Here is a 243793-nt window from a genome sequence, read left to right as displayed (position 1 = left end):
GGATTGCCACATAATCCCTATTTTAAAAGCTGTTCTTTATTTTACTTGCTAACTTGAAATGGTCAAGGTTATTCTTTATTTTAAATAAATTTGGGGGCCATCTTTTCTTTGGTGGCCCCCAGATTAAGGAATGCCTTCCCTAGAGAGATCTGCTTGGCACCTACTTTGTTGACTTTTGAGCACCAAGTGAAGATCTTTTTATTCTCCCAGGCCTTTAAAAAACCTTTTTAAACTACTGCTTGTAATCAACAGTATCCAATGATGCCCACACACTAATGAGATGTACCACTAGCACTTCAGGAAGCTAGCCATTCCTGAAGCATTTGGGGACATGTCAGCAGAGCTCACAGAAGAGAGCTCCCCTGACTTGTCCCGTTCTGGAAATGAGCATTTCTACTTGTTTCCAGAGTTGCTTTAGGAAGCTCTAGTTCCTGTTGCATGAGCAGTTGGTCCCATGGGCTCAACGGAATGAGTGGAGGCACAGTGGCAGTGTTGGATACTGCCCATTATGTTTAATGATGTATTTAAAGCTATTTTGGAATCACACTTTCCCATGTTGTAGATGCTTTGATATTTAAAAAATGTTTTGAATTGTTGTTGCTCCTTTTGAATTCTTTTAATGTGTTTCATCATTGGTCTTGTAGTATTTGTTGTGTGTGTCACCCTGAGAGCTTTGGCTGTGGAGTGACTCATAAACTGAATGAACAGATAAATAGAATAAACAGATTAAATTATTACCCTTAGCACATAACCTGATAGATCTGCATAACAGAAGGCAGGGGTCCCCAAACTTTTTGGACCCATGGGTGCATTTGGAAATTTGGGATACTGCTGTGGGCAACACCACAAAATACCTAATCAGTGGATCAGTGCTTTGGCATCTACCTTCCGCGTCTATGGATCTTAGGTTGTGTCTTATTCCACAAAAACTTTTGCTTTGTGTTTATTGGACACCACAACTTCTCTTTAATAAGGGATTGTGTAATTCAGCTAATTGCTGGAGAAGCCATACAGATAATGCTTTTTTTAAAACATATGGTTTGGCAATGTCCAGTAGTTGCTTCTTTTTGCGGGGAGGTTATCACACTGAAAAATTTTGTACCGGAACAATTTTTAATATTCATTGATGTACAAGCTCTTTTAAATTATTGACCTGCTTCACGGAAATTAACAAATGGTCAGCATAAATGGATTCTCTGCACCCTTTTGACAGCTAAAAGACTAATATTACAACATTGGAAGGATAAACACTCACCTCCTATAATGCAATGGATTGGGGACCTTACAACACTTCCAATATTTGAAAGGGTGGCATATAGACGTTATCTTCAAATGGATGCTTATTTGAATATTTGGTCCACTTTATATATGCAGCCCATATATAATTGCTAGAAAGTTGTATACATTTCATACAAATCTATTTATGTATATTTAAAAAATGGGAAAAATAAAAAAAATCATTTTGGCGTGACTGCGGGCATCACATTGGGGGTCCATTCACAGGCACCATTGGGGTGCCACATTGGGGACCCCTGACCTAAGGTGTGTTCTTCATTTCTGACACAACAGCTTTTGAATGCCTGTTATTTTTGAACTGGATCTGGCAATCCTACCTTTGCCTAACAATTTTCCAGAAGGAAGCCTAAAGGTGCTGACTGGTGCAGCTGTCTAGCCCTCCAATGTTGCATGACATATTTGGATGCAATTGCCATGATGGTACATCATGCAGAAATTAATGTTAAGGGATATGAATAGATCCATCTTGGCCAGATATGCAAGGCACATTGCTGCAAGGGAGAGAGGGGAGAGGTAGATGACCTTTGGTGTCATCTTACTCTGTTAATTCTCTATGTTTTTGAAAAGAGAGCTGTGGCAATTGTCATTGATTGCTAGCACCTTTAATTCCAAATAATTATTTTTGCATACCAAACATTTCTGACTCCTAAAGTGTGCAGATTTTTCTTGCAGTGCAAATTCTGACAGATTCCCAGCTATGCATATCCTAACAAACTGCCATTTTTCATTATTGTTTTTCCTCTGCAGATCATATAGTGTCCAACAAGTCACCCTTACTTTACATTGTATGTGATCAGCAGAAAGGCAGAATGTGGAGTCCAGTGAGGCAAAGTGAGTGGAACTTAGCTAAATAAACAACCATGTGGCAGACACAGTTTCATTACTTACCTAAAGGAACATACAACTCTTAGATTTCAGAGTTGTCACACTCATGAGATTAATGTTCAGGGCCATTAGCATGAATTAAGTTTATACACTGCTCAGCAGTAGTGTAAGTATATATACTACAAAAGGAGCCACATATTTCTATATTATTAATAATATATAAATACAAGTTAATGGGAGGGGGAGGCAGTCATGTTAATTGACTTTCCGAGTGTCTATCTGTGGTTCATTAGCTTTAAACATAGGCCTTGCAACACTGTGCCATGTAGAAATAATGTACTTTAGCTGGAAACACAGCACAGTAAATGCAGCATGGTATTCACCCATTATTCAGTTTATAAATATACACACCTCTCTATTTGTTCTCTAGAGAGTTTTAGGAAGCAGGGTGATTAAAGGCAGAGGAAGAGAGGACTGCAGATAAACATGCATAATAAAAGCCTGGGTAGGAAGAAGAGTTGGCATTAAGTATACATGGAGAACTGATGCCTAAACTACATGCTGTAGCTGTAATAAAATGCATTTAACCAGCCTTGCCCAACCTGCTGCTGTCCAGATGTGTTGGACTACAATTTCCACCATCCTCAGTCAGCATAACTATGCTGGCTGGAGATGTTAGAAGTTGTTGTCCAACACATCTAGATGGCAGCAGGTTGAGGAAGGCTGTTCTAAGCCACAAAGCAGGGGTGGGCAACTTCAGATGGTCGGGGGCGGGGCAGAACCCACAGAGGGAAGTATGCACATCCCACTGCTGAAAACGACACATTTTTAATGCAAAGCTGCATTCCTGAAGCACTGTTAATGTTACAAAAATTGTGTTCTTTTCCCTGGTAGACTTTCCAATTAGTTTACCAAGAACGAGAGGAGGCATAGATCTGGTCCAACACGATTTTATTCTGCAGAATAAGGCAACCCTTGGGGCTAACGCTCCAACAAAGGTCACAATCAAGTGATGTGATCCAAAAGTTTATATAGGCAAGATCTTTGGGGGCTGTCTTACGCCTGCGCTGTACTAATCTCTTTGTCTAGCTGAGAGGGAAACAAAAAACAGACAGCACCTTTTACATATTTAGGCATGCGCAGAGAGGTAGCCTTGTACCCTAGTAAACACATTCTTGGCATTCCTGAGTCTCTGATAAGGCGCTGTGTCTTTGTCTAGCATGGCAGTCTCACACTGAGGTAGAATAGACATAGTTTAGCTTATAAAATCATAGGATAACAGACATATGACAACTGAAATTTCTATAACACTCCCCCCTCAAAAAACTTTTCTTAAATCCCATACCTCTCCTTGGTCCAACAGTGGACTACACACTTAAAGGCACAAACCATCATCAATAGTATCATAACAAACAAAACTGCATTGATTACAAGTTGTTTTAACCATGCAAAATCAGGGAGCCAGGAAGTCAACCATAACCAAGGATCACTTGCTCCTTAATAATTCTGTCCAATCATATCTTGTAGTTTGGTGATTTCATCTTCTATGGTTTTGTTTAAATCATGGAACTTTACTCTACACCCTTGCTTCACTAGGGTGTAGAAGCCACCTTGGCGTGCTAAGAGATAATCTAAAACAAACCGATACTGGGCCACTAGCTGGCTGAGATCTTCCATTTCAGATTGCATGGCCCGCTTACCATTATGGCTGTGGCATTGATGGTCTTTTCTAAATGGCAAGTGAGGCCTAGGATGCTTTTTCTATTTTCTTGTGCAATAATTCCTGGGTATGAACCCAGGGTAAGCAATCCTGTAACTAGCCCACCCCCTACCCTGTTTGGTTCTGAATCTGACAGTTGTTTTCCAATTATTACAGTGTCATCACAGTTCTTACCCATCTGTCCTACAAGTTGCCCCATCCCTCCAACCTCTTTCTTTTTCCTTCTAGATTGAGGTTTCACCACTTGTACCGGGATGGTGAGATACCCAACCCCTACACACTGGTAATTTCCAGGGTGGTAATTGGTAGCCCATCCATTGAAGAAAAACCACAGATTGGGATCTCTCATCTGCCAACCTGAGCATATGCTACCTATCCCAGAATAATTGGGAGAGAACATAGGGTACTCGGGGTAAAGACTGCCAAAATCAGTGTCACCGAGATTAATGGAAGAAGAATAGGAGGAATTAAAACTTCCCCAAAGCCAAAACCTATCGGTGCACTGTGAATAATTTCTCAACCCATCTAGAAGAGGTTTAGCCTTGTTATAATTAAGGGTTTTATTATTCCAAGCACCAGAATGTTGACAACAAAAACACATTCTCTTGGTGTAAGTCTGGAATTTGAACTTTCGAAACTCAGTTTTGCTTAATTCATCAGGGACTCTCGAGAAGAGAGTACCCTCTTTCTGTAGAGCTCCAACTATTACCTGCGGTTCTCTGATCAAGGCAGGCAACAAAGTGAAGTCTCTGACAGTTGATGGGTGCTCATAGTAAAGAATAGAATTCTCCCCGTTTTGCTTAAACATATGCTCAGCATGTCTCTTAAACCAGTTTCCTTTTATCTGAGTAGGAAGTGTTAAAACAACTAGACTTAAGAAGGAAAGAGTAGCATGCATGTTTAAGCATCAGGAGACTGCTCTCTCCTGAACAAATACTTTAGTCCCTCTAGTGGTTTGCTGCTCCAATGGTGGCCTTCAGGTGGGTCAGCTTCCGGTGTGACCCTCTCTGGTGCAGGTGATGCCTTTATGCGGGTGTGATGGATCCACTTCTTTCCTCCAGCAACTTTTACAGCCGTGTGAGTGGTGAGTAGAACCTGGAATGGACCCTTCCACTTCTCAGTAAGTGGTTCATCTTTCCAGGACCGGATCAACACCCAATCACCAGGACTGAAATTATGCACTGGAGCATCCAAAGGCAAGGATTGATATGGTGCTGCAAACCTGTGAAGACAAGACAAAACAGACTGCAAAGCAGTAACATATTTTTGGATCTCTAAAGCCCCTACTTCCAAGTTTACATTTAAACTATCAGCCATAGGTAATATCCGAGGTGGGCGCCCATATAACATTTCAAAGGGTGTCAATTTAATACTTCCCCTGGGGGTGCACCGTATTCGAGTTAAGACGATTGGCAAGGCCTGTGGCCATTTCAACTTAGTCTCTGAGCAAATTTTAGTAAGCATTGACTTTAGGGTGCAATTCATCCTCTCAACTTGACCTGAAGATTGAGGCCTCCAAGGGGAGTGTAGTTTCCAGTTGATTTGTAGTGCCTGAGCCACTGCTTGCGTCACCCGTCCAACAAAATGGGGTCCCTGATCCGATTCAATTTCTTCAGGTAACAAGAACCTAGGGACTACTTCTTTTAACAGGATCTTGGCTACTATTTGTGCAGTGGCTGTGCGAGTGGGGTAAGCCTCAACCCACCCAGTCAATTGGTCTACTATTACTAATAAGTATCGATATCCATGAGTCCGGGGCAACTCTGAAAAATCGATTTGAAGTCTTTGGAAAGGATAGTAAGCCCATGGGCGACCTCCCATTTGAGCTGGGGGTTTGGACGTCTTTGGGTTATTTTTGAGGCACAAAGCGCAATTAGCCACCGCTCTCTGGGCCTCAACATACAATTCTGGGGCCACAATGTGTCTCACAAGCAAATCCCCCATTGCAATTCCTCCTAAATGTGTAGCCTGGTGCAAGTCTCTCACTATAAAGCTCAAGAGAGGCTTGCGTATGAACACTTTGCCTCCTGGGACTATCCACCATCCATCTTCAGTTTGCTTTGCCTTGTATTCAAGAGTTCTCTCATGCTCAGCTGGAGAGTAGACTGGAACCAAATCTGTACTCAAATATGGGATTAGGGCTCCTTCGTAATGCACCTCCTCACCTCCCATCCGTGCGGCTTCCTTTGCAGCCTTATCTGCCAAAGCATTGCCTCTTCTTTCTTCGGGATTGGCACTCTTCCCATGCGCCTTCACGTGCATCACAGCGACTTCTTTTGGCTTCATCAGGGCATCTAAAAGTTTCATGATCTGGGATCCATTTGCAATCCTCTGTCCTGAAGCAGTAATGAAGCCCCTTTCTTTCCACAGCACTCCATTTGCATGTACCGTGCTGAAAGCATATCGCGAATCTGTAAAGATATTTATTTTTTTTCCTTCTCCTATTTCTAGGGCTCGAGTCAAAGCTGTTAGTTCTGCTTCTTGTGCTGACCAATGGCTGGGAAGACGCTCTTTCCATAAGGCCTTCTCGAGAGTTACTACTGCACATCCTGTGTATCTTTTTCCATCTATCACACAGCTGGAGCCATCTACCAACACCTCAAGGTCTGGCTTTGGTAATAAGGAATCAGTGAGGTCAGGCCTGATCAGAGTCACATGACTCAAAATCTCTAAACAGTCATGACAATTTAGATCTGGCTTAGGGAGCAAAGTGGCAGGATTCAAAAGATTGCTCTTCTTATATGTGAGTCCTGGGCTTGAAAGCAGGGAAATCTCATAGCGTGACTGGCGTGACGGATTCAAAAATGTATCTCCATTGCTTCCCAGGATCTGAGGTACGCCATGAGGAGTATGCACCTCCATATCTGCTCCCATGGCAATTTTCTGGGCTTCTTCCACTAAAAGCACAGTTGCTGCCACAGCCCTCAAGCAAGCAGGCCATCCCTTTGCAGTTGGATCCAGAGTCTTGGAGTAGTATCCTATAGGTCTCCAGGAAGGACCTGTCCTTTGGGTCAAAACCCCTGATGCCACTCCTTTATTTTCATGTACATAGAGCTGGTACGGTTTGTTAGGATCTGGTAAGGCCAGAGCGGGTGGCGACACCAAGGCTTGCTTCAGCTCAAGAAAAGCCTTTTCCATTTCATTTGTCCATTTCCAGTGGATGATATTTTCCTTTGTCAAAGCTTCATACAGGGGCTTCGCCTTCCCCCCATAATCAGGTATCCACATTCTACAAAACCCAGTGAGCCCAAGGAAGGCTCGCAACTCTCGAGGGTCTTTAGGCCTCGGTGTCTTCTGTATGACGTCCAACCGAGCAGTGCTTAGGTCTCTGGTTCCCTTCCGAATCAGGTAGCCCAAGAAGGTGACATGGGTCTGGCAAATCTGAGCCTTTTCTCTTGACACTTTATAGCCTTTCAAGTTCAATTCTTGCAGGTGGGAGATAGTCGCTTCAGCACATGAGTCCTCTGTCTGGGTGGCCAGAAGAAGGTCATCTGAATATTGAAGCAAGGATACCCACGGCCGGTCCTCTTTCCATTGCCTCAGGTCATTTTGCAATGCACCCATGAAGATTGTTGGGCTCATGGTCAGTCCCTGCGGAAGGACGGTCCATAAGAGCTGAACCTTAATATGGGTATCGGGATCTTCCCATTCAAATGCAAATATTTTCTGACTTTCCTTATGTAAAGGGATTGAAAAGAACGCATCTTTTAAGTCCAGTACTGAAAACTATCTGGCTTCTTTGGGAATTTGGGTTATAATGGTGTGTGGGTTTGGAACCACAGGATGATCCGCGCTGATAATATTGTTGACGGACCTTAAGTCTTGGACTAAGCGGAACTCAATCCCCTTTCCAGGTTTGGGGGGTTTCTTCACCCCAATTATAGGAGTATTAAAGGGTGAAGTTCCTTCTTTTAACCAGCCATATCGTTTAAACTTTTCAATCAAAGGTTTCAGTCCCCTTCTGACCTCTAGTGACAAGGGGTATTATCTAATCTTTACTGGTTGAGCTCCAGGCTTAAGGTTGATCTGCACAGGCTTAACAAACTTTGCTCTTGCAGGTGCCTTCCCTGCCCATACATCTTCTGGGGCCCTTTTTGCCACATCAGCTGCCCGGTAGTGATCTGCTGTTTGTCGCATGTTCTCATCCACATAAACTTGCAAACACATTTGATAGTTAGATCCTTGTTGCTTTGGCAACCTAACAACCATCCTGTCATCTCGAAAAAAAAATTCTGCTTGTAACTTTGTCAACAAGTCCCGTCCAAGAAGTGCAACTGGGCACCTTTCAGACACAACAAATTCATGCTCCAAATGACAACTTCCAACCTTCGTGAGAAGGGGAAAAGTATAAGGGACCTTAGTGGGTTGGCCTTCGATCCCTTCAATTATTACGGTTTTATCTTTATTAATTTGTGGCTTTTGTGCTTTTGGCAGCATGGAATAAGTTGCTCCAGTGTCAATAAGTCCCATTATTTCTCTTCCCTCCACCCTTATTGTAACCAGAGGGTCCTTCAGAGCCAGGCAGCTCTTCAGGGTGGAGGTCTCGGACCCTGGTCCCCATCAATCTGATCCTTCTCCTTCCATGGCCACCATTGCCCCCTTCTTCTCCCCCTTTCGCTTTGGGCAGTCTTTTCGCCAATGTCCCTTCTCTTTACAGTAAGCACATTCATCTCTTCCCAAACGCAGCTTTCTCTGAGTCCCAAAATCCTTCTTCAAACCTTTATCTGCCCAATCAGGGACTTGCCCTGTGATTGCCATTGCAATCAAAGCTGCGTTCTGTCTGCCCTTCTTATCTGCTTCCTTCTTCTCTACTTTCTCACGATTCACAAACACCTTATAAACAATCTCCATCAACTGGGGCAGGGGCATTGCTGCTGCCCCATCAGTCTTCTGCAACTTTCTCTTAATGTCTGTTGCTGCTTGAGCAATAAACATCATGTTAACCATCCTTAAATTCTCTTGAGCGTCAGGGTTAATATCACTATACTGACGGAATGCATCAAACAACCTCTGCAGGTATGCACTAGGGTCCTCAGTCAGTCCCTGCCGGACTTCATATAATTTGCTTAAATTTGTAGTCTTGGGGACTGCAGTTTGAACTCCATGTAAAATGAGCCACCTGTAGCGGATCAGCTCTTCTGACCCAGCCTGCCAACCCGGCTCCTGATCTGGCAATGCCTGGGCTGGGAGTGGTCCACCAGCTCCGTTCTCAGTCTGGGCTTGCCTTAAGGCTTGTGTTTCTACCATCCGCTTTTCATCTGGAGTTAAAAGTTCATTTAACATGGTTTGCACATCTCCCCAGGTAGGATTATGACTTCGGAAAATAGATTCAAACAGCCTGTACATCTTCTGAGGATCCTCCCTTAAGGAAGGGTTCTGATTCCTCCAATCAGATGTAGTGAATGGCACATAAACAAGAGCCTGTCCATTAGGGCCAACTACTTCCCACAGGGGGAGCTGTCTTCCCACCTTTGTCATCTTGCACTCATATGAGCCCTTTCTGGCTGTAGATCTCAAAAGAGGGGGCGAATATACATCCGCAACTTTTTCCACAACATTCAAAATATCCTCTCTACTTCCTGATTCTGCCACAATCTTTAAGACTTCAAATAAATCTCTTTCCTCAGGATTTACAACCTTTTCAGCTGTTCTTGCTTCCTCTAACAAACCTGAATATGGTGGAGGGCTTTTCAACACAGAGGGAGTGAGACGCAGAAATGTAACAGATGAGCTCTCCAGAGGGGGAGGCCTCCCTCCCCCAGCAACCTCCCCTCCCAACCTAATGGGCCGAATAGGATGGGAAAAACTCAGCACACCTTGGGCAGGGTCTCCTTCCATATGACTTGAATCAGGGAGAACAGGAACCTTGGATTTCACCTCGGAGCAAACCATCATGGCTTTACAATATTGACCTTTACCTTTTCTTATCCAGTCAGGATTTTTCAATATCCACATTTGCCAAGCATCAATATAAGGCAGCTGATCCCCATGGTTATCAACAATCACTTTATTATATACCTTGGACACAACATTTTTCTCCCAGCTTCCCCCAGTTGGCCAGCCAACACCAAATGTTACCCATTCCCCATTACAAAACTTTATGAGCTCATCTTTTGTCATCTTGACACCATAATCTAACTTAAACAACTTGAAATTCTTAAGCATGCATCCCAGTGGGTCTTGGCTATGTTCTCCTATGGAAAGTTTCAATCCCATCCTGCTGGCTGTTTTTTTTTTTTTCTGGTCCAACTGCTGCTACTTGAGCAAGGCTCAGTTAGACAATGGGAGATTTACACTCCCCAGATGGCCCAGACAGTGCGATCCGACTTACCTCGTAGCTCAGCCTCCAAACGACCCCAAAGTCAGACTGCGTTTCATCCTGTCCTCCAAAGACCGCCACTCGCCTCATCTCTTCAGGAGTCCTTTCCTAGCCGGGTTGCCAGGCAACAGCCGCCTCAAACCTCACGGTGAACCAAACAAGGTCCAGGGCGCCCTCCGCTTGGGTTGATCCAGCGTTTGCCCAGCTCCCAGGTCACACAGGGCGTCCCATCTGGGTCGCCAAATTTGTTACAAAAATTGTGTTCTTTTCCCTGGTAGACTTTCCAATTAGTTTACCAAGAACGAGAGGAGGCAGAAATCTGGTCCAACACGATTTTATTCTGCAGAATAAGGCAACCCTTGGGGCTAATGCTCCAACAAAGGTCACAATCAAGTGATGTGATCCAAAAGTTTATATAGGCAAGACCTTTGGGGGCTGTCTTACGCCTGCGCTGTACTAATCTCTTTGTCTAGCTGAGAGGGAAACAAAAAACAGACAGCACCTTTTACATATTTAGGCATGCGCAGAGAGGTAGCCTTGTACCCTAGTAAACACATTCTTGGCATTCCTGAGTCTCTGATAAGGCGCTGTGTCTTTGTCTAGCATGGCAGTCTCACACTGAGGTAGAATAGACATAGTTTAGCTTATAAAATCATAGGATAACAGACATATGACAACTGAAATTTCTATAACATTAGTAGGCAAGAATATTCCAGTGGTGTGTTTCCATGGGAGCTAATTGTTAGATGACCTTCCTTAAGTCTTCTGACAAGCTGGGAAATACCTGAAAGGGGGCATTCTTTCCCCCCACCCAGCATTCCTAGCTAAGGTAATATAATCTTGGTCTGTATGTGAACAGAAACAATAGACTGAGAGAGACCAAGTTTGGCCTGGTTTGCACATAACAGTAACCCTGAGTATGGGTTGTGTATGGGTTGAATTGTGAGTTGCCATTGAATCGTGAGTTGTTGAAGCGTGGGTTGTCATTACATGCAAACCCTGCACTATGGTTTAACTATCAGTGGTTAACAAACAACCCAGGAAGAGAACCCGTGGTTTGTAGTTGGGTTGTGAATTCTGAGTTGTTCATGATTAACAACCTATAGTTAAACCATAGTGCAGGGTTTGCACATAACAGAGGAGGGCCACTTCTGATGACCGTAATGCATGGACAGGTTAATATGGGTGGAGGTGCTCCTTCAGATATTTGGATCCCAAACCCTTTAGGGCTTTTGGGATAAGCACCAGCACCTTGAATTTGGCAAAGTAATGAATAGGCAGCCAACCTAGCTCCTTCAGAACTGATATAATATGACTCCACCTAAAGCAAATCAGACAGAATTCTAACAGTTGTATTCTGTAGTAGTTGGAGCTTCCAAACTGCTTTCAAAGGCAGCCCCATGTATAACACATTACTGAATCCATGTTCTTTACTGTAACAAGAGGAATAAGAGTTAGTTTTCCAACTTCCATCAAAGAACATGTAACTGTAAGTGTGGCCTGCAGACCCATGCTTAATTGTTCTAACGGATTTATCTTATCAAAACTTTTTCAGCGAAGGAACTAGTAAAAAAACACTGTACTCCATCCTAAAGCATCACAGGGAGCTATACTGCACTGAATGCCATTCTTTGAAGTTGCCTTTCACCAGTGGATTCATCATGAAGAGGTTTAGTCAAACCACGAGCAATGTCCTTGACTAGATCTAATGAGAGAAACCCAACAAAGATAATGCCTATTTACCTGGGATTCAGAGAAAGAAAGGTCCAAGAATTTATTCACTTTTTCCTGGGCATTCTCATTCTCAGGACTCTCAAGACTAGAACTAGGCCTTCCAAATCTCATACCCAGCTTTGCAGGATTCCACAGCTCAAATGCCAGGGACCCTTCGCCCCCCATGAAACCAATCCTACATGTATGAGTGGAACCACTGTATCACTGTGGCCTCCAACCCCAACCCACAGAATTGGACTAACAAGATACCATGAGTGATGGTATCAAAAGCCACTGAAAGATCAAAGAAAGTCAATGGGATTGTATTCTTTCTGTCTGTCTCCCAGCAAAGGAGGGATTTGGGGCACCTTGCTCAAAAAGCAGATAGTCACGACTGGATGACAGTTACTGCAATCATCTGGGTCCAGTGATGGTTTCTTAAGAAGTGGTGTCCTTCGAGGCAACCAGGGCCATGGACTCTTTGACCTCCAGGACACACTCAGTCAACTCCCCTCAGCTTGATGTAACTAGCTAAAATGGGCAAAGGTCAAGAATACGCATGATTGGACTAACTTCTCCAAATGCTGTGTCCACATTCTCGGGCCACAACAATTGAAACAGATCTCATAAAATCAGACCAGATGGTGCTTGGGACACCTCCACAGGAACTGTATCAATCAATAATCTACTTTTAAGATTTTCTCCTGCTAATTCTGTTGCTGGTGGTGTTTGAAAGTTTAAACCTTGTTTTTAAAGTTTCAAATTGCTTTAAAAGTTTTCAAATTGTTTGGAAGTTTTACATTTTTAAAATGTTTGTACATTGCTTTGAGTTTTAATTATAAGTCACCTTGGGGTGCCAGTTTGGGCTGCAATGCAATTCATAAATTTAGAAATAATAAATTAATATATAATGATGTCAAAGCTGGAGCAAATCTGAGAGACTTTATCCTAGCAAATGTATCACAGCAGGCCATCATAGGTTCCAACATAACCTTCCCAAGATCCAGATGTCATGTAATGCCATGCTGCTGGCTTTTGTCTTGGTTAGTTCTTTAGTTTTATTCTGTTTTAAACTTACGGTTTTATAATTGTTTTATTATGTTATTATATTTTATGGTTTTAAGCTTGTCTTGTGAACCGCCCAGAGAGCTTTGGCTAATGGGTGGTGTAGAAATATAATAAACAAACAAAATAAATAAATAATAGTTCCTTCACCATTCAAAATTGTTTACTTACTTTTTACTAGACATGTCTAGGATTGCACTGTGAATTAATTTACACAAGACCTAATTTTTGCAGCTGCATAAGGAAAAGTAGACATGCAAATAGGGATATTTGGAACTTCCCCTTCTGAAAGCATTACACTCTTCTCTAAAACAGAACAGTTTAAAATGTTACATAAAAGACACACCTACCATTTCCCCCTTATATCATAGTACAAGGGGAATCTCAACAAATAAATCCATCCTCAATTTGACCAGGGCCACACACTTACGTTTGTCTCTCCAAGGGTCTGAAGCCTTAAGAATGCAAATGCTTAATACAGGAAATAAACTATAACCAATAAATATTTGTTGAACACATTGGTAATTTCAATATATTGACATGGCTGATGGTTCCTGTGCCATGAGTAGAAGAGCTTCCAAGTCTCCTTGCCTAAAAGAACTCTGAATTCTATTCTGAATTGTAGACAAAGCCACAAGGATATTAGCAATCAACTCATCAAATGCTAAATGATACTGTAACCAAAGTGATTCAGCCAACATCTTCATGTTGGACAGCCAACTTGCAAGTTTTTAGATTTCCTCCTTAATGCACAAACATGTTAATCTATTTTGTTCTATTGAAAAAAAAACCAGTTTACATCAATACCAGATAGTTTCAAAATGAATTTTAATTTCTATAGGTAATTAACCTAGTTCTGCATGGACAAGTGCTACTGGGGTTGAAGAAGGTACATGTAACACCATGTAATGATTTCTAAAATCTCAACCTTCCCCACTCCATAAGTTCTGTTATGTGTAACAAAGCACATAACTTTTCCTATGAATACCTGATTCATAGCAACAACCAAATTCTCAGTATTTGTTTTTGTAAATCTAATAAAGGCATATGATGGTCAAGAAGCATTTAATTTAATATTCTGAAAATATTTCAACTACTATTGATTAGAAGCAAAAACTATTCCAAAGTATTGAAAAGTAGTAATTTGTTCAATGGAATTTTCAGCTATATTTCATTTATATTTTTTGGAATTACAAAAAAAGATTACCGTTTTGATCTTCCAGAAACTAACATAAAGGAACTCTACCTTACAATACTAAAAGTTTTGCATCATTCTGCTTAATCACATTTTTGCATAGATAACAACACTATGTCGTCTGCATATAACAAAATATCTTCCTGATGGCAGTCAAGAATGTAATGAATGAAAGGAGCGGGGGGAGATCAGGATCTTCCCATTCTCCCACAACCTTACCGATATAAATTTTTAAAAAGAAATGGAGCAAGAAGACATTCCTGTGTGATCCCGTGTATTATGGGTACTGGATCTGAAAGTGTTCCTTTAAAGATATGCAAAATATTTTGAAGTTGTCAATTTTATCAGCAAAATAGAATGCTTGCAATCTACATTTGTTTGCTCCTGCATCTTCTGTATTAATTGAATCAACTGTCTGAGTGAGATATATAGAAAGGCTTCAAATAAAGGGTGATTTAAGAACAAAGGAAGAAAGAACAAAGGATGCCCTGGCATTGCACAGCTAGCAATATAAAAACACTTTATAAATGTTGTTGTTGTTGTTGCTGTTATTGTTAATATTAACCAAAAATAGTAAGGCTCAGAGGGCAGGGTTTTGTTCTAATGTGCTTCTGTTTCTAGAATTGCTGCTACAATCTTTTTCGAGTTTAAAAGTCCACTGCTTAATTTGAAAAACAAAAGATAGCTGTGTGGAAGCAATATCTGTGGCCTTAAAGTCATTTGTCCTAAGTCCAAATATGGGCTCTGTTTTACAAAACATTTGGAGCACAGAAGTACAGTACAGAAGTCTGGAGTATCAAATACACACTCTTGACTTATGAAGGGAGCAGGTGGGTTTCAAATCTACATTCCCCTTAAAATATACAACAGTGGAGCCCTGATTCTTTCCCACTCAGCACCTTTATGTAGTTTAAGGGGGGAACTACATTTCTACAACATTGCTGACATGGGTGGTACCCATGATTCTGCGCCCCCCCACCGCATGAGCATCCATACCAAGACAATCCAGCAACCTCTTATGCAAGTCCCTTTTACTGATATTTGTACAAGCAGCAGCAAGAGGACTTCCATACTTTCTCCAACCTTCAGTGCAAAGCTAGCCCGGAGAAACTTGCATAAACCAGTAGCCGAGAGGCAGTCCTAGCCGACAGCAGCTGAAACCATATACTGAACTCTGAAGCAGAACAAAAAAAAGGAAGCCCCTGAGAACTGGGTGATTCTCTTCCCATTTTTTGCTTGACCTAAAGCCAGGCTTATTGTTTAGAGATATGAGAGCAATGGTTAAATCCTTTATGAGTGAACAGAGGTCAGGCTAATCCATTTTTTGCCAGTGCACCTGCTTCCCTTGTTAAGCTTTGTCCCTATCTCACCCTGTCAATGTCAATTTGGATGAGTGTTTCTAAGTCAGTGCCGAGACGACTGTTAGCTGCTAATGCCTAATAGGAGCAGTGTAGGGCTATTGCCAAATAAAAATAAAAGAGCCCCCAAAGCATCCCTGTTTGGCTTGAGTGTCATTCGAATCTCCGCTACAACAACTCTGGAATCCAGGTTACAACCTGGGAGGCTCTGGAAAGACTAAATAAATTCCCCCTGCCCTCCTGACTCATGTGCTATAGATTGCTAATCTCAAGGTAATTGCCTGTGTTTAATTATATATTAGACATATGTAGGCCTTGATACCACCTCCTCACCAGCTGTTCAATGCATCTGATGCTCTGATTTGAGCTCCATTCCACTTTCTGAGTGAAACCTTTATGGAAGGGTTTTTGAAATATATTTTATCTCAGAAATGTTTAATGTCCCATGAGTAGGGTGACTATGACACCTCTTACTTTTTGACTAATTGTTTCTTCTCAGCAGTACTAGGCATTTATAGGCTGCATGTCAAGTGCTCAAAGAGCTACGCAGGTATAGGAAGGTATTACTAACCCCATATTGCAGCTTAGGAGCCAAGGCTGAGAAAATAGTTGCTACTGATAAAGACCCACTGAGTGAGGTCATGACTGAGGTGAGATTAGAACCAAAGACCTCCTAGCTTATCATTTTGCACATTTTTAGTACACTAGCTTGCAGCAAGCATGGCTAGTGTGAATGTGCCTGTTTTATTTATGTTACATGTTGATATATTTAAATATAAAATGGTATTAGTCCTTATTTATTTATTTATTACATTTCTATCACATCCAATAACAAGGGCTGGTGCAACCGTATTTCCTAGGCTAGTTACTTCCTTCATATATACTGGAGTAAGGGCCATTTCTCATAGTACATTTTCTGTCCACATGGGCAGTCCTGACCATCTCAAGATATCTTTCCTTGCGGACAGGTGTGATGTGTGAACTGCCCAAACACAAATACATTCTGCAGCAATTCCTATGGTTGCATTTGACTGGAGTGTGCACATGTAGAATGCTATGGCAGTGATATCTGGCATGACAAGCCATGTCTGCTGAAGTTCCCTTTCATACGCAACTGTTAAATAAAGTGTGCAGCCTTGTCATTTGCATCCACTCACCCTAGCTTGTGGTATTCATTTGTTTATTTATTTAAAATAGTTTTGGGCTGACTTTCAGGGCAGAAGCCCTTCCAAGGCAGTGTATGATAATCTCTGTTATCTGTGACTCTCTGTGACTCTGTGACTCTCTGTGACTCTGTTGCTGTTTAAGCGCATGTTGAAAACTTTTTTATTTGCCTCAGAGTTTATTGATTTATGACACCAGTCCTTAATTTAATTCATGGCCTGCTGATTATATTATATAGTTGATTGTTTCAGCGATAAGGTATATTTATTTTGTAGTTTCATTGTTGTACAACACCTGGATATATTATACATGACAAGCAGTATAGAAATATTTTTAAATAAATTAAGAATAAATAATATTCTTCCATTGATTTGCTGTCTGTTCAGGTCTGAGCAGATATATATGTCATCAGCCTTAAGCAAGATTTCCTCCTTGTCAAGCAACTTTGGGTGGCGGGGTGTGTGTGTGTGGGTGGGGGAAGAGGTGGGAATGGTTTGCTAATAGATGGCTCTAACAAGAACAATCAGCTCACCTTGCCAGGCTGAAAGAAGAATCAGAAAGTCTGCATTTTCAATAGCCCTTGTGTAAGCACAAAAGGGAATGACAAAAAGTGTAAGCACAAAAGGGAACAGCAGCCGAGGGCTGGGGATCAGGGAGGGGGAGTGGCTGTTATCTACCGAGAGTCCTTGGTCTTCACCAGACCCCCTCTCCGGGAGACCAAGGTTGTTGAGTGCATGTACCGGAGGTTGGGCCCGAAGGGCAGTCTGGGGATTCTGCTCGTGTACCGTCCACCCCGCTGCACAACTGACTCTCTGGCCGAGGTGCTTGAGGTGGTCTCTGATGTGCGTGTACAGTCCCCTAACTTACTGGTGTTGGGGGACTTCAACGTACATTCGGAGGCCATCCTCACAGGAGCACCTCGGGACTTCATGGAGACCATGGCCTCCTGGGAGCTGCACCATATTCTAACTGGGCCCACCCATGTAGCCAGTCATGCACTAGACCTTGTGTTTGTTTCTGGAGAAGCGGGGAGTGATTTGGAAGTCGGGGGTATATCCACCACCCCCTTGTCATGGTCAGATCACTATCTGGTGATGTTGGACTTCTCGGTTCCACAACCCCTCCGCAGGGGTGGAGGACCCATTAAAATGGTCCGCCCCAGGCGTCTTATGGATCCAAATGGATTCCTGAACGCGCTTGGGGATTCTCTGGGGCATGCCAACGGCCACTCGGTCGAGACCCTGGTGGGTGGCTGGAATGCCGCAATTACTGGGGCATTAGATCGGGTGGCTCCGAAACGCCCTCTCCCCCTGAACAGGGCTCGGACTGCACCATGGTTCAATCCGTGGTTACGAGCTCTGAAACAGGAGGTGAGACGGCTAGAGCGCCGGTGGCGGAAGTCTCGCTCCAAAGACGATCAGACACGGGCTAGAGCTATATCTTCAGCCTATCACGTGGCAGTGAAGGCAGCAAAAAAGGAATATTATGCTGCCTCCATCGCGTCTGCAGAGTGCTGCCCCAGGAGGCTGTTCCAAGTGGTCCGGAGCCTGGTCGGTCCTGTGGCTCCAGAACCACTGGAGCATTCTAAGGCCTCCTGTGAGGCTTTGGCAAGGCACTTTGCAGATAAAATTGATCAGATTAGGTGTGTTACTCTGCACACTGTGGATACAGTTAGTGAGCAAGAGGCGGCCTGTGGCAAACCGGTTTTGTGGGATCGGTTCCAGCTTCTTCCTCCTGATGAAGTGGACAAGGTGCTTTCATCTGTAAGGCCGACCACCTGCTTACTTGATCCTTGCCCATCTTGGCTCATTATGAGCTGCAGAGAGAGACTGGGTGAGGGGATCAAGGCGGTGGTGAACGCCTCCCTTGAGGAGGGAGTGATGCCATCAGCCCTCAAGGAGGCAGTGATAAGACCGCTCTTAAAGAAGCCCTCCTTGGATCCTCAAGTTCTGAACAACTTTCGCCCAGTCTCAAATCTGCCATTTTTGGGCAAGGTGATTGAGCGGGTGGTGGCGGTGCAGTTGAAGGCACACTTGGAAGAAACTAATTATCTAGACCCATTTCAGTCGGGCTTCAGGCCTGGGCATGGGACAGAAACGGCCTTGGTCGCCTTGGTGGATGATATGAGGAGGGCTCTGGATAGGGGTGAATGCTCCTTCCTTGTTCTCCTCGACCTCTCAGTGGCTTTTGATACCGTTGACCACGGTATCCTCCTGGACCGCCTGGAGGGGTTGGGCATTGGAGACACTGTATTGCGGTGGTTCCGGTCCTTCCTCTCCGGCAGGTACCAGAGGGTAGCACTGGGAGAGGAGGTTTCGGACCCGTGGCCACTTACTTGTGGGGTGCCACAGGGTTCCATCCTCTCCCCGATGCTATTTAACATCTATGTGAAGCCACTGGGGGCTATCATCAGGAGGTTTGGGGTGCGGTGTCACCAATATGCAGATGACACGCAGCTCTACCTCTCATTCAAATCTTCACCAAGGTTGGCCGTAGAATCCCTGTCCAAATGTCTGGAGACGGTGAGTGGCTGGATGGGGAGGAATAAGCTGAAGCTGAACCCTGACAAGACCGAGGTACTTTTGGTGGGAGACAAGAGGAGGCTGGGGGATGTTGACCTGGTGTTGAATGGGGTACGGCTACCCTTGAAAGACCAGGTCCGCAGCCTGGGGGTCATTTTGGACTCCCAGCTGTCCATGGAGGCTCAGGTGTCAGCTGTGAGCCGGACAGCGCTGTATCAACTCCATCTGATATGGCGGCTGCGCCCCTTCCTTCCCGACCATCTGCTCCCATCGGTAGTACATGCCCTGGTCTCCTCTCGTTTAGACTACTGTAATGCGCTCTACGTGGGGTTACCCTTGAAGACGGTTCGGAAACTGCAGCTGGTACAGAACGCGGCGGCTCGCCTGATTAAAGGCAGCCGCCGGCGAGATCACATCACTCCAGTGCTGAAGGAGTTGCACTGGTTGCCAGTTGTTTTCTGGGCCAAATTCAAGGTGTTGGTTTTGACCTTTAAAACCCTATATGGTTCCGGCCCAGCCTATCTTAAGGAGTGCCTCCAGCAACACCAGACAGGCCGCTTAACAAGATCAGCCTCGGATGGCCTTCTCTCTGTCCCATCAGCCAGGACAGCTAGACTGGTGGGGACGAGGGAGAGGGCCTTCTCTGTGGTGGCCCCCACTCTGTGGAACTCCCTCCCTAGGGAACTCCGTCATGCCCCCTCTTTAATGAGCTTCCGTCGTGCATTAAAAACGTGGTTGTTCAGGCAGGCATTTGGGGTGGGTTAGGGTATTTAAAAAAAAAAATTATGGTAAAATTTTATTGTTTTAAATTGTTTTATGGTGGGTTGTACATCGCCCAGAGTGGCTGGGTGACCAGTCAGATGGGCGATTAATAAATTTAATAAATAAATAAATAATAAATAAATGATGCTACCTGTGACTTGGGGAATCAAGGTGGATGATCCAGAGGTAAGCTTAAAAATAACTATTGTACTAGAGTCAACACTGGCTGGTCACCATTGTGGCAGAATGAACTGGAAAGCTAAGTCTGAACCTGGACACACATAACATTAAGGACAGATTAGGGACAGAAATGAAAGTTTCTTCTATTTTCTGTGCAACTCTTCTGTTTTCTTCTACCTTATGCTAACATATGGTAACTTGCACTTTTCTAAATTAACTTTTACTATAATCTCATTTTTAAATGCTAATTGTTTGAAGAGCTGTTAACTTAAAAGTTCTTACCCTCTCAGGACCTTGGTTCCATAAATCAGTATTTATTAAATACGTGACAGATCCTAAAATTTAACTCTCTGCTGTAGGAGAAATCAAGGCCAGGCTGGGGGCAGCCCAAGAAGAAGTGCTTGATGCTTAAAAGAAATTGAATCAGACACAGAACAGGTGAGGCTTCGTTGTATCAATGTCCGAGTGCCCAGGCTGCTGCTTAGCTTGGGGCCATGGGAAAGCAGTTGCAGAATTATTATATCTGAAAACATTATTGCCTCCCTGTTCTGCCCCAACTCTGTCTAAACATCAATAAGGATCAGACTGTACTCTGTGACTCATTACCATTGGTTATACAGCCTGAGGTTATAAGATTGTATCACGTTCATTTCAGAGTGTTCCGATGCAGAATTTTACTCTTGGCCAGCCATAAATTTCAGGTGCAAGTAGAAAGCCATCTAAAAGGCTGGGGCATTTGGAAGCAAGGCCTGTTTTTCTAACACCGTCTTATGTTGGTGCTCTCAGCTCTAGATACCTATTGAAATAACATGGCTCCATCTCCAGTTTCGGAAGAGCATTCTAGGATTCTTTGTTACTGTATTAACAAGCAAAAGTAAGAAGAAGTGAAAGGTGCTGTGGTTGCCTACATATTTCCTTCCTTTGTAGTTTATCGCTCAACGACATTTCCTTGTTACCATAAGTACTGACAAGTTCAAAGCAGATTGGGAAAGGGTCATACTTCAGAGAAGAGCATATGCTTTGCATGCAGCCTTCCCCAACCTGGTGCCCTCCAGATGTTTTGGACTTCAATTCCCATCAGTCCCAGCCAGCTTGGCCAATAGTTAAGGAATCTCAGAGTTGTTGTTCAAAACATCTGGAAGGCACCAGGTTGGGAAAGGCTGCAGTAGATCCTGTGTTCAATCCCTGGCATCTCCATGTAGGGCTGGGGTAGCCTTCTGTCTGAAGAGCTGGAGAACTTCTGCCTAACAGTGGAGACAATACTGATCTAGATATACCAATAGACTGACTCAGTATAAGACATGTTCCTATGTTCTAAATCAGCAGAGAGGGCTTTTAAAATGCCACCTTTCTCCAGTATTAATGCAAGGATCATTTGAAAGCATTCCAGATGTGGAATGTGCATAGAGTAGAACCCACATCCTGTAAGAATTCCTTTCTCCCAAATTAATACTCACCTACACCACAGAACTACCTCCACATTCATGTCTGCGTCTCCCAAGTGGGACCAGTCATTAATTCTTCTTTTAAGTGTCACATTTTGCTGCCTCACAAGAATTGTGAGCTTAGCTGGACAAACCACCAGAATGGGTGAGACTAAACAACTGCCACAGTCATCTTCTGGTCACTTTATTTATATGGCGGGGCGGGGGGGAAGAGAGAGAGTGAATAAAGGACTACAAAAGGAAAATCTGGACAGTGCATGTCTTTTATTTAGAGAAGCCGTGAATGCATGACTGACTGAATACAGTAATAGAGATTCCAAATTTGCAGGGCAAACTTTGTATCCACAGAAACACAGTCCTGAATTTAGTTAGCCATTTGCATGCCTGGTAGGTCTGACAGGCCTGGATGGTGGAGGAGGGGGAACCTCCCTGCCCCCTGCTTGTGTCCTTCACTTCAATCTCTCTTCTGCCTGAAAGTGAAGGTGAAAACACCTTCAGTTGCTGCTGCTGTCCTGCCATTCAGGGGTGGGGTGGGGTGGGGGTGCTACTCGGAGACCTTCTCAGCCATCTCTGCTAATATTCCTTCTCAGCTTACAGGTGTCGAGTTACTGTAATCAGTTGACCATGCATTTGACTCACTGCAGCAATTCTTTTTCTCTGTTCCTGGGCAGATAGCCAAGGCTGGATGCCGCTTGCACTCAAAATACCAGAATTTTTCATCAAGAAAGCCTCAACACTATGCCTAGAATATATTTTGTTTTTTACCAAAATGCACACATTAAGAACTTGGTTAAACATGATTATGATTTGTATTTTCATGTCTTTTTGAACACTGGATTAAAAGTTAAGGAAAGGAAGAATAAGAGTACTAGGATAGGACAGAAGATGGTGTAAGAGTATACAGCAAAGGTGCAACAACCTTTGCTGTATAATCCACTTTGGGGGCAAAACAAGCATATATTTGTGTTGTCTTGTCCACCCCACTCCGTTCAAGCTACTACTTTTGGAATGGGACTATCATGTTTCTTGAACAATTATTCCAAGTACATTTAAAAAACCTGGAAATGAGTATTAATTACTAATACGATTGTTGATTGCAATGCATGTGTTTCAGTCCACCTGTTGTGTATAGTATAGTTGGAAAGCATTGGTCCCAATACAGATCCTTGTGGGACGCCACTGTTTATATCCCTCCGTTGGGAGAAGTTACCATTTATTCTTGCTTTCTGCTTTTATAATTCCAACATTTGGAATGGGGAAAAACTGTAAAAGCCAGGAAACCATCAAAGAATTGGTAGTTGGGGGAGGGGTGGGGCCAGGAGAAGGGGTGTGGCCATCTGGGGAACCCTGGAGAGCTGGACTGGAACCCCAGGCAGGCTGGATTTGGCCTATGGGCCTGAGATTCAACACCCCTACTTTAACATTGGGGTGTTTTAAAAGGGATTCTGTTTCCCCACATTTGTGGACAATTTGCTATCTTCCCTGTTGCATGCATTGTATGTCTGTTACACATACACACAGTTGATTTACTGGTATTTTCATTGATGGTTCAAACTGCAAAGCTGGGAGGAAGACATAATCTTGCCTCAATTTTGGAATCCACTGCAAGTTCTTCTCCTTCTCCTTCTCCTTCTTGTCTTTCTTGTTTTCAGTGTATTACATATGTCTTCACCTTCTCTATGGCAGGTATCTGAATCCTACCTTCACTCTTAAAATAAATATCTTACTCATTTTGAAGAAAGGTATTAAACTGGTTTGGCCAGTCTGAATACAAATGTGTGTGCCAGGAGGGCTTAAAATTAGGAAAGGAACTAAAAAATAGACTAGAGAAAGAGGAATAATATTTGGGGACTAGTTGGAGAGGCACTTCAGGGGACAGAGGCATGTGGGACTGATGCTGCTTTGGAACTAGAAATGCCTATTTGCTGTTCACCTTCTCAAAATGTATATTTGTAAGGATATACACACATATTACAGACAGTCTCCATGTTCCCAAAGAAACTGAGCCTGCCCTATAGCATCTCACCAGTCAAGGAAGCGTGGAATGCAAAACAATATGTAAAACAACTTCTTTTTTTGCACTTTATTCATTTAAAAGTATCTATCTATCTATCTATCTATCTATCTATCTATCTATCTATCTATATCATCTATCTATCTATCAATCAATCTACCTGTCTGTCCATTAGTTGTTGTTTTTTTATCTTTTTTGGAGTATGTTTATAGGGCTGCCAATCATCCAAGTCAAACATGCTTTAGTCAGTTTCTTGAATGAAACGGATTATCTAGATCCATTTCAATCGGGCTTCAGGCCTGGTTTTGGAACGGAAACTGCCTTGGTTGCCCTGTGGGATGACCTCTGCCGGGAGAGGGTAGGGGTGGACGAAAGTCACTTACCTGTCCTCGAAGGACGTTCGCGGTGGGGGGGAGGCGCTTCGCTGGTCCCCCCGCGAAGTTCAGGCCGGGGGGGGAGGCTTCCCACCTCGCCCCAGCCAAAATTCAGGCCGGGGGGAGGCTTCCCGCCTCGCCCCGGCCGAAATCCAGGCCGGGGAGGAGGCTTCCCGCCTCGCCCGGCCGCGAACGCGAAAGTTAAAAAAAAAAAAAAACGCCCCCTGATAGGCTATGTGACGATTCACGTAGCCTATCACGGCTAGATCTGCAAAGTCAGCCGTGATAGGCTACGTCAATCGTCACGTAGCCTATCACGGGTGACTTAAAAAAAAAAAAAGCGCATACGGATAATGGCGGCCCCCATAGGGAGCCGCCATTCGCGTTCCTTATTTAGTCGCTGTAGTCTACGTAAATGTTTACGTACTCTACGGCGAAAATAAGGGCAACGCAAATAGCGTTGCCCTTATTTTCGCCGTAGTCTATGTAAATCTTTACGTAGACTACAGCGACCAAATAAGGAACGGGAATGGCAGCTCCCTATGGGGGCCGCCATTATCCGTATGCGCTTTTTTTTTTTTTAAAGTCACCCGTGATAGGCTACGTGACGATTGACGTAGCCTATCACGGCTGACTTTGCAAATCTAGCCGTGATAGGCTACGTGAATCGTCACATAGCCTATCAGGGGGCTTTTTTTTTTTTTTTCTTTGATTGCAATGGCGGCGGCGGCAGCCGGTCGAAAGACCGGCTGCCGCTCCCGCCTCGCTCGAACACCCGCCGAACCGCCGGCCGGACCAACCACCAGGAGGGACATTCGTTGAAGGTAAGTCCCGTCCCGGGGGAGGGGTGCGGGGTGCGGGGGGGGGGTTCGGAGGATTTCTCCCCGAAACTTGTTCGGGGGGCCGAACACGTTGGCGCTCGGCCCCCCGAAGTTTCGGGGAGAAATTCTCCGCCAACCCTAGGAGAGGGACAGGGGGAGTGCGACCCTGTTGATTCTCCTGGACCTCTCAGCGGCTTTCGATACCATCGACCATGGTATCCTTCTGGGTTAGGAGTTGGAGGCACTGCACTACAGTGGTTCCGCTCCTACTTGGATGGCCGATTCCAGAAGGTGGGGCTGGGGGATTATTGCTCTGTGCCATGGCAATTGTGCCATGGGGTTCCACAGGGCTCTATTTTATCCCCCATGCTGTTTAACATCTACATGAAACCGCTGGGGGAGGTTATCCGGAGGTGTGGGCTGAGGTGCCATCAATATGCAGATGACACCCAGCTCTACCTCACTTTCTCATCAAAACCAGGTGAGGCAGTGGCTGTTCTGAATCAGTGCCTGGGCACGGTAATGAACTGGATGAGGGCTAATAAACTGAAACTCAATCCAGACAAGACGGAGGTACTGTTAGTGGGTGGTTCGTCTGCCCGCCTAGGTGATATTCAACCTGTTCTGGAGGGGGTTGCACTCCCCCTAAAGGATCAGGTTCGTAGTTTGGGGGTGCTCTTGGATCCAGAACTGCCACTTGAGGCACAGGTGAACTCAGTGGCACGGAGCACTTTTTATCATCTTAGGCTGGTATACCAACTACGCCCTTATCTGGACAGAGATAGCCTAGCTACAGTTATCCACGCTCTGATAACTTCTCGTCTGGATTACTGCAATGCGTAATGCGTGGGGCTGCCTTTGAAAACGGTCCGGAAACTTCAGCTGGTCCAAAATAGGGCAGCAAGATTGTTAACAGGGACTGGCCTGCGAGCTCATATTACGCCAGTACTTTTCCAGCTGCACTGGCTGCCAGTCCATTTCCGGGCCCGATTCAAAGTGCTGGTATTAACATTCAAAGCCCTTAACGGCTTGGGGCCAGGTTACCTGAAGGATCGCCTCCTCCCATATGTGCCTGCCCGGACCTTAAGATCATCATCAGCGGCCCTTCTCCGTGAGCCCCTGCCAAAGGAAGTGAGGCGAGTGGCTACTAGGAGGAGGGCTTTTTCTGCTGTGGCACCCCGGCTCTGGAATGAGCTCCCTAGTGAGGTTCGCCTGGCGCCTACATTGTATTCCTTTCGGCGCCAGGTGAAGACGTTTTTATTTTCCCAGGCATTTTAGCATTTTAGCTTTCTAAATTTTTATCTTTGCTGTTTTAAATCTGTATTTTAAACTCTTGCACTGCTGCTAGGTTTTATTGTGGTTGTATTGTTATATTGTGGTTTTAATGTTCTATATATTTTAAATGGTTTTATTGTGTGTTGTTTGGTTTTAATTTTTGTGAACCGCCCAGAGAGCTTTGGCTATTGGGTGGTATAGAAATGAAATAAATAAATAAATAAATAAATAAATAAATAAATAAATAGTCACAGCATGTTTCTCAGGTTTTAAAAGCATCTAGCCAAAAAAGCTCTTTTCTTTATTTGGCAATGCATTACAAATTCTGAGCAAGTGTATTAATGGAATGTTCTGCCAATCTGGGGCTGGGCAAGACAGAGTTCTAAAATAAATATAAAATGCCTTAGCACATCCTAGATTGATTACCAGGAAAAACTACGACACAAGGATGAGCAATATTAAAGGAAAAGCACTCCACCCCAGGAGGAGGTGGGGAAAGCCCCTCCCATTGCTCTTAAAATAAATGTTTTTATTGATTTTGATTATTTGCTCTGTCTTCAGGTTTCTAGTAAGCCTGGAGAAATACTCTAAGGCATTACAAAGTGCCTCCATATTTAACCACAGAGTAATATAGCTCCAGTACAAAATTTCCTGTTCTTACGGTGTCAATAACATTAGTAACCACAATCTAACAATTCCAACAGAAGTATATACTACAATTGACTTCTTTCTCCTTAAGAGGCACAGTGAAAGCATCAGGATACTGTGATGTGGCCAAAAATGATTGTGCCAGAAGGGACAAATCTGACACTAATATAATATGTCACATATATTATTTAATTATGCAGTAAACACATCTGATTGCAGATGGGTAATGGATAGGCATTGAAGGATGATATGAAGAAATTTGGACCAGTTGTCTCCATTGTTCATTATTTGGATGCCATTGTGATGGACTAACCTCTTTCTGGAAATATTTTGATGGACCAGTCACCCATTTGCCACTGGGTAGCAATCACACATATCTAACACATTAACCAAATAGCATGACTGTTATTTCTGAGGCCCTCTTCACAAATGACATTTTTTCTGCATTCACTATTATCTCCATGTAGGAAAAATATAAAACTACATACCATATGATCATAAGAAGAGCCCTGCTGGATCAGACTAAAAGCCTATGTAGTCCAGCATACTGTTTCCTACCAGCAAAAGTGAAGAGCATGTAAGGGTTTGTTTTGCTACAATTATACATGTTGGGAATCTGATGTGCACAGTGTCTTATCAACACATCTGATAGCATTACAATAAATTCTCAAACGTTTTTCACAGATGACAGCATATACACATTTTTTCACATTTATTTTCCCACAGAGAGACCGGCTTGATTCACATGTAGTGACAACCCGGAGTATGGGTTGACTATGGGTTGTTGTTGAATCATGGATTGTTGTCAAATTGTGGGTTGTTGTTACATGTGAGTCCTACAGTATGGTTTAACTATGGCCTATTAGCCATGAACAACCCAGGAAGAGAACCCCTGGTTTGTGGTTGGGTTGTGAACTCTGGATTGTTAGTGGTTAACAACTCATAGTTAACCATAGTGCAGGGTTTGCACATAGTAACAATCCATGATTAAACGACAACCCATGATTAAACGACAACCCATACTCAGGCTTGTTGTTATATGTGAACCAGGTTACTATCTCCAGATTGTACAAAAGTAAGATTCTTTGCACAAAGAAATGGACAGAGTCTTCAGCTTAGATTGCAATAAATCCCTCTTGTATTCTTGGAATTCTGAGAATGCAGGAGTTGAAAGTACACTAGGCTAGAGTAAATAATACCTTGGCAGAATATCCCAGGGTGATTTGTCTGCCTTGTGCAAGTTAACCTTGGATATGAAAATGGATAGAATGAAGGGAAGCACCATCTTGCTCCAAACAACCCTCTGTTCTTAAGTTGAGTCAAGATTTACTTTGCCATGGGCATGTTACAGTAGTTAGTACTTTTTTGGGTGTGTGTAATTTATAGTATAAACAAACAGGACCTGCAAGAAAATGATGCAGTGCTCCTGTTCAGTGTTGCAGCCAGCAACCAGCAAACCAGTCAAGGGTACTCCATTCCATGCCCACTGTCACTGGGCTCTTTTGCCCTCACCCCAGTTAGGTTTTTTTTTCCTAAAGTGTTTTTTGTGCATGTGCATACTTCTGCAAAACATGGGGTCCCCTCAAGCCTGCTGATACACCCTGTTGTGGGTGTATGGTGCCATTTTGGTGACTTAACAGTGCAATCCTATACACATCTATTCAGAAATAAGCCCCATTGAGTCCCAGTCAGGTAAGCATATATAGAATTACAGCCTGAAGGATTCACACTCAGAGAATGGTTAGTATCCAATGTTAGGCCTACATAAAGCAGACCCATTGAATGAATGGGATTTAAGTTAGTTGTGACTAATTTAACTCTCATTCATTTCAATCGTTCTACTCTGTGTAGGACTAACATCAGATACTACCCAATGTTTGCTATTAGTATCACAGGCAATTAGTTTTTCTACATGGCATTTATTGTGCACTGGTGATTCCTTACTCATGGTTGTTTATGGTTTCTTTTGATGACATCATGCTTCTCCAGTTTCACTTCTGTTTTTTAAGAGCTCTTTCCAGGTGGGGTGGTTAGAGCAGGGGAAATGGGGTATTATTTCTGATGGCGAAAGAAAGGGTATTTTCCTACTTGTGTATTTGTGCAATTCCACTATAGCACAGTGCCACCTAGAGATTATGTTGTGGAAAAGCAGGAAAGGAAAAGCTCTTTGTGTAGGCTTGGATTTCAACTCTGCAACAAAACCAAAAGTAGATCCAGCGATTAACAGCCTCATGTAGAAAAGCTCAATAGTTCAAAGCAAGTCTACAAACTCTGTTCTCGCCGACATCAAGGGAAAGAATTAATCCTATCGTTGCTCACGATAGTCAGTAGGTATTCTGTTTTCATACCAGCTGATCTATCCTGCCACTGAAGAGTCTTTGGGAGCAGGGGTAACTAAGAAGCCTCTTTGATAATAGGGGCTTTTTTACATGAGGCATTTATCCTGAGCTCACCATTTCCTACACATGGTTGTTTACGGGTTCTTTAGATGATGTTGTGACCTTCCAGTTTCACTTCTGTGACTAACCAGCACTTTTGGTGAGTTTTTTAAATGAGTTTTTTAAAGGGAAAACATGGCATTTAATTGTGAAAGCGAAAGAAAGTGTGATTTCCTGTTGTGTATTTGCATTATTCTGCTATACTACAGTGCCACCTAGAGGTTATGTAATGGAAAGCAGGAAGGGAAATGCTGTTCGTGTAGTGCTCAGATCTCAGTTCTGCTATGAAACCAAAAGTAGATACAGCAGATTAACCGCCTCATATAGAAAAGTCTTACGTCCTCTGAAAAGACTCTCTTCTGAGTAGCTAAATAGGAGCTATTCCATGGCTTCTGACCCAAGGTTCTGGATCTATGGCTGGCTAGTTTGAACATTTGATCTCCCACCCCCAAATGCCACTTTCCTATGAAGGATTGCCTTATGCAACTGCCGAGTCTGGCCCCTCCTGCAGGTAGAAATATCCCTACCTCACACACACTCTCTCTCTCTTATTGAGGATAATATATCCTTCCCCACATCTAGCATAAGCAGCATTGCTGTTATGACCAGCTTCCACATTTCAAGAGCCAGCAATTCAAACCTCTGGCTGAATTCGCAGGACACACTAAGTAAGTTAGTGGGTACGTTCGGGGGGGGGGGGGAGCCACGAGGAGTTAATATGTCATGTGTGGGGCATTCTCCTCACCCATGAGGGGTTAGTTACCCACCCTTGGAACCCACACTGTGCAGTAGGGGTGAAGGGCCCTGCAGTGGCTTACTGTGCCATGTGGGGAGCTCCCACGGACTAATGCAAGGGGCCAGAGAGATGGCTGCCTAGAGTGGCTGGAAATGCTGCCAGTGCTCTGTCCTGCTCAGCAGAGCTCTATGGCCAAGATCTGCCATGCAGCAGAGGCCCGGCCAGCGTGAGCCCATTTCCACCACGGTGGCTGCTGGGACGCGTGGCTGCCGTGGCAGGAAGCTACGGGGGGGGGGTAAGTAAACCACGCTGCCCCACGTGTTTCAGCGGTCATGTTGAGGGAGTTCAGCCCGTGGTTCCCCCCCTCCCCACAGCATGGCTCTGTACTGCCGTCGGCCCCTGTGATCATCTGAACATGCCCTCTGTCTCCCAGACAAGGAGGAGAGTCTTGTGGCACCTTAAAGGCTAACCAAGTTAGTATGGCAGCCTTCCCCAACCTAGTGTCCTCCCGGTGTGTTGGACTATAATTCCCAGCATCCCTGATCATTGGCAGTGCAGGCTGGGGCCTGTGGGAGTCACAGTCCAAAACATCTGGAGGACAACACAACAGGCGGGAGAAAGTTGTGTCATGGCATAGGCTTTTGTGCAGTACAGTCCACTTCATCAGATGCATCTGATGCTGGGCTGTATCCACAAAAGCTTCTGCCAGGATCGACGTCTTAGTCATTATGGTGCCACAAGACTCTTCCTTGTTTTTGCTGCAACAGATTAACACGGCTGCTCCCCTGAAAAGAGAGTGTGGTTGTGTGCCCCCCCTGTCCCCATCCACATTCCTGTGCCGCCAACCACTTTTTTTTTTGCCATTTGTGGACAATACCCTAAAGCCCCTCATGTGAGGGGTTTAATACATTCCGACAGCAGTTTGGGAATCCATTGCATTCCTATGGACATTCAGAAGGTCTCTCAATGACCATTTTCTGTGATTTGTTTTGGCATGTCCCAAGGACACAGTGCAGTAACCTGAACTTCCTCAGGAGGAAGATGTTGCTGCAAGAAGAGAGTTGCCAAAGCAATGGATCCAATGACTCTGGCAAGGAGAGAGAAACTGCCACCTCTCCTTTTGCCAGATGCCTTCCCTTGTTCTCTGGTCTGAACAACCCCCACCCCCAAAATCAGGATCTCTTCTTCCTTGGCCTCTGACTGGGGTGGGAGGACCACAGCAATATGGCATAGCAATATGACTTACAGCGATATGGCACGGCAATGGCTGCCGGCCTTATCAACTTTCACCAGGGATGCAGAGCAGGCGGCTGGCTCTGCAGGATCAAGGCAGCGACAGATTTGACCCAGATGGATTCCGCACAGAGGCAAGTGCTCCATTCCGCCACAGGCCCCAGTGGCACCGGATTCTTGGAATCTGGACTCATTGGGGTCTGTGGCGGATTTCTCCCCCATCCCTACATGCCTAGCATGCTTCTTGCTGACTCCCTCAGCAGCCTCTTACAGCTCTTGCACCCAAGTTCTCATTCTGCTATTAGATTACGCTAATCTGGCAGTGTCTTCCTGGGAAATGGACTCTGATGATGTGCTCTGTCCTGTTCATCCTCTGCTCAGGCCAAAGGACAGAGGAGGAACTGCTGACTAATCTGTTGCATTCCCAAGGGTCCAGTTTATCTGGGTTCTGATTCTTCCAGGACTTAGCAAAATTGGAAGGGATGCTGACGGTGGAGTACAGACAACATATTGGCACAGAATGTTGCTATACAAACAGGGTATTGGCGGGCAGCGGGGAGAGATATTTGGAGCATATTATTGCTATACATTTTGATCTATGTTGGCTTCCTGTCTATTTCTGAGCCAAATTCAGAGTGCTGGTTGTAGCCTTTAAAAGCCCCAAAGAGAGATGGAATGGCCATTCCATTCCATCTTGCTGCAGAAGAGGAATTCCATTGGCTCTGCTGAGAGACCAGCTAGTTTTCTCTCCCCCCCCCGCCCCCGCCCCCGCCCCCGCCCCCCGAAGTGTCACCTACCAGTAGCCATTCTGTCAGGTTACCGGAACTGTTTCTATCCCAGCTGGTCATTATAAGAACCGTAACTTTAAGAACTGGTGCCTGAGTTTGCTTTTTTTCTTTTCTTCCTCCCTCCCCATCCCTCTATCCTTTTGTTTGTAACTTTGTATCTTTTGAGCATGCTCCCGGAGAGAGAGCAGGACAGGAAGGCCTGGCATGCTATGGCCCATGGGGTCAGGAAGAGTCTGACACAACTGAAGGACTGAACAACAACAACAAATTGTATCTTTTAGTTGGCTTGTATCTTTTAGTTTGTAAATTTGAGGGCAGGGACCCTCTTGTTTATTATTGATCTGTATGCTGCTCTGGGAGCCTTTTCATTTGAAGAGCAAGGTAAAGGAAAAAAAATGGATTTCATACATAATATGTACATATGTATATTAAACAAAGATAGCCATGCAGGTCCATGTGGGAAAAAATCCTAAATCCTCTGTTAGGCAATGCCTTTATTAGGACCAACCAAAATATCATAAAAGATTGTGCTAGCTTTTGAGTTCTTTAGAACTCTTCTTCAGGCCTGGAGTGTGTTGCAAAGAGGCAACAGTTCTTCTTAGGATTCAGAATACAATAAACACATTGATGGGTGAAGGAAATATTTTATTAAGAAAAAGCAAATTAACAAGGCAGAAGATTAAAGCAGAACACTGCAATATTATAATTTCAGGGAACAACTACAGAGCAAGATCATAAGCTTTTGTCCCTTCAGTCACCGGGAACCCCCTCCCCCCCTAGAATCATTAATGAGTGGACCCCAACAGGCCTCCTACGTTCCAGATCAGCTGCATCAAGGTTCTGAACTGGGAGGGTCCCAGGGATACCTGTACTATCCCATGAATTCCTCGTATTCTGGACATAGTCCAATGACTTCGAGAATGGTTGGCAGTAACCCGGTATTGATAACTCCCATCCCAGCTACTGTGCTAACAAGTGGCCTAGCCTTGAGATCTCGCGAGAAGCTTATCTGCCAGCCTTGAGCTATACAGCCTCACACAGATAATTGGCCCAGGGAATTAATGGGAAGACATGCTTAGCTAACCACGAAAAGCAACAACTGGAAGTCTGCACATGAGAAGGAGCTATTTGTTGTGCACCACTAACTCCTCGAAATAACAATGGTCTCCCGTGTTTCCACCACAAGGTGATACAAAAATGTGATGGCGAAAGAATAAACAAGTCCAAAAATTAGGCCGGATGTTGTGGCCATGAAATCTGCAGTTTAGACCCAGTTTGGAATGGAGATTGCAGATGGAATGAATTAGTCACTGCTAGGTGTTGCAGGTATCAGGTTATGCCTAGCATTCTGGGTGAAAGAATCAATGGCTGGCCCCCATTTCTGAAAACAGACAGGCCAGTTCTAACACAGATCTGTCTCTTGCTCTGAGCAAAGCACACAGGTTCCTGGATAGGCAGAGAGCAGAAGAGAATGGCAGTCTTTATATTAGCAAAGCTAGAGATTCATTTTAGGTGGTGCACTAGGTTAAAAAGTCAATTGCAGTCAAGTTGGGAGTATTACCTAGTAGCTGGTGGGAATGGAATCCACAGAATGCAAAGTCCCTTTTGAGGAGGTAGAAAATCATCTTCCTCTAGTGGTAGAGCCTTCCCTGGCCCTCCAGGGGCAGTGGAGACATGTGGCCCCCACTTCCCCCTGGTATGGCCCCCACCATCTCCTACCGCCACTGTGCCATCGAAATTCGCAGCAGCAAAAAACATCAATTTTCTGCTATGGAGCAGTAAATAGCAAGCTAAATTTGAGAACAAGCTAAATGTGACTGAATAATTGCTCTGTAGTGGTTTGCTGCCAAATTTTGGCAAATGGTTGACTTTTTTGCCATCACTGTGGAGCACAAGTACAATTCTGCTATGTGTTGGCAGGACTGCAGCCCACGAGGGGGTCCAGGGGACAAAAATGGCTCCCAGACCCCCTGCAGTTGCCAACTCCTGGGCTAAATACAGGTTATCTGCAACTGTGAGAATGCCTCAATACTGAGGGTGGGCAACATGCAGCCTCTGACCCTCAGACAGCCACCCCCACCCCCAAATCACCACCATTAGGGATGGCGGAGCATTCCATCACGGATTCCAGTGAGGCCGGATTCTTTAGAATCCAGCCCCCTGGAATCCTTGGCGGAACGGCCTCCTGCCCCCCTGTGGAATCCCCCCGGGACGGCACTTACCTGGGGCGGATTAGGCGGCGGCGGTGGATTCAGTGGCGGCAGGTCCGGCAGCAGCGGCTGCTGGTCTCCTGGCCAGCCGCGACAGGGCTGCTGCCGCTGCCATTGCCATCCTTGGACCGTGCTAGGCTATGTAAGAATTTACATAGCCTATCACGGCTAACGTCAAAAAAACCACAAAACACCCAGCATACGCAAATGGTGGCAGCTACGGCGGCCGCCATTTGCGTTCCCTATTTTTCGCCGACTTATCTTACGTAAATATTTTCGTTTCACCGCCCGCCTTTCACACTACGCAGTAGCCACCTTGAATTGGAACCGGAATTTCCTGCTTCCGTGCTCCCGCTTTCAATACCCTAATATCCCGGTATTTCCCCTTAATGTGCTCTGATTTTCCACCTTCACTACCGTATCCGGTCGTAGTCCCCTCCCCCGCTTGTCCATATGCGGCAGTGTTTGTATTTCCCTCCTGTCCAATCACAGCTCTCGATGGCCTCATGTCTTCTTCCAGCTACTGATCGCATAGCTTCCTCAGCAGCCCCTGTTTCTTTCTTCAGCAACAAGCAAAGGGCTGGATGTGTGTGCGCTTGTCTGATCTCGGAAGCTAAGCGGGGTCGGCCCCGGTCAGTAGTTGAATGGGTGACCGTCTGGGAATCAGGCTTCCTGCACTGAGCAGGGGGTTGTTCTATCCCTTCAAATGAGATTAAGTTTTACCCCCTCCTATCCCCCACTCCAGATGCTTTTTTTTAAATTAAGGCATTATCCTCGCAGAATCAGGGCTTCTCCGCGATTTTTTTTTCTAATTTTTTTTCTAAAGAAAAGCAACTTTGGAGCCCAGAAGCTGTGGAGGTGGGGTGGGAGGGAGGACTCAAGGCGTAAGGTTTTTCTTGCTTGCCCCTTCTCCACTCCAAATGAGCCCCAAGCTCTTTCCCCGTGCATGGTTCAAAGTGTGGGTTGTGAGGGCAGCCTTTGACTACATTCTGTGATGATCCTTCCTTGTCTGTAGGAAAAGTGTTGCAGCCTCTAGAAGTTACTTAGATGTCTTCACCAACAGTTCTTGCTGCAAGTGAGACAGAACAATGGTGTAACGAAAAAGATAAACTTCTTATCTTTTCTTGACTGTGATGTCTATGTATGGAGGTGGGTGGATGGGGAAGAGATATTTTGATTCAGAAAAGAGGAGGGGAAAAAGAGAGTTTTCCCTATAGAATTCTAATTCTAGCTGCAGTTTAATTAACTTACAATAGAGTCGCCCAATTAATGTCAAGGGCATGATTCCTGAGTAAGAAGCTATTCGGGAGCAGGCCTCCTTACAGATCCACCAAATTACACTATGACAATCAGCTTTAAAATAATAATAATAATAATAATAATAATAATAATAATAATAATACCACCACCACCACCACCACCACCTCTGTGCTGTTTTTCAGTCTCTTTATTTAACTGAAGTCAGCTGATGTGAGTGTTGCAGATCAAGTAATGTCACATTCCATGATTCTTATCAGGGCTTCAAACAGTTGAATGCTCTGACCTTGAGGGAACAAAATATTTATGCACATATTTGACTTAATCGGGCAGTAACATTTACTTAAAGCATTTGCTAAAAACATGTTGCTGGATTTATCAGTGCCTCTCTGCATCAGGAATTACAGAGATGCCAGAGTGAGCAGAGACGCCTTCCCAATTGTGAGGACTCCCTCTGTTTATTCCACCCACCCACCCCTCTTACCTACCCTACCTGCGGCTTCTTCTTAAAGATTCCCTGCACATGTAACCAAAGTTGCACCTGCATCTTAATGGGCACACTGGGTTTATTTCAATGTGTGCCCAATTTAAATGGGACTGTGCATATCCTTTCCACGGAAGAAAAACATGGATACTCTTGCATACTGTATTCTCACACTGAAGAGCACTGCCTGAGCACATGCCCCCCCCCCTCCTGCACAGTGGTGCATTCAGGACAGGACTTTGGGGCAGATGTCCAGGGCCCTCCTCAAAGATTGAGTAGGAGGGCGCCCAGATGCAGCAGGGCTGACTGATCACATTTTGAACTAAGCAGAATAATACACATTCCCAACTAGAGAGTAACCCCCCGGGGACCATTAAGTCCAGAGTGTAAAACTCCTTAGCTGCCTTAAGAAGGGAGAGCAGCAGGCGCCATGAAGTTACCCCTCAAAGCGTAGCACGCACCTGGATGGCAAACTGAGCAGGCACATGGTCACAATCTCCCCCACTTGGATGAGATGTATTCAAATTCCTTCCTTCCATCCATCTATCATTTGAATAGAAATCTATCTATCATCTATCTATCTATCTATCTATCTATCTATCTATCTATCTATCTATCTATCTAAGAAATACATATATATGAGAGTCGCGGTGGCTTAGTGGTTAAGACACTGAACTGCAGACCAGAAGGTCGGCAGGAAGGCAATTAGAGACCCTGGTGCTGCATGATGGAGTGAGCTCCTGTCTTCAGTCCCAGCTCCTGCCATCCTAGCAGTTCGAAAGCAAGAAATTGCAAGTAGATAAATAGGTACCACTTCGGCGGGAAAGGTAACAGCATTCTGTGCACCTCGGTGTTCAGTCATGCCGGCCACATGACCATGGAAGCGTCTTCGGACAGCGCTGGCTCTTTGGCTTAGAAATGGAGATGAGCACCACACCTTAGAGTCGGACACGACTGGCTGGGGACACCTTTTTTTTTATATATATATATTTCATTACTTTTACTCTGTTGTTAGTCTTTCTATCACTCTCTCTCTCTCTCTCTCTCTCTCTCTCTCACACACACACACACACACACTATACAAATCTGTGTCCTCTTTTGTTCACTGTCTTGATGATGCATGTCCTCTTTTTTGGCAATGCGTAAGTGGTTAGGCTAGCCCACTCCTATTGCTGGAGGCTTCTTGCTGCCACCTGTTTGCTGTAATGCCTGTTTGCACCTGCTTCAGAAGCAGGATACCTTAGTCACCTGGGGCTGCAATTCTACATGCTTACAAGGGAGTCAGTTCCATATAACTCAGTGGGACTTACTTCCCGGTAAGCTTGCATAGGATTTGGTTGTGGGTGTTATTAAAAACAATGACAACACTTAAGAACATTTAATAGAAGAAATGTTTTCTTATGCTATGTATGTTTACTCAGAAGAAAGTGTGCAAAGATTGCAGCATTTGGTAAAACAGGAGATATTCATTCTAGGATAAGTAGTCATGGCTGCACCTCATGCATGCTTACGTTAGAGAATGGGCCATACGAGAAGTGACAATAAATGCACGGATACAATTAACATGTCTAGTTTTGTTTTTGTTGTAACTCCCTCTGCATACATTGTCTGAGGGGTCATAGGCTACTGGAGATTCGTCCCTCCAAGGTCACAGACAGTGCTCTGATCTCCGAAAGGGGAGTCAGAGATCCAACCCCCCTTTCCCTGACCCCTTGCAGGAAAAGCAAAAAAGTAACGTCAGAGAGGGGGAAAGGGGGGCTTTCCGGTAGGTGGGGAGGGGAGGAGATGGGAGAGGGCAGGATACAAGCTATCCTGAGCTTCTTCTAGCCTCCTTCCCTCCCCCTCTGAAGTGCCATCAGTAGTTGGACAAAAATCGCTTATCCAGCAAAAAATGCAGGATGGGAGGATGGGGAGGTGAAGATCGCCTCTGACACTCCTCCCACCTTGAATTAGATCATCAGAAGCCTCCAGGTCTGGGGGCTTCTGAACATCAAGGGTGCAATTGATAAGACTGTGCCCTTTAAAAACAGTCATAGGGAGATAAGGATCAGGTTCAACCCCTGCCCCTCACTTCAGACCTGATGAAAATCCTCCTCCTTGAATCTACCATTAGCCCTGGGAGGAAACCTTTTATTAGTACCCTCCTAGGCAGTGGTGTAGCGGCCCCAGAGCTCACAGGGATGTAGGACCAGCCATTTTTTTATTAGCAGGGACACTGACATCACCTGCCATTCCCCCCCCCCCACGACTTCCCTGTTCCCTCTGAGTTTATCTGCAATCCGCCCAGTAGTTGAGGGAAAATGAATTTTCCCAGCAACAATATACAGTATTGTGCGTGTGCCCTGTTGTAATGCTAAGTAATTTGGGGTAGCTTGGTCTTGAATTGGTTAATTAAGACCCATTAGCTTTACAAAAGACCTGCTCTTAGCAGATGAACATTCCTAGAACTGGTTTGTTGATATGGATCAACAAGGCTGCATGACTATTTGGACCCTTCTCCTGTGTGTGGCTATGGGACTGTGACGATGAGTGCCTGGACTTCCCAATTTAGTACCCCATGCTTTGTGGTTTGGATCCTAATCTTCCCTTGTGGGGGGAGGAAACTAGATACGTTAAATGCATCCATGCATTGAATGTCATGTCTAGTTTGGTCCTAGGTCCCATTGAACTCAGTGACCTTCCTTCTCTCCCCAAAAGACAAAACAGCAACAGGGTTTTACCAGGGAGAGGTCCAAGAAAACAGTTCTTGGGAAAGAGGGGCAGCTTAAGCAAATGGTGATGTGGACCCTGCAGCTCTAATTCCCTCTGCAGGTCTTTTACTCCAATCCAAAGATTTTTCGTATGGACACCAGACCTCTCATGCTCTATGGGGCCTGTCCCTCTCAGGGATAGTCTAGGGGATTATGTGAGTTGTAGTCCAACACATCTGGAGGGCACGAAGTTGCAGAAGACTGATGCAGACAACACTGAGCCAAATGGAGCAATGGTTTGACTCAGTACAAGGCCTGTTTCTATCCTAATAGGTTTATCGTCACGTTATTCCATTCCTTAAATGAAGCCAATAAAAGAACAACGAATGGGGTTTTGTTTTAAAGTGCCAAGTGCTTGTCAGTCACCCCAGCACCTTTGCCCTCATTGACCAGAATACTGACAGGTGGGAGCAGCTTTGCTTCATACTGAGCAGTTGGACAGAACACTGGCTGCATGTTTTCCCTGATGTCTCTAAAGGCACAATCCTACAGACTGTGCCTGTGCCACTCAAAAAGCCCTCAGACTTATTTGTGATACGATGAAACAAAAGTGAATGTAGATTTTAATAATAATTATATAAGAAGGGCTGTATTAAGAATTTGGAATAAATATAAATTAAGGTTCTATCAAAAAAATACCACGTTGGATATCTTCACAAGAAGCAATGCATAGAAGAGAATTTGACAGCATGCATAAATGGATAAGTTATAATGATTTACTGGAACTATCACAAGGGGAATATAAGTTAAAATCAAGGGAAAGCTTATTGGAAGAAGGTCATGTACATGTCCATGGTTTTCATATTTGCAAATTAAAGAAAGGTTTAAAATAGATGGGAAATTGGTGGATTTGAACAAACAATCTGAGTTTGAAACAGCACCGTGTACAAATGATGAACATGTTATTGCTAAACTGTATAAATTACTGTTAAGGTATGAGACAGAGGATGAACAAGTAAAAGATTGTATGATAAAATGGGCACAAAATGTTGGTCATAATATATCAATGGAAGAGTGGGAAAGTATGTGGGGAAAAGATTAAAAATTTACTTTATGTTCAAGTCTTAAAGAGAATTTTTATAAGATGATGTATAGATGGTATATGTCACCATTTAAATTGTCTAAAATGTATAAACGTGTGTTGGAAATGTGAAGATCAAGAGGAAACGTTTTATCATTTATGGTGGACTTGTAAAAAAGCTAAAACATTTTGGAAACGAATACATTCTTTAGCACAAAGAATATTAAAGACTACTATAGAATTAAAGCCAGAAACTTTTTTATTGGGACTAATAGATAAACATGTAAAAGAGAAGGGGGGAACCCACTTTCTCTACATGACAACGGCTGCAAGGTTATTGTATGCACAAAAGTGGAAGAATGAAACAATACCAACTGTGAGCGAGTGGATCATGAAAATGATGGAGCTGGCAGAGATGGCAAAACTTACTATTATAATTAAAGAAGGATCAACAACTAAATTTATATTAGATTGGAAACCTTTTATAGAATTTGTACAAGAAATAGAGTACTTTGAGATGGTTAATTCTCTTTTGTTGTTGTTGTTAAAATTAGGAGAGAAATGAGATAATGTCTGTGAATTCAATGTATGATAGACAACTAAGATAAGAACTAGAGAATAATAATAAGCATTTGTTGTGTAAGGGGAGCCAAAGGTAGATACCTTACAATCTTAAGAGATATTTTAGTGTATGTGTATTGTGTGTTTATGATGTTGTTGTGTTGTGTTTTTCTTTTTTTAAAAAAATAAAAATTATTATACCAAACTTGCCTCTGAAGGCAGAAGTCTTGAAAAAAGGGCAAAAAAGAAAACAAAAAAAGCCCTCAAACTTGGGGGCTTCCAAACCATCCATGCCCTGCTAGGCTGAAGCCACAGGGCAGGAGGAGCAGCCAAGGTGATCATCGCCTCCCCGCCCACCGGACTCCTGTATTTTTGCTAGATGGTGTTTTCAGCCTGTCTAGCAAGGGTGCTTCACAGGGGGAGGGAAGGAGCCTGGAGGAGTCTCAGGATCTCGTGTCCTGGCCCCTCCACACCCACAGGAATGCCCCCTTTCTTCCTTCTTCTCCAAGGTGGCTTTTTTCAGTCTCAGAGAGGCAGCTGGTGAGGTTCTCTCCATGCCGGCTGTGAGGGGGAGGGGTCTGGGATCGGATCTCGAACTCCCCCTTCCAAGGTCAGACCACTGTTTCCAACCTTAGAGGGCTTTCCCAACAAGCCATCCTATGGGTCCCTGGGACTCTCGCCCATAGCATGGTTCTCTATAGGCGCAGTGCTGTGCCTGTTCAGGCAAAAAAAGTCCTACAAACCCCAGCATGCCTCAGCTAACTGCTGCCTGGGGAATGCTGGGAGTTGTAGGAACTTTTTTCCTGCCTAAACATGCATAGGATTGCACCTTAAAAGTAAAAGGGCTAGAAGTCAGGGTCATGATCCAGTTGCTGTTTGCACTCTTTCCACCCCCCCTCTGCATGTTCTAGTCCTGAAAACTCCTCCACCTATTTTTTGTTGCTGACCCCTTCTCCTGGCCAATACCACCCCCATCAGAAATCTGTGCATGCCTAAATGACGACACACTTTTTAAAAGCTTACAGTTAGGCTCTATACTCTTCCTCTCTTCTTACTTAAAAGGTTTATATTTCTTCACCAAGACACTGTTGTGGTTCAGTGGCATCTCTGGGAGCATGGTTTTCCCTCTAGGCTTGCTTTTCCCCTTTCTCCCCCTTTGTTCACACTGAGCGATAGGCTTTCTATTATTTATTATTGTATTGTATTTGCATTTTGTATTATTTAATTATTGTATTTGTTATTGTAATAATGACAATTCGAATAAAATTATTTCATATAAAACACTGTGCTTGGAAAAGTGCTATATAAATATAAAATACAGCACCCTTTAAAGAAGGGAGAATATTGCTCTTTTTGATGGCTAAATCCAACCAAATGAATCTTCAAAGTAGTTACTTTATATTTGTTGCCACAAGGTGGCATTACACATCCATTTTGTGTAAAAATTATAAGAGTGGACCCTTGCCGCTGCCAAAAGATTATAAAAATAAAACATGAAATACTGCCTTATTACTAATGTTGCTTATAAGGTATCTGCTGTGCTTGTCTCAAGCCCCCATAATGGGTCTTTTACCTGGTCATTAAAATACCTAACAAGACATATTAGCAAATGTTTAATCCCTGTATCCAACAGCTTCTCCTCTGAAATGCAAAAAGCCCACTACATTTTGCTGCCTGAGAAGGAGCAGAATATAATGCCCCCCCCTCCTCCCCCAGCCACAAAATCAAGGTACATAGTTCCCAAAGACAATCCTAACAAATTACTAACAAATTACTGCCCTTTCATGGCATCCAAAATCAGCTACCTCAGTTCTTTTGGAACCTGAGGCAGCAAATCCCACAAGCACCTGTCTCTGGTGTTGCCATTGTTTAATTATTAGATTTTTATACTGCCTAATAGCTGAGGTTCTCTGTCCCCATCTCTGGTAGTAAACATGCAACAACAACAGCAGCAACAGCAGCAGCAACAACAACAACAACTTAAATAACTAACAAATTACTGCCCTTTCATGACATCCAAAATCAGCTACCTCAGGTGGTCCCCTCACTCTGCCTAAAGAAGGGCCAGACAAGACCGTCCTGATCACACTTCAGGATTTCATCATGTAGATCCCCTTTTCCCTGAGACACGCTTGGCAACAGTACTCCAAACAATCTCAGAGAAGCCCATTTTGGAAGCAATGAATGGCACATCTACAAATAAAGTTTGAATGTTTACCATTTTTGTTACCTTGTTTGCAGAGTGGTAGGCGGCAGTACTGCAACCAAAACTCTCCCCACGACCTGAGTTCGATCCCAGCGGAAGCTGGGTCCCAGGTAGCTGGCTCAGGTCGACTTAGCCTTCCATCCTTCCAAGGTCAGTAAAATGAGTACCCAGTTTGCTGGGGGAAAGGTAGTCACGACTGGGGAAGGCAATGGCAACCCACCCCGCTATAGTCTGCCATGAAAACGCCAGCGCAAGCGGCGTCCCTCTAGGGGTCAGTAATGACCCGGTGCTTGCACAGGAGGAACCTTTCCTTTTCCATGACATCATTCTGGTCATCCCAGAACAGCAAGGAAGCTAGCAAAGGTAGAAACAAGGGGCCATGAGGTCTGAGAAGTCAGATGATGGTGTTTATATGTTCCAGATGTACCACAGGGAGTGGAGTGTGGGCACAGCTTATGGAGGAAGAAGACAGAGAATGGAGCTTAGAGGGGGCTGGAAAAGGAGGCAGGGCCAATGTGGGGGAGAGCCCACTCCACTAAATCATAGGTTGAGTGATCTTCTTGGGGATTTTTCTAGTGAAGCAATCCTCCTCCCCTGCCCCCTTGAGGGCTTCTTTGGGTGATAGTAATCCTACCAAGGATAGATTGGGCTGGTTCACATGATCACTGCAGCCTTAAATATGCCCTAGTGGGTTGCAATGTGTGCTAGTGGGCATTTTGAATATTCAAGCCATGGTGGGCAGTTGCCATGGCTTATCCTGTCATGCAAACCCAGAGAGGGTGGCTTATGCTGAGGGTTAAACAATCCTTGGATAACCCTAAAACAGGGTTTTTAGACCATGGGTTATGCAAGGCTTGTTTAACTTTTGCATAAGCCACCCTTGCCACATTTGCTTGAAATGATAGGCCACAGTGACTGCAGCTTGAATATTCAAAAGGGCAGGTGGCACATGCTGCAACCCACCATAGCTTAAATAAGCCATGGTGGGCTGCGGTGATTGTGCAAACCCTGTCAATAGCACTGTTCACACAACACAGTAATCCACACTCAGTGGTTGAGTGTGGGTTGTTTTGAATGGTGGGTTCCTTGCTGAACTGTGTGTTAGTATGTTGTCTGAATGCAGCACGTTTTCCACAGGGTGGGTTATTGTGTTGTCTGAATGCAGCCAGGGTGACTTGTTAACCATGCAATGTGGCATGTTAACCACCCTGAACAACCCAACAACAAACCATTGGTTCTCAAAGTGGCTTGTCTGAGAAAATAAGCCACTCTGCATGACTAACTAGCCATTCTGTCTGCGTTCAGACAACAAACTAACCCATGGTTCAACAAACAACCCATGGGTCAAAACAACCCACACGATGGAGCCTCCCAGCATTCCACATAGGAAAGTCAGCCCAGCAGTTGAATCTTACTTCAACACTGGTGATGGGATAGCACTCCGGAGGAGTGTGGCAGGTTAGCTTAGGAGGTGCAGGGAAGGCAATGTGGCACATACAGATCTGTCTGTTGACCCTTGCCCCTTGGCATCTGCTGTCTATGGCAGCTGCCTCACTCTGCCTAATGGTAGTACTGGCCCTGCCCCCTTAACTAACATTGCAGAGACACATAAATCTGTTATAAGGATTAAAACTGGCCAGGGAAGAGGGTAAGAGCTGGGGACCACTATCTTACACACCACACAAATGACCTCTATTTTGATGCAGTGTCGTGCATTAATATTGCAACTGACTGACTGTAAGCACAGCGGAATGGTCTTGCCAAGTAATGAATTATTATATATTGCTGGAGCGACACACTGCTGTGGCAACTCGGTTGTGGAAAGAGCTCCCCAGAGAAGTTTGCTTGGTGCCTACATTGTGGTCTTTTGGGTGTCAAGTGACCTTATATTTCCAGGCATTTTAGTCTTTCAGTGTCTGTTGTTTTAAATCTGTTACTGTTTTTTAAATCTTTGCACTGCTATTAGGTTTCATTTTTTAAATTTTATACTGTAGTTTCAACCCTTTATATTTTATCGTGTTGTATTTCATGGTTTTAATTGTTGTGAACTGCCTAGAGTGCTTTGACTATTGGGCAGTATAGAAATGTAATACTTAAATAAAATAAATAAATAATACCTATGCATAGGGTGACCAGGTCCTACTTCACAGGGGACAGTCTCTATTTGATGGGCTGTCCAGTCCAGGCCCAGTTTAATGTCAAAGAACCATAAGGAGGAAGAACAGGAGGCTTGAAGTTGCCCATCAGCAGTGAACACCTGGACTGCAGGTCACCTAGTCAGTCTTTCCCAGTATGGCGAGATGTATTGTATTTCTCTTTAAACTATAGAAATTATTTCTAAATTTGTTGCTATACATATAAATTAGTATATGCAAATATTATGCAGGTTGATGTCTTCTTTTGTGGTGAAGTGTTTCCTCTTTTTTGGTGATGTGTAAGTGGCCACCCTATGCATTATCTCTAGAGTAGTTATGTGAGATACTGTATTGTTAAAATACACTCTCTCCCCCTGCCCCCTCCCCCTTCCTTTTATAGGTCCTAAAGATTTAGAATATTCTGGGATATACTCTGCTTTACATTTTGCTTGTGGGATGATGCTTATTGATATTCTATATCAAATCATCCCAAGGACCAAAACCACAGCCCAAAGGCTGCTATTAGATCAACAGTTAAAAGGAAGGCTTTCACTGGGGCCTAGTACTTATATTTGCCCTTGGCTAATTAGAGAGCCAAGGGGAAATATAAATGCTGGGTCCCATTGCAAGCCCTCCTTCTGTTGATCTTTCTAACATCATTTCCTGAGGCCAGAGGACATATTTGAGATTCTACTTTCAGATATTATTCAGAACACTTCGGCTGAGCCCAAAGTCGGGGCTTTAGAAACATCAAATGAGAACTGTAATATAGGATTTAAGTTTGCTGTACACTCTTCATCAGTAATGTAATGTAACTTTGCATCTCAGCAGATGCAGATGAAAGAAAGCTGGAGGTATTTAGTCCCTCTCACAGTACTGTTAACATATAATCTATAAACAAACACCTCCAACAAAAAGCTCCCTTACTGGCAACTTTTCATTACATATCGCTCAATAACCCTGTAGACAAAATTATTTTGACTTTAAAGGCTGAGCAGGTTATCCCTTTTCATGCAGGGTACCACAAACCATCTGATAGTTTAGTGTTTGGGACGACTTCAGCCCATAGAGATTCAATTAATTTTTCATATGCCCAGAAACAGATTCAAGATGTTCTCTCTCAACTTGGACCAAAAGATCTCAGCTCCTATCTAAGTTCTAGATCAGCAAGGAGCTGACTTCAGATGTGCCAAAGTCGTAATTGCCATCATGTGTGCTCACTAATGCAGACATACTGGAATCCAGCAAAAACAAGTCCTGGATCTCTTTCAGTAGGTGAGCTTCACATCCATGTTGGCCTGCTGTTGGGAAGTGTCTTCAGAACATGCTTGCATCGCTGTTACATTAAGCGAATGTCTTATAAAATAAACACAGTCAGGTCCTGACTAACCATCCAACATGTGGCAATCTCTAGCAGTGCTGGTATTTTAAAAAATCACAAACATGGATGTAATTTCAGTGAGCTGTAATTGCAACAAAATGCACACTACTCTTTGGCTGAGATGGACTGCACAGGGCACTTCTACATGCACAACTGGCTTCCAACCAAGTCAGCCTCTTGCAAACCACCCCTACAGCTCTGGACACATTTCAGGGGCAGTGAATGTAGCATGAGAATCTTTGGCCAGTAAAAATAACAGAAGCCTCTAGGCACATGTAGAAAGCTGCTGGCACATAGGGTGGCCATGTGTCCTATTTACAGAGGAGAGTCCTCTATTTCATAGGTGAGCAACCTCTGGCTTGTGAGTCTAATCCAGCCTATGCAGGTTGTCCATCTGGCCCACGGAGGTTGCCCATCTAGCCCAGGGTTCATGGCTTGGGGAGTGGAAGGGGTTCCCCCGGTGGGCCCCTTCCACTCCCCAAGCCACGTCCCCTGGTCTGGAGGCTACCAGGTGCTTTCGGAGGAGGTGGGGAGAGGAATCCCCTTGTTATCTCTGCTCTGTGATTGGAGATACAAGGGGACTTCCCTGGGGAAGCAGCAGCTACACACTCAAACGGTGCTTGCAAGAGTTCCTGCAAGCACTGGATAAGTGTGCTTCACTCATCCTTTGTCTTCCCCATGTAGGGAAGGCAAAGGACAAGCAAAGCCAGGAACCAGCTTCAGTGCACATGGCGCTTCCCCATGTGCCCCCTTCATAGCACTGGGCCTGTGGAAGTGATTCCCCCCCTCATCTGATTTTACTTGCTCTGTTTGAATGCCTCCTCTCTTTGAAGGGCTGGCAAGTCCAAATCCAGTTTCAAGATACAGAACCACAGGAAGAGACAGGAAGTTCACACGTGCACAGCAGGCACTCAGGTCACCTGGTCACAGTCTCCCCCTCTATGGAGAGATGTGTTTCCATTTAAATTATAGCAATTATTTCTACATTCGCATCGTCTATACATATAAATTAGCATATGGAAATGTTATGCCAACCTGTTTCCTCTCTTTTGGCAATGTGTAAGTGGCCACCTTAGCACACATACATGTTCATGACGCCTTTGGACTGCCAAACTGATGAAGGAACTATGAACTCATATTAAAAACAAAGCACAGCCTCTTGGCTCTTAGATCCCAGTGGGCTACAAATGGTGGATATTGTGCTAGATATGTACTCCAAATTTTCTTTTATTCTTGATGGTAATTTTATTTTTTTTAAAAAAAACAATTATCCATTTCTGGATTGACAGCTTCCTTCACCTTGTTGCCATCCCAGGGGACAGTCACATCTTTTTTTTCTCACATGCACCTCAGGGGTTTCCTATGTAGTCCCTGCTAAATGATTTACTAAAGAGGCATCCATGGCCCCATCTACACGAGCCTTTTACTCCGGGGCAGCTGCGAATCAAGGTCCCTCGGGACAGATGATGCAGTTGCCACTTCGCAGCCATCCATGTTTTTTTCCTGGAAAATGAGATTTCCAAGGAGGCATTTTGCTGTGATGTTTTTCGTTTGCTGTAGGTTTCCCTGTGGTTGAGAGCCATCTGTTGTAGGGATGGCGGAGAAATCTGCAATGGACTCCAATGAGGCCAGATGCTTTAGAATCCGGCCCCCCGGAGTCCATGGCGGAACAGACTACTCCCCCACTGCCACCCCCGAAACTCTCCCCGGATGGACCCTACCTGCTGCCAGCCGGTCTGGGTCTGTCCGCTGCCATCCATCCACTGCCCTGGACTGCGGATGCAAATGGCGTCCGGCATAGCTGACGCCATTTGCGTCCCTGCTCTTTACCTTGATAGGCTATGTAAATATTTACATAGCCTATCACCAAAAAGAGCAGGGGCGGAAATGGCGTTGGCTATGCTGGACACCATTTGCGTCCACAGCCTGGCAGCAGACGGAAGTCCGGCTGCAGACGGGCCCGGCCAGTGGCTCCGCGGGCTTGCCGTGGAGCGGAGCCGACCAGGGAAGATTCCAGGGGGAGGGACTGATCGCCTCCCCCCACCCTGCGGACGCCCGAACTGGAACAGGGTGAGTTTTTCATACACCCCTAATCTGTTGCTTCCCCAAACCAACTTTGCATTTTGCAGTGGGCATGTTGTAGGCATGCATAGTGCATGAGTCACTCTGTGATGCCCCTTTACTCCCCCCATCCCTTCACAGCTGTGCAGTTATAGAGCCACAGAGGGGCATTTTCATTTATTTAATCACACTTTTGCACGTTTTTGCAGAGAATGTATCCCAGCATTCAGCTAATTTCAGCTAATTCGAAGCTGAAATGCGGCGCAGTTGCGACAGAGTGAAGGGTGAAAGCAGTGCCATGTAGAGAGGGCCCATGTGTGCTCTTAATAGTGTCCGACTTTGATCATTTACTATTGGAAGCAGTGACATTGTAGTGTGAACTGCCTGAATATTTGCTTTTATTTTATGTTAGCTTGTTCAAACAGCCTTGGATAGATACTTTTTTTTTTTAAACTCCAAGAAGTATGAGTATATAAAAACAAGCTGCACGTACATTCTTCTTCAATCTGTTATTCCATAGAAGGGGGAAAATTTGATGTGCTTTATCAATGCCAGTTCAAAGGCATACATTTATCAAATACATTTTCTGGTATGTGATACACACGCGCGTATCATTAAAGGAGTTTTTGCAATTTCGCACATATTTTTCCAACACACCCTTAGTTAATGTGAGTAAAAATAAGATGTTCTGTCATTATAGGCTTCAAATTTCTACTGTTTATAAAAAAGTCACCTGTTGTGTTAATAACTTGAAACTTGGTATCCATGATCAATCCAATGAGGTCTACAATTGTGCAAAATTTATAAATGCTCCTATAGAAATTTCCACAGGTATAGCAAGTTAGAAAGTGCTGAAAATGGACACATTCGTCCTTTTTACTCGAAGCTGTGTTTCAGCATATCATATATTTCTGTCAAATTGTGATGAGAATTACTGATGTACTTTATTCAGCTTTGTTGAGGAGATCATATCTATATCTGAATCAAAACTACATTATAATTATTGGCACAGTCTCATACCAAATAGGATGATTTTTGTGTATTTTGGACTTGTCCTTCTATGAAGTTTTTCTGGAACAAGATTTTATAAATCGCTGAGGAAGCCATGAAGCTCACTGGGCTGGGTGACTTAGGGACAGTCACTATCTCTCAGCCTAACATACTTAACAGGGTTGCTGTGGAGATAAAATGAGGAATGGGAAATCACATACACTACTTTGATCTGCTTGAAGGAAAGGCGGGATATAAATGTAATTAGTAAGGTTAAAAAAATCACATCTGATCCAAAAGTGGTTCTCTTGAGAAATGTAAAGGATACTATCAAAGATGATGATTTGTTTATTAACAATTGTAAATCATTCCCAATATATCCAGCATTAATAGATTATTATAACCATATTTAGAATATGGCATTCTTAGCCATATTTACATACTTCAAGAAATCAAGAGAAGAGTCTCACCTAAATAGATGTTGAAAAATGGATTGATGTGTTATTTTCTATGGGTGAAATCCTATGCATGTTTAGACAAAAAAAAGGCCTACAGCTCCCAGCATTCCCCAACAGCCATGTTCGCTGGGTCATGCTTGGAGTGGAAGGCCTTTTTCCTGTCTGAACATGTATAGGATAGGGATGTCAGAAAAATTTGTTTTGGGGTGGATTTGATGGACTTTCCTAGGCTCGGGCTCCCAGACTTTGTTTCAGTTCCTGTTGTGGCGACTGACCTGATCTGCAGCAAGTCTGTGGATTTTCAGTTTGTAGATTTTCTGGGAATTTTGCACATTTGGGGGAAGGTTTTGAAATATGCACACATTTCTGAGCAATTTGTGCAAATCACAGCTGAATTTGTGCAAATTATGCAAATTTGGCCATAATTTGTGCAAATTCAGCTGTAAATTGCAGAAATTGCTCAGAAATTTGCACGAATTGCAGAATGTGCAAAAAAAACTTCCCAGAGTTCAGGGAACAGCCTGCAGCTCTGGTTGCAGGTGCAAAGTAAGTTGTACATGCCACAGAACTCCGTTGAGCCAAAAAAGAACCATATTTCCCAGCGGTGGACATTCCTGGTATAGGATTGTTCCTTATGTTGTCAACATTATATTTGGTTTTGTGTTCTTTTTAATGAACATAATGAGGGTATGTATCTGTATGTGTATCTGTGTGTGGGTAGAGAGAGAGGTGGAGAGAGAGAGAGAGAGGAAGGGAGACAGGCAGGGTGTGTGCTTTCAGCAGGACACATCAGCTCAGCTTGGATTTTGAGACTTCCTGTTAACTTCAGTTACTGATTCTGAGAAGCAGCTACCTTAAGATTTGGCAAAGTGATGGGCTTAAAAATATCGGTCAGATGTCAAGAACACAGCACACAACATCTTAGCTAAACATATGGACTGTTCCCCACCATCTTCATAGATTTTATATATTTATTTATTATCTTTTTAATATGTCAAATGACAAGCACTCTCCAGGAAGATTACAAACAGGCAGGTACATGTCATGGAGAGAGACATATCTAAAGATTCAGCAAAAAATTGTTGGTTTCATACCTCCATATCAAAATCATCCTACAATAGTTGTCCAGGTAGTTAGTCTGAAAGCTATCCAGTCTAAAGCTGCCCTCACCACGAGTGCTCTTTATAGGTAGGCATCCTGACATTCCTGACATCTTCATGATCATTATGCTAACTCTGGAAAGGGGAAATAAAAGTCACTTTGGGGATCGCAGCTATTGGCCCTTCCTAAGGAGACATTTGCATGTGTGTCTTTTTCTCTCTCACCACTTTGATCTAATGGATAAGCTATTCACTTTGGAGGCCTGAGTTCAAGTTTCATGTGGGCAAGCCATCCTCATCTGTAAACTGAAAATAATAACACCCTGTCTCACAACATAAGGCACTTTGCAAATTAAAATCATTATAACATTTTAACTGTTCTTCAAAGGGATTTACATGCCCAGTACTAGATGTCACTGCACCAAAGCGAATATCAATATCAACTTCTAATATCATCAAAATAAAGGTTATTTGGCAAAACGTTAAAAGGGATACAGGAACAGTGAAGAAAAACAGACGTTTTGTCAAATACAAATTCAGCTTGATTCTCAAATGGTTTGCTGTCCTATATAATTATTGAAAACACATAATTAAAATATGCAGATATAATAGTTTTAGAAGTTATTTCTTTCATCCATATTTTATGGGTCAATGTGCTGATTTCAACATATTCTCCTCTTTGGAAGGATGGTCAGGGGGAGAGAGTGCCACAGAATTGTGGTGTATTCAGGGAAGGCCTTTGGAGCAGAAGTCCAAGACCTGCTCAGCAAAATGAACAGGAGAGCTCCCAAACCCGGCAGGGCTGTCCTAACACATGCTGAAGCAAGTGAAGCAATACACCTTCCCATCTAAAGAAAGGGTCTTCTTAAGACCATTCAGTCCAGAGTTTAAAATTACCTAACTGCCCCACTACCACAGACTGTACAGTTTGCATGGGTTTTCAGAAAAGATGGTTGAGCAGAACACTAGAAGATGGTTACGCACCCATCCTCAAGGGTATTTACTGGAAAGACTTTGCATTTTTAAGTTTTTTTTTCATATTTACTCCTCTACAGGTTTTTCCCCCATGGAGATGAAAAAAACCCTTATTCTCTCAGAATGATTCCTATGTGTTCCAGCAATCAATAGAGGTGTGCTTCAAACATGGAGTTGGTTGTAAGGTAGCCATGAGCACAAAAAAAGGGCCTAAACATTAGCAAAGTTCTGATCACAAAATGTACTCTTGGCTTTTAGCCTATAACGTAGTAGCTTTTGGGGGGAGGGACAGGTTCCTGAGAACTGACATAATCTAACTAGTGTAATTTAAAAGGAGAACTTAATCAATGTTAGTGTATTAAATCATTATGCTGGTATAAAATGTGTGCTTTTCGACTTTTACAATTTCAGCTTTAAAATACCCAAGGAAGCAGCAAAATCAGAAATGTTATGGTTAAGGGATGAAACACTCTCCACATCTCCCAGTCTTTATGCCTTGCTTCTCAGCACCTGCCTTCTTTCCCTTCAATGATCATTTTGATTCTCCCACCACAATCTAAGTTCCTCCAAATGAGTAAATCCTCCAGACATCTGGAATTATGATAAAATAAGGCCAATTCATGTAGTTTATGCACTTGTCTCAGTCTGCAGAATTTATTCAGCTTGCAGAATCAAAAGCAAATGGATCACTATTTGGCAATATATATTGCAGGTACAGGGGGACCTCAGTGGGGGGAGAGAAAGGGTTAAAGCCTCCCTATCCCCATCCTAGGGACCCAATCCAGATGGAGATCCCTGAGCTTACTCTAAAGTAACAAAGAAAATATGTAGCTATGTCTTTAAGTAATGTGTGCTTTGCCTCTAATTTTGCTTTGTTTGTTTTGTGTGTGCGGGGTGTGTGTGTATGTGTATGTGTGTGTAAAGGGACACAGAGGAAATAGTACAGAATTCTAATTCATCCTCTAGAACTGCCTATGACTGTTACACCACAGACCATCAGGACCTGTGTACACGCCATTTATGCCTCTCTTCACTTTCACAAGCACTGAATAGGAGGCAATTGACTTAACAGATGCCTTCAAATTCCACTCTAAGTGGTTATGTGGCTCTGTCCTTAGTGGAACTGAACTGGAATGGAATTTGGAATTACAGGGATCTGTGGGCTCAGCTGTTGTAGATTGCACTATGGCTTTTATTCTGACCTCTATTATTCTCTTTATTACTTTATCCATTTTCAGCCATGAGCTGTAGACATAGGATTTTATAAAAAATAGAAATATTTATTATTTACAGCATTAAGATATTAAACATTACATAAAGGGGCAATCCTATGCATGTTTAGATAGAAAAACTCCTACAACTCCCAGCATTCTCTAGCCAGCCATGCTGGCTGGGGAATGCTGGAAGTTGTAGGACTTTTTTTCTGTCTAAACGTGCATAGGATTGCTCCCTTAAGGGAGCAATGCTATGGCCTCTAGTCAGTGGCTAGATGGCCATAGGATATGTGGTTTTCCAGGAACCAACCTTCCCCCCCTTCCGTGCAATGGCTCCATGCTCGGAAGAGGAGCGCAGAGCGGCCAAAACAGGGCGTTCCGGGGGGTGTTCCGGGCAGGGAAGGTGGAAATGCTGGTATGACACATCCTATGTGTCATCCGGCAGCCTCCTCCCCTGCTCTGTCTTTCCACGGGTAGACAGCCAAAATCGGCTGTCTAGCCGCAAATGCAGGGCAGAAGAAGCACAGAGAGAACAATCCCCTCTGTGCTTCTCCTGCCCTGCATTGGATTCGGAGGCAGCCGCCTATCCCCATAGGATTGCGCTCTAAGTCACTTTAAAAGTCTCTCTCGCTCTCTCTCTCTCTCTCTTTCATCATTTCCTCTCCCACACATGCACATTTAATTACCACTTTAATCCTATACACACAAATCCTAGTCACTATCAATCTCCTCACTATCTATCTCTTCACAAGCCCTATTCAAACTCTTCCCTATCTATTCCCTATCTAAAGTATGCAAGCACAGCTCCCTGTTTATATATCACACCATCACTCAGCCAGTCATATCACATATGCAAATACATCATGTCTCTTGTCCCTTGTACCACTCTCACTCTAGATCTACTTACCAGAAAATTCAGAGTCATAACATTAATACACATATATAAACCCAGATTCACAACATATATACATATGACATCACAGGGCACAGCCTACAACAGCCTTCCCCAACCTGGTGCCTTTCTGATGTGTTGGGCTGTAATTCCCAGCATTCCTCAGGCTGGCCTACACATTGGGAGAGCACCAGGTTGGGAATGGCTGTCCTACCATGTCAGGGAAGCCTCTCTAGCCCCTGTATTCAGGGAACCTTGGAAGGCTGCAATGCCAACAACAATGAGGTTTTTAATTAGTAACTATCTTATCCTTCATTTCCTGATTTTGTATACATTTGTAAGATAACAGGATGTGACCCCAGCTCATTTTTTCTCAAGAGTCCTTTATAATCCAGAGCTTGAATAGTCATATATTGCTCTGATCCACAGAGTCATCTACCCAAATCTGGGGGGAAATCAGCTCAATACATCCCCCTCTTATATGTCCATGGCTGTAAATTAATCTTTTCAGGGACTTTGTACAGATATTACAAAAAAAGGAGCTTTGGCCCTATCCAAATAAATGAATGACAAGAGGGTTAGATTATTCTTGTTTAGAATACCACAGAGCCTTTCAGAACGCTACCCGTCTTCCTTCTGAGCACTTTACCATCCTTGGATAAATGTCTGTTAGGGTGCAATCCTATGCATGTTTAGACAGAAAAAGACTGACAACTCCCAGCATGCCTTGGCAAGCCATTTCTGTCTAATATGTATAGGATTGCACCTTTAGGGCACAATCCTATGGGGATAGGTGGCTGCCTCTGAACTCGGAGGCAACCGCCTATCCAATGCAGGGCAGGAGAAGCACAGAGGGGATTGTCCTCTCTGCACATCAGCTGCCCTGCATTTGTGGCTAGACAGCCAATTTCAGCTGTCTAGCCACAGGAAGGCAGAGTGGGGGAGGTGGCTGCTGGATGACACATAGGATGTGTTATACCAGCATTCCACCTTCCCTGCCCTGGAACGCCCCCTGGAATGCCCCAATTTTGCCACTCTGCGCTTCTCTCCTGAGCACGAAGCGCGAGGCTGTTCCGAGCTGCCAGTGAGGCAGTGCGGGGGGGGGGGGAGTCAGTTCTCCGGTTCCTGGAAACCCACATATCCTATGGCTGTCTAGCCACTGACTAGCAGCCATAGGATTGCTCCCTTAGTAACTTAATGAAAATGTTTACCTTAGGCATTCTCATTCAGTCCTGACTGCATGAAGTTACAGTATATAATGTATATATTCTAATGCATTCTGCTACTGCCAAAAAGGGAAAAATGCAGTCCACATCAAACATCAAGCAGTTGCTCATGGGAGTTATTTAAACTGGAATGAAACAGGTTAATGGTGAGCTACTGCTTAAAAAAAAAATCACTGGGGCCCCATTTGCAAGAAAATACATTTAAGAGTAAGGTCAAAGGGACCCACTGAACCACCAGTCCTGTGGACAGGATTTAGCTGTAATGCTACAAGCAGTGATTTATGCTGCCAGAAATAAAGCATGATCTGATGCTAGGCAAGTAAGTCAAAGATGGCTAAGGCTGAAATCCTATACACCAATCCTATTCCTCAACTTTGTGCCTTCCAGATGTGTTGAACTACAAATCACAGCATTCCCCAGCTGACTGGGAAAGCTGGGAGTTGTAGTCCAATACATCTGGAGAGCATGAGATTGGGGAAGGCTGCTATACACATTTACCTTGGAATAGGTCCGACTGAACCCAAGAGGACTTACTTCTGAGTGGGCGTGCATGGTATTATGCTGTAATTCTTCTCCAGCAGTTGTATCTCATGTGAGCCACAAAAGCCTATAGGAAGCCACATAAGGGGTCTGGAGGAGGAGGAGGACGGACAAGAGGGTCCCACTGATTTGCTGAAGGTCACAGCCGTCACTTCTTCTTTAATGTTTAACAACTTGAAATAAACTTTAGTGAGCAACTTCTTCATGGGAAATAATTGCACTACTTCTGAGCCCAATGATGAGTTGACTCATAAGACCCTATCTCCAGCCCCCATGACATCATTGAGAGTGCAATCTGCAAGGAGTTTCCAAGCCCCTTCCCCACCTCTGAGCTTCCAGGCACCTCCTCCCCTTCCTTCCTGCCCTTCTTACTTGGATGCTGCTCCAAAAGCAATGTGAGGAAGGAGGAAGGGACATCCTTCTCCCCACCCCCTTCCATAGGGTGGCAGTATGTCCGCTTTTACAGAGGACAGTGCTCTATGCAAAGGGCTGCCAGAGGACTGTCCTCTATTTTGCAGGGTTGTCCAATCCAAGTCCGGTATAAAAATACAGAACCATCAGAAGGAAGACCTGGGCCTTGAAGTTGCCCATCAACAGCACCTGGACAGCAGACAGAACAGACAAGCGCACCAGTCACCTGATCACAGTCTTCCCCACTATGGTGAGTTCTACTGTATTTCTATTTAAATTATCAGAATTATTTCTAAATTTGCATCTATGCATATAAATCAGCATATGTAAATTTTATGCAAATCAGTGCCCTATTTTGTCCTCTTTCTGGGTGATGCATTTCTTCTGTTTTGGAGATTCATAAGCGGCCACCCTACTGCTACAGTAGTTACCCAGTCACCAGAAGCCCTGGGAAAAGTAGAAATTAGCACCCTCATCCAATCAATCAATCAATCAATCAATATCACATTGAAGTAATTTTCATGGCAATCAATGAACCTGACTTGCAAGAAATGCTTTTAGCTTCAAGGTGTAAAGCTGTTTAGTTCCTTATTGTGGAGAAGCAGTCAGCTTGGGCTGTTATGCACCATGTGTCGCACAGGGCCTGTAGCTTTGCATCCTAAGCCTCACATTCACAGCTTTCCTTTCTTCTCACACTGCAAGATTCGGAGAAATCCTTCTCGCTCTGTGCGCTTATTTGGGATGTACGTTCCATTGACAAATACTTGTTATGGAAACCGAAGCTTGCCTGCCTGTTGTTTCTGTTCTGTTTGCTTGGAGTAGCGTAGAGCACTGCAGTCCCTAAAGCAATCACCTCCCACTTCCAGGAAATCTTGGTGTTCAGGGAGGAAGATGGGAGGCAAAGCTGCCATTTTAGAGTTTGTGAAAGCAGGCTTGTAAAAATATATCTGTTAGATGAGAGATACTTCTTATTTTCAAAAGGATTTAAAACAAAAACAACCACCTGGTGAGGTGGGAGATGAATGGATGAACTGAGCCTGTTAGTAATTTTGTTCAAGAGCCTTAAATTATACAGGACTGTCAAGGTGCGTATATTGTGCTGTCCCACTCCTGCACACCACTCTGTGATAGTGGCAGGCAATCAGTGTGCTCTTAGCCCTGGCAGTGCAGTCTGCTTAAGTACATTTGAGATCTTGGCAGCATGGGGAATCTCCAGCGGAAAAGATAGCTGCTTTTCTCCAGAAGGCTTCTGGTACTTATGACAAAGTGCTAAAGCACAGAAGAATGAATGAGGAGAGTTCTTGCGGGAAAGAGCCATTACAGTGTAATCCTGTGCATGTCTACTCAGAAGTAAGTCCAGCTGAGTTCAATGGGATTTACTTCCAAGTAAGTGCATATAGGATTGCAGCCTTATAGTGGCATTCTGTAGAAGTCATCCACCTAGCATCCAACACCGAAAAACTGAGAACCTAAAGTAAAATCAACATAAAACTTACTTAGAGTAGACCAATTGAAATGAATGGAATTTAAATTAGCCATGACTAATTTGTCCCATTTATTTCAATGGGTCTACTCTAAGTAGGACTTATGTTGGATTTTACCCCTAACGAACACCCACCTCACATTCAGATATGCCATATTTGTCTGAGAAGGCCTAGGAATATATGATTCTGCCTGCCTGCTCAGATCTTAGGCAGAGGCTCTGCTCTGTGTCCAACCACCAGCTAAGCCTCATTTACTGTCTACAGGGCCATAGGATATGCTCTTTTCTGGGAACCAACCTAAAACCGACCTCCCCGCACGTCTGCGCTGCCTTGGAGGCAGAACGAAACCCCGTCCTCCGCACTCTCAAGACGAGCATGGAGCGACTGAAAAGGGGCAAGGCTGGGGGCATTCTGGGGCAGGGAGAGTAGAGTTGTGTATACGACACATCCTATGTGTCATACACACAGCCTCCTCTCCTGGTCGGACCCCCATACCTAGACAGCCCAAAACGGCTGTCTAGCGGAAAATAGCAGGGCAGGAGAGACATGGAGGGAACGATCCCCCCCCCCCATGGCTCTCCTGCCTTGCTTAGGATAGGCAGTCACCTCTGAGTTCGGAGGCAGCTGCCTATCTTGATAGGATTGTGCCCCTACTTAGTTAGTTCATTGTTTTGTTACATTCAAATGCATTTGCAGGTGACCACACTATGAACCAGGTACCTTTTTGAGATATTCAAGGAAGAAAAAACCTACAGTGTAATAAATGAAAGCTACGAGACATCACTTTGCCAACAAAGGTTCATATAATCAAGCTATGGTTTTCCCAGTAGTAACATATGGTTGTGAGAGCTGGACTATAAGGAAGGCTGAGCGCCGAAGAATTGATGCTTTCCAACTGTGGTGCTGGAGAAGACTCTTATGAGTCCCCTGGACTGCAAGGAGGTCAAATCAGTCAATCCTAAAGGAAATCAACCCTGGCTGCTCATTGAAAGGACAGATACTGAAATTGAAGCTCAAATATTTTGGCCACCAAATGCGAAGAGAAAACTCACTGGAAAAGATCCTGATGCTGGGAAAGATTGAAGGCAAAAGGAGAAGGGGACGGCAGAGGATGAGATGGCTAGATAGCATCACCGATGCAATGAATATGAACTTGAGCATACTCCGGGAGAGAGCAGAGAGGAAGGCCTGGCGTGCTATGGTCCATGGGGTCACGAAGAGTCGGACACGACTTAACGACTGAACAACAACCATATATTGCTGGAGGGAAAGGCCGTCTGTAGTATTTTATGCTTCATCCATTTCTTGGTCCCCTGCTGATTAATCAGCTGAAGTTTTTGTCTTCTAGTGATTAAACCAATACAGCCTTGCTGCCCTATTGGTGAGTAGTGTGACCATCGACTGGGTGGAAATGTGATCTGCTATTTACTTAGCAAAAATATGAAAGAAATATGAAAATAAACAAAATCTGCCAGTGCAGAAGAAATGGTTCTACACTTTACTTAATGCCTGTATGCTGTGAAAGTTAATGGAAGCCAGTCACAGTGATAAAATCTGGAGCTGCCATCTTAAATAGAAGGAATTTGGGGGTTCTTGTGGTAGAAATAAAGAGTGGAATTTAAATTATAGGGATTTCCCTCTTTGCTTATGAGCTTCTTTGCTAACAACTACTGTAGAAAGAGTTGGAAAATCCACATTTCAATGAAGCAGAAAACCGAAGACAAAACAGCATATTGCATTTAGATCAGAAAGAAACATCCACAGAACAAAACCAGAAGGCAAGTGAGACCTACTGATAGAAAGGCCAAAGCAGCATGCTTTAGGTGAAAAAAGAATCCTTCATGCTATTTGCAGTTGAATATAGTAGAGGGAAAAGGCAAAAAGGAAAGTTCAAAGCTAGATATAATAGCACAGAAGGAGAACAAAAGTTGCATGGGGGGTGGAGGGAGATGAGGAGAAGTAATTCTAATATTTGTTTAGCTACAGACTCCATATATGTCCAAGAATAAGGGGAAAGAGTGGGGGGTGGGTGGGTAGAAAAGAATGAACTTCTTAGAGTAAAAATGTTGAAATTCTCAATTAGTGGCAAATTTGGAGAAAAGTACAAGATGCAACTCTCAACATCTTTGTGTACATGTATCCCATTTTCAGTTTAAAAGAGATGGAAGAAAAACAGTGCATATGCATCACTTCTACATCATGATAACTTCACTAATGGATGGTTGAACTTCATTAAAGCATCTATGTTACAACTTTGAAGGGCATTTCCAACCATTAGAAAAATGAAATAATAGCTTCTCTTGGAAGAATAGAAGAGAAAACACAAACCAGCTTCATTAATTAAGAGAAAAACTAAAGCTGAACCAAAATGTTCAGTTCTGTTTTTTTCCCAATGAAAAATAGTGGGAGGTAGTGGGGAGAAAGGAAGGGTGGGAGAAATTCTATTAAAAATTGGTCTGGGGGGAGACTTAATATAAAAGTGTGTGGTAGCAGCAGAAGTGGCATTGTAATTTTGTTCCTTCTTTTAACTAGTAGCTCCACACAGTACTACTACTACTAATAAGATCTGTACAGTATGATCAACCTGATTATATAGGGTAACATCCAATTAAGTCAGGGGTAGGCAATGTGGCACCCAGGTGCACCAGTGTACCCTTGAACATGTTTCTTTTTGCCTGCAGAGGTGCCTCACCCTTTCCACTTTTATTTTCATTTTTTTTAAAAAAAATAACGTTTCTTACTGTCTCCTTGAATGGCTTCAAGCAAAGTGAGGGCCTCTAGTTGCTCCCATCGTTTCCCATGAATACCTCTGGGCCACACGTGGGGCTCAGAGACATCCTTAGGAAATGAGGATGGCAGGTGCTTTTATCTGCAGCCCACCCATTTTGTGGTGGTGTCTAGGGCGGTTTCTCAAATTGCCAAATGTGTCTACAGGCCCCCAAAGGTTGCCTACTCTTGATTTACATCCTCCAGCTAATGGAACTCCTTCCATCAGCACAAAGGGTGAAGGGGTTATTCCCTCCCCCCCATTTTCAGGCTCTCACATGCCCTCAAAATCTGCTCCAGAAGGTTGGGGACACAGAAGGCTGCAGGGGGAAGGAGAGGAGGAGAAAGCGGAAATTTTCTCGCATGACATTATTCAGACTACATTAGTTGCACTAAGGTCCTAATGAAGTCAATGTGAAAAGTTAGTGACTGAAGTCCAATTGATTTCAATGGAAAGTAAGTGCAGCTAAGGCTGCAGTCCTATACCCACCAAGGAGACATGCATAGAATTAGTCTGCATCCAACCTATAATATTTTAAATGAGCTATTATAATAATATTCAGTTTTCTCCTCTGCACATTTTCTTCTAATGGATATACTAAATGCTAATGTATAAATACACACACACACACATTCAACAGAAAGAAGCAAGGCAGAGGGGATAGAGTTCTAGAGAACAGTCTTTACTAAAACCAAATCAGTTTAGCCTGCATGATATGTGTTCATGTCCTTCTTTGTTAATGTACCCAATGATGTTGAAGTAAATGCATCCATCTTGCCCTAAATTAAAACCATAGTCACCCCTTTTTCTATTCCAACTGCCTGCTGATTCGCTGAGGGTGAGATCATTGGAGATCGTTTAATCTGAAGAGGAAAATCCTCTTAGCTATTTTCCTAAAGGCTTGCTGAGTGGGCTAAGTGCAGGCATTCATGTTGGAAGGAATGGAGGGGAATAGCCTTAGATTTTCCCCAAGCAGTAATTTGCCAGAGAACCAAATGTTCTTGTTCTTTTTGTTTGTTTGTTTGTTGTTGTTGTTGTTTTTAAAAAAAACCTTATAATACAGGAGAAGCCTTTTAAGGCTTTTCCCAGGCTTCCTAGAAATTTTAAATGCTGCTACTTATATAATCATACTGTGCCCAGCAAGTCAGCAGGGATCCCACACTAGTGAATACCATTAATTTAACTTTGAGGCGGCAACCTCCATTTGCTGGGTACATGGATCAGGAATACCATACAAGACTGGATTAACTGTTGCTCTACCAATTCTACAGAATGGGGTCCAAATTCAGTCGGGGCGGGGGTGGGACCCCTATGTAATTCAATTATCTGATGTTTTCCTCCATGTGAGTATTGCTTCCATCTTGTCCTTTCCTCTAGTTTTCTTCAAAATTCCCTGCAAATCCACAAGGAATTTGTTCCAAATGTGTCCCTAAACAAAGCAGTGAAACAGTGGCCGTGTTCCCAGGCTGAGGAATATTGAGATTCAATGTAGCCAGTGTGGGGAATAAAATATGTTTTATAGTGCACAAGATTTTAGCCACAAGCAAGGCAGGCTGGGGTGATGAAGATTCATTTATGTGGGCACATATTTTATTTGACTCACTTTTGCTTGTGAGTAAGCAAAACTTAGTTTTCAGACCTAGCTATAAGCACACCCTTTAATGGGGTAGCTATGTGTCCTTCTTTATAAAGGACAGTCCTCTATTTGAAGGGCTGTCAGAGGACAGCCTCTGTTTGAAGGGTTGTCCAGCCTGAGTCTGGTTTAAACATTAAGCTTCATAACAAGGGAGAACAGGGGCCTTGAAGTTGTCCATCAACAGTTAGCAGACTGAGCAGGCTCACAGGTCACCCAGTCATGGTTTTCCTCACTATTGTGAGATGGATTGCATTTCTATTCGAATTATAATAGTTATTTATAGATTTTCACCTATACATGTACATTAGCATATGCATTTTTTTTTTCAAATCTATGTCCTTTCTTTTCTTTAGTGAAGGCTAAGTGGCCACCTTACACTTTAGCCTAGTTTCCTGCATTCAGACATAGGAAGCTGCCTTATACTGAGTCAGATCATCGGTCCATCTAGCCCCAAACTGTAGACATTGACTGGTAGTGGATGTCCGGAGTTTCAGGCAGGATTCTTTCCTAGCCCTGCCTAGAGATGCTGGGGATTGAACCTGGGACATTTGCATGCAAAGCAAGTGCTCTACCACTGAGCTATGGCCCCTTCCCTGGATCCCTAACCCCAACCCCAACCCGAGATACTTCCTTCCAGGGCTTGTGAAAGTAAAACCTTGGCACTCCAGGGTACATAGGGGCCTCTAGTTACTGATTCCTGGTCCAAACCTACCCCTTCAGCCCCGAGGGTTGGCAGTTTCGCAACCTGACCATCTACAGCTTTGCCATTAATTCTGGCTTGACCTACAGCAATTAGCAAGTGATAACATTTCTGTCCCTTCCCTGAAAAAATCTCCACCGGTTAATCCCTGCATTTCAAGTCCTTTGAATCCATTCAAGTAGGCTGCCTGTTTAAATATTAAGTGATTCATTAATTATTGTAGTAATGTACTTTTTGTTTCAACTATGTGAATGTTTAATGATTTCTGCTCCTAATTTTAGTAATCATAAATAATGTCTACAGAAAATGCTCTATAGCTACGTTGCTTTTACGCGTCTTCACCTCCAATATATATCTTCTGAACCTGTATATATACTACTCAAGCTTTTAGGTGTTAGATACCATTTGAAAAAGTCTCGCTTTAGATTACAACATAGGGTTTCCAAGGGAACATTCTCTTAGATCCATTTCCAGGACTCTGCTGAAATCTGTTGACCTGTTTTTTTTAGTTGTCGTTGATATAAGTTACACACATAAATCCTCCCAGATGTGAACTTTATTGTATGTGCTCATTCTGATTCATTTTGATTCTGATGGAGCCGGTGGGTATCACATCAGGTGTTTTGCATTGAATCCTTTTTCTGAACTGGTCACCTGATTGTGTATATGGGTGTGTGGTGGGGGTGGGTTCAAGTTCAGGTTCAACACAGACTTTCAGATGAAGTTTTAGGTTGTGTTCCATTTCAGGAAAAAATAAAGGTTCATTCCAGCTTTTGGTTCAGGTTCGGTTTGACTCCCTCATGACTATGCACATGGCATATATTTTTACTGTCATGCCTTCTCCTGTATTGTGAATCCAGGGCTGTCCGTCAAGTGGCAAGGCTTCTTTGCATTTTCCACACAGTGGAATACTTCGTCTGTATTAACTGGGTTAGTGACATCAAGGGGTAATGGCACTATGAACTAGAAACATCACCATAAACTCCAAACTATAAAAGTCGAGTCAGAGGGTTATGCTGAGCTTCCTAAAATGAGAATCTGTTTTCAGGTCCCTACAGCCCAGCGTCCCCCAAATGACCACCCAAAGAGTTGCAGATGATGAAGGCAGCAGCAAACAGGCCTGGTGTCAGCACCTGAGTCAGCATAGGTGTGCTGGGGCTGACACTGGCCATGCCAGCATGCTTTCTTTCTTCTGTTAAAATACAGGTGCCCATTTTATTATTTTAATTTTAAAAGTATATTTTCCTTTCCCCCCCCTTTTTTACAAGAAAACATGGTGCTTATTACTCAATAAATGTGTTTAGCAGTAGAAGCAAACACCATTTTATTCCTGCAGTCATGATGGTGCTATGATTTAAGTGAGTTTAAAATGTAAATCTGCAGAATATTTCTTTTTTTTAAAATCAGGGTTGGCAAACAGTTTTATTTTGTTTGCTCTAACATGTCAGGAATGTAGAAGCAGTTGTAAAGCATGAAATGATTGGAAGAGGGTGAGAAGAGAAATATTAATTGTGTGGTTCACAACTGAAGTAATATACATGGCTATCTAAAGGGAATAGTCCATAAGACCATTCGGTCCAGAGTCTAAATTTACCTAGCTGCACCAGTGTCTGCTTCTTTGTTCTGAGGCTCTGCCCTATGACCATATAGAAGAGCAATTTTGGGTTCTAATTCCATGCATGCAGAAGAGTAGAAATTTCATAATGTAATGCAAATGCTTCTCCACATATTGTTGTCATCACATCACCGAATGAGTAGGGACCACAAGGGCTGTTGTCTTCACCAGTCCCATGCAGTGGAAGGTTTCCTTTGGCCTAAGCTGTCATTGCCTACCTAGTTTCCTCATGCTTCCACAGCACGTGTTGTGGCTTTGATCAGAATCCTGCGCTTTCTGTCTTTCTTACACCCAAGAATGCAACACACCTAATTACGCAGTCTCTGTTCTCTCTCGTTCATGTTTCCCCAAGAGTCCATTTCTCATTTTGTTATATTCTACCTTCTGTCTCTCACACTCTTTCATGATGATGTTGTGTAAGGTCTCATTAGATTATCTGTCTAATTTGGATCAGAGGCTCCTTAGAGGAGGAACCTTGTGTTTGGTCTAATGCATAATACTTCATCATGCTGTTAGATATGTCTTCTGGGACTGTATTAAATAGGAGTGGTATGTTATTAAGGGAAAGCATCTGGCAGCTTCTGACACCTGAGGTCTGTTCTGATGTGGCATCAACAAAGTACAGTCAAGTATCTTTAATCAGTCTTGCTTCTTGAATACACAGCCAGTTTCACCACATTTGTTTGTACTGTCATGGTCATACAAGGGACATCCATGTGACACACACACATTGAAAAGACACATGACGGAGGATGAGGGGACACACAGACTACCCTGCCTTCACTGCTGATGCAAGTCGTGGCCATGTCCCCGACAGCAGAAACATGCTCCCCTCCATCGGCACATTTGGTCTGCATGGGAAGGGGCTTTGCACATGTAGAAATGTCTGCAAGTAGAGCTTTTCCATGCAGTGGTGCAGCTAGGTCATTTTAGACCCTGGACTTAACAGTTTTTTTTTTTGGGGGGGGACACTTTAGATGGCCATCTGTATTACTTCAGTTGTGAAGGATGCAGCTGGCATTTCTGTTCCCCCTTCAACTGCCATGTCATGCTTTAAAACTGCTTCTACATTCCTGATACGTTAGAACAACAACAACAACAACAACACTGTTTGCCAACCCTGATTGTAAAGAAAGTGTGTTGAGCATGTGCAGTTTTGCATTTTAAATGTACTTAAATTGTAGCACCACCATAAATATGGGAATAAAAACAAGTTTGCTTCTGCCCCTGCTGCTCTCGGGGGGGGGGTCATTTGGGGGGTCCCCTGGGCTATGGGGCCCTGGGCTTGCTGCACCATTGCCTTCATGCTGGGTAGGGGCTTGATTGCCCTCAGGTGGAAAAGTTCTATGTGCATACCTCTGCACATGTGTGGAGCCCTTTCCCATGCCAGCCCAAAGCATGGACAGTGGGGTGTGGCTGCAGCGCATCAGCAATGGTGGGTGAAGCTAGTCTGTGCAGCTCCATGCATTCTTTCAATGTGTTGGGGAAGTGTCATGCGTGAATCTCCCTATGGTAGTAGCCTCAGCAGGGCGTGAGTGATGTCCACCATGTCCCACTTGAAGCCATCTACACAAATACTTTTTTTTTTTTTTACTGATCAACTACTTGTGTGGATCCTTCCCCCTCCCATATCCTGGGGATTATGCAAGTAATTTTTTTTTATTTATTAAGGTATCCAAAGGTAGTTTTTCAGGACTGTGTGAAGAATGCCTAAGATGGCTTCTGCCTAAGATTTGCTTTTGCTCGGGGATTTAGTACCATACCAAAGGCATCTGGACAATGAAAAACAAGATCAGTTTTAACTGTTCTGAGACATATTTTAATTTCAAATATTCTCCCTGTTTTAGAGCTCCTTTGGTATTCTGAATCTAGTCCAAGACCCACACCACTTGACTGCTCAGCACGTCTGAAAGTCAAGAATTAAAATGGATTCCAGGGCAAGGAAAAGGGGGTGTTTACAAGAGCCCAGTTATTGAAAAACCATAATAAGGCTAGTTTGGCACCTAAAAAGAGAAATACCTAAGTCAAGGGGAATTTGTGAAAGCTGGATCTTGAGAGGATGATTGTTTGCTGTTTATTCATTACATGAATATCTACCCCACTTTTCCTCCAAGGATCTCAGAGCAGCTTACATCTGGTTTCAAGGTGGCCTCCCACCCAGGCAGTTTACATGGCCAGACCTGCTTGTCTTCCCTGACAGAATGGCTTCATAGGCCTTCAGATCATTCTCCGGCTATACATTTTCTTGCAACTTCTTTTATTCACAGTAGATGGCAGCCTATGAACATGGAAAGGTGATCAAAGGGAAGGGACTAGGAAAGAAAAGAGACAGGTTGGAATATGGAACACATTTGGTGTAGAGTAAGCATACCCCATTCTGACAGGATAAAAGGAGGATGAATAGATAGGCTGATAAAACATATGAAATTACCAAAATGCACAGCAATGGCCAGATGACGAAATAAACTAAGCATGCTTTCACTATGATGATCACAACCATGAGGGCTAATATTCAGCAAACTATAAGCCAATTTATTTTATTCTTCTTGAGTAGGGGGTTGGCATCTCCTTTTTTTCTTTCTTTTCCTTAAATCAGGGCCCTGGGGTCTACCAGCTGAAGTCACTTACAAAATGGCAGCTTGGGGTGGAGCCAGCTATAAAATGGCAATGTGCACCGCAAACATATGCACACTTACCTGTGAGTAGACCTCAGTTAGCCCTGTGAGGCTTACTTCTGAATAAACATATAACACGGCAGCTTGGGCTGGAACCAGTCACAATTACTGCTATACCCCCAAGAACCATATACTGGGGTTACCTGCCTACCAATACAAATATACATCTGAGCCATTACAAATCAAGGTAGGGTGACCAGGTGTCCTATTTACTGAGGACAGCACTCAATTTGAAGGTATCCTCTGTTTGAAGAGCTGTCCAGCCCAAGTCTGGTTTAAAATCAAATAACCATATGCAGGACGGGCAGGGACCTTGAAGTTGTCTATCAATAGTTATTACCTGGACAGCAGACTGCGCAGGCACACAGATCACCTGGTCACAATCTCTCACAATCTGGTGAGAAGTATTGTTTTTCTATTTAAATTATAGTAAGTCTTTCTAAATATGCAACTATACATACAAATTAGCTTATGCCAATGTTATGCAAATTGGTGTCACAAGAATATAAGAAGAGCCATGCTGGATCAGACCAAGGATCCATCTATTCCAGCATTCTGTTCACACAGTGGCCAACCAGCTGTTGACCGGGAACCCACAAGCAGGACACAAGTGCATCAGCACCCTCCCACCCATGTTCTCCAGCAAGTGGTGTACACAGGCACACTGTCTCTGGTACTAGAAGTATTGTATAGCCATCAGGACTAGTAGCCATTGATAGCCTTCTCCATGAATTTGTCTAACCCCCTTTTAAAGCCATCCAAACTGGTGGCCATCACTACGTCTTGTAGTAGCGAATTCCATAGTTTAAGTATGTGCTGTGTGAAGAAGTACTTCCTTTAACTGTCCTGACTCTCCCACCAATCAGCTTCATGGGATGACCCCAGGTTCTAGTATTATGAGAGACGGAGAATAATGTCTCTGTACCCACATTCTCCACACCATGCATAATTTCGTACACCTCTATCACGTCTCCCCTTACTTGCCTTTTCTCCAAGCTAAACAATCCCAGTTGTTGTAACCTTCCCTCATAGGGCAGTCCCTTGACCATTTTAGTTGCTCTCCTCTGCACTTTTTACAGCTCTGCAACGAAGTGTGGTCGCACCATAGATTTGTATAAGGGCAGTATGATATTAGCAGTTTTATTCCCAATTCTCTTCCCAATTATGCCTAACATGGAGTTTGCCTTTTTTACAGCTGCTGCACACTGGGTTGACATTTTCTTTGAACTGGCCACCACAACCCCCAAATCTGTTTCTTACTCGGTCACTGCGAGCTCAGATCCCATCAGGCTGTACTTGAAGTTGGGTTTTTTTGCCTCAACGTGCATCACTTTACACTTACTTACATTGAACCGTATTTGCCATTTAGATGCTCATTCTCCCATTCTGGAGAGATCCTTTTGGAGCTCTTCACAATCCCTTTGTTTTGACCACTCTACATAATTTGGTGTCATTGGCAAACTTGGACACTTCACTGCTCACTTCTAATTCCAGATCATTTATGAACAAGTTGAAAAGCATTGATCCCAATACAGATCCCTGTGGGACCCCCTATTTACATCCCTCCATTGGGAGACTTTTTTTAATCCCTACTCTCTCTTTCTGCTCTTTAACCAGTTACTGTTCTATAAGAGGACCTGTCCTTTTATTCCATGACTGCTAAATTTGCTCAGGAGTCTTTGGTGAGGGACTTTGACAAAAGCCTTTTGGAAGTCCAAGTAAAAATGTCTACCGGATCACCCCGTATACATGTTTATTGTCACTCTCAAAGAACTCTAAAAGGTTAGTGAGTTCTTTTGTCCTCTTTTGGGGTGATGTATTTCCTCTTTGGGGCAATGTGTAAGTGTTCTAGATCAAGTGCTCTAATAACAAACCATAAACATGTCCTGTGACAGAAGCAACCTCTTGCAAACCTTATCTTAAACTGCAGAGTGCTATCTTATGCATGTTTCCTCACAAGTAAAACCTGGCATAGGTATCTTCTCAAGCATTATCAGAACACCAGACTTGTTCTTCTCCGCTTGTAAATTCTAGACTTTAATTCATTTTACACAAAGCCAAGCTCTTGCAAAGCTTATCTTAAGCTGCATAGTGGCATAGGATTGCAGCAAGTATTCACTGGCCTTTAGCCGGGTTTTGAATGCCTGGTAGAAAATGCATTATTTCAGTTAGGGCTGATTCCTGGAACCTACGAATAGGGTTACCAGGTTTCCCCCCCCCCCACCAAGGCTTCTGCGCCATTGTCTGTTGTATCATAGGAAAAAAATTAGCAGGTAAAGCTTTTCTTAATGCAGACGGAGTGATGAGTAAAGTTTCACTTGCTGCCTTCCTGATTATCCTAAAGCTGCCAAAGTTTCCCTTGATCTCAACTGCATTTACTTCTAAGTAAGTGGTTTGGGGAAAAGAAAACCCTTAATCACCCCATCCATCCTGCCATATCCCAACAGTGCAAGCAGCAGTGGCCACTATCATTAATAATGAATGAGGAAGACTGACATTTCAGAGGCAGAAAATCTGAGATCCTCACTTGGAGAGTTTCAGAGAAAAGGGGATTTTTAGAGAGTGTGTCTGGGGGAGAAATGAGTTTAAGAGAGAGAATAGGAGGAGAGAGTGTGGGAGAAGGGGCATTTCTTTCAAAATTAAATAAATTATACATCTTCTCCAGCTCTGGCTGTCATGAGGTCTAGCTTTTTAAAAGTCAGTGGCTTATGTTGGGATGGGGCCTGCTTTTCCCAGCAGACATCCCATGATAAGGCAGTAGGTGTCACAGCGACAGTGGAATCAGCAGGGCTGCAGCCCCAGAACTACAAATGGCAATATAGATTGGTTCTGCTGCTGCCAATGGGGTCAGCCCAGTCAAGTTCCTGTTCTCCTCCTGATGGTCTACCTCAATCCATAACATAGCTGGGTGATGGTGGGGATGGTGATGATGACAGTATAATGCATTTTTGTATCTCCTGCTTTTCTATTATGCATACAACATAATCATAAAACCATATAATATAACCAATAAAAAGTGCAAATAAAAGACAATTTCTAAAAGCAGTAATAAAGAACATAATGCAACCTACACTTATAAACAAAACTAAAGAAAATAAAAACTTAACAGCAGCAAAGGTAAAAGATGTTATACATTTAAACTGGCAGCAATAAAACTAGGTGGTATACAGCTTAAGGGTATCTCCAATTTTTTTGATGAAAGAATTACAAAGAGGGAACCTGTCAAATTTCATTTGGGAGAGCATTCAAGACTCATGGCACTACCACAAAAAAGGCCTTGTCTGTTGGGCTCGCTCACCCCACAGATCCTGCACAAATCCAGTCTTAATTGCCCTTTCAAGACCAAGCCACTCACAAAAACTTTGTATTACACAAGCATAGCTCACAACAATATCCAGTCCCGTATTGTGAAAAAGGCAGGATATAAATAACAACAACAACAACAACAATATATTGTTGCTGGAAAATCCAGTTCTCCCTCAGGAACTCTGAGAATTGCAGCTAAACTCAAAGGGAACAGGGACGCCTGAGGAGTGGTGGTGGTGGGAGATGACACTGTCATCCCTGCTGATTAAAATATCCCAGTCCTTCAGCCTTAAGAGCCCTGGCTCCACTACAACACTGGTCTCTTATCACACTAGACTTCACAAAACTTGCCAAGAGCTCATAGGCCTAGCACACACCAGTGTTGATGCATGCCAAGATCTAGATGCCTCTGAGCAGGCCTGGTGCAGTCTGGAATGATAGGGGACCCTACAAAATCTGCTGAGCATCCTGTTTTTGTAATTTGTCCAAGTTCCATGGAATAACTTGTCCCCAAACTCTGGTGGGGGAAAGTTATTCCATGGAATTCTTTTGACCCATCTCCAGGAAAATATGTACTGCTGGAAATGGGTTGTGCGTTTATTTAAAATATTTTTAGGACAACTTTTTGGACAAATATCCTATCAAGGTAGCTTCCAAGATAAAAATACAAATATGGATCAACTAATGAACGCTGTGGTGATGATAATAAAAACAAAATCCAACCCCCAAATGTACAAAAATCCAATAAATAATTACAGCTATAAATCATCAGAAGTATGATAAAACACATCTGATGGGAAAGCTACCAAAAACAAATGGGTCTTTAAGGCTTTTCTAAAGGCCTTTAATGATGGGGTTTGACAGATCCAGCTGGTAATACAATGCATTGGGCTGATGTAGGGCCAATTTGGACTGTTTGAAATATCTGCAATTTTTCTGTGGTTACATATTCTTTTAAAATATGTACTCCACTTTATGAAACAGAGATGCCACAGCAGAAAATAGACTATTTTCAACGAAGGGATTTTTTTTACACGTTTTCACCATTCAAAGAAGAGAGTGTAGTATATGCATTTTTGGAAGATTGGAACCCCAGAATATGTTTCAGCGTGGAGCTCATACAAGTGACTACTATTCTACCACTTGTTCTATCATATCTTTGAACCAAATGTGATCATTGTTTTCTTACCACTTGGCAGGATGCTAAAGAAAACCAAGCTCAGCTCAAGGGAGTTTGGTGATCTCTGTGGGCTTGTTCCCTCTCTCCAGGGCTGACCCAAGACATCTTGCTGCCTGAGGCCAAGGACAAGATGCTGTCCCACCCCATTCCATTTACAGAAGCCAGCTGGATGGACAACTGAAATTTACTTCAACCCTTGTGAAGGGATAGTGCCCTCCACCACACCTGAGGCAGCAGGCTAGTTTGGGAGCTCCAAAACAGGGAGTGTGGCATACACAGTTCTGTCCTCCAATAGAGGACAAAACCTGAGGAGTTCAGGAGGAACAGCTGGGCTGCTCCTACTGCCCCCTGCATCTACCACCTGAGGCTATTGCCTCACTTTGCCTGATGGTAGGGCCAGCCCTGCCTTTCTCTCAGCACTCACCCCACACATTTCTCAAAATGTATCACAAAGTAACTTAGTGAATAATGAATCTTTAGTAGTAACCCAAGGTACCAGTCCTAATTTCCTTTGTGTCCTGGGATTCTGAAATGAGATTCTGAAATGGCAGGTTGTAACTTAACTTCATAGATTTGGCCACATGCAAAAAGAAATAGCTATGAACTGATTAACTTTGGGAGAGCTAGGTCAGTTTACATTGGCTGAGAATCGGGTTCCTCGCTTTCAGATAGACTTGATACTCTAATGATAATATTTTAGTTGTTATATCTATGAAACCAGATGAGTCTACAGATCCCAGGCATACTTTGTATGTATAAACAATAATAGACTCAGAGTTTTCTTGCCTTGTAAAAGCACACCATTTATATTTTTCAGCTTAATGAGCAAGAGAAGGGTTGCCAAGGTGCAATTTCACAAAATATATACTGTGCTGATTAGGGATTCTAGTTCTTTAATGTTCAGAAGAAGGCTTTGAGTTCACATTAAATCTTTTTCTCTCCCTCCCTAATGAGATATGGCTTTATCTGACTCAGGGCACAGAAAGATACAATTAGCTTGAAAAAACCTACGGTTTCTTCAGTAAGGAACAAATGTTTCTTACAAAAGCGTAAGATGCCACCATGATTCTGCTGCAGTTCCCTCAAGAAAGTTGCTGTACTTGGCTGACAAGCTTCATGGTGAACAAAGTTAATTACCTGAAGATTCCTGTCAGGGGTGCCTCTGAGCATAGGCAGTGGCAGCATAGCTCAGATTCTGAAGAGGAACTGCAAAACGTGGGGGAGAAACTTTCCCAGACTCTTCCAGACAGGGAGAGAGAGATTGCTCAGGTTTCAATAGTCCAGCTGGACAGAGAGGGTTTCTCTTCATACACCCCTGTGAAAGATAGTGAACAGGGAGAGGAGGTGCGTGGAGAGCCTGAATTCTTAGACACCAGGTGCAGGTGCAGAGCCAAGAGAGAGATGGCAGGGGCAGAGCTTAGGCGATCTGCCCAATTGGCCCGGCGGGAACCGCTATGTGCAGAGACCTCACAAGATAGGGGGAGATCCTCCCCACCCCTTAAGTGAGGATAGCCTGCCTGCCTTTTCTCAAACGGTGGGCAACTTTCAAGTAGCTTCCCCTTGAACTCCCTGAAGGCTTTTCCTTTGTAGACTGTGAGTTACTGACAATTTGCATCTGTATGACCCATTGAAGTAAAGAATTAAAAAGCTGTGGAGAGAAGCCTCTTGTCTGTGTTTTTGATCTGGCTTGTGAAGTTCAGCAGGGACAAAAGGGAATCCTGACAATTCCTATGCAGGGCTCAGCAACATTCTGGGCATGGTGGTGGCAACTACTCCCTGCTGAGGCATGACCAGGCTGGTTGTGTTGAGATGCACAATGTGGAAAGAGGCATGGCCAAAGAGTAACTCACTGGCTAGCCTGCCACCAGTACAAGCAACTGAACTAAAACAAAATAGGTGAGACAAGCAACCACAATGCAATGATAGGAAGCAAAGGGACCTAGGGTGATGGTAGAAGGGGGGATACAGCGGGCTGAGTTGGCAGTTTTTCATCCTGAAGATGGCTGGGTGATAGATTCACAGTGGCCCAGTTTGCACATAACGAGAAGCCACTGCGGGTGAATTTACCTGTGGCGTTTCTTATTGTGGCAGCAGCCGCCATTTTGAATATTCAGGGTGTGGTGGAGGTGCACTGTAGCTCCTTGTTACATGTGAACATGAAGAGAGTGGATTGTTGGGGTGGTTGACAAGCCGCCCACAACCCTAAAACAGCCCATGGGTTCTGGTAGCTTTTCAACAACCCCAACAACCCACCCTCACGAGGTCCGCACGTAACAACAAGCTATGGCATGCACCCGCTTCAGCTCAAATATTCAAAATGGCTGCTGCTACCATGATGAGAATCCCCACAGGGAAGTTCACCCACAGTGGCTTCTCATTACATGTGAACCAGGTCAGAGTCTGAACTTCTGAAGTGAGGCTGAAAAAAGTGGTTTTTAGCCACCTGGCATAAGCAATGATATGTGGCCAGGTGAGGATATGGCTGGAATCTGAAGATTGATCCACACCATGAGAGTGGTGGCAGCTAATCTTTCTGGAAAATTTGAAGGATATAGTCAGACATGAAGAGGAAGTACTGGCACGGGTAGTATCCAGATGATTCATCCGTTCCATGTGATTATGTCATTAGAACTCTACTGGGGTCATATCTGATTCAGTAATGGGGAAGTGGCCATCATGCCATTCTGGTAATGAATAAATAGGGCCTAAGTGTATCTCTGTAAAACATAATGTGACCCATTTAGGGCTTTTAATATATCAAACAGTATGGAAGTATTTTAATAAATAAAAAAGTACCCTTTCTTTGTTGCCCTCTGTATTTTCTTGTCACATGACAGAGAAGTTCTGGCCACAGCATCCTGTAGTACACCAACATAAGCATTCTAAAATATTTATGGGCCACTTAACAGGTGACCCAAGCACTAGCACATACAATCAGTACCAAGCACACTCATAGGGCTAAACTGCTCAATATATTAAATGCATAATCCCTTTTGTGTATCTTTAATTATAATCATTTTTAATATAGCAGCTGCAGATCAGGACAGAGGGAGGGGTAAATAATTTTTTCCCTCTGCATGGTGGACCCAACAAAAATCAAATGCCAAAGCTGTTACTGGTGACCAGTAGGGAGCTTCCTTCACAGGACAAATAGTAGCTGGAGCTCCTGTCTCTAACAAGCAAAAGGCACTGTGCAGCTCTTGGTTTTTTTGTGTTTTTTTGTTTCCTTAATGGATTTTTTTTCTAGTACCAAAAAAAAAAAAAAAAAGGAAAAGAAAAGAAAAGAAAAGAAGGAAGACGTGGTTGGAAAGCATGAGAAAGCTACAAATGGAAGGCGATGGCATCTGGACCTCCCACCCCCTGTAAAATTCTGTAAATGAGACAGTGCAATGACATCGTAGGAACATAGAAAGCTGCCTTATACTGAGTCAGACCACTCGTTCTTCTAGTCCAGACACTGACTGAAAACAGAGTCTTCAGGGTATCTATCAGGCAGGATTCTTTCCCAGCCCCACCTGGAGATGCCAGGGATTGAATCTGGGACCTTCTGCATGCAAAGCAGGTCCTCAAGCACTGAGCTACAACCCTCCACTTAATAAAAAGTCTCTTCTGGACGCAGTCCAGGACCTGCTGCATTATGGAATGGGACTAACAACTCACTTTCTGGAATATCACTAATTTGACTATTCCACTAGATGCCACACTGCATTTATTGTATGGAGCACATGTTCTGGTTTTGTATGTAAGTAGTTGCATTTTGGCTCCCAGCTAAAGATCTCTTTGGGTTCACAGTGGTAATGCTGCTCCCTAATCAACCCAGAGACATTTCAGTGTTGTTGGTGACATGATTGGCCTGCTTAGCAAGAGGTAGTTTGGTAGGTTTATTAGCTAATATGAACAAGCAGAAGAGTTGATTGCCATGGCATGGAAAGCTAGTTAATAATCAGGTAAGTCAGATTTTTTTTTTTTTTAAACAGAACCATTCAGTGAAAAGAAAAGCCTATTAGAGTGAGTTTTTACAAACTATGAGTGTTCCTAGAAAATACTGGCCTGGTAGGACTATTTATTCAAAGCCTGCCACTAATGGCTTGATAATTTTGCAAGACGAATTCTTTTCTGCATATGACAAAACCCTTTTTATGGACCATGGAGTGGTTATTATGAAAGACTGCCTTTGATTCTGGAAAGCTTGAGATTGATCACTTTAAATATGCCAAAGTGGAACCATTTTTAACAACTTCTCAAAGAGTTCCTGAATATGAACAGTATGGAGAAATTGCAAGTAAGACCTGCACATACACGATACTTTTTTCCTGTACAACCACACAAATACCCTGATTATGGTATTTGATTTTATAGCCACAACAGGTAAATGCTGGTAAATGGTAAGCATTATTTAAGGATAAGACTAGGAACTATGCACTGCTGAGCTTTCACAGCATCTTTGATATCTAGGATATACTATCATGCGTACCAGTTACATTTCAAATGTATATTCTTAAAATGGGGCCTAATTCAGCTCTTGACACATCCTGTCTTGGACTCAACCTATGACATTCAAATATTTGACCAAACTTGAATCCAAATCTTCTTCAGCAGTTTCAGTAATTCAGCAGCAGCAACTGCATCAGTTTCCATTTCAATTAAAAATATAATTTTGCACCTAATTATTCACACACCAATCATATTCGAGTAATTTGGACTTGCCTACACATGGAAGGCATGTGCCTGTAAATACGTATTAACCTATCATTTCATCAACTGCAAATTAAAATGGTAAAATCTTGCATCCCAATGTTCAGCATATTTACTCAGATGTATGGATGGAATGAAAGATACTTGGCAATCCACGAAATGCAGATGTAGAGATGTATGGATTTTGTAAAATCTGTTCCATCTGCATTTCGTGGATTGCCAGGTCTCTTTCATTCCACTGTCTGCTCATTGACGGAGTCGGATTTTTCCCAATTTCCCAAATTTGTGAAAATTCACATTTGCACAAATTTGCACTTGCGAAAATGTTCAAATCCCCCCCCCAAAAAAAATGTGTGTTTCCATGCTTTAGCCTATGGAGGAAATACACATTTTCATGTGGTGTTTTTAAATTTCACCTGTTTTAATTTGTGAAAATTCTGGAAAGTAAAAAACTGGTACACAAATCCATGGAATCCATGAGACTCGGGAATAGCTGGACCACTGCAGAATCTGTGGGTCAGATTCATAGAAATCCAAACTCATTTGATTCCATTGTGGCTTTCTCCAACATCTCTACTCAGAACTAAGACCCACTGATTTCCATGGGGCTTACTTCCAGGTAACTGGGCTTTGCTTAACATTGTAATCTTTATCAGACTAGAGCAGTATCTGTGCACAATACAAATCATTTAAAAGTGGTGTATTTTTTTTAAAAAAGAATTATATATCACCCAAGTATCACTAAGGCTTGTGTCAAGTTAGTGTTTATTTTAATTGGTTATTTAATTGATTAATCTGATAAAAGCAAGAATTCTCATTGAGTAAAACCTTAAATTGGTTGAAAGAAAGGGAATGCTTCTGTGCATTTGGGAAAATGGAAAATACTGCTCAAGAGGGTTCTTCTAAAGCCAGCTGCACCAATATGATAGTTCATCAGGGAATCTTAATGATATCACATACAGTGAACCAGGGCCTCAACTCCTCCCATATTTCAGCATCACATAATTGTTTAGGAAAAAATAGAGAAGACTTTAAAGTTTAGTGATTGGTTACAAGCCAAGGGCATGGAACATAAATCTGGTCCCTGAGATATCATTAAAAAAGCTTGGCTATTGAGCAATTGAGTAATGAAACACATTATATATGATGGAGTTGAAGGCAATTACACACATATCTTAGAGGGCAAACTTTAGTGACCTCTTTCCTCCCTTTCCCATCTTTAAGCCTGTGTGTGTGTGTGTACTCCCATTTACCTTCCAATTTCAGTGGTCATCTGCTTGGAGACAGCCACCTTGCTGTTGCACTTATTACTTCTTAGTAGGAAAACATGGACCATTCTTTTTTTAACTGATGAAAGAGATAAGATTCCTATAAATTTTCTACCTTCAGAACTCATCCTGTATCAGCTGCCTTGAACATCTTCATAAGATAGCTTCCACCTCCCTATTATGTACATGTTGTTATCCTCATTCTTCTTTACTGTTTTCTCTTTATTTCTTCATACAATAATCCAGTTTATCCATACCCACTGATGTGTTTTTGTATCTTTCAAAGAGTGAACCACTACTGCACAAGATTCTGCAATCTCCTGTACAATTATTCTATTATTATGGTGTTTAACACTCCCTTAAGACTGGTACAAGAAATGTGTCCTCTGGAAAGTACCATCGCCAGCTAGATCCAGTGCTGAGCATAGGGGCAGGGACTTCTTCTGGAAATTGCTACTATTATTAGTCCTTTAGGATGTTATTTGTACCCACATTTCTCACCAGATTGATATATTAACTCAGGGATGACATCATGGCCTAGGGCCCACACCCAGCAGGGTCCCACTTGCAACAGTTCTCTGGGGTTGGTCGGTCCTTCTCTTCATCATCGCAACCTGGTTGTTCATCTCCTTCTTGATCTGGCCCAGACACCCATAGCAGTGAGAACATGGAGCAGTAGATGTTGCGGCCTTCTTGCTCACTTGCTCTCTGCCTATCAAGCAAGCCAGGGCTGGCAATTATGAGAAAGAGGATGAGGACCAAGAGCAGCTGGCGACAAAGGTGGTGAAAAGGCAGACTCACTGAGGGAGGGGGCCCACGGAAGGTGTCTTACCCCCAAAACCTGGAGCTGGCACTGTATTAGCTTGCGGGTTCAGTGGCTTTCATACAATTTCGCTGAAAGGACAAAACTGCAATACCTGTTTGAACAGAAAACCATGGTGATTTTACTTGTTTGACTGTGACCTTTAATCACTGAGTGACCTTCTTTCTCTAACTGATCTTCTTTCCTCTTTGAGATCCTTAGCAATGAAATTAGATGTTGAGACACAAATCTCCCGGAACAAACACAGAAATCTGAATGCAACTGCGACAAAAATGCTGACCTTGTGTGTGGATCTCTCACTCTTTCTCATCTTGTTGTCTCACTGGATTGGATCCAGACAAAGTTATTTGAACTTAGGCCCCATTGAAGTCCATGTGAAAGTCATGACTAAGTTAAGTTTCACTGATCACCCCCCCCCCCGAAAAATTCCTGCTGATGCCCATGATTTGAAGCTAGATATCCTACATACTCACCCAACACTGAACATTGAGCTTTAGCCACTGGGGCCCAAGGAGGTCCTACCCCCCTTGGGGATATTCCAGTCCTCTCCTTAAATGTTCACATCTTATTTTCAAAAGTGAGTCTTTCATTCTTTTTCATGTGGTAATAGAAAGAAAAACATACAACCCCCCCCCCTGCGCTCTTTGTATGTTTACAGAGAATCTAATGTTAGATCCATTGAAATGAATGGGACTTAAGTTACGCTAACATTCGATATGACCCATCATTCCATTGCATACAATCAATCATTCTATGTATTTGCTCCCTAATCAGTTAAGGCTGCAATCTTATGCACACTCACCTGGGAGTAAGCTCCACTGAATAGAGGTGGGCTTACTTCTGAGTGAACATCCATAGGATTGCTCTGTAAACATCTTTAAAGATATCAGCTTACTTACATTCATGCTCTGGTTGTTGTATATTCATTTCCTGCCCCCTTAGGCGCCTTCATCACACCATTTCTGGCAAGGGGCCTGGTTGTATTTTTATACCAAATGTGCTGCAAATTTTCTGGCCCGTTTACTTCTCTACATTGTAGCCTTTACTCTGGGAATGAAATGTAGTGTGACGGTGAGAGCGGCCGGGGGTGGGTGAGTGGGGGAGCAGAGGATGTGAGACATGGGGATCACTTTGGTTTGGTAATCTGCCTCTCTCTTGCTTTCCCTCCAAAGTTCAAGTTCAAACTCAGAGCATGGAAACTTTACAACTCAACACAGTCTTAAGGAAAAGTCAGAGGAAAAGCTTAACTAGTGGGCAGGCCTTTTAAGGGGACAAAGGAAGACCTGATCTATCATCAATAGGAATTAATGTAGGAATAAGCCCAAATTTCTCAGCTCAATAAACATTAGAACATTAAAGAAGTGGGACTAATTTCTGTCATTAACCATTAGAATTCCTTGTACTGTGAAAAACTCCCCACCTGCTCCTTCCAATCAGCACAAGTGAAGCAAAGCAAACAGCTCCCATTTGTCTGTGCTCTAGTTGTCTTTTTCAGTCTTCTTAGTAGTTTCTCCATGAGAGTTTGCCATTATGATTCAACCCTTGATCCCCTATTTTCCTTTGTTTACCACCCCCCAGGTAGTTTACTCTTACATGTACCCAATTTGGAATCCCATAAACCCAGCACCCCTCAGCAATTGCCCTATTCATAGGATCACAATGAGCCTGTGTATCCAGAAATCACAGATCTGCAGTTGTAGATAGAGAGATGCACCAATGTGTCTCCACTTGATAATGTGGACAGTAGATTCTATGATTACGATCCACACCATGTGTTGATGGTGCTGGTTGTGCTCTGAGAATTTTGCATAAAGAAAATGTACAATGCAATCCTATACACATTGACTGAGAAGTAAGCTCCATTGAGTTCAGAGGGACCTACTCCCAGGTAAGCGTATGCAGCTTTAGGAAAGATTATTCATGATAACAGTTTCATCTACTTTTTAAAAAAGTTATTTTGCTCTCACCTTTTAGGGCCCAAGTCTTCCCAAGGTGCTTTGCAAAATAAGAAATTAGAATTAGAACTATAAAAACAATCCATTAAACAGCATCAGATTAAATGTAGTGTGCCAATGATAAAAATCAATGAAACGCTTGAAAGAATTAAAAACAACAACACGTTTTCAGGATCCTAGAACTATGCTCTCAGTATTTCTCTTTTAATCTGGATCCAGTAACCAGAAAGAATACAATTGGGCTCTGCTCACAACCAAAGACTCAGACTGCACTTTCTGCAAGCCATGGGTTATAGGGTGGGTGAAAAGTCACGATGCCTGCGCCCATTTGGATGACAAGCCAGCCTGCGATGCGGCGCAGGTAATGCACAGGGACAGGGGAAACAACCAATGCTGTGTTGTTTCCCCCACCGACGACCCAGCCACTATCTGGAGAAGGACCAAAAAATGCACACTCACTAGGAATGCCCTTAGAACTCTATGTTGGCCCGTGTCTTTTAATCATGATTGTTCTGCAGACTCATAATTACTGCGGACTGAATTAATAGAATCATAGGTCTAGTTCAGATGTTACAGGAAACCACAGTTTCCTGCTATAAGAATGAACTGCAGCAAGCCTGCCTCTACCATATTTCCCTTCACCATATTTCCTCTCCTGCAGCTGTGAGCTGAGAAGCTTCTACTTCAACTTTTAATCAAACCACAGTTCCCCATGGTGTCCAAGTTCAGGGAAATCTTGGTGGTTTGCTTAAATTATTGTTTGAGGCCAAGCCAGGATCTGAAACCACAGATTGATCCTGGCTTATTCTTAGTATCCATAGTTTAAACAAACCACAGTTCTTCAAGTTCAGATGAAAATGCGAACTGTGGTTAGTTTAAAACAAGAAGTAGAAGCTTCCAGTCTCCTCTTCACAGCTTCAAAAGAAGAGGAGAAGGGAGGGGGAAGAGCATAAGTCCAAGGCTTACTATGGCGCATTCATGTAGTGCACATATGAGCAATGTGCAGGCCACATATGGCCCCTGACCAACTTCCATGAATCCTTTGAGCCCCTCCCCACTCCTGAGCTGATTCATCTCCTTCTTCCCTGTTGCCCAGCTGATGATGCTGGAAATAGCTGAGGAGCACACTGATAGGTGCTTCTCAGCTGTTCCCACCATCCAGCCCGGCCCTACTTTTAGGCAGAGTGAGGTGACTGCTGCAGGCAGCTTATTTTGAGTATCATGAAAGGTCAGAGAACTGTTGGCTATTTGATTTATTCTTATTGCATTTTTGCTGCCAAGGAAGGGAGAGGTGCTTGTGGGTTTTTCTGTCTCAGGTGCCAATATAATTTGACCAGCCTTGGACATTATGTACCTTGCCATGGAAGGAGGAGTCATTTGTTGCTCTGCCTCAGGCAGCAAAATGTCATGGATAAGCCCCGCCAGCATCAATCAGCTGGGCAGCAGGGGCAGTGCATGGTGGGATTGCTTAGATTCCATTACGTGCCTCCCTACTGCCCAGCTAATTGGCATGGGAAACAGCTGAGGAGTGCACCAGCCTACACACTCCTCAGCTGTTTCCAGCACCAACTAGCTGGAGAGTGGAGAGGGTGGGGGAAAGCTCAAAGGGATCTCAATGTGCTAGGAGGAGAGGTTGAAACCTCCCCATCCCCATGTGCTGAGATGGGCGGAAGGGTGCGCGCGCGTGTGTGTCTTTGTGTGTGTGGAGTTCCCATTACATCTGAGCCAGGTGATACAGTGGAAGGTACCTTGAGGATGATTTAGTTTAACTTTATGTGTTAGCAATATTCCTTAGAGTTCACTAACCTATGGTGCTTTGGAAGAACCTGCCATGTGAATGGTAGGCACGTTACAGGTTAAATCATTTGACTAGGTATCTGTAGTCCCCAAATTCCGATCATTCAGAGCCCTAGTTCTTTAGCTTGTAATTCTGTGCAGACTTACCTAGGCGAAAGATCCATTGAAAGCAGTGAGACTTACTTCTAAGTAGATCTGTATGGGATTGCACTCTTAGTTCTTGCTATCCTTCATGTATATTCCACCGTAAAAGTTACTCATGCCAGCATCATTTAGATTGTTTTGTTTTTTGCCACACTTCAGTGCAGAAAGCATTTTCAAATGTGTTAATAATAGAATAGAGGGAAGAAAGAAAGAATGAACAGATGAAAGAAGGAAGGAAAGAAAGAAAGAAAGAAAGAAAGAAACTCTGCAACATAAATTGGACACAGGAGGACAGCTGTAGACTGAACAGGAAGTGCTGGCCCAAGGCTAAATGAAACAGCTGTTGCTATTGTTCTGGATAGAAAGTGCCTTTGCAAATTCCACACAGCCTAGGATCAGAAAGCAGATGTTAGTAATTACAACACATGAAAAGAAGGGCACAGGATCAGGCAAGTGACGAAAAAGCAACGGGACCAATAGATTTATAACTCACTGCTGCAGACCAGCAACTACCAAGGAGCATGTAACAAGTCTCAGCGTTTATCTCTCATTCTTCCTGTAAAGTTCACACTAAGGGGTGTCATCACTCATTGTCTCCCCATGTTCAACTTACAATCCAATAACCAAATGATCTGAATACTGTAAGACAAAGGTGAAAGAACTCTATCATTTCTCCAAAAAAAACCCCCTACTGTATTCTACTTTTCAATAAATAAGAACAGCCTTTCCCCGAACATCTTCTCAGACTATAATGTATGAGCAGTACAATGAGCATAAAAGCTATGAATCCCAACAAATAAGAAATGTTTGAGACATTTATTTTAGTAAATTTGATTTTGATTTAAATGAAGTGTTGCCTGCCACATGTGCAAATGATCAGAAGTTTGAGTAAACGCAGAACTTACGAACCTACCTGGGTTCAGCCTCTGAGCTATGTGTAGATAATGTTCAGATCCATCACTAGTTTGAACAGATTGGATTTTTCAAAAGTGCCATAGTGAAAAACAGGTTGGTACTCTTGTGTGTCAGTTCCATGGTGGCTGCTATGCCAGGGCTAACTGCACTCCTGCCAGCAAAGTAGAGAGCACAAGAATTGCTGTAGAAACAAGAGACAACATAGGAACGCCAGCAGACACTCCCACAATATTCCTGGCAATTCTGCCACTGTCCCACCATTCATGATGTTTCACACTGATGATACCCACATGCTAGAAATGCATGGAAGGCACCAATCAACATACAGTGATGGCATGCATATCATGATGACAGCTCCCTAACCAGTCCATACCCCTGTTTTTTTTACACACAATGCACAATCTTGCTCAAAGGAAGTGCCCAGAGCACCTTTTCGTCAGAGGCCTCCATGGCCCACCAGATAGGAGCATGACAACTGGCACCTTCACCCACAAGCTCTTTAGGCCTCCTGTCAGATAGAGGCTTGAACATCTTGGCAGTCCAACCCCAGCAGCCAGTAGCAGATTGCAAAGAAATCTTTTAGCTAGGGGGAAAAAATCTAGACCTAAATGGGGAGTGAAGAACTGCTATTCCAACTGCACCAGTAGGCCAACTCCACATGACCACCGGCCTTCCCCCAGCTTCCCCCAGCTCTGTATGTGACCAGCCATATAGACCTGGACTGAAGGGGTTTTATGTGGAGCCATAGCTCAGTGAAACAACAGAGGTATAACACCCCAAAGGACCCAGGTTCAATCCCTGGAAATAGACTCCAAGAAAAGGGCTGGAAAGACATGCATGTACACCAGAGATGATGCCATGTCCATGAGTGAGCAAGCAACATGAGGCACCAGGATGCTCATCTCCTCCATTCCATCTAGCCATGTCCACCCCCAATGTGCATTTGAATGCTTGTTACCAAATGCTGGTTATTTTCCAATGGATCATTGTCAGTTCTACATGTACACACAAACTAGGGTGGCCACTTACACATTGCCAAAAGAGAGGAAATGTGTTGTTGTTGTTCAGTCGTTCAGTCGTGTCTGACTCTTCATGACCCCATGGACCATAGCACGCCAGGCCTTCCTGTCCTGCGCTCTCTCCCGGAGCGTGCTCAAGTTCATATTCATTGCATCCGTGATGCTATCTAGCCATCTCATCCTCTGCCGTCCCCTTCTCCTTTTGCCTTCAGTCTTTCCCAGCATCAGGTCTTTTCCAGGGAGTTTTCTCTTTGCATTAGGTGGCCAAAATATTGGAGCTTCAGCTTCAGTATCTGTCCTTCCAATGAGCACTCAGGGTTGATTTCCTTTAAGATGGACTGATTTGACCTCCTTGCAGTCCAGGGGACTCGTAAGAGTCTTCTCCAGCACCACAGTTCGAAAGCATCAATTCTTTGGCACTCAGCCTTCCTTATAGTCCAGCTCTCACAGCCATACATTACTACTGGGAAAACCATAGCTTTGATTAGACGGACCTTTGTCGGCAAGGTGATGTCTCTGCTTCTGACTATGCTGTCTAGGTTTGCCATAGCTTTCCTCCCAAGGAGCAAGCGTCTTTTAATTTCATGGCTACAGTCACCGTCTGCAGTGATCTTGGAGCCCAAGAAAGTAAAATCTGTCACTGCTTCCATTTCTTCCCCTTCTATATGCCAGGAAGTGATAGGGCCAGATGACATGATCTTAGTTTTTTTAATGTTGAGTTTCAAACCAGCTTTTGCACTCTCCTCTTTCACCCTCAACAAGAGGCTCTTGAGATCCTCTTCGCTTTCTGCCATTAGGGTGGTATCGTCTGCATATCGGAGGTTGTTGATAATTCTCCCAGCAATCTTAATTCCGATCTCTGATTCATTCAACCCGGCATTTCTCATGATGTACTCTGCATATAAGTTAAATAAGCAGGGTGACAATATGCAGCCTTGTCGTACTCCTTTCCCAATTTTGAACCACTCGGTTGTTCCATGTCTGGTTCTTACTGTTGCTTCTTGACCCTCGTACAGGTTTCTCAGGAGACAGCTAAGGTGGTCTGGTACTCCCATCACTTTAAGAATTTGCCACAGTTTGTTGTGATCCACACAATCAAAGGCTTTAGCGTAGTCAATGAAGCAGAAATAGATGTTTTTCTGGAATTCTCTTGCTTTCTCCATGATGCAGCGAATGTCAGCGATTTGATCTCTAGTTCCTCTGTCTCTTTGAAACCCAGCTTGTACTTCCGGTAGTTCTCGGTTCGCATACTGCTGAAGCCTAGCTTGTAGGATTTTGAGCATCACCTTGCTGGCATGTGAAATGAGCACAATTATGCGGTAGTTTGAACACTTTTTGGCGTTGCCCTTCTTTGGAATTGGAATGTAAACTGACCTTTTCCAGTCTTGCGGCCATTGTTGAGTGTTCCAAATTTGTTGGCATATTGAATGCAGCACTTTAACAGCATCATCTTTTAGGATTTTAAATAGCTCAGCTGGAAGACTGTCATCTCCGCTAGCTTTGTTGTTACTAATGCTTCCTAAGGCCCACTTGACTTCACTCTCAAGGATGTCCGGCTCAAGTTCAGTGACCGCACTATCATGGCTATCAAGGACCTTAAGATCTTTCCTTAGTTCTTAACCCTCCTTAGTAAGAAGGAGTATCTTCTCCTTAGTAAGAAGATAGTTCTTCTGTGTATTCTTTCCACCTCTTCTTAATCTCATCTGCTTCTGTTAGGTCCCTGCCTTCTTTGTCCTTTATCATGCCCGTCTTTGCACAAAACGTTCCCTTGAGATCTCCAATTTTCTTGAAGAGATCTCTAGTCTTTCCCATTCTGTTGTTTTCCTCGATTTCTTTGCATTGTTCATTTAAGAAGGCCTTCTTGTCTCTCCTTGCTATTCTCTGGAACTTTGCATTCAGTTGGATATATCTTCCCCTTTCTCCCTTGCTTTTTGCTTCCCTTCTTTCCTCAGCTACTTGTAAAGCCGCATCAGACAGCCACTTTGCTTTCTTGCATTTCTTTTTCTTTGGGATGGATTGAGTTGCTGCCTCCTGAACAATGTTACGGACATCTGTCCATAGTTCCTCAGGCACTCTGTCTATCAGGTCTAATCCCTGAAATCTATTCCTCACCTCCACTGTATATTCATAAGGGATATGATTTAGGTCATATCTGAATGGTTTAGTGGTTTTCCCTACGTTCTTCAATTTAAGCCGAATTTTTTCAAGAAGCAGCTCATGATCTGAGCCACAGTCAGCTCCAGGTCTTGTTTTGACTGACTGTATGGAGCTTCTCCATCTTTGGCTGCAAAGGACATAATCAATCTGATTTCGATATTGACCATCTGGTGATGTCCATGTGTAGAGTCGTCTCTTGTGCTGTTGGAAAAGAGTGTTTGCTATTATCAGCGTGTTCTCTTGGCAAAACTCTATTAGCTTTTGTCCTGCTTCATTTTGTACACCAAGGCCATGCCTGCCTGTTAACCCGGTGATTTCTTGACTTCCTACTTTAGCATTCCAATCCCCTACGATGAAGAGGACATCTTTTTTTGGTGTTAGTTCTAGAAGGTGTTGTAGGTCTTCATAGAACCGATCAACCTCAGCTTCTTCGGCATCAGTGGTTGGGGCATAGACTTGAATTACTGTGATGTTGAATGGTTTGCCTTGGATTCGTACTGAGACCATTCTATCATTTTTAAGATTGTACCCCAGTACTGCTTTTCCCACCCTTTTGTTGACTATGAGTGCTACTCCATTTCTTCTAAGGGATTCTTGCCCACAATAGTAGATATGATGGTCACCTGAATTAAATTCGCCCATGCCTGTCCATTTTAGTTCGCTGATTCCCAAGATGTTGATGTTCAATCTTGCCATCTCATGTTTGACCACCTCCAGCTTACCTTGATTCATTGATCTGACATTCCAGGTTCCTAAACAATATTGTTCTTTACAGCATCGGATTTTCTTTTCACCACCAGACACATCCACAGCTGAGTGTCCTTTCGGCTTTGGCCCAGCCGCTTCACTCTTTCGGGCTCTACTTGGAAATACCCTCTCCTCTTTCCCAGTAGTATATTGGACACCTTCCGACTTGAGGGGCTCATCTTCCGGCGTCATCTCTTTTAGCCTTGTGATACGTTCCATGGGGTTTTCTTGGCAAGAATACTGGAGTGGGTTGCCATTTCCTTCTCCAGTGGACCACATTTTGTCAGAACTCTCTGCCATGACCTGTCCGTCTTGGGTGGCCCTGCACGGCATAGCTTATGGCTTCACTGAGTTACGCAAGCCCCTTCGCCACAACAAGGCAGTGATCCATGAAGGGGAAAAAAGAGAGGAAATGCATCACCAAAAAAGGGGACAAAAGAGGGCAGCGATTTGCATAACATTTGCATATGCTAATATGTAGATGTAAATGTAGAAAGAACTGCTACCATTTAAATGGAAATACAATACAGTTCCTCACAGTGGGGAAGACCGCAACCTGTGTGCCTGCTCATTCTGCTGTCTAGGTTGATGGGCAACGTCAAGAGTTCTGCTCGACCTTGCTATGGTTCCTTATATATAAACCAGAGTTGGACTGGACAACTCTTCAAATAGAGGACGCCTTCAGATAGAGGACTGTCCTTTGTAAAGTAGGACACATGCCCCCCCCACACACTTTCTACAACTCAGCTGCCTGATTTATCACACCAGCAGTATCTGGGAGGGTGGGAGTGAGGAGGACATTCTGCTGTTGAGCAGCCCATCCTAGCTGGGGTTTCAGTGACAAGACTGTGGCTAACGGTGTAGTCTCTCAGCACTGGTGGGGTGTTATGGTGGAGAACCAACTGCCTTCCTCCTGTAGTGCACCCCATCATGGATACAGCTGAGGTGAGCAAGAGATGATAAGAAGAACAGAGACAGAGTTGAAAATGTCACAAGTTTGAGTTGAGCAACATCGGTTGTGGACTGACAGCCTCATGGAGTAATGAGGTTGCCAATGAGTTCTGTTCTTTTGTGCCTTTGAAGGCAGCATAATAGACAGAGGAGCAACAGGGACAGTGTTTCCCATCATTGCATTTCCAGGCTAGGTAAGGCTGAGCCTGTTGTATTGCTGTCTGCCATTCACTCTGGACAAGAACACACACCCATGGCAACCCTAGAGTGTAAAAGCTGGCTTTCGAGTGGTCATTGCTGCAGGCTTTGCTTGTGGTCTACATGGCACTAAGAGTGGAGAACATTATTATCATTTTATTATTATTATTATTATTTATTGCATTTATATCCCGCCTTTTTTCCTCTTGCAAGGAACCCAAGGCGGCTTATACCATCCTCCTCCTCTCCATTTTATCCTCACAACAACAACCCTGTGAGGTAGGCTGGGCTGAGAGTCTGTGACTGGCCCAAAGTCACCCATTGAGCTTCCATGGCCGAGTGGGGACTAGAACCCGGATCTCCCGGCTCCCAGTCCAACACTCTCGCCACTACACAACACTGGCTCCCTTCCCTCTGTGTATTTTGGATGGTTACCTGGAGAGAGACAACATGGGGACAAAGATGAATAGTTGCAGTGGATGGTTCCTGTGAATGGGGGCTATTAGGGGTCATTTGGGAGTGACTGGGAAAGTCTGTTGCCACCTGGACCAGGGTGGACAGATGCCAGGCTTACCAGATCTACAGTGTTTTCCTAGAAGCCCAAGATCTACCAACTGGAACCCAGTGCAAAAGACATACACTTAGAATTAAATAATTCTGAGCTCAATAATTTTTCTGGGTATCCAAGTGGAACAGATCTCATAGTCTCTGCACACAGTCTGCTGTGGAGTCATTTTGTCGTTCCCATTATTAAACTGTTGGGAGCCAGAAATCCTTGCTGATCTACTTTAAATCACTCAGAGATCTATCAGTAGATCCCAATCTACTTTCTGTCCATTTCCAGGTGCTCTTCCATTCCACATCTCCCAGCTTCTCTCTTACTGGTAGCCCCCCTGATGTCTACATATGGAGATTACCTGTTGGGAGAGGTAATGCCATATTCAGAGAGTACTAGCCCATCCTTTGTAAGGAGACAATACTCACCGATCCATTGCATTGGAACTCTGACTCGGATTACTGTTTGCCCTGACTCTGAGCCTGCAAGGGTTAATGGGTCATGAGCATTTGAATAGCAGTAGGTGGAGTGCAGGCAGCTAGGGCTCTCTCCACTGACTTCAGTGGGAGTGTTTTCACTTACACTTTTGTTGGTGCAACGTTTCACAGCTGCAGTGGGGCAGGAAGAAGCCCAAAAGAAATATGGGATGCCTCCTAAGCTCTGCTTCTGCATTGTCACACCTCACCTTTGCCCTCTTACTTATTTATTTGCCACCCATCTGGCCAGCTATCTGGCCACTCTAGGCAGCATACAGCACTAATAACAAATGTACATAATCATCTTGCATGGGAGATGTAAGGGTAGTGCTACATCAACATGCAGTCACTTCCATGGAGTATCTTCAGACTCCGCTGATGCTGGGGGAGTTTTAGGAGTGATCTTACCTCTGCCCCGTGGCTATAACTTGGGTATCGGATCACACTTTTAAGGGTCACATCATTTCTCTGAAAGTCATTGGCACTTGCCTCAAGCTGTTGTTGGTTGGATTAAAAAAAAAACCCTGCCATTTTGGAGTAAATGGGTGAGTGAGGTATAATTTAAAATGACTGAAGCCAAGTTCACATGATACTTTGTGGAGATCCGTTTGGAACTATGTATTTACAGAAAACAGTCTGTGAATAAAACAATCTATGTAAACCATGCTGGAATGTCCATGAAAACAATATACACTGTTAATGTCTGTTAATATTTCTCTGCAGTGGAAACTGGGGATGGCATAAACAGTTTGCTGGGTAAGAAATGGGTGAACCCTATTGGCTCCAGAGTCTAGAATGATTTTGGACCTACTGGTTAATTTTTACAGATACCTCCTGGGCAACTGCTTTGTTATTCTGGACTCTGGAGTCTCAGTTATTTCCTTACTGCTGTACAACCAGGCCTGATGTCTTACTGCCTGCCTGTCACTGATGGGCAGCAGAGCACCAGGCCTCAGCACAAGCCTTGTGAGGCCCAGCATGAGGGGACTTTCTGAAGCCATTCTACATTTGCAGCAGTTTCTAGAAATTCTATCCTTTCCTAGGACTTCTTCCCCAGATTTTCAGGGATGCATCCCAGAATTCAGATCCTGGGCATTTCTGGTTCCTGGTGGCCAATCTTTGGCTGAGCCCAGATGAAAAAGTAGGTTGAAATTAATGCATCCTCTTTTCCTTCTTCTGTGGAACATGTGAAGGAGTCATCAGAAAGCAAATGTTAGCAATTAGAACTCAGGAAAAGAAGGGCATAGGATGGGATTCACTTTCCCTTGAAGAAGTATGGCTGAAGACAGTACTCTGTGCATACTCTACCATTTCTCAAGTATAGAGTATATAGCTGAGGGCCCATTAGGATTATTTTACATTTTGTATACAAAAGTGTGTGTTGATGTATGCATATTAAAAAAGTTTGTGCCTTCAGACACAGCCATGGATCCTAGTATATACCAGAGTAATGTGAGAAACACATCAAGCCATTAAAGGCCTTGTTAAAACTGCCCCGAGAAAATCACCAAGACTATTTGGGGTTGGGTGGGAGTTGGTGTCAGGGGCTGATGGGAGTTGTAGGCCAATTACAACATCTGGAGGGCATCAGTTTGCCTACCCCTGAGGTAGATGGAGAAGATTTGGGGTGTTAGGCATGCTGAATCTTCATCTTCAGACCTGCTGCAAGGCACATAAGGAGTGTGTTCCTGGTAGGCAATGTGATGCCCTCCAGATGTTCTGGACTACAACTCTTATATACTCTATCCAGCATGGCCAAGTTGCCTACTTGGGTGCTACCATCCAAATGAGAGACTCTTACCTTTGCCAGCTTTCTGCTCCAGCCCCCCACTTAAAATATGGGAATTAAACTCCTGCACTTTGGGTTTTGTGGAATGTTTGTGTAGAACTGTCCTAATTTTTAGCTACTGTCCCTCTTTGAATGGGTAGAAAATAAGGAGGACAAAGTGACGTTGTAAGCATGAGGTGGTTTTTGATGAGAGTTTTGTAGGCTGAACATCGTTTGGGAAGCATCTTCAACACTTTAAAAAATATAATCAGAAAATGGTTACTCCCAGAGCGAAGAGCAGAGACTATAAGAAAGGTTAGTCAAAAGGTAAACCATGTGTTTGCCATCTTTGCTCCTGATATGGAAACCATATGCTTAAATACACCAGCAAGCATACTTAATATAACACTCTTTTTTATTAAATCTGGTTTTATAAAAGCTATCCACCACTCTCTCCGTTAGTGACTTCCAGAGAGGTCACGTATTCCTCATTGCAACTATCATTATGTATTTAGAGTAAATTAGACTGCCAGATAGACTGGCTCTGATTATTGCTGCAAAGGAGCAAGAGGGCATCTTATTTTTCTCCCCTGCCTCTGATAAATTAAAAGAACTGTAATGGGTGATTTTTGCAACCTGCAAAAGGGCAAGCCCATCTGTGACTCATTTAACAGATCTTTAAAGAAGATTTATTTGATTAATTCAGGCAGAATAGAGAGAGAATATAGATTCCTCCCTCCTTTTTAGTCCTACTGCTTGTGAGTGGGAGAAGAGAAGGAAAACCCAACCTAGCACAGACATTTCAGGAATGAAAAATTGCCAGCATGTTATTGTTATAGGAGCAAAGTTTGCTGCCTTGGTGGTGAGATAGTGGATTGTTGCCTGGCCAACTGGAGGAACTCAGCTCAGGAATGGCTTTAATATCCTATAGGCCCTATGCCACCAGAAAAGCACTCTACAGGAATGAACACCATAAAGAAAACGGGCTAGAATAACTGGTCTATTTACCTCATTTGGTAAATGATCAAAAGGGAGCATTTGTAAAATTTCAGATTAAATCATTTTGGAATATATCCCATGCCCAGAAACGGTTTCAAAATCAGCAACAACGATTACAACAATCTGTCTCCCCATTTGGGGTATACTGTGGTGGATTCTCAAGAACATATATAATGCAGGTTAGTTTAACTCCCACACCTACATTCATTACTCCAGCCCTCCCCAACCTGATGGTCTCCAGATGTTTTGGATGATGACTCCCAGGATTCCTGACCATTGACCATGCTGGCTGGGGCTGATGCGGGTTGACATCTAAAACATCTGGAGGGCACTAGACTGGGGGAGGCTGCATTACTCTTTTCTCACATGATCATGATGGTTAAAATGTGACAAAGAAATTAGTTTCCTCCCCCACGCCGCCATTTTTTCCATGCAAGTTGATGGAACTTTTCTGCTTCTTTGTCACTCCATTTTCTTTTAATTGTGGATTTATCAACATGCATTCTTCTTGCAATAATGCAGGATTATCACACACACACCTTAAATGAGGGGTGGGCCATATGCGGCCTGCAGGCAACATGTACCCCCTGGTCCTCTGGAGCAGCCCTGCCGCTCCCACGCCATGCAGCTGAAATTCACAGCGGCGGCAAAAAATATTAGCAGCTTGCTGCTGAAATTTGACAGGAAACCGCTATGGAGGCTTTAAAAGGACAAAATTAGCTTGAAAACAATTTCAGTTCTGGTGTCAAATGGCCAATTTCTTTCACTGTCGGCATTGTGAATTTCAGCAGAGTGGTAATAGTGGCAGGAGTGCAGCCCAGGGAGGGGGGAAAATGGCCCCCAGAACCCTGAAGTTGCCAACCCTGCTTTAAATGCTCTAGGGGTGGACGAAAGTGACTTACCTGTCCTCGAAGCTTGTTCGCGGTGGGGGGGAGGCGCTTCGCTGCTCCCCCCGCGAAGTTCAGGCCGGGGGGGGAGGCTTCCCGCCTCGCCCGGCCGAAATTCAGGCCAGGGGGGAGGGGGGAGGAGCGTTGCCCTTATTTTCGCCGTAGTCTACGTAAATCTTTACGTAGACTACAGCAACCAAATAAGGAACGGGAATGGCGGCTCCCTATGGGGGCCGCCATTATCCGTACGCGCTTTTTTTTTTTAAGTCACCCGTGATAGGCTACGTGATGATTGACGTAGCCTATCACGGCTGACTTGCAAATCTAGCCGTGATAGGCTACGTTAATTGTCACGTAGCCTATCACGGGGGCGTTTTTTTTTCTTCTTTTATTGCAATGGCGGCGGCGGCAGCCGGTCGAAAGATCGGCTGCTGCCCCCGCCCAGGATGAACACCCGCCGAACCGCCGGCCGGACCCGCAGCCGGGAGGGACATTCGGCAAAGGTAAGTCCTGTCCCGGGGGGGGGGGTGCGGGGGGCAGGGGGGGCAGAGAATTTCTCCCCGAAACTTGTTTGGGGGGCCGAACACATTGGCGCTCGGCCCCCCGAAGTTTCGGGGAGAAATTCTCCGCCATCCCTAAAATGCTCCCTTGAGAGAATGGAGTGTGTTTGCTACTGTGTAGCTCTTTGAGAAATTTGCTATTTATAGCTGCATTTTTCTCCACAATAATGAAAGTAAGACAGATGCTAGGTCACTAGCAATTTTAATTGAAGAAAAAGTTCAGTAGGCTGAATGGAAACAATTGGTTGGCTGGTATCATCGTGAGTCACTGAGCCACCTTTTGGGCAACAGGGCTATAGAACATCCTGTTGATCAGACGCATCCTCTGATAGGCTTAAGCCAGCCCTCCCCAAATCTGGTGCCCTCCAAATGTGTTAGATTACAATTCTCAGCATGTAGTTCAACACATCTGGAGGGCATCAGATTGGGCAATGCTGTCTTAAAAGTAGAATCCTAGAGCAGGGATAGGTAACCCAGTGCCCTCCAGCTGTTTGGATTACAAGCCCCATAATCTCTAACCATTGGTGGGGATGATAGGAGTTGTAGACCAAACCCATTGGGAGGGCAACAAGTTGTCTACCCCTGTCCTACAGGGACAGGGTTATTTATTGGTTAGTTTATTGGTAAGTTTCAAATAGGGATGTCAGAGAATTCCGCCATGGATCTCGGTGAGGCCGAATGCCAGTGCATTTGGCCTCCCGAACTCCGTGGCAGAATGGCCTGCTGCCCCCCCACCCCCCGCAGATCCCCCCTGGGACGAGAGTTACCTGGGGCGGATGTTCCGGACGGTGGCGGCTCCGGCGGCAGCTTCGCTGGCGGCGGCGGCTGGTCTGCCAACCGGCTGCCGCCGCCACCATTTGCAGTCTTTCCCCCCTCCCCATTTGTGATAGGCTATGTAAAGACTTACGTAGCCTATCACGTCTGGGTTAAAAAAAAGAAAAACACGTACGCAAATGGCGGTGGCTACGGCCGCCGCCATTTGCGTTCCCTATTTTTGGTTGTCTTAGTCTACGTAAATATTTACGTAGACTAAGATGGCAAAACTAAGGGGGAATGCAAATAGCGTAGCGGACGCTATTTGCGTTCCCCCTTATTTTTGCCGTCTTAGTCTACGTAAATATTTACGTAGATATTTACGTCCGCTATGCTATTTGCGTTCCCCCCTTAGTTTTGCCATCTTAGTCTACGTAAATATTTACGTAGACTAAGACAACCAAAAATAGGGAACACAAATGGTGGTGGCCATAGCCGCCGCCATTTGCGTATGCGTTTTTTTTTTTTTTAACCCAGACGTAATAGGCTACGTAAGTCTTTACGTAGCCTATCACGGCTGAATACAGGGACACAAATGGCGGCGGCTATGGCCGCCGCCATTTGCGTCCCTGCTAGCCAGCAGCCAGATGTCCAGCTGCTGGTGGAGCTGGCCGGTGGCTCCGCAGAATCCCCGCGCAGCGGAGCCGGCTGGCCAGGATTCCGGGGGGAGAAACGGAGCGCCTCCCCCCCCCCCTGCGAAACCTGGCGGAGCCAGGTAAGGGGGTTTTGTACATCCCTAGTTTTAAATGGAGAAGGAGGAGGATAATAGCTGCTTATAATCTTATAATTCATACCATTTATCTGCACCTGATGGCCAGTAGCACCTCTGTCCTAATTCCCAGGTGTTGTGTTTCCTCATAATGCCATGTATGACAGCTGAAACTCTGGAGCTGGCATCTGCTAACTCCACAAAAGGTGACAGCCAGTACTGAGTGGCACTACAACACAGTGTGAGGCTTTGCACGTGCCATGGAATGGGGATAAGGTACAGGGAGCAAGGGACAGAGCAAATGAACTCAGAACCTGTATGGTTCTTTATACCACATAGCAGTTCTGACTTGAAGCCTCTGATGGTGGGGTGAGGTGTAGTGGGGTGTTGGTCAAGACTTGTCACTTGAACTACTCTGAGCTATTGATGTTCAATAGGTTCTTATAGATATGGGGGGAAAAACCCTAGGGTGAGACACATTTGAATTTAAGTACTAAATGAAGAGCTGGCATCAGCTAGGACTGGCTACAGATGCAGGAGGGATGTCATGTCAGTCTATTCCTGCATTTAGCTGGAGAAAGACCTATATGCCTGGATTGGCCATCAGAGGGGCAATCAGTTTAAAGGAATACCAGCAATTCTCATAAGGAGTGCATATGTCCTTCTGGTCATCTTGTAGTTCTTGCCATTAGCTGTTGTTGGCACATAGGTTGAATTGCAGCTTGACAGCCCCCAGGCTCAAGATCCATCCACTGCAGGCCTGGGTCCTGACACAAGTGAAGTTTCCTGCAGGAGTGCCAGAGGGGGATGGAAGCATTCCCCACCACCCGTTGCTTAGGAAGAGCTTTCTGTGCAGCAATGAGTGGAGTTAGCCCCAAACTCCATTACCTTTATCTTGCCTGACAAGCAGGAAGAATGAAGAAGATCAAAAGCAAATGAAAATCAATAGGATTAAGATACTGACATTCTTCTGTTTTGCCACAGGCTGTCACTCTAACTCCACATACTTTGCAGCTGGACACGATTTCTCTTGGGAAAAAAACAGACGGAAACCAACAGAAGGAGCCAGAGTCATTCAGAAGTTTGCTCCTCCTCCTTTTCTTTGCCTGTTCCTTGAAACATAATCTTCCCTGAAGATTTGTCTAGCAGTCTAAAGCCATACACATTTAGTTAAGAAGAGGAGGAAGTAATATCCATCTTGATAACATACATACTGTGTTGTAGTGAAGTAGTTTTGGTTGGCAGGCTGGGTATGACTAAGAAAAAGGAGACTCTGATGGCAGCTTTAATGTTGCAGGGCTTTGCACGTGCAGGCCATTTGTGCATCTGCACAACTTTGGGGGTGGGGGGAACCTAGTGAGAAATCATACTGAGTGTTGCTGGCCCCAGCTGGTACCAAGACAAACCCCATTGAGGATAAGACAGGAGTATGCTTCAGCTAGGGATATATGGAATTTGTTAAATTCGTTCCGTCTGTGTTTTGTGGATAGTTAGGCGTCTTTTGTTCCATCCTTTGCTTATTGACAGATTCAGATTTTTTTTAACCAGAATTTTGTTCTGCTTGCACTACTTTGCATTACCACAAATGCACACTTGCACAAATCTGCAAATATGCATTAGGTAATGAGAATAAATGCTTATTCACATTAGCACTAATATACAAGATTTAATATACAGAAGATTTAATATACAGAAAATAGCAAGTCACCATTTAATGGCGACTTGAGAAAAGACAGCTGCAGGCGCTCGTGGGTGGGACTGGTAAGGCCTGGCAGCTCGCACAGCTTGGTGGATGGTGGCGTGAGCTCGCTGAGCTATGTCCAGGGGCCTGAGCGGCAGAAAGTCCATTGGACTCCACCCCCTACACTTGCGACATCCCTAACTCTTTGTCCTGTGAAGGAAGCTTATGCTTGTGTTGTTGTTTATTCGTTCAGTCACTTCTGACGCTTCGTGACTTCATGGACCAGCCCACACCAGAGCTTCCTCTTGGCCGTCACCACCCCCAGCCCCCCCAAGGTCGAGTCTGTCACCTCCAGAATAGCATCCATCCACCTTGCCCTTGGTCGGCCCCTCTTCCTTTTGCCTTCCACTTTCCCTAGCATCAGCATCTTCTCCAGGGTATCCTGTCTTCTCATTATGTGGCCAAAGTATTTCAGTTTTGCCTTTAATATTATTCCCTCAAGTGAGCAGCCTGGCTTTATTTTCTGGAGTATGGACTGGTTTGATCTTCTTGTAGTCCAAGGCACTCTCAGAATTTTCCTCCAACACCACAGTTCAAACACATCTATCTTCCTTCGCTCAGCCTTCCTTATGGTCCAGCTCTCGCAGCCATAGGTTACTATGGGGAATACCATTGCTTTAACTATGCGGACCTTTGTTGTCAGTGTGATGTCTCTGCTCTTAACTCTTTTATCAAGATTTGTCATTGCTCTCCTCCCAAGAAGTAAACGTCTTCTGATTTCCTGGCTGCAATCAGTGTCTGCAGTAATCTTTGCACCTAGAAAGACAAAGTCTGTCACAGCCTCCACGTTTTCTCCCTCTATTTGCCCGTTATCAGTCAAGCTGGTTGCCATAATCTTGGTTTTTTTGAGGTTTAACTGCAACCCAGCTTTTGCACTTTCTTCTTTCACCTTTGTCATGAGGTTCCTCAGCTCCTCCTCACTTTCAGCCATCAAAGTGGTATCATCTGCATCTCTGAGATTGTTCATGTTTCTTCCAGCGATTTTAACTCCAGCCTTGGATTCATCAAGCCCAGCACGTCACATGATGTGTTCTGCATGCAGGTTGAATAGGTAGGGTGAGAGTATACAACCCTGCCATACTCCTTTCCCAATCTTAAATCAGTCCGTTGTTCCGTGGTCTGTTCTTACCGTTGCTACTTGGTCATTATACAGATGCTTCAGGAGGCAGACAAGATGATTTGGTATCCCCATACCACCAAGAACTTGCCACAATTTGTTATGATCCACACAGTCAAAGGCTTTAGAATAGTCAATAAAACAGAAATAGATGTTTTTCTGGAACTCCCTGGCTTTCTCCATTATCCAGCGGATATTGGCAATTTGGTCTCTAGTTCCTCTGCCTTTTCTAAACCCAGCTTCTACATCTGGCAATTCTCGTTCCATGAATTGCTGGAGTCTACCTTGCAAGATCTGGAGCATTACCTTACTGGCATGTGAAATAAGTGCCCCTGTTCGATAGTTTGAACATTCTTTAGTGTTTCCCTTTTTTGGTATGAGGATATAAATTGATTTTTTCCAATCTGATGGCCATTCTTGTGTTTTCCAAATTTGCTGGCATATGGCATGCATCACCTTGACAGCATCCTCTTGCAAGATTTTAAACAGTTCAGCTGGGATACTGTCGTCTCCTGCTGCCTTGTTATTAGCAATGCTTCTTAAGGCCCATTCAACCTCACTCTTCAGGATGTCTGGCCCTAACTCACTGACCACACCATCAAATCTATCCCTGATATTATTATCTTTCCTATACAGATCTTCCGTATATTCTTGCCACCTTTTCTTGATTTCTTCTGCTTCTGTTAGGTCCTTGCCATCTTTGTTTTGGATCATACCCATTTTTGCCTGGAATTTACCTCTGATGTTTCTAATTTTCTGGAAGAAGTCTCTTGTCCTTCCTATTCTATTATCTTCTTCCACTTCCACGCATTGCTTGTTAAAAATAATTCCTTATCTCTTCTGGCTAACCTGTGGAATTTTGCATTTAATTGGGCATATCTCCCCCTTTCATTGTTGCCTTTTGCTTTCCTTCTTTCTTGGGCTACTTCCAGTGTCTCAGCAGACAGCCATCTTGCCTTCTTGGTTTTCTTTTTCTTTGGGACGTTTTTTATTGCCGCCTCCTGAACAATGTTGCGAACTTCTGTCCATAGTTCTTCCGGGACCCTATCTACTAAATCTAGTCCCTTAAATCTATTCTTCACCTCCACTTCATATTCATGAGGAATATTAGTGAGCTCATATCTAACTGCTCTGTGGGTCTTCCCTATTCTCTTTAGTCTGATTTTAAATTGTGCAATAAGAAGTTCGTGATCTGAACTACAGTCAGCTCCAGGTCTTGTTTTTACCAACTGCATAGATGTCCGCCACCTTTTACTACAAAGGATGTAGTCAGTCTGATTTCGGTGTCCACCATCTGATGAAGTCCATGTATAAAGGTGTCTTTTAGGTTTCTGGAAGAGAGTGTTTGTTATGCACAGTGAGTTGTCTTGACAAAATTCTATCAGCCTATGTCCCGCTTCATTTTGTCCTCCCAGACCATGCTTGCCTGTAATTCCAGGTGGGTTGGTGTAATTCCAACCCACCTTAGCATTCCAGTCTCCTGTAATGAAAATAACATCTCTTTTTGGCGTATTATCCAGTAGATGCTGCAGATCCTCATAGAACTGATCTGCTTCTTCAGCATCTGTGGTTGCGGTGTATATTTGGATCACTGTGATGTTAAATGGTTTACCCTGAATTCGAATTGAGATCATTCTATCGATTTTTGGATTGTATCCAAGCACTGCTTTAGCCACTTTATTATTAATTATGAAGGCTACTCCATTTCTTCTGTGGTCCTCTTGTCCACAGTAGTAGATCTGGTGGTCATCTGATGTGAAATGGCCCATTCCAGTCCATTTCAGTTCACTGACACCCAAAATGTCTATATTTAATCTTGACATCTCCCCAATAACCACATCCAATTTGCCCTGGCTCATAGATCTTACATTCCAGGTTCCTATGGTGTGTTGATCTTTAGAACATCGGATTCGTTGTTCACCACCAGCACTGTCGGCCGCTAGCCGTCCTTTCGGCTTTGAGCTAGCTGCGTCATCACATCTGGGGCTAGCTGAACTTATCCTCTGTTCCTCCCCAGTAGCATTTTGACCATCTTCTGACCTGGGAGTCCCATCTTCTGATGGTATACCAACATATCTCTGGTTGTACTGATCCATTTAGTTTTCATGGCAAGAATACTGGGGTGGGTTGCCATTACCTTCCCCAGGGATCGTCTTTAGTCTGACCTCTCTGCCATGACCTTCCCATCATGGGTATCCCTTCACAGTTTAGTTCATGGCATCATTGAGGTGCTCAAGCTCCCGAACCATGACAAGGTAACAATCTCCTTTGCTAGAGCTTATGCTTAAAGATTCTTAAATATGGTTGCTTATAATTCGTAAGCTCAGTCTGTCCCAGCTAAATGAAATTTCAACAGCTTTTCCTTCAGATCAGATTTCCCTAAACTCCACCCCACAAACAGGAACAATTTTAGGGATTTCCCTAAACTTCCTTACAAACAGGAACAGATGTTTTATACCAGTCTTCCTCTGCCTCCAGTTCTTCCTGCTTCTTTTGGCTTTTAGAATGATTCAGATGTTTCAGGGACTACTTGCTTAAGTTCCCTCTGGTCACACACAAAATAGGCACCTAAAATATGTTATGTATAATTTGGTTTGCTCATAAAATTATGTTTGGTATATTAAATTTAAAAGTATACTTTATTCAGACAATTATTACAAATTTATTGAGACTACTTTGAAAAGTTTTTAAATATACTGATAATTTTATGAGCAAACCAAGTTCTACATAATATAACTTTAGGAACATAAAGGTTTATTTATGTTCCTAAACTAGCCTTCCCCAAGCTGCTGCCTTCCAGATATTTTGGACTCCCATGCCCAGCATTCCTGATCATTGGCTAAGCTGCCTGAGGCTGATGGGAGCTGAAGTCAAAAATGTGTGGAGGACATCAAGTTGGGGAAGGCTATCCTAAGATAACAAAGTGACTTTTGACTTGTAAAGAGCACAAAATAAATAATTATTGCTTATTTTTCGATTTCCCCCCAAATTTCCATTTTTTTCTGTGTTTTTTCCCCATGGCTTCAAAGTGTTTTAGAAACTTTACATCTCTACTCCACCCATACTGCCTGGTGCTACAGTCCACCTGGTTTTGCCACAACCCCATTGCAGAAACACCATATCCTGGCCTTCCCCATCCCTGACCTGTCAATTTCCACCAGACTCACCTAACAGGGCTTGACCTTACATCACCTGCCCTGACCTCACCTTCTAGCCCTTGGCATCCTTTCCCATTCTGAGATGTTTAAAAAGGAGTTATTGATTATATTCATAGAGGTTGAGCACTCTGCACTCTACCACGGAAGTGAGGGTGCTCATACGGTGGCGTATGTGTTTTTAAAATCTGGGATGTGGCAAACAACTGATGACCACCAGGAAGACTACCCTCTCCCCTGCCACAATCCACCACAGCTTTTTACACTTTCCCTCCATCTCCTTAGTTTTTCAGTCCTTAAAAGGCAGTCCCCCCATAATAGCCTTCCTGAACCACAGCCCTTTCAGATGTGTCAAACTACAACTCCCATCATCCCAAGCCAGCATGCTGCACCTGTTGGGGGTGATGGTAGTTGTATTTCAACACACCTAGAGAGCACCAGGTTGGGGAAGGCTGCTATAGAGCTTAGTTGAGATTCGGGGCTGATTTGCACTGTGCATGTACATCCCTTGATGTCTCATTGCTCCATGACTTATCACTTGGTGATTTGTAGGTGAGTCCGTGGAATGCCTCCCATGATGTCCATAATGTCAGGTTTATATAAAAGCTACAATGCACATTTGATCTGTGATGGCTGTTTTGTACCTGAGCATGCAATCCTATGCATGTTAAGATAGAAAAAAGGCCTACAACTCCCAGCAAGCCCCAACCAGCTTTAAGGGATTGCGTCCTTAATGTTTGATTTACTGAGAGAGGGAAAAACATACTAACCCCCTATCCAGTGTGTAGGGAGAGGTTATTGTGAAACAGTCTGAATCAGGCCTACATACTACTAACAATAAAATCTGATACTTAAAATTGTTTTGTGGAAATAAGCCTGATCAAAGTTCTGCCACAAAAACCTTATTTAGGTTTTCCTTCCAGTTCATCTTAGAAAAGAAAGTGTCCAGGTGGCATCAAAAATGTTTGCCGTTTCTAACCAGCTTCGTCTCTCCCAATGTACCATCACAATCTTTAGCATTCCCACAGATGTTTCTTGTTTGTCAAAAGGAAGGCATCCTAATTAAGGCCACAGTGTTCTCTCTCTCTCTCTTTCTCTCTCTCTCTCTCTCTTTAAATTATGAAAATAAAGTGTGAAATTTATTTGTGTTAAACGCTCCTGTGTGCCACGCAAAGAAGAAGCAAACACGCTCAAGATCAGGACAGCAAAGCAAGCAAGCAAGCAATTGGAATTCCAAGTTATTAGAATTATGATGGTGTTGGAAAAGAAAACCAGAAGACTCAGCTCTTGTACATCCATAGAACTGGCCAGGAGCAGGAACCAATCATCTGAGTTTCATTTCACTTAAAGACTCATAGTGTATTTTCCTGACAGAACAGCAGGCCCTTAAATGAGGTATCAACTTACCCAGGACAGCCAGTATCAAATGTTGAGTCCCTGTTCTGGGTATCAGTTTTTACACCTGCCAGAGTACAGTGTGCTGTGGTGCTCTGGCTCGGCCAGTCCCCAACGGTATCTTCGAATTGCACCCCAGAACCCCTGAGGCACCACACGAAGTATTCCGAAGTGCACTTTGTTCTAGCGAGCAGGAAAACAGGGAACAAAAAGGAAGTGCATGCCAGAATCCTTTGGACGCTGAAGGGCGTTGTGGGGGCATACTCTCAGTTTGTCTAGGGACAGTCTAACTGTCACTGTTTTTAGCTGTTTTAAATGGCTTTAAAAGCTGAATGTTAAAGATCTGATATTATGTTTTTATTGTTTTGTATTTGTGGCATGTATGTCCCTGATAGCCATGATAGTGTGGTCACTGAACTTGAGCCGGACATCCTCGAGAGTGAAGTCAAGTGGGCCTTAGGAAGCATTAGTAACAACAAAGCTAGCGGAGATGACAGTATTCCAGCTGAGCTATTTAAAATCCTAAAAGATGATGCTGTTAAAGTGCTGCATTCAATATGCCAACAAATCTGGAACACTCAACAGTGGCCACAAGACTGGAAAAGGTCAGTTTACATTCCAATTCCAAAGAAGGGCAACGCCAAAGAGTGTTCAAACTACCGCACAATTGCGCTCATTTCACATGCCAGCAAGGTGATGCTCAAAATCCTACAAGCTAGGCTTCAGCAGTATGCGAACCGAGAACTACTGGAAGTACAAGCTGGGTTTCGAAGAGGCAGAGGAACTAGAGATCAAATCGCCAACATTCGCTGCATCATGGAGAAAGCAAGAGAATTCCAGAAAAACGTCTATTTCTGCTTCATTGACTATGCTAAAGCCTTTGATTGTGTGGATCACAACAAACTGTGGCAAATTCTTAAAGTGATGGGAGTACCAGACCACCTTACCTGTCTCCTGAGAAACCTGTACGAGGGTCAAGAAGCAACAGTAAGAACCAGACATGGAACAACCGATTGGTTCAAAATTGGGAAAGGAGTACGACAAGGCTGCATATTGTCACCCTGCTTATTTAACTTATATGCAGAGTACATCATGAGAAATGCCGGGTTGGATGAATCAGAGGTCGGAATTAAGATTGCTGGGAGAATTATCAACAACCTCCGATATGCAGACGATACCACCCTAATGGCAGAAAGCGAAGAGGATCTCAAGAGCCTCTTGTTGAGGGAGAAAGAGGAGAGTGCAAAAGCTGGTTTGAAACTCAACATTAAAAAAACTAAGATCATGTCATCTGGCCCTATCACTTCCTGGCATATAGAAGGGGAAGAAATGGAAGCAGTGACAGATTTTACTTTCTTGGGCTCCAAGATCACTGCAGACGGTGACTGTAGCCATGAAATTAAAAGACGCTTGCTCCTTGGGAGGAAAGCTATGGCCAACCTAGACAGCATAGTAAGAAGCAGAGACATCACCTTGCCGACAAAGGTCCGTCTAATCAAAGCTATGGTTTTCCCAGTAGTAATGTATGGCTGTGAGAGCTGGACTATAAGGAAGGCTGAGCGCCGAAGAATTGATGCTTTCGAACTGTGGTGCTGGAGAAGACTCTTACGAGTCCCCTGGACTGCAAGGAGGTCAAATCAGTCCATCCTAAAGGAAATCAACCCTGACTGCTCATTGGAAGGACAGATACTGAAGCTGAAGCTCCAATATTTTGGCCACCTAATGCGAAGAGAAAACTCCCTGGAAAAGACCCTGATGCTGGGAAAGACTGAAGGCAAAAGGAGAAGGGGACGGCAGAGGATGAGATGGCTAGATAGCATCACGGATGCAACGAATATGAACTTGAGCACGCTCCGGGAGAGAGCGCAGGACAGGAAGGCCTGGCGTGCTATGGTCCATGGGGTCACGAAGAGTCGGACACGACTGAACGACTGAACAACAACAACAATTTGTGGCATGTAATTTCTGTGAACTGCCCAGAGAGCTTCAGCTGTTGGGCAGATATATAACAGAGTGGGGAACTTTGAGTCTGGGGGCCAAATCCAGCCTTCCTGGGTTCCCCAGAGGGCCACGCCCCCTTCCCCTAACCCCATCCCCTTTCCCCCAGCCATTGACCATTTGGGGGTTTCCCAGCTTTTGTGTCATTCTCCCACCCCCACCCCATTCTAGAAGACTGAAATGCCTCTCCTAAACCTTAGCTACTGGCAGTCACAGCTTTAAGCTAAGACACGTTGGAGTTTTTTGTATTTTTGTCCCCACCCCTTTTGCGTTTGGCTCTGCCCACTTTTGCTCCACCCACAACTGGAATGCAGCCCATGAGAGCATCTCCAAAATGGAATTTGGCTCTCAGGCTGAAAGAGGTTCCTCACCTCTTTCAGTCATGCATAGCTCCTGGTTTGTGTGGGTTGTGCATGAATTGAGGCTGCATCACAAAAACAGAGAATGCTTTGCAACATTTGCAACATATTATAACATATTTTACTGTCATTGGAAGTGTTTTTAATGTCATGTTTTTAATACTGTATGCAATTATTACAAATAATAATTTGTAACAATCAAATTGTATTGTATTAATATTGTATAATGTATTTAATATTGATTGTGAACCTCTAAGGGATTTTATTATAGTCAGCGGTGTACAAGTGTCACAAATAAAATAAAAATAAATAAACCTCCATGCCGGAGGTATGGAGTCCAGTCATTTCAGTGTGATCCTTTCCTCCAGATTTACTCATAGAGTTTCCTACCCTTCCCTCATGCTGAAAGATAGCAGTGGTCCTTGCCTTTAAAAAAGAAAGGCCCTAGTTCACTGGCAAATCATATGCTTGCATAAGGTTCAGTTTGAAATCCCTTGCAACTCCAGTTAAAGGAGCTCAGCATCAGGACTGGGGGAGAACTCTGTCTGACACTTTGAAGAACTGTTATTTGTTAGCAATAGTGAAGTTATATTCTTAATTCATTTAGGATGCTAACCAAACAGGCAGGAATCTGTAAGACTCACTTGCATGATACATTTCCCTTCATTACTAATATTTTAGTTTTAAGAGTTGAGGTAGGGTGGCCACTCATGAATTGATAAAAATGCCGAAATACATGACCCCAAAAGAGGGCTCCAATTTGCATAACATTTGCATATGCTAATTTATAGGTATAGAATATGTATAAACAATAATAACTATAATTTAAATAGATATATAATATATCTCATCATAGCTGCCTTGAGTGCCATTTTTTTGGTAGAAAAGTGAGATAATAAATAAATAAATAAATAAATAAATAAATGGTGTCCAAGTGACTTGAGTGTCTGCTCTGTCTGCTGTCCAGGGTGGTAAGTGTTGATGGGCAGCATCAAGGACCCTGCTTTCCCTCCATAAAGTCCTCTGACTTTAAGCTGGACTTGGACTGGACAACCCTTCAAACTGAGAATTGTCCTCTTGCAGCTTTTCAAATAGAGGACTGTAGGACACCTGAACACCCTAGACTGAGGCAACACAGAGAAGAAGGCCAGGATCTCTTCTTGATCATCCCAGAGTGCAGGTCACAGAATAATGGGCTCAAGTTACAGGAAGCCAGATTCCAGCTGAACATCAGGAAAAACTTCCTGACTGTAAGAGCAATACGACAATGGAGCCAATTACCTGGGGAGGTGGTGGGCTCTCCCACACTGAAGGCCTTCAAGACGAGGCTGGACAGCCATTTGTCAGGGATGCTCTGACTTGGATTCCTGCATTGAGCAGGGGGTTGGACTCGATGGCCTTGTAGGCCCCTTCCAACCCTACTATTCTATGATTCTATGAACACATACATTTCCAAACACTGTCAGAGATCTAACTGCACTTCAATAAAATGTCATAGGAGACAGTGAGTGGGCCAGGACAGGATCAAGACAAGAGCAGAAGTCCAGTGCTTCAACTCCAGAAGAATGAGTGATTGAGCATGCACACAAGGTTGCACAGCTATAGCAAAGACTAGACAATGGAAATGCTTCTTCTGTTTTTCCATAGTGTCTCTCCAACACAAGCTGATTTGGGTTATTTTATTTTACAGACTTGCCATTTAAAGCCAAATCCCATATTTTGAACGATCCATTCATAAACATCTGTATGGCAAGAAGCCAGCACCGCTCCTTTATCTGTCTATGTTCACTTGAACATCCAACTTGGAAAGGTTCTCTCCCCCCTCCCCTTGTGTATTGCTAGCCAGAACAAATGTGATCATTTTTTAAACCATCCTCATGCTTTCATGTGGTATTTTGGCATATTGGTGCCTGAAGTGTCCTTAATTGTTGTTGCAATAATAACACAAGCATCCTTTGGCTTGAAGCAGCATTCTCCAGCTTATGCGGCTACAATGCTCATTACTAGCAGGATAACTGAAATTCTTCAGCAATCCCATAGTTGCAGCAATTTATTCTAAATCATGTTACTCAAGGGAGAATTATGCACAAGAGTTTAGAATAATTATTATCTTGCTGGAAATGTGCAAAGATTCCAAAATGGTTCTGAGAATGAAATCCTTAATGAAATATATAGTGTCAACATCCTGGACTATGAGTTATTATTTTTCAGAACATTGAGTCTTTAATCTTGAGGGAACGATTTGGCACATCTCTACCCTGATGCCCCAGCTCAAGTAGCCAAGAACCTCATTGTTGTGAAAGATATACAGTGGATCCTTAAATGCTGCCTTGGATAGGTTTCCTACATTCTAGTGAACATCAAGAGATAATGAGAATCAATGCAATTGAGATTTCTACCAAAGCCCTGTCAGTTCAAATGCAAACTAGAAGGTGAACAGGTGACCTTAGGTCCTGATGTTGAGAATGCACTTGACCTCCCTTGTTGTGATTTACTATTCTGTAGAAATATAAATAAAAAAGAGAATTTCCTTTTACTGCGCCAAATGTTTTAACAACTATATATGCAAATAGTGCCATATAACACAACTTGAATGTTTATTTATTTACACCACTCACATCTCCTTCATGCTAATATATATTGTCAAAGATGCAATTTAATATCTTTTTTTGAAAAAAAGAAATCTGAATGTGTTAGTCTGGAGTCCAAAATGTATCCTTCCCATATAAATCAGCTCACATTGATTCATTAATGTGTTCTGCATGTATCTGCCCAACATGACCATATACCATATTTCTCAGCAGGATCCCACGCTCATGGAGTGTGCAGGATGGTCCAAGCTTAATGGAAAAGGCAGCTGTTCACTATTTATTTTTATCCTCTTTGTTAGATGTATGGCCACGTACCCCATACATTACATACCATCCATCCTCTGTAGTTAATCAGGCAGGGCTCTTCAGAAACTATAATTCATTCATCCTGACTGCACAGTGCTGCTTGTTTCATCAGACATATGCGATCTCGTAAATAGATATGGGACAGTAAGCTAAACTTTGTTGTTTCTAAGCTTCACTTTCAGGCTTCAATTTTACCAATGTAAATTTTTGTATGGAATTTCATCATTATTTGGCCTGGCACAAAAGACCACTAGCCCAGTATAAACTAAAAAACTCTTCAGAACCCAAGACTGACAGATGATGAGATGTACTGTGGACTTTGCCAACCTGCACAAGTCTCAGAAGGAGTTGGATCCAGCTTTAGCCATACTTACAGGCCCACGGAACTCAATGGTGAGTCAGTCAAGTAAGTCAATGGGTCTAAGGTAAGTATAACCAAGTCCAGACCCAACTTTAGGATATTCTGCACAAAGAAAGATGCCCAATGTACTTACACTCTTCCTAGTGTGTGTCAAACACAGGAATGGTGGAACCAGATTAGTAGCTTTTTGTGCAACCACCTAGTGAAAGTAGTTCCAAAGAGGTGGAACAGTCCACATTTGCATCTCTCAATCAGTCACTGTTTTGCACTCCACTTCTACCTTTTGTTTGTTTATGCAAAAGCTCAAACTTTATTCAAGAGGTGCAAGCTTTTCTGCATTTGGCCTGGACCAGGGATGGCTAACTGCCTGCCTGTAGGCCAGATATGGCTCCCAGTGTAATTTTCTTCATGCTCTCACTACCCTCCACATCAGACTGGATATACAAGATTATATTTCTCACCTGACAGGCTCCTCTCCCAGAAGGACATGAGAGGCATCTCATGATCCCAGAACAGTATATGCATACTGGGAAAAGACCCTGTTTACATATGCATGTTCATTTTATCTTATGGAAAAACTGGAGATACCACCTAAACTCATATTTCCTGGCTTAGAAATGCAATCTTCAGGGGCTCTTAGGACTCAATTCGAATACAAGGTGAGCATTAGGACCCCATCATTAATCTGAGCTGAGATTAAAATCTGAACCAGAGAAGAATCCAGCAGCTTCCATTCTCCCACCCAATACTCCAGCCACCTGCCAGTTAACCTTCCTACTATTCCAGCAGTATTTAGTGGAAGGGAGGGAAGAAGCCAACTCTCTCTCCCCAGCACTGCTATGCAGCGTGCCAGATGCAAGTAGACCTGGGAAATGCAGTTTTCCCAAAGACGACTGTGGATGTCAGTAGCCTTGGAAACACTACATTTTCCAGACCACTTTGTGTTTGGCATTCTGAATACTAGTGTGCCATGTGAAGAGACACTCCCCCCCCCCCCGCTGCCTTCCTTTCCCATTAGGGGAGGGTGCTGGATCTTTGCCTGGGTGGATATATGGTGGGCGGAGGCTCACAGTAGGGTTGGTGGGAGCGTTGGGGTCATCTCCCCACATCTGATTTCTCTGAAGTTTCTTGGAATAGATCTGAATAAAAACTGCGGGTTTTTCCTGCAGATTTTCTGAGAACACCCTGAAAAAATAAATGTTTCTGGAGTAATCACTACAATCATTATCTGAGTCCCTTCTCCAAGTGACTCCTCTGAGGGAGGTTGGAGGATGGCAACAAGGGGAAGGGCCTTCTTGGTGGTGGCCCCCTGATTATGGAATGCTCTCCCAGTGAGGTCCACCTGGCATCAACATTGTCATCTTTTCAGTGGCAGATGACACTGAAGACCTTCCTCTGCTCCCAGCATTTAATAGCGTATGATAGGGTTTTTAAGAGGGTCTGGGATTTCTTATTGTTTATTTTAAGATTGTTTTTACACACACACACACACACACACACACGTGTGTATGTCGTTTGTTGTTTATTCGGTCAGTTGCTACCGACTCTTTGTGACTTCATGGACCAGCCCATGCCAGAGCTTCCTGTCGGCCGTCGCCACCCCCAGCTCCCCCAAGGTCGAGTCTGTCACCTCCAGAATAGCATCCATCCATCTTGCCCTTGGTCGGCCCCTCTTCCTTTTGCCTTCCACTTTCCCTAGCATCAGCATCTTCTCCAGGGTATCCTGTCTTCTCATGATGTGGCCAAAGTACTTCAGTTTTGCCTTTAATATCATTCCCTCAAGTGAGCAGTCTGGCTTTATTTCCTGGAGCATGGACTGGTTTGATCTTCTTGCAGTCCAAGGCACTCTCAGAATTTTCCTCCAGCACCACAGCTCAAAAACATCTATCTTCCTTCGCTCAGCCTTCCTTATGGTCCAGCTCTCGCAGCCATAGGTTACTACGGGGAATACCATTGCTTGAACTATGCGGACCGTTGTTGTCAGTGTGATGTCTCTGCTCTTCACTATTTTATCAAGATTTGTCATTGCTGTCCTCCCAAGAAGTAAACTTCTTCTGATTTCCTGGCTGCAGTCAGCATCTGCAGTAATCTTTGCGCCTAGAAAGACAAAGTCTGTCACTGCCTCCACGTTTTCTCCTTCTCTTTGCCAGTTATCAATCAAGCTGGTTGCCATAATCTTGGTTTTTTTGAGGTTTAACTGCAACCCAGCTTTTGCACTTTCTTCTTTCACCTTCGTCATGAGGTTCCTCAGCTCCTCCTCGCTTTCAGCCATCAAAGTGGTATCATCTGCATATCTGAGATTGTAATTGCTTCTTCCAGCGATTTTATCTCCAGCCTTGGCTTCATCAAGCCCAGCACGTCGCAAGATGTGTTCTGCGTACACGTTGAATAGGTAGGGTGAGGGTATACAACCCTGCCGTACTCCTTTCCCAATTTTAAACCAGTCTGTTGTTCTGTGGTCTGTTCTTACCGTTGCTACTTGGTCGTTATACAGATTCCTCAGGAGGCAGACAAGATGACTTGGTATCCCCATGCCACCAAGAACTTGCTGTCGTGTGTGTGTGTATGTCATATGTAAATGTTTTTTATATTATGTTACTGTATTTAATTTTTAAGGTTTTATATTATGTCGCTGTACTGTGTTTTGAATGTCCCGTCATGTTCCCTATTCAAATTGCCCTTCCTCATATGAGCTATTTGCAATGGGAGGAAAGTTACCATTGGCACCAATGGGAGCCTTGCTTCAGTTGCTAATAGCCGGTGTGCCCCCACCCCCTAATTCAGATCAGGACCACGGTGTGGGCAATAGGTTTAAAACCCCTCCTCTCATTTGTTCATTTATCTGATTTGTACCCTGCCTTTCTACCAAGAAGAATGGTACTCAAGGTGGCTCATGCCACAGCTCCAACCTGCGCTGGTTATTTTTGTTTTAAAATCAGCCACATAAGAGCTAAAGATGGGAATGGTGTCGAGTTTGGCTGTTCTTTGCATACTTAGTTAGGAACTCAGTGGGGCTTCTCGGCAAACACTCATCAGGTCAAGCTCCCATTGAAAGCAATGGAACAGAAGCTATTTCATCCTATTGATTTCAATGGAATGTACAGCCTGATCCAAACCAGGAGTATGCAAAAGAACCCCCCAATGGTTTCAGTAGGACATGCAGCCCATTCTTTTGCATGCTTACCCAGAGGCAAGTCCTGCTGTGTTCAGTAGGGCTTACTCCCAAAAAACTGTGCATAGATTTCCAGCCTTACTTCCAAGCCTGTACACTTAGAACTGCAGTCTTAGCTGTGACTAACTTTGCTGGAAGTGTGCCCCATTTTTATAGGCTCCATTACTACAACTGATTTCACACTTGATATCTTTATGGGGCATTCCTTAGGTTTGCCATAGGCCTATGAGATTATTCTTTGAGTCATCTGCCAGTCACTAAAGAACAGCTCAATTGGGGAAAGTCTATTAAACTTAATATCACCATTTCTGTCAATGCTTTTCCTGGTGTTGATTCATTAAAACAAATGGATCACTTCTTGGCAATATCAATTGCAGGTGCTGGGGAGGGGGTCCTCTGTAGTTACTTTTCAATAAAAAAGAAAAGAGGGCGCTGACAGTTCTGTCTTTAAAGCAGGGGTGGAGAACATGTGGCCCTCCAGATGTTGGACTACAACTCCCATCAGCCCTAGACAGCATAACCAATGGTGATGGGGTTGCGAATATTGCAACCTCGCCTGCAAATTGCTGGAAGGGGACAGTGTTGCAGTTAGTTAATTTTGATCACAGCTAGCCTTGGGATCTTTATAGCCTACAATATGGCTTCCTGTGATTTCTTCCTTTTGCTCCTCCCCTTCCCCTGTCTGACCTCCTCCATTGTTGGGAGCTCTTGTGTTTGCTCTCTCACTCCTGCCTGTGTAGTGGAACACAAAATGGACTGAACACACTCTTTTTAAAACTGTACCTGCACTTTATATGCAAGAATATTATGAGTAAACCATTTTACATTTTCTTCACCAAAGAAGGGTGTGGTCTCCCTTTATTAAGATAGTTTAGTTGTATGTGGGACTGGTAAATGCTCATTCTGTTTTGCCTTTTGTTTTTTTCCCTGCTAATTGTCTTTCTAACAGGAGCCATCATTACTAAATAATCCCATCAGAAGGATGATGGGAGTTGCAATCCAAGAATGTCTGGAGGGCCACACCTTCCCCATCCTTGCTTTAGGGTGCAATCCTATGCATGTTTTGACAGCGAAAAAGCCTACAACTCCCAGAATTCCCCAGCCAGCAAAGATTGCCCTTAAAGTACTTTAGGTCACATGTGAACTCTGAGATTGCCAAACAGGGTAGATTTCTATCTTTGCAGAAAAATCATAGGGGCTGGAATACCTCTGTATGCTCTCCAGACCATCCACCAGACCATCCTCCAGACCATCCAAGTTTGCAGCACCTCTCCAAACTTGTTCCAGTGAGGATTGTGTATATTTGCATCTCTCAAGCTTCTGATGGGTATGCTACTCTATGCACTGGAGTTATTCCCTGGAGGTATGAAGAGAGAAAATATGTGAATCCTTATTTGTTGCCATTGCGGGGGAGTTAAGCTCATTCCTCTGACCTCATACTTTTGCTATAATCCTTCCTTTTTGTTCAGCCCTCTGTGGGCCCAATTTCCCCACAGATCATCCTTTTGGACCAAAGGGGTGATGCATTGACACTTCATTGCAAAAATGATTATAATTAAGGTAGTATCTTACCTTTCACATGTCCCCATGTATTCACACCTACATTTTAAGCACATTTACTTGGCCATACATGCTATTCATTTTGATGTAGCTTATTTCACAATGGAATGTGTTTGGGATCAGGATGCTAATCATGTGGAATTATTTATCTGTGGCTTATAGAATTACAGGGGGAAATCCATACGTGAAAAGAAATCACATTTTGTTTAAGGCACTTGTCCTCAGAGTGTTCAGAGGACTCCAGTACTTACTATTAATGCACCTGTGTCCCACAGGCACAAATGCTTTGAACACTGAAAATGCTCTGAAAAGTTTAGCTGAAATGAACATTCCTATTCCCATCACAGACAGGACCAATGGTCACAATCCAGAACCGTACGCAGAATGAATGAAATAGACAAAAGTCATGCCCTCTCCACAGTTTTATTTCCTGTGCTTTGCCTTATGGAACTCATACAGTAATGATATGATGCTGGTGAGATTCATCCCCAAATATTTCACAAGATCTGGCCTTCAGATTGTGAATAGAGTAGGGATACCACTGCTATATACGTTCCATGGGGTTTTCTTGGCAAGAATACTGGAGTGGGTTGCCATTTCCTTCTCCAGTGGACCACATTTTGTCAGAACTCTCTGCCATGACCTGTCCGTCTTGGGTGGCCCTGCACGGCATAGCTTATGGCTTCACTGAGTTACGCAAGCCCCTTCGCCACAACAAGGCAGTGATCCATGAAGGGGAAATTCTTGTTCATTCATGTGGCAAATTCATGTGGCAAATTCTTAAAGTGATGGGAGTACCAGACCACCTTAGCTGTCTCCTGAGAAACCTGTACGAGGGTCAAGAAGCAACAGTAAGAACCAGACATGGAACAACTGAGTGGTTCAAAATTGGGAAAGGAGTACGACAAGGCTGCATATTGTCACCCTGCTTATTTAACTTATATGCAGAGTACATCATGAGAAATGCCGGGTTGGATGAATCAGAGATCGGAATTAAGATTGCTGGGAGAATTATCAACAACCTCTGATATGCAGACGATACCACCCTAATGGCATAAAGCGAAGAGGATCTAAAGAGCCTCTTGTTGAGGGTGAAAGAGGAGAGTACAAAAGCTGGTTTGAAACTCAACATTAAAAAAAACTAAGATCATGGCATCTGGCCCTATCACTTCCTGGCATATAGAAGGGGAAGAAATGGAAGCAGTGACAGATTTTACTTTCTTGGACTCCAAGATCACTGCAGACGGTGACTGTAGCCATGAAATTAAAAGACGCTTGCTCCTTGGGAGGAAAGCTATGGCAAACCTAGACAGCATAGTCAGAAGCAGAGACATCACCTTGCCGACAAAGGTCCGTCTAATCAAAGCTATGGTTTTCCCAGTAGTAATATATGGCTGTGAGAGCTGGACTATAAGGAAGGCTGAGCGCCGAAGAATTGATGCTTTCGAACTGTGGTGCTGGAGAAGACTCTTACGAGTCCCCTGGACTGCAAGGAGGTCAAATCAGTCCATCCTAAAGGAAATCAACCCTGAGTGCTCATTGGAAGGACAGATACTGAAGCTGAAGCTCAAATATTTTGGCCACCTAATGCGAAGAGAAAAGTCACTGGAAAAGACCCTGATGCTGGGAAAGACTGAAGGTAAAAGGAGAAGGGGATGGCAGAGGATGAGATGGCTAGATAGCATCACCGATGCAATGAATATGAACTTGAGCACGCTCCGGGAGAGAGCGCAGGACAGGAAGGCCTAGCGTGCTATGGTCCATGGGGTCACGAAGAGTTGGACACGACTGAATGATTGAACAACAACAACAAAACCACTGCTATATACTTTTTTTTACAGCGCTTTAATGAAATCTAATTTCTGACTGAGGACTCTAATAATAAAGTATACGTACTCATCATGGACATTTTGGAAAGAATAATGATAATCATTAATAATGATAATTATGGTGGAAGGCTATATTAAGCTACTTCATTTCCCAAGTAGATGATGTACTTCATAGTCTAAAATGCAGACATGTATAATACACACATTCCAGAGCCTTCTGTGCTTACTCATATGATGATGTGTAGTGCAGGAGTATATCTATTGTCATGCCCTACATTGTTTTACCTTATTACTGCGTAAGATACACAACAGGGGTCCCCAACGTTTTTGTGTTAGTGGGCATATTTAGAATTTTGAGAATGTTGTGGCTGCTGTCATGAAATGTATGCTGTGGGAGGGCTTGCCTATTCGTAAAATGGCTATCATGATGGCCATCGCCAGTCACAAAATATTCATTTCCCAGGAGGCAAAACTGTTGAGACTAAAAGAAAAGTAACTTGCCCAAGACATGGCACAGGTGGGATCTGAGCTCAAAACACTCTTTTGAAGCCAAATACAGATGGCACTGGAGGGCAGCCCTTTGCTCTGCAGCATGCCTGCCTTCCAGTTAAAAGAAATGGCCGGCCAGGGAATGCTGGGTGTTGTAGCACTTTTTCTGTCTAGACATCCACCCATATATATATATATATATATATATATATATATATATATATATGCCACACACACACACACACCGCTGTCTTTCAAGAGCACAGTCTTCCCAGTGCAGCCTACAATATACAACACCTGCTATCCATTTCAATAGAACAAATTCTTAAAATCAAAACAAACCTTAAACAACAAATTTAAAAGGGGGCAGTTACAGTAAAATAAAATTTAAAACCAATGAAATAATGACAATTAGTTACCACAGTAGTATGGCATTCACTTCAGGCATGAATAGTTTTACAGATCAATAAGTGTAAACATTGGTATCTTACATATATATATATATGTGTGTGTGTGTGTGTGTGTGTGTGTGTATCCCAATGTAAATATTGGAAATCAGACTTTCCATTGAGTGGATGAGAGTGGAATGTTTCAGTTTCTGTGGTGTCTCACCATATCTACCACCAACTCATTTCAGTACGAACTTCTTTTTCATCAGTTTCTCTTCCATAAGCTAATACAGGGAGAGGGGAGAATGTTGCTGTCTTAGTCCATAGGAGTCATTTCATATTATTCACTGTGATTTAATTGACAGCAACATTTAGCTGCTATTTGTTGAGATTTTTACTATTATGATCCTTGCTTATATATGAGCAACTGGCATTGATCTGTCAAGGGAATGATCACCTAGAATGATTCACCTAGAATGATCAGAAGATTGCTGATCATTCAGGGAAAGACTTTGTCAGCATTCTACTAAGGATACTCCAGGTTGTATGCAATGGCATCCATCTGCCAGCAACTCAGAGGCCAGATTTTGCCCTGAAAGTCACTTGTCCAATCACCCTTAGTCTAATAGTGTCTATGAGACATTATGCATGAACTCCTTAACTGTTAAGCAGATGGTGCCAATTTTATTACGGAGCCTTATCATGGTGCCTGCAGTAAAGTACACTTCTGGCCTATGGGCTGTGGCCTGGAAAACAGAGAGGTCCTCGAGAATACAGGATTAGAGGACCTGCTGGGAAGCTTTCTACTTTATAATTTTGTGACTATATGATTCCTTCTTGAAATCACCCACATCTAATCCAGCACCCCAACCCTGTTTTCAAAATTATTCCTGTAACAATTTGTACTTGCACCACATATTATATTTCACACATCATTACACCATTCTGATGTAAAAGAAGATATATTCAGCATTTTTAAGTTCATGTTTATTTCTTAGATGCCTGGGAGCAGCTCTGAGTTCTAGCACATGATGCTCTTAAAAGTTGTAAATTACAGGCTAGAGAAAAAGTATGTTAAAGTGCACTTAGACTTGACAGAAAGTGATTCATAAACCAACATGAATTACTTTTAATTAGAAATTGGGTCCAGATTTGCAAAGTGAGGCACGCACAGCTACTTGCCGACTGCCCAGAACACTTTGCAGGCACAGGCAACAAGAAAGAGGTGAGGCACTGGCACTGGATTGAGCTAGGGCCACATTTATGAAAGATCAGCATCTGCAAGGGAGCGTCAGTGCAGGATATAACTAATTCTTCAGGCCACTAAAAACTGCCCCTTCCCCAGTGACACACATTCTCAGTGAGAAGGGAGGGCTACCTATGTCACCCCTGCCTGTGGCCATACAGTTCTGAGTGAGTGAGCTGAGTCAGCCCCCCAAAGTGAACTGTTATCTTGCCCATGGGTCTCAGAGCCCCAAGCGGCAAGTCTCAGGAATCACCGATCACCGCAAAGGTGCCTGTGGGTGCTCAGCTACCCTATCCCTTACCTGGCTTTTCCCGCATTTACCCGCCAAGGGAAATGTGACCAATTAACCTAACAAAACATGCAATCCCAATTAACTTCAGTGCAGAGTAGGCAAAAAAACCAGCCACCCTAGCCAATCTGGAGACTAGCCAAAAATTCCTACTCTGTCCCAAAAGGCAACTAGCAGAGCTTGCGCTGAACATGGGTGGGTGGGCAATGGGGAATGCAAAATAGCCAAGAGGCTTGGGGCTGAGCATGGGAAGCTTATAAAACTAGCTTGACCCCGCCTCCCTGCAACATGCTTGGGGCACATGACCATGCACACACTGCAATGCCTCTCATCCCTGCCGCCGTCTTTGCAAAGATCCTCCTGTGCCAGGCAAAGCCGGTGCAGAGGAACAGGAATCCACTGATTGTAGCTTCTGCATAATCTTTCAGTTGCTTCACTGGGGGTTGTGCAGGACAGTACCCAGTGGTAGGTTGTGTCATTCCAACACTGACCATATAGTAATCTATTTTAACATCTACACTTGACATCTGCTGTACAAGTTAAAATACAAATATTGTTGTCTACTGTGTAAAAATCATATTTCAAGGACATCATAAAATCTGGTGAGACTTGTGCAGGTGATTATTTTTTTAAGGAATGAAGGCAATGCTATAACCATGTGGTTGCACAAGAAGGGTTACAGACCCCAGGGCATACCTCCACTGCAGGGAACCCTAGCTGTTAAATATGGTTCTCCTTCTTAGCCAGCATCACCATCACCAATGAGATTGCTGCACATAATGTAAGGATGGCCATGAATTTCTCCACGAATCTCGGGGAGGCCGAATGCCAACAAATTCGGCCCCCCGAAATTGTTGGTGAAATTCTCCGCCCCCCTGCCCCCCCCCGGGATGGGACTTACCTCCCTCGAATGTCCCTCTCGGCGGCGGGTCCCAGCGGTGTTTCGGCGGGGGCGGGGGCGGCGGCCGGTCTTCCGACCGGCTGCCGCCACCGCCGCCATTACAAGGTGAATGAAAAAAAAACACAAAACACCTGTGATAGGCTACGTAACGATTAACGTAGCCTATCACGGCTAGATTTCCAAAGTCAGCCGTGATAGGCTACATTAATCGTTACGTAGCCTATCACGGGTGACTTTGGGGGAAAAAAAAAAGCGCGTACGCAAATGGCAGCACCCATGGGCGCCGCCATTTGCGTTCCTTATTTGGGCCCGGGTAGTCTATGTAAAGATTTATGTAGACTACAGCGAAAATAAGGTTAACGCTATTTTCGCCGTAGTCTACATAAATCTTTACGTAGACTACCCGGGCCCAAATAAGGAACACAAATGGCGGCGCCCATGGGCGCCGCCATTTGCGTACGTGCTTTTTTTTTTCTCAAAGTCACCTGTGATAGGCTACATAACGATTAATGTAGCCTATCACGGCTGACTTTGGAAATCTAGCCGTGATAGGCTACGTTAATCGTCACGTAGCCTATCACGGGTGTGTGTGTTTTTTTTAAAAAAATTCACTTTTGTATTTCGCGGCCGGGGAGACGGGGCGCTTCTCCCCGGCCTGAATTTCGGCCAGGCGAGGCGGGGCGCCTCCCCCCCTGGCCTGAATTTCGGCCGGGCGAGGTGGGGCGCCTCCCCCCCGGCCTGAACTTCGGGGGGAGAACTGAAGCGCCTCCCCCCCACCGCGAAACAAGCTGCGGGACCAGGTAAGTGACTTTCATACATCACTAACATAATGTGATTGTGTGACTGGCACAAGCATCTATTGGATAGTGACTATAGTATCAGAACAAGAGACATGGTCCTCTTTAGGAAAATAAGAACATAAGAAGAGCTGTGTTGGGTCACACCAGAAGCCTATCTAGTATAGCATTCTGTTTGCTGGATGCCCATGGGAAGCCCACAAGCATGACTTGAGTTCACCTTCCCATTCATGTTCCCAAGCAACTGGTGTACATAGGCACACTGCCTCTGATCCTGGAGGGAGCATATAGCTACCATGACTAGTAGTCATTGATAGTCTTATCCTCCATGAATTTGTATCATTGCTTTTAAACTGTCCTCCTTGATGACCATCAGTACATCTTCTGACAGTTATCTTAACTATGCACTTGATGGCCATCACTACATCTTCTGACAGTTTTCCATAGCTTAATTATGCACTGTGTGAAGAAGTAGAATGCCCTGCAGAATGCCTGCATACCCGTAGTGAAGAATGCACAAAATCTAGACTTGGCAGTTCTAGAACTACCACACATAGCTACTCCAGGAATCTGTCTTAGCATATGCCTTGATTTCTCATCCCTTCAAAATAAATGAAGGGGCATAGCTCCAGTGGCTTTGCATGCAGAAGATTCTAGGTTCAATTCCTGGTATCTCCAGGTAGGGCTAGGAAAGAATCCTACCTGAAACCCTGGCGAGTTGCTGCCAGTGAGTGTTGACAATATTGGACTAGATGGACCAATGGTCTGCTTAGGCATGTTCTTAAATGAATAAAGGAAAAATAATAATAAAATACTCCTGGCATCAGTATGTTGCTGTAAATACCTTCTTGTTGGTCTCAATTTTCTTTTTATGTGTTCTATTTCCAGTTAGCAATAGACTGCTAACTCTTCATTCTGCTGCTCTGGGAATTGCATCTACACAGCCCACCTGCTGACCTGTCCTTCTGAAATGAACAGAGCTATTCATTTGCCCAGAGCCTAAGGGTTTTTCTGGATTGGGGCCAACATGAATTGGCCAGCAATTTTTTCCATTCCAGTGACACATTTTATGCCTACTGACCGTCAAAACGTGGTGGGTTTTTTTTTGGGGGGGGGGAGGCAGTAGAATTTTGTAGTTATGGTCTGGCAGAAATACAGCCAACCAATAGGATATGTTTTCTATTGGGCTAGTTTGCCAAGAAAAAGAAAACAGAATATTTAGGAAGGGCTCTAAAACCACATCTATACAAATGGAGAATTGTGCATGCCAAGAATGATAGCGATAATAGTATTGGCTGGTAGATAGCATTGAACTTCAACTTCAGTTTCAATCAGCATCCAGCCATAGACTCACTGGGTGGTCTTTGCCAGGCTGCTTGTTCTCAACCTCAGGGCTGGTTCACACGGGAGCCCATGAATACTCCACAGGGCAAGAAGCCTCCAAGTGACATTTCAGGTCCTTTTGGTTCAAGCCCTATACCAAACTGCAGCCTTTCAACACCATATAAGATTTAGATAAGGAGAATAAAGCAACATAAGCAATACTAACATTGCTTAACAGTGTTTAAAGAATTCCAGCAATCTCCAGTACAGTTTGGAAACTGCCTCTAGACAGCTTCACAACAGGAGTGTCAGATACACACCTGAAAAAGTGGCCAAAAGGAAGGGAGGGGCCAATGTTTGACTAGGGGCGGAGGAATCTGTTAGTTTTGCTTTCTCCCACATTCAGGTGTTTTGAAAAATTCAACTTCTTTCCACCCTATTTACAAAGAAATTTGCAAATTTTGTTAAGTTCTTAGAAAAGTCCAAGGAGAGGACCATGTTGTACCTGCCTGCCATGTAGATGTTAAAGATGAGATACTTGTCAGAAAAGAGCAACCCTAACTCAGCACCACAAACATGGCTGAGTATACAGGGACTCAAACCCACAGGGCTTTAAGAGCTAAACACTCAAGGACCTTGGCTTGGATGGACAAATTTATCAGATTTGCTTTCTCTCACATTTGCTATTTTCTGGTTAAATCTCAAATTCTTTCTATGCTGTTTATGGAGAAATTTGCAAATTTTGGTACGTTCTTATTTAAAAAATGAACCAAACATAATTCTCACCCATCTCTGCTTTTGACATGTCTTCCTCAAAGTGGAACTAGTACCTATGCCTCAATCTGAATTCTTCTTTTCTTCCTTCTACAAAACGCAACCCACACAGTGCAGTTTCTTCCAATTCTGTTTCTCCTTGGATACTTACTACAGAGTTAGCTGAGTGTAAAAGAGAGAGGGAGAGAGAAAGGTGGACTCCCCCCACCCCCAGGCAATATCCCAAGGTTCCTTGTTCTGGATTTTGATTTCACGTATGCCACCTAGACTGCTTTGAAAAAGAGAGTTGGCTCAAAACTGTAAAAATAAATAACTAAGATCAGTTCTCAGATAGGAGTGACAACTTGCATGTAGGATGTGATGCTTTGGGGGTAGCAATGCGTCCACATTGCAGAACTGGGAGGAGGGGTTGAACACTGCCCTCCAACTTAGGTAGTACTGAGACTATTTACTATCTGAGTTAAAATCCTTTTGAATTTCATCATCTCAGCTCATAAATAAACCTGGCTAATTCTGAGCTGTGTACTTTCCTTTCCCCATTTCATGGAACCCTTACACACATAGAGATGAGAGGGCCTGATATTGTTGTCCCACAGAACAGGATCTCCTTAACTATTTCAGATTGCAGTGCCCTGGCATAGAATGTGGGCTTATCTGAGTAGTAGCATTCTGAATTATCAGGAACAAAGTACACTGATCATTTTGCTGACCATTTGCCTTCTATCTTTCATCAGTTGCTTCCAATAGAAGCAAGAATGGAAGCAATCAAACTCCTTTTACTAAGTGTATATTATGTCAATGTATACAGCCTTCCTATAAATATCACCTTATATTGGATGAAGGTTTCTATTCACATCCCACTGAAGAGAATGGCAAAACTGCCATTGATTGTTATGATCCTGGATTGGATGCAAATCTGGTAATCGTTTTCCATAGATGATGACTTATTATGTTTATCTTTTACACTGGACAAAATAGCCAGCTTAACAGGACCATAAGATTTAAGACCAGAAGACTAATATCAACAGTTATTGTTAGTACACGTATCAACATGTGCTCAGCTACACAAGTTCATTTTAACTGATGGTGCTCCTTTAGGACCTACAAAAATATTTGGGCATATGGGCTTTGATATGCAAGCACAAATGTATCATTCTCAAGATCCTGCATTGCTCTGGTTTGATGGTTTCATGGTGTGTGCTGCTTAATTTCCCACTTTTGAAAACAACTCTGCCTCTTACACTTATTCTCTCCCTGCCCTACACTTGTGTAAATCAAAAGTCACACCACTGAAAGGAAGAGCTTTAAATCTATGTAAAACCTGTGTTGCTTAAAAGTGTGCCAGAGCAATATCTGCTTGTCACATTATCACAACTGTCTGGTGACCTCAATTGGGATTCAGGCTTATTAAAAGCAACTTTTTTTCCTAGGAATATGGAACTCAGTATAGAAGGTAAAAGACAAAGCCTTTATAGATTTTTTTTAAATGGCTTAGATATGGAAGTCAGCCCATTATGCCAGTTAACACTTACAGGAAACCCCTTTGCTCTCACATCAAAATAAATAATTAAAAATGATAACATCCCATTGTGTTAAATAAAAAGGAGACATTAAGGCTGCAATCCTTCCTATAAATACTAGCCTGGGAGTAAGTTTCATTAAGTTCAATAGGACTTAATTCTGAGCAGACATGCATAGGATTATGCTGCTAGGGTTTCAGTTTTGGTTCGCTCTTTTTGAGCCAATAGCAAATGGACAACACAGAGCCTGGGAATTCCTAGAAATGGGCAGAGCTACACCACAGCTTCTGAATGGGGGAGGATGTTGCTGAAGGAATGTTGCATGGACACTCACCTACATTTAGAGAGAGCTTAAAGGGAGTGATTATAGTGAGAGACCATAGTAACCTCTTGGGATATTGTGCAAAAATAATAGTACCACAAATATCTCTGAGGGCTGATTCACACTGGGCTTATTTCTGGCTGTTATGAACAGGCCTGTCCTCTGCTGCTTGCCATGGACAAACATTACAGAGCTTCTCCACACCAGGCTTTTTCCCCCACAACTTACTGGGGCTTCTGCGTCCGGATTCCTTGCAGGATTAAGGTCAGCTCCTTACACAGGCTGACACAGGCTTTTTTCCTGGGACTTCCTTTGTCTGCAAGTACTACATGTTTCATTATGCAGCCACTAGATGGTGGTCTGTTATAATGGAACTGCACAATTTTACACGGCTCTTAAAGTGGAATGACATTACTGCATTATCCCCAATCTTTTAAAAACTGGGATAAAGGTCAGAAAGTGTGGGAGATGCCCTGGAGGTAGAAGGACCCACAAACTTCCATGAGTGACCAATCATGAGTGTGCAATAAAAGCCTCGTGTAGAAATGCTCATAGTGACGGCATTGAATTGCGTGTGTGTTTTGTGTGTGCATGCGCGCATACACACTTGTGTTTAGTAGCTGGTTTTGTGATTTTTATGCCTTTGTATAATTTGTAATTAATAATTGCCTTGCTTTTATAATTTTATGTACACCATCCTAGGATTGCCTCTGGCAATGGAGGAGCAGTATACAAAATGTTAAAATTAAAATACCCCCAACTGAATTTTCTGAACATCCACCCTCCCCTGGTGATCACTAGTCACATGCAGTGTTGTCATTTTCTATTTGAAAGATGTTCCACTTAATTATTAGTTGGCGATTTGAACTGACATTGAAACAGTAATACACATTTTAACTACAATGTAATTTTACCAGAGTTGAAGAGATTATAGTGATGATCATGTCATAGAACTATATCTGAGGAGCTGTGTGCAAACCATAAGCTCATATTAGAGAAAGTACTAGGCTATAAATATTAGAGAACTTACATGTAACTCTGCAAACCCCCCACCCTGCCCCCCAGATACATGTCCTTTTTGTTCCAGGGGATCACAGTATTCTGAGCCAGAAGTTGCTTTCTGCTTGGTCATGTCAAATAATAAGCATATAAATGTAAGGACCAGAATTAGTGGAGGCATGAAAAGTGATGAACACCCTGCATTAAGTTCAACAACAGAGCAAAATTACAATGAAGCAAGAAGAAGCTCACTTTACTGTTTGTGATAAGAATTAAACATAAGTTATATCTAATTAAGTGAAATAGATTCTGAAACATGGCTTTTGTTTTTGTTCTTTTTACTGTGCTCCCATACAACTTTGAGCTCACCTTTGCCAAGGGTGAGAGGGTTCTTCACCCTCATGAGAGGGTTCACCACTGCTTGCCCCATTAAAATTAAAACAAAAATCATTTCTAGAATTAGTAGTAAATGGATTTATACACCACTGAATATTTATTTATTTATAAACAGCTCTAAGTGGTTCCTGCAGGAAGCACTGAGCTCCGCCAGGCTAATTGCCACCCATCTGGTCAGCGACACTGATAACTATGCCCCCCGCCCCCCGTGCTGGTAGAGTGAGATTGGCTGCTGCTTCTTATCTTCCCTGCTTGCCCCTGAACTACAGTTTCCAAGTGCAGTGCAGTGCAGGACCCTGCCCCCACAGTCAATTTAGAACTATGTGGGTGGGGGAAAGCTTTGGATGGGACTTAGCTCAGTGTGATAGGACACCTACTTTGCATGCAGAGGGTTCCAGGTTTTATCCTCCAGGTAGGGCTAGGAAAGAACCCTGCCTGAAACCCTGGAGAGTTGCTGCCAGACACTGTCGACAATACTGGACAAGATGGAGCAATAAGGCAGCTTCCTATGTTCCGTTCCATTCCATTTTGTTCCTTTCCTCCCCCCCCCCCCGCCTCTTTAGCATTTACAGATGAGGCTCACAACTGTTAAGCCAATTATGATTCAAGAGAATGGGAGTTCAACCACCACTGGGCAGACGCCAACAGCAGAAATGTGGTGAGCACAGAGCTTTTTTATGGAGCATAATTTTTTTGTGCATGGTAGAAAGCAGATTCACATCACCTGTTTGCTGCAGACATGTTGAATGCAGACTGACTGAGAAAGAGTTCCTGCTGCAAGTGGTCATGCAAGCAGGCTTGAACAGCTGGGGATCCCCAGCAGATGTGCGGTCAATCATAGCTACTTGCAGCTTGATAATTGCTACTGCTATTTACTTTGCTCTCAGTATGGTAATGAGTTTCAAATATATTAAAAACAATCTCAACAAGTTTCAGCAAGAATGGAGGCTATCTTCTTCTTGCAACAAAATCTTGCAATGACAAACAGATGTTGGTTTGTTGACACACTTATCTACAGTTCACTTTTCTAAAGTTATCCACTTTTCTTACAGTTCTTTTGGAACAGGGAGGGAGATAAGGTTGTATGTTACAGAGGCCTTTGTGCTCTGCAGAGCCTTGATTATTCAGGCTGTGATTCTGGGTGGCACCAACACTACATATGCTGCCACATTAATTTATAGAAAAACCTTCCAAGCAGGAATTAAAATGAAACCCATGTGTAGATTGTGACATGTCATAATCACCACATACTGGGTTCTCATTGTGTGCCCATGCACTGGGACGTCATTGCCAATTACAGCAGTAATAAATTATTATCATTAGTAGTAGTAGTAGTAGTACATTAGCATCCTGTCTTTCCTCCAAGGAGCTCAAGGAGATGCACATGGTTCTTCCCCAACTCATTTTATCCTCACAACAACCCTGTGAGGAAGCTTAGGCTGAGACAGAGTGACTGACCCAAAGTCACTCAGAGAGCCTCATGGTTGAGTGGGCATTTGAACCTGGATCTCCCTAGCCTGACAGTGTAACCCAGTCTTCCTCAATTTGGTTCTCTCCAGATAAATTGGACTACAACAGTCCAATTGTACACCTCAGATGGTGGGAGTTGTAGTCCAACACCTCTGGAGGGCATCATGTTGGGAAAGGCTGAATGGTACAGTCTTCCTGAAATGTACCACTTGGAATGCTAAAGGAAGGGAAGTACCACATGCTTGAATGCCCTTCACACATGTGCATGAAAAGAAAATGTCCTTGCAGATAAAAACCTAGTACATCAGGGAGAGAGAATCTAGCATAGCTTTCTCTCTGATGTGCTCCATTCCACATGGAGTGGCATTTTGAAAGAGGGGAGCCTTCAAATATGCAACTTCCCCTCTGTATTCTGAGTGATACAGCCCCAGGATAACATTTTCTAACAGTGCAATCCTATACATGTCTTCTCAGAAGTAAGTCCCAAGAGTGCAATGGGTCTTACTCCCAGGGGTATAGGATTGCAGCCTAAATGTTTTAACCCACCCTCTGGTGGGAAGTTATATCTATTTGCATTTAATTAAAACATTTAAAATGCTCAAGGCGGCTTACAAACAAACGAAATATACAAAAAAGTTAAAAATAAAAAGAGACCAGAAAACAGCTGATAAAAACTCAGACCTGGGGGGGGGGGCGGTATAACACAGCTGGCAGGCCAAATGCCTGCTAAAAGACACAAGTCTTTGCAATTAAGCACAAGACTATCAGGGAGAGGGCAAGGTGGGCATCTTTCAGAAGGGAGATCTACCATGTGGCTGCATAGAGCTCTCTCCTGCAACCCAGCCAAACGTTACTGAGATGTGGACAAGCAGGGCCAATGTCAAGGGTAGGCATGGTTGGCCACCTGCTGAGGGCTGACAACCCAGCAGGGGCCCATTGACAAGATTACCCTGGAGTTTTTCCCCTCTTTACCATTGCAACCTACCTGTTTACCTGCCTCTCACTCTGGCCCAAACAACTGAGGTGGTGAGAAGGAGGAACAGTAGATGCCACTGCTTACTTGCTCATGGCTCTCTGGCTCTCAAGCAAGCAAGTGGTAGAGGATGATGAGAAAGGGAAGCTGGTGACAGTGAGAAGGGAAACTCACTGAAGGAAGAGCCCATTGAGGGTTTCTTGCCCAAGGGCCCTCAAAAACCTGGAGCCTGCACTGTAGACAGGATGCAAAAGAGAGCTTCTCCAGAAGAACTGAATGGGCAAGTAAGCTCTATGCATGGCCTGCATCATAATGGTGACATGCAAGTGCCTTCTGTGCAGGCATTTGGTAAGACCCATCATAGAATTTTAGAGTTGGAAGGGATATTGGAGGTCAATGCCCTGCTCAGTGCAGGGTCTACAGTGCAGGATGAAACTCCAGCATCCCTCACACAGCTGCTTCAATACCTCCAATGAAGTTATGAAGAGTCCCATAGAGACAAACCATTTCCCCATTTCCTCATCTCATGTGTATCCGAGGCGGGGGCGGGGGGGATATAATTTATTTATTTATTACATTTCTATACCGCCCAATAGCCGAAGCTCTCTGGGCAGTTCACATGTTAGTCTAACTTAAGTCCCATTCCTTTCAATGGCTCTACTCTAAGTAGAACTAACATTGGGTACAACCCATTTCAAAGGCCTGTGTGCTTGATGGCAACAAAATAATGTGTAGGCTTCTGTCTTCCTATCATTTATAACCCACCTTTGCAGTTGTCCAGTCAGTAGCAATGGGAGTGATAAAAGATGCAGACAAAGTAGATTTTGAATATCAAATCTGTAACCAATGCCATCTTCATTACAATTTTCTGTTGACTTTGCTTCAGCCCTGAAATACAAACAAAAAGAGGTCTTGGAACCTTACTTTCATTTCATTTCACTTATTATATTTCTATACCACCCCATAGCCACAGTTCTCTGGGCTGTTGACAAAAATTAAAAACCATTAAAATACATTATATAAAATATAAAACCATTCATATAATGACATAAAACACATAACACACACAACAACAACATATATCTAAAACAATTTAAAACAATCAGCCAGAGACAATCAAGAAACTCATATGCTATCAAATGCCTGAGAGAAGAGGGCAGTTTTAACCTGAGACCAAAAAGATGACAATATTGGCACCAGGTGGGCCTTGTCGAGGAGATTGTTCCATAAATGAGGAGCCACCACCGAAAAGGCCCTCTCCCTTGTTGCCGCCCTCCAAGCCTCCCTTGGAGGAAGCTCCTGGAGGAGGGTCTTAGATGCAGAGCATAGTGTACAGGACAGTTCATGCAGGGAGAGGCGTTCTGTGGTCTTGAGACATGTAAGGCTTTATAGGTCAAAACCAGCACTTTGAATTGGGCTCGGAAGCATATAGGCAGCCAGTGCAAGGAGCCAGAATCGGTCTTGTATGTTCAGACCTTCTGGTCCCCTTTATCAGTCTGGCTGCCACATTTTGCACAAGCCGCAGCTTCCGGACCATCTTCAAAGGCAGCCTCACATAGAGTGCATTGCAGTACTCTAACTTGTAGGTTACCAGAGCATAAACAACTGAAGCCAGGCTATCTCTGTCCAGATAGGGGCATAGCTGGGCCACCAACCAAAGTTGCTAGAAGGCACTCTGTGCCACTGAGGCCACCTGAGCTTGAGCCTGAAATGACAAAGATGATTCCAGGAGGACCCCCAAGCTATGAACCTGCTCCTTCAGGGGGAGTGCAACCCCATCCAGAACAGGTTGAGCACCCTCCATCTGGTCAGCAGAACCACCCAGTAACAGCATCTCAGTCTGTCTGGATTAAGTTTCAGTTTATTAGCCCTCATCCTGCCCATTGTTGCAGCCAGGCACCAATTTAGCACATCCACAGCCTCACCTGAAGAAGATGAAAAGGAGAAATAGAGCTGTGTGCCATCAGTATACTGATGACAGAGCACTCCAAAACTCCAGATGACCACACTCAGTGGTTTCACATAGATGTTGAATAACACGGGGGACAAAACTGACCCCTACGAACTCCATACTGGAGAGTCCACAGGGCTGAGCAATATCTCCCAAGTACCACCTTCTGGAACCAACCATCCACGTAGGAGTTAAACCACTGCAAAGCAGTGCCTCCCACTCCCAACTCAGACAATTGCCCCAGAAGGATACCACGGTCAATGGTATTGAAAGCTGCCGAGAGATCAAGGAGAATCAGCAAGGTCACACTCCCCCTGTTGACAGTCAAGCTTGAGCTTTGGTGAATCTTCATGAGGAAGAAGTTCCAGGGGAGGCAACAGAAGAGCAGCCCCCATGAAGCTTCTCCATGTACGCCAGTAGTTAGTTGCTGTGACTTGAAGCAGTGTAGCAAAGATGAGGACCCCCAAAACTGGGCATGAAGGAAAACATGGTTTCTTAAGACGTTACAAGACTACAGAGCAAAATGTAGCCTATGTTCTACAATTTCTTTCCAGGTGGACTTAGCGGTATAATACTAGAACCCCGGGTCATGCCATGAAGTTGCTTGGTGGGAGATTCAAAACAGATGAAAGGAAGGACTTCTTCACACAGTGTGTAGTTAAATTATGGGATTCGTGACTGCAAGATGTGGTGATGGCACCAACTTGGATGGTTTTAAAAGGGGTTTGGACAAATTCATGGAGGATGAGGCTATCAATGGCTACTAGTCATGATGGCTATGTATTATTCCAGTGTTGGAGGCAGTATGCCTCAGTATGCCAGTTGCTGTGGCCCATGAGCTGGAGGGTGCTAGTATACTCATGTCCTGCTCATGTGAGCTTCCACAGGCAGCTGGTCAGCCCCTGTGTGAACAGCATGCTGGACTAGATGGGCCTTTGGTCTGACTGAACATGGCTCTTCTTATGTTCTTATGACTTAGGTAAATGCTCTCTCATAATTCCATGGATTCAGTGGAGCAGCTCCCATGAGCCAAAGTTAGTAAAAGACAGAATTCTACTGAGTGCTACTGACCCCCTATTACCATCAACTTAATTACAGCCTAAAGTTTGCTCATTTTGCCTGGAACATGAGTGGGCTAGAAATTATGTCCCAGATCCCTTGTCAACTGTTTGAAACAGTGAGGTCCTTGGAGAGATGGATCATAATGACTGAACTTCTGCGATGTGTGTAAGATGTGGTGTGGGCTGGGAATAGTAAGTTATGTTTATGTCTGTATGATTTGTGTACGCAAACCTGCTGCCATATGATCTCATATCCTCACATATCATGGCATTCCACCACCTCCCCACCCTGTTTTCAAATTGTGTATTATTGGTCAGATTTGGAATGGTGGCAAAATATGTGAGTGTTGAACCTTTTCTCTCCCTACTTCACTCTCTATCCCTCCCCCCCCCCAGCACTTTTCTTGGAAGTAGGGCCACACTGATTGTAATGGAGCATCCCCCCTCAAATCATAGATTTCGCCTTGAGGTGTTGCATGTTGTGCAACAAGCTGTTTTATCACAAACTGTTTCTATCTTCACAATATCCTATTTGAACATCTCCACCCCATCTGTCCTGGATTTGCTGTCAATGTTTTTCTTCTTCTTTTCTATAGGAACAACCTGCCATTAAAATCCGACCAATTAAATCTCAGTTGAACATCTTTTTCTATTCACCTCTTTTGTCCACTTTCCTGCCTGATGTGAAGCCAATATTTCATGTTAATAATTGTGAGATCATTCTCTTCTCTCTGGATGGACAAGGGCCATGAAGTTTTTTTATTTTGGCTAGATCCACTCAGTTTGGTTGAGGCTAAGGGAGGAATGCTAATGAACTCCCTACAAGCTGCAATGACCTTTGCAATAGTTTCATAGCTATAATCCCACTATATTGATGTGGCTAGTTGGGGCAACGAACTCCAGAGTCTTTCTCTGTTTGGTTAACTTTGATCACTTCAAGTTGACTGTGGCAGTGTATCTTTGGATAACAGCCTCCTCTTCCACGATGTTACAAAATTAACCACCGTATTTCCATCATGACAGTTAAAAGTATATGTCTAGGTCATTCACCTTCAGCTATCTTTTCTTTTTACAACAGAACAGTTGATATCACTGCATTTATATTTACTCACACAGCAGAAAGCAGCCCAGAAAGAACAGGAAAGATCCCCCCCTTTTAAATGTTTTTATTAACATTTTATTTTTAATATATGTTAAATTATTTTTTTATTTTTGATTTTTTTTTTTAAAAAAAAACCTGCTTTCTGATCAAGAGGCTACTATGGGAAACAGGCTGAAAAATCAAGGTCTGCAGTGCCTTAATTCCTAGCATTCCACCTTTTCTCCCAGCCCTTGCCAGCAGAACTGAACACAATATGTATCTCTGTGCCAAGAGAAAGAAGTTACAATATTAAGGCAGGCGTTTTAGATACAAGCATAGACACACAAGCACAGGTACAACAACTCCCCTCTCCCACCCCATTACAAAAAACTAACCAACCACCCCATTTCCCCCCCAAAATAAAATAAAAGTTACTTTAGGCTGCAGTTCTATACAGCCATACAGGGAGTGTCCTACCGAACTCAATGGGGCTAAGTTCTGAGTAGACATGTATAGGATTGCAGCCTTGTAGTGTCTATATGTCCATGTCTTTCTCTCTTACACACACACACGCATGCACGCAGCTCAAAATCTGGAGCAGTTGGCAAATCTGCTATTGAAACCACACGCCTGTGTTTCTTGTGTACACTAACACAACCTGTTGATGAGTGTGCAGAATAAAGAAATGTGCTGGCACATCAGTTACACTCCTGTTTGTGGTCTCTGGAATGCAACCTGGTGGCAAAGTTTATTCGGGTTTTCAAGGACAATGTTGGACGAGAACTTCTAGCCTATACACAGCGGCACTTAGTTAACCAGAAGCATTCGCCCCAATCTTTATACACGCTTACGCGCAAGCAAAATCTATTTATTTCGAAGTTTGGTGTTTATGGCAGGCTGTGTATGTTTTGCCCATTAAGCTAAAGCGACGACCACCCCGATTCTCAACATACTGGTTCCAAGGAGGGATCTAAGGAGGTCCGAGAATTTGTGTTTGGAGGCTGTGCATTTTTACTGGGGATGCAATCCGATAGAGTTTCGGTGCGTTTCCTTTTCTGAGTAAACGCGCTTGTCCGAAAGACAAACTTGCTTAGAACTAGAAGTCAGTTTTAAACCAGACCAAGGAAACCGGGATTTGAACTGGCCGCGGTTCCAAATCGCCTAGAAAACCCCAAGTCCTTTCCCACTGAGGTAGGTATCGGGCGGTTGGTTTCTCTGGCATTATAGCGAGAATTTAATCGGGTTCTGTCTACGAGCGAATTGCTCGCCTTTGGGCACAGGCGCCTCGTCGAACAAACCAAGCGCCCGGCCGGAAACTAGCTTCAGAGCAACTTCAGAGTATCGCTTCTCGAAACAGGGATATCGCCTCCCAAAAATAATGCCTAAGCAGAAAAAAAGAATGACACCCCTCTCTGAAGGTTCCCTGAAATCCAGCCGACAGAGCCGGTTGCCCCGCGTGACGTTAAAACAGGCACAGGCACACGCAAACGCAAACCTCAGCCTTCTTCAACGTATCACGGACGAATCAGCAGGAAAAACACGAACCCAGGACACGTTTTGCAGCTGCCCTCGGATCCTCTGCTCTGTCTGGACTGCCCTCCAGAAGGTTTTGTGGCGTGTGGTCACCAGACGAGTCACCCTTTCTCAGGCAAAGAAGCGCTGACTCCACACAGCTTGGGACACATATTGCTCTCCACACTCTGACTCACTCGCAGATTATTGACTGTATCTCGCAGTCTTCACATTCAAGTATACTTTCAGTGCCCCCTGACCCAGTCACCTCCGGCCCGCACAGATTCTCCAGGCAAACGCTGAACACTGTCACCGTCGATCGCTTTGCGTGCGTGCGTATGTGTGAGAAGATGATAAAGCGGATCTAGGAAGGTTCCACCGAATCCATCAGCCTGAAACGAAGACCTATTGATTTCGCTCTCACTGCTCCTAGGTAAGCGTAGGTAGGAGTTCAACTGTTAGTTGGCGGAGAAAAACCAAGTAGATCGGCCGAGGTGTGATCAAGAGGCAGTGGCGGCTGGTGGCTCCGATGTCGGCGGGGCTGTGAATCCGCCCTGGGTTTCAGTCAGAATAAATTCGAACTCTAAAGGAGCTACCCAAGGTGCTGAACCCATTTCGGGGACAGGGTTCAGCAACTGGGACAGCTGCTTTAGAGTTCTGGCTGGTTCTGGCTGATTTACAGCCCCACTGACATCGGAGCCACCAGCCGCCACTGTCAAGAGGCTACGATGGGAAACATACTGAACTTGATCCACCACAGTCCAGTGGACCATCTTAAGCTGATGTTAACCATTCAGTTCATGGGACTAGAAGCGTGCCCCTAAACGCACGTGGAATTAAGTTTCGTGGCATTTTTCCCCAAGCGCGCGCAGAGGGAGAGGGATCCTGAATGTCGTAGCTTTAAATCGGGTTGTATTTGAGATTTCGCCTGCAATCCTATGCACATTTACCTGAGAGTAAATTGCACTGACCTCAGTAGGACTTACTTCTGAGTAGGCATGCATACGATTGCACTGCAGAAGTGAAATGCAGATCGTACATGAAAGTCTGTTAAAGCCAGCAGGTTATTTTTAAATGCCACAGTGGGAAGGGAAGACAGTGGGGAGTGATCCCTGAAATAATTAATCCGGACAGGAATAAACGCCCTTTCAAGCCAGCACACTGATTCAGAAATCTTTAGCAAATCATCGCAATTTAGGCTTGCGCTGGATCCTAAGGGCATTTATTTGGAAGTAGCTCCATGGGACTTAGTTTCTCCAAGTAAATATGACTAGGGAATGCCAACCCCCCCCCCCACCTTATAAATATACACACACGTCTGGGTACAAATCAAAAGGTTTAATTTCTTCACTAACGCCCTTTTCACGCTTCCACAAAACCCTGCGTCACCTTCAACCACTCCGAACTTTCGATATCCTTCAAATAATTCGCCCCAAAGCAACACATTCTATCACACTCCAGCCGCTTATCTTTATGATCCGCCCCAATCTGTTTTCTCCTGCTCTTCCTCAAAACGTTACCTGGCGAATTAAGGATGGGCTGTCAAGACGATAAGGGAAGGTAACGTGGCGACACGGCTAACTCGCAATGACAAATACAGAGTTACCTCTTGCTACAGGTTGTGGCATAAAACCCGTTTCTAAACGTATATGTTCTTGTGACGCAAATTCTACTGAAATTGGACATTTAAAAGAATACCCACCGAGATGTCGCCCCAGCGAAAATCAAAGGATTTAACTTCTGCTTAAATGTGTTTAGGGTAGGGGTGTGAACACATTGGCTGCCAGCAGCAGGGTTTTGGACTGAATTTACTTCCAGAAAAGTAAACAAGAGTAGAAGGCACCCCCAGGTAAATTTTGGGGTGACAATACTAAAGTCGTATTTCTTTGGGCAACTCCCCCGCCCCCGTATTCTCTCGCACTTCTGGTTTGAGACACATGGGCCATTTTCTCGCTGGAAATCCTATTCAAAACGCAGGGGGCTGCTCCGAAGAAAGTAGTTCGTGGCTTGGCCAGCTCTGTTACTAGTTCTCCATCCACCAGCTCACCCAGCCACACTTCACCATCGGAGACTTCTTGTTAAATGTCAGGACCGTGGAACTTAGGCGATTCCAAGTTCATCTACTATGTAATGCTACCCTGTATGGGTCGAAATCTCACATTCTGGCTGCTCATAAAGGAAGAAGCGGCCCTGTCGATTCTATCCGAACTCCGTGCGGTCTCTGGATCCCTGAAATATACCAGGGCAAGCTCCGGTTCTGTGTACGGATCTTGCACTCGCGTGGGTTCAGGGAGTGTTAGTGTTTGGGAAATACACGCGAGGGAGGGGGAGACATCAGCAAAGGGTGTGTATTTCAATTCCGCATCCTTATGTTCCTAGTTATAAGATGCCACTGCAAGCAAATTATGCACTTGAAGCCCTTGAAAAAATGCATGATTTAAAGCGGAATACGTATTAATTAGTATCCTAAATGACACTTTAATATTGAGTCGTGCTAATATTGAATCTCTGCTTCAAAAGCGGGGTTGACTTATTATTATTTGAATGTGTTTCGTCTCCTCAGCTGAACATTCCTTCTGTTTGTCTGTCTCCTCTGCGATTGCTGGAAACTGGGTGAGTTGGTGGGAAACGGAGCGAAGAGAAGAGGCCACACAAACACGAAGGCTGGGGGAGGGGGGAAACTCAAGTTCATCCTGGAAGGCCTGAAGCTCGTCAAAAGTAGGAGACACAGAGGTTGCGATCTACTAATCGCTTCAGCGGGTCTAGGCGTTGGCGACGATCCCGTGCCGGGGCTAGCTGAGACTACGTCGCCGGCTTAAGTGGTTTGCGCACGTGACCGTCCCGATCGAGTAGCTCCGAGTTTTCCCGCATTCTGGATGGGAATTGAGGAGGAGGAGGGGGCAAAACCAAAACACACAAAACTCGTCTTGGCTGTCAGGTTCTGGAACGGGGAAATAATAAACAAACCTCCTGGAAATTGACCAGAGACGTGACCCGGAAAGGCCCAGTAAGGCCTTTCTCTGTTATAGGTCAGTAGCGACAGGGATCGCGGAGGATTTGGGATCACAGCGCTACGGAAGTCATCAGATCATATAATAACTGTTACATAAGCATAGCATATGATATTTATTCCTGGGCAGCTCCCTGCCCAACCAAAGGAATGAATGTGGATGTGATGCCTGATGAGCCGAGCATTGCCTCTATGAGCAAGGTTGGGTTGTTGGTGTGTCGAGGGAGTTTGGTACTTTTCTGCTGGAAACTAGTCGCGAATGATTTCAAGTAGAAGATCTCCTGTGTAGTCTTAACTCGGGTAACCTCAGGCAGCAAGACCTAGGTCCCGATCCCTTTGAAATCGATGGAAGTTTCGCCATTGACTTCAGTGGGAGACGTACTTCACCTGAAATCCTTTTGACCAATGCGGATGATAATAATAGCGCTTTACATGGGGGTTCAAGGCGTTTCATACCCATGATCTCTGGAGGTATTACAACAATCCTGTATGGTAGGTCAGTATTATTACCATCATGTTACAGATTGCGGGAGGTGGGGTAAGGCGGAGAGAGGGGGAGAATGAGAGATGCTCTCAGGATACGTTATATAAACTAGATAAACCTTACTCACATTTACATTTTATGTGCCATAATAGACTGTGCATAATAATTATAATAATTATTAACTATGGACCTTCTGAATAATGTCGAGGGCTTTCAAAAGGCACTTGGAGGGAAAGGGGAAAAATTTAGTGCCAAGCGTATAGACTCGGAGACTGTGGGAGTGGATAGATCATGGTGAAAGACAATCCTTGAACGGTGGGAATTCTACCACCACTCCTTTAGTTTGTGGTTGTTCTTAAGCAGACATCGGGTTCAGGCCACATTTCACTGAAGAAGAACAAAACATAACTCTCTCTGACTCCATTTATCCCGGACTGCACTCACTGCTGGTACATTCACCAATCAGAGAATAAATATCCTCAATCACGAGGACTAGAAACTTTAAAACATGAATTTAATTTGAAAACTCAAAATTCCTGATCCAATCAATTTACTAAACGAAACTCTTAAAAGGGTACAGACACCGGGTAGTATGGCATGTTAAGTCCTACTTCGACTAGACCCATTGAAATGAATGGGGCTTAAGTTAGTCATGAGTAACAAGCCCCATTCCTTTCAATCGGTCTAGTCGAAGTAGGACTAACATTGGATACTACCCTCTGCTAGACGCAGTAGCAGAGCTCCCCAGTAATTTTATTATATTTACATGCGCGCGGGCGCGCTAACTGGGGAGAAATCGCAGCTGTGTAAGTATGTGATACAGGCACTCTTCACTATTACTGTACAACACCCAAAGTCTCCAGGTCTCAGGATCGCCGCTCGTCCGTAGCACTTTCTATTGGCTTTATCGGGATTCCTTCCGGCTCTTTAAGGACCAGCTTCCAACAAACACGTTTTGCCCCGGAAAGTGAACCTCTCCAGGCTGCAGCTTCTAGGAGAGGCTGCTGGAGGAACCTGGAAGAGGAGGGGGCTGCGCTGGTGCGCTTCTCTGCAAAGGTAACGGGGCCCCTCCCAAGCGACGGGGCTGCGAGGGACGGCACCGCAAAGCGAAAGAAAGAACAAAGGGAAATGGAAAAGTCGAGCCGAGGGAGGGACGCGCAAAATCCTTCGGCCCATCAAAGGCGAGAAGGGAGTCAAAATGAGAGACAAGAGAAACTTGAACGGAAGACCCACGGAGAGCGCGATGGGAGGAGGGGAGCAAGCAACCATCTGGAGAAAGGTCCTGAAATCCAGTTCACACGTGGATCAGGGTTCAAAGTTCCGTGTCTGTACAGGAGGCGTGAGAAAGTGGGGAGGCGGCACCAACAACAGAGAACAATAGGGCGGGACGGGCTCGAACTCCTGACCCGGCCACAAGTCATTCCATTTGGAGAGCTTCTTCCCTGGGCTCCAGGACCCATCCGGGGAAAATGATTTGGGGACTGAAGCAAGATTTTCGAATTTCTCGGGGATGTAAGTGAAACGCAGGATTGCAGGGTCAATCCCTTAGTTTATTCTCCAGTGGAGCAATTTGGTGGGGCAACTGAGTTCTTGGAATAGGAATTTGGTATGTCCCAAGTGCATATCGAAGGAAAAGTCAATCATTATTACTTTAGGCGACATGCAAATATTTAATCTGCAAATCCAGCAAGGGGAGGGGGGGAGGAAACCGACAGTCCGACTTTAGAAATATTGGCCTAGGAAAAAATCGACTTTTAACAAAACTGATTTGCAAATTAGGGGGCTTCATGTCATTTCAAATTCAAGAAAAAGATTTAAGGTTAAGTAAAGGCACAGAAGAGAGCTTGTTGTTGTTGTTATTACTGGAGTTGCAGAAAACTTTTCACATACTCAAACTGATATTGAAACTGATATTTAAAAACTACCAGAAGCCAGAGGTAAAACCAACCTCTCTTGAATGTAGGAAAATGGAGCGACAGAAAATATAGCCCTAATATCTGAAATAACAAATATGGAGCTCTTCATATTTTAGATATTCATAATTTGGAAATAAAGACAGCAATATCATATATGATTTCCAAACAAGCAGGATTTTGGAAACTCTCACAGGAAAGATGCAACATTTCTTATTTCTTGGCGCTTTACACTCTAATCCCAAATACCCAAATGTATCTGGAAATAAGGGGAAATTAGTCACAGTTGCTATTTATGAGCCAAGTATTACACATGCAGCACACTTATAAGATATATCATCTGAACAAATGAGATTCTAGTGTCTTTAAAAAATCTCCTTGTTAAGAAAAGTTATAATTTTCGTATGGAGTCTCAGTTTTTGACGTCAAGATTTCATCAAGGATCAGATAGAATATCTCGAAAATGGAAAATATAACACGTTTAGAACTGTATTCATGTTGGGAGGTGAAAGCACAGGAAACCATAGGAAAATACATACAGAAAACAATAGCCTGTTTTTGCTTTTTGGGGGTCTCATGTCTACTGCGATTGAAGAGATTTATGTTCCAGTTTTCCAAACATCGACCACTAAGCGGCGCTGCATGCACGTGGATTTTGTCAAAGCATGAAAATATTGATCAGAAAAGACTTTCCCCAAAGTGTTTTTTATTGAACATTAGACCCTTAAAAATAAAACATTTCCTAATGGACACCCCTTCTGGAAATAGCTTAAAGCCCAAGTTAATTGGCAAAAGCATCTCAGTGAGTGAAGGCAGATATATTATTTTTAACATTATTCTTAATATAGTAATTTGTTTTCCCCCCAGAAAACTGATATTTTCTGCATCCTGTTAAAACTTGTATATATTAATATTTAGGCATTACTCTTTGAAAAATCATGTGGATAAAGGATTTCCATACCAAATTAGACAGAGATGATTCGTGAAGAGGCATCTATTTCCAGAATGATTTGAACCACATTTTGGTTCCACTCCTAGTCGAGTGGTGCCAAGTTAAAAATCACATTCGGAAAATAGTTTTAGGCTGCAGTCCTATACCACTTACTTGGGAGTAAGCCTCAGTGAACTCAATGGGACTTATTTCTGAGTAGACTTGGATAGGGTTTTACTGCTAAACACATAAGATACTGGGTAGGGAACCCCAAATTCTGCTCGATAGTATCCCAATCCAATTAAGGGTTTCAAAATTGCTAATTAAATTCCTAAACGGTTAGTGGTTTCACTCTTCGATATCCCATCGTCCTTTGATTTCTACTACGCACGGTAGGTCACCTGATGTCCTGATTTTCGGGGGGGGGGGGAGAATGGTGGGCATGATCGTGAATTAATCAGAATCGTCCCTTTCTTAAAGCCTTCATCGTGTCCAAGGTTTGGTATATATTTTGATGCAGTTTGTCTCATGGTGTTTTTATGCTGGATTAACCAAACCCAAGAGGTCCTAATCACTCTAGGACTGCGATTGACTACCCACTTCCTTGGAAGGAAGCTCCATTGAAATCAGGGATTATTTCCGAATAAATATGCTTGGGATAGGAAAGCCGAAGAGCCAGTTTCATAAACCACTTAATCAGGTATATTTGGATCGGACTCCGTTTGATCCATTTGAGCCAATAGAACCAACGGTTTCAATCTAAGGACCGGGCTTGAATGACAGAATGCAAGCCGCAAGCATCAGGAAATGGCGGTCATCTGTCTGCTTTCGTTTACTAAGCTTTTAAAAAAATATTCTTAATTTCTAGTCACTTTTTGCCAGCCTGTTGTAGTTCCATTCATGTCATCTTTTAGGCCACTTTATGACACACGGACTTCAATGGGAAGCAGTCTGACGTGTAAAACCACCACTCCTCCGTTTCAAGTACTTTCTGGATTGCGTCCTTGCCTACAGGCCTTGCTCAAGCAAAACTGGACTAACCAAAAAGATCATCCAGAATTTGCACCAAAGGAGGGTGGAGAATAATTAATGGGTGGGAGACCTTGGGGATGCCTTTACTTTCTAAACCGGTGTGTGTGTGTAAGTAATATATATTGTGGAGAGGCATGGAGAACAGGAATGACATCCCGGTTCCAAATAGGCTGCCTAGACTTTTACTTCTGACTCCATTAAAATTAATCTTCAGCATTAATTGCCCAGTTACCCGCCTCCATATCTCTCCGGTTCTTAAAGCGCCCGGCTCCCTGGCCTGCTTGGGGAAGAGGAAAAAGCCTTTGGGAACACAACTTCTATCTAGGGGACCAGTAACTTGGTTAGCTCAAATGGGGGGAGGGGGGAGAGAGGAAGAACTCAGCGATGGCGCTGGAATTAAGTGTCCGAAACCATCTCACTAGAAAAAAAATAAACCTCCACTCCATTCCGATCAAGGAGGGTTCGCTGGCGTCTGATGTCCTGGGATCGGGACGGGAGAGGATCCCAGGCCTCTTGGGTCCCTCTATCCCTATTGGTGGTGAGGGACAGAGGTGCTGGCTGGGGGTTATCGCAACACACCGTGTCTGGAGGGGACTTGCTCTCACCTTGAAGGGCGAGTCGTCCACCTGCGTGCCTGCAGAAAGTGGATTGTCCACAGAAGGCCGAGAGTCTTTGGTGCTGTTGTTGCTGGACGCCTGACCTGACCTCTATCCTTTTCCAGGGAGCCCGTGAGCCTCGTGTTCAGTTTTCACCCCCATCCCCTTTTCCTCCCGTAATCAGCAACCCTCCCCCTTTTATTATTCCCAGGCACGGCACGGCTTCGGCTACTGTCTGATCTGTTCTTGCAGTACCGGCAGAAGGGCCCAGAGTCACTCCCGCTTATGGCGCTAAAGATGCTTTTAAAGGGGGCCTTGTACCACGCCTAAATCTATTTGCCGAGATTTAGGAGTTCGTGTGTGCATTTAAGCCCTTAATTATCCCTCCAGTTCCAGCCAGGCTGAAACCTCCAGCTTTTCCTGTGCGCGTAATCCAGATCCACACAGAGCAACGGGCGCCTGTGCGTGCGTCCGTAGATTATTTATTCCATCCTGTTATTTTGTGTGCCTGCGTGTGAACCCGGCTTAAAAAGAAATCGAAGTGGTCAATGGAGAGTTAGATTACTGGTATTGCGGGAGAGAGGATCCAGAAATCTAGGAAAGGATTGATGGGTTTAAGAAAAAGTCACATGCCGGGGCAAAGGTTGGGCCTTGGAAAGAGAGTTTTTAAGAGCCACGCTTTCGGAGCCTCGTCCATTTTTCTCCCTTGGTCGGGACGAAGGTTCCAGCCACCCTCCCTTCAAAGCCTTCAGTTGCCTTTCTGGAATCCAGAAAAGCTGCCAAGAATCCAGAAAAGCTGACCGATTTGCGTCCCCGAACGCCGCGACAGGAGTGGTTCCTAAGAGATCCTGGGCTGTGGTGATTATCCAGACAGAAAAGGCCCAGCAAGAGTTTCCCAAGACGGGAAGGGACGCCCCTCGGGCTTCCAGACCAAACTCACCAGCAGAACCCCCCCCCCGCCCCCAAATCCCATCGCCGAATAAGACACTTCAGCCGCACCTCGAGCGGCCGCGATCCCGCAATGAAGCGGGTTTTCCGAGAGGTGCGACGAGGGGATTCCACGGGGCTCCTACATGGAGACGAGCTCTCTGCTTTCCGCCCTTCTTGGGTTAAAAGACAGCGAGACGACCAGGGCTTTTTCTACTCAGAACAGCTGAGATCTGGTTGGGGGAGGTGATGCCCCTTCCTTACACCGAACCCCGTGGAAAAGCCCACTAAAGAGCGCGACTCGGGGGCTGGCTTTGCAGGAATACGCGCCATCCTTTCTGGTGGTGGATCTTGCAAGCGCAGACTTCCACTCGGACTAGCCCTTCAGTCACAAGGGTTATCTTCTTCATCGATATATGCAACTTTAAGGAACTCATCTCTCCACAGTACACCAGGCAGGCTGAAATCTCCAGACTGGCGCTATTTAAATAATGTGATTGTTTCCCCCCTTTGGCAGAAGCATTTAAAAACACACACACACGTGGGGAGGGCTACAATTTCCTTTCTTCTCCCCTGCCTGGGGCTAGATCCCCACCCCCCCGCCTCCCTCACCACCATCGCCTTGGAACAAAAGCACTACTAGGTTCTAAACTGGCAGCGAGATCACTTTAAAAAACGTATTTGCTTTCACAACAAATAAAATTGATTGAAATAAAAATACATATCCAGGGGAAGCACGCTTCGAATTGTGTCCGCAATGTATTTGCCTTTGCAACTTCCGCGGATGTCAGTGGAACTTCATTCCATACGTACCGATAAGGGAGAGTAACATCCTTATCCGCACCCATGGAGAGTAAAACTTCACTGGAATCAGCGAGTCGTGTCTCACTTCCCCGTGTAGGAGTGTAAGAGTGTGATCATCTAAGATCTTTTACTGCCCAATCCACCGCCCACTTAAGCCGAAGTACTTGGATTTAAGGAGTTTGCTTCATCGAGGCATGTATTTTAGATTAACTGCGTTGTGGATCGCATTTCACATTGTCTATATTAGCGATTGTATTAAGTCCCAAAAATTCACCCTTCCCCCACTGCTGGTCTTTTCTATGCACTTTCCAAAACACCGAGGCCTGTGAAGCAAGGAGGTGAAATGGCTGTTTTACAACGCAGGTTAATCCTTTAAAGGCAGACGTAAAGACGCTTGAAATCAGTCTGCTAGTGAAGTGAGGGCAGAGGAAGGTTGCTCTGAACATGAATAAGAAGTTGCCCATTTTCTTTACAACGCCCCGTTAAATCAAGTATTCCATTAAAGAGAAAATTAAATATTCACTTTATACTTTAGTACAGGGGTGGGGGGCGGGAATCACGGGGCTGTTTCTACGCAAGAATATTCAATGTAGGAAATCAAGGAAGATTTAAGAACACCCATTCTCTCTCTCTCTCTCTCACACACACACACACACACTTCTGTCTTCTTGAATATATACAGCTGAAATAGTTCCTAATCGGTCAACACTCTTTCAGCCTCATGGATTTCAGAGTAAAATAGGTGGGGGGGGGGGGTTGTTGTTTTTTGTTTACATATTATATAGCTGATAACAATGTTAGCCATTTGGAAACTATTGGTATGAGTATATATTTATACTCACTATATTTGCATCATTTACAGCATAGGGTCACAAGTACAAAAGTACTATATTTTGCACTTTGTGCATACACTCACACATTGTACACACGTCCTCACAGAATGAGAGATCCCCCATTCTCATGGCTTCTAGTGCAACGTTGATGTTTTTCTGAGATGGGGAGAATCTTAGCAGCTTCCATGAAAAAGCAGGTATATTTTGAGTTATATATGTATACTAATGTGGCAACATATACGTTAAAAATACCTAGGGTTAAATCCATTAGCCCTACATAGAGTAGACCCATTGAACTGAACGGGACTTAACTTCATCAGTCATGACTAACTTAGGTCCCATTCATTTCAATGGGTCTACTCTACGTAGGACTAACACTGGATTTAACAGCAAGTTATTTGAAATCTTTAATTATATGAAAGAGGGGGGGTCAGGAGTGGAAAAGAAAAGTTGGAGTGATTTGAAACAAGACTTCCCCCCTTTTCCATGTACCACACAAATATGCATTTCCATGAGGAATTTCTGCACCTTTCAAAAGCAAATCACGCAGTGTAATAGATTTAAAATACGCGAGAGATTTTTTTTTAATCATTAATTGTAAACGTGAAAAATACCTACTGGTACTTCACTTTAGAAGAGTGTAATTGGCAAAAATAGGAGGTTGATGAATAGATAATAGATCCTTAACTACCAATAAACAGTAAGCAGCAGCCAGCGGTACTAGGATGTGATCATAATTATTCGACGGCAGCAGCCAATAGGAGCTGGAGGACTAGGCCCTAAAAATCGTCCCCGGACGCCCCGGCAAGCTCGAAAATGCGGACAAGGCCGGATTCTCGGATGACTCGCCTGCCTCTGCGCCATAGCCTCAGCTGTTCCCCGTTTTGTATACTACAGCTATTCTGTGTTACTGAGAGTCTCTCCCATTATGTTGGCCAGAAAAGCTAAACAAGGCGCTGAACCATCAACCGAGGGTTGTTTTTTTTTGGGCGGGGGGGGGGGGGGGAAACTCCCGAGGTTTCCTAAACCACTCCGACTCGATTGTCTCCATTACTGTGGGCGATCCTTAGAAAGGGAAAGTGACCCGCCCAATGGCTTCAGATCACTTCGGGGCATCCAAATATCCCAGGGGGCGGACCTGAGAACCAGTGGGCGTCAAACATCCGCTTTCCCCCGCCCGCCCGACCCCCCCCCCCATCCCATCGGCAAGGAAAAATCTTTTCCAGAATTCTTCGGGAAAGCCAGATTTCCCCACTCACTCTGGCGATCAAGTTCGGCGTTAGGGGTGTCTTGCGTGCGCGTGTATTTTTTTTTAAACCCCGAGGATGAATCCCCCCCTGCATCCCTCAGCTCCTCCCCCGTCTCTCATCAACGCCGTGAAACCTCCCGCGCTCCTACCTGCATCCTGAGGGGACTTGACTCGGCTCTCGGGACCTCTGGCTGCTGTTGTTGCCGCGGCGCCTTTCTCTTACTGCCTCTCGCGAGTCCCCCCACCCCCTTTCCAGTTCTTGTCTGGCAGGCAGGCAGGGGAGTCCATTCCAGTCCGGGCCTGGATCCATCCCTCCAGGATCGCGTCGGCCAAGAAGTTCGCCTCTCCCCTCTGACGCACTTTAAAGCGTCTCCCCCTTCAACCTCAAGGCGAGTAATAGCGGCCAATCATCAAGCCATTTACCAGGCTTCAGAGGAAGCTGTTTATGTGATCCTCGGCACTAATTAGGCTCATGAACTAACAAATCGTTTGCGCCACTTTGGGCAAAGGGACCCGATCGCGCTCCTCCATGGATTGCCGCTGCTGGACCTAGTAGGGGCTGCGCCACGGAAAGAGGGGGCTGGCGGAGGTGGGGGGAGGCGCGGGGGGAGGCAAAATTAAAAAGCAGAACTTGGCCCAGCAACTTTCCCCCCTTTCTTTTGGCGGAGGAAGTGAGTGGAGCGGAGCGCGTCTCGGGCGCTCGCCTCTTCATGCGGCCGGCCAGCTCGCCTGCTGCCGCTGCCACCGTGGCCGGCAGCTGCCCGCTTGCCAGGCTCTGGATCTAGGGGCGGCCGAGGAGCGCCCCGATCTGCTCGCCGGGACCTCGACGCCGCCGACGAGGAGGAGAGGCGGCGGCGGCCGGGGCAAGGCGGAGGCCAGACTGCTCGCCGCCTCTTCGCCAGGATGTTCCAGCCCACCCCCAAGCGCTGTTTCACCATCGAGTCGCTGGTGGCCAAAGACAGCCCTGCCTTGCCCGCCTCTCGTGCCGAGGATCCCATCCGGCCGGCGGCGCTCAGCTATGCCAACTCCAGCCCCATGAACCCTTTCCTCAACGGCTTCCACTCGGGCGGCAGGGGGGTCTACTCCAACCCGGACTTGGTGTTTGCCGAGGCCGTCGCGCACCCGCCCAACCCAGCCGCCGTGCCGGTCCACCCGGTGCCGCCGCCCCACGCCCTGGCCGCCCACCCGCTGCCTTCCTCGCACTCTCCGCACCCGCTCTTCGCCTCGCAGCAAAGGGATCCCTCCACCTTCTACCCCTGGCTAATACACCGATACAGATATCTGGGCCATCGTTTCCAAGGTAAGGGCCGAGGGGCTGTTTTCTCCCCACCGTAGCTGGACTCGGGGTTTCCGATTGCAAATGTCGGCTGGAGGGGGGCGCGTGGGAAGGGGGATGGAAGAGACATGCTGGAAAACTGCAGGCAGAAATTGTCTCATTAACCCCAACCGGATGGGAAAGGAAAGAAGCATTTGCTGAAAGCCGCGGGGAGGGGGGTTCTCAACGAAAATAGGGTTGAGGATGGGGGTGGAGGTATGTGCGTGGGGGCAACATGCGGGGGAGGAGAATCTATCTGTCCCTGCGATCCTAAAAGCCCCTTGCTTGAAGTGGAACTAATCGAGGGGCGCTATTCCAATATCCAGAGGAAACGAATTCTAACTTGGGTCTCCTTTTCTGCTAACTAGTTCGAACTGTCACTACAGAATGGAGAGGGGTGGGGCGGGCGGGGAGTGACGACGGGCAGTTAGGGTTTGTTACAGAAGTTGTGATCCTTGGTCGGTTTGGTCTAAAGGAGCTCCCTCCACGGACATGCCTGAAAGGGGCGGGGGGGGGGAGAAGAGAAGGGACCACTGTGGAGTAGACAACTCTGTAGTGTTGGGTCTTCCTTTGCTGCCCCTTCTGAAACTTCCAGCAAAATATCTGGTCCTAATCACCTAGTTAAAGCGGACAAGCCCTCCAGTAAATTAGTAAGCAAACGGCTTGTTTGAAAATGGAAAGTGAAAAGACAACTAGAAGCCCCATTCAAGGACGGGGCTGAAAGGGGGAGAAACCAAAAGCCAGGAAGGGGCGAGGCACAAATGAATTCTTACAAATGTATTAAAAAATTTTTTTTTGGAAATCTCACAGGTAAAATACTCTAAACAAACAAACAAAAACCACACATCAATTACGTTTGGAGTCTTTAATGAGGAAATGTGGGCTTAAGAGATCTAAACTTTCTTTCGAAAGGTGCAAGACAGCCCAGTAAACCGGTCTGAAACGCAGGGTTAATGTTTTGAAAATTATTCGGTATTTTTTTATTTGGCAGGCTTTGCCACAGCAATCCTTAAGGCATTTCTTGTAAGTCCGATTGCAGCCCACAGGAGCTATTCACTTCCAAAGCTGCAGTCTCCTAACCACACCGATGGAACTAACTCACTGGAGTACCTTCCTTTGAAGTTTGAAGTCAGCGGGTCTTCAGTTCTCAGTAAACAAACAAAACAAAAACAACCATTAGGATCGCTCTGCAATAAGGTCTTTAGGGGGTCTGTTCGTGTTTTGGCTTAGCTTCTTTCACGGCCCTCTTCCAGAAAACTGTAGGTTATCTCTCTCAGAAAAAAACACCCATAAATAGTGAAGGCTTAGCAAAATAAATCTATAAATCGATCCATCACATTTCAATAGTTTGCATAGGTAAATTAGCACTAAAAAAGAGAGGGAGATCAAACTGACCTGGTTTATAATATTGCCTTCTCTCCCCTCCCCCCAACCCCCGGTTCAACGCAGGTGTGAGAGAAACCAGCTTGGTCAGGGAAAATTTACACGCCTGGTGCCTTTGGCAGGCCAAACATTTAAACATGGTTTGAAGGATAATAGGAAAGTTGGGTCAACAATCAATGGAGATTTCCTCCTGTAGGACATTTGTTCTACTACGTGTGTGTTGTCCATAGTTGAAATCCCAAGCATTTTTAATACCTTGGGAAGTATTTTTTTGGAAGCCACCTCTCTCATTAAGCTCTCCTCACAAATTTTAGAAATAAAAAAAAATAAAGCAATGAATATGGTGGGGCGGGGGGAGAGAATCCAGCAGCCACTTATTTAAAATTGGAGTAGTTCCCGATCAGGGAGAGGAGGCAGCGAGTATTGTTATAACCTCTCCGTAGAAGATTATGGGTTTCATTCACCCCATCATTCTCCACCCCCCACCCTGTCGTGAACAGCTTGTTGAAGGGCACCAGCGAAAAGGAAGGATTTGCCTGCTGTTGTTGCCACCTTCTGATTGAAATAACAGCCTCTCTCGGTGAAACGATCGAAACACAAAACAGAGGAAGAGCGATTCTGGGGACGGGTGTTTTCAAAGCTTCTTAAAGCTTCGCCAGAGATAGTAATTGAGAGGTGACGAATGCGCGTGTATGAGAGAGATGAAGACCCCCCCACACACTTTTTAGTCCACATTCCGGTTTAGAGGACAAGAATTCTTCCATTTATTTTGTAAGACAGATGTTGGCAAAAGCAGTTCTTCCTGCTGCTCCACGTTTTCAAGAGGGACAGTTGCAGGGGCAGTCACTCTACCTCATACGGGTATTTTCCTACAGACAGCGTGTCTATTTTCCTATAGACAAGCAAACAGGCTATAAAACATGGACCAAGAGGAAGGGTCTCCTCCCTGTCAAGGGGGTCGGCAGGAATAAGGGGGCAGAAAACTTCCGATGTGGATCTGGAGGGATCCCGTCTGGAAATCTGGGTCTCCTAGAAGATTCTCACACATCCTCGGGCTTATCTATCTGAATATTGATGAGAATGACTAAACTGCTGAAATAATTCCTTGCCTTCGTTATTGAGATGGCTTCTTCCCCCTCGTTTCCCCCTCCCACATAATCCGAAGCCGGTTACTTTAAAGGTACACCTAAGCTCTATTTCCCCTTCCCCCGAAGGGCCAGCGTTTAAAAGGACATCAAACCAACCGATTGGCATTTTCTCTTCGATTTCATTCTTGGACAACGTTCTGCGAGTGAGTCTTGTTAGTTTCGTTCTGTTCTCGCTCTCTGTGTAAGCTGCTGCTGCTTTTCTTCGCTCCCAGTCTCTCCCCCCCCCCCAATGTTTTCTGGGGGAAATTAAAGCGCAAATTAAGTAGGAAATTCCTTCCAAGCAAAACACCAAATTAAAGATGGGTTTAAAAATAATGGGAAAACTTTCCCTTGTGCCCCCTCCTCTTGTCCCCCAGTTTGAGAAGCGAAAGACCAATAGGTCGACTTGGTTGGCTCACGAATATAACTCTGTTTTTCTGGCTGTCTTGCAATCCAGGCAATGAAACTAGTCCGGAGAGCTTCCTCTTGCACAATGCACTAGCCAGGAAACCTAAACGGATCCGCACCGCCTTTTCCCCATCCCAGTTGCTGAGACTGGAGCACGCTTTTGAGAAAAATCACTATGTCGTAGGAGCGGAGAGAAAGCAACTGGCGCACAGCCTCAGTCTTACGGAAACTCAGGTAAGGAGAGCGTGTCCCATGCCCGCCACTCCAGCGCGCACTCAGCTTCCGAAAAACGCAGCTTCAGGCGCAGTGTCTGCATTCCCTCCTCACTCCCCCCCAGGGCCTGGTTCATGTGTAAAAAGGATGAGGTGTGATAATGTGCTTGACTGGGGCAGGCGAAACTCTCTCCTTTTGTTACCTGGTAGGATTCTCTCTCTCTCTCTCTGCCCCCCCCCCCCCATGTAGGATTCTGGTGGTTAACCCAAAGATTAGTCTTTCTTTTCTTTTTCTTTTTCTTAAAGAAAGAGTTCAGGAAGTAGTTTATTCATAGTCTGTAAAGTCAATGCTTTTCTCATCTAGATTGACAATACAAGCCATGTAAGTAAAAGTAATAGACTATTTCACCTGGGCCACCTTAATAGGATTTTATCATCTTCAGGCTAGAATTCTATACCCCTCCATTTGGGAGTAAGTCCCACTGAATTCAATGGGGCTTACTTCAGAGAAGACACATCTAGGATTGCACTGTTAATCAAGATAGCTGGGCTGAACTGGCTTCCGGATCCGTTGCTGTTGGGATTATCCCTGCTCAATTTTCAAGGTGGAAGAACAAACTGAGAGCTTGATTTGAAGCCTTTTTTTATAACGAGCTGCATTTTTAGAAGTTTTTAAAATAAGAAATGGGCATTTGCCATTGCTGAAACTTATTCAGTCAATTTCCGTGGAATTATTGTATGCTCGTTTTGGAACTGTGACATACAGAGGTAATGTTTATTTTGTTATTTAGGGAGTAGACTTGGTTTGGGAAAGAAAGGGGTGTTGTTTTTGCTCCTGAAACCCTATAAAATTAGGACTCTGATAATTTCAAACAAAAGACAGAGCAATCTAAACAGGAAAGTTAGATATCTTTTCCTTTCTTGTCTTTTGAAATCGAAAGTGTATCCTCTCCTGTCTCTTCCTATATGGCCTGATCCACTCACTACCCACTTACAACAAAGTAATTGTACTTAAGTCAGTTTACCGACCTATCCTGACCTGAACACATTTGCTTGGAAGTGAAAGGCTCCGCTGATTTCGATGGAACCCAAAGTCTTTAGAACAGGGCTGTGGGAGTCGATTGACAGGAGCTCAAACCCAGAACTAGGAGATGTTTAAGTCCCACGAGTTTCAGTGCGATCTCCAAAAGAGCCTGTATCTCATTTGCATTGGAGCCCAGGCAGCCTTCAATCTGGCTTAACTGTGTTGAGGATAGATGGTGTGTGGAGGTTTCCAGGTGACTGGAAATCTGGGTGTTTTTTTGAAGTTCTGCCGATGCCAAGCACGGAGATATCTCCCCGATCCTCCAGTAAATCCTGCCAAGGAAACAATGATAAAGCGGGCCGGTGGTGGAGGAAAGAGCCACATCAAAAAGATGGTGTGCAGGGCAATCCGATTGGAAGAACGGCGTTGTTTGACAATTGCCCAGACCAAGCGCTGCGTTGGTTTCTTGGAGAGTGTGCCAGGGAGAATGATCCATTGTATATTAACCTTAGGTGGGAGGGTGTGTGTGAGAGAGGGGGGGGGGGAGAAGGGGAGAGATCAGATCAAATTCATCTTTAAGGCCTCTTCGATGGCCCAGCTGCCGTGTGTGTGTGGGGGGGGGGGTGCGCGCCTGTGTGCGTGCGCGCGTTTTCAACCAGATGGTTGGTTTGGCTATAGATGTGAAGGCTGTTCTTGTTTTTGAGAGAACTACTTCTTCTCCACCTCTCCCTGTTTTTCAGAATGCTTTGTTAGTGGCATCCCTAAAAAAAAACAACAACCCAACAACAACCGTGCGATCGCCTTTTCGAATGTCTTTCTCTCCTTCCAAGAGGCCGGGGAAATTTCGAAGAGAATGTTCTCTCTTGCTCTATGACGGGCTCTGCATTTAAAGGCAAAAAGGAGAAGAAGAAAGGGAGGGGGAAGAGAGAGAAATAGACACAGCTTAGTTCAAAGTTCCCAGTAAACAGTAACGTTCTTTGGTCGGATTAAGTTGTAACACTTTTTTTCCCTACCCTCCCTTCCTGCTTTTCTTTGGGGCGGAGCGGGGGGGGGGAGGGGGGACTGAAAGAGAGAAAGAAAGCATTAAAGACGCTGGACCTTTTGTTTTAAAATGTCTCCCCTAACAAACCCCAGTAAATGGATCGCCACTTTGATGAGGTTCGCGGAACAAGGGGCTGGTCACCGGCTGATTTCCACTGGCAAAGCAGTATTTAAGGTGGTCTTTGTCCCGCTTGATTCCGAAGCTGGTCGGGGTCTTTTGTGGCGGTGTCAGGGCCCCCGGCCCCCGACAAAACGAGCTCCCCTTTGGAGATCGGCGTGGAGAAGTGAACCGTCGTCCCCTTCAATTAGCAAACTGAAAGGCGAATTAAACTCACCCCTTGTTCCCCGCTCGGCTATTTAAATGGGAGACTTTGGGGAGAATATGAAAATGCAGCCGAGATGTGGGGAAAGGGGCGTCGGGCAGCGAAGGGCTTCTGAAGGGGCAGCGAAGCGGGTTAAAGGAGCTTATTAAAATGGTCCCGTTTTCGGATTTATGTTTTCCCCTCCCCTGCCCTTACGTGCAGGGCCTTTATCAGGCATTTTCAGGCCGAATCAGAGCAGAAATTGCTTTTTTGAAAAATCGTGTTTACCTTTGGCCGCAACAAGGAGTGTGTGCGTGTGCGTGTGTGTGTCTTTGGAGATAATTTCGGGATCAATACGATCTGTAATTAAATGACTGACAGGGTCAGTTGGTTATGTTTAATTCAGATTTAGGCGACCCAAAGCAAATTCACAGGGGCTTCCCTCCCCCCCCCCCAAGGTACTTGAAGGGCTTCCCCATTTTTCATGTCCACTGTCACCAAAGAATCGCTGGGGAATATGTTCCTCTTCCTCCTTTGATAATAACGAGGCGCTCCGTACAAAAGAGGTGTCTATTTAAAGCATGCAGAATTCGAACCTCCTACTTAATTAACGGAGCTCTTCAGTTTTTCCCTCTTATTATTTTTAATTACGGTTGGATCGTCCCCTCCTCCACCTTTAAAAAGCTTTTTCTAAATTAACTTGAAACTTGGCTGAGCCCTTTAGGTTCATCTAGAATTCTCCCTCTTTCCCTGAACCGTGCGACTATCTGTCTATCCATCCATCTATCTAAAACTTCTAAAGGCTCAACTGTAAGAAATGCTTTACAGTCAGGAGCAGATCACCAATATTAAATGGTATGAGAAAAACAAGAAGTAAAAATACAACCAAGTCTACATTACTGGGTCTTTTTTTTTTTTTTTTAAGATATGATTGCAATGTGATTAATATTTTTTTAAACTAAAACCGATAATTAGTGTCTCCATCCCAAAACATTTTCTTATGTAAAGTGCAGTGGATATAAATATAAGATATCTCTGCCTGAAGCGTAAATATGTGTACTGGAGAGGGGAAACTCGGACACACGCATACAAGATTCATATGTGCAGGAGGTATATATGCGATAACTATGTGGCTCGGAAAATGCGTTTCTAAAATGCATACACAGACATTTGTAAGAGAATAGTATGGGCAAATATTAACTTCTATAGAGGAACTTATACTGTAACGTATTGTGTATATTAACAATGTATAGACATGACTGCAAATCATACACACGCCCTCCGGCGAAGTCTCTGCTTTCTGTCAATCACGTCCTTCTAAACACAAATGTGTGGATTTAGATTTGCAGAAATACCGAGGACTGTATATAGACGCACGTGCACGTGTGAATGGGCATAGATGTAGATACCTGGGCAATACTTGCATATCCCGATTCTCATACCTCTTCATACGGAATTAAAGCTGACCGCATCAACGGGGCTCATTTCCATCTAAACCCGGTTTAGGATTGGGAGGTAAGGCTGCAATGCTAATGGAATTTACTCGGCAGTAAATTCGGTTTAAGTGCAGCGGGCTTGTTTGCAGGTAAATGAGAATAGGGCCGAGGCCTACCATGCGGTGTGGTTATAAGGCGGAATAGAAATGCACTAGTAGCAACAGACCACTTACTCCCACGAATTTGGATTGACCTTATTATGGCTACTCTGGAACAAATGGGTGGTGGGTTGCAGCCTCTATATGGCGCACAAGTTTAGTGCTGGAGGATAAGTACTGGTAGCCCGATTACAGCCAGATCCTCCACCCCACTTACCTCTTTAGATTAAAAAACCCGATTCTGCCAGTAGGATCCACAGCAGAGTTGAAAGCGCTGGCATTTTAAGCACATCGGCACCTGATCCTAAACGATTTTCTTGGGACAGGAGCCCTATTGATTTCAGGGGGTATTTAATGCCACAGATGAGTTCAGAATCAGGGTGAAAAGCTGCAGCCCTAAGTTGAAATCAATGGGGGCATATTTCCAAGGACTGTGCTTAAAGTGGGGGATTAGTCTTAAACCCCAATTACTGCGGCTTAACTGAGTTCCAGGCGAGGCAGGAGGTTAGCTCCCGTGAAGTCAATGAGATTGCCTTCATCCTGGCATTGTCTCCCTAAGCAACAGGAAGTCCCATTAATTTCTATGAAATTTACTTCGCAGTAAGCGTGCGTAGGATCTTCAACCACCAAATCGTCTGGAATTTCTAGAATGGGGGAGGGGGGGAGAGAGAATGAGTCTGAAGGCAGTTTTATATAATAGGCGCACTTTCTCATGAATAGGCGCCACTTAAATCAGCGGCACAAGTCCCGGGTAAAGATGCATAGGATCGCACCGCATGGCCACATGGCACTTACAGGGAGGAAGAATCCTGGACTGTTAATGCCGGATCTCAAAGACTTTTACCGGAAAAGAAATCCCAGCCCCACCCTGTGCGTGGTTACTCAGAAGACTGAGTTCACTGTGACCATGCTTCCGTGTTAGTAAAGAAGCCCGGGTTGTAGCCTTAGTGGGCTGAGGATATCCTATTGGGCTGTTGTTGGGCTGAGAATAGTATACCCTATTGATATGCAACGTATATTTAATGTCTGTGGTCCTGCTCATTATATCAGGGGGTGGGCTGCGCTTATATCGGGATCTATTAGCAAATCTCCGAGTGCTTTAGCAGTAGATCGGCAAAGGCTGATTCCTAATCATTTAACAATCGCGAGAATATTATACTGCTGCAATGAACCAAGTTTGACTCAACCAGGAGTGCATTTTGGGGTGGAAGGACGATGAACTCAATTCAGTTTTGGTACTCGAGACAAACTCTTGGGTTCGGCATGTCTTTAATTAACTGTATGTCTTTTGCCCGGTTGGTGGATGTCGGGGTTCTAAAAACAACAACACAAAGTAGATCCCATGAGCCTGAACTAGATCTACCCCCTGCCCGCCTGGATTATATGATACTACAGACCTGTATCAAAATGTGTAAGCCTGACACGAAGAAACGCACCGCGCATGGGACCTGTTCTGAACAAGTGGTGTTCTCCCTTCTCCGGGCTAATTACCTCCCAGTAGCCCCCCCCCCCCCTTCTCCGCAGTTTATCCCGGAAAGGTGTAGAAACAGTCCGATGGTGGGCATACATTCCGCGCAAATCAGGCTGATTTCTTTCTAAATTTTTTTGGGGGTGGGGACTTACGGGGAAGCTAACGGCCGCCTGTGTTTTCCCCTCCCTAGGTAAAAGTTTGGTTTCAGAACCGTCGGACAAAGTTCAAGCGGCAGAAGTTGGAAGAAGAAGGTTCGGACTCCCAGCAGAAGAAAAAAGGGACTCATCATATTAACCGGTGGAGGATCGCCACCAAACAAGCCAGCCCAGAAGAGATTGACGTCACGTCAGACGATTAAATCATCCTTCTTTTTTTAAAGAAAGAAAGAAGCCAACCTCCACGCTGGCACTTAACAGACTTTTCCACGGACAACGCAAGTGTTAAAGGCGCGTGACAAGCCCAGGAAAGTGAGTGGCGGGGCAGGGAGAGGGACAAGAAGAAGCCCGGCTTGATCACAGCAAGGCGATTCTCGTTTAGAGAGCGGGCCGTTGAGAGGGGCGACAGGCAGCCGGCCGGCTAGCGAGAAGTCAGTCCAAACGGTGGTCTTGCTGGTCCTGCACTGGTACAAAAAACAGGGGGAGGGGGAGGGGAATCTGTCAATCAAAGCCAAACCACCGAGACGAGATGATTGACAAATATTCTATTTCTCGCGATTCAAACTCAAATCGCTCCAAATGTTTAAAGGGAAATACACGCACGCACACGCGCACAAACAGACACACACACACACACACTACCGTAGAGGACGCTTTGCACTTCAGGAGGGATTTATTATTAATAATTATTCTGATTTTCGCCCAGTCTTTGGGAGAGAGAATTCCACACCCAGCCAAAATCGACACACCTGTTCCAGAAACTTGAACTGCATGCCTTTTTTTTTTTTAAGACCTTGTGGGAGGCGGAAGAAGAAGGCGGGTGGAGGGCTTTAAAAAATAAACCCCGATTGCTAAAGACAGGCAGACATGAACTGTAATGTTTTTTTTCTCTCCTCTGAGACAGGTTCTGTGTGTTTTTAAAATTTATTTTACGAGAAACTGTGCAGTCTGTAAACCTTTTTATGATAACTTCTGGCGTCAACGTGGTTGTGAAAACTCAATGAAGTAGTGGTAACAAATTCTATTTTTTATTTTTATTTTACTTTTATTTTTTGCTTCCCCCAAATGGATAACCTTTGAAGAAATGGGGTTGGGTTGGGAGGAGGAAACTTTTATCATTCTTGCTGCAAAAGAGAGAGAGAGAGAGACTTAAAGAAAACAGTCCCAATTCTAAAACTTTGTTTATGGCTTCTTTCCCCATGCCCTGGCAGCCTTCCCCCAACCTGGCACCCTCCAGTTGTGTTGGACTACAACTCCCAACATCCCCAGCCAGCCCCCAGCTGTATTGGACTACAGATCCCAGCATTCCTAGCCTGATGGCCTTCAGCTGTGTTGGACTACAATTCCCAGCATTCTCAGAAGCTGGGGATTCTGGGATTTGTAGTCCAACACAGCTGGAGGGCACCAGGTTGGGGAAGGCTTCAACCCAGACCCGGTTTTTCACTGGGAATGAATTTCTAGCACTGATGAGGATGATGTTGATGTTCCAAGATTATAGAGCTACTAAAATGACAAATGTTTCCTTAATGTCTTCTTTACCAGAATGTAAATATTTTTGTGTTTTTGTGTTTAATTTGTTAGAATTCTAACACACTATATACTTCCAAGAAGTATCTCAATGTCAATATTTTGTCAATAAAGATTTATCAATATGGCCTAACAATTTTAAGCAATATTTTTTCCCAAAAGGTTAATCCCACTTTCCCCCTCTGCCTGCCCATAGACCTAAAATTTCATGACCCGTATTTATTGGTGTCTTCAGTCAGACACCCCCCCCACCCCCAGAATACAAGGACCAAAATATTTATTTTCCCAAGTCGCACTGATCATCAAATGTAATTTTTCAAGCCATTTGAGGAGCAAATGGAGGATTTTGTACTGGCACACCTACATTTTTAAAAGTGTGCATCTGTGAATGTGAATTTGATAAAGAAGTGTGTGAAAATAGGAGTGTCATACAACTTTACCCAGTCAAGATTAGCTAGCTGCCCATTTGAACAGGAGCAAACTGGGGTTTGTTGGTGTGTACCTGTGAATGAGCCCCTGGACTGGAATAAGTCTTGCACATGTATCAAAGCCTATTAGAAGTAAAGTTCTATCCTAATAAAAGGGGTTTCCTTCTTAGGCCTGTGGTTAGGAGTAGGACGAGGCTGTGCAATAGACTCTTAGTCCTGGTATAAATCCAAGGAATGTTATTGGTTGATCTGTTAACTGCTGAGCCCAAATACATACAGTTCAGCTGAAATCTGGGTAAAACTGCATGATTAACTGGGAAATAAGTCCCATTTGAATCAGTGAGACTTCCATGGAAATAGGCTACCAAACACCCCATTTGTTTTAATTGGGGGTTGCGCTGCCTCATTTTAACCTCATGGTATGCTTGGATGTAAAAGCTCTTTTATCCCAGTCGAATTTTCTTCCAAGTAGAGCTGAAAGCCTATACACCTTTAACATGGGAGTAAGTCTGGTTGCACTCAATGCGACTTCTGCGTAAGCATGCATAGGATTTCGCTGTCTGAACGGTTTAAGGACGGTGCTTAAGCCAAACTTTAAGTAGTATAATGAGGCGTTTAATTGTTGCGAGATGGAACATTTCAGTTCTGATCTTGAAAATACGGTCGGTCGCATGTTTTCATTTTATGTTGGTGTTATTGTTTATACTTCCTAAGGGAGAGTCCCTTCTAAAGGAGAAAGGGAGAGATGCCAGCTTTAATAGGAAAGGGGCAAAAAGTTTCCGTAATCCTTGAGGAAGCTAGCTGGCTTTCTGGGGTACCGGTTTTTTTCCCCCTTTAAAAATTTAATTCATGCTTCATTTGCTCCTTAGCCTGATAGGGAGCATTAATCAGTTTTCTTCCCATTGACAGCGCAAACCTCGTCTGCAGTGTTCCAGTTACAAAGACTTTTTGTGGAAGTGCAAATCAGTTTAGGCAATTATCATACCAGGAATATGAAGGGGAACGAGGAGCTATTGCCCAGTGGTCTCCTTTAATCTCTTAATCCGTGGATCCAGGGGGGCTAGTTGGACATAATTTAGGACAATCTGACTACCCTTTACACTGTGATAAGGCGAAGTTACAATGCGTCGCGAAAATACCAGCTTTGTTAAACAACCTGCCTTGAAAAGTTGAGATTAGACATTCCACGCACGTGCTGTCCACTATAGGAACCTATGGAAATTGGAATTAAAAGGTCCAGTCGGGTTCTTTCTCTTCTGCCTTTTATTTTTTTTGTGTGTGGTACCCCTTGTTTCTCCTTTCGATCTTAATGAGTGACTTTCCGCTTAGAGCGGTTTGAAATAACAAGGCGGTGCCCACAGAAAAATCCTCTGCCCCTCCCCGCTTTCCACTTCAAATCTAGGAGCCATACTTCTAAGATACTTTCCTTTACCCTCTCCCCCCCCCCCCACTCTTCTCTCTTTTAAACTTCGTTCGAAATAAATCGGGCAATAGGTTCGTTTTTTTAACCTTTAAAATAAAAACTCCCAACCCTACTAAAATCAAATCAAATCTGCGCAATACCGATTTCCTGGGTTCTGGCTTTCTTACTCGAAATTGTTTTTTATCTTGACGTTTTAAAGCCTATTCCTGCAGGATCCAGGGACTCTATCTTTTGGGATGGGCAGTGTGTGTGTGTGTGTATGCGTGTACACACACACACACACACATATTCCCATAAAGTGCAAAGGAGAAAAGACAGACAGAAAGGGGGGGGGGACTTAAGCGTCCTATGTAGCGTAACAGCAATAAAATCTTCAGAGAATGCTATTAGCTTTGGGGGGGAAAACCCCCTAAAAGCTTTATTACAAACCAAGCTTTGAAAATAGGGGGGATTAGGAGTCTGAAAGAGTCCCACAATGGCTAGAAGAAAAGGTTTCATGCTAATGAGGTTAATGCCCTTTGTATCTGAGGACTCCACAACTTCATTACTCGCTATCTCAGGCTCCACCGAGCGGCTCAGAACACTGCAGCCCACTCCAGCTTCCCCCTTCCCTGCCTAAAGAAGGATTTGATAGCAGCTCTGTTCAAACTAGATAATTATATCTTTTCAAGTCGGAATTAAGATAAAGAAAGTGAAGCAAAAGGCGGCTCGCCTTGATCCACTGCAAACAATTTGGGCGCACTTTCTCCTCTCTCTCTTCCACCCCCCCCCCCTTTCCATAAGCAGGACGCTCGGAATTATTAAGTCCTCATTTGCTTTATTAATTCATCTCTTTTAAAGTGTCCCGGATTACTCAGGCTGCTGCTGGCTCTGGAAGGCGGGACAGCGGCGAACTTTGCACCCCAAGGATGCATCCAGGCCAGACTTAGGGGCCAAACCGAGTTTGGAAACATGAAAGGAGCGGAGGAGGAGATGGAAAGGGGAGCGAGGTTAGGAGCCGCGGGTGGAGGACGAGGTTCGGGAAGGTCGTTTCCCCACAAAGGGTTGTAGGAAAAACTTTTCTTTCGCGTTCTCTCCTAGTTTCTAGAAAATATATGTATTTCTCACTGGCTTTGATTCTCTCTCTCTCTCTCTCTCTCTCACACACACACACACACACACAGGCGCTTGCAACCTGATCTTATGCAGGGTTTACTCAAAATAAATCCAATTGATCAAAACGGGCTTACTCTCAGCGTCTCTTCTCTCCCCCCTTTATTTTCTTAGTTCTTTTTTCTGTCCTCCGATTATTTCTAAAAAAACTGTCCTTGAAATGACTACGCGCCTGTGCGTCCACCATACCAGCGGTAGAGGGGTGTGTGTGTGTGTGTGTGTGTCGTTGTGATGACGTCTCTTCCTCTACTTCGCGACCTTTCCGAGCCTGGCTCAGGTTCTGGGCTGGAGGCAGCCATCACAGCGGCAGTGGCCACCCTCGTTTCTGTTCCGCGCCTGCATTTGATCTGTCCTGTTTAGTTCTCCAGTATGGATTTGGTTTACTCCCAAAGTAAGAACTGGACCGCTCAGACTCATTTCAAGGGATTAATAAGGCAGTCCTATGCCTGTTTACTCAGAAGTAAGTCCCCATGTGTTCAGCGGGGGCTTACTCCCTAGGAAGTGTGTAAAGGCGCAAGCTTACGCATGTTTACTCGGGAGTAAGTCACTTAGGCTCGCTGGCTGCCCGTACATCCTAAGAGCAGCGCAAGGGAGCGTTTCCCCTGCTGGTTATTTGACCACTCAAGCTGGATGTCGGTGGGGGCAGAGGCATCATAATCTATAACAAAGGCTGTTCGGAGGCCCTAGTGGAAGATTGCCTGGGGAGTTTGTGCGCAGGCGCAGCGCTCCGCCAAACGTTCACCCGCGTCTGCACCGGCTGTCTCAGAGCGCAGCTTTCCGGCTCGTTCCTGCGGGCTTCTTGGTATTTTCCATCCGACACAGGCCTCCTTGCGACCTCACGAAGCACGCAGGCCCCGTCTGATAAGTATATTTTGCCATTCTCCCTCTGATCCTAAAGACAGCGGCGCGGACCATGAATTACCCGGGAGTAGGCTGCATTAATCTCAGTGGGACTTGCTTCCGAGTAAACATACACAGGCTCGGACCGGACGTCTCCCTGCTTCCTACCCTGGCGGGCTCTTGGCGAATGTAATGTGATTTCATATCAAATTTGTGCAGGAGCTATCGCCTCATTTGTGGTTTGCTGATCTCGTTGGGAGATCAGCTCTGTGGCCAGGGCGGTCCCCATTTAGGAGCAAAAGAGCGAACCCCTGGTGCCGTGAAAAGCAGACCAAAACAAAACACAAGCCCAAGGAAAAGCGCCGCCGCCGCCAAAATGTCCACAACTGAGTAGGTTGTCCGGCTACGATTCCGGTTCATTTGTGCGGGTGCATTGATGACGTATCTGGATCCGGATTTGCAGTGACCTGACAAGGCTATGACCAGATTTATAAGCCGGATTTATTTAGAAGTAAGACTGAACTCTCATGCGCACTGATCTGGGAGCACGCTGACCGAACTCGGTGAGATTTACTTCCGAGTCAGTATGTCTAGGATCAGGCCATTGCAATAATAATAATAATAATAAAAAAACCAAATGGACACCTCATGAAAACGTGTTTAGCTGCTGCCGGTGTAAATAGTGGAAGAACCTTTGTCCATACCCTTTGCGTCTAGACTTCGCCTCTGATATTTGGGCTTTGTAACTTCTCTTGTGGTTTGTGGTTCGTTTGGAGGCGACTTCACTCTGGATCCTAAGTGGTGCGTGAATAGGGCCTTCTTACAGTCTAATCCCTCTGTATGTTTACCTGGAAGTAAATCCCACTTTGTTCAACCGGGGTGGTGGTGTTACTCCCAAGTAAGTGTACATAAGGGGCTGTCCTCCAGGCGCTTGTAGAGTTTGTTCTCTGACCAGCAGCTCTTAATGGACTCTGCCGTCAGTCAGCCTCTGCCGAGCATGACGGAAATGAAGGACCTTTCTGATCAGCCCAAAGGAACTGTTTAAGCGTGAGGTTAGGAAATGAGACGAGGAAACTCCGCGCTGCTTCTCCAGAGATCCATTGATACAGCCGCTCTTCCCAGCCCTGGCTCGCGCTCTCCTCTTTCCCCTCCAGTGTTTCATAACTACTTAGAGCTAATAATATATCAATTGATTTACTTCTCCAAATAGCCCCCGCTGCGCCGTGGAAGTCGGAGTTTAGAGAACCTACTGACCCTTAGCAGTAACCTTGCTCCTTGCCAGGACTTGTCCTGCTAGGACGCTCTCAGCTATTAAGGCGATGGGGGGCGGGGGGGGGGAGAATGAAAGTGAGAGAGAAGGAGAAGCAGCACTTGAAAGCAAAAGGTCTGATTAATCTGCGGCGCTTGGCTTTTAATTGGCCTTTTGTGCTTAGCTCCCGGGCCAGGGAAGCGAGATGTCAAACAGCATAGAGGGAATCCCGGGATACTCCCCCCCACCCCCCCCCGCGCGCTCCTTTTTACTCCAGATTTTGCGAATGAACTAATTTGCCCTTTACGTTGCTCCGGATTCCAGATAACTGCTTCGGGAGCTCTTCCAGAGCTTCCCAATCTGCTAGAATCTCTCCACCCATCCCCCTATAGAAATATTCAAGGTAGTAATAAAGTCATTTGTGATCAATGAAGTCTGCCTGCAGACAAACGCATTAAGGGTCGGGGTGCCAATCTCATGTGCTTTGCCAAGTGGCTTGAGGACTCCAGGACTACTGACTTCCATCTTAAACATATTCCCCCCCCCCTTTTTATTTTTACTTTATGCAGAAAGTAAGTCGCTGTTCAAGTGGACCATATTTTCTGCCAAGCCCGCTATCTAAGACCCTCTTTCTTGCAAGGAAGTTCCGCTGAAATCAACAGGGCTTGTTTCCAAGTAAATACTTTCCAGAAAGCATAAGTATTCGATCCGCAAATCGATTAAACCGAAGTGCTTAGATTTCATAAGCTTATTGGCACTGTGCTAATCAAAGGTGCTTGCTTCGTAGCCTTAAACCGGATTTGTAACATGTTGTTGGAAATCCTACTGATTTCACCCTATAAGTTAGTAAGTGACTTGGGGAAGGATCGTGCAAGCCCCCCCCCCCCCCCCGTCGTAAATGAGACAAAAACTGCAGTTTTACTTTGATTTCTGTTGAACGTACTTTCAGGTAAATCCACATAGGATCTGAGTGCCTTTGAAAAATAAGTTGCGCTGAAACTTATTTTTCAGCGCTGAAACAACCCACGTGTGCTGCAGTATTCTGGGAAACGACTGGAAGTGAACCCAAAGCAGGCTTGCATCTCTAAGAGCGATGCATGGCTGGCTGGGGAATGCTGGGAGTTGTAGGACTTTTTTTCCGCCTAAACATGCATAGGATTGCGCTTTAAACAGGTGTGTTTCGGGTCTCCGTGGAAATTCTCTTCTGCTTTCCTGGGTGCTGCCCGCCACCCTGGAAAATGCTAACCTCCAATGTGGAGGAGGCAGTGTCAAAGAGGCGGCTGTCATTTGACGCCTCGCCCGAATTCAATACGCCGGCAGGTGCCTGGCTGACCCGGGAGCGCACAAAAGCCTTTTCCAAATCAACGCAGCTTGGACACGTCTCTGGTCGGTGAGAGGCTGACGCAGCCCGTCAGCAACACCTGATGTGCATTTGGACACTTGGCGGGGGAAAGGGGGGAGAATGCAGATTCAGGGACTTTTCTGCCACCCACTCGATGTCCATGACTCCTTCTTGCTACTATCCATATGTGGAAGAACGTCCCCCCCCCCCCCCCCCTGGCTTTTTTGTGTGTCTGTGTGTGAAGAAAGTATTAAAACAGTGTGAACATTAATCAGGTTCTCATCTGTATATTTTAACCGCACTAGACAGGATCTCTCTCACCGAGCCCTGAAGCGTATAGGTTTGTTCCACTGTGGGACTTCCTTTCCTGCCGCAGACCACTCTTCCTCACTCATAACAGGAAAGATCTTCCGGCATACATAAATCTCTAGTTCTTCCTTGTCACCTTTTCTTTGGACGCTTTGCTGCAATGAATCGCATAGTCATTCATTCATTCATCCACCCACTCACTCAGATTTACTCTGTCTCTCTCTCCCATCCACTACAAACTCGACCAGATAGCTTCCAGGCATCGATCCCTCCATCTCTGCTTGCCTCCTTGTATCCTGCATCCCTAGGGCTCGAGGATGACGACTTGCACAGATCCACCTGGGCTGCGTCTTTAAAATGGTCCCTACTGCCTCTCCCTCCAGGAATCTTCCTTCCCCGTGTTGGTAAATACCCCGGATGGACAGGTCTTATCCTTGATCTCCACTGCAATGCATTTGTTGGAGCAATTTCAGCAGCTGTCAGGATCTCCCCTAAGGGCCTGTTTTGAGGGGGGGGGGAAATCCTCAGCTTTCTCCTCCCTGCAGGGGAAAATCGGCTAATATTTATAGCTCCGCTGTCTATTGCACTTGGCTGGACCTGACGTCAAGAAGGAACCCCCCCCCCCATACACACACACACACACACACACACTCAACACTTGATCCAGCCTGCTTCTGAAACTGATCTTGAAATGAGAGAACAGACTCTACACAATTCCCATGGCCTTGACATAAGGTACAGCGATAAATATACACCACTAATGAGCAATTACCATATAATCACCTTCCAATTAGTTCGCATAATGATGAATTAAACATTCTAGCCGGCTGGATTAGGTTTCTTACTTTGTATATTATTTACGAAGGCTAGCTTCTGCCTAGCACCAAATATCAAATTAGATAGGGAATTTTCATTTGGGGGTTATTATACATTCAGATCATGTCCTCCTTTGGGCTTAAAAAATAATTATTTACTTGTTGTTGTTGTTGTTGTTACCACTAGCCTAGGGAAGTATACTGAAAGGTATCGACCATTGTATTCCTCCGCCTTTTCCTTTCTTTCGTGTGTGTGTGTGTGTGTGTGTGTGAGAGAGAGAGAGAGAGAGAGAGAGAGAGAGGAAAGAGAGAGAATCTTCCATACAATCGAACTTAACCCACCAGGAACGTCTTTTTTATTTTCATGGCTTGATATTTGATAAAGAGAAGTGGCCAATGATTTGCGCGCCTTAAGACACAAATATTTCCAGGTTTCTTAGTCCGTCCCACCCTGTGCGCTGTTACTTATTTCATTGAAAAGCAGCATTATTCAACATCAAAGTCTGGTGGAGGCACACGGAGTCGTCTCTCTCTCCCCCGCCCCAATGTGTGCGTGTTTTTCTTCTTCCTCCACGAGTACAATGAAAGATCGACGAAGTTTCTTTGAAATGGGAAGAGATCAAGGGGCTTCTAAGCGCCTTAATGGGTATTCTGCGGCCCAATTTGTCCCTGTGCCTTTAAGGACTAGGATTCAGGTAGCAGGAGTCTAGTGGCTGCTGGTTATCCATTGGCTTGGAAATTCAGGGAAGGGTTTCTTTTTCTTTCTTTTTGGTTCTCTTGGTCTCTTTAGTCAATTCAGAACGTCGCCCTTTTCTGAGGATTGCTTTTATTTTCATTCATGGAAGGGGGCGGGGTTTGGTTCTAAACAAACGAGAATTCTTTAGCTTGATGAAGGAGAGCGGGGGGGAGCAAAAGTGGTGCTTCTGATGGCATTTGGAAGTTTATTCTCCATAGGAAAACTTGCCTACCCCGTCCCATCGAGGAGAGATTGTTTAAACACCTGAGACAGAACGCTGAGAGCTCTGACAACCGATCTAGGAAGCCAAGCATACCAGTTCAACAGCCGTGGGGGTGGGCAAAATAAATAGGCGGTTCGGATTGAGATCTGAATCCCTCACTGGGGAAGCGTTAACAGCGCTCTCCTATGTATGGCTATTCAGATCAGAACACAGAAGGCAGTCCCATTGAGTACTCCCAGGTAATGGTGTAAATACGGATTGCAGCCTAAGGATGCGATCCATTCTCCCGCTGGAATCGAGAGAATTTGGCTTGGTTTGGCTTTGCCTGGATCGTGTCCAATTAGATTACCATTCCTGCTGAAGGCATGTAGGATGCGAAGAGGGGAGGGGGGGGGGAGAGAAATACATGTTTCGCTCTTCTTGAGTTTCCTGCTGTTTATTGGCTTTAATGACGACCTTTAATGTGCTTTTCATTAGTCATTGGTCTGTAAAGTAAGCCTCCCCCCGCCCCCCAATAGAGGGTTTACAATCTGGTTGTCAAATGAGTTCAGGCAAATGTTTGGCACTAAAAACCTCCTTCAGATCTTACCCCTCCTCCTTTCTCCCTCCCAACGTGGATCTCAGACTTTCTCTCAAATCGGAAATCAACTCAACAGATATTTCCAAACCAACCAACCAAGCTGGTCCTCTAATGTACTGTACTCGGAAGTTAGTACCACGAAATTCGAGTGGGATTTATTCTCGGGAAAGTATGTAGAGCAGCCTCCCCCCCCCCCCCGACCCCCAAGCTCGAAAGAAGGCTGCATGTACAAAAAGGATGTACATTTTTACAACAGCCATAAATAAATGCCGAGTCATCATGGGCTGTTTTGAATTCAGTTGTAGTACAAATATTGAAGAGCAAGGAGCCTAAGTATTAGGCACAAAATATTAGAAGAGAACGTTTAGAGGAAAATTAAATGTTACACAGAGGTGGGAACGAGAAAAAAAAATCTTAAAGTTGTTTACAGGATGACTTCAGCACGTGTTTATTCGGAGAGGAATTCCTCCGACTTGTTGGACCAGGTGATCTCAGAGGTGCCTTCCAACTCTTTGTAGAGGAGCTGACTTCCTAGTAAGTATGCTTAGGACTCGCTGCATTTGGAAAGTTCTGCTGAAGTTGCTGAGAGAGACGCCCAAGTGGTAGGGATCCGGCTGGAAAACGTTGTCGTAGTAGGTAGGAAACACATCTCTGCTTGTTTTGCTCTTTCAAAAATGAAAAGGCGGTGGCGGCTACAAAGGAATCCTCCGTGGAAAAAGGGTAGGGCTGGGAGTCACAAAATGTCACAGAACAGTGGACAACCTTTCCAGCTGACCACTGTTTTTCAGGCTGGATGTGAAACAAAACAACTTCAGAGAGAAACCTGGGCATGGTGTTGGAATCGAAAAGTCCGCAGTTGGGAACAGTTCCGATGGACCTGCTGCAAGAGGTAACGAGGAGAGCAACGGATCGCAGGCTCAACACATTGGCACTCCAGTACCGTACTGGGGATTGAGTCCCAGTGATTTTCAAGGGCTTACTCCCAAGTAAACACACATAGAAGGGGGGAGGGAGAAAAACACTTTAATGCGGGTAAATGCACTTAGGAGATAGCACACTTGCTCGGAAGTAAATTCCATTGAAATAAGCTTAGAGAGATGGGAGGCATAGATTAATCCTAGGCGTGGTTACTTGGAGTAAGCCCCATTTGATTCGCTAGGACTTCTTCGTGAGTAAATGGATATAGCCTAGGTCACAGGCTTACTTCAGTGTAAAGATCCAGTTGCAGACCTGATTTGAGAATGCCATTGAGACCCTGAATGATGGGCGTGCGGGGCAGGGTGTCAACCCGTTTCGTAGAAGGGGAGTTGTCTGTTACAAGCGGAGTCAGTGTGTGTGTTTACACGTGCTTGACTTATCAGAGAAGGCAGGAGTTTCCAAACCGTCTTGAGCTTCTGGCTCTCATAGCTCGAACATTATTTCACCACACTTTTTTGGGGTGGGGCTTTGTTTAGAAAGCAAAACCACAAGACTTGACTTAATTCCTAGAGAACAGGGAAAGAGGTGGGGAGGGGAGGGGAGGGGAGGGGAGGGGGGATACTGGTCTGCTTATTATTCTAGCTCGCATTTGATCGCAATGTGTGCCCGAGCCAGAGCATTCCTGACGACTCTGAAAAGCGAGAGATTCCCAGATAAAACTCCCAGGCGAGTTTCATTCATAATCTTCTAATCGCTGTTATTTTACTTGGCAGGTTGGTGTTTCCTTACTCTTACGGGCGAAATTCAACCCGAACGGCAAAGTTTTCCCCTGAAAGGTTGTTTTGCTCATATCCGCTGGGAAAAATAATCTCCTCCGCCAGAACATGTTTCGCAGAACTGAGTCCTGCTCTTGTCTCCTTCTCCTTCTTCTTCAGCCGGATCCTGCGTATGTCTGGCAGTAAGCCGTCGCTGTGACCAATAGGGCTTACTTCTAAATAAGCGGGCATTGACTAGCATGCCTGCCTGTGCAGGTAAAAGTTGGATTTATGCCCTTCTGTTTTAAGCACCGATCTCTCCCCACGCACAAACACAGCGACTCACAATCTTTATTTACCCTCTTTGAGGAACGTCGAGAAATCCCTAACCAGGACCTCATTTCCAGCGTTTAGAAGAAGAACGCATCCTCGGCTATGGGAGGGCAGAGTCGGAGGATGTGAGAATAACATAAGGACAAATGCCGGTGGAGATGTGTTAAGGTCGGCAGGATTGGAATGAGGGAAGGGCGAGTCCAAATACAGAGTCTGATGCTGTGCACGTTTACTGGGAAATAACCCCACTGTGTTCAATGTGTCTTATTTTCCCAGGTAGGTAGGTAATACATCCGGTTGCAGCCTAAGGCTGCGGTTGCATTCACGCTTACTTAGAAATCAGCCCCATTGAACGTGGTAGCATCTACGCCGGAGTAAACATGCAAGGGATTGAGCTCCGTACACTGCAATCCTAAACTGCGATCCTTAGACGTCTGCTTACTCGGGAGTGAGTCCTACTTTCCGAGCACACCTGGACTGAGATGAATAGGGCTGCTATGTTTGTTCGCTGGATGGATCTAGATGGGCGGTACTTCCACCAACGCCTAAACAGATTTACGGGAGAAGTAAGTTTTCAAAAAACAAAACAAACGCTATGTGTTAGGAAATTTGAGTTTGTGGTTGAATGGTGCTCGGCAGGACGGCAGGTTAAGGCTGCAGCTGAACTTACATCGGACTAAAACGGTGCAGGACTAACTTACGGGAGACCTGTTCAGATGGACTACTTGGGATTTCAGGGCGGAATTCTCCCTCCACCTGTTAGGTGTTGAGCCCTGAAGTTTACAAGGGTCTTGGGGATTGCACTCTCCGGATCAAATCAGCTCTTGGTTTAGGTTGAAACGTCACAGGCTCAGAGAGCCTGCCTTCTCTTACGTCTTTTGAGGAAAGTAATTTTTCAAAGCCCCCAGTTCGGCGTTGGGAGTCTCAGAATGTTGCTTGCTTTTCTGCTCGTCACGCGAGCCGAATTGTTCCTGTTCTTTGATTTTAGAGAAAGGAGGAGCAGAGGGCTGGGTTGAACAATCGTAGTCTTAGATCAGCCCCAACCTGGCGCTTTCCAGATGTGCTGGCCTTCAATTCCCATCATCCCCAGTCAGCATCGCCAGTGATGGGGGTTGTAGTCCAACACATCCTGGAAGAGCAGCAGGATGGGGAAGGTTAAGCGAAGTCGCAGTTGTCGAAATGTCGAGGGGGAGATGATGTTTCCGAAGCAGTCTGGAGTCTCATCAGGCGAGGAGCGTTTGGGTTGTGCGGCACCAGGCAAAAGGCGCGTCAGTATCCAATCCCACATAAGGAGGTGTGCGTAGGGAGGGGTGGATAAATGCAGGCGCGTCCCCACACGCTGGGGAGGCTGGTGGATCCTATTTCGGTGGGGGAAAGATTCCACTCTGGGTTTTAGTTACAACCAGCCAGAAGTCTAAAGGAGCTATCCAAGGTGCTGAACCCTAGTCGCAAAATGGGTCCAGCACCGTTGATAGCTCCCTTAGGCTTCTGGCTGGTTGTAACTAAAACCCAGAATGGAATCTCCCCTCCACCCAAATAGGATCCACCAGCCTCCACTGCCCACACCTCTTGGTGACTGGTCTCTCTGCCCTGTTGATTTTGGAATGTTTATAAGATAAGACGACTTGGATTTCAGGGCTGAATCCTCCCTTCACGTGCAAGGTGTTGAGCCTGAAGGCAAGGTGAGCCTTGCCCACTCTCCGAATTCTTCACATGGATGGATCCTAATGACCTCGGGTGCATTTTGAGCAGGTTTCCCCAACCTGGCGCCCTTCAGATGTTCCAGACTACACTTTTCATCATCCCCACCCACCAGGGTTGTTGACTAGGAATGTTGGCTGGGAACAGTGGGAATTGTAGTCCAACACATCTGGAGGACACCAGGCTTGGGAAGGCTGATTTTGTGAACAGCCAGCATCCCTTTTAAGTGAAATGAGAGACAACCAAAAAAGGTATATAAGAAGAGCCATACTGGATGAGCCCAAGGGTCCATCTAGTCCAGCATTCTGTTCACACAGTGGCCAGTCAGGGCATAGTCTGAAAGCACATGAGGCAGCCACATTGCTGAAGCTAAGGAGGTTTGGGTCTGGTACTTGGGAACCACATGTAGCCACCTTGAGTTCCATGATGGAAGAAAGGTGGGATATAAATGTAATAAATAAACCAGCTGCCAATGTGAAACCCAAAAGCAGGACCTGGGTGCAACAGCACCCTCCTGCCCAAGTTCCCCAGCAACTACTGTACTTAGGCATACTGCCTCTGATACTGGAGGTAGCACATAGCCATCAGGACGAGTAGCCTTCTCCTCCAGGAATAGGTAGGTTAAAAAGAATAACTGCCATCCTCTTGTTCTTCTGCACTTAAAGTCACTAACGGGCTTCTGAATCGCCACTTCACTCGAGGACCTTCATTAATAGTATGTGTAGAAGCGGTGCCTGACAGACGTCACAATATTTAGTGGTCTTCTGCATGCACCCACGTTCACTGGTCTTTCGTTTGGTGTGCCTGTGCCTCGATCGGAACCAACCCTGTTAAAGCCAAGTATTCTGATCTCAGAATGTGTGGCAAGAATGCATCATTCTAGATCACTTTTCAGGGTAAAAAGCCAGCGGTAGAGTGGTGGTACGAGCGAGAGTTCGAAGACTCGGAATCCTCAAATAGCACCACGTCTAGGAAGCCACTGGGTGACTTTAGGTAAGCCACTATCTTGCAATCCTCCCTCTCTCACGACAATTTGGGAATAATACTTCTTACCTACTAGATGGGATGGTTGCGGTAGTAAAGATTTCTGAGATAATAAGGTGGAATGCTTTTGTTCACTTAGAAATGCCACGACAGCCTTCCCCAACCTGCATTAAGCTACAACCAGCGTGGCTAGTTGGGGATGATGGGATTTGTAATCCAATACATCTGGAGTGCACAGGTTGAGGTAGGCTGTGCTATGGTAAGGAAGGATGGCTTTTTACTAGGATCACAATGCGCTTTGCGTTATATCGTGTGTGTAACAATCCCGTGGGGGCAGATCTCTAATATTTCCACTTTGCAATTGGGAAACTGAGGCTGACAGACAGTGTCTTGGACTAAGTCCTAGTGAAGTGCCAGAGGAGTTGTGGGCTGCCTGAATTTACTCGGTCGTGGCTGAAATGGCAGGGATTCCGCATATAGTCGAAAGGACAACCTTCCTACCGAATGAATGCTTCTCGTGTCCCCAGCCCAGGACTTTGAGGAGGTGACGTTTGTCTGGGCAACGCCAGCTCGCCAGAAGCGCCTGCCGCGTTTCGAATTTCATGGGTTGCGGCCGGGCTCAGGGGAATTCCCTCAGCTGCGCCTCCTGTGGGCCGATTGGTAACCCACTTGAGCGGAGCTGAAGTTGGTCGTGGTTTGTTTGGCTAAAGTCTTCGCCAAACAAGCAAGTACACTCTTAGGACGAAATCCTATGCACGTTCAGACAGATCGCGTCCTAAAAGGCATTTGTTGTCCCAAGTGGCGCCATGAGGGAAGGACTTAGGGGCAGAAGTCCAGGGCCCATTCGGCAGAATGAGCAGGGGGCCCACCAACCGCAGCAGGGCATCTAAAGAGGGGCTGGGGATTTAAGACCATTAAGTCCAGAGTCTGACATTCTCTACCTGCACCAACGAGTTGTTCCTCCTACTTAAAACAACTCTGCCCAACCCAATCCCTCTTTTGCCCTTCGGGATGCGGGTACTCGAGGCGTTTACACTCCCACCATCAACTTTTTCTTTGATCTCACCGCCGAATTTTGCCTGAGGCAACCCGGACAGACAGACACGTGCTCCCGTCCTCCCCCCGCCCCCGGCCGCCCCATCTGGTCATTTACGTCTATCTTTACAATTTCGCAGCACATAAAAGATATATCAGAAGGAAAGAATGGAAACGTTTTCCCACCAGTGTAATGGAGATAGTCTCCGAGATCTTAGAAACGGGGAGAAATCGCACTATTTAACACAGAGTATTCATCTGGAGCAACTTTCCTCCCTCCACCCACCTTCTTCTCCTTTTCCAGCTGACCAGAGCTAAATAATTTGTGTATTATCATTCTTGCAAAATAAGTCTTTAAAATCTGTCTCTACTAAGAAAGGAAGACAAAAAAAGAGAGAGCCCCGTATAAAATACTGGCGTTCTTTAATCAGAGATACGGGCTTAAATAATAAGTCAGCTTGCCTTCTAAATTCCTGTTTACATTCGGGCTGTATTTGGGCTTATGGTAGAGAGGTTACTTTGTGACTTACAAAAGCGCGTGCTCCAGAGTAAAAGAGTTTTGCCTATTAAAGACCCCGATGAAGCGCTGTTGCTCTGCCGCATCCAGAAGAAACCAGAGTTTAATCCGAGGCAAGGTTAATCAGCACTCAGAGTCGTGGCTACAACATCACAAAGATCGATCGTCTCTTGAGCATGTCTACAGTGTTTCTTCCTAACATCTGATTAACTACAATTAAAGTTAAGGCATTTTAGGATTTAATCTCAGCAGGGTGTGTAGCCCGACCCTTTTCATGTTTACTCGAGAGTCGGCCCTACTGAGTTCAGTGGGCTTCCTTATTCCTAAGTAAGAGGGTTCAGTCTTAGTCCACGGCTGAACCCAAGAACATGTGACGTGGTTGCTTCTGAGCGTGTACAGAACATCTCTTGCCGAGTAGCTATAGCCCACCGTTAATAAAGTGAGATTAAGGGGTCGGGCTTTTAGAGTCCGAGGTAGGCTTGCGGCCAAGAACTTCGCTTTTCAGGAACGGGTCAGACAACTATGAGACGGTTCCAACGACAGAATCCAGGATTTGGTCAGGACATCCATTTTTCCTTGGCCTCTTTATGGACATTTCAGTATCAAGCTGACTCCCTGCGATCTGAAGAACTGCAAGTACTTATGGCTTCAGTCCCATCTCCACTTACCTGGGAGTAAGCCTCATTGAACTCTTGAGAGGTGCGTGCCTGATAAAGCTGGCATAAACATTTTAAAGTAAACCAGTCAACTATTTTCCTTTACAGTGCAATCCTCAACATGTTTACCCCGAACAGAAGTACGTCTCACTTCAGTCAACGGGGCTTACTCCCTAGTCGGAGTACTTGCGGTTGCAGCAGAGTATCCTAAACCAGCGCCCCATTCCTAAAACGTGGAAGCAACAAGTCCCAGGGCGCCCCATTGGGGGTTGGGCTAGAAGGTTTTCCAACTCTATGATTCAAGGAGACCTTTTTTCGAATACATGCTTTTAACTTGAAACCGCTTGTTTGGTAAATTCAGTTGGAGCCAATGGGGTCGTCTTCTGTCACTGGTGCCGCGGACCGCAGTTTAATAGAAGCAAGTCCTATTGAGTTCAGTGGTACTTACTTCCAGGTAAGTGTGTTTTGGATTTCAGCCTTAGGGCACAGTCCTATTCAGTTCTAGAATATATATATATATATATATATATACACACACACATACATATATATATATATATATATATATACACACACATACACACACACACACACACACTACAATTCCCAGCATTCCCCAGCCAGCTATGCCATTGAGATCTACTGACGGTCACACCCCCAAACACGACTTCATATAGGAAAAGTCTGTCCCATTGATTTTACTGCGATATCCATTCATGTAACAGTACGATCCTATCTGTGCATGTCTACTCCGAAGTAAGTCCTATGCCGTTCAATGGGACTTAGTCTCAAGTAAGTGAGCATAGCACTTCAGCATAGGATCGAAATGTGACGTTGCCACTGAGTTCAATGGGACTCAACAGTAGAACAAATCAGCTGGAAATATGATTCCTTCATTCAGTGGAGGCTGATGGCTCTGATTTCGGTGGAGCTGTGAATCCATTCTGGGGTGGACCCATTTGGGGATAGGGTTAAGCACTTTGGCTAGCTCCTTTAGAGTTCTGGCTGGTTCTGACTGAAATCCAGAACGGATTCATAGCCCCACCGAAATCGGAGCCACCAGCCTCCACTGCTTTCATTCCAACTAAACGTCCATTGAAGCGCAGTTACGGCGCTGTCAGTGGCGCAACTGCCTAGAGAATTGAAGATGGCGCAGTCGAGTCGCTGATGTCTGCTCTGGGTCGCGTGTCCCCACCCCGCCCGCTGCAACATGGCCTCCAGATAAACAAACTAGGATCCCCGCCTAAATCAACTTAAATTGTGGCATATCTCCCTAAGAGAGATGTAAACCAGGCTGTGGGTTTCCTGTTCTCCTTCTCACTTTGGCCTAGTTCTCACTGAAGAAGTCAGCCTGTGTCTGGGCTATACCACTTTACACTGCAGATGGATGAATGTTTCTACATAAGACACAAATACAAGCATGCATCATGGCTCTGATGTGGCAGCGCTCACTCTCTAAGGGCACAGTCCTATGCATGATTAGACAGGAAAAAGTCCTACAGCTCCCAGCATGCCCCAGCCAGCCATTTTTTTCTGTCTAAATATCCACCTCAAAACTCCCTACCACTACAAATTAGGCAGGCACCAAACCTTTTGGATTTTCAGTGTCTATGCAAAACATGCCTTTTCCAACAGGCATTCTGAGGAAGCTAATCTTGCCCTCTGTATGATAGACCTATTTCTGTACATTGCTTAGAAATTACATCTTTGATATAAGTGATTAATAAATATTGTTAAATAAATATCCCTGCAAGCAGAAAAACAGCTTGTTGGGAGGAAAGCTTGGTATTATTAATTAAATCTCTTAGATGCCTTTCTCAGAAAAAAGACTGCAGATATCAGAGTACAGGGTGCTTAATAAATCATAGAAATAAATATAAAGAAATGCAGGAAGTACAGAGACTGGCTGTTGACAAAAGCAGTTGTTCCAGGATGGCCACTCTAAGGTCAGTTATAGAGGCAATCCTGGGTGGTTGAAATGTCCCCCCACCAATTTTTGATCTCTCAGTGAGAACTAGCTTCCTGGCACATTAATTCATTCTTTGGGGGCTCTAGGTGTCATTTCGAATGGGGTGGAAATCAAGCGGTATTCTGTTAGGTGTGCAGAATCTAGCACATAGGGATTCTTTTAGCCTGATCACGTGTAGTCTGCTGTGCAAGGGGTAGTGGGCAAACCTGAGCTTTAACATCAAGGTAGCAAGTACCAGCACAATGTTTAGCCATGGTATAGGATAAGCTATATTCTGTAAGGTATAGGCATAAGCTATAGCATTCTAAATTTTCTGCAAGAGCACAATGCTGTCAGAACATTGTCAATGGAGTAGGTGACAATACTTAAGGTGTTGTTGCTTTTTAAAAAGACGTGGTGGGGAAGCCCTGCCCTGGAAAGAAGCCCTGCTCTTGAATTCTAAGGGTAGTAGCCAATGTTAGCTCTACTTAGAGTAGACACATCGAAATGAATGGGACGTATGTTAGACTAACACTGGATACAATCCATTGGATAACAATCCTAAGTATGTGATGGTAGACTGCAGTTGTTGTGTGATAATCAAAAGACATTCTGCTTACATGCTTAAGGGTACCTTCTTTAATACATAATGTTACGTGGCTGTGTTAATGTTACAGTAATAATGTTACAGACATCTATAGCCTGTGGCTATAGATGGGAGTCCAGCTAAACTAGTGTGCCTGGTGGAGGGCTACAGCAGCATAGCCAACATCAGCATCTATGAGTAAGCTCTCTCCCCTGACCCTCATCCTGGCTGACTTTTGCCTTTTGCCCCATGGCAGTGACATTCCTTTGATCCACCCAAAATGAAAGATCATTAGCTATTGCAGATATCTCGCTATTTCTGCATGGTATCCAATGTTAGTCTTATTTAGAATAGGCCCATTGAACTGAATAGAATGTAAGTTAGGCTGATGTTGGATACAACTCTCTGTATGCCATTCTTCATTGAGAAGGCCTGGCCTCCAACCAGGCAAGCTGGAGGTAGACACGTTTACCCTACTGGAACCAAAGAAGTACCAGATGGACTAAATGCAGCTGTACTGAGGTGCAGGAAGGCCATTTGGATGGCACATTAGCAAACCATGCTACATGTCTATGCACATGCATATGTTCATGTATGTATGCATGCAGGCATGTGAATCTGTCTGCTGAAGCATCTCTTCCTTCCTCTCCCTTAGCCATTCCTGCTCTGGTTTGGTAAATGTCTGTAATTATATGTTTCTATGGGGGTGGCGGGTGGGGGAAGCCCAACACAAAAAGTGGCGTCAAATAATTTAAAGCAGTTCAAGTAGAAGGTCTGTCAATTCTTTAAGTAAATGATCCTGTGTTTATTCAGATGTTTCTCCCCATAATTGTTGTCTGGAGGGAAAAGCTAACAGGCTAAACCCCAGTCAGTCTCCCAGGCTTAGAGGAGACGTTGATTTGGGACTGATTTATTGAAAGAGGGTGAAGAGGAGAAGGAGAGAGAGAGAAGGGGAGATGTCTTTCATTTCAAACTGGGCTTAGGCAATGCATGGGGCCTTTGCCAAAATGAAAGGGGAGGGAGGGGAGCAAGAGATCTGCTCTGCTATAGAACTGGCTCCAAACTGATCTGCCACTGATTCATTGTTTGAACAGGTTGAAAGTCTAATAATGAGGTTTTGATGAATCCTGAACAAATAGTCTTCCCTCAAACCTGATTATACTATGAAGGGAAGTGGGGGGGGGGAAGCAACGGGGACTATATGGGAAGGGGCTGCCGCAGAACTGCTGAGTCTCTCTTCACCCCCAAGATGCATGCAGTGCTTGCACGCATGTATGTTTTACCATCAGGGGTGGGCAGACTTTAGGCTTGCAGGATCCACTTTTGTTTTTTCTAGTAGAACCCCAAGAGATGCGCCAATTAGATCCTGGTGCTGAAGACATACAGTTAAAGAATTCTGAGCCTGATAATTTATTTTCAGTACCAGAAGAACTGACGGGAGCTCACAGGCTTCCCCCCTCCCCCCGCAACAAACAAATCCACCCCTGACTTCATTTCAGCAGGATAATTTAGGATGGCGGAGTCATTTTGTTCCTGCTGCTGTTGTTGAAACAATCCTTGCCAATCTGTTGCGAATCGCTTAGAGATCTGCTAGTAGATCCCAGTCTGCCTTCTGCCCACTTCTGTTTTACATACATCTGTTCATCAGTCAGGAGGTTGGGCGTGTGCGTGTGGCTGGTATCTCCTTAAATTGAGAGGAAAAGCAGAAGTTAAGTGATATCATCTGTCTGTCTGTATTTCATACCATACATTGGAACTGGGGCTCATCCACTGGCACTGATTGGCAGCAGGTTTAGGGCAGACAAAAGAATATTCTTCTTTGCACAATCTATAATTAACTTACGAAATTTGGTGCCAAAAGATGTGGTGATGGTGGCCTCTGCCTTAGATTACTTTGAGGCCCAATCCCATGCATATTTAGACAGTAAAAAAAGTCCTACAATTCCCAGCATGCATAGGATTGCACCTTTAAAGAGGAATTAGACACATTTGTGGAGGATAGGTCTTTCAAGAGATTGGGGCAGTGGGGAGTTGGCCATGATAACTAAATGGAGGCAGTGTACCAACACAAGTCTGGTGGAACTAGAGGCAAGTGACATCTCCTCCAGACTACTCCTCATTGTCAAGCTTTAAACTTAAAGCTAGTGTGCTGTACTGCGCATGCATTGGCTGGCCTGGTCCTACCATTAGACAGAGTGAGGTGACTGTCTCAGGCAGCAAGTTGTTAATTATTAGTTTATCATCACTGAGTTAGAGTCAGGCTTATTCATACTTAGAGTCAACCCATTGATTTTAATGAGTCTATTCTAAGTATGACTAAGTCTGGATTCAACCTGCTGTGTGTGAGCGTCTGTGGGTATCGATATTATTGCCAGGCAGTGAGATTTTCTGCCTCAGTTGTCAGAATAACCTGGTTGGCCTTTGGTACTATGCACTTTGATGTATGTATGTATGTATGTATGTGTGTGTGTGATTTGCTGCTCTGTCTCAGGCAGCAAAATGTCCTGGGTCAGTCCTGTGTGTTGGAGCTGAGGGAGCTAATACACTCTCCTGTTATGGGACATGTTACTGCGATTTCTGTGATTCTGCATCATATTAGGGGTACGTTACATACATAGTATGCAGTGCTTATGTGTATATGTGGAGAGAGAACGGGTGAAGATCCATTGCCCCCCCCCCCACCATATGGTTCTTACACAGGGTAAACCCAGTTGAATTCTGCTGAACTCAGTGGAACGTACATCCAAGTAAACGTGCATGCCCACTAAGGAGTAAGCTCCATTCAGTTCCATCGGGTTTATTCCTAGAACCACTTACCTGGCAGTAAGTTTCATTGAACTGAATGAGACTTACTTCTGAGTAGACATGTATAGGATTGCATTGTCAGTCTCCTAAATACCAGACCATTGTGAAGCATATGTAATGGTGCCCCATTTACCTTATCAAGATGTGCCCTCTGTCAAAGAATTCTGGTTAAATTGGAAAATTGCACAGGCAGATGTGTGGGCCTGTAACTACATTACAGCATCTTCCCCCAAACTGGTCAGAAATGAGAGGTTTGCTGCTGTTCCTCCTTCTTTATAAAGTGTCTCATTAATTCATGCCTGAACTTACACAGGGAAAAGCGACTGCCTGGGTGAGAAGATTTGTACAGTGGCTGGATCCCGAATTTTCTCAACATTCATATCTGCATAAGGTACAAATAAATAGAAAGAGCTCAGCATCACTTCTTTTTTTCTTTTTTACAATTACTTTGGAAGATTACTTTCCATTTGAAACAAGTACCAGCCACTGAGATGTAGGGCAGAGTGGAGGCATCTCAGTGGCTCATTTCGGAGACCGCATCAGAGGAATGCAAATACCACAAAATATTTGAAAACATTTTTTTTTCCAGGCAGGTTCAAAAATCAAGGGGGCCTAAAAGACCATTAGTGCAATCTAGTTTCTAGTCAATGTCAAGAGATGGAAACATGAATCTTGTAATTCTTGTTCATTTCAGTATATTTCATCCTTGACTTTCCTTGGGTTTTTTTTAATGGGTAGGGATCCAAGAAATGTTATAAACAGCAATAACAGAAAAGACACAGGAATCCTCCAGAGATACTCAAGTTTCTAATGGGCATAAGTGGTCTGGAGCCCATTCCTTATTTATATTTACCATGTGTATATATTCTAGGGATAGACGGATCTGTCAGTTTCACTTTTGCCCAGAGTTGATGGTTTGCTTTTAAATCTCAAGTTCTTTCCATTCTCTTTACTAAGATGTTTGTGAAGTTTCGTAAGTTCTTATTAAAAATAATAATAACCGAATGAAATTCTCACCCATTCATAGTCCATTCCCACCGTCTCTTCCATCCACTTTATGCATTGGCTGATGTTGCCTATGAAAACTCAGGCTGCTATGTCCACATGACACTTCAGTCACATGATTTCTTGTGGGTGCAGGAACTCTGATTCACATTGGAAGCCCTTTTCCTTACAGGACTTCCCTCATTCATCTCAATGGATGGGGGTAGCTCTGTGTGTAATGCACATTCCTTTACAGAGCATGGAGCTGGCTTCTCTATTGAAAGGGAGGGGGCAATAGTTGGGCAATGGTCTCTAAGGGCCAGACCCAACGTGATGTCTTAATTAAATGCATTTTTGCATTTAATGTTTAGGTTTTTAAGAAAATGTAAATGGTACCAGTTGGGGGCACTGGCTGGTAATTATCAGGATCCCAGTGGGTGAAGAGGGAGGAGCTTAACCCTTTTCTACCCCACTGTCATCCTGGGAAAGGGTTAAATTTTCCCTCTGTGCCTGCTGGGATCCTGATAATTATGATCTCCTCCCCAGCACCTGATGCTATTTACCTGCAAGTTAAATGCAAAAACACAAAAGCAATAAACAAGGCATTCAAAATGGAGAAAAGATGCTAAAGACTAGAGATGTGACGGCGGGTGCGGGTATGACACAGATGTTTATATATATTTTTGAAATCTCAATTTTGCCCCAAAAATTCCTGAAAAGAAAGAAAGAAAACACTACCTCTCCCACATTTTCCCCCCAGGCCTTCACATCCCTACTAAAGACATTCCTCAGCTGTTGGTTCAGAGTTGGCCCTGCCCGGAGAGATCTGTGGGAAGCTAGATGCAGACTAGATGGATGTGTGGTTTGATCCAACAGGACTCTTCTTATGAGCAGATGTTTGTTCCATGGGCAGCCAAATGATGCTGTTGGTGCAGTCATTAAGGGCACAATCCTATGCATGTTTAGACAGAAAAAGTCCTACAACTCCCAGCATGTCCCAGCCAGCATTGCGCCTGAAGTCCCATTGCTTGTCATGGCACACTTCCAAGTAAATGGGCATAGGATTGTAGCCTAAGAAAGACTCCTGCTGCTGAAGCCACCTGGAGGCTATCTAGCCCTGAGTCCTGCAAATCTGAGTTCACTGTTTCTCTGCCTGATTCATTTCCACCTGGCCTGGGGTGGTGGGGCTCTGACTGACTTCAGCCACAAAGGCTGCTCCTACTGCTGATGGTACCTAGAGACCATCAGAGTTTAGTTGTTGTTGCCGGAGGCAGTATTTATCCTTGGATCAGGGGTACTGCTAGGCACTTTTGGGGTTGCAAATTTTACGCAGATGGTGCCCTGTAGGCAAGATTTGGGGCCCAGGCCTACAGGGCACCATCTGCATAAAATTTGCATATGTTGATTTATATCTATTTATCTATATTTCTACATGCGAATGTAGAAAGAATTACTGGATTGTATTTAAATTTCACAGGAAGCAAGGCCAGCCAATTAATTTCTCATCCAAATCATCTCAAATAAAATAAATTCTTCAGTTAATTAATTTGTACCCTGCTCCCAGATCATTCCAAACTATAGAAAAATTCTTTCTAAACTTAAAAGCATGTTAGGAAAGGTGTTTTTTTTTGGGGGGTAAGCATCTGGGGAGGGGGAGAGTTAGCCCTTCCATCCTCAGCTGCAACCCCCCTTGAAAATCCCCGCCCCCCTGCATGGCAATTAAGTTAAGAGAAGAAACCTTCCATTGGCGCGAATGCACAGTCAGGGCTTTGGGGAATACGTTCGCGTCTGGCCCCCATGTGCCCAGGCCTAGCAATGCTCTAGTCTTTGAGAAGATGTGCTATTTTTGCTGTTCTTTGGATTGGGGTTTTGTACTTCTGTTGTTATGCTCCAGTATGACCAGTTAATGGATTGTTTAACCTTCATCTGTATTTATTGATATTTTGTATGATCATCTAAATTTTGTTTCCTTGTAATTGTTAGTGAATCATCTTGAAATCTTATATTTTGTTATGTAAACTCTTCTGATGATGTGAGCTGCTTTGAGCATGGTTTTACCATGGAAAAGTGACAGACACATAAAATGAAGATCATGGCAAGAGCCTGTGCCTCTGACTTTCCCTAGGAATAAAACCCTTACGATGACCTGATCTTAATATTCTTATAGGTCTCCCTGATTTTTTTCTTTGGAAGTATGTACATGACCAAAGGACAAACAGCCCCATCTTACTCTTCCATGTGACAGTATATGAGGGCCTGAATGACTGTTTTTACATTTCCCCCCAAATGATCTTCTCTGTCTCCCTCTCTCCGCTTCTCAGAGGAAATGCTTCTCAGCAGGCTTCTTTGAATTAAAGGCCAAATTCATGAACAAATTGCACATATGGGTTTCCTTGTTTCCATACTTGTTGAAGAATAACTAGATTGTCTCATTAGGACAGAAGGGAAGGAGTTAGAATTACTCTGAGAAGAACAGGTAAGAGTTTCCTCCTAGAAAAATGAATGAGAAATCATGGGGCTCAGAGCATGGCAGTGTTCTCTAGAAATTGCCTTCTTCCATAACATTAGTGGAAAAGTTCAAAATGCAGGAAAACAGTAACTCAATAACAAGCTATCGGGAATCTTTGGAGGGAATCTTGAAAGCAAGGTTTGTCGTTTGGTGTTGTGATACCCTGCATCATGGGTGTGAAATCCAGCCTGCCTGGTTTCCCAATCCGGTCCTCCACTGTTCCCCTGATGGCCACACAGCCTTCCTCTGGTCCCACCTCCTTTCCTCAGGTTGAAAGAGATTCAACATTCCTGCCCTATGTGGACTGTCAAAAAACTAGCAATGGGTCTATCACCATGGTGGGATGTATTTTCTTACTCTCCTTTGGACGTCTCACTTTTTCATTCTCAAGGTACAGGTGCGGCTTCCAAGAGTGCACCTGTGTCTTTTAAAAGCAACAAGAGAATTAGGCTGAAATCAGCTTGATCTCAAAGGTAAAGGTGTCCCCAACCAGTCGTGTCCGACTCTAGGGTGCGGTGCTCATCCCCGTTTCTAAGCCGAAGAGCCAGCGCTGTCCGAAGACGCTTCCGTGGTCATGTGGCCGGCATGACTGAACACCGAGGTGCACGGAACGCTGTTACCTTTCCCACCAAGGCGGTACCTATTTATCTACTTGCAATTTCTTGCTTTCGAACTGCTAGGTTGGCAGAAGCTGGGACTGAAGACAGGAGCTCACTCCGTCACGTGGCACTCGGGTCTTGAACTGCTGACCTGCCGACCTTCCAGTCTGCAGTTCAGCGACTTAACCACTAAGCCACCGCGGCCCCTGATCTCAAAGATCTGGGGCTTAATTAGCTCATGAGCTGCAGTCCCACAGCATCTCATTGCTTATTTTGCATGTTTGATTTTGCTCCTACTCATGGTGAGAGTTAGCTTATGCATGGCACTGGTCTTGTGCCCTGGGGAATTCTCTGAGTTTTCACTGGCCATTGCTCACGAATTCATACACCTACATCAACAGCCTTTTAGAAATGTGCGTTCCTAAAAATTAGAGGTGTGCATTCATTCTGGACGAATCTCAGACCAAATCAGGCCACTTCAGAGACATTCAGGTCTTGTCCAAAGTGAGGTTGGTGTCCTCTGAAGTGGCCCAAACAGAATCAGGCTTTTCCCAAGGATTTGGGAGTGATTTGGAGGGGTAAACACAGACATATCTGTCAAATTGATACATTCCCCCCTGCCCCCCCCAGCTCTCCATATAAGGACAATGTTGGCAGCAAGGGAGAGCATGGAGATGTACCGGTAGCCCCAATGTCAGTGGGGTGGTGAATCTTCTCTGGGTTTCAGTCAGCAGCTTGGATAGCTCCTTTAGAGTTCTGACTGAAGCTCAGAGCAAATTCACCACCTCACAGACCTCAGAGCTATCAGCCTCCATTGGAGATGTAGTTTTGTGACTGGCAGGAGGGCCATCCCTACCATTAGGCAGCGAGGTGACCACCTCAAGCAGCAGATGCTGAGCATTGGGAACAAGTGGTGAGGTGTTGGAGGACAGAGCTGTGTGTACCATGCGAGCTGCCCTAGGCCACCTAACTGAGCCAGCTGCCTGCAGGTACAGTGAAGGGTGTGTCCTATTGTCAGCACTGAAGCCAAATTCAGCTGCCAGTTTGGTCAGCATCTGTATGTGGAATGGGGGGGCATTTTGTCTTTCACCTCAGGCAGCAAAGTGTTTTGGGTCAGCCCTGGATTGACAGCTCTAGCTTCAAACAAGGGAATAATGTTCCCAGGCTTCTCCTTTTTGTACTTCCAATCCTGCTGCTTTGGGAGGCATGTAGAGAGTACTATCGGAGGCTGCTCCTGCGTTTTTCACTGCATTTTGCGACTGTGTGTCTGTGGCAGGAGAGCCAGTAGCCATGCCCAGGGCTTCCAAGAATGGCTCAAGAGAGGCAGAGCTAACAGAGAGGAGACTGTAGATGACCCAGTGGATGGCTGCTGCTGACACTGAAGCCAGGTATATGGAGTTCCATGGAGTCCCCACAACGTAAGTCATGCTCCCCTAGCTCACGCTCCCTGGCTGCATGGTACAGCAGAGGACAGGGCACCACCTTCCTGCTAAAGGTGGATCTTGCCAGCAACTTATAATAGGAGGCACCAGCCCAAGATGTACCCAGGGAACATAACTAGGGAGGGGATAGAAAACCAGTCCTGTGCTGCCTCCTCTCCCACTACTCAAAATATAACACCTAGTCATGCGCTAGGATTCTCACTCTCCCACTGTTTTTAATGTAAAACCTAGTGACGCATTGGGATTCTCACTCTGATGAAGAGTGAAAAGGACGCCCCTCTCTGCCTGAAAGAATATAGGAGGAGGAGTGTTCTGAGGGCTTTACAAGAAAGTAGGCTTTTATAGTTGCACCAAGCAATTGCGTGTGTGTGTGTGTAAGTAAAAGTGGGAAGTCACATAACACACACAACAAAGAACATAGCAAATTGCCCACACAAGGGTGGGAATCTGTTTTTAATACACCCCAACATATAAAGGCTGGATTGAATCTGGATTGAGTCCCTAGTGTGGGGAGAAGGGGGCTTTTAAGATATAGATTTTTGATTCTTGTGCCTATTCTGGAGTAAAAATGAAAAAAAAAAAGACATTGCTGCTAAAGAAACACTTAAAGTAATGTCTGTTTTTGTCCCTTAGTTTCTGTGAGTCTGGTGTCAACTGAGCAGTAAAAAGCCAAAACCACCACTGTTATAAAACCATTTTTCATCCATCACAACTCCCAAGTTCTTGTGCCCATCTTTCTGAAATTGTGCAGTTTACTTACCTAGGGGCACCTCTAAGATGTAAGCTATTTTCATAACCCACCTCCCCAAATGCAGGGCAATAAGCAAATTAATTCCACGAGACAAACTTTAAAGATTCCCCTCACAAAAAAAAGAAAAAGAAAAAAAAAGAATCCTGCACTTATCTATGAAATTTGCAGGCTAAATCCCCTCAGAAGTGGCAACTGTGCTGGAACATGTTATCCAATTCTGCCCCCCCCCCCACTACCCAAATTAAAAAGTTATAGGGAGCTCTCTTTAAAATCCCCCCCAAACCTCTCAAAATTTAAAGGCTACTTGCACAAATCCCTCTGCACCTATTTGTCTGAAATTTGGAAGGCTTCATCTACTCAGAAAGGGCTATTAGGTCTGTACATTTTATCCAATTCTGTCAAAAGGCAAGGAAGTAATTTGTTGATTTCTCCATGATTTTCAGTGAGGAGACATGAAGCTCTGGATTTAACGAATCGAGGTTCTGATTCAGACCCGTGGTGAAGTGAGTGGCCTCTGAAGTCATCTGAGCTGAATGACCTTCTTTCTGAAGTGCCAAAGCTCAGTCCAAACTAAATCTTGTCTTTGGTACATACTTCCCTACTAAAAATGAAACCTGAATTTCTCAGTGCCCATTCCTGCCATTCCATAGTGTGATGGTGGAATCATTGGACTACACATAGCTTTGGTTACTGATACAAAGATGCAGATTAAAGAACTTGTGGTAAGATAATGAAATACATGTCTAATAATTAGTTGTATGTGGAAGCTCTGTCCTCCTGACTCATTGGTTTCTGAGCCTTGACCCGTTATTTCTTGAGGGTGTTCAAAAATTTTCATGGCAACTGGAAGGCTAGAAACTTCCACGGACAGAATTAAAGGGTACAGTGAGGTCCTTAGGATCCTGAGTAACTTCCACTACACTGCTTCTTTCTATACTTCTAAATGCACACCATTGCATATATCTAGCCACAAATTCCTTCAAATGCTGACATATCCATCCTTCCATCTGCTTTATGTAGGTGTCATCTTAAGGGATGGAGCTCTACCAAGTTGAAATCAGTGGTATTATAAGGTAATAATAAAAGAAATATTGTCATATACCCAGTAGTGTAGTGGCAAATTCAGAAGTGCGGGGTCCCTTCACGACAGTCACAGCCATGCCCCCTCACAGCCACACCCCCTTCTAAGATTATACAACCTTGTCAGATATACAGCCTTCAACTGGGATCCAAAAACAGTGCAGCTGAGAGTAAGGCTGTGGTTTTTCCATTGGACGTCTGAGAAAAAATGCAAGGGTGTTAAAATCTTTTTCACTCACTCACTCATTCACTCACTCACTCACTCACTCACAAACATTTTAGGTTTTCAAAATATGATACTCAATGGAAGCTTCACCCTCTCATCTCAGCCCTCATGGACAGATCCTTTCTCATTTAAACAGCCCTCTTACACCATCCTTTAGTGCCCCAACATTACCCATTAGCCTTCCCTGAGTTACTTCATTGTATCTCCCCCTTTTCCCCCTAAACAGAAATGTCCACACACCCAGCTGGACTGAACTACACACACACACACACACACACACAGGTGCAGTGGTAAATTTGGAAATGCAGGAGCTCACTGTGACAGTCTCCAAGGGCAGTCCAAAAATTTCAGGCAGCTCTGTCGATCCATATCAACAAACCGGTTCTAGGAGTTTTCATCTCTACCAGGAGCACATCTTTGGTAAAGCTAATAGGTCTTAATTTCCCATTCCAGACCAAGTCATCCCAAACACTTTGCATTCCAACATGGAACAATATATTGTTGCTTGGAAAATTCATTCCCCCCACAGCTATGGTGAGGATTGCAGCTAAGCTCAGAGGGAACAAGGAATTCTGAGGGGGGTGGCAGATGACATCAGAGTCTCTGCTAATGAAAAAGTGCTGGGGCTGTGTCCCTGCGAGCCCTGCCTCCACTACACCACTGCATAGGCCATGGATACATAGGAAGAAAGAAAATGTTAGGCCTATTAAGACCTGACCTGGCAGATTTTGGACCTGGGTTCTCCACAGGACAAACTGTGAAACATGCTTCCATGGCCAACTTCCCTTTCTTCATCCTCAAGTATCAAACTGGATAAACTTCACCTCTTCTCTCTGTATAAATTCTTGTGGCTGTTTATGATTTTTGTATACATAAAAGTGAATGCTCTTCCCCTCGGTTCTTTGATACCAGCATTGTATGTGCCTATTTTTTTCTGCCCAGCTTCCAACCCAATCTCTTCAGGCTGCAGCACAAATGACAGTACACCAAAATTATCTCCATATAGGAAAGTATAGCGTGAGTGTTGATTTTTCTGCAATAACATGGGGCAGGAAGTCAATGCACATAGTAGTTTGCTGAACTATGTCTATGTGTAAAAAATAAACAATTGTAGCACATTTCGTTAGTGACTGCATGCAGGATTTTTCTTCTACATGGAGAGTATTTCCACACAGAAATGCGTGAAGCATTTCATCTTCTCTGAATCTGACCTTGGGTCTGGACCTTAGGTTTAAGTTACCACCTTATAAATAATCTTGGTTTTTATTTGCTCATTAATGCTCACCCATGGCATGTTTTGACCTTGAACTTTTGCTATTGCTGGGGGTGTTTTGCTATTTTTCTTAACCTGGATCCTATTTGGATTTTGAGATGATTAATATAACCTTGACATGGTGGTGAGATGGTAGAGACTCAGTTAGATTGACTTTCGGGGCATGATCAGCAGGCATGAGAATTATTTAGATAGAGGTGAACTGACTTCCTTAGGAACTAGGCATGATTTACAAGCCCTCCTGAAGAAAAACTGAGATGGAAGCTCTTTTGAATCAGGACCAAATATGAGTACATGTACGTTACCAAAGTGCTCTTGGAAACATGGCATGTTTAGTGCTATATTCCCTTTTCTCTGTGTGTATCATGATGACATGAATCGCAGTGCATTGTTCCCTGATTGCCCATTATCACATTGTTCCATTTACAAGCTGACTAGGTCAAAATGGAGCAGTCAGCAGAAGTGGTGGCTGTGAGAAAATAAGCAGCAACAACAGTGCCACCTGTTCCCTCACAGCCACTCTCTGATTCCTCCTACATAATTGGCTGTCTTCAAGTTTTGGACTCAAACCTTTACTTTGGTAGGTTTCTTTAGCAAAGCGTAACTATGCACTTTTAGACATAAAAATATCCTATACCTCCCAGCATGCCCCTGTCGGCATGGCTGGCTGGGGCATGCTGGGAGATGTAAAACGTTTTTCTGTCTAAACATGCATAGGATTGTGTCCTAAAGGGTTAAAGTAAAATCATTCAGTACATGTGCCAACAACAGTGGACACTTTCATTTCCTTGGGCAACTCAAAGCAACATCTGAGCATATGCAAAGTTGGCAGATACCACCTGCTCAGTCATGCCAGCTGTGCAGGCCATATAGGCACAAAGACAGAGAGAGAGAGAGAGAGAGAGAGAGGGAGAGAGAGATTAATTGGCAATGAATCTTGGTTTTAATTACAAACATATTATAAAATTTGGCACATTAGAATCAGGCCTTGTTATACATATGGGAATTATGAATAGGCTAAGTGTGTATTATAAAGCAGCTAATTATGTATTTCAGCCACATCACTAGAATTTTCCAGTGCGTCTGTGACACTTGTCTAGAGGAGGTGACTCTGGAAAACTTTGAACTGTAGGCTGAGCCAAGAGCTACTGACCTGCATTCCTGACCCATGCTGGAGGCAGATAAAGCCATTGCCCACCAAAGAAGTCAATTCCTGATGCTTTCATTTTGTCATTACCATGTCAACATGGTTGCGTGAACTGGCCCTTCCAGATAAACGTGGACCTACAAGTTTCCAGTTTCTCAAGAATCCATGCACAGTTCCACTGTGAACACCACTGAAGTCTTTTGGCAAGACAAACGTAGACCACATCAGAGCAACTAGAATAGCAAAGCAATATATTGAGCAAAGAGAAATGTTTGATTTATATGTTTGTGGGAAGAATGGTTTAGTTTGCCAGGTTACTTGATTTAATTAGTATTCTTTGACAGTGGTAGGTGGGTGGGAAGGAAAAGTAGGCATATTCTTGACCACATGCCTTCCATTCTTAGTCATGCGTTGTGGCAAAGCTTTGTACCAGAAGTAGGGAAACTGGTGTCCTCTTGATGTTTTGGACTACAACTCCCAGGATCCCCAGCCATTGACCATGCTGGCTGGGGCTTATAGTCCAAAACATGTGGAGGGTGCTAGGTTGCCTACCCCTTAAAGTGTTCCTTTTGAATTGTGTCTGTTGATATCTGCCCGTAGGTTATCATCACTGGTATGGTATTTCAAGTCTTGCATCCACCCTTTAGAAACTCCATGAAGAAATTGACACAAGGGTGAATTCTAGCAGTGGTTAAACAAGAATGGGTTTTGCCTGAGTGTAATAATTCCAGAATGGGTTGTACAACTTAAGACTAAGAGGACAGCTGGTAAAGCACAACAATTCACAACCTCACCTGTCGCTCTAATGCCATGGAAATGTGCAGATGTTTGGGGGATCATGTTACACAACAGGACAATGCAGGTGAACAACACAACATGTGACACAAGCCAGAACTCTCGGCATCAATCGCACCTTGGCTTTTTTGTGCGTATAAATGACACCAATGCAAGCTCCCTGGGAGCTAATGTGTAACCCATACTGCTTTACATATCACCTAAGCATCTGACCTTTGTGTTGATTATGTATTTGTATTAAAAGCACTCTTGCTGTTGTGCATTCAGAAAAGATTGAGATTCTGAAAAAGGAGAGGCTGGAACTGTTCTTGCTCCTAATGGAAAGGTTACAAGGCCTGGGGCAACAATAGCGTCTGTCTGTAAAGGATTTTGTTCCTAGAGAGCCTGCGAGGACAAATTGACAGCAGTTTGCCTTAAAGGGTGCATATCAACCATTCAGTGTACAGTTGTATAGCAATGTTTTTACAAATGATATCCCTAGTCTTCCTCAGTTCTCTGGGGTTCCTTGGAACCTTCTCAGGGGCTATGTGACAAGAAATCAGTAATGGGGTGGACAAGCTGCTTAAAAGCAAATTAACTTACGACAAACGGAGACTTGACCTTAGAGCATGTCATAAAATCCTCTGTAACTGTAACATGTGGCTGACAATGCAGACCTACCATGGTGGAAGGGTAGACTTTTGGGAACCACTGCTCTAAAAGCTATATTTAGACTTCTCACTTTGATATCAATTGCATGCACATTTTGGACCTGTAGGTTCAAATTTGCTAACCCATGCCAAAAGTAAAGTAATAAACTATGCACTTTAATAAATTAATTAATTTGATCAAATCGCATTTCATTTCCTCCATATTGTTTCATGTGTTACCCTTCTCTGGATGGTAAGAAGTGTTCAGAACAGTTGCAATATAGTTCAGTTTTCTTATGTGAAGACAATATTGATAGTTATAGTGTTTTTTAGGGATGTGCATCGCTTTGGTACCATATCCGAATCCCGAAGTGAATCAGGGTGCTTCGGGGTTGCCTTGGTGTGATCCAAAGCAAATCAGACCAGCACAAGGTGCTCTGAAGCGAGGCAGGTCACCAACAAAGTGTCTTGGTCTACCTTAGGGATGTATGAATCCCTTACCTTGTTCCGGTGGCGGCGTCCGCTGGAGGGGGGGAGGCACTCCGTCCCTCCCTCCAGAATCCTCGATGGGGGGGAGGTGATCCGGTTCTCCCCCCCGGAATCCTGCCCGGCCAGCTCTGCTCCGCGGCAGCTCCACGGAGCAGCCGGCCAGGCCAGGGCCGTCCGCAGCTGGATTTCCGGCCGCGGACTGGCTGCTGGGTAAAAAAAAAAAAAGGCGTATGCAAATGGCGATGGCTACGGCCGCCACCATTTGCATTCCTTATTTCTTGCTGTCTTAGTCTACGTAAATATTTACATAGACTATTACGGCGAAAATAAAGGGGAATGCAAATAGCGTAGTGGGTGCTATTTGCGTCCCTTTTTGATTCGCCGTTTTAGCCTACATAAATATTTATGTAGGCTAAAACGGTGAATCAAAAAGGAACGCAAATAGCACCCACTATGCTATTTGCGTTCCCCTTTATTTTCGCCATAATAGTCTACGTAAATATTTACTTAGACTAAGATGGCCAAAAATAAGGAACGCAAATGGCGGCGACCATAGCCGCCGCCATTTGCATACGCGTTTTTTTTTTTAACCCAGATGTGATAGGCTACGTAAGCCTTTACATAGCCTATCACGTCTATGTAAAAAAAACAATACACAAACGACCAGACTACAAATGGCGGCGGTGGCAGCTGGTCGGAAGACCAGCCGCCGCTGCTGAAGCTGCTGCTGGAGCAGCCACTGCCTGGAACATCCGCCCCAGGTAAGTCTCGTCCCGGGGGGGGATCCGTGGGGTGGCGGGGGGGTGGCAGGCCGTTCTGCCATGGATTTCGGGGGGCCGAATGCACTGGCATTCAGCCTCACTGAGATCTGTGGCAGAATTCTCTGACATCCCTAGTCTACCTTGGAGATTCGGAGCGTTTCTGATGCCTTCTGAAGTCCAGACAACCTGTCTCCAAAATGTATCAATTTGAGAAAGATCAGAGAGCGGGAGAGGAAGAGGAGGAGGAAGTGAGCTTTGGTGAATAGCAACTCTAGTTGCCAAATTAGGGCAGAATGTAACCCACAGTCTCCAATCGGTGACAGTGGTGGAGGGCGGGGGTGGGTGGGTACTGGATATATTGGAGAAAAAAGACTGTGTTTGTCCGTTGTGTGAGAGAGATCTGGTGGTGTTATTGAAGAGAGCTCTGAAGTTATTTAGCTAGATCTGTGGTGTGTGTATATGTGTGTGTTTCCCAGTCTTTCTTTGTAGTTTTCTGTCTAGATCCTTTTAAAAAACACACAAAATATTAAGAAAGTACTTTCCTTTCCTTGTTCTTGGCTCTCCCCCCTCCTATATTCCTTCCCTTCCCATTTTGAACTCTATTATATTTCCCCTAAAAAAAATAAAATATAAATCCTTTTCTTTGCTTGTAGGTAGTTCTGTATTTGCCTTTCTTTTGCTCTTGTCTCTCTCTCTCTGTGTCTCTCTGTGTGTGCTTGTGTTGTGATCAAGCAAAGCACTACACACATCCACATTTCAAAATACAGTGGGCAAAGCACTACATTTATTATTTAAATAATGCTCCACTATGAGGCAAAGCAAGCCAACCCAATATGAGGCATCTTCGGGGTCTTGAATCTGTTGCAGATTTCTCCAGCATCCCTACTGTTATGATCAAAGAGAAAGAGAGAGAGAGAGAGAGAGAGAGAGTGAGAAGGACGTTATATGGATTTAGAAATGGAGCTAGGCACATTAAATTGACCAGATTTTAGAAATCCAGCAAATTTTTACCACAGGGCAGCTGGATCAGTCAATCATCTCTTAAATCCAAGATGGCAAATTGGCAATCCACAGCCTGGATGCCAACTTTATATGGCCCCAGATTATCGAATTTAGAAGTAATGGGGGAGAAGGATTATTTGCACTTCGAATAAACCTTCAGCAGAGATTAGGGATAGTGATCTCCTCCTAATCACCACTTAAATACCTAACTTCTCTGATTATCTGTTTATGACCTTTGGTTTGAATTTCTGAGAACAGCACATTTTATCTGTGCCTAGCACAAACACTGCTGGGCCAAACTGTCTGAAATTGGCAGGTGGAATCCCCCCCCCCCATGGGGGCTGAGAGATCCCTAAATTCCATGCACTTCTGTGGAAACAGTGAAAAGTTATTGCTCTTTGCTTCGAGAGTTTTTGTTGAAAAAATTCAAATTTTACCTCTGCTTAGCACAACAACTACTAGGCCAAACTATCATAAATTTGGCAGGTGGAATCCCCTCCACGGGGGCTGAGAGTTTCCCAAATTTCATATGTTTATCAGGGAAACCAAAAAAGTTATGGCCATTTCTATTTTACAATGCAAATCAATGGGAACATGTCATATCAGAATGGTTCAGACATCTGAATCTCACTTCGGATCCGAATCTGAAGCGAAGCGGATGGGGTCTGAATCAGTCTGAAGTGAAGTGGGGCTGCTTTGGAACATCTGAAGCAGCATGAAGTGAAGTGGGGTGTGTGTGTCCGTGCACAGTCCTAGACTGTTTTTATAATACTTATTTAGTAGTAAATACACAAGAAAAGGAGGGAGCAGGCTGGATTAGGAAAAAATGCAGAGCAAGTCTTTAAATATAATATTATTTCTCCAAAAGCCATTGGCATTCTCCAGGAGCCCTTCCATGAAAGCTTCTTCTGGCCAGTCTGCTATAAAATTCAGGATTTTGTCTCCTTCTCTGGCTACACTCCAGTCACTGAACTGCTTCTCTGTAGCTTTCACACAAGCAGGTGGGATGTGCTCAATAGCTATTAGCCATCAGCCATCAGCACTTCATTGAACAACCATCTTCTAATAATTAATGTTCATTGAGGAAGAATTTTAACTATTTGCTAAACAGAAGTCAAGAGAAACGTTTCCTCAGCATGCATAGTTCCATCAATAGCTATCACTTTTGTGAATAATGTATTTAATTAGTTATTAAGACCATTTATACCCCACCTCCTATTGCAATAGAAACATTTTGTGTGTTCCTCTCATGCTTGTCCAGTAAAACCATCAAACAAACCAATGTTTTGTATTATTTACTCTAGATCAGGGATGCGCTACCTCTGGTCCTTCAGCTGTTTTCACCTACAACTCCCATAATCCCTCATCATGGACTATGCTGGCTGATGGGAGCTGTAGGCCAAGACTTCTGGAGAGTTACAGGTTGCTCAGCCCTGCTCTAGATTTTTGGAGCTAAATTATGAAAAAGAAAGATGTCCACTGAAATAGAGCCATGGAAGGAGAAAGAAGTAAAACAATTGGGGGACGGGGGTGTAATGTTATAGTTTCACAGTTTTTAATTGTGCCATTATTTTCAGTTTTATTCCCAGTTTCATTTTACTAACAACAGTGCTCTTGTTTGAAGTCACACCCAAATTGTAGGGATAGGCTCAAAGTATTTTATTTTGCTTTGCTATGAAATGCATAAACATTATATTAATAGAGCCCAGAAGGCACAGAATGGCAGACATGTTCAGAGAAGAACAAGTTTATTCTAATATGAAACCCAGATTGAAATTTGTTCATATGCTCATGTGTAAAATATTTTTAAAATCTTGTCAAAACATTGAGTCATCATCTTTATGATGTTGTTGTTTATGGCTGTTAAAATATAGAGCCAGCCTTTCCTTCAGTGGAATATAGCCAGACTTAAGCATAAATGTCTCCAAGATTTTGACTGACATGTACATTTGCTAAAAATTTGCATTCCAACTGGGATGCAAATCAGATTTTAAAAAATAAATATCTTGGTCTTTGGGATATGGAATGTAATATTTTGGTCAGTGGAATATAGTGGCCATAAACACTCTTCTGAAAATGGATGAGGGCTGGAATCCTATATACCAGGGGTTAGCAGATGCTGGTGGCTCTGATGTCAGTAGGGTGGTAGATCTGATCTAGGTTTCAGTTAGAACCAGTCAGAACTCTAAAGGAGCTATCCAAAGTGCTCCTTTAGAGTTCTGACTAGGGATGCTGGAGAATTCTGCTGTGGACTCAAATGAGGCCGGATTCCAAAGAACCCAATCTCCAGAGTCTGTGGTGGACTGGCCACACTCACCTCCGGGGCTGGAGGAGTTCCTGCAAGGCAGCTTTTTGGCTTCCTATAAAACGTGATACGCTAATGGCAGCTGCCATTAGCGCAGTGAAGGAAAGTTACAGCCATAAGTGGTAATCTGTATGCCATTTGTGGCTGTAAAGCACTTACTTTTACCTAAATACAGCTGTAAAAAGCTGCAATTTCGGTAAAAGTAAGTGCTTTATGGCTGCAAATGGTGTAAAATACTGTAACTGTCCTGCAGTAGGCTAATGGCAGCCACCATTAGCGTATCGCATTTTATAGGAAGCTGGAAAACTGCTCCATCAGCTCCAGCAGGTGTGGCAGGGCTCTGGAGGACTTCACAGGGCCCCAAGCAGCCTGAAATGCCCCACAATGGACCTCCCCCCATGGACCAGACATCCCTAGTTCTGACTAACAGGTTCTGACTGAAACCCAGAGTGGATTCACCACCCAACTGACCTTGGAGCCACCAGCACCCGCTGCCAAGGTTGTTGAGCCTCAGGCCCATGGGCTAAATCCAGTCTGGCCTTCCAGCGTTCCCCAGATGGCCAAGACCTGCTTCATTTGACTGCAGATTCTTTGGTGGCTCTAAAAGGTTGAAATGCCTCTCCTAAGGCATAGTTGCTGGCAGGAAGAGCATTACGCTAATCTTTGCTGGTATCCTGGATATTTTGTTCTGGCCCCTTTTACCTTTGGCCCCTAGAAAGCGGCCCCCGAGAGCGTCTCTGGAACTGAATTTGGCCCTTGGGCTGAAAGGGGTTCAGCAGCCCTGCTACACACACTTACCTGGGAGTAAGTCCCATTAGACACGTTTCTGTGTACATATATATAGGTAAGGTAAAGGTAAAGGTGTCCCCAACCAGTCGAGTCCGACTCTAGGGTGCGGTGCTCATCCCCGTTTCTAAGCCGAAGAGCCAGCGCTGTCCAAAGACGCTTCCGTGGTCATGTGGCCGGCATGACTGAACACCCAGGTGCACGGAACGCTGTTACCTTTCCCGCCGAGGCGGTACCTATTTATCTACTTGCAATTTCTTGCTTTCGAACTGCTAGGTTGGCAGGAGCTGGGACTGAAGACGGGAGCTCACTCCGTCAGGCAGCACTCGGGTCTTGAACTGCTGACCTTCCAGTCTGCAGTTCAGTGTCTTAACCACTAAGCCACCGCGGCCCCCAATATATATAGGACTGCACTGTACAATAAACAAAAGAGCCATCCCAGGATTCAGTCTGTTTCAACTAGCATGACCTATGCGGGGGCAAATCCTGCAGCTTGTGAGGCTAGTGCTGCGAGTGGTTTATTCAAAGCAGTGGTTGGTTGCTGAGATCCCTGCCAATTACCTTCATTTGAGGAAAAGACTACACTATAGTGGTACATAGCAATATATGGAATCTTTTCAACCCTGGAGCCATTTCTAAGTAACCATTGCATGCATAATGGGCCCAGTTCCATGATCAAACAGGACACTTGTACACACTCCTCAGCCAGCTCAAGTAACGTAAGCTCAAGAACCCTGAACCCAACCAATGAGAATTTCTTCTGTTTTGAATTTCTTTTTGAAAACAGTTTCTTTACTATCAAATTGAATGGGAAAGGGTGGAAAAATTGTGGAAGAAATTTTTGACACAGCACTAGTTAACACCAACAACTTGACTTGAACCCAGAAAACAATTGGCAACCAGCATAGATATTTCAGTACTGGGGTGATATGGTCATGATACTGTGTAGCTGCTGCATTTTGCACCAATTGAAGCTTCCAGAAGGTCTTCAAGGATAGTCCCGTGTAGAGTGCATTGCAGTAGTCTAACTGTGATTTAACCAAGGCATGGATAACTGTTACCAGCTGTGAAGATCAGGATGGAACGTTTTATCATTTATGGTGGACTTGTAAAAAGGCTAAAATATTTTGGAAACGAATACAGTCTTTAGCTCAAAGAATATTAAAGACTACTGTGGAATTAAAGTCAGAAACTTTTTTATTGAGACTAACAGACAAACACGTAAAAGAGCAGGGGGGAACCCTCTTTCTCTACATGACAACAGCTGCAAGGTTATTGTATGCACAAAAGTGGAAGAATGAAACAATACCAACTGTGAACGAGAATCATGAAAATGATGGAGCTGGTAGAGATGGCAAAACTTACTATTATAATTAAAGAAGGATCAACAACTAAGTTTATGTTAGATTGGAAACTTTTTATAGAATTTGTACAAGAAATAGAGAAAAATGATATCTAAGTATGTGGATTTTGAACTTTGAGATGGTTAGTTCTCCTTTTTTTTGGTTGTTAAAAATTAGGAGAGAAATGAGATAATGTCTGTGAACTCAATGCATGATATACAACTAAGATAATAAGCATTTGTTGTGTAAGGGGAGCCAAAGGTAGATATCTTATAATCTTAAGAGATATTTTAGTGTATGTGTATTTGTGTATTGTATGTTTATGTTGTTGTTGTTTTTTCTTTATATATATATATATATATATATATATATATATATATAAAGATAACTGTTACTAGGTCAGACTGACTCAGGAATAGTTGCAGCTGGCATACTAGAAGTAGCTGTGCAAAGTAGGGATGTACGAAACCCCACTTACCTGGCTCTGCCAGGTTCTGCTGCGGGGGGAGGCTCTCCGTCCCTCCCCCCGGAATCCTCGCCAGCCGGCTCCGCTCTGCGGGGATTCCGCAGAGACGCCAGCCGGCTCCACCAACAGCCGGACATCCGGCCACTGGCTAGCAGGGACGCAAATGGCAGCAGCCGTAGCCGCCGCCATTTGCGTCCCTGTATTCAGCCGTGATAGGCTACGTAAAGACTTACGTAGGCTATCACGTCTGGGTTAAAAAAACAACAAAAAACGCGTACAGCTGCTGCCATTTGTGTTCCTTATTTTTGGCTGTCTTAGTCTATGTAAATATTTACGTAGACTAAGACGGCGAAACTAAGGGGGAACGCAAATAGCGTCCGCTATACTATTTGTGTTCCCCCTTAGCTTTGCCGTCTTAGTCTACGTAAATATTTACGTAGACTAAGACAACCAAAAATAGGGAACGCAAATGGCGGTGGCCTTAGCCGCTGCCATTTGCATACGCGTTTTTTTTTTTAAACCCAGACGTGATAGGCTACGTAAGTCTTTACGTAGCCTATCACGAATGGGGGGGGGGGAGACTGCAAATGGTGGTGGCGGCAGCAGCGGCAGCTGGTCGGAAGACCAGCCATCTCCGCCGCCTCCTCCGCAGCCACCGCTGGAGCCACCACCATCCGGAACATCTGCCCCAGGTAAATCTCGTCCCGGGGGGGATACGCGGGGGGCAGGGGGGTGTGGCAGGCCATTCCGCCATGGAGTTCTGGGGGCCTAATGCACTGGCATTCGGCCTCACTGAGATCCGTGGCGGAATTCTCTGGCATCCCTAGTGCAAAGGCACTCCCTGCCACCACTGCAGCCTGGAAATCCAAGGACAGCATGGGACCTAGGAGCACTCCTAAGCTGCAAACGTGCTCTTTCATCCAGAACAGGTTCAATCCTAGTCCCTGAGCCAGGTTTTCCACTGACCAACAGCTTTCTGGATTTAATCTCATGTTGTCTCACCCTCATCCAACCCATTCTTGAACTTAGGCCATGCTGAAGGGTGCTTCCTTGGTGTCAGGTAACAAGGAGCAATAATGCTGAGGGTTATCAGAATATTGATGGCATCTCATTCAAAAGCTCTGGATGACTTCTCCCAGCAGTTTCTTATAGATGCTAAATAAAATAGGGGACAGGACAGAACCCTGTGGGACATTATAGGCCAATGGCCACAGTGAGGAACAGCAGTCCCCAAACACCAACTTCTGGACATGACCTATCAAGAACTGGAACCATTGCAATACAGTGCCCCCAAGGCCCAACCCCACCAAATGGTCCAGAAGGATATCATGGTCTATGGCATCAAAAGCCACTGAGAGGTCTAGAAGAACTAGTAGGGCCACACTCCCCCCATCCAGTTCCCAGCATAAGTCATCCATCAAGGTGACCAAAGCAGTGTCAGTCCCATATCCCAGCTAAAAGCCGGATTGAAATGGGTCCAGATAATCAGTATCATCCAAATGCATCTGGAGTTGCGAGGCCACCACCAGACAGAACAGGTTTTCCAAACAGGTGCCATACAAACATATTGGACTACGACTCAAATCATCCGCATGTAGGCCATGCTGGATGGGGATGATAGAAGATGGTCCAATATAATTGGAGGGTACCAGGTTGGGAAGGCTGAAAAAGAACAATGGTCTTCAAGTTTTCCAGTTGAAAGATCCATCTTCAGCCCCATCATACAACATGGGATCCTATTTTATTTTATTTTATTTTATTTTATTTATCTATGCTATACTGGGGATGGCCAAGGAGGTAATGTGGGCTGCATTTCAAGTGAATTGACTTGATCCATACCACCCAGACAAATATGCAGTCTAGAATGCAGTTTTCCAGCCTTCCCCAACCTGGTGTCCTCCAGTTGTACTGGACTGCAACTCCCATCATTCCCAGCCAGTGTGGCCATTGGGGATGATGGGATTTCACACTTTTCTGAATTTGTGATGCAGTTCTTGGCTCTTTTTTTTTTTAACCAAAATCCACATAAAATGCATATTTTAGAAAAAAATTATTTAGAAATATGTACTTTGAGAGAAAATACATTTAGAAAAAATTATTTTTAGAGATAGTATATGAATATGAATATATATATATATATATGTATATGTGTGTGTGTGTATATATATATGTGTATATATATATATATATATATATATATAAATATCTATTTAAATATGAATTTTCATATTATTATTTTTTAAAAATGTGCAGATTAGTGCAGAAACAGGATGGAACAGACCTATGAATGAACACATGCAAAACTGTTGTGAACCAGAAATAGACTGATCCATCCATTCTTTCTCTCTCTCTCTCCTCCTCTTTCTTTGGTGACCAGATGAAAATAATGATTGTGTAGAATAATAGAGTAATTGTGCAGAATGCTGAAAACAATGATTATGTAGAATAATTGTGTAGAAGAGGGAATTTTGGCAAGTGCAGCAGGACTGACAGAAGTGGCATATGCTGAAATGCCACCTTCTATTTAAACTTAATTAATTAAAAGGAATTTATATACTGCCTATCTGCACCATCACTAAAGGCAAAGGAGCTCTGTCCTTTGTCTTTCTGTCTTTCTGCTTCTCTCTTTTTGCTTTTTGTTTCCCTCTGCTTCAGAAAACCTAAGAAGAAGGAGAAAAATTGACGATGTCATTGGTATGACTCACCTTAATCTGGCATGACTGTCCAGTTGAAGATTAATGGGCTTGATGATGAGAAGGTCTTTACTAACCAGCCAGAGACTGGAAAATGCAGGGAAGGCAAAGGAATGTTGACTTTAAGGAGTTAGGCATAATCCCTGTGATGAACCACTTCATTTTCTCCATAGCAGAAAGCAAAGAGAATGAAAAACTTGCTCAGTGGATTTTTATTGTGATATAAATTTGGGGCTGTACCAAACATTCAGTCAAGTTCTCATCCATGTATAATTTGACTGTTTCAAAGAGGCTGAAAGTCAAGACAACATATTTTTAGTTTGATGTTACAGGTTTGCAACTGAAACTTCAATCATAGAGGAAACAGGTAAACCGATCTTCATAGCATGGGAAAACTTCATTCCTATCCCCCCCCCCAACAGTGGGTTACCTCATCCACTGCTTGCTGTGCTTCTAGAAAAATAAACAGAATTGTTACTGCTAATGCTGTTCACGCTCTCCATGCTGGCATTGTTTTACATATTATTATTTTTAGCTCACTCAATGTCAAAGGCTCCAGGCGGGTACCAATGCAAAGACAATATGGCCAGAATCCAAAGTGCTGCAAAGCTCACTTAAGCTGCCTTGAATGCCATATTTTGGTAGAATGGTGGGGTACAAATCAAATACATACATACATACATACATACAAGATTTGCACCGTGGGATTTTTTTTAACTTATTTTTGCTTTGACCTCCATGTCATATCCCAAACTTTCTCCCCTCAGTTGGAGAGCTTTTCTATGTGAGGCTGTTAATCGGCTGTTAAGCCACTGTATCTTCTTTTGGTTTTGTTGCAGAACTGAGATTCGAGCACTACATGAGGAGCGTTTCCTTTCCTGCTTTTCTGCTACATAACCTCTAGGTGGCACTGTGGTATAGCAGAATAGTGCAAATACACAAGAGGAAATTATGCTTTCTTTCGCTTTCACAATTAAATCCCAAATTTCCCCTGCTCTAAAAAACCTTGCCGAAAGTGCTTGTTAGACACAGAAACAAAACTGGAAGGTCATGATGTTGTCTAAATAACTCGTAAACAACTGTGAATAGGGAATGATGAACACATGCTAAATGCCTAGTGGGGAAAAGCCCTGAAACAGTGTTTTCTATGTGGCATGAGAGATGTTGATTTTCTTGAATAAGTCTAAAGCCCCCTGGAGCTCATAAAATAAGTTTCATGGTTGTTTTGATCTGTGCTTCTTTAGATCTAATAAATCAGGGGTGGGGAACTGGTGGTCCTCTAGATGTTGTTGGCCTCCAATTCCCATCACCCTAGCCAGTAGGGTCAATGGTCAAGGATGATTGGAGTTCTAGCCCAGCAAAATCTGGTGGGCAGTCTATATATGCTTTTGTATCTAACGACATTGCACATCTGGCAAAATTGCTCTACATTTGACCTAGAACTAACCAATTCTGTGTTTATTTCCATAAAAAAGACATAATACAATAGTAAACTTCAGTGCTGATAGAGAATGAATATCATATTAAACTTTCAAACACAGAATCTCACCCATCACATTGTAAGGATGGAAGTTTGAAACACCATTGTTTATTATGTCATTTCAAGGTTGGTTAATTGAAATGAACGTTTCATTGTCTGTTGATTTATGGCAGCTAAATGAATGCAATAAAGCTTCTCAGATCTTTTTCATGTGTGTTAGTGACAAAAACACTCACCAAAAGAAATGTGAAAATCTGTCTTTGTAAACTTTAATCCTTGGTTTGGCATCTGTTTCGAATTTAGCAACTCAGCTGAAATGAATGTAAGTTCAGAAATACAAAAAGTCAAATGTGTATATTTCATTACACAAAAATATTCATTTCATCACTTGGTGGTAATCATCCATGATTTATATAACCTGATTTCTGGGGTCTGACTTTATGTTCTTGCAGAGTTTAAGAAGATGTGCCTGTGTGAAAGAGCAAGATAGAGATGCCAGTATCTCTGATTTAGAGAACCCCCTCTGCAAAAGAATCCTTTGAAAACAACCAGATGCAGTATGAATTGGAGATGCTGTGAAAAATGTGTGTGTGTGTGTGCGTGTATGTGTGTGTTTTGTTAAATAATACTTCCTGGCATGCCAAGAAAGAGAACATCTACCATATGAGTGCTAATGTCTGTACCATCTAGTTCACGCACACGTACACACAGTGTCGAAAACTTTTCTAAATATAGGGAAATTGCCTTTTGTTAGACAAAATCCTGAATATAAATCAAAATAACTTAACGTTCATCATGAACATTTTTGGCAGTGGTAAAAAATACTTCCCTTTTTTGATTATTTTCCTGAAAATATTTGCTTGTTTAATTGAAATTAGCACACTGTTGTGCACCCTCAGTGACATGATTGGCTATGTAGTAGTATGTACTTTTAAGACTTCAACCCTTTCACTGTGTAATCCCTCAGCGGGTGAAATGTAGCAATAAAGAAAAAGCAACAGCTAGTAAAACAATGGCACTAAACAGGATTGGGTGGAGGGGTGGGGGTGGGGTGGGGTGGGGAAGTGAATATCAGCACAATCTAAATATTGTACTGTGCTCTGAATTTAGGTAAGGTGCTGCACTCTAAAATGATTAGTTTTGTTCCTAAAATCAGAAAATTCAACATCCTACATATTGTACAGATATATGTACTGATTTAGATGTGAAATTATCATTGTTCCATTAAAGAAAGCAGTTGATGATATTAGTAGCAGGTTTCAGCTTGAATTTGTAAAACACCCTAATTCAGAAAAAGTTGAGCATCAGATGTATATATTCAGGCAGTATTTCTTTCTAGTTTTTCACATCAGCAAACTCCCCCAATCTCACTTAGCTGCCTGAAAGCTCTTTACCCTGCAATCAGTCTTAAAAGTGTTTGGTGATTCATGTGAAATGGGAAGTGCCAACTGCGTCAAGAACAGAAGAAAATACTCATCGGTGCATATATTTTCTCTTTCTCATGCATTAACTTCTGGCAACCAGCAAGCATAATCTACAACAGCCTTCCCTGACCAGGGGCCATATTGGTTGTTTGGTGGTCACATATGCATTGTCCAAAAAGAAGGAAAAGGAAAGACATCGATCTGGGATCTGAAGGGAAAGCTATTGAGATTTTACTTCACTGGGAAAGGTTCTGCTTAGCAATGTTAACAACCATATTTAATTTTAGAGCCTTTAAGCAATCTCAATCTGTTATTTGAAAAGTGACATTTTACTCACTTTTGTAAATAATTTCCATTGATGAACACCTTATTTTTTGTTTATTTTGAAAGGTTGTCTCTAGTGGTAGTGTCAATCCCATGCCTATGTCATAGGAATCAGGCTACCTTTTAGGTAGAAAGGGTTTATTCTAGTGGCAGCAGTTAAAAGGTTTTATAGCTGAAGCAGCATTCCCTAGTGGTGAGGTCTAATTGAGAACTTCATTAAAAACTGTGGCAGAGTATTCTATAGACTCATGCTTCAAAGTTAATGTTAAAAATGAAACATAGGTGGGATATGCATCTGGTGACTGGCAGGATAACCCTACAGAGGGTTTTTTTCACAGGTGGGTTTTAGATTAGAACTACATGAATTGACTGCTACAGCATCTAATCAGATGCAAAACAAGCCCAGAACAAGCCCAGAAACAGGACTCTGCAGAAAAAAAAAATACCCCAAGCTGTCAAGAACTCACATTTTCTTCCATATTATGAGATGGTGACTCTGCTCACATGTTGGGAAACTGAGCATGACTTGGGGCATACCTAAATGTCTACCAGTAAAACATACACTAGATTAATAATTTTAGTAAGGAATGGAAGAAATAACTATGCTAAGAAATCTTACAGAAAGGAGTAAAATAATCATTTCCCCCCATAGCTTCATTATTTCTAGACATTTTACATCTCTAATCTTTCTATAGAAGTCTTATTATTATATAGCTTTTAGAAATCATTGGGGGGGGGGAGTAAAGGCTGGGTAACAATATATAAACACATTGTCTTAAATTCTCAAATAAAACATTTCAGAATCCAAAGTTGTTCATTTTTTCCAATTTTTTGAAAATAACAAAAATGGTCCTTGGAAACACCCCCCCCCCAATGGGGGGATGTTTATCCCCCTCCCCCAATTTTTCTGTTTTTTCCCCCTTTCAGCCTTTACATCTCTAGCAGGGACACTGACATCATCTGCTGCCCTTCATCAGAATTCCTTGTTTCCTCAGAGCTTCGCTGCAATAGCCGGGTGTGGTGGTGGGGGAATGAATTTCCTCAGCAACAATATATTGTTCCCTGTTGTAAAGCAAAGTATTTTTGAGTGGCTTGGGTTTGAAGTGGCAGTTGAGACCCATTTGCTTTACAAAAGACCTGCTCCTGGTTGAATTAAAACTGCTAGAACTGGTGTGTTATATGGATCAACCCAGTTGCCTTCATTTTTGGACCCACCTTAGGGGTGTGGCTATGGGGATTGGCATGATGAGTGCCTGCACTTCAACATTTACCACTACACCACTGTCCATGATCATTATTTCTGACCATTTTTGATATAAATACAAAAAACCCAGGAGTTGCTTCAAGTTGAGCAAAGAGCTTCAAGAGGTGGGGAGAGGGGAAGGGGCTGTTTAACCCAGGGCCAGCCCAAGACATTTGGTTGCCTGAGGTGAAGAATGGTGCCCTCTCCTATGCCATGTACAAACCCCAACTGGACTGTTTCTTCAACACTGGTGATGGAACAGCACCCTCCAATGCACCTGAAGGCAGCAAGCACTTCATTCTGTCTACTGGTATGGCCAGTCTTGGTTTAACCCTTTCCTTGCCAAAACCACACCCCTCCTTATTTGCTTTCCTACACACAGGGGGAAAGGGTCTTTGTATCTTTTCTCCCTTGGGGAATAAAGCAGCTGTGGACCATCCACGCCTCTAATCTTGTGTGAAAGGTGGGTTTATGGCTGCCATTTCTCTGTAAAAGGCCTTTTATGCAGAATAGCAAGCCACATTTTTTATGAAAAATGGCAACTTACTAAAGGACTGGGTGGCCACGTGGAGGTTGCCAGGCACTCGCTGGGCTGTGCAGCGGTGAGCGGGGTGGGAGGTGGAGAGGGTTCCACGAGTGCCCAGTGATCACAGATGGAGGTAAGTCCGTCCATCCCTACCCACAACAATCGTATAGGACATACATATCGCGGCTGTGAGTAAATGAACCCTTAGAAATGTGATTCAGAATTAATATAACTCTCCAACATTAGTTAAAGGGTTACTTTACACAGTCTTCAAGTCAAATCCAAACAAAAGCTTTGCATGTGGATTTTGACTTTTAAATCACCAGAACAGCATGGGTGTGAAATATATATTACATGCAGAAAAACTATGTGAAAGAACGTTATTAAAGCCTATTTCTCCAAAATTATCAAATGCTTAATTTATGGCTCTTGAACAGCTCTAATTCTGACTCGTGGTTACTCCATCTGGGGCAGTGAATGAGTTAGGGAACCTATATGGAAAATAAAACATGTTTCATTTTTATCGAATAAATATGAACAAAGTGCAAACCTGAAGCTGCCCAAAGGAATGTAAACCTATAGATTTCCAGGTACTGAGTGCCTGACTTTAAAACCTAAATGACATAGGGGTTGTCGTTGTTGTTGTTGTTGTGGGTGTGTATTTTGGTCTGAAATACAATGGGAAAAAAGGGAGAAGCAAATTCTGTTATGTGTAATTAGCACAACTACAAAGTTATGGAATCACTGGAGGTGCTTTAGCTCTGACCAACAGTGCTCTCCCAGGTTTGGTGGTGCTTGCACTGCAGGAGAAAGGGCCAAACTAGATGTGCAGGGTAACTGTGTGCATATTAAAAATGTGTTTGTCCCATTCATGTATGAATCAGGAATGTGTGTGCTAGATCTATTCTGTGCAAATAACGGAGGGCATAGGGAAGGAGAACAACCCCGTCCCCTCTCTCATCCAGTGGTGCAGGTAGGGCTGGACCCTGGGCCAAAAGTCTGGCGTCTCACAGCCCACGATTCCCCAGATGACCAGCCACAAGTGGCAGGTGATGGAGGCAATGGCTAATAGGCCTGACATCAGCACCAGGGCCAGAATGGACATGCCAGGGACCCTGGGCTGACCCTGGGTGCTCCAACATCCTTTCTTATTTTAAAAACGTTTTATTGTGTGGGGACTGCTGGTCAGTCATGTACATGGTCACAGATGCTCATGTTCTTATTTTTTTTTTAACTTTTAAAATGTATCATCATTCTCTACAACACCCAAGTAAATGTGTTTGGCAGCAGAAGTGAACTCCATTTTTATTCCTGTAGTCATGATGGTGCTATGAGTTAAGTGAGTTTAAAATATAAAACTGCACATGTGCATCATCATCATCATCATATAATCAGGGTTGACCAACAGGGGTTTCTACTCTAACTTATCAGGTATGTAAAAGAAGCAGTGAAGCATGGAATGGTGGTGCGTGGGTGGGGGGAGAAAAATTTGTTGTGTGCTTCAACATATCCCCATCTAAAGCTCCTCCTCCCCAACCCACCACAAGACCATTAAGTCCAAGATCTAAAATTACTGAGCTGAACCCTGCCCTCACCTAATTCGCTGCACTCCATAGCTTTAAACCAGGAGCGGGGGACCTCTTTCAGCTCAAGGGCTGAATTCGATTTTGGAGATACTCTGGGAGGGCCGCATTCCAGTGGTGGGCAAAGGGGTGGGAGCAAAGAGGGCAGGATGTAACATGCTTCTTGCCAGTCACTAAGCCTTAGGAGAGGCATCTCAACCTTTTAGAATGGGGGGAAAGCTACATGAAAGCCAGGAAACCACCAAATGATGGTGGTTGAGGAAAAGGGAGTGGGTCCATTTGAGGAATCCTACAGAGCTGGATTTGGTCCCTAATAGGGTGGATTTGGCCTCTGGACCTGAGGTTCATAGAATCATAGAATAGTAGGGTTGGAAGGGGTCTATAAGACCATCGAGTCCAACCCCCTGCTCAATGCAGGAATCCAAGACAGAGCATCCCCGACAGATGGCTGTCCAGCCTCATCTTGAATGTCTCCAGTGTGGGACAGCCCACCACCTCCCTAGGTCATTGGTTCCACTGTCGTATCGCTCTAACAGTCAGGAGGCTTTTCCTGATGTTCAGCCGGAATCTGGCTTCCTGTAACTTGAGCCCATTATTCCGTGTCTTGCACTCTGGGATGATCAAGAAGAGATCCTGGCCTTCCTCTCTGTGACAATCTTTCAAGCACTTGAAGAGTTCCCCAGCCCTGCTTTAAACAATCATGTTCTTTTCCCCGGCCTACTTCCGGTATCAGAGTCAGGCTAGGGAAAACTGCTTAGAAGCAGTAGAACACAGCAAGATAAGGAAAGGGAAGGACAGGTTTGCTCTACTTGGCGTAAAGAGTAAACCTGCTCACTCCCACTTTATATGTGAATGGGGCAAACATCTGTTTAATATACCCACAATTGCTTTGCATATCTGGTTTGGCCCTAAAGCCATGTCTAGAAAACAGTCCATCATGCCATAAAGCTATGGGCTGTACTGCTCCAGACTGCAAGCGCAGGATCATGTTGTTGTTCAGTCGTTAAGTCGTGTCCGACTCTTCGTGACCCCATGGACCATAGAAATGAGCGCAATTGTACGGTAGTTTGAACACTCTTTGGCATTGCCCTTCTTTGGAACTGGAAAGTGCTGTCATCAGACAGCAAAGTGGCTGTCTGATGAGGCTTTACAAGTCGCTGAGGAAAGAAGGGAAGCGAAAAGCAAGGGAGAAAGGGGAAGATATATCCAACTGAACACAGAGCTCCAGAGAATAGCAAGGAGAGACAAGAAGACCTTCTTAAATGAACAATGCAAAGAAATTGAGGAAAACAACCGAATGGGAAAGACTAGAGATCTCTTCAAGAAAATCGGAGATATCAAGGGAATGTTTTGTGCAAAGATAGGCATGATAAAGAACAAAAAAGGCAGGGACCTAACAGAAGCAGATGAGATTAAGAAGAGGTGGAAAGAATACACAGAAGAACTATACAGGAAAGATCTGAATGTCCCTGATGGCCATGATATTGCGGTCACTGAACTTGAGCTGGACGTCCTAGAGAGTGAAGTCAAGTGGGCCTTAGGAAGCATTACTAACAACAAAGCTAGCGGAGATGACAGTCTTCCAGCTGAGCTATTTAAAATCCTAAAAGATGATGCTCTTAAAGTGCTGCACTCAATATGCCAACAAATTTGGCACACTCAACAGTGGCCACAAGACTGGAAAAGGTCAGTTTACATCCCAATTCCAAAGAAGGGCAACACCAAAGAGTGTTCAAACTACCGTACAATTGCGCTCATTTCACATGCCAGCAAGGTGATGCTCAAAATCCTACAAGCTAGGCTTCAGCAGCATGTGAACTGAGAACTACCAGAAGTACAAGCTGGGTTTCGAGGAGGCAGAGGGACTAGAGATCAAATCGCCAGCATTCGCTGCATCATGGAGAAAGCAAGAGAATTCCAGAAAAACGTCTATTTCTGCTTCATTGACTACACTAAAGCCTTTGATTGTGTGGATCACAACAAACTGTGGCAAATTCTTAAAGTGATGGGAGTACCAGACCACCTTACCTGTCTCCTGAGAAACCTGTACGAGGGCCAAGAAGCAACAGTAAGAACCCGACATGGAACAACCGATTGGTTCAAAATTGGGAAAGGAGTACGACAAGGCTGCATATTGTCGCCCTGCTTATTTAACTTATATGCAGAGTACATCATGAGAAACACTGGCTTGGATGAATCACAGGTCGGAATTAAGATTGCCGGGAGAATTATCAACAACCTCAGATACGCAGAAGATACCACCTTAATGGCAGAAAACAAAGAAGATCTAAAGGGCCTCTTGTTGAGGGTGAAAGTGGAGAGTGCAAAAGCTGGTTTGAAACTCAACATTAAAAAAATGAAGATCATGGCATCTGGCCCCACCACTTCCTGGCATATAGAAGGGGAAGAAATGGAAGCAGTGACAGATTTTATTTTCTTGGGCTCCAAGATTACCACAGACAGTGACTGTAGCCCTGAAATTAAAAGATGCTTGCTCCTTGGGAGGAAAGCTATGGCGAATTTAGACAGCATAGTAAGAAGCAGAGTCATCACCTTGCCGACAAAGGCCCGTCTAATCAAAGCTATGGCTTTCCCAGTAGTAACGTATGGCTGTGAGAGCTGGACTATAAGGAAGGCTGAGCGCCGAAGCATTGATGCTTTTGAACTGTGGTGCTGGAGAAGACTCTTACGAGTCCCCTGGACTGCAAGGAGGTCAAATCAGTCCATCCTAAAGGAAATCAACCCTGAGTGCTCATTGGAAGGACAGATACTGAAGCTGAAGCTCAAATATTTTGGCCACCTAATGTGAAGAGAAAAGTCCCTGGAAAAGACCCTGATGCTGGGAAAGATTGAAGGCAAAAGGAGAAGGGGATGGCAGAGGATGAGATGGCTAGATAGCATCACCGATGCAATGAATATGAACCTGAGCATACTCTGGGAGAGAGCGCAGGACAGGAAGGCCTGGCGTGCTATGGTCCATGGGGTCACGAAGAGTCGGACACGACTTAATGACTGAACAACAAATGTCTCTGAACATAAAATGGTGTTCCTCAGCTGTAAAATGTGACTATGCTTTAAGGCACTGACATGACTTGCTGGTTCTTAAAATTGCAAGAAAATAAAAGAAAAAGCTTTGCCACAACAGGCCTCATGCTAAATGCTTATCTTTCAGTCTCAATGTTCCTTAGCTATAAATATATATTATCCATTGCTTGCCTTTGAACAGCTCTTTGTGTAGCTCTGCTGGCCAGTTTATAAATCTCTGATCTGTAGTAACTCAGATCTAGATTTTTGCTTGTATATATTACAGTCATCCCAGCATGCAGTATTGCTGATGGAGTGCAGTATTGACTTCACTCCCCTGAGACACCATTTTACATCAGGATTCATCACGCTCAGCCACAGTTTGGCACCTGGTTCTGTTTTCTAGTAGAAAACAAAACTAGACCTGGAAAACCTGAAGTCTGTCCACTCCTGGTCCAGAGAATAGAGTTGGATCTGAGAACAGTGGTGCAGCAAGGTCATTTCAGACCCTGGACTTAATGGTCTAATGGGCCTCCCCCTCAGACAGCCAAGTGTATTACTTCAGTTGCAAAGCACACCACCAACATTTATCAACATCTTCTCCCTGCCTGCCCCCCCCCCGCCATTGCCATTCCATGCTTTACAACTGCTGCTACATTACTGATATGTCAGAGCAAAAAGGGGGCGGGGTGGGAAACTGTTTGGCAACCCTGATTAAAAAAAGAAAGAAATACGCCGAGCATGTGCAGTTCCACATTTTAAGCTCGCTTAAATCATAGCACTGTAGGACTAAATTGGAGCTTTGTTTCTGCTGTGCTGATACAAAACACATGTACTTGGGAATAAACACCATTTTGTTGTTGAAACAAATAATATATTTTGATAAACTAAAAACAATAAGGGCGCAATCCTATGGGGATAGGCGGTCTCCTCTGAACTCAGGGGTGACTGCCTACCCAGTGCAGGGCAGGAGAAGCGCGGAGGGGATCATTCCCTCCATGCTTCTCCTGTCCTGAATTTTCGGCTAGACAGCCAATTTTGGCTGTCTAGCAATGGGAAGGTGGAGCTGGGGAGGAGGCTGATGGATGACACATAGGATGTGTCGTACCAGCATTTCCACCCTCCTTGCCCCGGAACATCCCCTGGAAGGCCCCGTTTTGGCCGCTCCATGCTCCTCTTCCGAGTGTTCTGTGCTGCCTGCGAGGCCGTGCGGAAGGGGGGAAAGGCCGGTCCTCCGGGAACCGGCCTCAGAGTGCAGGCTCCGAGGTTGGTTCCTGGAAAACCAGATATCCTATGGCTGTCTAGCCGCTGACTAGTGGCCATGGGATTGCTCCCTAAGATGAGCATCTGTAACCATATACGTGCCTGGCCGGCCACCCCCAACTACAGCATGTTTTTTAAAACTCAGAAGAAAGGATGCTGTGGTGAACAGCGTCAGCCCCTCTGGATGCCTGTGGCACACCCTTGCCAGCCCAGGTGCTGAAGCTGGCTCTGTTTGCCACTGCACACTGCTGGGTCTGTTTGCCAGCTGCATCACTGCTTGAGAATGCAGAAGCTGGCTGTTCCTGACCTAAAAGATACAGGTGCCAGTGGAGGCTGGTGGCTCCGATGTCAGTGCTTCACAAAGCAGCTCAGATAGCCCCTTTAAAGTTCTGACTGGTTCTGACTGAAACCCAGAGTGGATTCACCGCCCCACTGACATCGGAGCCACCAGCCTCTACTGCCAGGTGCAGAACTGGCCCTCCATATGACAATTTTTCTGATGTTGTTATTAAAAGCAGAACAGTTTGTCTAATGGCTGGGGAAAAAAAACACAGCTAAAGATTGCCTTGTGGCTTTTGAAGGCACACAATTACTTCAGTGGTCTCTTTTCCCTCTGGCTGCTGGCACGTGCCCAGCAGTTGCGCTCCACCAGCCATGTTCCAGCAAAGAGATGCTTTCTTTTTACTGGAACCACTTGATGTAAAACAGCAAAGTCCTGTTGTTGCTGGGTTTCCCCCCTTTTCCAGTCCTAGTACAAGACCTGTAGCAGTACTTACGTAATCATTAGTCTAACAAAGACCATATTTCAACTGCAAGGTGTTTCACAGAAACAACTTTTTCTAGCTGGAATGACACAGGTATTTATTGCAGGAAATCCCTTGCAAGAAATATCTGCCTATTACAGGCAGCAATAAAGTCAACATTTTGCCTTTGGCATAATTCTTCCCAAGGCTCATCTGCAAATGTCTGAGGAACAGAAACATTAAAATGCCTTCTAGATGGCAAGAATCCTCCACAATGGCAGTGATGCTTATGATAACATATAGTTAAGCAGATATTGAGAAAAGATTTATGGACAATAGTTCAAGTTACATAATGTACAGGTATCGCTGTTAGGTCATTAATGGACTTCTGTGCCGATGGGAAAGGAATTCTACGACATCTTAGGTGATTTATTTTCTTTAGGCTGCAATCCAATATACACACTTACCTGGGAGTAAGTTCCAGTGAATTCAGTGGGACTTACCTCTGGGTAGACCTGCACAGACTTGCCCTGTTAAGACACACACACTCTCTCTCTACAACAAGCCCTTGTATAACATAAATGCAGTTTTCTTTGTTTACAGTGCCTCTGATAATGAATACTGGCTCCTGTTTTCCAGCCTTCCTATCTTTCGGTACATAGAGAGGAAGATGTATGAATCTGCAGAGTATTTCTTTTTTCCTAGAAGAAAATGGGAAACCATTACTTGTCCAGAGATCTGTACTGTGAAGATCTGAAAATATGCATTACTTCTGTATCTTCTGCAATTATTTTGTGAAAATATGTGTGTGTGCGCGCGCCTGCCTTTCCCTTGTTTTCAGAACGTCTAGAGCACATGCTCTGCATGAAGAATGTACCAAGTTTAATCCCCACTTCAAAGAATCTCAGGGAGCAGGGTGGGGAAAAACTCCTGCCTGACACCCCAGAGACCCACTGCCAGTAGACAGTACTGGATGGGATGGACCAATGGTCTGCCCTGGTGTACGGCAGCTTCCTATATTCACTGTGTGGAGCACATGCTTGGCAAGCAACGTGAGAGACATCTGTGTGAGACCCTTGAGATCCACCGCCAATCAGGATAAACAATACTGGGTGGATCAGGGGTGCAGACTCCAGGCACACTGGCCAAATTAGCTCTCTCTGGGGTCTCCCAGGTGGTCACGCCCCTTCCCTGTCGCCTCCCCTTTCTCATGACCACTAATTCTTTGGAGGTTTCCTGGCTTTTGTGCAGTCCCCCCCCTCAAAGGTTGGAATGCTTCCCCTAAGGCCTAGTTACTAGCAGTAAAACAGTATGATACAATATGCTAATATTTTTGGCCCCATATCCCTTTTGCCTTTGGCTCTTCCCACCACTGGAATGTAGCCCCCAGTGGAATTTGGCCCTCAGGCTAAAAGAGGTTCGACAGCCCTGGGGTAGATGGACAAATAGTCTCACTACTAGAGAGCTTCCTATGATCCTAAATGTATCCAAGAACACAAACAGTCCAGTTAAACTCATTCATCTCATTAAACCTAGAGCTGCCTAGGGTATATCTTTTTATTTTTGCTCACCATTTTATGTTCTCTCCTCAAATGTTCAATGAGGTACAGGTGAGACAGTCATAGGACAGCCTCAAGCAACAGTCCTATCAGCTACCACAACAGCCACCAAGTCTGACTCAAGTGACCTACTACACAGAAGATAACCATGGCAAACAGGAACAGTCAAACACATTTTCCTGCCTGAGGAAAAGAACAAGATGGTGCTACCCCCCCACATCCCATTCCACCTGCACAAGCCGATTGGACTGGCAGCTGAATCTTATTCAAGACTGGTGATAAGACAACATCCTCCACCTCACTTGAGAGCTACAGACTAGTCTAGCAGGTTCAGGGAAGGCCATGTGGAACACACATTTCCATCTTCCAGCAGAAGGGAATGGCTGCCCCGTCCTCAGCACCCATCATCTGCCACCTGAGGTGACCACCTCACTCTGCCTCATGGTAGGGTCAGCCCTGCTTGTCACCATTCACCCTCCCAACCCCAGCATCCTCCACCTGAGGAGGCCAACATGGCTGTCTCAGTCTGCCCAATGGTAGGGCTGGCCCTGATGTTGCTGGTGCACAGCACTCCTTTGTTCTGTTATTATAAATGTTAGCTATGTGGGATTCCTTGCTCTGCCATTTGCCGTTTAGTTTCAGGTGAAATTTTTGGTAGCCAAGCACTCTTGGAGGTCCCTGTATACAACAGTATTTGTCAGAGGCCTAGTGGGATTGCCTCTTCAGAAAATGGCAAAACATTTACAGGCAAGCTCATGTCAGGGATGTTTATGCTGACATATAGCCCTGTATTTTTCAAAGACTGCATTATTTACCTTAGGCCAAGAGGTCTTCAGAAATGATCACAATTTTTAGAAATATATATTTAAAAATGTAGTCCTCATTTTTATTATCCATATCTATATTTTCCCACAAAATTGTTGAATAGAGTTTGAATAAGCTGCAGGAGGAAACAACTCTCTGGCAAAAGTTATAAAAATAAAATCACAAGAACTAATGGGAGAGATGGGATTATTGTGACCAACTAGAATATGAGGATCTGCCCATTCACTGCATGGATCTTGAGAAATAGCTGCATTCATTGTTCATATCCTTTTACTCTGATTGGTTAAATAATGGCTGATTGCCAGACTAAAGGGATGCACCTGTACCGTGCAGTTGTTTAAAAACACCACAGAACTTCAAAGTGCTTATGGAAATGAAGCACCTGCCACCAGGATACAAGGAAATGACTAAACAAGGGAAGGAGTGGAAGTAGCATTCGTGCACCAGTAACGTGCAGAAGAAGAATCTTGCCTTCTTTGACAATGTTTTCTATAAAATCCCATGTCATATTCTGCTCCAGGCTTGTTGTTGTTTTCTTAAAACACCAAAAGGTCATTGCCTTTATTTGGGAATGAGAAAGAGACTCTAACACCTTCACACAGAGGTATGATCTTTACAACTTAACATATGGTTTTGTCTTTAAAATGGAGAAAGAGTTGTGTTATGGTTTTGAGTGATTCTATCAGAAGCATGGCTCTTAATTAAGCCCATTTCATTATAATTTTCAACAACATACACATCTTTAAGAAGACAAGGTCATAGTTCTGAGGTGTTTACCATCTTTATGAAATCTGCAAATATTTCTTGGTTTTCAGCTAGATGGGTTCTTGTGTGCATGTGATTTGATATATATGAAGTAACTAAAATTAATTTTAAATTAGGGTCCTTTTTCTCTCATATTTCAACCTTGAAAGTCTTTGATGTTTTCAAAGAAGTGTCTTGCCAAACACAATCTCATTCCCACAGATGCCTAACTCATCAGCACCTTTATAATTATCTCAGCCGAATGGCAGAAAGTCATCACTCAGAATATAGAAAATGCAATAATTACACCACACACTCAATGACATATTTGTACTACCATTCAGTAATATTTTAAATGGCAAGCCGACAAAGAAACAGACAGATGCAAAGGAGATGTTCAAGAGCCATCCTGTGTAATCATACAGTATGATTGCCTGAATAAAATAAAAGTTGACAGCTCTAGTTTACATATAAACATATACGCTTTTACATTGTTTGCAATTGCCTAAAATAATAAGTTGACACCCACATTATCTGGAAATGTGCATTCCTGTAAAAAGCAAAAGGGTTTCCCCCTACTAGTCGACACATCCAAATAACAGGTCATATCTTCACCGGACTTTAACTGGTTCTTCCCTCACCCCAGGAAGCTTGTAGTTCTCTCTCTTTGTGGTGGTGGTGGTGGTGGTAGTGGTGGGGTAGGGATTTGAACAGTGTATTCTCAGCACCCCCACCAAACTATAGGATTCTACAGGATTTTCTGGGTGGAACCATAATAATTAAAGGGGCATAAAACCAATATAAGTTTGCAGTGTATATATGCCCATAATTAGGAAAAAATCCACAAATGGAATCATATGAGTTCGGATTTTTATGAATCTGACCCATGGATTCTGCAGTGGACAGGCTTTCCCCAGCTGGGTGGACTCAGTGGACTTATGGACTGTTTTTCTAACTTTCCAGAATGTTTGTGCTAATTTAGTAATACAGAAATATGCACCCCCCAAAAAATGCACATTTCTCCCATAGGCTAAAGCATGAAAATGCTCATTTTGAGGGAATTTGCACATTTTTTGCAAGTGTAAATTTGCACAAATGTGCATTCGCGCAAATCTGACCCTTACTTTTGGGAAGGTTCTGGCTGATAGAGGTGCTTCTAGCACAGAAGCAATTATGCCTGCACAGCTAGGGTGGTGTGCCAGCAGTTAGGACAAACATGTCTCCCTTTGTCACATTCATGCTGGCATCAACCTGCTGGATAATAGAAAGGAAGAACAACAATCCAATCTCATTTGTTGGGACCTTAGTCTTGGGTGGTAATAGGCAAGCCGGTCTCCAGAACAGTGCTGGCAAAGACACATTAATTGGGTGCCTTAAGGGGTGGAGAACCTCAAGCCCTCCTGGGGTTCTGATCCAGCCATCCAGGGTTCTCCAGATGGCCACGCCCCTTCCCCTTGGCCCCAACTTCCTCCCCCTCCTCAATCATTCTGTGGTTTCTGAGCTTTTGTGCAGTTTTTCCCCATTCTAAAAGGCTGAAATGCCTGTTGCAAGGCTTAGCTATTGGCAGTATGACCTTTAAACTACAGCATGCTCTTTTTAGTATTTTAGTTCCACCCCCTTTGCCTTTGGCCCTGCCCACCACTGAAATGTGGCCCCTGAGAGCTTCTCTGCAGTTGAATTTGGCCCTCAGATTGAAAGAGGTTCTTTGCCCCTGCTTAGGGGTCTGTCAATGGTAGGATAAATGAAATAAAAATATTTGATGCTTCCTTTCCCAACTTCCCAAATAGGTATGAGAGGTTTCAAGTATCACATTTTCTCCTGTCACAGAATGTATGAATACATAAATTTAGAATTTCCTAGAGTTTCCTGGAGTAAAGTTATAACTCTTTGCTCCCATAGATGTTACTGTCACCATACAAATTCCCTGATGATACCCCACAGGGCACCTTTCATTCCATTGGGATCACAAAGAAGGAGCTATAGCTAAATGCTCCAGCCATTTCTGTACAATTGTTTGGAGGACTAGAATGTGAGGACTGTTTCACCAACTAGTAGTGCTGTACTGATGATCATCATGAAAAAAGAAGCATTTGTGGAAAGACTCTGTAGCAATTTTGGTTATGAATATCATGGTAAGTCTTTGCACACATGAGAATCCAGGCTTATGCCCCCTTTTTCAGTGTTTTCTTTAACTGTCTTAGGGCTCAGTCCTATGGCTGCTAGACAGTGGCTAAATGGCCATAGGATTTGTCGGTTCCCGAAGAACCCCCTCCCCACCCCCTCCGGTGGTGCAGATCATCCCCGGGCGCCATGCTCATAAGAGCAGCATGGAGCAAAAGGGGGCAAAAGGGGCAAAAGGGGGCATTCCCAGGGGTGGAAAGGGGTGGGGAGTGTGGAGGTGCCAGTACTACACTGCCTATGTGTAGTCTGGCCTCCCTACCCCACGCTACGATGTCCTGTGGCTAGACAGCCAAAACTCCTCCGCAGTTGGAGTGCGGAGAAGATCCCCTCCGTGCTCCTCCTGCCCTGCTTTGGATAGGCAGTTGCCCCTGAGTTCAGGGGCAGCCACCTGTCCCCATAGGATCGCTCCCTCCAACTGTGATAGATTGTACAAAGTGGTCTAGACAGGTTGGGTAAGGCCAACTTCAGGCTATGAAAAAGTTTCCAGTAGAGTCTTTTTATTAGTGCTGTGCCAAAACTTTATCCTACATTTTTTTCGACCATTCCCATTCAATTTGATAGAAAAGAAATTGCTTTTGAAAAGAAATTCAAAGGAGAAGAAAATGTAATAGACATTCTCATAGGCTGGGGTCGTGGTTCTTGTGTTTTCCTTACTTCTGAAGTGGCTGAGGAGCGTGTATGAGTGTAGGGATGTACGAAAGTCATTTACCTTTTTGCGGATGTGATTCGCGGTGTGGGGGGGAGATGCTCTGTGCCTCCCCCCGGAATCCTCGATGGGGGGGGAGGCGATCCGATCCCCCCCCCAGAATCCTGCCTGGCCAGCTCCGCAGAGCAGTCAGTCAGGGCCGTCCGCAGCCGAAGTTCCGGCCGCGGACGGGCTGTTGCAGATGTAAATGGCAGCCGCCATAGTGGCCGCCATTTGCATCCAGCCAGGCTGCCATAAGTATTTACATAGCCTATCACGGCAGACCCCCCCAAAAAACAGTGTACACAAATGGCGGCGGCTACGGCGGTTGCCATTTGCGTTCCCTATTTTTCGCCGTTTTATCCTACGTAAATATTTATGTAGACTATTACGGCGGAAAAAAAAAGGGAACGCAAATAGCGTAGTGGGCTCCATTTGCATTCCTTTCCCCCCTGCCATTTTATCCTACATAAATATTTACGTAAGCTATTACGACAAAAAAAAGGAACGCAAATAGCGCCCACTATGCTATTTGCATTCCCGTTTTTTTTTTCGCTGTAATAGCTTACGTAAATATTTACATAGGCTAAAACAGCGAAAAAAGGGAATGCAAATGGTGGCTGCCATAGCCGCCACCATTTGCGTATGCTGTTTTTGTTGTTGTTGTTTTTTGCTTGCCGTGATAGGTTACGTAAATACTTACTTAGCCTATCACAGCAAACAGCAGACGCAAATGGCGGCCGTGGCAGCCGGTCGAAAGACCAGCTGCCGCCGCCAGAACATCCGCCCCAGGTAAGCTTCGTCCTGGGGGGGGAATCCGCGGGGGAGGGCAGGGGGCGGGAGGCCGTTCCGCCATGGGTTGCGGGGGCCAAATGCCAGTGCATTCGGCCTCACTGAAATCCATGGCAGAATTCTCCACCATCCCTATATGAGTTTCCTGTCTTTCATTGTACAATCATTTCCCTGGCAGCCTGTAGCCTCCCTGGCTTCCCACACTTCTGTTAAAGTCCAGGGGAAGACATCATGAGGTAATTCCTCTCATTGGGCTTTTTCAGATCAGGAACTGCAGGCAGCCTGGGAGGCTGCAGAGCAAAGGAGAGAGGTATAATAGAAAGAAAACACACGCACAGCAACTTTGGTCACCTTGCAGTGATTAGGTAAGCTCAAAATTGGCACCAACATAAATTATCAAATGAGGCAAAAAAATGGAAACTTCTTTCATGGGGGAAGAAAACATCCAGGAAACTGGAGGACAGATTTTGGCACAAGACCAGCTCCACCTCTTTCTTTGGCCTAGGCACGATATTGCCTACCCTCACCCCTGCATTTTGGAGGATGCAAAATGGACCCTAGGCTGCCACCACAATTGATGTCACTTGCAGTTGCAGTGCAACCCCCCCCCTTAATAAAAAGAAAGAAGCTGTGCTCCAACCCCTGCCAATGGCAAGCCCTACCTGTGAGAAACTGTTGAAGAATTTCTCCTCCCCCTTCAAAATTTTGGTGAAATTGTCCCCCCAGTTTCTATGCTCACCAATAGGGTCTAGAATATTGAGAGACCATGTGTGCACAGATCTAATTTTCATTGAAGAACCAAGCAGAGAAAAGATGAGAAATGGGCAGTTGTTTTTAAAATAAAATGAAACATAGAATTAGCTAACAAAAACTTACTTAGGGGGCAATCCTATGACCTCTACTCAGTGTCTGAGGGGCCATGGGATATTTTGGATTCCCAATCTGAGTTTGGAGACAGTGCTCTGACCTCAGAGGGAGGAATCAGAGTTCCTACCCCCCCCCCTTGCAGCCAGTGTGGAAAGAACTGTGCCGGCTGCTCTCTGAGGTCAAGAACTTGACCTCAGGGAAGGGGAGAAGGGGGTGTTTCAGTGATGGAGTGGGGAGGAGACTGGAGAGGCCACGATATGAGCTATCCTGAGGCCTCTCTAGCCTCCTTCCCTCCTCCTCTGAAGCATCCCACCTAGATGGGCAAAAAAGCCCATCTAGTGAAAAACTCAGGGTGGGAGGACAGGGAGGCAAAGATCGCCTCTGCCACTCCTCCTACCCTGCACTGGACAATCGTAAGCCTCCAAGCTCAGGGGCTTATGATCATCAAGGGCACAACCCATAGGACTGTACCTTTAACTCACTGAAGCAGCTTGCAGGTGGGAGAAGGATGAGGCCCACCTGGGACTCCACACCATTGCTTAGTTTTGCCATGACTTTTTACAAGTCCCTGAAGACAAAGGAAGGCTTCACAAACAAACGTATTTCTAAAGGGGGCTGGGCAGCTCTCGGACAGGGAAAATCCAGCTGACCAGTCAATGCCAAGGACTGTTCTCCAGGTGATTTCTGCATGCACCTGTTTGAGTCAGGACTGGTGGGGTGGAAGGGAAGTCAAACTTCAGATATGGAGTAATGCACATTTTGGTACCTTAAAGATGTTTGGGAGGTCTGAGCAGGTTCTTTGTTCAGAGACATTTCTAGAAAGGAGGGAGGAAAGGCTGGGTTCATCACAGGTCATAAGGAAGAATTGATATTTCCTGTTCTTCCCATCAGATCCTCTATTCTGAGACGTTGATTACTTGGAGGTTTCATGTACAGATCACAGACCAGAACCATTAGCACCCCTGCTAGTGCCTTAGTCCTCTTGCGCCCTTGTTCACTCCAATCCATGTGTAGATCTTGGCTCGGAAATGTTTTCTGTAGAGCCCAGGGAAGGGAGCTGGTCATTTTGTGCATTTTTTTTTTTTAAATAATGAGACGGAAATTTGGCATTTGGCCGTATTGAGAGGAATTTCCACCTGAACAAACTGCCCTCTGACACAGTAGAATACTGACATATTCAAGGCAAATAGCCAATCTTTCTTTTTTCTTTGGCAAGCCAAACAAGAAATAGGATTCTTTCTTTGGTAGTCACACAGACTGTAGCTTGTGCCTACTGACCCGCAAAGTTGCATATGGAACAGCTACAGATGTGGCAGTGATTCCTGCAAGCTTGCTAAGAGTAAAAATATCCACAGTACAGTAAGAGGTCACAGAAGCAGAATAATTTCATTAAAAGGAAGTCTACTTTGAAACCCAGGAATGTAAGAAGAGCCCAGCTGGATCAGACGAATGATCCATCTAGTCCAACAATCTGTTTCTCACTGTGGCCAGCCAGATCCTGGAGGCCCCCAAGCAGGTATCTAGGGGTAGTGATCAGAGCATCAGATTGCATGTAGCCACCATGATTAGCAGACAAAATCCCCCAGTCCAGAGCCATGCAGACCTTCCGATACATACAGAGGATGCTCTTGCACATGTTGGTTGTCCCATTCATTTCAATTAAAGGAAGGGATCTGCATCTATGTAGGAATGCACAGACAGTGTGACTCCCTCCTTTGAAAGGAACAGGACAGTCCTTGGAGAAAGTCAAAACTCCAGATGCCCAACTGGAGCTACTGCATCTGCAAATGAATGAATGAATGAATGAATGAATAAATAATCACTAGCTTAGGGTATGCACTTAATACTGGAACAAATTTCTGGCATGCTTTATGTTTGTCTGCTGAATCCTATATCATAGAGACAGAGCCTCCCAGCCATACCATCCAACACTAGAGTTGATATTAATTGGTACCTCTGTTGGCAGCTCCAGAGAGACAGAGCATTTTAATGGGAATTGAGAGCGAATTATTCCCTTATGACTTGAAATAATCTCTCTGGAGGTGCACTGAGACATCATGGGTGGAATGCTGAGGGGAAAGGGCACAGTGTTTGAACCGGCATTGTAGTTGTTAAGCAAAGCATTGATTCTGAAACGTAAAACTGCAGAAAAATATTAAAGACCTAATGAACAGCCAAGGAGAGGTACTTAAAACTAGTGATGGGAAGACTGACCCCATCATAATCTGTAATTTGCTCCTCAAGTTACAAATCCAACTTCCAGATGGAAGTTCTCAGTTATTACAAGTTTTCAAAGTATCTGTGATGTTTTGTGCATGCACATCACTGAAGTGTATCATGGGAGCATGGCATGCATAATATAAGGTTCTTTTCTTCCACACACATTGTGACATAATGTGTTACAACACATCCATTTCTGATTGGCTATTATCACATTGCCTTGTTTACAGTAGTAGATCAGTAGATCAACATGGAGATGGAGCCAAGGGTGGTGGCAGCAAAAATGTCTACTTAGCATCACAGGAGGCATTGGCGTATTGCTGACATTGTCAGAGAGGAGGAGGAGACTGCTCCTGCCAGAAAGTAACTAAAGGGTAAAAGTAAAATAATTCCATGTTCATGTGCATTGCAAGTGGGACTTTCTCATTTCCTTCAGAAAGTAAAAGGGTCATCACTAGTGCTGTGTTGAACATTTTTCCTACATTTTTTTCACCCAATCTTGTTCAATTTGATTGAAAAGAAATTGCTTTAGAAAAGAAATTCAATGATAAAATATTGGAGAAATCCTCATGGGTAGGGTTTGGGTTTCTATACTTACCTCACCTATGAGGTGGCTGAGGAGTATGCATGGTTATCCTGTCTTTCATTGTACAAGCATCTCTCTGGCAGCCTTTAACCTTCTCAGTTTCCCGCGCTTCATTTAAAGCCCAGGGGAAGACGTCATGAGGTAATTACTCCCATAGGACTTGTTCATATCAGGAAGTCCAGACAGCCTGGGCGATTGCAGAGCAATGGAAAGATGTGTAATAGAAACACACACGTGCACACACACACACACACACACACACACCACCCTTGGATACCTCAGAGTGATTAGGTAAACTCAAAAACACCACTAAAAGAAATTCAAAAGAAATTATAAAATGCCCTGAGAATGAGGCAGAAAAATGGAAGCTTCTTTCATGGGGGAAGAAAATGTCCAGGAAATAGGAGGAAAGATTTTGGCACAGTACTAGCTCCGCCTCTTTTCTCTAGCTGGACACGATACTGACCACCTCACACATGCATTGTGGAGGATGCAAAATGGAGTCCAGGCTGCCAACACAGTTGTCACTTGCAGTTGCAGCACAAAAACCACAAAAACCCTTAGGAAAAAAAGAAGAAGCTATGCCACAGCCCCTGACCATGGCCAGCTGTGAGAAACTGTTGGATAATTTCTCCTCCTCCTGGAAAAATGTGGTGAAATTGTCCCCACAATTTCTCTGTTTACAAATAAGGTGGAGAATTTTGAAAGGCCAGTTGTGCACAGCTCTATTCATAACAATCAACATCTAAGCATATTTAGTCGAGCAAAAAGTGCATTCCCAGAAAATATAAATTAAATATTAATCTATCTTGGTTTAAATTATGAAAATATTCAAGTTTGTTGGAATGGAGTCAGGGCTCGTTATGCATTCGAAAATCACAAATTGACTTATGAGCTGACTCATTTCATGTTTTGGCGGCATCACTGCTAAAAAACTAGAATGAAGATGAACTCCTTGACTTCAGCACTCAAAACATCCACCATTTTGGTAAAACGTTTGATGTGAACAGTGATTTGTTAATTCAAAACCACATTGATGATTTTGGATGAGGATTGCCATCATTTTTAGAAAATTATTTGCCATTAAATAAATTGATGTTAATTTTGTTGCCAGAATTACAAGCCTGGTACTCATTTAATAGTTGGTGGTCATTGGGCTTTTTGCCATATGGCAGAGTGAACAAAAACAGGGTTGAATTTCAAACTGAAAACAACTCAAGCATTCGGTAAGAATCAAGCAGATTGTTCTTCCAAGGGTAATCTTACTCCTCTCGTTTGCCTGCCAGTCAAGTGAATCTCAAGTACACTTTGCATTTATAGCAAACATTGAAAACATATTTTTAGGGATAATATGATGAATTAATATGCACGTGGGACATGCAAACCAGCAAAGTGGTTCTTTCAGTGGAGCTTTATGGAGCACTCAATGGATGGCTTTAACAAAAACTGGCTGCCACAGAGAACATTGTATTGTCTTCAAGCATACATAAGCATCCACATTTTTTATGGCTATTTATAACTGGATGACTGGAATTTGAACTGCTGTCAAAGGAAAGAAATCCTAGAAAGCGATTTCTATATTTTTAAAAGGCTAGTTGCCTGAGTTCAGGCTTAATGAAGTGTTTTCCTACCTCACTTCTTCCTCAGAAACCACTTAAATCTCACTCTCAATGTGCGTGGTCATGAATGCAATAGTATTTATGGTTGTTTCTCTACACACCCAAATCATACAAATATTCAGAACTTCAGGGGAAGAGCTGGATCTCAGTGGCAGGAAACATATTTTCCATCCTGTGAGTTAGTAACTTGCATGAGGCCATACAATGAGTTTGTATCTGTAATAGGTGTGTCAGTCCATAGTCCGATTGTGTCACTAGAGTTGGAGGCAGGTGCTGAAGACACCTTAGGGCTAGCAATCTTTGGAAACTTGTGGGTTCTAGCAATCACATTAGGGAGCTTCACACAACCCTGCCTGCACTGAAGTAACATGGAAAGTGTGTGTGTAAGCTGGCCCTGCCCCCAGGGCTGGCATCAAGTGTAGGCATGGTTGGGCACCTGCCAAAGGCACATACCCCAGCAGGGGCCCACTGACAAGAGCCCCCTGGAGTTGTTCCTCCTCCACCATTGCCACCTGTTTGTTCCCCTGCCTCTCCCTCTGGCCCAGGCAACAGGGGTGGTGAGAAGGAGGAGCAGGAGATGCCACAGCCTGCTTGCTCACTGGCTCTCTGACTAGCAAGCAAGTGGTAGCAATGATGAGAAAGAGCAGCAGCAATAGCAGTTGGTGGCAATGGCAATGAGAAGGCAGAGTCCCTGAGGGAGAGGATCCATCAAGGAAGACTTGCCCAAGGGCCCTCCAAAACTTGGAGCTAGCACTGCCTGCTCCCACTGCTGATGGTGGAAAGGCCAACTCAAATGCTATGTATTCAACCAGTGAAGGAGAGGTCTTTACATGTGTAACAGATGTGTGTGCATAGACTCCTCCACATGAGGAGCTCTTGGCCAATCACATAGAAGAGCGCTACATGCATACATATATATGCATACATCAGTATGCACATAGAGGCCCTTCTCACAGCAGCTGTGGAACTTTTACAGAGGCAAAACACAGGGTACGTAAAACAGAAAAAAAAAACCCCTAAGCCTTCAGCTATTTAACCTGAGCAGCCTCCAAACTTACTCCCACATGACAATCACCAGAGAGAAGCTGGATTAAGGCAGGCAACCTTGGGGTGGGCGTGGCGGAGCAATTGTAAGGCTTCCCCACCATCGTACTGTTCCTTTAAATGTTTGCTGACTATGAAACTTGGTTTGTATGGTTGTTGCATATATTTCTTGCCATGGCATGCTTCCTTCAAATCTCAGCTCTGTTTTCTTTTTCCTGGACACACAGCTCTGCTTCTTGTTGTGCCTTCAGAGCAATACAATTTCGAGCCACTGCAGTTTGTGTTTGTCCTTGGCAATCATATTTCAGGCTTCTTTACACACTGAGGTGTTAAAATGTGCACACTGTGTTTCCCCTGCCTCATTCTTACATGGAGGCAGGGTTTCAGAAGAAATAGCCCTCATGTGAACATCTCCAGTTTGACGCAAAATCCTGCCCACGTGAACGTGTGGTGGTAAAGTCATCGGGCACAAACTTTAGCATCTCCAAAATGAACATGCACATTAGTTCACATTCTGACTCTTCTACTCAGTCCAGAAATAGAATGGCCACTTGTGAATCACCAAAAAAGTGGACATGCGTCACCAAAAAAAGGAGACCAATGAGGATACCACTTTGCATAAAATTTGCATATGCTAATTTATGTGTATAGATGCAAATTTAGAAATGATTATGCTAATTTAAATACAAATGGAGTGCATCTCACTATTGTGTGGAAGACCGTGACCAGGTGACCTGTGTGGCTGCCTGCTCAGTCTGCTGTTCAGGTGCTGTTGATGGGCAACCTCAAGGCCTGGCTCTTCTTTCTGAGGGTTCTTGATCTTTAAGTGGACTGGACAGCCCTTCAAATAGAAAACACCTTCAAAATAAAGGACAGTCCTCTGGCAGCCCTTCAGATAGAGGAACATCCTTTGTAAAGGGGGACAAGTGGCCACCCTAATACATAAGAGCAAGACTGAAGAAACATAACAGATTTAATGCAACAGTCACAGATGGACCACGCAATAGTGTGGACCAATCAGTTTTAGGGCTTTGATCATATTTGCCAATTGGGAACCAGCTGGTGTGAGTAAGGAGATGATGTCATAGTGTATTAGAGCAGGTCCTAGCCAAGCTACTTGGTAATACTTTAGGGAAGGTAGCTGTCTTTAGGGTGTTGAACTACCCATTATAGTAGCTTACGGGATTAAATGACAACAAAAAGGAAATGCATCTTTTTTTACATGCTTTATTCTACATCTCATTAGATTAGCTAATGTTAGCCACTTACATATTAGCTATCTGTCTCTGTATCTGTTTAATGTCCAAAACAATTTATTTTAAGATCCACTCTAAAAAGCAAGACATCCCTTAATTGTCTGGCTATAATATATGTAAAATATTGCACTGCTGGGGCTCATTAGCAAAAGCATAGATGCTGTTTAGTAATCCATAAGGTGATACTGGTTAATGAACATTGCAAATGATCCCACGATCTTAAGATTAATAATAGATATGTCTCCTGCAACAAACAAGTCTTCCATCCCTGGAGAGCACTGGAGAGAGTGGATCATAATTAGGATGAGGGCAAACCAGGCGTTTATAGTGGCAATTTTTGCCAATGAAATGATCCTGTCTTTTATTCTTCTTACAGCTGCTCTGAACTAGCAGAATGTATCTGCCTTTACTCACATTGCTGTCTTCTACCACCAGGTCTATTTTAAAACACAGCTTCTGTTTAAAAGTGCAAACAAAACTAGCACCAGGCAAGCAACTCCCAGATTCAATTGTTTTCTTGACTTGCTGCCCAAAATTCTCTCCAGGTTTTTAATATGGGTACATGTCTGCTGATGTTGCCTCACATATGTACATTATTGTATTGCCCCTCTGGGAGTAGCTGTTTGTTTGCTGCGGCGTGGGATTGAACTTTTGGTACATGCGAATATTGTCATTTTGTGATTGATTGCTTCAAGGCCGGCCCTACTATTAGGTTGGGTGAGGCAAGCACCTCAGGCAGCAGATGCAGGGGTGGTGGTGGCCAGCACTGGCCACCCCGTCCCCCAGCTATTTCTCCTGAGAGCCTTTGGCCATTCCCCTTTCTTGGAGGGAGGTTTGTCCTGCACAACCTCAACTAGTCTGCTGCCTTCAGGTGTTATGTCAAATGTATTATTGCTTGTACTGAGGTAAGATTAAACTAGTAGGCCCATCAGCTTCTATGGGTGGAATGGGGTGGGGGGACACACCGATTTGTCCTGTGCCTCAGGCAGCAAATTGTCTTAGGCCAGTCCTGGATTGGCTAGCATGAAGATAGATGAGTAAGGTCACATATATCATCTGCCATTCTGCGGCTAACATGAGGATGGATGAAAACAGAATAGTGGATGAGAACAGAATAGTGGAGCAGAGCAGAATGGTGAGTCTTGCCTCAGTGAGTGATGTCAGAGAAATCCACAACAGATTCAAATGAGTTCAGATTTCTATGACTCTGAGCTTCAGATTCCACGGTGCACTGAGTTGCGCAGATTCTGCGGGCTTGTGGAGCAGCATTTTTTAAAAAAAACATTGGGGGGAATTTGTGCAAATTCACACTTGTGCTAATGCGCACATGCAAGTGGAACAAAATTCTCGTACATCTGTTAAAAAAATCCAATTCTGTCAATGAACAGACAATAAAATGAAAGATGCCTGGCAATCCACAGAACAGAGAAGGAGCAGTTTTAACGAAATACACACATCCCCAGCTTCAGCACCAACTGAACACTGGGGTGACCACTTAGGAATCACCCAAAAAACAGGAAATGTATCACCCAAAAAACAGGAAATGTCTCACCCAAAAAAAGGGGACATGAATTTGTGTCAAATCTGCATATGCTAATTTTATGTATGGATGAAAATGTAGAAATAACTATTATAATTAAGTAGGAACATAGTACATCTTACCTTAATGCAGAAAACAGTGACCAGGTGACCTGTGTGCCTGCCTGTTTAGTCTGCTATCCAGGTATTAACTCTTGGTAGGCAACTTCAAGGCCCCTGCTCTTCCCTCCTTATTTTGGTTTTTGATCTTTAAACTGGACTTGGACCTGACAGTCCTTCAAACAGGGGGCGTCTTCAAATAGAGGATGGTCCTCAACTAGAGGACTGCCTTCTGTAAAAGAGGGCACATGGCCACCCCTATGATAGGTTAGTTTTAAATTTAGCTAAAAGGAGATGATTCCTTGCAGGACAGCTGCATGGTTTGTGTCTGTGGTGGTGTTGGCTTGGTCCTTTGCATTCACCAGTTGGATTGCTGCCTTCTATTGTTAGGGGAAGGAGCATGGTTTTCTCTGCATGCAACCAGCTACAGGATAATTCTGCAGAACATACGAAAGCTTTTTCTGTGAAACTGTAGCCTGACTGTTGCCATTTTCCTAAGCTGTGTGTGTATGTGTGTTAACAGAATGAAGCGATAAGAGAGCCCTGGAGCTGGAGGACACTGAATCGGTCACTCACTAGCATAGGAAATGCATGGGTGAGTGTCCCTCCCACTCCAATTTCTTAACTGGATTGCTACCCGCCAACATGACCATGGCCACGCTTGGTGTTGGGGGGAGAGGAAGGTTTTCTGTGAAGCCCAACCAACCAACCCCTCAGGAGCATCTTTCACACAACCTGCAGAGCTCTGCTGCTTAACTAACTACAGCCATCTTCTTAAGGTTGTCATAACAGAAAACGTTAGCCAGCCACCTCTCAGGGACAGGCCTCAGGCAGCAGATACTGGGGCTAGGGAGGGACAGCAAGGTGTTGGAGGAAAGCGCTGTGTGTGCCACATGGCCTGCCCTAGGTCCCCTAAGCTAGCCTGCTGCCCTTGGGTGTGTTGGAAGATGCTATCATGTTACCAGTGTTGAAGAAAGACTGAATTGCTAATGCTGTTGCCTTGTGTACATGGAAGGGGGTGGGGGCATCATCTTATCCTTAGCCTCAGGCAGCAATATGTCTTAGGCCAGTCCTGACCCAGCGCGCCCTGGAGAGTGCAAGGGGGGGATGAATCCCTGTATGCAGCTACAGAGCTACAGGCAGAGCTCTGCACCAGCCTCTAGGATAAATGACTGTGTGTGTGTGTGTGTTGTGTTTCCAGCAGAATAAGAAACCAGTGAGCAGAACAAATGACCCAGGAAAACATTTCAGGCCCCATTCCCAGAAGAATGCATGGGCCCACACTCATGGTGGCTGTATGCTCTGATCCATGCCTGCTAAGCAAATACAGGCTTCCCAGGTTTCCCACAGGACTGTAGTTGCAAACTCGAAAAGTAGCATGTCCAATCAATTCACATGGAACTTAGTGGGACTTGAATTGGAAGATTGCTTTGCATTTGTTAGGCCCAGGTCCTGCAAACGGCAGCTGAGTTGAGGCAATGATGTCCACATGGTCCATAACTGTAACACTACAGGCAGCAGATGGGGGCTGAAAGGGCAGAATGCTCCATTAAATAAAGTTTTCTGGTCATGTCATTGGGAACTGGAATGCCAGGGAGATGTTTTGCACTTTATCAGACACAGGCTTACCATCTCAGCTGCTGTGAGAACCAGGCCATGGTTTTTTTCCAGCATTGATGTAATAAAAAAATGTTGTTTTTATCAGGGTCTATGGCAGAGTGAAGCTCAGGACAGCATCGAGCAACACAGAGACAAAAGGGGTCTCTTTTCCACAATGCACAACAAAAAAGTAACAACACCTGCGAGTAGAAGGTGCCCACTCCCAGCTATTGCACAAGCGTGTTGCTGATGCAAACATGGGTCTACATCAGGGGCAGGGGACCTCTTCCAACCTCAGTTCCATTTCAGGGAAGCTCTTGGGAGGTGCGGATGGTCATTCCAGTGGTGGGTGGGGCAAAAGGGGTAGAGCCAAAAATCCCAGCATATTATAGCTGGAGGGAGCAATCCTATTGGGACAGGCAGCTGCCTCTGAACCCTGCCTATCCAATGCAGGACAGGAGAAGCGTGGAGGGGATTTTCCACTCTGTGCTTCAGCCACCCTGCATTTACAGCTTGACAGCCGATTTTGGCTATCTAGCCGCGGGGCCTTGGAGCATGGGAAGCGGCAGTCAGACGACACATAGGATGTGTTGTACCAGCATTTCCTACTTTCCCGCCCCAGAATGCCCTGTTTTTGCCACTTCCGAGCGCGGACCACGGGTCTGTTCCGCTGTGCCTACGAGGCAGCGCAGGAGGGGGTGGAGATCCAGGACCTATTCTATGGCCGTCTAGCCGCTGAATAGTGGCCACAGGATTGTGCCCTAAAGCTCCTACTGCCAGTAACTAAGCCTTAGGAGAGGCACTTCAACCTTTTAGCCTGGGGGAAAACTGCTCAAAAGCCAGAAAAGCACTGAACTGGGGGTGGCTGGGGGAAGGGAGCTTGGCCTTCTGGGGAATCCTGGAGGGCAAGACTGGGACTCCAGGTGAGCTGGATTTGGACCCTGAGCTTGAGGTTCTATACCCCTGGTCTACATGAATTGGACAAGTGTCTAAGAAGTTATACTGCTGTGTCTCTGGATACAATAGGTTCAGCTGTGCAAACCATGGTTCTCTAGTACCAGAGGGCGTACTTCCTTTATTGTACTGGAGAACCATGGTTTACCAGATAGTTCTTAGCTTTGCCTTAAGATTGTTCTATGTTTTGAAAGTTTGTTTGCTCTTGTTGCATTATAAATCTTTGCATTAAATTATTCTAGGACAAAATTGTACTCATTTTTGTAAGATTGTGACCCACTTCTAAACCTATATCAAATAATTTCTTTTGTAAATCTTCTTTTGTAAATCTTTCATAAATTTCTTTTGTAAATCCAATCCTAGAGAAATTTAGTTGTCCTCAGGTCTCATTCATCAATGGGACTTTTGCACATCCAACTTTCATTGGGTTGTGTGAGACTCCCTACAGAATTCTCCCCCCATACCAAATTTGGGGATTATGGCTTGAATTGTACAATTGTGAAAATGCCAGTCTTCTACTTTGTGTTTCTGAATGGGGTTTCTGAATTTGAAAATCATGCATCTTTGTTTTTATCTTGATTATTTTAAAAAAGATTATAATTGTTTTACAGTTAAACAATTTTAATGTAAACTTTGTAGTCTATTACAAATATTTTTACATTTTGACATATTCCTACATTGCATTATGATGATTATTTCACAGTAGATATGTATGCACTATACTTTTTCATTATATGCGTCCATCAAATTAATTAAAAACAATAAAGAATATTCTCATTCGGAATGAAATTTTAGCTCCATTTCTCTTAATGGGATGCTTGCACAGACATGCATACCACAAGTTACCTTTTAACATCTAGTATCTTTTAATATGTGAATATTAAGCATTTAAGGGTGCAATCCTATGCATGTTTAGACAGAGAAAAGGCCTACAACTCCCAGCATCCCCCAGCCAGCATGGCTGGCTGGGGGATGCTGGGAGTTGTAGGCCTTTTCTCTGTCTAAACATGTATAGGATCGTTCCCTAAATATATTTAGTTTGCAGTCCTATGTGCACTTAGGAATAAGCCCCATTGAACTCAATATAATTTACATCTGAGTAGACATGTTTAGGAGTGCAGTGTTAGACTCTTTTAAAAAGAAACAATAACACCCCTTCTTAAATCCTCACTCCCAAGTTACCCACCTCCCCCTTATTTCAAATATAACACCATCATCATCAACAACAACAAAAATAACAACAAAAGTAACACTGTATATTTATTTCATACAAGTTCAAGTTGGTCATCACAACATAACATTTGGCTGCATCAGTAGCTCTCCACCCTTCGTTATGGGATGGTCACATTCATATTCAAAGCCATAAACATATGAGTAATTATAATAGCAGCTCCTCGTCATCATAATTGAAAACCCTGTTCATACCTTCTACAGGTTGCATCTAAACCTGGGGAAATCAGGGACAGATATAACCAGGGCCTCCACTTCTCTTCACATACATAAAATCACACTTTCAGGTCCAGCTATCTTTCAGGAAGTGCCATGTCTCGATTCTGTAGTCACAACCATGAAACCTTCAAGGGTTGGAAGTGGCAAGAGAATGTAGCTCAGCAGAAGAGCTGGCATTTTACATTGATGAGGTCCCAGGTTCAGTTCCCAGCATCTCTGGTTAAAGGCTGTAGGGAAGAGCTGAGCCTTGGGGAGCAGCTGCTTAACAGTACTGAGCTAGATGGACTGTTGAGCTGATTTAGCAGCTCCTCCTGTAACTTGATTGTGTCTGAGTACAACAGGGAGGTGAAAATGGTGTGGTGGAAACTCATATATTTTAGGTGTTCTTGAAGATGTACCATCAGACTCTCACCAGGGAGTCTGAGTTGCTTCCGTTTCTTGCCCGGCAAGTTGGCACACACATCTTCGGTAAGCTTTGTCTCCTGCTGGATATCTGACTGTGCTTATCAGTGGGTGTCCATTCTGCTTCTGGCTGGATTGCATTTTATTCATAAGGGTTGGCCCTATATTCAGACCAGGCACTCAATGAAATCAATGGGACTTAAGTTAGTCATGACCAACTGGTTGGCCCTGTACCAGGGGTATCAAACTGTTTTTTGGTGGGGGCCAGATGTACCCCCATCCAGCTCTCCTTTGGCTGAATTATGTCAGTGGGGCTTCCTTGGCTATGGTACCAGGTGAGGATCCTTTTGATGGGTGCCTCCTTTGAGCACTGTTTGCCATCCCCATGGGAGTGACATGTGGCATATAAAGGGAAATCTTACGGATCCCATTTCCATAATCTGGCCCATGGAGTGGGGCAGGGCATGGGAGGGAAACCTCCACAGATGTCCAGTGGGCTGAATGTTCAGCACTCCTGCCCTATACTATTCATACTGGTTGCTCCATGTGTCAAACTGTAGTGGGGCCACTGAGGACAAAGGACATCTAGCAACAAACTGAGAAGGCTCCAACATCCCCCACCTTCCACTCTCCACAATGCATAATTGCCCAAGATGGTTAAAAAGTTTTGTGAAGGATGAAGAACATGATCTGAAGATTACTGGTCCTGATGGAGATTACAGGGGCATTATTTATCCAGTTAGTAAAGCTTCATCCTGGAAAAGTATTGCAGTCTGAAAAACAAGTCAGAACTATGCTGAAAGAGAGCAAAAAGAAGAAAAAAAAGGTGGGTGGGTGGAGGGAGCCAAAGATCCCACCTGCAAATGCACCAACTTCTAACCATATCCCTGTCTCCATATTTTTTGTTGTTGTGGAATTACAACAGGCTCCGGGGCACCTAACATACTTGGGCAGCAGCTGGAGTCCTATCTATCCTGCTATCCTAGACCCTAATGCCCTGGCTGGGTCTGCCACTGATGCCTGGGTCTGGACTCCACTTTTCTGGTGCTCTGGTGAGCACTGGGCCACATGGAGCCACCATTTAAACTTCGCACAATGCCCTGGCCTCTGAGGCTGATCTGAACACTTATACTTTGACTTAAGCTGATTTACTCTCTGATGTTAAATGTTTGCACTGGTGTAAGTCCCTGTTGCTCTGCTATTGTATCTCTGCACTAACGGGAGGCCCGTAGTCATAAGGGCAATGCCTTCTACAATTAGCTTCTGAGGGATATTCCAGAGCCCCTACTGAGAACTGTGAGATTTTCTGCCCAGTGAGCAAGTGAGATGGCTGCAACAGCAAGAACTGATTGCAGCAGTGCAATTCTTGCTGTTGTGTGCCTTTTGTGCAAAGCAGGTGATGGCCAAGAAAGACCCATCAAAGCTTGATTTAGAAATGGGCAGAAGGCACAGACACTGTGTAAAACTTGTGGTGTCATTCAAGAGCATCAGTATATGGCAGAGCTGTCTGGAGTAGGATAGAGTAGAATCATTTGGTAGCATAAGAGGAATGTGCAGCAAAAGCATACAACAAAATGAAACATCGGTGCAATTCCGCCAAATCAGACTTATCGTGTACTCTACTTCGTAACTTTTGCAGGGAGTTAAAATCTGTTTCTAAGGGTGCAATCCAATGCATGTTTAGACAGAGAAAAGCATGCTGGGAGTTGTAGGTCTTTTCTCTGTCTAGACATGCATAGGATTGTGCCCTCATTTATGCTAGCAGTCACTATGCTACACCACCTCTTGTGGCCTCCCCACTGCTTGTGAATCTACACATCTAAAGGCAGAATGGCAGGACTTGCTTGCTCTGCCTGTCTTCAGGTCAATGTTTTCTGCAGGCCAATCATCATCAGCTGCTTTGAACCAACTGAATTTTAGGAAGGTTCTGAAGGAGGCAGGATAATATGTGTCCTGCCCTATTTCTCTTTCCTATGTGAAAGAAATGGCCATCCAAGCTAGGGAGAAGTCTAAGGCAATTGCATAAGACAGGACTGTTGTCTCCTGTCCTGAATTCTGTAGCTCACAAAGAACGCAATCCCACACAGAGTAAAGTAAACTCAGCATACGGAACTCTCCCTTGCCTTGGGTACTGGCCAATGGATGCTACTTATTCCATAGTACTAAAGAGGCACAGAACATTACAGATGCCTTTAGTACAGATTCACAGCACCAGACTATACATCCTGTCTCTCTTTTAATACATGCTGATCTAGCAGTCTTCAACCATCTGCAAAGGGTGGGTGAAAACAAATCTTTTGGTTTTTGTATTCAAAAATATTTTATGAAAACCCATCACATATTTCATCATGGCAGCCTTGGAACACTTTTATCATCATCATCATCATCCCCATCATCCCTCCCAAAGCATCCCAATGAATTAATGGCAATAATTATCATGAATTGCTACATGCTTACATTAATTATATCTGTTTAAAAATAGGCTGATGATGTAACCTGGCAGAGTTGACACATTAACCTAATGAGAAGAGATTACCACCCCGTCTTCATTAGACAACAATGTGTAAAGCAGATACTTACACCACATTAACCCCTAAATTATATGCTAAAAATGTCACTCTCTTCGAAGTGATAGATTCCTTTCTAACTCTATTTCAAGATTAGCAATCGGTAATCTAGCAGTCACTTGTGCAGCTATAAGTTCATTCACTATTCCATAATTAACCAGACAGAATTATGCCATTTTTCTTTTTACAACTCCATTCTTTTTACTTGTAGCATATGTACATTGTGTGTGTACCTCTTCACTAAAATGTACTACACCTTATTCTGTGCCAATGAAGGCCAGGTTTTTCAATCTGATTATACGTTTTTTTAAATGTAGGCTTTTGCTACTTGGATAAGGACTTCCTGACACGGTTGGTTTCTGAGGCTTTACCTGGAATTATTCACCCATTTTCAAGCTTATCTTAAGCCCACTAGGATGAAAAAGTTGCTTAATAAAAACACAAACAACCAGAGATTCTCAGATTGATTCATTCAGCCCAGAGAACAAAATCTGTACTTGTGTACCCTGTATTTCCTTAGCCTTGACTGTAAGTGATAAAATGGCTTATTTGAAAACATCTTTACTGGTTTATTTACTTATATGATTTTATTGTTCCCGAGTCTTCCTACTTTATTTTGTAATTTTCTTTTCAGATCTTTAAACAACGCTATTGACCTTGGTTAACATCAAGAACAGAACTAAATTAGGGTATTCTTAAACAATAAACCAAAGCAGTTTATACCCACTATGTGCTCTCGGAATTCTACATGTGCATCAAAGTTGTTTGCTGTGTCAACTTGCTGGATCCAAAGAACATATGAAAATATGAAAGTCCTGCATGATATTTCCATAATCTTCAGCCAGATGCTTCTGGGAAGATTAGAAGCAGAACATGACATCCAAGGTCCTTCTCTGTTGTTCATTTCCACCATATGTTATTCCTATATTGCCTCTGGACATGCCTTGTGCACCATTTTTGGTGCAATTGCAGGATATAAATTAAATAAATAAATACAACTGGATAAATAATTTAGCAATCATGTCTAATAATAGATCTTTCCTTGATGAATTTGCCAGCCCCCCTTTTAAAGCCATCTAAGATAATGGCTATCACCATGTTTGGTGGCAGATAATATATGGATGCAAGCTCCATTTGGATATGAACGTGATGGCTGCTATACCTATATGCACAAAATATGTGGGCTGTAATTGACAATGACCTGCCAGATTCACCTTTGCCATGTTAATCCCTCAGAATTCCCCTCACATCCTCAGTTTTGCCCTTCTGATCTCCTATCACACACACACACACCTGCAACATTGCTTTGCTCCCAAGTGGTTCTTCATGATGTACACAGCGTTAATGAACTGTATTCTAAATGGCTCAACAGAAGTCCCTCTCCCTTGACATATGGAAGTCTCACACTAGAAAAAGCAGCTGGCAGAAGAAGTTCTTTAGAAATTATGACCAACCAATTAAGGTATTACAAATTAGAGGCACATGTTGCAACTTATACCATAGGGGACTTTGAATCCACTAACAATGGATCCACTAACAATTTACTCTGAAGAACTCAGGGAATTAGCAAGAGGAATTTGATGGGCTGTATTTCCTTTTGAATATGTAAAGGTACAGGGGAAGAAAGCAAAGGGAAAACTGGCAAACAAGGGGATTTATGAAGATGACCTTCAAAATACCGGAAGAGTTGTCATATGGAAGGTGGCAAAGACTTGGGGCTTCACCACACCAGACTTTTTATCCCGGAATGTACCAGGATGTCCGCTTCCAGATTCTTTGCGGGGTTTAAATTGGTTCTTTACACAGCTGTTTTTTCTTTGACTGCATAATGCTACCTGCCATTTACACTGGTGGGTGGAGCCTGGTAGGATGTTATCAGATGTCAGCAACATTCCACCTCCACTGGCATAGCCCCTCCCTGCTCTTGGCATGAAATGGAACTTTTCCATTTCAACTTCTTTGCCTCCCCTTTTCACTTCTACTCTGATCCCTATCTTGCTTTCTTCTGAGTGAAGGTGGCCACTGTGGATGAGACAATACCTCAGGAGTAAGCCCCTTGAACTCAGGAAGACTTACTTCTGAGCGAACAGGCACTAAAGCTGCCTAGCAGTCTCCTGGCTATCTGGACAGAATGCCGATTGAATCCAATGGCACGTCCTTTCCCGCCATCACCTGTTCACCCAGAAGCCAGCCTCGATTGGATCAGCAAGGGCTGCAGCCGAAGGGCTGTTCCCCCTCTCATGTGTGCAAGTCAGTATTGCCCTTGTAAAAGCAAGCAGTCAGTATAATGCTTTCCTCATTTGAGTATACACTGGGAGAGGGGATTCAGTGGAAAGGGGTTGCAACATTGCGGGCGTTTGGAGCAACAGCAGTCTCTGACATGATGTACTAGTGAAATGCCACTATGCCGAACTTCTGAAGTCTCCTGCCCACCCCATGTGCATAAGTCAGTATTGTTCATGTAAAAGCAAGCAGTAACACTTTTCTCATTTGAGTATATACTGGGAGAAGAGATTGAGTGGAAAGGGGCTGCATGTGCTCACGTTTGCCTTTATCATGTAGGGGCTACAACACCCCCCCCACTGCTACCCATCTGCTTAGGCATCCCTGCGATGGGGAGCTGATCATGGCTTGGCTCCATTTCACTCCTGTCCCTCTCATGCTGCCAATTTGCCCGCTTGCCCCTACCTGCCTGCCTTCCACCTCCACAGCTGATTCGCCTGGACTCCTGGAAGCAGCAACTGCAGAGCGGAGCAAAGTGAAGTTCCAGTCCCACTGTAAAGTGCTGCTGGGCCCCTCAGGGAAATCATTGGTGGAGGTGGGAGGAAGCAAGAAGGAGAAATGGAGGCGGGCGAGGCAGCAGCTGCAGCCAATGTGCCAGGCGGGGGAGGAAGAGACAAAGCTGCTGTACTGTGCTTGCAGACTCCCTCCCCACCATGTTGTGCTCTGCAAACAACCAATAGTGGAATGGCAAAGAGGCAGGGTGACACTCCCACCCCATCATTGTCACGGGCTTCGCCTTCATAACCACACCCCCAGCAACCGCCCAAAGCAGCTCATCGAGCGATGGCAGAAGTACGTGGGCAGGTGGTGGCTTGATGGCGTGACCTCAAGAAATACTGCATTTCCCCTGTACATAAATACCATGGAATTTCACAGGGAAAACAGGGGGAATACATGGGACAGCTGCTGGAGGATAACAACATCATGTATTGCACATGGGAAATACTGAGAATGAAGGAAGACATGAAAAAATGCCCGTGTGGAGAAGCCCTTGTTCTCTGCTGCTGCAGAGGTCAGGACTAAATCTAATGGGCTTAAATTACAGGAGGCAGATTTTGATTGACCACCTTGATAGTAAGAGCGCAATCCTATGAGGATAGGTGGCCGTCTCTGAACTCAGAGGCGACCACCTATCCAATGCAGGGCAGGAGAAGCATGGAGGGGATTGTCCCCTCTGTGCTTCAGCTGCCCTCCATTTGCAGCTAGACAGCTGATTTCAGAACACCCTGTTTTTGCTGCTTTGTGCTTCTCTTCCAAGCACGGAGCGTAGGGCTGTTCTGAGCTGCCTGGAAGGCAGCACGGGGGGTTGGGAGGTGGAGGGAGGTCGGTTCTCAGGGAACTAACCTTGGAGTGTGGGCTCCGAGGTCGGTTCCTGGAAACTGACCTATCCTATGGCTGTCTTGCCGCCGACTAGCAACCATAAGATTGCTCCCTAAGAGAAGTTTGACAATGGAACCAATTTCCTAGAGGGGTTCTCCCACATTGGAGGTCTTCAAGGAAAGCCATCTGTTGGGGATACTCTAGTTCTGGTTTTCCTGCATTGAGCAGGGAGTTGGACTAGATGGCCTACATGCAAGGTGGCCACTTACATATCACCCCAAGAGAGGAAGTGGCTCACTAAAAAAGGATATAGATAGCAATTTGCATAAATTTGCATGTGCTAATTTATATGAATGGATGCCAATTTAGAAACAATTGCTATGATTGAAACAGATATGCAACACACCACACCACAGAGGAGAAGACTGTGAAGAGCAGGCGACCTGTGTGCCTGCCCAGTTTGCTGTCCAGATGCTAACTGTTGATGGGCAACTTCAAGGCCCCGTCTTCTTTTGATTCTTGGACTGGACAGCCCTTCAAACAGAGGACACATTCAAACAGGCAAATGTCAAGTAGGACACATGGCCTCCCTATATCCAGCTCTATGATTCTATTATCAGTGCCAGTGCTACCTTCACTGTGCCCTATCTTGGGTATTCTGTTGGGACGTCGTCTCTCTCCATATAGTTTCAGCAGCTGACCCCAATCTGGAGCCTTCCCTAGGTGTGTGTGTTTTGAGCTGGGTATGTATAATACTCTGTCCACTCTCTTGGGGCAGTGTCGAAAGCTGCTGCTCCGCTTATGTAATTGATATCACCCTAACATAAACGATCTCTAGCACAACTCCAATAGCATATACTGGCATGACATTTTCTGGGGAAACCCGTCATGCCAGCATCCCCTATTGGTATTGCTCTCAATGCTGTTTAGGCTAGTGCTACACCAATGGCATAAGCAGAGCAGCAACATTGGATACTACCCATGTGTGCACTGGTTGCTTGTCATATGCCAGCACCAACTTGAGTCCCCCAAGAGGTAATGATTTGTCCTGCAATACTTGCTCTGAAAAATACTTGACAATAGTGTTAGCATGATTAGGTGTTTGTGTACCACTTGAATAAAAGGCAAATTTTGTCAGCAAAGTGTGATGCATCAAAACATGGCCATTGGACATCCTGCAAATTGGAGGATGTGTTCTTTCTGCTTAATCTGTCTCTGACTGCATGGCTCACAGTGCACAGTACCAGTCTAGGAAAGCAAGAATAGTAGCAGAGGTCTATTGAAATGTTTTGGTGGTCATGGCTTAAGGTAGTCAGAAATACCATAAGTCAATCAGAAACAGTGAAACCCTTAATATGGACTTTACTCCTGTAAGTTAATTGATGCTTTTGAATTTTATTCCTGTACATGAACTGATGTACATGTCTTCTTGTGAGATCTGCTGACTGGCTCAATAAATAAATTGAACTGAAAACTTTAATACGACTATGGCGTTGCCCAATAGTGATGCCCTTTTGGTCCTAACCAGAATCAGCATGGTCCTGGAAACCTCAGGAAAAGATGTCCATGCCTTAGTGGGATGCATTCCAAATAAATGGAACTTGCCAGAGGGACATGCTGTGCATAGATTACTAACGCCACAGAAATGAGTAAAGGTGCAATCCTATGCATATCTAGACAGAAAGAAGGCCTATAACGACTAGCATGCCCCAGCCAGCTGTGCATTATTCTACGAAACTATAAAGTAAATAAAGCCTCAAATATACACAGTTGGTTTCAAGATATGTTGCCCTTAGCTACCCATGAAACACACCAAATTACAAAAAGAAAGCAAATTCCAGTTCATATGGGGGGAATTTTCTTATATTCAGAGTAACATGACCCACCGCAAGACTAGCGCAGGCCCACAAACAGGTTGATGCTGAACCTCCTCATCTCCATAATTCGTACTTATTGTTAATTACACTTGGAGCTAGGAACAGGTTTACTTTTTAATAAGCAATGGCTAGAACACTGCCGGCATCAATGCTTTCTTTTATATTGTAACCCTAAGGGAAATATAATCTTTAAAAAATATTAATGCTGAATATTCAGAGAAGAAATCCAAAATATTCCTGGTTGGAGGAGAATGAGAGGCACTGTGGTGTCATGGTTAGAACAGGGGTCAGAAATGTGGCATTCATGGGCACCAAGGCACCCCTGGTTGCCTGTCTTGGTGCTCACCAAGGTGCCCTACCCCTCCCAAATAGCTCATTTTCTTACCAGCAGCTAGGATCACTTCAGAGCAAAGTGAGGGCCTCCAGAAACTGCCATCTTCATTTCCCAGAAATGTCTCTGGACTACATGGTGACAAGTCTTAGTGACTAGCCACACCTCCCATGGCAGCCATTTTGTGGTGTTGCTCAGGACAGTTCCTCAAATTTCCAAATAGCCTACAAATGTTGCCTACCTGAATTAGGGTGTCTGACTAGAACCAGGAAACAGAAGTTCAAATCCCCATTTTGCCATCAAGCTCACTGGGTGACCTCATCATATCTCAGCCTAACCTACCTCACAGGATTGTTGTGAGATTAAAATGATGGTGGATGGCTGGGGAGAGAACCACGTATGCTACCTTAACCTTCTTGGAGGAAAGGTGGGATATAAGTGTACCAAATCAATCAGTCAATCAATTGATCAATCAATCAGAAAGCTTTCCTTCTGCCAAAGGTGATGCTCCTTAGGCAAACAAGCAAATCCCCTCTCCCTTGTATTCCCAGGTTCAATGCAATGCTCCTCCCGCATGCATGGGCACAGGGCAAAGAAAAAGCATGCCTAGAAAAGACAGAGCACATGTGACAACTACATTGTAAGCAGTGGAAATCCAGAGGGCCCCAAACAGAATCCTGATGCATTATCCTGAATGCATCTCATTGTGAAACCTGGAGCAGTTCCTTGAAGGAAAAGGGCTGGCTGCAGATATTGCTTCTCAGGCATGGCCAATAAATATACACCTCCACAGCTGAGGTGCAAAATAATATGAATTCTGACCTGAGAAACAAATGAAAAGGTGAAATTAAATGGCTTCAAGGTGCTGGTTATTAAAGGGCTTGGGAAAATTGGAGGACCACCTCCTCCTGTATGAATCTACCCATCAAGTGTAGTCGCCTTTGGAGGTCCTGCTCTGTGTTCTTCTACCAAGAGAGATGCAATGGGTGGGGACTTTGGGCATGTCTTTTTCTGTGGCAGTGCCCTGATGACAGAACTCCCTCCCAAGGGAGGTTAGACTGGCCCCTTCTCTGATGTCTTTTAGGTCAGCAGTTAAGATGTTCTTATTCCATTGGGGTTTTAGTGCATTTAAATCTTGTTGGCTGTTGATGTGTTTTACCTGTTTTTTATTCTGACTTTTAAAAACAATGCTCTCCAGTTTTAACTGTATTGAGATTCTTACTGTAGTAAACCACAGGGGGGGGGGCTTTTAATGTTTGTATATAATAAATAACTACATTTCAAATATATTTGCAATGGACCATAAAGTATTAGGTAGACAGCCTTTCAATCCTGGCCTCCTTTCCTGCTACACATAAATGTAAAGAATCGGGCAGGTATTGACAAAATCAGAATTCGTTGCATCCCTGTTCCCTAATTACATTGGTGACAGCAAAAGACAAAGAATATACATGAGATGTGAGCTAGGTGTTAAATCATAATAACATGTGTTCTCACTTATGCCCCTTTCCTATATGTGATATGAAAAAAGTCCCACTAATTAAGGTTACTTTGTCAGGCTGATTGGTAATTACTAGAGCAAACCTCCTAACCTTATGGCCTCAACAGTAAAAGGTCAAAAATAATGGTGTTGTCGTTTGGTGATTAACGATGGTTGGATGGGAAAGGCAAAATAAAACATGGCAACTTGAGATGGAGGTATTTTGAAGTTTCTCTCCCCCTTCTATATAATGCTCCTTAAACAGCACTGCTTAGATTCCTATCCATTCACCTTGCTGGCCACCTTCTGCTCTTAATCTCTCTGTATTCACTTGCCTACACTGATTCCAGGAAAGTGTCACCAAAGTTAAATGAGGTAAGAGCTTCATTGTGGCCTCCCTGCTTTGGGGGTCAATGGAAAGCTTTCTCTGGATGCATCATTCAAAAATAATAGATACAGTATCTTTACATGATAGATTAGTTAAGGTAGCCAACTCTTTCCTCCTCTGAACAAGCTTCAGGAGTTATTGGAGATCCTGTTGAAGTGAAGGACTGGCATGTTAAACTCACACACATCCAAAGCATGACCATTTCAAAGAATTCTTCCAACATGGCACTTACTCCTATAATAGGAACCTGTTCTTTTTGTTGATCCAACAAAGAATAAGCATTTAAAGCAACTGCTATGAAAAACCAATGGCACATAGAAGGCCCTATTAGCACTCCATCAAATTAACAATATAGTTTAAATTCCCTTGAGTGTCTTGTGTGTGCGTGTGTTTAATAATATTGGTTTATTCAGTCCCACATTAATAAGGTGGACTTCCACCCAAAGTATACAAATTTAAATCCACTGGACCTGCCTTGCTCAATGAAGATATTAAATGAAACGTGGCTTTTTTATTATTCTAGAAGATTATTACTTTATAGCTTATATTAAAAACAAGTACGTTCTTTACCACACAGAACGTGTGAACTAGGTTGTGGAAAGCATTAATGCTAACATGTATGAAAACCGTATTTTGAACTCCAGAAATCTGAATCTTCATTGTGAATGTATAAGAAGATAAGAAGAGCCCTGCTGGATCAGACCAAAGGCCCATGTAGTCCAGCATTCTGTTTGTACAGTGGCCAATAATCAGATGCCCATAGGAAGCCCTTAAGCAGAGAACAAGGATAATATCCCTCTCCTGCTATTGTTCCCCAGTGACTAGTATAAACAGGCATGGTGCCTCTGAACCTGGAGATGGTATATAGCCATCATGACTATTAACCACATTATCCTCCATGAATTTATCTAATCCCTTTTAAAGCTGACTAGGTTGGTGGTCATACCATATCTTGTGAAAGTGTGTTCTATGTTGTCTGAAGAAGTACCAGGTTCTAGTATTTGAGAGAGGGATAAAAGCTTCTCTCTACCAACTTTTTCACCACACCATGCATACTTTTATACATTATTTTATAATGTAAGAAGTCTCCAGACATGTATCATTAGCTGGTCTCTGACAGCCATTTCATATATGCTAGGAAAGTTTTAAATCATGTGAATACAACATTTACCATGAGAGTATCTGAAGATAAACTTCTAAATTGATTAATTGGTTGGTATAAATTGGCTCTTAATGAAAAAAGGAAATAACTATAGGTGTGGCTGTTGTTTTTTTGGCAGTTTCCCTATGTATTTGAATGCTAAATTATGGATTTTATCATAACCATTAATTCTTTTTCTACACTCAAGGCATTTAAAGAAATATACAAATCATCTGCTTGAATGATTATTTCATATAATACAGAAATATAAGTTGTTCAGCCAAACAGCTGTGGTCCTGAATACCTGAGCACCTTTTTTATTAGTTGCAGATAAAATAGTTATAACACAGACATTTATTCTTTTGGCCTCTGGTGCACTAACCAGTTGTAAATCAGTGTACTATGCCCATTGGTACCAACTGCATTACTCATTAAATGGCCCCCTGAGACCTTAGTAAAACATTTTTGAATGTATCTTTTGGGACAGGCTAGAGAAAGCGAGATAATTAGCAATCCATTCCCCTTTGAATCTATGGAATCATTGCTGAATTGCTGCGATCATGCTCTCATCAGAATCTAACTGTTAACGTGATGGGTTTACTGTGAGAGACTTTCAGACTACATGATACATTGCAAACACAAACACACCATGAAAACACAGAGATGCACACTGAAAAAAAGCCCAGTAGATAGAAGGCCTCATTTATTTATTCATTCATTCATTCATTTTATTCATATGCCACCTTTCTGGCAAAAAGTGCTGCTCAAGGCAGCTAACAATAAAATCCAGATTTTTTTAAAAAAAATTAAAACACAACATAAAAACAAAGAAATTAAAAACAAATTAAAAACACAACAGTAAAATGAAAATTCCTCTGCAAGAAGGAATTAGATGAATTTCAATTTGGATCACTGGAAATGGTGAGGGTGGGGATAAAAAAGCAAAGTCTCCACTGGAATGTATTTAATAGGTTTTTCAAATCCCTAGCAAAGACTGATTTATAGATTGGTATTGATTTTGATGGTCACTACAGAGAAATCCAGACTCAAATACAATGCCTTCATTTATATTGGTTATGTTGATACAAATTAATATTTTCTATTATTGAAGGCATTTTAGTTTTTTCTCATCTCAGAATCAACTTTAATGTTGATTCAAGCACATGGGCTTATGCAAAAATGAATTATGTACGTATCTGTTCACAGTACTAGATTGGCAGTGTTATCATTGCTGAACTGTGTGGGTCAATGCCACAGTATCAGCCTATACTATAGCTGTAGCAAGCCAATGGAGCACATAACAATACATTTATTGATAGTGGCTCTAAAGAGACTATGAATCTATGGCAGCTGAGGAGCCAGAACAATTCTACATTTCGCCAAATATATGGTACCTACCCACCCTTTTGGCCACACCTATCTCAGACAGAAATGGACTTCATAAAATGTATCTATAACTGTGCTGAACTTACGGCTGGGAAGAAGCTGGATTTAGCTGAAGTTGTTCTGGTAATTCTGTGAGATCATTTGAATACAGAAAATTGTTCTACATATAACATGGGGTGATATCCTGTTCATTATGTCCAGTAGAAATACTGCCACCATAGATGGAATTTAATCCACTAAATTTAATCCACTAAATTACTAGAGACAATTATCTTCCATTTTTTAAAAAGAGAACTTTCACAGAATCACATTAAAGCAGCTTAATGGGCCAACCACTACAGTCAGCTCCATCAAACAGCAAAACTATTTGATACCAACAACCCTTTCCTTTAAAGTATTTTTGGGACATAGATATTGTTTCCCTATTGGGCATATCTACAAAAATTAATTCTGTAGACAAGACCCACTTCTGCTTGATGCTGAATGGCAGCTTATTAGAGAGAATTTGCCAAGTGGTTTCAAAGCTTATTAAAATTGCTGAGAGTTCAGGTGCTCAGTAACCTTCAGAAGTGATTGGCTTCTTGCATGGCCAAATCCTAAAACAAGATATCCAGTTACAGCCTAAAATAAATGCGTGCCTTTGAAACATCTAAAAAGTGCTGCTGAGAAACTCATCACCGTTGGTTAACAAGGTGGCAGTTGTATGATTCATCTCCAGGTGACAGATGGCTAACCTGCCCAGGGGTTAGATGAGTTAAAAGGTTTCAGTAGCATCTGAATATCAGTCATTATGGCAGAGGTCAGTGCTGTGAAAGAAAAGGATGGGATCTTTTCATGGTGACATCTTTATACTTTTGTTTTCTGTGGGTGGTTTTGGATTGTGCTTTGGTGGAATAAATGCAGCCCTGCCCCTGAAGGAGAGAAAACGATGGAAGGGCTGATTCGCACATGCATTTGTTATCAGTCACTCTCTCATCACTTGGTGGTTCACAGTTTAATGTGTGAACTGCTTCTGTTGAAACATATTGTGTTTGAAGTGATATCAGGAGAAATGAGAGTTCTTTCTCTGATGATCTGTGATGGCAGTTTCACACATGCAAGTCATCGTTGGACGAGTCATCACCTACCGTCTTCAATTGACAAGCTAGATTTTATGAACTCCCCTAAGTCAATCTTTATGGCAGCATTTAGTGTAGAATGTCAAAAATGATCACACTATTGTGATGTAATTAAAAAACACACACAAACTGAAGTATCATTTTGTTTGATATAAAGTATTACAGCTGTGTGGATTTCTAAAAATTAATATGAACCACAGCGGATCTTGGGAATTGGCGAAGCAATAATAAACAGCAGAATGTCTCTGAGCGTGTTTAGAATACAGATAGGGCAAACTG

The 243793-nt window shown here is 44.1% G+C and overlaps 3 protein-coding genes across 4 annotated transcripts; 1 reads left to right on the top strand and 2 right to left on the bottom strand.

Annotated features, from left to right (window-relative positions):
• Positions 1 to 616: 616 nt before the first annotated feature.
• On the bottom strand, positions 617 to 4739 carry LOC146350985 (uncharacterized). Its single transcript, XM_084845666.1, has 2 exons — positions 4016 to 4739; positions 617 to 696 (listed from the first exon to the last, which is right to left on the bottom strand). Exons 1-2 carry the CDS (start codon positions 4737 to 4739, stop codon positions 617 to 619), a joined length of 804 nt encoding a protein of 267 aa, XP_084701792.1.
• LOC146350984 (uncharacterized) lies at positions 3057 to 143772 on the bottom strand. 2 transcript variants are annotated; one of them, XM_084846120.1, is made up of 3 exons: positions 143569 to 143740; positions 126801 to 126923; positions 3057 to 5063 (listed from the first exon to the last, which is right to left on the bottom strand). In XM_084846120.1, the coding sequence occupies exons 1-3, from the start codon at positions 143727 to 143729 to the stop codon at positions 4742 to 4744; spliced, it is 606 nt and encodes a 201-aa protein (XP_084702246.1). In that variant the 5' UTR covers positions 143730 to 143740; the 3' UTR covers positions 3057 to 4741. The 2 variants fall into 2 exon arrangements, 1 of the variants encoding a protein (XP_084702246.1); XR_014789463.1 differs by lacking the exon at positions 3057 to 5063 and adding an exon at positions 76572 to 78006 and having other exon boundaries at positions 143569 to 143772.
• EMX2 (empty spiracles homeobox 2) lies at positions 143773 to 155109 on the top strand. Its single transcript, XM_084846108.1, has 3 exons — positions 143773 to 144719; positions 147702 to 147886; positions 153487 to 155109. The coding sequence occupies exons 1-3, from the start codon at positions 144323 to 144325 to the stop codon at positions 153652 to 153654; spliced, it is 750 nt and encodes a 249-aa protein (XP_084702234.1). The 5' UTR covers positions 143773 to 144322; the 3' UTR covers positions 153655 to 155109.
• The last annotated feature ends 88684 nt before the right edge of the window (positions 155110 to 243793 follow it).

This window comes from Heloderma suspectum, chromosome 3, assembly GCF_057233095.1.
Source record: "Heloderma suspectum isolate Gila_16-S chromosome 3, 16-S_ref, whole genome shotgun sequence".
Taxonomy (NCBI): Eukaryota; Metazoa; Chordata; class Lepidosauria; order Squamata; family Helodermatidae; genus Heloderma; species Heloderma suspectum.
The sequence above is the reverse complement of the archived record's forward strand: the minus strand, read 5'-3'. Positions and strand labels throughout refer to the sequence as shown.

Coding starts and splice junctions, on each gene's coding strand:
- LOC146350985 (XM_084845666.1), bottom strand. CDS start 4,739: ATGCATGCTACTCTTTCCTTCTTAAGTCTAGTTGTTTTAACACTTCCT. Junction 697..4,015: donor GCAACTTGTAGGACAGATGG/GTAAGAACTGTG, acceptor CTGTTCATTCAG/TTTATGAGTCACTCCACAGC.
- LOC146350984 (XM_084846120.1), bottom strand. CDS start 143,729: ATGGATCCAGGCCCGGACTGGAATGGACTCCCCTGCCTGCCTGCCAGA. Junction 126,924..143,568: donor CAAGTCCCCTCAGGATGCAG/GTAGGAGCGCGG, acceptor TTTGTATTTCAG/GGCTGAAGCAAAGTCAACAG. Junction 5,064..126,800: donor CTGACTGGACAACTGCAAAG/GTGGGTTATAAA, acceptor TTGTCTTCACAG/GTTTGCAGCACCATATCAAT.
- EMX2 (XM_084846108.1), top strand. CDS start 144,323: ATGTTCCAGCCCACCCCCAAGCGCTGTTTCACCATCGAGTCGCTGGTG. Junction 144,720..147,701: donor TCTGGGCCATCGTTTCCAAG/GTAAGGGCCGAG, acceptor CTTGCAATCCAG/GCAATGAAACTAGTCCGGAG. Junction 147,887..153,486: donor TCAGTCTTACGGAAACTCAG/GTAAGGAGAGCG, acceptor TCCCCTCCCTAG/GTAAAAGTTTGGTTTCAGAA.